General features: G+C 38.5%; 4 protein-coding genes across 17 annotated transcripts; 2 read left to right on the plus strand and 2 right to left on the minus strand.

Annotated features, from left to right (window-relative positions):
* Positions 1-7,294: 7,294 nt before the first annotated feature.
* On the minus strand, positions 7,295-44,521 carry PTPN21 (protein tyrosine phosphatase non-receptor type 21; the record flags this gene model as incomplete). Its single annotated transcript, XM_080618087.1, has 18 exons — positions 7,295-7,423; positions 8,265-8,425; positions 8,985-9,219; positions 9,522-9,650; positions 10,823-11,044; positions 13,617-13,754; positions 16,051-17,516; positions 18,558-18,642; positions 19,170-19,230; positions 21,213-21,292; positions 21,998-22,085; positions 24,198-24,286; positions 24,484-24,571; positions 25,888-25,958; positions 26,391-26,458; positions 28,877-28,974; positions 31,639-31,808; positions 44,342-44,521. 18 exons carry the CDS (start codon positions 44,519-44,521, stop codon positions 7,295-7,297), a joined length of 3,558 nt encoding a protein of 1,185 aa, XP_080474213.1.
* A 7,606-nt stretch (positions 44,522-52,127) lies between these two features.
* ZC3H14 (zinc finger CCCH-type containing 14) lies at positions 52,128-78,539 on the plus strand. 8 transcript variants are annotated; one of them, XM_080619973.1, is made up of 18 exons: positions 52,128-52,254; positions 53,118-53,160; positions 55,852-55,966; positions 60,204-60,244; positions 60,570-60,765; positions 61,118-61,286; positions 63,404-63,564; positions 64,642-64,742; positions 65,783-65,938; positions 67,590-67,664; positions 68,076-68,232; positions 70,005-70,228; positions 72,330-72,450; positions 73,599-73,735; positions 74,611-74,705; positions 75,604-75,710; positions 77,675-77,777; positions 78,472-78,539. In XM_080619973.1, the coding sequence occupies exons 1-17, from the start codon at positions 52,219-52,221 to the stop codon at positions 77,742-77,744; spliced, it is 2,004 nt and encodes a 667-aa protein (XP_080476099.1). In that variant the 5' UTR covers positions 52,128-52,218; the 3' UTR covers positions 77,745-77,777; positions 78,472-78,539. The 8 variants fall into 8 exon arrangements, 5 of the variants coding, with proteins under 5 accessions (XP_080476099.1, XP_080476100.1, XP_080476102.1 ...); XM_080619974.1 differs by having other exon boundaries at positions 77,678-77,777; XM_080619976.1 differs by having other exon boundaries at positions 70,005-70,147.
* A 7,029-nt stretch (positions 78,540-85,568) lies between these two features.
* EML5 (EMAP like 5) lies at positions 85,569-191,995 on the minus strand (the record flags this gene model as incomplete). Of its 2 annotated transcripts, none has more annotated exons than XM_080617121.1 (42): positions 85,569-85,605; positions 85,920-86,020; positions 87,544-87,697; positions 88,882-88,985; positions 89,851-90,013; positions 91,014-91,186; positions 91,397-91,585; positions 92,071-92,185; positions 94,417-94,574; positions 95,487-95,695; positions 97,386-97,559; positions 100,410-100,430; positions 102,502-102,600; positions 102,928-103,057; positions 104,195-104,273; positions 117,434-117,560; positions 119,166-119,367; positions 120,308-120,484; positions 121,244-121,332; positions 122,330-122,461; positions 123,289-123,441; positions 125,197-125,338; positions 130,128-130,255; positions 131,249-131,360; positions 132,388-132,590; positions 134,462-134,562; positions 136,553-136,646; positions 137,861-137,966; positions 139,672-139,858; positions 146,443-146,561; positions 146,950-147,056; positions 148,683-148,850; positions 150,740-150,952; positions 152,688-152,944; positions 153,682-153,819; positions 154,667-154,868; positions 157,803-157,938; positions 165,755-165,940; positions 167,330-167,398; positions 167,963-168,061; positions 170,484-170,643; positions 191,799-191,995. In XM_080617121.1, the coding sequence occupies 42 exons, from the start codon at positions 191,993-191,995 to the stop codon at positions 85,569-85,571; spliced, it is 5,910 nt and encodes a 1,969-aa protein (XP_080473247.1). The 2 variants fall into 2 exon arrangements, with proteins under 2 accessions (XP_080473247.1, XP_080473246.1); XM_080617120.1 differs by having other exon boundaries at positions 104,195-104,324.
* Positions 191,996-206,730: 14,735 nt separating this feature from the next.
* Positions 206,731-249,587, plus strand: TTC8 (tetratricopeptide repeat domain 8; the record flags this gene model as incomplete). Of its 6 annotated transcripts, none has more annotated exons than XM_080618438.1 (15): positions 206,731-206,847; positions 214,921-214,950; positions 217,788-217,908; positions 222,236-222,299; positions 222,458-222,608; positions 223,518-223,607; positions 227,430-227,474; positions 234,678-234,763; positions 236,468-236,555; positions 239,461-239,571; positions 242,584-242,723; positions 243,991-244,165; positions 245,762-245,884; positions 247,699-247,782; positions 249,471-249,587. In XM_080618438.1, the coding sequence occupies 15 exons, from the start codon at positions 206,731-206,733 to the stop codon at positions 249,585-249,587; spliced, it is 1,542 nt and encodes a 513-aa protein (XP_080474564.1). The 6 variants fall into 6 exon arrangements, with proteins under 6 accessions (XP_080474564.1, XP_080474565.1, XP_080474566.1 ...); XM_080618439.1 differs by having other exon boundaries at positions 206,731-206,844; XM_080618440.1 differs by lacking the exon at positions 214,921-214,950 and having other exon boundaries at positions 206,731-206,844.
* Between the last annotated feature and the right edge of the window lie 38,771 nt (positions 249,588-288,358).

Below are 288,358 nucleotides of genomic sequence, written 5' to 3' on the forward strand. Positions count from 1 at the left end.
AGAGACCTCTGCCTCAAGTTTAAACCCATTATAAGTAGCAAGACCGATGAGAATATACGGGTGTTTTTACCACATCCTTAGAACCTCAAGAAGTCACATTTTCCTCTTCTGATTTTGAATCCATGTCAAGTAATAGAGTTTTGTTCACACTTGAACATTGCATAGGGTTTGGTTCCCAGGGTTTGGGAACTGATCAGACAAGTACATATTGAGCATACCTAGAAGACAAACTTTAGTTAAAAGTCCAGTCATTTCAGATGTAGTTAAGTGGGCAGTGCACTAGGCATTTAGCGAAACCAAGGGAAATGCAACTGTCCACTCTGAAATTGCAATGTCCAACATGCAATTCCTTTATCACGATGTTATGAGGTCTTGTGCTGCACCAGGTGTTATACAGCAAGCCTCTAGCACCACATCACTTTTTGACTAAATATCAATTATAAAATGAAGAAAAATTTCAGTGTTAGTTATTGATAGCAGCTCCAGTGATAGTATGTAAGTATACCATGAACTGTTTCCTCTCACATGCCTTGGAAAGGGTTTTTCAACTTTCAAAACCTTTTTATCCCCCCTTCACTTAAAGGCTACAGTGAAATTGTTCAATACTAAAAATAGCTTTAGAAAATGCAGATCATTATAAACAATAATGCTATGGTAGCAGGCACAAAACCTTCATGACACAAAGATGACAGCTATTAGCATTCGAAAGTACAAGTTTTATATTCGTACTGAGATACACAACAGTACTTGCAGTGCTTTAGCAGAGGGATACAGCACCTTTGGAAGGTGCTTTACCTTTGTATGGAAGGTAAAGTCCCAGCCTAGGACTACATATGAAAACTAAGTTCTCTGATTTTTTTCTTTTAATAATGGAACAAGAAAAACTCATACGTGCTTCAAATATTTATTTCCATGGCAAAAATAGACTATAATATATTCATTTCACATATATTACATTCAGTAATACAAGCTTTTCTGTCTAAGAAACACAATTTGTACATTGTTTTACAAACCAATTTCAGTATTACAAGAATTAAAGCTGTTTTGATTATACATTTTTACAGTATTGGTGGCAAGACAGCAAAAATAGACAAGTTAACTGCTAGCTTAGTACTAAAAAATAATACTTCATGTTTGCTACTCTTTAAACAAAGTCCCATTTAAATCCTTGCATACTGGCTCAAGTGAAAATGGAGGAAAATGGAGCCAGATCCTGAATTTCTCTGACATTAAGGACTCAAGCCTACAGAACTGCTGAAAGGACTTCAAACACCCATTTGCTTTAACTGCATGAAGTGATTTCAGCAGTGTGCAGGAGTGCACATACTGCTCTGCCAGGTCAAGCCTCTGCAATTTCCATCCAAGTCCGCCCAGATCAGCCACAAAGAGGACAGATATGTTGGGTATTTCAAAGCAAAGTATCCTTGTAAAGAGCACATACACCTTGTCTGTCAGAATTATCCAGGATTACCAAGGTGAAAGCCTGGAGGGTTTTTACACAGTTTTCTCCCATCAAGTTTCCTTGCAGTCTTTGAAGTATTTTTAAAATCTCCTAATTCTACCTAAATATTTCCAACTGAAAAAAACCAGCATTTAAATTCCCTTTATAAAAGTTAGGCACCTTCTGAAACTGTGCTCATAAAATTAATTATTTGGTAGTTTTGATTGCTACATTTCTGAACCAAACTAACGTTACGGTATCTACAGACTTGCTCTCTAACTTGTCACAGGCTGGACCTGTTGTAAACTCTATTCATTAGATTCTTTGCATTTGATTTCTATCTTCATTCCCTAATTAGAGATGAAGAATAGACTTCTAAAGAACAAATACACTGGAGGTTATTTTTCACCACTGAACACAGCATCATGTGGAAAATAGCAAAGAATAGAACCAAAGGCATTTAGCAACTGTCTTTTGAAATGCTCATTGAACTTAACAAAACCTTTTTTTTTCAGCCCCTGTAGACCTTAAAATAACATGTGCCAACAGAATGCACCAAGTTAGCTGGTCCCCAACAGGATCTCACTATGAATTTTTTATTTATTTTAAATATTTTTACAAATATGTTTGCAACAAGTGTTAGAAGTTTAACATTTTTTCCCTTACCTTAACACAGTATTATATCATTGTAATATCACTATATTGCAAATGCTGTACTACAACACACTTTCTAAGCACGTGTTAAATTCCACATTTCAAGGGCTTGATTTTCAGCCCAGCCTTAACTTGGTTCAGTTCACACCTACTGTAAATACCTGGCTGCATTCATACAGTATTTAGACTTTGAAATCATCTAACCTGCATCCATTTAGAAATTACCACTGCCAAGTTGCATGTATGCCTATTCCCCCTGCATTTTGCATGTGTAAAACCAAAGACTGTGGTTTGAATATCTGACCTTTAATAAGTAAACAGAAACTGAGCTGACAGATTGAATTAAATACATTTGGAAAGGAAGATGTGTAAAAATAACAGAACCTCTGCAAAAAAATATTTGGAATTTAAAAAAAAAAATAAATCACGTTTTAAAAAGCCAGTAAAAATAACACTTATGACTATATATTAATTTACCCTACCATGCCAAGAAAAACATACCATATGAATCAAACGCTCCTAGCAGCTCCTGCAGATACAAAACATTCCAAATCCTCCTCCAAATGCCTTCAGCCATTCCTCAAATCCTCACTCTCTGCTTCCAACATTTTGTACTTTTTGTACTTTCACAAGAGAATTTGTATTGAACTCTCTCAGCTGCTTTTCCTTTGAATACTGTAGCTTCATGTATGCACATTCCTGCTGCATTCGTTTGGTTAATTCTTGTAATCTGTATTTAAATTTAAAGCAGACATGTGAGTATTCATGCTTTAAGGGCTCAAGCTTTCCTTGGCAATAAGCCCTCTTTAATTCCTACAGTACCAAGAAGCACAAACTTTGCATCTGGCAGGACTGGACTCTGGACTGCATGACTTTGCGGTATTGAAAAACAACCAAACCCTAAAGCACAGCGTTCTTAGCAATTGAAGCATTGGGTTTTTCAAGTTAACAATTTGAACTAACTATTGAAATATAGTAATGAGTTCACTAATTTTAAGTCCAGGGTTTTAGTAACACTACTGATATTAAAACTGAGGTCTCACTCCACAGCTAGCTGGTATGATAAACCACCCTGCAGTTCCCAAGTTTGGTCCAGAGCCCACTGAAATCTATGAGTCACTCAACTTCAGCTGCTCCAACAAGAAAAATGTAGCAGCAGCCTCAGGTAGTCTTAATTATGAAAATTAAGAAACATTTTTGGAGAAAATTGCCCCAAATGTCATCCACTTCAACAAAAGATACACAGGATCACAAGAGCACCCAAAAATACATTGCTCAAAGTGCCAAGAATTTTTTCCATTTTAGTACACATTTATTTTACTTCTTATTACTTCATTTTATTTCTTTCTAAATGTTGATGGTAACTTAGAGCAGCTTTTCATCCACAGAACTCTGCCTTGCTCACCTGCTTTGAAATAGATTTCTAGATATAAACCATAAACCTGCACTTGCAGTCTTTTGCAAGTGTTTGCTTGTTTAAAAGGTATTACCAGGACAGCAGTACTAAGGCATAAAACTTTTTCTGCTCTTCATGGGGGACAGCAGAAAAAGGAGAGGACTACTGTGCAGGAGGCAGAAAAGCTATGCAAAACTCCCCTGTGTACCACAGAGCTTCTCCCTCCCAGAATGGGGTGAGGAGTGACACAGCTAAGTCTACAGCTAAGACTGCTAAGTCAGCGACATCTTTGCAATGAACAGGGCTCTGATTCGTGTGCTCAGAGAAGAGCTGCTAGGCCAAGACCACAAAGATTCAGTAGCCAAAAAATCTCTCATCAGAGCAACCAAGAAAAGAATCAAATGTGCAGAAGCCCTTACTACAGCTTGTGGCTTCTTCTCCTGACTCTTCATAGTCTTTGATGCTAAGTAATTTTCCACCTAGCCCACAAAAAAGTCAAATCTGTCTCTTCACAGTATATAGCACCTTTATTTATCCCTGAGAGCTCTGACATCCCTAGAGATCAGCATCATCTTTGCAAGAATGTCTTCACACAACTTTTCTTACTAAAAAAAGTCAGCTCAAATCTTACATAACAATCTGGTTTCATCCCCACAGGAACAGAAGCACATCTGGCAAAAAGGACATGCTTATAGTGGAATTTTACTCTTTTGACAAATAAATCCACACCTCACTCACACTGTGACTGGATCTGGACAGTGGATGTTCTTAAAATGTCCAACACTTCATGACGCATTCAGCACAACTACATGTAAAAAAGCATCCCTTTTCAAGGCTCAGAACAAAGTGCTAAAAACTGGATTTTCTTTTAAAAGTTAACTGAAAATCTAAACAATGGGTTTAAAATTAATTTTGTTACAGGACGTTGTAAAGTTTATATTCCTTTGGTATCTTTAGAAGAGAAACTGCTCATTTTCAGTACTCACTTGGAGCCATATGCTTACATACAAAAGCAATCCTGCTCTTTCAGTAGGAAAACTCACATAAAGTCAAGTCTGTTAAGATCAAGTCTGTTAATGCAAACATGGGCTACTGACGGACAGAACTGAAGGCTGAGGTGGAGGAGGTAGCAGCGCTACGCTTTAAAAATACAAATCAAGACCGTGACTACCGGATTAAAGAGCAACCGCCTCTAAATGTGAACCACAACTTCTTTCATCAGAACAGAAAAGAAAGCCAAAAGACATGCATTTCCTAACCCACCTCAGATAATCTCGTAAATTTAGGATTAAATCACTTGTTTTAACTGCTCCTTTTAATGTCTCACAGCTTATGTTCTGTCCCAGTAACTGCTGAACTGCTAAAAACTATTGCTTGAAGTTGTGGTTGGGTATAATTTCATTAAAAGCTGCACGTAGCAGGCTATGAAGATCACAGTCCAAAGCTTAGTAGTGGAAATGGTACAAGATACCTGTTAGAGCATACCTTCCTATTCAAAAATATTTCTGAAGATATAAGTGAACTGTGGCAAAAACTAGCAAAGTTTTTAAAACACAGCATGATGCAAATAGCTAAGAATGTTTGTTTCTTTCAATACTTCTGTTAACACAGAGATGTTCGATTGGTTTGTTTTAAAGCTTTCTATATAAAAGAATGTCTTCAGTAACTGTTTTCTCTGAACTTCTAGTTTTACATTTGGCACTTTATAGGCATTTTATAGTTATGAAAAGAACATATTTTTTCCCTCATCTGAAATATTCTATATTACTTTTAGTAAGAATAGAACAATTCAGACTGCCTGAAAGCAGACCAAATGCACTAGACTAACCAGAAAAGTGCACTTTAAAGTAATATATTCTATATAGAATGACCTATTAGCACAATGTCATTTGGACCATGTGTTTTCCTTTGTGGAAGTAGCTTATTACAGAGGAAACTGAGGCAACTTATTTACAATTCTTAATTAATGTTTTGTGGGACAATTATTATTTTGAAGGGGTTTTAATTATTCCTAATAGTTTCCAAACCCTTGCTATAGCTCAGAAAAAACAAGCAATTTCACCAATAATAAAAATGACGTTCAGTCTCATTTCATTTTGCTAAGCAGGTATCAAGGGAAATGGACACTTAAACATGCCTGCAGACTGGTCTACCATAGGGTTGTTTTAAAAATAAACCAGGTATCTACAAACCAATAGTTAATTTTTGAACAGGGGTTTTCAACTCAGCATCTTGAAACACTTGAGAAGGCAGGTAAAAAACACACTGACCCCATTTGAAAACCACAGACAGAGGACTATTTAGGGATACCATCATTAAACCAGACCCATGGGACAAAACGGAAACCACCAGAGGTACAATTCTCTTTAGATCCATGCCACAGCCATTGACTCAGCCACCTACACAGCTACTAAAACACCCACATCTCCAGTCTTACCTCTAAGAGCTCTTACATTCTACAAGTGTTCTCAAACGGCTTCTATGGATATTTTTCATTGCAACACTGCACAGCATTAGCAAAATCTGTTCTAGCACTGACAAAATAATCTGGAGGATTCTACAGAAACTTTCAGTGCTTTAAAGGCTTTCTTGATTGAGAACATAAACATTTTTACTGGTCACCTTTGCACTGTGTAAACCAGCAGTCATTGCTGTCACACCTCCTCCATTATGTTTCATACGATCATTGCCACTTCACCACTATGCACCTTCTTACTCCAAATTTGATTCTCTCACTTCATCAACTTAAAAGGCTCTTCCTAAAATTGCAGGTTAGTAATGGTATGTTACCGTAAGAAATAATGCATTATTATAATTTATATGTTTAACTACATAAATAACAGAGAAAAAAAGTGCTTAAAACATTTGCATCCACTTTGATTTCAGCCAGTAAAATCAAACTGTCCTGTAAATATATGAATAATACTGAATATGTACTTTCTCTCATCCACTTGTTTCCAACAACGTTGTAGATAATTAGAATATTTTCCCCCTGTTTGTTGCAGGTAAACATACCTCCGCTCAAACGAAAGTTATTAACAGTTATCATCATCTTTCATTTGTCAGTTCTATTACATGGCACTACAGGTAACTACCAATAGCCCTCCCTAATACTTTCTTTCTGATTTTTTGAAAGTTAGTTCAAACATTGTCAGTCTTCACTGAAAATATTATTCTGTTTAAAAAGTTTTGGGTTGTGGTGTTTCGGGTTTTTTTAATTAAAAAAGGCTGAATATAAAAATAACTGCCCTTAAAGCAACAGCTTGGAGCTTCTAATTTTGCTGAGTAAACCAGAGGAAACCAAAAGTTCATTTGAAAAAATATAGTTGTATTGTTCTAAATATAAAATTGAAAGCAGAATGAAACTGCATAAGACCTTGACATTCCGAAGGAGCAGGCTTCTCACTCCATGTGCACCTTCAGAGTTTAGCTTTCACACAGTTAGCAATTATGTTTTAAAATATAACGTTAGTAAAATTGTGCCATGTACTTCCATTCCGTAATATACTTATTTTGACCAGAGTAACACAAATCTAAGGAATATATGCAAGTACTACAGAGCAGTACATGTAAAATCACTCCCTAATATGACTGCAGCTGAACATGGGAAGAATTTAGTCCAGTGAAGATCCTGCTTTGCAGGGACTGTTATCCTCACTTGCATTTAACAGTCACATACCAACCCTAAAAGGTAACTGTGTAATTCTTCATATGAAGAAAACACCAGTGAGAGCAGGTCTGCCTGGACAACTGTAACCGTCTTTCTATAAACTCCTGCAGTGTTCCTTAGGAAGTGGCAGGGACTATATGAGTCTAGAACTTTTGAGAAATTGAATGAGAACTCCATAGACGAAAGTGTACTGTGAAAGAGTCTGCACCATCATCATTCTCTGCTGCCTCAACATGTCCAGCACTCGTGGGATGTCCAGCACCTGGAGGAAGAGAACAAACCGTTACAAGTGACTGGTGAGTAAGGAGACTGGCTTGCACTTTCTCAGCAGGAGGTTCAAAGCAGTACCAGTGATCTAAGGGCAGAATCAGCTTGTCTAATGTCAAGTCCAACAATTCATTGCCTGTGCATGCATTACACCATGCCTACCTCCTCATCTATGAAATATGCATAATGTTAAACTTGCCTATGTCATGGGGTAGGGCTCTTCACAAATCTAATGGTTGCAAAATTCTGTCACTGTGTTAGCACAGGGATGCATAACAAAACAGTTTGTTGAGTCTCAGGTAGCATATTATATTATTAATAAACACTTTACAGCTCTTCACTTCCACTAAAAGCTGACAGGACCAGGTTTTATTCTATTAAACTACTGCTTTGTCTTCTGCTGAGACTGATACAGCAAATACACTACACTTAGGATAAAAACATTTAATAACAAGCATAGAGACTGGCTACAAAGCATATTTTGAATATTAGCCATTAAAACTAAGGCATGAAGTAATAGTGGCAAAGTCAGGGTGAAATCCTGAAATATGCTTAGTAGCCTAGGGCATACCTTGTTCTATTCAGTGACTCAGTATCTTATCAAGTCAAGAATCCAAATGACCATTCCAGTATCCAATGTATAAATGGGCAACTCTAGAAGATTATTAGCTTCTGCTGAATTGCTAAGAGCTCTTTCAACCACAGTTGTAAGGGCTCTTCTGAAGGCCACATCTTGGGAAAGTTCAAATGAACAGCCATTAAACATTTATTAGGTGGGTTATTTACTCATCCACTACCTAACATTACTCGAAGCATAAGAAAGAAAAAGAGATCACCTCATTGTGTTCCAGGCAAGCAATCATGATCTCTGACAGTATGACCACTCCTGTTCGTCCTACACCTGCACTGCAATGTACCAGTACAGGAGGATTGAAGTTTTTAGGATCCACAGTGCTGTTCGTATGGCGCCGCACTGACTGTATCTCTTCCAAGTATGCTATTAAGTTCAACAAGGTGAGAATAAAATAATTAGGAGATGAAGCCCCATAGCCATGCTATTAAACCATATGACCATCTGAAAAGTAGTAATTTAATAAATGACATCCCACAGAAAAATGGCACCCTGTATAAATCACAAGTTATATCCCAAGCAAAGCAATACAGATCTATAAAGACCATCTAACATTCATAAGGCTTTCTTTGCCTTGTTCCCCTATTCCCCACCAAAGCTGGCTCATAGCCATCTTGCTACTGCTGGAACATACTCAAATGTGTAGTATGTGATGCAATTATGTTTTAATGTATCTGAACTTTTAGTAGATTATATATATGGCTTTAGACTTAAACAGTCACTTTAACAAACTGGCAGGTATATTCCTGCTAAAAATATAATTCAGTATCTCTTGCTGGTGAGAAGAAACCTTTTCCAGAAGAATGCTTGGCATCACTGATCAAAGCTAATTCACATATAGCAAAATAGTTACAAAAAATAAAAGCAAAAAAAAAAAAAAACCCACCCCAACAACCCCAAACCAAAGCTATTAAATACAACTTACAGAGAAATCCCTTTAAATCCTCCGGACAGCCATGCTCTGGCCAGTCAGTATACTGCAGATGCCAAACTGTTCTTTCCTGTCCTGTGAGAAGATGTTTAATCTTCAAACCCGTAGTTGCATAGCAGCCTGAGTCAGTACGGAACCGTGTGGTAATCTTAAATCTTCCATATGTTACAGTGTTGTGTCTTGAACCAAGACGTGGCCAGTATCTGAAGCTTTTTTCTCGCCCACTTTCCTTAAAAGTAAAATAGTTGCTTAACAAGAAACATAAGAACACTCGTACAGCTAATGCTCCTATAAGAACTGTCTCTCTCCTCTATTATGTACTACTACAGTGTTATGGTTTCTCAATGAGTAAACCAACTTTCCTGCAGAAAGAGTTTTCAAATTCACATCTTTCCGCCAAGGACATGGCAAATCAGTCACTAGAAATTTATCTTTGATTGCTGGTCCTGTTGGAGCAAAGATCCTCTTCCACTCACAGATTATAACAAAAACACTGCAGAATTTCTGGGAGAAACCTGACTCTGTACTCACTTCCTCTGCTGTCACCATAGCTATGATGGCAATCCCTTGTTCCCAGATCATCTGCCAGAAATCCTGACACGTATTCTGCAAAGGGCCTTGTGTAGCAATGTAATCCCACTCTATGCCTCCAACAGAGACCTGTAAAAGAAAGACATTAGCTTAGTAATTACCAAAAATCCCTTTCTTCGATTCTTAAGTCAGCCATATCAAGATGCACAAACTGAAAAACTACAGCAATACTGCAGCAGTAGGAGCCCATTGTTAAATCTGCCTCCCATTCTTTAGCTGTATCTTGTCACATTAGATGCAGAAGAGACACAATGTTTAAAATTGTATAGGCACATAGCTCAATAAATGTATTTTACATCACAAGCAAAATGTTAAGTGAGTAAATAAAATTGTATTTCTTTTTTTGTGACCTTAAGGTATTCTAGTGAACTGGGGTTTAGAGAAGCTTTCATACCCTGGTGCTGTAAATGCTATTTCATGCACTAAAGAGTCAGAATTAGCTTATTCCTCAAAAAACATTATCTTGTTTGAGAAGGATTAGAAGAGTTACTCAACATTTGTGAATGAGCTGAAGTATAGAAACTACGGTATCATGTCAGTGGGATTAAAAAAAGCAACACAACTGCAACTGCTGCTTTGATGATCTCAACTCTTTTCAGAGAAAGCATGAAGCCAACTGTATTTGTAATTGTGCTTAAAGTAGGTAAATGCATTGAAAAATGAACAAAATGCTTTGATCGTTCTTGATGTTACCCTGCAACTTCACTTTTAAATAGCTAAAGCTGGGGAAAGGAGGCAACTTGAAGATAATGAAAATGCAGATTTCCCCTTGGCTCCATCTGTTCCTCTAACCATTCAAAAAAGCTTAAGCTGGGAACTGGAATACTGCCTGTTGTGGATCTAGTCAGAGAGTACAGAAAAAGAAGAAATAATTATTGTTACTGCAGTTCCAAAATATCACAATAATTGTAAAGGACCCCAGTTTGTTATAAAGATATTTGCCTTCTTAACTCTGCAAAGAATGGATAAGCCTTCTGTTAGCAGCAATCCAGAGAGAGAGAGAAAAGAGCAGATAAATACAGAAGTGAAATGCAGAAGACCTTTCCAATAATTAACCCTCTGTTACTCTAGGTAATGAGGAAAACCAGGTTGCTCCTTTCCCCAAAGAAACCTCTGCAGAAGAAGGGAAAGACAGAGATGGAAGGATTTTCACTCATCTGACCAAACCAAAATTGATAGCCAAATACATTTTTAGTTACCACATGAACCGGAAAATGTTTCTCCAATAGTATTTCTCTCACCTTGATATGAGATGCATTGATGTAACCCGTGTTATTTTCTTTGGTTGGGACTAACTCTACTCTGGTGTCATCATAAGGAAGCACGTCGTGGAACCGGTTTCTTTCAGCATTTTCAGGGAGCCGAGCTATCGAGCACTCACCATCTGTAAGTCTTTTTTTCTGAATGCGCTCATACTCTGTAAACACCATCCCCTGCTCTAACCGTTGTTCCAGAACTTTACACTGAAAGACAGACACAGATAACCATATAAAGTCACATTCCAAGGCAAGTCGATTTTAACAGAGAATTCATGAAGGATAAACCATATGTATTTTCCTCTCTTACATATATTTTCAATGCTTTTCCAGCTATTAATGTTTTCACAACCATACCAGAATAAATTAGAAGCAAACCTAACCAGCAAGAATTTTGTTCAAGTGCAAACTAAGAAGCCTGTTATACTTCATTAGGTCACAAACACTGTGGATACCACTGGTGAAAGAAAGATTACTTCATAGTTTCTATAAAGATAACCCAGCTGGACAAAAAATATTTGGCCAAACGAGATAGCTATGCTGTATTACAAACCACCTCAAATACCTTCGAACAAGAAATACTCATTAATCCTCTGGCTCAAGATAGCATGTTAGATTACATCATTTGAAAAGGTCTCCTTTATACTTGTAATCCAAAAAAATATTGTCGACTTTGTCATTTGGATGGAGAAAAACTCTAAAAAAATAAAAAACACTTGCCTCAAGTCAATGAGCTGGTAATTCACTACCAATATTCCATATTTTCTTAAGCTGAAGAAAACAAACTCTGCATATAGTCGTAAAGCCTTCTTAGAACCTCTTGCTGTGGCTGAGATATAAACCCCAGAATTTTTTTACTAGCATGACTCCATTTCATTTAATAAGCTGCTCCCTCCCTTCCCCCCACTCGCCCAATTTATTCTTTTGAAACCAAGTTCTTTCTAAATCATAAGACGCATCTGGAATTTCAGCATCTCCTTGCCAACAATAATTAGAGGAATAATATGTAAGATTTCAGCCAGAAAATTTCATCTATGTCACATGTCCCCAGCCTCTCACAGCAACTGCTCTGTGGTATCAGGTCAGAAAAGTTGTATCAAATAACTGTAATGCCAAATGTTGCAGAGGAAGGTGTAAAACCTCAATCACACACAATTTGCACATCAATACATCAACTATACAAACTCCTTTATGATCTTTAAGTGAAATTTCCTCATTTAAACTGATAGCAGCATGAAGCTGAGCAATGAAACAGGCAATGAATCAAATTTAAAGTCATCTTCTAAAATATCTGCAGTCTGCACTTTGTGTCACATGTCTACTTTGCATTGCCTCTTCTCAACTGTTTTAGGAACTACTCCCATTTCATGGTAGTTATTCCACTTTACTGCCTGATGAGACTGTAGTGACATGTCTTCTTCATAACCTGACTTTATGGATTCTTCTTTTACCTCAACACTTTGGGCAGAGCTAGCTGAATTCAATAACATGGCTGAATTCAATACAGGTCAATCCAGGAAGAGATGATGGCTATAAGTAAGAAGTAACCAACTCAGGTACTAAATGTAGAACTGTATCTCATTAACATAACATTAATTTTTGCCCTTTAGCATATTTAAGAAGTATATATATAGTTCAAAAAGAATTTCAACTGTGTTGAAATGGAACAGTCAAATCTTCCTCCCATGGATCTCACTCCAAGACTTCAAACCCCAAGACTGAATTTCCACTGTGTGACTTGCAAATGATTTTCTTGGCGTGTTCCTTAAAACTGCAGCTGGCAAGACTTGGCCTGTTCCTTTAGTTGGACTTGATGATCTTAAAGGTCTTTTCTAACCTAGTTGATTTTATGATTCTATGATTCAGGTTCTAATCTCTGTCCAGTGACTGACAACAAACTGAACAAGAGGGAGTCTGCAGCTGAGGATGCTGACTTATGCTCAGAACCAGATTCTAAAGAGACCACTGGTCGCAGAACATGCAATAATCACTGCAGAACTTGATGTATCTATTTGCTCCCTGGTCAGATGTGTGATGAAAGCACTGTTCTACATAGCCCTCCACAGTCTGGATATTGACTCGATTTCACTTTCCTGCACCTATTTAATGGTATATGAGGCAGGATGAAGTATATTTAGTGACGTCTTTTTTACCCTGGCACAAGCAGATGAAGTCCTGTATTTCTCAAAGAATGATCCTCAAATTCATCAGAACCTGATGTCCTCTCAGTGGTGTGAGATGTTTTACTGAATGTAAAATTTCTGCACACTACACAAGTTCCATCTATATCTTCAGGGATCCACCCAAGGAAAACAGATAAATACAAGCACAAGCACAAGCAGTACCCTGTGGGTGCAATTTAACTACAAAATTTATTGTAAAAATGTTATGAATAACTAATAATTACAGCTAAGTCCAATCTCACACTCCAAATTTTAATTTTCAGTCTGGAAAATCTCAAAATTAAGGGACAAAACAGAAAGACTTGGCACCAAAATGTATCAGTAGATACTAGATAATTTGCTTCCCATATGTTCAAAGGGTGAATTATAATCTCAGTCACTGTCATCTTAAATCTTCAAGAAAGATCAGTTACACCCAATATGTCCAGCAGTCACTTACCAATCAGTAGTCTCATTCTTTTGTTTCTGCCTCAGTATTTGAGTTGCTTTGAATGTGAAGCATTTTAAAGTCAACATAAAGCACCACTCACATGTATTTCATTTTTTAAAATCATTAGTATAAAAGAGAAATCAAACATTAAAGAACTTCAACATACCCGTTCATCATTTGTTGCTCTTGTTGATTCTTCCTTCCTCTCATCTGGCAGAGGCATTCTAGTCAAAGCTAGTCCATTTAGGGCAGCTAGCTTTAGAGGCCCTATTTTTTTTGCATCATTTTTGTTCTTTTTCATACCCTGCAAAATAAAAGCTAAAACTTGTAAATATTCTTAAATATCTGATGAAGTTATAAAGCAGAAACCAAATTAGTTCAAGTAAGCAGCTTTCCAACCCTAACTGTTCTATGATTCTATGATACTTCTTTGACCCCTTCTGCAAACAGCTCTGACTTTTTTTTTCCCCCAAGCACTGCAGTAAGAGATTAGGGTGGTGGGACTACATTCCTCCAGGGACACAGCACAAGTCTGGTTTCATTCCAGACAGGTTAATTGAACTCCATGAGAATGACAAATATTAATGTCCACAAAGCTCACAAAAAAGGGTGTGAGGTGACAGCCCTGCATAATTAACATTCTTGGACAGAACTGAAATCGCTTTCCAACCCCAAAAATGCATAAAAATTATTTCTTACTATTCCTTACTATTCAGTTTGTGGGCACTTTTCTTTTCTACAAGCAGGCATAACAATGAACATATAGCTTTAAGATATTTGGATATAGTTAAATGGTTGACTAAGCTTGCAACAAACTGCACATACAGAACATGAACACAGAACTGCAGACAGATCTGAGCCCTGAAGCAGGCCATGAATCTAAATTATTTAAGTTACCATTTATTTTTTGAGAAAAATACCAAAGGGGGATTTTTATGAAAGAATAAATTAAAATGATTCTTAAAAAGTGTAACAGAACTTAGCAGTTGATAAGTTTGGTTATTAAAAATACACTGAAAATGTAAGTGAATGTTCTACTTGAATGAGAATCAATGCTTTCAAAACCTAAATGGTAGTGAGGAATAGGAAGACAAAGCTAAGAGCATGAGACCACATTTAAAAATGAAGACAAACACAACAGTAAGAGTTCATTGAAAAGCAAAATGTGCAAGCATTGGTAGGGGACAACTTTGTTACCAGGATATTAATCTTAATATTGAATACAGAAAGGTAATATTCTATGTTATGCAATGACACTTTTAAATGTTACTGATCATTTTATTGAACATTTCCAGCTAAAAAGTTTTAACATAAATTAAATTTCAAAGGTTGACTTGAACATTTACATAGGTATTAGAAGGAAAAGGCAGAGTATGATTTATGTAAACACATTAGTGTCTGAAAATGTGTCTTTCGAAGAACAAAATACTAAGTGACTATCTAAATGTGAACACAAGGAGAAAGTTATCACCTTTTTCACCTGTGTCTATGTACCAAACAGTAGGAAGGAGATTTAGATAAACATACACAATTATAAAATTAATTGAATCTGACGGAGCAGAATACTTTGAAATCTACCTCTATGTACAGGAAGTCTGACAGACAAAAATTAGTGACAGCAGTAACTATCTAAATACATAGCTTTTGCATCATTACTTTTTGCAGCATCAGCTGTAGCAGTTACTACAGCAGTAGAAGTTATATGGTAGTTCCACTGCAGTCCAATTTGTGCAGAAAACTACTTGACACTAACTCAGGCAGGCAAAGTTAGCAATCAATTCTAAAAGGTGAAATAATAACAACAGTGGTCTTCCTCCATCAGCACCTGATACATGTCACAGACTACATAAAACTGAACAGAAGTTGAAAACAAAATGAGTGGTAAGGAGTGCCAGTGAAGTTGTACAGTCCCACACAGATTGTGACGTTTCTATGAGGTGAGAATTACAGGGAAGGTGAAACTTGCAGTTGTTCACTATTTATGACTTCAAAAGATTGGAGTTGGAAAGAGACATAGTAAGCAAGATCCTACCTTTAGTGGGATAAAAACAGCTTGAAGAGAAGGCAAATGGGAAAAGATATGACAAAGGAAGTTATGGAGGAAAGAAGAGAATGCCAGGAAAGAATTTACTGCCTAATGTTTCAGGCCCCTCTCTTAGGTCAGAAGAAGAAGAAAGCAAACAAATTAAAAAATGTAAACATTCAGTTACATCCAATTTTTCAGTGAGAGGAAGATTAGAAAGCTGGTAGTGGAATGGAAAGAATTGCTTCTGTTCCAGAGAAGGAATGGTATGGCAGAATTTGCAATCTATGAACTGACTTTAAACTAGCTTGTTCTACAGTTGCTAGCCAGGTGAGGTGTATCAGATGGACAGAAGCTGCACAGCTGGATTTGGGGGCAGGGGAAATATAAAGCAACTCATACATGGCTGGGCAAAGTTAATCATGGAAAAGCAGGAACATAAAGGTTAAGTTAGCTTTTAATCCACATGTTTTAAAAGCATCTCAGGTTGATTAAAAAAAACCCCAAACCTCAAACAAACCCCGACACAACTCCTGCTACAGAACAACACGAAACAAGAGGAATAGTATCCACTTACACCTAGTGGGGGAAGGCCTTCAACAATATTCTTCTTCCCAGACAAAAGATCGGACACAGGTCTCTTCTTTAATGAATCTTTCCTTACTCTGTATCTCCCTGATGTTGTAAGGTCAGATTCTGACATAGATGGAGTAAGCTGTCCTTCCCCTCTTCTCTGTACCTGACTTTCTACTAGTAAATGAATGGGGCTCATATCTTTCACTCTCTTTTCTGTCTCTGTAATATGTAATTTAGGTTCAAGAATATGCAAAGGGCCAGCAGACGAAGCAACAGAGCTATAAGGGTAGCTGAGTACTGAATCACGAGAATAACCACTCATAACAGATGAAAGTTGAGTTTGATCTTCAGGGAGGGGAGAAAGGCTTGTACTAGCCTTGTTTTCTTCTTCAAATTCTTCTTCTTCCTCACTACTGTGAATCAGCATAGTGGCATCTGAAAGGGTTTTCTTATGATCACAGTTTACACCCTCTTCTTGCTCACTTTCTTTTTGCTTTGTTCTCTCCATCAGAACGTTGGGCTGTGACCCTTCTGAGATAACTCTTGGAAGAGCCACATCTGCTGCAGAAGCTGACATAGTCCTCTCTTTAATTCTTATTCCTTCAAAGCTGGGAGTCAAGCCTGCTATTTCAATACTGTTCCTTTTCTGCAGCTGAGTATGGCGTGCCGATGTTAGAGGTTCACTGACTTCCTGAAGAGAATGTGCCACAGGCAGGCTGTCTTCCTGAAACGTCTGGACAGAATGGTGCACTCGCCTTGTGATAAGATCCGGATTACTGCTGCTAATGTAGATATGTCGTGAAAGGTCTGGAGTACTATTTGCAGGTCTTGGGTATGGGTATGGGGGAGGAGGTCGATAGACTTGGGTCTTCATTATATTTGGTGCTGGATAGTCCTGAGCCTGGAGCTGCACATTTGTCAACTCAGGCACACTGACTGCCCCAACAACTGGGCGCTTTTCAGCAGGATAGGGATAGGGGGATTGACTGTGAAAACTGTAGTTCAGGTTAAATGGATAATGGTTAGATTGTGGTGAAGTGAAGTGAGCATGTTCTCGTATTTCAGGTTGACTGTAAACTAAGGCATCAGGCCTGCTGTAAGCATATGAATTGCTGATGTTAAGATTCCTCATTGAATGACTCTGCCTATCTGTGTGCACCATTCCCCTGTTGAGCTGTCTCATCACAGTTTCATAGTCCGGTGTGGGACGATAAGAGGGTGGTATTAGTGCGCTATGTCTATGAGATGGTACATAATCAGTTCTGAGGACATCGCTTCCAGTAATGCTTGGGTTAGAGGACATGGGGGATGGCTGCAAGTAATGTTGTGGATTGTTCAAGGAGTTTGTGCTGTGTGCGCTATAGACACTACCATTGCGGATCCGACCAGTGTAGTCATGAGGGGCTCTATCCAAGCTAGTCTGGGAGTGACAGTAGTATCCATTCTGATTGTTCACAAAGAGGTTATCTGAAAGTAAAGTTTAAGAACAATATGTCCAAGACATCAAACAAAGATATAGCTAACCAGTGTTTCAATTTTCAAAATTTCAGTTATTCTTAGCTATGTATTGAAATGGGAAGGAAAAAAAAACCTCACTCAAAACCAAAACAATCCCAGCTATTCGTTATGGATAACGAAGGTATGTATACCACAATAACCTATTATGTTCATTTAGATGATGCAAATTCCTACTGGAAAACACCATCTCAGTGTAAGAATGGCTTTCTTCTGCTTATGATAGGTTTGCTAAGTTTCAGACCAAGTTAAACAAAATCCGTATTAATCTTAAACCTGAAAGAAAGAATGTCTACACCAGGGTCTGCACTTGTCTCATGAGATCAGTTAAACAACAACAGACCACAGTCTATATATAGTTGCTGTATATGCTATCATAGCTAATTTTGCTCATATCCCATAGGAGAGGATATAGGAACAGCGGCTGAGGGAAGCAGGGTGTTTAATCTGGAGAAAAGGAGGCTGAGAGAAGACCTTATTGCTCTCTAAAACCACCTGAAAGGAGGTTGTAGCAAGGTGGGTGTTTGTCTCTTCTCCCAAGTAACAAGCAATAGGACAAGAGGAAATGGTCCCAAGTTGCATCAGGGGAGGTTTAGACCGGACATTAGGAAAAATTTCTTAATTGAAAGGGTTGTCAAGCATTTGAACAGGCTGCCCAGGGAAGTGGTGGAGTCACAATCCCTAGAGGTGTTTAAAAGACATGCAGATGCGGTGCTAGGGACATACTTAGGATTTGGCAGTGTCAGGTTAATGGTTGGACTCACTGATTTAAGGGTCTTTTCCAACCTAAATGATTCCATGATTATATGATTCTATGATTGTATTTCACATTAGCCTAAATGCCTCTATGCACTTCAATGAGTGCTGTAGTATAAACCTGTCCCATGTTCACCCTATGACTTTATTCAGCTCTAGCTAAAGTAGCTGTAAGTGCAAATTATAGCCTTTGCCTTCTAAACTTAGGTACTGTAGCCTTGGATTTAATGAACTTACCTTGGGATGATGCATATGGTTCAGTATAATGACCATTGTAATGAAGCTGAGGTGGTGGAGGCATCATATAAGGCTGAGGCTTGGGCTAAGAAAGCAAGCATCTTATTGTTAGTTAAACCCTCATGATTCATTTTAAAAATGTCTTGAAGATTTCTTTACATGTAATGCATGATATTATATATATATGATATATAATGTATAATATACACACACAAACACACAAAGCCTTAATCTTAAACCATTTCTCTAAATCTGCAGAAGTGATTTTCCTGTGAGGTCATACAAGAAACAATAAAAAAAAGGAATCAAAATCAAAACTACACACCACCAACCCAAGACTGTATCTTGCCATCTGACCTCTAGGAGAGTCTACCAGATACAGAGCAATCAAAATAAAACCAGAAGTGTTTATATTATTTTTCACAGCAATTACTGTAATTCCATAATTTGGATATTACATAGCAGCTTTTTCTACAAGTCAGAAACAGTTCCTCACATACTAGACTCATCTTTTTCACTGTTCATTTTATTGCACTGAAGGAAACTACTGCCTGATTCAAAGTCAAATTAAATTCATGAAAATGCAAAAATAAAACTATTTGCTGTCCTTACCATAGACATCCTGGATGAAGACCGCCTTCTAACAGGATTCACTGTAACAGTCTGAGTTTGTCTACAGAAGGAGTTTTATGGTGAGAAATTTTTCTTAACAACAACAAGACCTATTTCAACCCTTGAAAAGTGATCCCAAGTTCAGTTTAAAATCACTCTACATTTCTTGGAGTTAGGCCCTGAGTTAAATAGCTCTCCCCAGCTGTCTCAAATGGAAAGAGCTCCGTGCATAAACCATCATCACAAACAGTATGGGCAGAATCACAAAGCCAGGATGAAAAATACGTCAGTTCTTTGCCTATTTTCTCTGAAGCATAAAAAGGAGATGTCCCTGAAGCACTGCAGCAGGGCAGAAAAAGCAGCAGAGTAACTAGGGACTACTTCCAAATTTGAACCCCATGTAAAATCTTACACCGTAAGTTATCTGTTCTACAAGAATAGACATGAAATTGTTTACAGAATGCAACATTTTAGATGTTACAAGAACTGGAAAATGTGACTATACTGCACGAGCATTTGCATGTTCTAACATTCAAGCTAACAGCAATAAATTTTCATAAATTGTTGGGATTGCCTCCAGGATATAAGGTCCAGAAACCTTAAGCTCCTTTTTCCTCATCTTATGCTGCACTTCTATTCTGCCTCTTGTAGCAAGACATAGGTCAAGAGATGGCACAATAATACAAATGCAAGAACTACCAGATTTCAGAAAGAAAGATGATTTTTCAGCTCACCCTTTGGGAAGTGAAGGACGAGAAAGGATTGGAAAGCGTGGAAGGGAAAGAATGAGGGAAGATTTCTGAGAGCCCTCCTCAGATGGAGAGTCCAGGGAGTCTCTAAAGACAAGGTATGTACAGATAAAGAGAAAACAAAACAAAACAAACAACAAAACCTGAACTTAATATAGGCATGCATAAGACAGTTTTTAGCAACAGGACCAGATGACAAGGAATCTTAGACTAGAGATAATCAGAAAAGATTTTTTGAGGACTTTACTTATTCGTAAAACCATGAAGTGATGAAAGGGTTAAAATGAGTAATCCTAGACACTGACATTCAAGAACACTGACATTCATTACAGAACCACGTAACTAACATTATTTGGATAGCAATGCAGAAGTCCCACAAAAGCACTACTTCCACCAAGATTTCTTATCCCTCTCAAAAGGCAGCCAGGTTTACAAGCTTAGAGGTATGAGGTCCACACTGTTCCAAATTAATTTTGTTCTTCTAATGTAAATCAGCATTGAACACACTAACAAGTTACTATAGTATAAAATATTCCATCATCTTTCCACTGGCCTGAATAAATTTGGACCAACCGCTCCATAGGTATCTCCTCCCGTACAATCCTGAGCCCCATGAACATTTGTGAATCATGCTTTTTTAATGACAGGCTATTCACTGGGTCTAATTCTCTGTTCTTTGACTGAAGTAACTTGGAAAGCTGTACCAGTGGAGTAGCTAAAATTCCAGCCCTTGATTTACAAGTTGGAGATCAGCCCATTTAAATTTAATTTGATGAATTGCATTAAATTTACTTTGCACTGGTGCTACTTGAGCTATACAGATTCCATGGATATCCAAAGGACCACATACCTCTCAGCTGTCAATCCAGCACATTTCAGGAGTGCTTCACATACACTTCCCGCCCTTCTAAAGGCCTCTAGAGTGCCCTTTCAGAGCAGTTCACCCAAATCGAGGCCAAAATCCCAGTGACTCCAGTAGCTCACAAACATTCTAGTAAGAGTAGCCCCTGAAGCAACTAAAACCTGTCACAGCACTGAGATCCAGCAGCACGGGCCAAACACTGTTACTTTTGCTAAGATTTCCATGTTTAATAATGTCCTCTGTATAAAGCAGAACGCATTTGAGAAACTGGTAATAACTATTTTGTCAAAAAAGATTAAGAAAAAAACCCCCAACTTGTTAATTTCTACCATCTGAAAAGGACAGTAAAGACATCACAGAGGTTATAGAAGATTTCACTTCCTTATGGAAGCTTCAAGGGCACCAAGAGTTCTGGTAATGTATTCTACTTACAGGCTGCATTTATTTAGTCTGTAAAATTTGTGTCTAGCCACACACATCCTCCACACATATTTTGCTGTTTCCATATCTTCCTGCCAAAAAAACAAAATTTGCATATTAAGCCAAATATGCATACCCTTTTCCTTGCTTTCTGACAAGCCACTGAAATTTTTAAGATTAAATTATCATTGACTAATTTAATTTCAATATAACTTCATTACTGTCACCAGGTTCTCCCTAAAACTGTACTTTGTGGATGTGAACATTCATTCTAGCCTATTTTATTAGATTTATGAAAGTTGAAAGTAGAAGCCTTTTGTTGAAGACACTCTTATCAGCTATAAAACTAACATTGTATGTTTACAGTATATGTATATCATGCCATAAGATTGTCAACAGCTGTCTTTTTGACAAAGGCAACTTCTAGATGCTACACAGAATTAATTCTGCAAGGAACGACGTGGCCCATTCCAGCAAAGTTCTAAGATGTTTATCTTTCAATGCCACTGATTTAAAAGTCAAAAAACCATGCCAGAAATTTTCCTAGAATGGATGAAAATGTTTATGACCATCTGAACCAAACTTGTCAATGTACTAAACATCAAAGGACAGATTTTTAATGCCTTCCTGCAGAAAGCTAGCCAGAGACAGAATTATTACTTTGAACTTACTCATACAGTTCAAAGTTGCTAAATATAGAAAAAGAAGGTTTTATTCTTTTAGTTAAATTAGCAGTCTTAATTTGTTTTTATTTACTGATGCCTTAGTGCAAAAAACAGAAGTAAAATTCTACTCACAGTTTGGAACTGGATTGTCTCTTCTTTGTTTGCCAGCTCTAATGCGAAAAAGGATTTGTTGTGCGACATGTTGGCAATATCATGCCACCTGCAAACAAAGGAGATGATAGAACATGACTGTCAAGCCCTGATTTTCAAACCACAGAAAATGCAACTGAAGAACAGAATCCCCACTAAGAATATAGATAAAGAACTGAGGAAATTAAAAGTTCATCAATCTATCTGAACAAGTTGCAGACCATCACTTCCATATCCATTCAATGACTGCTGAATTAAAATATGTATATGACTAACACTTTTGAAGATGTGCAATATGTACACATTTGTGTAAGTTTATTACTTGTTCAAGTGGTCTTATTGTTGGGTTTGGGGTGGTTTTTTATCAAATTTAGTTATCAGTAAATTATAACGTCCCAAGTGCTGGAAAGCAAACCATACGCTCTAGGGGATGGGGATGGGGGGGGAAATCTACACTCAACAAAGCCATTAAGGCAAGAGTATACATATTTTCAAGAACTCTCTTGCATATTGACAAATGAAAAAAACTTCAATTGCAAGAAATATAACACCATTTATTTCTTCAGCTTCTTGGCAAATACAGATGTGGTTAGATCACTAGTATTGTGTTAGTTTAAATAAAGCCTATATCATTGATTTATTAAAAGAATATTCTGCAGTACACAAACACAGGAAAAAAGCACCATCTACACACAGGACTCCCTAAAGGTGTTTGTATGACTTCCATTTTCATCACATAGATGGGGCTGATAGCATTTTCTATAGTTACTGAAAATCAGATTTGTGAGGTAGAGAAACAGTAGTATGCCCATTCTGATTTATAACAAAGGTAATTTAAGGCTTCAGTTCATAGGCATTTATGGACATAAATATGAAATTACTTGAACCAATCTGAAGCATAAACCAGCCTTTGTAAATTGCACTTGTCTATGCTTTTTTGCCACCCAAATACCATGGTGTATCTATCCCCAGTAGAAATGCCCAAAGTCACACAACAAATAAGCAAAGAGCAGAAAACTAGATCCTGAAATCAGAATGTGAATACTCTCTGATGCTCTCCAATGTGCAAGTATTTTCTTATGTTTACACAGACCCTGAATACACAATTCTTTGGGAAATTGTGTTAAATGAATGGACAAAGCTTTATTCCTCTCCCCTGTGAGCTTGAAAAATCCATCAGCAGAGATTTTGTTGCTTCATTCTGCAAAAAAGCAGAGTAGAGTACTTCTACCACTCTACACAACTAAAAAGAGCTTGGCTTCAGCTCTCAGGAGCAGAGACAGAGAATTTTGTGAACAACAGTTTACTGTATTTAATAATTGTATTAAACAAAGCCACTAAGAGCAGGAAACACAGTTGCTACCTTCTTTAACCCTTGGAATTCATCATGATTTCCAGTAACTATTGGATCACAGGATTTCAAGTTTCATTCATAATCAGCCAAACAATTCCATTCTAGAGGATTAAAGTGCATTAAGTATAAAGCCTTCCTTGCTCTAGCAATAACTACAAATTACTAAGATTTAAAAAAACCTCCACCTAACCCCAAACTTTCAATATGTATTTTTAAAGACTTATATTCCAAATTCTATGCAAAGACGCCCAAGCAACCCCTCTTCAAGTCAGTGGGAACCAGGCTGTTTCACATGAAGACTGAATTTTAACTGTTAGGTGAGCTTCATACAAGTCTGTATCTACAATTTGACTTCAGAATATTAAATAATAAACTAAAACAATGTATTAATTCAAAATAATGAAATAAATGTTACCAAGTGACTCTCCTCTATTTCTTTTATATATAATATATGAAAGGAACTCCTGGATAATTTTACAATTGAATATTTGTAAGTAACATGATGTTCCCATCTCAGGACTTAAGATGCTCTATGCATAGAGAATTGTTCCTTTTTGACTCCACAAATATTCTGCAATGAAATTTACAGTAAATGTTCATCTCTTTGAATTAATCTGGCTTAAAGAGATTCATCCTGCAGTCAATACTTTGAAAAATTCCAATGGATCTAAGTATTCACTGTAGCATGATAACAACAAGACTATGTTCAGGTTTTACCGAATTAATAAACACACATCACATCTATCACATTCGTCACATTCATGCTAGTGAGGAACACACCTAAAATATGAAGTGCACAAAGATATTTTAAGAAAGAACAATACTAACCTAAATACAACAGGAGGACGACCATTTTTGTGTTTCACAAAGATACCATCAAGACATGCTCCAATGAATATGTCACTTCCTTGGCTGTCCTGTATGAAGTTGCAAAATATTATACAAATACAGAAAAAAGTCTTTGAAAGAAAAGTTACATGAGAAGCAACTACTTTAACAATTCTGGGGGAGAAAAAAGGAGGTGTGGTTTAGGGTTTTATTTCTTTTTGGCATGAAGTAACCCTTTTTACATAGGGGAAAAATGAACTGAGACAAAGATTAAAGCCCTGTTTACCTTTGCAGGATAGGTCTCTTCACCATAGCCCTCCATTCTCTCTACTTCTTGCATGTATAGCATTTCTGCATCAGGAGGAGTAAGGCCTCTACAAATGAAAATAACAATCAGCTAGTACTGTCAATAAGAAAAAAATCATCTTTGTTTTACTCTGACACTGCCAAAAGCTAGAAAAGCATCCACAGTACATCCAGGCAGCCCTCAATCATGCTATTTTCATCTATCCCAAAGGCTGATATATTTGTCTAAGCCTTTACACTTTGATTCTAGCAACCTCTTTATCTCAGGCATTGCTAGAGGTAAATGGCAAGACCGATCAGTTAAAATTATAATCTCTGCTTATGGCAGACAAGTATCACATTCTTCTTGACATCCATCATTGTCACCAGATTTTCTCACTGTATCAGAATGATTTTTCTGGGGCATGTGTTCAAGACCTGAATTTCTCCTATTGCAGTATACATGTTAAGTACCAAGATGAAGTTTGATGCTTCACATCTCAGGAAGAAGAGTCATTTTCTAAATGCTGAATTTTAACTATAATGGTTTGAAAACATGAGAAGATCTGTATGTAAACGTAATTATTTTTTTTTTTTAATTAGACCACTTGGCAAAGATAGTTTTCTCACAGACTTACAGTAGTGTCACAGGGATTAAAACCTTGTTGCTCTACCTACCTCAGCTGATCTCACAAAAGATATTATGTCTGCCTGCAAAATGTTGTCACGCTCATTCTTACGTCTCTCAATACTTATTCAATCATCAATCGCTGTTTCTTCAGTTTTTCCTAATGTCATGCAGATTAAGTTTTCTTTGCTGAACCTTAACCATACAATCTTCTTATGAAAGTATTTCAAGGATAAATGGATTCGAAATTTTCAAACTGCTCTTTTAAAACAATACAGGAAGAAATAATCAGTATTACTCCCATAGTCACAAACATTTTTCCACTGATGAACTGACAACAGAGAATTTAACTTTCCTTTGTCTTGAACTACTGCATCTTAGCTACCTTTTATTTTAGATCATAAGCATTCTGACACAGTAACCGTCTCCATATTTCTACTGCCGTCATTATCTGCCAATGTTGTTTATCAAGGAACATGCTTACTGGAGTCACAAATTCCCATAAACAAGTTTCAGAAACATGCAGATGAAGCCATACTATTAAATTGTGTTTGTATTCTTAATTTTCAAGCAGAATCCTCTCATTTATTTTACTGGTCATTCTGTTCTCTTTTCACTTTCATTCAGCAAGAAAAAAAAATTGTAATTTTAACACAGATGTATCAGTGAAAAACTCATTTAAATGGGAGGTGAAATTAGTCCAACTAATTCTCAATGTCCTGAGCTACTGAAGTAATTGCATCAAAGTTAGGTAATGAAGAGTCTTAGAAATGTTACCTGTACTTCTGATGTAGCAAGGCAACTTTCTGTGTTGCTTCTTCCAGTATTTTTTCTTCTTGCAGCCAACCCTTAAGGTAAGATAGTATTTATAGAATGAAATACAAAAGTTCTACAAAATTAAGTTTAGTTATAGTTTCTTCACACTGGCAAGTCAACCCTCCACTCTATTCCTGTATCTTAAATGCTGTAATATGCACACAAACAAAACCAAAAAGCACAAGTACTGTTTTGAAGTTTTACTGACTTTCCCATCTCCACCCCAACCTTTTTTTCAGTGTAATATACAATAAAATTAAAAAGATCTTGCAACATCTTTGCTTCTGTGTAATATGACTCACTTCAGTCTCAAAGAAAAGCTTTACTGAGTTGGACAATCTAGGGAGCAGTAAACTGGACGGATTATGGAGTCTTTAATAATAACTTGCATTTACCAATCTAAAGAAAGATTTAAATTTATCAATTTAAGAATTTACATTTATCAATTTAAAGTAAGTACTTACCACTGGAAACAAAGCATATCTTTGTAGAAACTCCTGAGATTCATACTGATCATAGTCTCCAAAATCAGCTAAAAAATAAAAAATTTCTTGGATTCAAACATTTGTAATAAAATGATTCTATATCCAATAAATTGCAGCAGGACCTCCAAGTAGCAAATCTCCATCCTACTGAACTATGATCTGAAATCAAAATAACATAACAAACTAACCAGTAATGTTTATGATGAGGAAAACTAAAACACATCCCATCTTTTAACCTTGTTCTGAAAAACTGGTAAGGTTCCTTGGGGACAGGAAAGGAGAAATGATAAAACAGAGTGTTGCTCCAAGTTCCTTAGTTCCTTGGGTTTTTAATTGTTTAATTTTTTAATCCCAGAGTGGTTGAGGATGGAAGGGGCCTTCGGAGATCTAACCCTAAGCAAGGTCAGCTACAGCACACTGTCTCAAAGCTTTCTCTGGTCAAATTTTGAATACAGCAGATGGAAACTTCACAGCTTCTCTGGGCAACCTGTTTCCAGTGTCTCACCACTCGCACAACAGAAAACTTTTACCACATTTAGACAGACTTTAATATATTTCATCTTGCATCCACTGACTGAGAAAAGTCTGGCTCCATCTTCTTTACTCCCTCCTGTCAGATACTTAAATTACTTGCAGAATAGTGCCAATACACTCCTGTAACTTGCAGCTGCATTCAAACACTGCACAGACACACAGAAAGTGGGACCTAGAAGCCTTCCCAGACTCTGGGGCTCAATAACAGGTTTGATTTTAATAACAGTTTTGAATTTGTGTCATGCCATATGGCATCCCAAGGAATTTGCCTTTTTTTCTATTTCCAGGAAAAAGCTAACCAATGCTTCAAAGAAGAGAAATAAAGCAGTCTAAACTGTAAAAGCTATGTACCAGTCTCACAGGAGAAATTGTGAAACAGCAGTCAGTATGGAACAGCTGCTTCCAGAAATATAAACACAAACCCCAGCAATACAGATCAATCCATATTAGGAACCAAATTTGTATTCATGATTAACAATTAATATGCAAGTTATTTGTGATGAAAGGAGAGGACTTGAGACACGCTACACCAACACAGCACTTGAGATAAAGCAGTGTTTAGAATTAGCCTATGATAATTATTTAAAATACAGATTATTCTTGAAGTGAGTTCACCTGAAACAGGAAACAACTGCTTTTGTTCGTTCACCAGCTCAAATTAACCCACCTACCTCGTATAAGCAAATGCAGTCACTGGAGCACATTAATTTACCTGTGCTTTTTCTAACTTCTTTTTTCACTGTTTTATAATCACATACAGTTTCTCTCTTACACCAGACTGAAAAGGAATATGAAGGCTAAAAGGATAAATATTTTCCATCTGGAAACAGGATTATATTGAAATATTTCTATAAACAACTCATGGAGCAGAGAGACATTTACACTGTCCAAAGATATGAAAATAACAAAGCAAGAGTTTGTCAGTTGAAAAACATTAAATCCTGGCTCAGATTAAACAGATTCACAAATTCATTAAACAGATGCATTATACAAACAAGGTACTAGCATAATTCACCATACTCTACTGGTAACCACGTTTTCAAAAAGCATAAACATCATATTTAATGTTATCAAAACAAATGTAATAAAATGTAATAAAAAAATGTAATAAAATAAAAAAATAAAAAAATGTAATAAAAAAAAAAACCCAAGTCGTATGTACCATCAATGATTTTAAGTCCCATTCAATTTTTGGCAGATTTACATTTGCTGTTAGAGGTACTGCAGTGGCAACTGCTGTGTAGCAATATACAAACACTGAACAAAGCTGCTGCCATTAAAAACCTTTTATTTTGAGAGATTTAAGATCTAACAAGCATGTCAGCAGGGAATACCAGACATGACCAATGCAGACAGAACTGGTGGCTCTCTGGTGTCTACTGTATTCCATCTGACTCTAGTCAGGAAAAATAAAGCGGCTACTTTCATGTAGGTATCACAGAAATGGGTCTTCAGGAGTGATTTGAACACAGAAATTGTTAACAGTCTTGCATACTAACTTGAAATAATCTTACATATTAGGACATTTGGGAGAACATATGAAAATACAAGTACATTCAAGTTTGCTTTAGCAAAGCATGTTTGTTTCTTTTGTTACCGTGTCAGAATAAAGCGTCTTTATTAACAGAATCAGATGAAAGGTCTGTAAGGAGACAACTGAAGTCATTGCCCCCAGAGGAACTCTAATGTCTAATTCAAACCCAACTTCGTGTTAGATACCCAGGCACGCCTCTGAGGACTGCACAGAAATGCCACAAGTTCAGGCCCACTGATCCCACTGTTCCCTCTCTTCAGCATATGCAAGGAAGTTCTAAGGAGTAAGTCTTTCATAACTTACGGAATTCAGTCTTTGAGTGATAAACAGAAAAACTGCAATAGAAAATACATCAGCAAAGCTTCTAATGCAGTGTTAGCTAGTTAGCACAACTTACCCTGAACAGCTAAACCAGCCAGATGTATTGCTTGTTCCAGCGTGCAAGGAATGTTGCCCTCCAAGATATCTTTCTTTAACTGCAAATAATACTGATACCTACACAAGAAAGAAAAAAAAAAAAAAGCTAATATGGTCTTCTTAATTTAAAGAGAATGCAGATAAACATGTCTGCATTTCCTATTCCTCTCTGCATTCCCCAGTTTTTGTGAAGGGCAGTCTTCCTCACAATTCGAACCCTTCACGGTCTTTGTTAGCTCCTCCCTTAGCTTTCATACATCACTGCAGAATCAAATACTGCTACCTCTTGAAACAAAGAATCTCCACAATTTCTACCTACTACCATACCCTAATCTTGTTTTATTATTTGTACCTCTTCTTTAATATTTTTATTATCTCCTTTTTACAATGTTCAGCACACTGGTGGTGTTCAATGCACTGCTGCTGGATTGCTGCATTCCCTTTCAACAGATCCAACATTGCACATCTCTTCAATCACACTAGTAGCTTTCATTTCTGCATTACAACTTCTGAGTACATTTTGTTCTTATTTTCAAGACACCATTTTTTTTCCTTTAATCTGACCTTTTCCTGGGTCATCTCTTGTACGTGCAACCACTACTAGGTGTACCATTTGTCCACACACTGAACCACTATTTTCTTGAATTCTTCTGCCTCTTTCAGCCAGCCGCAAAACACCTTATCTTGAGCCCGAAACACCTCAAAATGCCATTATAACACACACTTTGCCAAGAAGGACATTTGTCTTCAATAAGTCTAGTTTTAAAACCTGCTTAACTTCCTCGTATTGCACATTAACTCTTGTGAAGTAAGGCTTTAATACTGAGAACATGGAAGCATTCACTGATTAGAAAAGTCAGGTGAACTACACACAGATTTTCATCAGGCTAAAAGGCAACTTTCTTCCCTCACTATTTAACCAGCCTGTTAAATAAGGTGACATTTTATGAACATTAGCTAGAGTCTTCTGGATTCTGCTACAAAAGAGCAGTATGCTGTATGACAGTAGTTAACATCCTTAAACAACGCACACACCAACAGCTGGGCCTAAACCCAGGCCTTAGAAAAATGGAAGGAAAAAGCCACCACATATCAAGGCATTTGGGGAAACAAATCTTCCCAGTCCAGCAGTAGAACATAAGCTCTTTCCATAGAACTGTTATTAAACATGCAGATGAAGAATCCTGACACTACATTGCGATAGTACAAATACCATCCCTTTTGTCCATTTCCATTTCCTGGTATACATTAAACAAAATTTGCTTCAACATGCTCAATCTCATTTATATTGAAAAGGCATGAAAAAAACCACTGACTTCTGAAACTAATCCAGACTCTCACTATTGGAAATCAAAGCAAGTACCATCCTCTAGGACTTCAATATAAGGTTGGCAAATGAATTCGTGCTTTCTACATGGCAACACACTGCAAAACTGCTATTAAAGCTCCAGCATAAACATTATATTCTTTAATGCCAGAGAAGAATATGCAAGGTCTTTCCAGCAATGTAGTATTCAATGCAACAACACAACATGTATCTTACTGCAATGCATCCTAGCATACCAACGAGCACAGAATCTGAACCAAAGACTAAAAAAAAAGAAGACAAAAGAAAAAATTATTTTTTAAGCCAGTAAAATTGCTGAGAGAAAGCCTCATACTTAACACTTTTCTAGAAAGAAAATATTAACACAGGTATTACACATAAAAAAGAACTGTAAAGCTGTGAGGCACTGAGCAACACATTAAAGCACCAGTGTCTGCATGAAGAGGCTTACCTCCCTGAAAAGCTTTCATACCACAATTAGTGGGAAAGGTCTCTGGAAAGGTATTCTAGCACCAGAGTATATAAAGACAGTTTCATGTAACCACAGAATAAATTAAGCTGGAAAGGACCCCAGTGATCATCTGGTTCAACTCCTCAAAGTAGATCAGCTTGAAGTTACCAGCTTGAATGGGTTAATTAACACAAACACAGATTTCTGAAATAACAAATACATGTTTGTAATCCAATTTGTACTCATTTGCCTGTTAAAAAATAATGACCAAATCAGAAAAACTATACACATTAAGGTCACTACAAGCCAACGTATAGGCCTATAGGAATAACAGGCTACTATATGCTCAATTTCACTTTCCTCCTGCAGTCAGCACCACTTCTGTGATGTTCCCCAAATTCACAGTAGAAATGGATATATGATAAAAAAGCTAACATCCATCCTTATTGGCCAGTGATACACACACAAAAAAAAAAATAAAATCACAAACTGAAACTTAGCCTGTAGTTTGCCAATGTATTGCACGGAAAGTACATAAAATACTGAAAGCAAAATAGAGGCAAGAACAGCTAAACAAAATCTGAATGTGCTTTGTGCAGGATGGACATCCCCAAAAGCAAGAAACGGCTCTCCAAAACACCACCACCAAAAAAAAAAAAAAAAAAAAAAAAAAAAAACAAAAAAAACCCAAAGACAAACATGAAGGGAGGAAAACAATTAAAAGCCTAATCATACAAGTACTGCTGAAAAAAGCCTATTACTGAAAACAGTTTTCAATACCTTTCAAAGATCACATTTTAAATATTCAAAGGGGAATTAAATACCCAGTTTGAACATAAATTCTACCTGAAGTAATAATTTCCACTTCTGTAGAGAGGTGTGTGGGGGAAGCAGGCAATTTTTAAATTAGCCATATATTTCAGAATATTGAAAGCAAAACTACAGACACATGTAAGAAGTTTACCTGGTAATCTCCTGCTGAAGCTGAGAAACAGTAGGCACATAGAACACTACTCCAAAATACACAGTTGGCTCTAAGGCATATTTGTCCAGCTGTTTTTTCAGAGGCTTGTCCAAATCTACCCATCTGCGCTGATTCTGCTTATTATAATACCACAGACTGAAATAAGTAATCTGAAAAAGAGGCATTTCAATGATGAAAAACAGTTAATTTTAACATAGTAGATAAAATATATTACATGAACGTCTTGTTACTTAGAAATAAAGATTTTAAAACACTAATGCCATGGGGGTTTGAAAACTCAGACAACTGGAGAGACATTTAATATCATAAGCAGACTACTTCCAGATAAGCAATCCATGTACACAAGGTCCCACACCTAAAAAATTACCAAACCTATTATTTATTTGCAAACAGTCCCTGACCCTGTTGTGGCAATTCACAGGCATTAGTAGTAAGCATTTATGTGTGACAGAAAAACTAAAGGAAGTGAGGAAGGCAAATAAAAAATGACATTGGACAGTGTGAGAGCAACGAATGGCTTCTCTGGAGCACTGGCAAGCAGGCTCACATGGGATGCTGAAGGACAAAAGAGCACATGACAGCTGGTCAGTCAGACAAGCTCATTAAAGTACACATATGGCTCATCCCATGAGCAAGATGATGTCCAGATGCAGCAGCAAGCTTCCTTGCTTGAGCAAGCAACTTTTTACCAAGCCAAAACCAAAATACAGTATGTCGGAACACACTGCCCAAAGAGGCTGAGTAATGTCCATCCCTGGAACATCAAACTCCCACTGGACAGCATCTTGAACTACACAACCTAACTTTGATTAGATTTCTGAGAAGGAGTTTGGACCAGAATATTTTCCTATCACTCCTAACCTAACATTTTTCATTTTTATCACTCATAACCTAAATTTTCTTAACACTACAGAGCCACTCAAATTTAAATTTCTCCACTTGTTTAAACTGATTAAAATCTGCTCCTGAAGTATTCATATCACTCAGTTCTGGACCAGCAAACAGATATGGACTGGAAAATACTCCTGTCATTATCATAGCAAAACTAGAAATTGTAATTACAAGGTTATTAATTGAGGGAGGGAGATAAGGGAATGCTACGAATTACCAACTGCATCTGTAGGCATTTACATGAGAATTCTTCAAGTCCTTCCTACATTATCATATGTAGAAATGGTAAAAATACGAACACCTTTAATCCAACACTTCATATATTATCAGATGTTTTTAACTTATACAAAATAAAGCTATCAAGGGTAAAGTTTTATAAAACAAATGACTATTCATCATAATGATTTTTTATATAAGTAATTTCTATTAATTAGACTTGGGAAAACTGTCTACCTAGCAAACGAAGTATTTACTGTTGTTTTTCCAAAAGCTCTAGCATTTTAATGCTTCATGGAGAACAGATTTGAAATTCACTTGGCAGCAACAGCTGGTAGTAAAGGCCACTTTAGTACTTTCCTGTGAAAACTTGCCTATATACAGATCTGTAAAAATCACGTATATACATCCTGTTACTTTATAGTCTGAACAGGATGAAGAGTCTACCCTTATGGGCTTCTGGCTATTTCTTACAGCTCCAACAGGCTGACTATGAGTGTAACAACCACAGCATAGGCAGGTATGCTACACCCCAAGCTTCAGGGACAGCAGTGAAGTCAGTGCCCTGTGTCAGCAAACATCATAAAATAATTGTGGGCACAAAAATCAAGGTTTAGCATTAAATAAATAAAGGCTATTATTCCATAAAAACATTTTCTCTGCTAAATTAGCAAAACTGGGAAATTGGAGCTGATTGTAATGCACCATGTTCTTTTGATGTTGCATACTGGCAAAATGTACTACTTTGCCCCTCTCTAATTTAGCATCAACAGAGTTTTAAGTGATTGTTGGCAGGTTTTGGTGGTTTTTTCATCCAATATTAAAAAAAAAAAAATAAAAATCCTCTAAATTAAAATTACTGTTCCCATGGAATCACAAAAACAGTACTCAGAAGATATAAAAAAAATCTTAGGATGAAATCTGCTCATTTAACCTTAATTTAGATTCCCTTCTGCAAACTCTAAGACAACTCTGCTCCTATTTGATAAAAAGGCAGGCTGTAATACAAAAATTAAATTGAAATAGAACCATTCATAGAAAAAAAACCCAGTTTTTCAGCATAGTGGAAGATAGGACAGGCGGTAATAACTTTAAACTAGAAGAGGGTAGACTGATATCTGGAGAAAAGGCAGAATGCTGATATATACAAAATAGTTTCATACTTGGGAAAGCTTAAAAATCACCATATAGAAACAGACTGTATCCCCACATTGCGGAGTTCTCTCATAAATCAAATCCTACAAACCAAATTTTTCACAGGCGGACACTCTGTGGTCTTTACTTCTGACTTCTGAAAACCAAGGGCCAAATTTAAGAAGTCATAAATACTTCCAGTTTCAAGAGGATAAAAAGAATAAGGCTTTGTATATAAATACTATAAACAACACTGTTTTCTAAATTTCTCAGTTTAAGTGCATTAAGTTTGCTGATACCTTGGACAACATTTGCTTTTATTTCTGTGCTTCAATCTGCCAACCATAAGATGTAGTGTGTGGTAATTCCCAGCACCCAACAAAAACATTGATAAGACAGTACCTGAAGATTCGACAAGATGTTAGGAACTGTAACAGTAGCAGCAAAACGGCTCCATTGCTAAAGAAATACTATGTTAACTGTAACATCACACACTGAAAAGGATAAAATGTACCAAATGACTAGTCCTCAATTCTTCCTCAGACTGAATGAGGAAAGGAATGCATGCAAAAAGTTGTATTTCTTTTTCATTACAAGACTGTTACAATCATGTGCACAATCACGGTAGCCAGACTGTGATGCTGACATTCTGTAACTTCCACATGTTATAAATGTAATGTATATATAATGCAAGATGGTAAATAAATTACAGGAACAAAAAATGAAAAAAAAAAAAAACCACCTAGTTGATCTATATGCCATGAGCTATTTGATCTCACTTGCTAGGAAGAGCTCAAAAAAGAAAGCCTACTGTGCTGTCCCAGCCCACCTGCCCAAGAGGTCAACTGCATCAGCCCTGGGCTGAGGGCGACCCAAAATGCTGAACCACAACATCCTGGGTGAGTGCAGAGGCCATGGCAGAGACTGAAACTTAAGGGAAACAGCCACAGAACCACATCAACAAAGCTGAAAGACTCTCTGACATAAGATACTCCTGGTTCTATATCCTGAAGTCTAAACTGATGTAGAGCCTATTGTTAAGGCATGATGATCATCTGCACTGGCCTGTTTCTTTAAAAGACTTTTTCTTGCCTACACACAGCACAGTAATTACTGGCACAACAGACTAAGAAAAATGTTTCTGCATATTAAAATATTCTCTGGAATCCAGCATATCTTTAAGTAAGATTTTTCTGCCATAGTATTTTCCCTTACAAACTCCCCCAGTTTGGACTATCAAAAATAAAATGAAAGCCAAGCAAAACACTGTGGATCAAAGCCTGTTTTCTGACTTCTATGCAAACCTTTTACTTGACTTCAAGGGCAGAATTTGATCCTGTGAGTTTTCAGAGGAGCTTATGCACCCTGGAATATTCGCACTGATTAAAATAGAATCCATTTTTATTCATTGCTAAAACATTTTATTATTAGCAGCTCAGGACAACACCCAATGCTAAAAAGAATGTCATGACATAATTCTTAAAATATGTTAAGCTGTTAAGACTAACACTGCTTTGAGGTTCATTTATTTTAGTGACTTATTCATGACCCAACCCCTCCAAAGAAAATCAAATAGAAATAAAAAGAGCATATAATTTCTGCACAGTTATTTTCTATCTAGCTGTTTTCTGTCACTACAGACAGGAATAGTAAGCATTTTTTGCATGAAAGTTTAAGAGTCATCAAAACCACAAAAGTATCAAAAGGCCAACACAAGTTTGGTGGGCATGGCATGGAGTGATTTCATCTATGAAATAAAACAGGTTTCCTAAGCTAAGCAGAGGAGCTTCATCAGGTATGAACACTACAAAACTACGTTACTGTAGGCGGCTATATCACATCTTTCAGCATGATATGAGAGTCAGAGAAATGGGGCTGATCAGTCCTAAGAGGCCAAAGTAAAATCTTACTGTGGACTTCAATTGCCTAAAAGCAAGATACAGAGAAGACAGAGACAGACTTCTTTGGAAGTGCTTATTGCAAGTATGAGAAGCACTGGGCCCAAGCTGTAATGTAGGAAATTCCAATTAGATCAGGAAAAAATTTCACAAGACTAGCCAAACACTGGAACAGGTAGTCCAAGAAGGTGCCAAATCTCTATCTTAGGAGTCACTTAAATTCACCCAGGCAACCCCTGAGCCACCTGATCCAAGGTGTCCTCTCTGAGCAGAAAGTGGGATTATATAACCCTCAGAGGTCCCTTACAACTCAAACTATTATGTGAGTCTATGTCATTATAGAATCGGTGCTGATAAAGAACTGGCTCAGAAATTCTTGGATGTGAATTAAATAACAACTTTTTAAAAAAACAGTGTTATCTTTTACAAGCCTATTAAAACCTGAACTTTAAATCTTCAAATTTTCATCAGTTTCCACATCCACTGAGCATAGTTTGCTGTTCCTCATCTCTGTAATTTGAAACTGAATCAATGAGATAGTCCTTCTTTCCTGTACCATCTGCCTCATATTAGTTAGTTACAACTAAGAGCTGCATTTTGGTTTATTTTCCTCAATGTGGATCAGCGTCATCCCTAATGTAATTCCATCTTGACTCTAATCTAAACATAATTTGTATGTATCAGTTATTCTGATTAGTGGTATAAAATAAAATGTTTTAATATAGGATCTCAGGGTCTATTTTGGTCACAGTTTACACTATCCAGAAATGAAATAAAAATTACAAATGTATACACCAGATATAAAATATATGTAATCTTCTCACTTGAACTTAACAGCACCTATTATGATCCTCAAACTCGACAGTGCCTTTTTTTTTTTTTTTTTTTGGAAGTATCATATAAAGAAGAAGTTATGTTCTCTAGGATTTTGAGAAATCCCTACTGTGTTGTGGATCTTAAAAAAAAAAAAAATAAAAAAAAAGGAAAAAGAAAAAAAAGATAAAGAAAAAGAAAAGGATAAAAGAAAATGTAAAGATAAAGAAAGAAAAAGAAAAAAAAAGGAAAAAGAAAAAAGGAAAAAGGAAAAAGATCATTCTCTATAAAACTTCAGACTGAAGGGAAAAAAACCTTAACTGCTTTTTGCAGACGGAAGTGGGGAGTACACACACACTTTACCACACATTCCCCGAGGTATAGCAATGTTTAAAGTTTACTTCAAACTTATGTATTTCCCAGCTAATTTCCATATCCTATATTATTAATCTTATAGAGCATCTCTCAGGTTACAAATAGACTAGAAAACAGAATTGTTTTCAAATTGCTAATAAAGTCCTTTTTAATTAATGCAATCTGCCACCTGCCTCAAGGGTGCAGTGACCTGAGGAATCACCATTCTAAAATGTGAGGCAAGAAATACAAAAAAAAAAACAAACCAATAACAGGGTTTACAGAATAATACAATTAAAATAAATTTTCAGGCTTTTCCTCTTTCACACTGATACATACAAATAAAACAAGCCATAAGGCTCTCCTATAAGGAGTGCTAGAAACAACTTCACATTACCAAAGGATAAGTACTGCAGTTGGACTTACAAAATCCCAGTTAGCCCAAGGGCTCCACTGTGTCTAGCTTTATTATACGCTTAGATACAAAACAGCTCCTGCCATCAGGATATCACAGTTTAAATAAACTGCATGAAGAAGAACTGGGTCAGTAATTCTGTACTGTGCACAACTGCCAGATACCAAGTGAAAGCTTTACCTTACACCCAATGTTAAGAACTACAGAAGGAGACGAGAAGCCTTGAAAATTCTCCAGAAACCCCACTCTTATCACAGCAGACAACCTCCTCCACAAATCTTCCGAATCTCTAAGGGAGAAAGGATTTGGAGAATCCTGGACTGGCCAGTGTACAAAATCCAAGACTTCCTGGAAGTGGTGAAAAAACCCCCATGAGCCTTGCCAGGTACCAGTCACTGAGTGGAAAGTTGCACTCCTCTACATACTACAAAAACCAATTCTTCTTCCAGAAAAAGGAGGACTGCTGGCTAGCCCCACAAAACCCTCTCCCTCTTCCCCATCTTGAAGCTACTCACTTTAGGGTACTTTTGCTTACACTGTTTTTATTGTTCGAGTATTGACAAGGTCTTCAACTGTAGCTGCCACAGGGAGTATTTAGCAGGGTAGCTATATGAATACAGAGAGAAGTCTGTCTTAAGTCTTAGTTCTTTTGTAATGGAAACTTTTTTTCCAACACACATGCACAATTATTTTGTCCCAACTACTCCAATATAGGTTTCCTAAATGCTATTTAAATGAAACAGTTGCCAACTATCACCATCATGGCTTGACTTTTGTGAACAAAGATTTGGGAAGGGCTTTACCCACGCTTACTACAAGTGCGCTGACGACTAAAAAGGCCAATGTGGGATAGGCAAATCTGGTTGCAAAAAGCACAGCGAAAGGTCACCTTGGGTGGTATAGGCAGGACGCAATTCTTTCTACGTTGTCTTTTCTCCTCGAGTCTAATCCTGCGTGAGTTCTCAAAGGAGACAACGGCGTTATGGAGTGACTAATGTCCTGAACCACCTGCATGCAGGGTTGGGTCTGCGACTTCCAGTGCACCTTATCACCTGCCGTTTCATCCCTCGCCTGTCGCTACAGGGCTTTGCAAGTGTGGGTAAACCCTTCGGGCCTGCACAGTGGATTTTTTAGGTGAGGCACAGCGTGCACGGAACTGGCCCCAGCCTTTACACCTGAGGTTTATCTGCCAGGGCCTAGCAAGCTTGGACGGTGACAGCAAAGTCCTCAGGTCATAGGTTTGATTAGAGTATCCTTCTCTTAGATGGATGGCCTTACAGAGCTAAACGAGCTCCATCTGCCCAGGTTTGAAGTTAGAGTTGTTCATCTCCTAGGATGGTTGCCCAAAGGCTAGTGAGCCCATCCTGCCCATGGACACACTTTGTCTGACCCTTCAGTTGAGACCTGCCTGGCATGGGAGACCCTACTGGAGGCATATGGCACCACCAGCATAGCTCCCAACCTCACAAGGGCATGAAAGCTCTTTCCCCACGACAAGGGGGTGTCCGTGAAAGAGTGCCAACTATACCTTATAGCAAAACAGCAGGAATATGAAATAAACAGAATCAATACTTTGCCAGATAATCTGACACATTCTAATGTATTCAAATCAAAACATTGCACAAATCACAATACACTGTTTTACACCCTGCAAATGTCTTGAATAAATAAATGGTCTTTGGACAGGCAAGGCAGATTCTATTCATCAGTATATTGACAAAGGTAAAGTAGCTAATTTACAAGCTGAAGAGCAATACCTTCACAGTGCACAGAAAACACTGTATCCAAGACACATTTTAACCTCTTGCAGAAACAACTCAGTTATCAACATGACCAAGTGTCGTGGTTTAAGCCCAGGCCGTAAATCAGAACCACGAAGTCCACTTCCCCCCCCACCTTTCTTCCCTCTGCTTCTGGAGGGACGAGGAGGAGAATCAAAAGAATGCAGCTCCCACGGGTTGAGATAAGAACAGTTTAATAACTAAGGTATAACACAAACCACTACTGCTACCACTAATAGTAATAATGATAAAGGAAACAAGCAAGAGAATACAACCGCTCACCAACCAGTACCTCACCTCCACCCTGCAGTGATCCAGCCCTTCCGGGCCCTCTCAATTCTACATCCCAGGCATGACGTGCTGTGGTATGGAATACCTCTTTGGCTAGTTTGGGTCAGGTGTCCTGTCCCTGCTTCCTCCCACCTTCTCCTCCTCCCTGGCAGAGCATGAGACTCACAAAGTCCTTGGTCAGTCTAAACATCGGTGTTATCAGCCCTGTTGCCCAGGCTGAAAGTCAAAAACAGAGTGCTGCAACAGCTACTAAGAAGGAGGAAAAATGACTGCTACTGCTGAACCCAGGACACCAAGACATGTAGAAACATACTTTTTCTAAAAATCATGTTACTTTTTCCCCACCACTGCCCAAGGCTCCAAGAAGGATGGGCTCGAATATCTTCTTTTGACTCATGCCTTATACAGCACTGACATTAAAAGGAGTACCCTGTCCCCATTCACCAGAAGCTTAAATTCTCATTGCCTTATAACAGGAAAAAGCAAAATTTCAAAATGGTCAAAAAATACTAAACAATAAACTGTATCTTTGCTTCAGAAGAAAACCTCTTCTGTCAAAGTTAGTACAGAACTGTACAGCAATATACAGACATTGTGACAATGAAAAAATAGAATTATGTGGTACATTCAAATTTTGACCTAACTTTAAAAAAAAAAAAAAAAAAAAGAAACAAGGTGCAAAATGAGCACCTATTTGCCACTAGTGCTTTCATGAAAAAACCTTAATTTTGTGCTGCTCAGTGCAGTACAACCCTGCACAAATCCTATACCTGCTTGTATAGTATTTTTCCTTCAGAAAAAGGAAGAACTACAATAATTGCACTGAGGCAATTACTGATTTTTGGCTGACTGCTTTGTCCTTCAATTTATCTTGGTTCATAAATAACAATTACAGCACACTTATAATTAATGCATGTTTTAGATGGAGTCAAGTTTGCTTTTTAATAAAGTATTTTTATCTTTTAAACTAATTAGATTGCACACTGAAGGTCTGCATTTTTATATACTTTCATCCATGACAATTTCTCCTTTTCTAATTTGAAGGAAAATTTAGTTCAGAGAGGCAAGCATAGCAGCTCAAGTATGAGCACTGCTTCACCTCTTCTTTCTCCAAAGATTAGTTAAAATTTTGCCAGACTTTGACACAGGACATAAACATAATTATGTCAGTGATCCTTCTGTCATGACTTGGCCCAACTTTTATTTGCCAGTCAATATGTTTATTGATACATATACACGTAAGAATATTTATGGTTGCACTTGGTCTTATTTTAAAAACTCTGTGTGCACAACACACATTTAAGAAACCATGACACTGAATTAAAGGCATTTTTTGTGTTTTCTCCAAACAGCAGCTGTTATTTTAGAAGATTTACAGCATAGTTCAAGCATTTCTGAAGCACTGTTTCAGAACTTCAAAGTTATTCAGGCTCCGGATAACCTTGATTCTTTCTTCCCTATTCATGTCCAAAACAAACACAGGAACTTGCATATGCACAATACATACTCTTCACAGAAGTTCCCTACCATTAGTTCTTGTACTCAAGCCCAAATCTCTACACAGTAGAGGCAGTTAAGTCAGACTCCGCTTGTACATATCTTCAGTATTTGCCCCTTCTTTCTGGTTTAGAAGTGTTATTAGAAAACAAATAAAAGAAGATCCAGCAAGAGATCACTTGTAACATCTCCTGCCAAACATCCTACAGATATCTAGCTGTATTAACATTGAAAAAGAAAAAAAATATATATGTTCAAGTATTTCATTTGTATACTTATGCCCTAGATGCAAGATGAGCAGTGTTGCACATACTTTTTAAGGCAGTTAACAATCAGAGCTCTCAGCAGTTTTTCAAAACTTGTAATTCCAGAATGGTTTTCAGCAACAAATGCAGCTTTCTGCATAAATCAAGTTTGGTTATAGTTCTCTCACAGGATAAAAGACAGGCTGTGCTACACAGGGTAAGTAACTTATGTTCCCTCTTCCCTTTGGCTTCTTTCCCCAGTTCCACAGTTTAAGAGAGCTGGATAGCATACCTGCTGCTGACGAGTCACATTCTGGGAATACCAGATGTTGTTCTTAGTTTAATGCATTCATTTCACTTTTGTGTAAAGTTTACCATTCAGTAAAAAACCTAAAATTGGCAACATACTTAGGACTTCCTAAACCCTAACAATGTGTCCACAGCAATATAGTTCTTTTAAACTGAGAAAAATCAAAAGAAAATTAGTGCTTGGCCACACAACGCTAATATAAGACTACTCATTTAAACAGTGATGTGTTAAAGCAATTACATTGAAGATATCACAGCATTAAAAACAAGCCATTCAATTCACTGTCCAAGTTCAGTAATTGCAGACTACATCAGACAGAAAGTGATATTCACATTTTTTTAGTATTCAATGTGTAAAAAGGTAGAGATTCCCCTCAAACCTCATGCAGTAAACTGCTCTGGAGGTGCATTGGGAACCGCATGTCGTAACTGTGTAGCCCATATACAGTAATCTGAAACTGGTGCCTTGGCGTTCATAACTACGTTAAGTCTCAGTATTCAAATAAGCAGTCACACTTTCATGTCTAACACTTTGAATTCACACTTATAAGGCTGCTTAGTGCATTAACAGTATGCAACATCTTAAAGAAAGTACTTAGTATTTTACAGCGTCAAGGTCTAATGTTGTTTCTGAAGATTGAAGCAAAGTGCTGAACAGACCTTTTTTCCATAATCTTTCTACTAACTAAGCAGTCAGGAATGATCCATTATCTGCCTGGTAAATCTGACTATTTAAAGGCAGAAAAACGTTTTTTGAATGCAAGCTCTGGAAAGTAATTTATATCCCTATTTTCCATTCCCTTTTATTGCAAGATATTTTCTTGCCAAAATAATCCATGCAAGAATGCATGACTGAAGGTATCTGCTCAGAGTTCAATAGCGTACTGTCAGCTCCTTCAGTCTGATGTATGACTCTTAATTGAGAGAACTGCCATCTCTATTTCTTTTTTTTAAACAGATTTTTAGGAGTAGCTCCAAAGAAAAAAGATAATGAACAATATCTGAAAAAGCTTGCATCTCCAATGCTCTGTAACAAGTTCAATGAAAACTAGCAGTTATCATTCAGGAAGACAAGCCTTTGTGTTTTACAAACCAGATGTAGCTAAAATTCTTTACCTTCTGTTGACTTTGCAGTGACATCTGAAAGTGGATAGGTAACATTGACAAACTCCATTCACACAACAGTAACCGAATGCTAAATCTATGATTATCTGATGTGTTCTAAACAAACACTAAAGCTATGAGAGTAGTCCTTTGCTAGAAGGAGCAAGCTGAAATAAAGAAGTCATACCATTGTACAACATTGCATTTTTTCCAAAATATCTATGCACTAAAAGAAAATACTTGGAGAATCCACAAGAATGCATATTGGGACTGAAAACAAGCACTTATAGATTAATAGATTCAAATCTATTTCATTTATTTATTATTTTCCGAACAGAAGAAAAAAAAAATCTGAAAACTGACTACATATAGCACTTCCTACTAAGAAATCCTACAGTAACCATGCTGTTTCCAGTAATAAATACTTCCAGGAGTGAGTCCTAAAGTTATTTGTGCAACATCTGAGCAAGGTTTCAAGCAGTTGAAACTTGCAGTTTCCTGACAATGTCAAGAAATGTCAATGTCAGTGTCAAGCAGTTGCTTGACAATGAAAAAATAACCTTTCAAAAAATCATAGCTATTATACAGTAAGTATTCTCATGATGACTCTTATTTTGGTTACCCAAGTCTAGGGTTTCCATCCTGTATTTGAATTCCATATTCAAAACACTACTATATGGCAGACCACATAACACAACAAAAGCATCTTTTTCAGCAACACTAAGCTTTTATTACAAGTTTTCCTCCTCCAGACTACCAAAAGTGCACCTGCTGTCACAGTTTAATGACTACAAAATGAACTAAATCTTTTTAGACTCTAGTGGGAAATGTCAGTTTACACAGGATTGAGAGCATTGAACTACTGCAATCAAATCCACCTGTGCTTAACAAAACTATAAAACAATGACATTGGTTGGCATGTTGGTAATCTATGTAGATTCCTATAAGCAACATTTTGCAGCACAACATTTTAGAAGTAATTCACTCAACACAGATGTATAAAGAATCACTAAATGTGTGGGAGAAGAGTAAATTTCACTTGCAAAAGGATCCTTCAAAATATCAAGTAAGGAATTTGATGGGGGGAAGGTTACACAGATTCATATAGATTCAATTGGTGGAAACCATATTTCCTCATGAGGCCAGCATTCAATCTAAATGACCATATGCTTGCTCCAAGGCAGTTTCTGCAAACATGTTTGTGGTATTTGAACAAGTAATACAAACAGTTGATCACTGGTACGCTTATCACATTTTGTGCTTTAGGTTCTTTTCACAGCTCTAATCCATCAAGAAAGAAAAAAAGAAAAAGAATACATGCACACAAATAACACTTTTTCTTTCACATCCTTAGCTAAAGGTTGTCTCAAGTCTTGCAGTAATTCTTGACTGTGTTGCTTAGGCAGAAAATTCCTTTTCATTGCTTTGTGGGGTTTTTTTTAAACAGCATTTCAGCATTGTCAGATTTAAAAAACAGTCGCTTTGTTTATCACTCTAAGCTTCTATTCACTGCCACTTCTCACATGTCCTCCCCTTGGGCATTCCCTAGCTCTGTAATGTGTAAGTTTTGCAACTGTTTTTGAGCAATCCAAGTCCCCATCAAGACCAGAAGATGAAGAAACAAGGGGAACACAGACTGATGCTAAATCCGCTGTCCCAAAGGGTAAGGATTCACCACATAGGTCATCTAGCACCAGAGAAAAAAATCACACCTTTACTCAACAGTTTGCTTACCTCCCGCAATTCCAGCCTCTGAGCCACTGCTTCCAGACTTTCCTGGCCTGTGCTCTCCACCGATAGCGTGAACTCCACAAACTCACTGTTGAGCAGCTGGATGCGAGCCACCAAGCAACTTTTGCTGGATACTGTGTAACGTCGAGTTCGTTTCAATTTTAACCCAAAAGGTAGAGGCATCTTCTTTCTCCCCCAGGGATGGTTACTGATAAAAAGCTACTACCACCAGGACCTTGAGAGGGACAAGTAGCTATCTCCTCCCAAAAGCCAAGGAGCTGTGAAGTCTCCAGAGATCAACCGGCAGCAGCAGTATCCATTAAAGGCAAGCAAGTTTTCCACCAAGAGACAAGTAGAAGGGGCATCCACTAGAATCCTAGTAAGGGGCAAAAGAGAAAGACAGTAAATACAAGAATCAGAAACAACAGTTTGCCTGAAAGTAGAATGGTAACATGGGAAAATTAACATGTATGTTTTTCCTAAATCTAAATAATCAGTCTACTTCTCCAAAATGCAGAGCTGTTTTGCATTCAAATAATGAAATAAGCACCAGAGCTTCTGGTTTTTCCACAAATGACATCGGTCTTTGGCAAGTTGATTCTTTTTTTTAAACTCGCAGATGAATAATGAGTCTTAATCAAATGTGGTTTCAATGTCTTAAAATACGTATTTCTAAACTCATTCAGTATTTAAATTAAATACATCTACGAAGTCTGTGTTGCCTAAGGTATTTCGAATACTGAACAAAGCCACTTTCTGTAAGTGCAGATTGGAAATTTCGGTTGTTTTCCAGAGCGGACCGGCGTGCAGCCTCAGCCCTTACCCCTTGGATTAAACACCAATCCAAGCCCCATAAGTGATTAAGAAAAAAAAACCAGGAAGGCAGGAAGAGAGGCACTGAAGCTTACACCTCAGCTATTTCCTACGAGACAATTAAAACCCAATTCCTGTCATTTTCCCTGCATTACAGCTAGCTGCACTATTAGTTCTCATGTTAAACTGCTGCATGATGCTTCAGGTTTCTTTGCCTTGCAAAGAGAGTATGTAAATTCTGAGAACCATTTATTTCCTAATTTTTCCTTGAAAAACATGCTTATTCCAGTCGAAAGGCAGCCATCCATTTCCCCACCTTTGGCAAACACCTCCACGCCTTCTCTCCTGTCAACTCCTTAACAGGCAAGCTTCCCCCTTCTCTTCCAGGTGTTTTCTTACGGCGTGCGCCCCAGCCTAGGAAATCTGTCACTCGTACTAGCGGTGGTTGTCAGCAGCGAACGCGAAATAAAAACATTCACTAAATACAGGGAGGGTCTGCGGAAGTCCGTGTGGCGAGAGCGGTCTCTACAGCGAGGCTGGGCACTGATGTGAAAGCGCTTCACACACTTGAGATAAAGCCGCCATCGCATGAGGTGAGGGGAAGCAATCAGGGGGAGCCTCCCGGCGGCGCCACTAGCTCCAGGTCGGGCCGGGCAGCAGCCCCTGGACGCCCTTGCAGCCCCTCCCCGGCCCTCGCTGACCGCACACCGCAGGCCGCGCCCTGCGCCTGGGGAAAGCGGCCCTTCTTCCCGACACTTGGCTGCTGCGGGCGCGGGGAGCCCCGCACGGGGACCTCTAGCGGCAGCGCCGCACCGCCTGCATGGTAAAGACAGAAAGGAACCACCCACAGTTTGTTGTGGTTTGCTTTTGTGAATTTTCAAGGCTGATATGCATTAGTACCACGTTTTAAAAGGCGTCATTTGATTTCTGAAGGCTCTTAGAACTATCAGACAAAAACTGCATGAGTGAGGGAATCAGAAGAAGTAGCCTTCCCAGCATACCTGTTTTTAAACTCAAAGGTACCCCTATAAACAGATAGAGAGCCTCATGCTACTTGTACATTTATATACAGAGAAATTTAATGTTAACACAACTGCAAACTCTTCACGTTGAAAGCCCTCATCAGACTCCCTAATCCCTCATAAGCAGCATGGCAAAGACGAAATGAGGCGGAAAGCCACTTAAGGCCTAAAGTGAGGAGAAAGAGGGGGCAGAGTGGTTTTCCTCAATGGCATCTTTACTACCCTACTCCAAAGAATGACCATAGCATATTTCTTGAAGACGTTTCCAATAATCTGGAAGCAGATTATTCGAATCCTTCAGAATCCCCATTCTCAACAGATACCACCTAAAATCTCACATGAATTAAAAAAACCTGACCCAAACACCAACTATTTTATTTTTGGGTGCAGCTGCAGAATAAATAACAACTGATAGCAACAGGTTTCCCTGAAAAATTTAGGGATACAAAGGGAATCCTCATTTTATTACTCGCTCTGCACTTTGATCCTCCAAATCCTGCCCCCCTAGAGCAGCATGCAGGGAATGCTCTACAGACAGAAGCTTTTCGTTTCCTGCCCACTGCCAGCAGAAACTCACACTGGGTTTACTCCTGACAACGTAACTTTCGGCTGACCGACCTCAGCTCCCATCCACAAGGCCTGTTTTCCAATACATTCTTTGCACAGTTACACACTTTCTTCAATGCTACAGCCGTGAAAGAAAACAGCTCACTTGTCTTTTTGAAAGCTGCAGTCAGAAGTGCAGTCTATTTTAATCTCAGTTTTTATGTAGTACCACTGACTATCAAAGACTTTCAAACTTTTATGCCCCCATCAGGGCCTTAGAAGTGTATTCTTAGGGCATGGAAAAAAAAAAATAGTTAAAACATTGCTAACCAGATGCTGAGCTGACAGTGAAGTTTCCAAACCCTCTAATGCTGACATGAGGCAATCTCAGACTTTCAGTTATTTGGCTACGTGGATAGGTAGCAATGGAAGCATAAGAAGTAAGTTCAGAGCAGAATTTTCAGAATGTGCCAGAAGCACTCTTCAGGTTATGATCTGTTGTTTGCATTTATTGCTCTACTAAGCATTTATCCTGAATTATTTCATTTTAACTCAGTACATGCCTGACAATCTTCATGACTTCTGAAACATGTTCATAACACAAGAAACTTCACCTAGCTTTCACTCCATGTCACAAAAGACCAACTTAAAAACAGAAATTCCTGACATATAATAAATATTGTAGGACAAGGGAAGTTTGATGAGTAATACTGAGGAATCTTTTAGCAACTTCTACTGTGAACCATGTGTACTTCTTGCAAACACAGCTGTGCTGTTTTTATTCAGCAGCTGTGCTTTCTGCAGTGCTAGCTGCCTTCTGCATTACTGTAAATTCAGACACACCTGCATTGTTATAATGCTACTTCAGAAAAACGAAATACATACTGTCAGGAGTTACAAAGCCAACTGATGACCTCTACAATATATATTTTTAGCAAATGTGTATTTAGCAAGCCTGGAATTTTCATGCAACACCTTAAAAATGTCTTTAGTGGCCATACTTCATATGTTCAACACAAACATGTAGTTTCAAAAAGTTAGATTATAATTTCAGCAACATGGCTGTGACTGACGCATGGTTACTAAGTGCTGTGGTTATCTCTCCCGTTTACCTACACCTCCCACTCACCCCTCAGCAATTAGCATTTTACTTTACAAAGTTTTTTAAACAGCCTGCATGAATGGCAGCATGCAAAACAAAACTGCAGTATGTAATAATGAAAAAGGGTTCCTATTATTTCAAATGCTTAAAGTACACGTAATTATTTCAGAAATATTTGGGGAGGCAGAAAAATCAGAATACTCCACCCTCCGCTTGTTTTACCAGTTAATCTTTGACATGACTCTTCGCCTGAAAGAGCAGCAATTAAGCACTTATCTCAAACCTTCCCTACCTCCAGAAGCACAATTCTACAGCCTTTACTTTTAAAAAGCTAATGCTTGAAACTCTTCAGTCTTAGGGTACAGAGCAGGGAAGATCACATTCTATTTTTTTTTTTTTTACTGTGCCTGCTGTTTCCCCCTTACCTTGTGCAGTGATCCAAAGACACCAAGTCTCCTTTCACACACGTGTAGCCGTAAAAAACACACAGCCCTCCAAGACTTTTTCTCCTGGAGCCATCTCATCTGTATTCCTCAGGAACTGACTTACTGTGCTCCTCTTGGCCAAAACAGCTGCTATCTCGGCTAACCCACCTTCTTCTCACATAACTCATAGCCAAAACATTCCTCACTTCCTGTCTCAAAAAACTTGCTCTGAGTATCATTCCACTGGGTAAAGAGCTGAGGGTGGAAGAAAATACTACAACAAAATAAACCTGTGCCAGACAGCTCTTCGGGCAGCCTCCTTCATGTGACGCTGTGCTGCATGAGCGCAAACTACGTTCTTGAGAGTATTTTCAAATCACCCGTCCCTGCGTGCCTCTGCGTGTGTGCATTTAATTTCTTTTCCTGGAGGCGTTCCCCTCGCTCTATCCATGCGGAAGGATACGCTGAAAGAATTAAAGCAAAGGCCCGTATGCTTGTAGCCCATTACCTCAGAGAATTGGAATGCCTGGCAGGGAGAATGTCAGCAATGAACAGCTGCTTCTCTGGCTACAGGAGCATTACAGAAATAGGGGTTACAACAAATAGCAGGCAATCCTTGCTTTTTTAATCATATGATCATTTATTTTAAGCCTTTCAAATTAAGGCAAATCTCTTACCAAAATTCTGTTGGTTTTATTTTCACACTACTTGGAAATGTTTTCAAGGTTTAATTTGTATGTGCCATAGCAAATGACCTATGCACATACATTTATGTCTGCAGCTGAAAAAAATAAGTCCTTGCAAAGTTTAAGCTGTTGATAATATACACAGGAAGAAAATGCAGACTAAAGACTGATCTTTCAGCCCTTGTCTGGACTTAAAACTCCCGGAGGTGTCAGTAGATATTATACCCTTAATAAAACTGTCTTAGCAAGGATTACATGCATATCAATTAAGTAATATTTATAACGTTTAACCATCATGTAAGGGACTGCAGTCTAGTGCCACAAACATAGAGAGACCTCTGTGCGCGTGTGTTTGCACAAGAGTGTAATCAGCAGTTGTATGCAATTTGGAATTTTACAGCTTGCCACATTTTGTGAGCCAGGCAACAGTATATACAAACTTGAAACGGGTCAGGGATGAGGAAGAAGGTAAAGTGAGTATGTGAATGCTGACTCATAATTGTAAAACATAGAAAGTGTTTTGGCAATGTAAAGCACACAAACATGCTACTGTCTGAGCAGGTCTAACTTGCAGACCTACTATGGAAATAGCATGTTACTCAGGAGGACACTGATCTCAGCTGAAATATGTAGGCAATTTTGTACTACAATGAATTCTTTTAGACAAAAGTGGTCTTTCCTCAGATCAGGCGAATCTCTCTTCTCCCCCCCCCACACACCCCCCCCTCCCCCGTCTACGCATCAGCCATAGTTATGATGAGCAGTCCATAAGCCAAAATAATAACTCATTCAGGGGAATTTTATATTGAGTGAAATAAACTATGAACTAACCTAAAACTCTTCTCTCATGGTATCTGCTACAGGCCAGAACTATAGTTACTTGCCAGAGAAAACTCCACTACCATAAATGAGAAATCCAAGCCATGAAAATTCAGAGTAAAAGAGGCAGCCCCTCCTATTTCTAAACAATTCATACTGGAAACAAGGTCTCAATTCTCTTATCTGTCACATTTCCTACTCTAAATCAAGATCACACCCATTTCCTGCCTGATTCCAAGCCTAGAAGTTGCATTTCTTGGAGTTTTCTTACTTTCCATAGTTAGTCCTTGCTGCATTTTCTTTCCTTGCATTTACATTGAAAACAACACCTCATCTTAAAAGAGACATTATCAATGTGGTCTTCCACTGCCTACATTTTCTCCTTTTGAAGGTCACCAAACCTATATTCCCGAATTATTATTTTTCTCTTCTGCTTCCTATTACCCCAGTTAGTATCCTGAATTTGTAGGTTTCTGCACTTTTTCCATTTTTCCCTACCTAACTTTTTACCTCATCATCTCTCTACTACCTGCTTTGCTCCAACTGTCAATTGTAATAAAAAGGACAAAGAGATGAAGGTGTCCATTAACATGTGGTAAAGACATAATCAAAAAGACAGACAGTGACAGCCTCAGGGCACTGCTCTGTGCTTCTGCTTCTCCCCTTTAGCCCCTGATCAACACTCATGACATGCATGGGTAGAAAAACCTGTGTCTTTTGCTGTACTTTTTACTCTTTTGTTGAAGATTACAGGAAGAAAAATTAATATCCGATAGCTGAATGTTGCAGCCCTTGCTCTGGAAATACAAAAAGTTTCTGCCTGTTGGGTTGAATACTGCTTGCTCACAGCAGAACAGGGATAAACCTATTTTGATTCTTATTGACGTCTTCCCTTCTGGGGCCAGTTTTCTGGTGGTTTTTTTTTTCCCCACCCTGGTCCAAGTAGGTGATTGCAGTTGAGTGTATCAGCCAACAGGGTGAAGGCTGACACAAGTTTCCACCTTGTTCCGATTCTGGGAACTCTCCAAGATCAGATCTTTGCACTGACCAATAGGAAGGCTGGCAGTGAGCCAAACTGGAAGCAGAATCAGCCACCTTCCCGCAGAAAAGTGGTCAGCATGTATATATTCCTAGCGTGGAGTTATCCATTTGTGGTAAACACACACTCAGGATAATCCAGAAATTATGAGTTAAAGGGGTATTCTCAGGGTGCTGAAACAATGAAGAAGTCATGGAAAAATACCTCCATTTACTCACTAGCCATGCAAAATTGACATCATGAGCTGAAAAGTCAGACTACGTCTGATTCTACATGTGACTCTTAAAGCTGTCCTCTGAACAAACTCACTGTATTCATCACTTCCATGCTTTGGCTCTGTGTCTGAAGCGGTTTTTCATTATTCCATTTCTTATTTGTGAAAAAAAAAAAAAAAGAGATAGCTGGGTCTTTATGCATTATTATGTATTAATGGAGAGAATGCATGGTGCTAGAAAAATAAGCATACAATATGTCTTGAAGCCTGAAATTTTGTATCTGTAAGATTCATTTTTACTTGTAAGGCATTGTAAAATGTTTTATTTTTTGGGGGGGTCTTTTTTAATAGAAATTTAAATCTTTAATTTTTATAATTTTTCAGAAAAAGCATTAATATTAAAAGTAACTTTAATCTTGTAGCATTCATACTTAAGATAAGCCATGTGGCGGGAGTTTATAAACCAGTTTTATAAAAACCAGGAATGAAGAGGCAACTTTAAAAAAGCTTAATGTTACACTCGAATGATTAAGAGTAGACCCTCTGATACACAACTACTTAGAAATACGCTAGAAGATAAAAGTATTTTCTTTACCCTCAAGCCAGACTGCACAGCGATTGCTGTTTGCCCAGTGCTTGACAAGCGATGAGCGCGGTGTGCGGTGATGGACGGCCCAGGGGGGCCTCCCAGTTGGGGCTGCGCGTCCCCCTAATCCCCGCGGCCGTGGCTGCGGGGGTACACCGGCACGCCGGCCGCCCATGCAAGCCGGGCATGCAGAAGCCTACTGGGCACAGGCAGCATTAGGTTAGAGGGGCAGAGGTTGGCGCGCGCCTCGAGCACCGGGCAGCTTGCTAGGGCGGCTACTGGGAAAGCGGCAAGGAGTGGCGAGGGCAGCCAGCAGCGATTGCTGAGGGGCGTTCTGAACGAGCTCGGGGACCTTCCGCTTCCACCTTGCTACCTGCTGGCCTCCGGAGCGCCACTCGCAGTCCTGCCACAGGGACTCCCGCCGTCGGGCTCACGGGCTAGCTGGGTGGAGGCGGCGGCGGCGGCGGGGCGGCACCGGCGCGGCCCGAAAGGGGGCGCCGCAGGTGGAGGCCGTGTACTCTCTGGCGTGGCGCTCCGGAGCTGGCGCGGCCTGCGGCGGGAGCGGAGTCTGGAGGCCGCGGTTAGGAGGGGATACGGCACGACGGGAAGGGATCGGATCGGCGCCACCATGGAGATCGGCACCGAGATCAGCCGCAAGATCCGGGTGAGAAAGAAGCATCCAAGTCTTTCCCTTTCCACTCGTGGCAAGAGGCTGACCCCGCTTGTGTGCGGCAGGCCAGGCCGGTGGCTGAGGCGTAGGGCTCCCTCTGACCTCCCCTCCGACGCGGAGGCGGCGGGCTTGCTGTGGAGTCTGCACCACCGGGCCCCCTTCCCCCGGCGGGAGGAAACGGCGCGGTGAATCGCCAGCTGGGCCGGCGTTACCGCCAGCTCCCGGCGGCGGACGGCCTTCGGCCTCGGGACTCCCCGGAAAGGGGCACGACCAGGAAAATTGTTTTAGGGAGGCGGAGTCGGGTTCGTACCCCAAAGGGCAGCTGCCCTCTCTTCCCCGGAGCTGTAGTTCTCGCTCTGCAGCGGCCTGGAAGGAGCAGCTTACCTGGAAAAGGACCAGCCGTAGTCCTGCACTCTGGTATATAAGCCCCCGTTAGGCCAGGTCTTGTCAGCTGCTCCTACTCAGCAACTGCAGTTTAAACATCCTGGCAGGTGTTTCTCTCTTGCTGAGCCGAGAATGACATTTTATCGAACCATAAGGGATTCGTTTTCTTTGAACCTTAGGAGCCCATCTGGTCTGTCCTTTAAAAAAGGACAGCTGGGACTTGGAGGTTCTCTGGTAGCACCAAGAACTGGTATATAGGAAATATTGTAGGGAATGTGAGATTCCTGGCAGTTCTCGCTATTCTGCTGTCAGTTGCTCACTGTTAAAACATCTATATTCACAAGCAGTGGAGAACAGGAAAGGTAACATATGAAACCAATGTGTTCAAACAGTTACTGAGAAAAACTGCTAAGTTTTGAAGTTAGCAATATTTTTTTGCTTCATCCCTTAAATGCTATTTTATTATTTTTTAGGGTGCTATAAAAGGAAAGTTGCAGGAGCTGGGGGCTTACGTTGGTAAGTTTTATCACGTGTTTAGCAGTCTTCTTTAGGTTCATTGTTGTTATATAGGAAACTACCAGCTAGTTAATGCAACAGCATATATACTTGTATTACTGCATACAGAAACCTTAAACATCAGATGAATTACGTGAAGTGCTGTGTCTCTGAGTATTTGAGGAAATTTCTTTGAAACACAAGTAGAAACATAATATAAAGCAAGATCCTTGCAAATGCAGCAGCAGTTACCTGTAACTACTCTGAGATGGAGTCAGTCCTCCTCAGGCATCTTTTCAACCATCTTTTGAATTCAGGGTGAGAACTTTGTCAATATTGGGAGAAAGGATATTACTGTAAGACAGAGATAGGCTAAGTGTTTTGTGAGATGAAAAGGCCATGTCAGAAATGTTATGTAGGACAAATCTGCAAAATGCAAGAGCTTGACTGTTAAGGGGAAGACCAAGACATACGTTAAGCTAATGTCGATGTAACATATGTAGCTGAATCTTAGAGGCAGGGTGAGATTTTCTTTTGGGTTGTGAGGAAAGAGATATGAAGACTGAAACAGGTTGCCCAAGGAAGTGGTAAATGCTCCATCCCTGGAGGAGCAAGGCCTGGTTGGACAAAGCCTTGGGTGACATGGTCTAGTGTGAGGTGTCCTGCTCATGGCAGGGCAGTTGGAGCTAGATGATCTTAAGGTCCTTTCCAACCCAGACCATTCTATGATTTTATGTTTGATCAAACTGAATTGAAATATGTGCTCAAGAAGCATACTTAATGCCCTCAAGCAGCAAATGCGCCATTCAGACCTTAAGAGTAGACCAGAGCTAGGCCAAAGAAGCTGAACACCAAACTCCCCAAACCCAAAAAGCCTGTTTTGTTTTTGTTGTTTTTTTCTTTTTCCCCCAAATCCAGGATAAAATGGATATTGTACTTAAGAGCAGCTGGTTTTGTTTGTTTTGTTTTTTTTACAGCAGTAAAAGTTGGTAACTTAACAGTGTTCTGTTGGAAGTAGAATGCCTCAGTCCTGCAACTGCCTTGTGATCTGTGATACTTCTTAGGTTTCAGGTGAAGGGCAGGAATTGAGAACAGTTCACAGATCCTGTGAGCTGCAGGACAAAGTTCAAAGTTTGTAGTTTGATCTTGAATTCATCTTGCTTCCTGTTTAAAGGGGGGCATTGTATTTATGGAATCAAAATGCATTGACTCATAGAAAGGAGTTACCTATGAGCTGATGTTCTGAACTCACCAGATGCCAAGGAACCATGCTTAGAATTTTTTCATTGTAAGGTTGTCTTTTTTTACCATCTCAGAAGTTGTCTTTTGCAGTGACTCATTTTTTGGTTTGGGGGTTTTTTTGGTGGTTTTTTTTTTTTTTTTAGTATGATTTCAGGTTTCAGTTCCCCGGTTCTAGATTCTTTGTCTGCTTTTTCCTGGATTTCTGAAAAAGAAAAAAACAAAACCTCTTATGTTGAAATACCTGAGTAGTGAGAGTGGCTTGCAGGTGCAGCATATGAATGTTATTTCTGTAGTCTAGCGTATAGATGAATTATTTACAGGGTACAGAGAAGATAGGCAATTCATTTGATTTGTATTTTGGTTTCTGTTTAAGAATTTTCATTGTTTTAAGTCTTTTTAATATTGTATACAGACCTCACTTGACAAAATGAGTACAGCTGTGTTAGTGCCTTGGCTCAAATTCACAGTTTGAAGTGAATTTCCCAACTATCTCCACTCACCATTGTTAACACTAAAACAGGAGCAGTTCAGGTTGGATATAAGGAACAAGTTCTTCACTGTGAGGGTGGTGAGGCCCTGGCACAGGTTGCCTAGAGAGCTGGTAAATGCTCCATCCCTGATAGTGTTCAAGGCCAGGTTGGACAGAGCCTTGAGTGACATGGTGTAGGGAGAGGCATCCCAGCCCATGGCCGGGGGTTGGAACTAGATGATCTTAAAGCCCTTTCCAACCCAAACCATTCTATGATTCTATGTTTGATCAAACTAAATTGAAATATGTGCTCAAGAAGCATGCCTAGTGCCTTCAGGCAGCAAATGCGCCATTCAGACCTTCGGAGTAGACCAGAGCTAGGCCAAAGTAAAATGCTGAACACCAAACTCCTCAAACCCTAAATGTACTGTTTGATGTCAGATTCTGAGCACCTTCGTATCCATTCTGATGAGTAGGTATACCCTGTGTGAGCAGTCCAGCAAGGGAGTGGATTTCTTACTGTGCATGAAATTACAGTTTTGTTTAATGCACAAATCGGAAAGGAATATTTATCTGTTTGGTCTTTGTAACTGAAGGAAATTTGACAAGGGTAAGGGCCTGTAAATGGCAATATTGAAGTGGTGGAAGTTGTAGGTGGTTGTTAGTGTTCAAGTAAAAGGATACAGGAAGCAAAGTGACCTTCTTTTATCTTGTCCTTTTTGTGTTTTATTTACTCACCTTTTAAATACCTTGATCTTATCTTCAGCGTATATTTATGTTTAGTTGATCTCTTATTTCTCACTCATAGCTGAAACTTGCATTGAACCAATGCAAAATGAAATGGAAGTCTTGTTAATTTGCTTACCTAATCCTCTGCCTGCAGAGTCTTTATAGTAAAACTCAAAAAAAAAAAAATCCTGGTTACATGTTTAATGATGTTTGCTGTGTCTTTCTTTTATGATTTATTATACTTTAAATCAACATATTTCTCTTTCTACTAGATGAAGAGCTCCCTGATTATATTATGGTTATGGTGGCCAATAAGAAAAGTCAGGAGCAGATGACAGAAGACCTTTCCCTTTTCCTTGGAAACAATACTGTCAGGTTTACTGTTTGGTATGTTTGTAAACTACTTGTCATACTTCTTACCAGTAATCAGGACTGCTTTCTATAAGTGAAACCTGAGAATTTAACAAGTTACATATCTTGTCATTGTGTAATTTACATTAATCAAAACTTTTTACAGGTCCAATAAGTAAATTATTTTAGTCTGGCAACAGTTAGGCTATTGCAGTGATAATGAAGTGGCAAAAGGCTGCAGGTCTTATATTCTTTGTCCAATGGAATTTTTGAATGAAGTGTGAAATGCTCAGGTAAGGGAGGGCCACATGTTGGCTTAAAAAAAATTATTCCTACAAAGCCCATTGTGAACATGAGACCGTTATTCACTGTAGTTACATGCAAAATTGTTCTTTGAAGACAAGGTTCTTTGCTTTTATGCTAATAGTACTTCAGATTACTGTTGTGCATGGGAATTACTATATCAAGACAGATGAGCAGTGGATCTAATTCTGTGCCGTCTCTGACGAGGCTTAACACCAAATGCTTAGGTATTCCCACCTCTCAGGCTGTTTATTTATTGCCACCACCCAGCTCTACAAAACAAAAGGAGACCCCTAGAATTATTGTGAGCAGGACAAATTGGCAATAGATGAACTCATTTCCAAACTCCTGACAGTGTGGATTAATTTATGCTATGCTGCATTACAGCCTCAGCCATTATATTTCTCATGCATTTTCTAATGCTGAATTTGGCTTGCAGTATAAACAATTCATGTTTCAGGGTATTAAAAAAGATATTTCCCTCCAGAGATTTTTCTTGCTTTCAGATTTGTGTATTAATTCAACTTAATCTTATTTCTTAGTCTCTAACCTAATACAGGTTTAGGGAATGTTATTTTGGTTTGAATTGATGTGAGAAGTGCTAAATTTTTTTCTGCTTTTTCAGTTTTCTTCCTTTGAAGATTTCATACTGACTGGTACATTCACTTCCAGTATTTCTTCTATTGATTAGTCAATAGACTAATAGTAATAGAAGGTTAGGAGTTTTTATGCTATTAAATACCAGAGCAAAACTTTTTGTAAGTTGGGTATGTTAAATGGTAAATACAGGCAAAAAATGAAAATTAGTTCCAGCTCTTCAATTCGCTGAGTTAACTGTTAGAAGTGATGGATTTCCATGGGACAGTGTTACTTGTATGAATAAAATTTCAGTTTGCTTCCAAAGTTTTCAGTTTTTTCCTGGTGTTTACCAAAAATATAAGAAAGGAGACCAATTATGCATGCATCCACATGCACACAAGTACACAGGTATTTATATTCTTTGTTCCCTCTTTGGCCTGCCTAGGATTACTGGTTACGTGTTTAATGTAAAGTCTCACCTCTGTGCCTGCCAAAATCTTGGAGCAGATTCTCCTAGAAGGCATACTAATGCACATGAAAAACAAGGAGGTGATTTGTGACAGCCAGCATGGCTTCACTAAGGGGAAATCCTGCCTGAACCAATTTGGTGGACTTCTATGATGGGGCTATGGAGCTGATAGAAAGGGCTAGAGCAGTTGACATCATCTACCTGGACTTGTGCAAAGTGTTTGACACTGTCCCACACGACATCCTTGTCTCTAAATTGGAGAGACATCAATTTGATGGGTGGACCACTCGGTGGATAAAGAACCATCTGGATGGCCGCACGCAAAGAATTGTGGTCAATGGCTCAATGTCCATCTGGAGACCAGTAACGAGTGTGTCCCTCAGGGATTGGTGTTGGGACTGGTCTTATTCAACATCTTTGTCGGTGACATGGACAGTGGGATTGAGTGCGCCCTCAGCAAGTTTGCCAATGACACCAAGCTGTGTGGTTCGGTTGATACGCTGGAGGGAAGGAATGCCGTCCAGAAGGACCTCGACACGCTTGTGAGGTGGGCTGATGCCAACCTCATGAAGTTTAACCATGACAAGTGCAAGGTCCTACACCTGGGTGGGAGCAATCCCAGGCACAGCTACAGGTTGGGCAGAGAGGAGATTCAGAGCAGCCTTGCGGAGAAGGACTTGGGAGTGTTGGTTGATGAGAAACTTAACATGAGCCAGCAGTGTGCGCTCGCAGCCCAGAAAGCCAACCATATCTTGGGCTGCATCAAGAGGAGCGTGACCAGCAGGTCGAAGGAGATGATCCTGCCCCTCTACTCTGCTCTCGTGAGACCTCACTTGGAGTATTGTGTGCAGTTCTGGTGTCCTCAACATAAAAAGGACATGGAACTGTTGGAACAAGTCCAGAGGAGGGCCATGAGGATGCTCAGGGGACTGGAGCACCTCCCGTATGAAGACAGGCTGAGAAGGTTGGGGCTGTTTAGCCTGGAGAAGAAAAGGCTGCATGGAGACCTCATAGCAGCCTTCCAGTATCTGAAGGGGGCCTATAAGGATGCTGGGGATGAACTCTTCATTAGGGACTGTAGAGATATGACAAGGGGTAATGTGGGTTAAAACTTAAAGAGGGGAAGTTTAGATTAGATATAAGGAGGAAGTTCACTGTGAGGGTGTTGAGGCACTGGAATGGGCTGCCCAAGGAAGTTGTGAGTGCTCCATCCCTGGTGGTGTTCAAGACTGGGTTGGACAGAGCCTTGGGTGGCATGGTTTAGTGTGAGGTGTCCCTGCTCATGGCAGGGGGGTTGGAACTGGATGACCTTAAGGTCCTTTCTAACTCTTAACTATTCTGTGATTCTATGATTCTATTCTATATACAGTAAGGAATACCATAATTATATGTATATTAATATGCATATAATAATATGTAACAGAAAACACTTTTATGGCTTTATAAATGAAACTGAAACTTCATTGAAAATTATTATGAAGATGTAGATAAGGCAAATTCCGGCAGGGAAGAGAAATCAAGGTTAACGTTTTAACATATTAATATGTTGATATCAGGTATATGTAGATATTATACCTCCTGCTGTTTCTGACACCTGCTTAAATTCCAAATGTTATGAGTCTTTTAATTCAGTATCCACATTTGCTTCTAAACACAAATTCAGTGATGGTGCTTTATCAAGTGATGAGGTAGGTATTGGTTAAAAGAATTCTGGAAAAGAAGACAAGATGAAACTTATGCAATAAGCAGTAAGAGGACTGGTGGAAAAAAGTTATGTAGCATTGTAGTTGGGAGCTTTATATGCTTTTATTTCTTCTAAAGGCAACCGAGAATTTGTACAGTTTTCAACATTGAATCTCTGGCTAAATACGATACTCAACATGGTACTTGGTTTGTCTCTGTAGCTGGTTATTTATTTGCAGGTCATCTGGCAAAAGTTCCACAGCAGTTCTGTGGCAGGCCTTGCAGTCCTGCTGGTTGGCCTGCACTTCTTAGTCTGAACCAAGTGTCAGGTCACAGTTATCCAGAAGTCAGTGTGGAAACTGGTACACATCAGCAGAGCTCAGTTTATGAAACTTGTAAGAGTGTTCTAGTAAAAACTCACAAGGAGGCGAGTATAAGCCTTCTTTACACTCACATGCAGTCTTATTTTTCCAGTTTTCAATATGCTTTTGTTCCTTAGCTGCTTTCTAATACTCATTCTAAATTATGGATATGTGCCCAAACAAAGATTTGAATTCCAAGTAGCATATGCACTGAAGTATTGGGATTTTTTTTTTTCCTTTCTCTCCCGCTTTCTTCTGCGTGTAATGTGTGCTTATTTTTAAACAGCCTTATTATTTCATAGCCATTGATTTTATGTATTGCTTCAGCTTGGTGCCTGTTTCACAGGCAAATGGTAAATTTGTATCCTTGCTGAAATGTTTTTGCTCATGAACATGTCTCAAAGAATGTTGTTGGTGTATACAAAGCATACCTGGAGAGCCCTGAGTATATTCAGTGCTGTGAATTACATATTGTTTAGGTTTGTGTTTAAGATTATGTTTAAGTCTGGTGTGTAATTAGAGTTTCATATACAAAGTAGAATTTTCAGCTTACTTTAGGCTTTTAATGTAGGTTTTTTGAGTCTCTCCTTTTGAGGACACTTAACTGGCATCACTGTAGTGAAAGAGTGGAAAGTACAGTGATGAATACCGTACCTGCATGTATGAAGACTCGCTGAAGACAAGAAACTTACAACCTCTGTTTTGAGGTTAAACATATGTCAGTTGATGGAAAGTGAAGGCTTAGGTAAATGAGATGCTTGTTGTAGGGGGGGAGGGACAGTTGGTTTCTGAAAGACAATTATTCTGAATGTAAATGAAAGTTCTTTTATTTCTCATTTTCTCTTTTGCTTCTTTTCCTGTCCCTCATCTGTTTCAGGCTCCATGGTGTTTTGGATAAGCTGCGATCTGTTACTACTGGTAAGTAAGAAAATTAATTTTGAGGGAAAATAGATTTATCTTTTCTGTGCAGTGTTGCTTGTCTAATGAGTTTCCAAAAAGATCTTAGCTGACTGTTTTGTTAATTTTCAGTTTATGTAGTCTTTTGTGTCCTGACTCATCAGAAAATTGCTTTGTATTTTGAGATAAAGAATTTATTTCTGAGTCCAGGATTTATTTCTGGGTGTTTCTTGCTGATGTTTTCAGCTTCTGTGCAATGTCTTGTTTGCAGTTTCTTAGCTACGTTTACTGCAAAACCTGTATTGCTGTGCTTTGATGTTAAAATGTAAGGTACCTGTCTCCACAGAACCAACTAGTGTAAAGTCCTCAGAATCTAATATCTTTGAGAGCAACCTTCCTTCCAGCAAAAGCAGTTCATGTGTGAGTGACGAGAGAAGGCGTGAGGATACCTTGCCACCTCTTGCGGTTTCCAGCACTCGGACTGAAAGAAATGATTCAAGAGTTTCAACTAGCTCACAGGAGCAAAGGAACACTGCTTCACGGTAAAGCTTCTAGTTACTTACTAACACACATTGAGACATTAGTAGTTGTGTGACTGTTGTAGCCATTCTGAAGAGCACATCTACTTAGAAGGTTCAAAGTAGTTTTGAAGAGTAAAGCGTTCTATGGTTTGTAGCATGAAAAACATTAAATCGTGAATTCAGTTCCCTTTCTTTAGCAACAGATGGGCTTCGATTAATTAACCAAGCTAAAAATAGTGATCAGTGTGTTAAATTTTTAGAAACAATAATACCTTAATAATTCTTCCCTGCTGGCTTTGTGTAAAAGATAGTATAATTTTCCAGAACTATATTTCCAGATGAGTTAACAGTTGGCAATTTCTTATTTTATCAGGCAGTCTTGTGAAGATGGTTCAGCATTGCGCTTAACATCTACAGTCAAGCCTTTGAGGGAATTGTCACCTTCTGAAGCTGTAATCGACATTAAACCTGAACCAGATGATCTAATTGATGAAGACCTAAACTTCGTGCAGGAGAATCCTTTGTCACGGAAGAAACCCATTGTAACTATAATTTATAGTTCTTATCCTTCCACTGAAATGTACTGACCACCGGCTAGAAGGAGTGCAGATGGCAGTACATGTGTGCACAGATTGTCACAACAGGGCTACTTACGGGGGAGCCGGCAGTTAGATACGCAAAGCTGCAGGTCTTTGGAAACAGGCCAGCTGTGCAATCCAGAAACATTTGGCAGCTTAGCAGAAAGTTACAAACCCACCTCCAAACTTAGTGCTGATAAAGTAGGCAGTGTGGTTAGTACAGTCTAAACTATTGGAGTATTTTACATTTGATAGGAACCTAAATTGCTATGTACACTTTCAGTAAAATCCTGACCTCAGAGAAACTGAAGGAATTCTGTCACTGATACCAGGAGGTTTGGGATTTCATTCTTTGGCTCCACAGATAAAAAAATATTGCATAGTTTAGCAGCATCACCAGAGAAGTTGCTGCATCTCAGAGTTAATTAGCTTGTACATCTTCATGCCATCTTGCATTGAATTAATGTATTAGCACATTGCTGTGGTGCACATGATGAATCAGAAATAATAATTTGGTCTCTAGATCATTGGAACATGATCTTCCACAAGTACTAGTTAAATATCCAGCTTTACATAGTTCTGTAAATCAGTATTTTTGGGACTCAGTTCATTCATACCTATGCTAGGTATACATTAGTATCTGAAGCCCAGATATTTTGCTTACTAAGGTTATTATTATTACACTATTTAGAACCATGGCATTTAAGAAGTCTTTGGGATGAGTCTTGTGTAAGGACAAACTAAAAGATGATTGCTGCCCTACAGTCTTTGCAGGCCTGACTAAGGTAGTCAGGGTGATAGGTCTAACTGATATTTTTTAAGCTATCTGTATGAATCAGTTAAGAGCCCTTTGTGAGAGGAATTAATATTGTTATGGCTGCTAATGTAACAAAGCAGGAATTTTGTATACGTTGTATTCCAAGTGCATCTGTGTTTGTCACTGCCTGTATAGTTCTGTCTTTGCTACTACTTAATTAGTTCTGTATAAAGGACAATGAATATTTGGAAACCTAGATTGCTTCACAAAGATATGTGCTGATGTCTGTTTTTTTAAGATGGGGAAGTGAGAATGAGAATATAGTGACAATACAGTGATTTGTTTAAGGCTGTACATAAGTCACTGATGAATGACAGTCACATCTCTGTTAGAAAAAGGTCTTGTGATAATTTTCTTCTGTTCCTGTTTCATGAATAATGTCCAGAAGAGGGCTGTTTCAGGAGTGTTTCTTAGAACTGTGTACCTTTGCTGTATTATGCCTTCTCTTAGATGAGTTCTTGTGCTTTGGGAAGTTTTACCTTTAAAAAGGTAATTTCTTTAGGTATTGGGTTTTTTACTGTACAGATCTTCTGTATCAGTTTAGTCCAGGTCATTCTGTTAGGATATTTCTCTTTGGAGGATATAGAATCTTTTAAAGGGTACTTAGTACAAACCTTGCATCTGGATCCCTCATTGTGCTCTGCTGTAGTTAAGTACTGAGTGATGGTTCCTACAGGAATCATTGACATGTGCTTTTTCGTATGCTTTCACGCAGCCTAGCGTTGACATTTGTTACTACCACGTGCTTTGTGGTGGTGGTGTGTCAGAACAGGGACCTTTCACTGCCTAAACTGGACCTCCTCTGCATAGCCATTAGAGTCCTTTGGAATATGTCAGCTGGCTAGAAAGTAATCTTTACACTAATCTGAAGTTAGAGTTGATACAGAGGAGAGAGTCATTCATACTGTTTTCATTTTTCTCTATCAGACTTTAAACAGGGGCATCTTGAAGGATAGTGCAGATTTCTTCAGAAAACCCAGATTTTCCTGTAAATGCTGGATAAGTTCTACTTTAGTCTTTTTTTCTTCTCTTTTTCTAAGTGTTATTTACATTTTTAATGAGGTGTTTCAGTGAAAATATGTCTGATTTTCATATTTTCTAGTGCTATCACTTGTTTCTGCAGACAGTATGGTTGTCCTAGACCCATGCAATTTTTATGAAAGTTCTCCATCTTCTGGCTATAGGTAGAATTGCAATACTTTCTTTGCTGGCTTATTAATACACGTTTTAAGCTAAGTGAATTGTTTTGATTGCTCTGTTGTAGGAAGAAAGCTCCAGGAAGAGACGATTGCCTGTTGTGAGCTCGGTAGTCAAAGTGAAAAAGTTCTGTAATGATGGGGAAGATGAGGAGGAAGAGGAAGACTATGGATCACGAACAGGAAGCATCTCCAGCAGCGTGTCTGTACCTGCAAAGCCAGAAAGAAGGTACTTAAGATCTCTGTGATTCTGTGTGGTTTCAAGACTGAATTTAATGAACAAAATTTTCCAAAGTGGAAAACCGGTTGCAGTTTTGAAGATTGACAGAATTCAGTAAGCCATTTTTGTATTTTTTTGTACTATCTCACAACTCCGTGGGTGACATGTCTGTTTATATCACACTTTTTCCTCTGATTTTTTAACCTATTTTTATTATTGTGTGTAAGCTGCAATAGAATGTGAAATTTTACACTGTTTGGGTAAGATTAACTGGCAAAAAAACATTAATGTTGGCATGTTTCAAACCAGGTACTTAATGTGGAAAAATAATTTTCCAGGACTTTTAATTGCTTTACTTTTATTTTAGGAATATTTTTCAAACCAGTTACCACTTGTTCTTTAAGGTGATCTTCACTTTTCCAAAGGCTTGAGAGATATTTCTTATTTTTCTGCTCCCTAATTCTGTCTGAATGTCAGATATCAGAGTACATCAGTCGTTTGCATCTGATGAAGAACATTCAAACTAGAGAAGAGATGGTTCTGCTGATCTACAGTGCTTGTTGTACAAGATTTGAACTAATGCACTTCATCAAATTTATCTTCAGTGCCACAGCACATTTATCTGATTTAAAATTTCTTATTGTTGATGTTCAAAGACAAAGGGAAAGCTTTTCTACAAGTCATGTTTTTGACAGAGTCAGTGTTCAGCTGGATCTTACTCTCCAGGGCAGCTGCAGAATTATGACTGCCAACACAAACGTAGTGACAGGCATGTGAGGGGCATGGGTGAGAGAAAATAGATGGCAGAGTTTGTGCCTTTCAGATGCAGCGTGGTTTCACAGCAGCTTAAGCTGAGAGATGAAATTACGCCTCTGGACTTCCATTTCTGAGTGTTTTGTGGATCTTCATCCACTCAGAGAACAGATTAACAAGCTGAACGCAAATACAGATTAAGTGATTTTAGATGATGATTTCTATCAGTGTAATTATGCATGACTGTGTTAACTTGTTGCAGTATCTGTTTAACATGGATACAGTTGCTGTTGCAATTAATGTGCAATTAATTAGTTTTTTTATCTCCCTTAGACCTTCATTGCCACCTTCAAAACAGGCTAATAAGAATTTAATACTGAAAGCAATCTCCGAAGCACAGGAATCGGTTACAAAAACAACTAATTATTCCACTGGTAATAAGCATTATTTTTGTTAGTGCTAAGTTATAGTATTTCCAAACCCTGGTTTATAAATCCAACCTGAAGATAGCACTTGGAGATAAGCAGAATGTTAAATAGCACGTCAGTGATACACAGAAGGGATTTTCTTTGTCCTATGAACATTATACTTATTTTCAGTGATGAATTTTGAAAGCATGAGGAAGAAAAGGTTACTTAAAATATATTAATTGAGATAGTAAGTCTGTAAAGTGTACACATATGAAATGTAAGTGCCAGAGATAATTCTGAAGTTGATGGTTGTCAAGGGGAGAGTGTTCAGAATTAAGCAGTTTGTTTGAGCTATGTGGCTGATTTTTCTTCCTTTTTGGCGTTGTTCTCCTTCCTTCTGAGAAGGGCGGAGAAAAATATCTTTTGTTTTACCCATGGATTTCAAATTAGCTTATTTCCATATTTTATTCAAAATACTTAAAAAAATAGATGAAAAATCACCTTTGAAGTAGAAGAGCCTTCATGAAATTTCAGATAAAATCCACAAATCACCTCTGTATTAAAACACAAAGTGGTGATTTTTAGTCTCTCCACTGAAATATTCTCATGCTGATAAGTAGAACTACAAGATCACCACTATTAAAAATCAATAGTTTTCATTAATTTTAAAATTTTCTGGGTATGTTCTATTTTCTGCCATATTGCTACGTACACAGGGAAGAGTTTCCTGCATCACCTCAAAGTGCTGTTCCCTGTGTTGCTGCTTTTTCCACTATAAATACCGTTGCTGGAAAACTGGCATCAGAACTTAGGAGTATCAGTGCTCCTCCCACTCTTCTTCATCTTAAAAGTAGATATTCTCAGGTGCCACTCATAGAGTGCTCTATGCACATGCACATGCTTTCACTTTAAGCGTTTTACAGATAGCTAAAGATGCTTCTTGTGGGGACATATGCTTGGGATTTTGAGTGTGTAGGAATTTATTTTACCACAATATATAAAAATAGTACTGTTGTGTGATTGGGTTGTGTGTAAATGTTTTACCATTGTTTCTTTAAATAAAGTTCCACAGAAACAGACTGTTCCAGTTGCACCAAGAACTCGAATTAGCCCAGAAGAATCTCAGTTAGAATTAATCCATGTGCAAAGTAGACTGCCTGCTCTGAGTTCCCAGCTTCAAGCAGAAGAGCCAAAGGAGCGGATGGCTGAAGGAATTCAAGGTCATCTGATAATATTCTTTAAACATTTATACCAGGGAATGTCATTTTGCAACAGGCTGAGCCAAGAACAGAAATGGTTGTTGTTTTTAAGGCGGCATCAGAAGTTGCATATGGAAATGCCCTAAAAACCCTCTGAAGTTATATATAAGCAAAGAGTGATATAGCATTCTGGAGTATCGCTGAAGAATAATTTTGTATAAGCAGATGTATTAATTTACAGTATGATAGCTTTTCCACATTCATTTTTTCCCTCAATACCTTTTAGGAACGATTCTGTCACAAAAAAATCTGGATTGAGTAAGATCTTTGTTACATCAGCTCGTAGTCATTGTTAAGGAATGGTAAACGTTTGTTATTAAAAAAATCTATGTTTTCCTATTTCTCATATAGATGTATTTGGAATCTTTCTGCCAGCATAAAATAGTTTAAATTGTGTCTGTAAAGTGTAAGAAGCTTTATCATCTTTGAATTAATTTACAGAAAATATTTATGCTAAATATTTTTTCTTTTTTTTGCCATTGAAGGGGAAATTAGAGCTTGTTTAGGAAACCTATGGAAAGCAAAGTAATTTTTTTCAAATCATAAGTCAAATGTAGAACAGTGCTACTGTCGTGGTTTAAGCCCAGCTGGTAACTCAGAACAATGCAGCCGCTTGCTCACTCCTCCACCTCCCTTCTTCCTCCCCCTGCTCCCAGAGGGATGGGGAGGAGAATCGAAAGAATGTAACTCCCGTGGGTTGAGATAAGAACAGTCCAGTAACTAATGTATAACACAAATCACTACTGCTGCCACCAATAATAATAATGATAATAACAAGGAAATAACAAAGGAAGAGAATACATCCACTCACTGCCCACCAACCGATACCCAGCCTGACCTGAGCAGCGATCTAGCCCTGCCGAGTAACTGCCCCCAGTTTATGTAGTGGACATGACGTGTGGTAGCATGGAATACCTCTTTGGCTAGTTTGGGTCAGGTGTCCTGTCTCTGCTTCCTCCCGGCTTCCGCTCATCCCTGGCAGAGCATGAAACTCAGAAAGTCCTTGGTCAGATTAAACATTACTTAGCAACAACTAAAAACATTGGTGTTATCAGCGTTGCTCCCAGGCTGAAAGTCAAAAACACAGCACTGCACCAGCTACTAAGAAGGAGAAAAATAACTGCTGCTGCTGAACCCAGGACAGCTACTCTGGTTTGTTTCACCTCTTTTAAGGTGACCATAAAGTAGTCCCTTGGAATTAGCTGCTTTTCTGCATATGTGTTCTCTGAATAGTCAGCACCTTTACAAAAGGGAAGGGAGAAGTTGGCCTTTATAAGTTGTCATACCCACAGACCTAGTTTGTACCAAGCAATCATTATGGGAATGCCTGGACTCTTTCAGTATTCAGATTTTTTCCATGCCGTCTAGCTGGAGCAGATGTGTTATTGTTCTGTTTCTGAAACAATGAGAAAGGGGTTTGTAACAATGTTAGAAATGTGAAGTTTTTCATGGGGTTTGTTTTCATGATTCTTTTATTTGTGGGGTTTTTTTGTTTTGTTGGGTTTTTTTAATATAAAAGGAATGAGATGAGCATGCTTCGGTTCTTTAATCTGTTGTTGCATTTTGACATTCAGTAAATATGTTTCTGATTACTGGGTTGATATTTTTTTAGGAGCTGAACAAAAGGAGCTCTCGTCTCGGCTCCAGATTGATCCAATGATTGAAGATACTTTGCAAGTGGCTCAAGGTTAAGTTTGTGATAGTTTATTTGCAAATTGAACATTCGTGATCAGTGAATGCTAAAATACAACTTCCTTTTTAATTAATTATACTGGGTTTAGTATCTTCTAGTTTCCACGTCTTTAAGGAATAAAAGTAGTAGATGTTCAAAGCCTGAGAGAGAAGCCTCAATACTCTTTCAGCACAGCCATTCCAGTAAGAAATTTTCCTGGTCTGGTCTAATATGGGCTATGGCTCCTATTGATCTAATTGATCTGTATAATTAGCAAGGAAGTAAAGAACGTTTTCTGGAAGCTACTAGTAAGAAATTAAAATAAAATTAGCTTATTGGCCATGTAAATTGATATTAAAAAGTACGCCATAAGTGAAAAGTACAACGGCAACCTTATTTTTCTATGTATTTTTTCTTCCAATCCAGATTATTACGATATAGAATCTATGGTTCATGCAGATACTCGGTCATTTATCCTGAAAAAGCCCAAGTTATCTGAGGAAATACTGACACAGAATCAGCAGTTGGGAAGAAAGGCCACAGAGGCGATGCGAGTACTCTCAGGACGTCTAATACAGACAAGGTAAAAAGTTGTTTCTTATAAGACTGTTATCAGTCAGAATGCTTGTTTGTGGTTTAGATGGAATCATTCAGCCATACCTGTGTTTTGTTAGTCCAGTCAGGATCTGTGAAATCATGGAAAAAGGGACTGACATTGAACAGCAGAGGAAAAAAAGCAGGGGCAAAAAACCTCCCAGAAATCCTTCTAAATGGAAAATTCCAAGGGCCACCTGTAGCTTGAGCATGTCTTAAGATTTGCAAGAAAGAAGGAGCTGCAGAGTACTGCTCTTTATTGTCACAGCTGTTCTGATTTCTGAAATCTTAGATCTTAGTGAAGTAAGACTTTTGCTTAAATAAATTTGCTTTAGTTTTATACCTGTTTCACTCCGAGATTGCGTTTCTTGAGAAATGTTTTTTAATGCAGTATTGAGTATGGTGAAGCCTGTGCTCTCAGGGCTGGATGGAAACCAGCACATTCTATGTGCAGATAGCTCAGTACCAGCAAACAGTTCAGTGACATGTGGGACAAAGTGATTTACATCTCCTTACTGGTGAGTTCAGCCAGAAGTTTAAAGTTCATGCCAGTTTCAAATGATGTGCTGTGGATGTTTTCTCATTTCTCCAGAGGAACAGTGGCCAATGCACAGTCATTTTCCTAACTTCTTAGAGGCCTTGATAGCTCCTGCTACCAAATAGTTCTACATATTTTCCCTGTTAACAGTTAAAAAACACTCAGAACAATATGATGGACTTCATCACCGTGTTTGAGAAACTGTTAATGCTTGCTTTCCATGAGTGGCTTTAAAAAGCTTGTGGTAGCTAAAAAACATCAAACAAACCCAACATAATCTCAACAAACAACAAACCAACCCAAGGATAATCTCACAATGTTACAGTTGAAAACTGTGACTGTGCTACAGGAGAGCAGTAAAGTTTTGCATATGTATAAGTCATTTTCTGACTGCTTGAACTGGAAAGGTCTGGCTAGTGATGTTTTTAATGTGTTGCTTTTTTCTGTCCTAGAGGCATTTTACACTGTAGTTGCTTTTAGACTAATTTCATAGGAAAGCAAATTTTATACTATCACTGTTTGTCAAAGATGAGAACTTCATAGTGCATTTCCAAATACTCAGAATCACATTCCATTCAGGAAATCCTTCAGATCAAATGGGTGCATCAGTGGAATGTTGTAGAAAGCATTTCATTCTGTGTTTTTATGCTGTCTTATCCACATGTGCTGTCAGACACAAGATACTAGGCTAGACTAATCTTTCAGTCAGCCTCAGTGTCCAAGTTCATAGTGTCAGTATTTCAGTTCTCTCTTTCTAGTCCTGAGAACTTTTACACCCACTGTTTCATAGTGCACTGTTGAATATTTTTGAGGAGACACCTGTTTGTGTGTTAAAGGTTCATGATTCCAAGAATGGTATTTACCCTCACTTTTATTGTCTCAAAACTGTAAACTCCTGAAAAGATTAATCTTTTCTTAATTTAACCATGTCTGTAAATGAGCTTTTGGATCTATCTGTTGAGAAGAATGTAAGAAACAGAAATGTACCTGTTGAATTCTCTGCTGAATGCCATTAAAAGCTGTATTTCTTATTAGTGCTTCAGGGAGAATGGAAAGTGAACTATTAGTTGGAGTACATTATTAGTAGTATTGAAAGAAGGTTTGTTACTGCATGACCCTCCATAGATTAGCTTGTGCTACTTATAGTTGCTCGTGCAGTTCCCTTTTACTCAAATCTCTTGAGTCAGAAAATCTTATTTTTACTACATTCCCTTGTTTAACAGAGACCAGCTTGCACAGCCAGAGAAACCTGCTAGTCCGAAGTTCATCGTGACACTGGATGGCGTGCCCAGTCCACCAGGATACCTTTCTGATCAGGAGGAGGAAGATATGTGTATAACTGAAGGATTAAAGCCAGTTAACAAAAGTATGTGTGCCGGCAAAGGATTAAAAGGCCTTCGAGCACAGCAGATGCAAATTGTAACCAGGCAGCTGGAGAGCTGTGATGGTAATTATGCTTACCAACAGGATCTAACATCAGTATGGTGGTTTGATTGTGGATAGAACTCTTGGATATATCATTCTGAAGAAATCAAAGTGATGGTGTTTATTCTTCAAATTAGAGTACTGTTTAGGCAAATGAAATGTGTTGGTTCAGTGGAGCCATATCTTCAGAAGCCTTTATCTTGGTAAACTAAGAGCAATCCAGCACATAGGTAACACGCCACACATTGCAGTACTGGTAACATTTGTTTTGGTTTGTTTCTTCTGAAAATGTAGGTTGTCTTCATTGCCAGAAACCTGCTCTTCTGGCTGACCCATTAGCATTTGTCCCCATGCTGGCAGACAGGAGATTTTACAATGAGCGTTTTGCTGTGCTTTGAACTTTAAAAAATACATCAGGTGTTATCAATGTTTCTGTCAAGATTCGTGATAACAAAGGGAGCTTGGACAGAAGCAGGTTGCTAGAAGCTCTGAAAATAGAATTTGAACAGTGTGTGGTTCTACTTGAAGGTTTTTATATTCAGGGTACCTTTTGAATAACATGGGAAATTGCTGAAGCATATGAATTGTTTAGAATCCTGACACAGCAGTGAAAAATGCAGAAGGTTCTGCTTTGTCATAGACAACAGGTTAAATATGTGCCTGCAGGTCATGCTTGGATCTTGTTTTAATTTTTTAGTTTTCTTATGAGAATAAAGACCTATATTTTCCATAGTAGCAGCATATCCACATTTTCTGACCTAAGTAAAGAGTAGTACCTGATGCTATGCAGGGAACTCTTAAATTCCATGGCTCCAGCTGTAAATGTCTATTGCAATTATGAGGGAACCATGGAGGAAAGGCAAAAGATCTTTCAAGTCTACATCCTTTCAGTCCTGCTGGCTGCAGAAGTGCAACACATATCAGGCAGTCTTGAAGAAAGGAATGTTATATATCCATTGGCACATTTTTACTAGTACAGTGAAATATATATTAGAGTACTACCCTTGCGAATCTGTGCATTTACTAGTATGGACTCTTTTGATACTCCTGACTAAAGCTATTAGCTACAGAAAGGCATTGCTGATACATTTATGTCTCTGTTAGGGATTCTTAGTTGATCAGCTGTGTCAGCCAGAAGTAGCACGGGTAATGGCTGAAGTCTCACAGAATCAGATGGGAGTGGAAGCAGTTTGTACAAGCAGCATGGTTTTCCAATAGGACAGCAGTGTTTGGCTTCAGTGGGTTGCAAGGAGAAGGCATAAATGAACCTGAGGATGGAATGAAGCTGGAGCAAATGTGTCACTAGTAAGATCAGAGGAGTAAGTCTAGCAGTCCTGGGAAGCTTTGAAAAGCCAAAGTTTAGTCAGATTTGGAAAAATAAGACAACAGTGCAGGTATATGCTTAATGGCCTGAATTTGCAGAATGAGGTTTTACAGATAAATAGGAGAAAATTGAAGTCCCAGGTTCCCTTAAGCGTAGTGAAGGTATTGAATGTTTCAGCTTGGGAATTCTTTAACTACTTCTTGGATTAGAGTCTGAGTTCAGGTAATTGAAGTAAACGTGGTATCTGAGCCAGTTATGTGAAAGTAGTTCTTTTTCAGTGTGTGCCACTAAACTAATGAATCACATCTCATTAATGTAGAAAATTACTTTCCACCTTCTCTCTTGAAATAATTTTCTAGATCCAAAAAATACCTTGGAGAGAGGAAGCACAGCTGTTATTAACACATGCCTCAGCAGAACTAAGTCGTAACTAAGGTTCAGTTGGAAAATCTTTGTCTTGTCTGGTCAAGACCTGATCTTTCGACTTTCACACCTCAGTTTGGATTTTTGAAGAACATTATTTTATTTGGCTTGTAACTAGTGCAAGTTTGATCTTCTGCCACCAGAACACAGCTATCAGCCCAATGTTATGGCTTCTTTATACTGGTGGAGATTTTCTTTGGGTTATTTGGTTGTACATAAATTTTTACTGTTGTGACTCTTTTTGATTAGTGGAGGCTTATCAAGAATTGGGTTAAAAGGAGAGAGAATTTCTCTAATGATGCTGTATTGAATAAGCCAAACTGCGTATAGGCATAAAGGTCCCAGCTTGGTTTTTTATTCTTTTTCTTCTTTCAAGTGGATATTGAAGAGTTAAACATGCTGCAAAAACAGGAGAAGGTGCTTGAGCGCTGCAAGTACTGGCCTGCTTGCAAAAATGGAGATGAATGTGTGTTCCATCACCCCACACTGCCTTGCAGGTAGTAGAGCAAAGCTCATCCACTTGACACATTACTTTTATTTTTCTTTTGGTGCTATCCTATTTCCCTTCTGTGTTAGTAAATATCCCAAGGCAGTGTAAGCCTGTTAGGGTAGGATTGGAGCTAGATTATCACACTGTAATTTCTTCTGTTTTCCTCCCATCTACCACGTCTGAGTACAGTGATGTTTTTCATAAGCAGAGTCACAGCTGTGCTCATGCAGAAGGAAGCTTAGTTTAGCATACAGGCTGGGGGTTTGTGTGGCTTAGAGGTGTGGGAATTGGTGTCTTTCTAAAACAATAGGCACTCTTCCACTAGCTGTCAGAATGCTTGTGAACATGTTGTTATGCAAGGAGGAGATTTTTTTACAGTGAGCATGGTAAAATACTGGCACAGGTTGCCCAGAGGGATGGTGGATCCACCATCCCTAGAGACACTGAGGGCCAGGCTGGACATGGTTCTGGACAACCTGATCTAGTTGAAGATGTCCCTGCTCATTGCAGGAGGGTTGGACTAGATAACCTTTGAAGGTCCCTTCCTACCCAAACTCTTCTATGATTCTGTGTTAGGGTACCATTACATAGTAATGCGGTGATTTTTTTATTCAAAAGCAAAGGCTGACTCTTGAGTGTGCACTGTGCCTTTGACTTCTCTTCCACAAGCAGCAACAGTCTAGAAAAACAACTTGTGTTTTGAGATAAATATTACCAGATTGGGTAGCTTCGTTTACTTGGACATTTGAATCTTTTTTCAAAGTCCAACATAATGAAATTCAAAGTAAACTTTCTCTTCAGTGGGTGAACCATATTACTTAGGGATCTCTGTGCTGCTCTGTGTGGAGGCCTGAATTCACAGTGCCTTTGCTGCTTTGTACTGCACACTAAAAGTAACGTGTCTTAGCTTTGAACAAATAGCCTGCTGTCAAACCCCACGGCAGTGTGAGGTAGTTAGTTATGTACTGTATATAAACAGGGACAATGAATACAGATCTGTTTGTGCACTCACGTGCCCTGCTGTAAGAGGAACTAACACACGTGTGCAAGCCCTGTCGTAGCTCTGGCTTTCTGTGGTATTTTGGCTTCATGTGCAGCAGCTGCTTGGGGATTTTGCTCTGAATGTGGGCTTATGACTCAATTCTTCTCCCGCAGAGTTTTTCCTAACTGCAAATTTGCTGATAAATGCTTGTTCATCCATCCGAACTGTAAATACGATGCAAAGTGCACTAAGCCAGACTGTCCTTATACTCATGCTAGTCGGCGACTCCCCCATACACCTCCTAAGCCAGGTGAGCATGTCTTGTTTTTCTGAGCTTTGAATGAGAGCACTGAAGGGAAAACAGTACTTTTGGAAGCAGAAACTGACTGTTGTGAGAAAATGATGTTTTGTTCCTTCTGAAGGGATTCCTCAGCACTGCAGTTTTACTCAGGTTTGCTTGAATTGGACACATGTAGCAAGAGTTTGTTACACAGGTTGAAAACAGTTTGCTGTGTTGGTATGAACATGTTTTTCTTTAATGACACTGTAGGAGTTAACTTCTGTAATGAAGAGGTGACTTGTGGGGACAGGTTTACCCAATGAAGGCAGTAGCTATGTTTGGATTACGGGTTGGTGTTCCTGGGCCTTTGAGCAGTGCCAAAGTGGAGCGCCTTCACTCCACTAGAGTTGTGATCTTTTGGAAGCGGTTTAGTGCTCAGTCACAGCAGGATGCAGTTTTGTTACTTTGCCAGAAGGCAGAGTACAATGTGCTTACCTCCTGTGCCATTTCCAGCAGCTCCTCTGTTCCTGGAAAGTGCACTGCCTGTGCTTTGCAGTGCGGTTATAGCCTGAACTCTCCCAGGCTTGCTGCTGACTAAATTTAACATTGGAATTTCTCTGCTCACCAGATCTCTGCTTAATTTGTTGGGAGCATTACCATGGCGATGGCACCTTCTGTCCCAAAATGTTGCTGAACCCAGACCAGGATTACCTGATAGTCTTGTTCTGCCCCAGGACGAGATCCACTGATCCGTTGCCATATGCTTCCCATATTTCTTGCAGAACTTTGGTGTATTATAAAATGTAATTCCTTGCAGAAGGATTGATATATTTACATTTGTGTTAAATTGTTAAAAAAGCAATTTATTCTGGTCCAGGCTCACTTCCTGTCCTTTTCTACTATAGCACCACTACCCACACCTTCTATATCCTCTAGTAGCCCGCTGTGCAAGTTTTTTCCTGCTTGTAAGAAAATGGAATGTCCGTTTTACCACCCAAAAGTAAGAATTATCTCCTCTCTCTTCATTTTCCTTCTAGAAAGTTAGTTGCAGTATGTTACTTTGGGTCAGGAACTGTCACTAGTTTCGCACTTTGTGCTTTTACTTCTCACACTTTAACTTCAGCTCAGAAGCAGAGTATGCAAAAGCAGTGACTTAAGGAATCTGGAAAATTTTAAAACATAATCTTTCTACTAGGTGCTTCTGGGAGTTTCAGACAGGCAGACAGCCCTAGCACTTGTCAGAATCCTGCCTAGCGAGGGTGCTGGGGCAGAGGGGGCAGAGTATATTGTAGCCTGCATTGGAGGAGTATGTTTCAGACTCCTGACTCTTCCTTCAGATGCGCCGCGGTGTACAAGACCTTTGAAGATTGCCCAGTTACCACAAAGTATATCAATGTAATTTATATTGTACAAAAGTTTGTAACTCGGGTACTTCTGTTCCACAGAAGTGTGTCCCTGCATATTCGTGTGCCTTTAAGTAAGTTTAGTGCTTTTTCAAGCACTGACTCCTGGAGTGTGCTGGGTGCCCGGGTGTTACCAGCAGCTACACAGAGGCTTTCCCTGTGTGTGTCAGATGCTGCTGTGTCACACTCCTGACTTACACACACAGATCTACTGAAACTGAACTGTGTAAACCCTTGAAAGCAAAGGAACTTCTTTACCCCTTGGAGCAGGGGCAGTTTTGGAGCACCTAATTAATAAGCAATACTGCTGAAAAAGGATTTCTCTCTGTCATGGGGCTAAACTGATGGTATGAGGCTGTGTAGCTGTTGATTTGGCTACCTGTCAGACATGTCATACAGTAATACCAATGTGAGTGTAATACATGCCAGGTTAGCTTGTTCGGGAGTTCAGACAGCATCTTTGAGTAGCCTCTGCTGAAACACTTTCATTTCTAGCATTGCAGATTTAATACCCAGTGTACGAGACCAGACTGCACCTTCTACCATCCAACCATTGCTGTTCCTCCTCGCCATGCCTTGAAATGGACTCGAGCTCAAACCAGGTGAGATACTTGGAGGGTTAATTTTTTCTTGGTTAGGTTTGGAGTGTTTGTTGTGACTGGCATCACCAGTGTAGTTTACTCACAGGACTGATGTGTGTGATGAACAATGAATGTTGTATGAAGAGAGGTATCTGTTACAGGCATCTTTCTTTTACAGAGAACTCTATATTGTTTTTTTTAGTGGTATAAACATTGACTAATGTGATGTGACCCTGAAAAACAAGCTCCCTGCAGCTAGGATGTGGCAGTGGAACTGGAGTCCTGACCTGAACACGTTGTGTTTACTGAGTTTTATTTGAGTAAAGCTGAAAACCTGCCATCAGCTCTTCTTTGCTGTTGTTTTATCATGTGTCCAAGCTGTCTTTTCCAGAAAACGTTGGTGTTTCTTGGATTGTTTCTGGCAGAGCAGCTCCTTCCTGTCACCTATCTGTGATTTCATGAACTAGTAGCAAACTTCCCAAAGCTCTGCATCCTTTGCTCTGCAGAGGTCTGAATTGTTACAGGGGCAGGGTAAAAATCCATGCTCAGCCCCTCTTCACAGGCTGGTACCATTGTCACTTATGATGTGTGTTTGTCTCTTTTCCCCCAGTGAATGATTCTGATGAACTTGGGACTGGACTTGGCCTCCTTGGGGCAGCAGCAGAGAGGAAGGGGATATAGGGACACTGTAACCACCAGGGACACAGGATGCTACAAAAAATCCATGCATTTTAAACTTTTAATATATATTGTTTTCATAAAATGAGGTTGATGATTGCATACTTGAAATGTCTCTAATTTTCCAAGTTTGTAAGTTTGAGCAATTTTACATTTTTTTTACACTGTAAGAAGAAAATGTGTAAGAAAAGTTTTACTTTAAATTCCATTAAAAACTTTCAAAGGACGTTTTGTGTTCTCTTTGGGTAATGTGTCTTGCTTAAGATGAGGTGTGTTGAAGAAGTAACGTGTATTGTCAGAAGGGCTTAGAAAGCTTATTCCTGTATTCAGATCATAGCAGAAGCGCATTTTGTTCAGCAAATGTTTGGTACAAGGCATGCAACTGGCCTGATGTCCTAGTGGAGTGCCTGAACTCTTCACCTGCTCACAGAGAGAGTGAAGAGGTTGTGTTGTCTTCCAGGTGGTTTTTCCATGTGGTAGTCACCGGTACTTTCTCAAATAGGGAAAAAACAAAGACACAAGAGAACAAAACTGCTTCATGAGCAAGAATTAAACCATGAAGGACATCATGCTCCATTTAATAAAAAGGCTATGAAATTAAATACCATTTCACTTGAAAATAAGTGTTGTTTCAGCTGCCTCCATGGAGAGCAGGAAGACAGAAATCCCTTCCCTCTTCCAAGCGCTTTTTGGAGAACTGTTTTTAATTCCAGCACCCCTGACTACCCTGTGTCACTGCCTCGTTTGAGAAAGTTCCTGTGACTGAGCACTGCAACTCTCAAGCTCAGGAGGTGACCATGAAGACATTTTGGTGGCATTCCAATGACAGAAAGTGTTGAGCAGTAACAGAAATGCACTTTTTTATTAAATCTCCTGTATCTTTTGGGGAACTACATTTTCACAAAAATATACAAAAGAATTTCTTTTTTACAAATATTTACATTTGATCTCAGAAAACAATGGTAGCTACATATCTTAAACTTAAATTTGACAAATACAGTCTGGAATTCTGAAACTCAACACTCCAGGAAAGTATTTTTTAGTTTTCTGTGTGTGAAATAAAGTACTCAAAGTTCATATTCAAATTTAAAAAAAATGTTAATGCAAAAATCTGACATTTACCATTTTATATATATATTTATATATATACTTTAAATAAACATAAAACATTGTTACAGGGATTAGATGTTCATAGTGGAAACCGAAATGGAGTACACGTAAACCCATGGTCCTTATTACAGTAACACAGAACCGTACCTTTGGACTAGTTTAAAATACCTTTTTTTTATTCTTTTTTTGTGTTAAAGCAGGAGGGATTATGATGTGACACACTCCATAACGCAACACAACAAAGCTGAACAGACAACTGGAGTTTAAGCTTAAAGAACTACAGTACAGTATGTTCCTAAGGTGAGCTGCCAGGGGAGTAGACGAGAAACGGGTGCGCTCCTGTGCTGCACGGAGCACCACCACACGGGATCTCCAGGTGAAAGACCAACCAAGTGGTTGCTAGGGAATTCCCAAAGCCCTCCTGAGCCATCCCTCAGAACAAGTTGTCACCACGACACTGTTTTCAGTATGAGATGCGGAGACAGTAATGTGTAAGGGCAGCAGAACACTAACGCCATCTCCCTTTCAACAGTTTTGATGCCTTACAACCTCGTGTACCACATCCAGCATCAGGCAGGCTGCTGCTTTTGCTCTGCTAAACCCAAAAGTGAATAAGCCAAACCACAAAGCTAAAGTGCACGTGCTTTCAAACAGAATGGGTCTAATGCATTTACTTAGATTGTTTCGTTACTTGAAGTGATCGCTGTGGTCCCGAATGTATGCTTAAGTGAAATTTTACATTAAAATTGCATTAACTTATAAAATTAGTAATGCAGCTTTTCCATTACTTCCTATAATGTGCTATATACCTGTAACTGAGCTAAAAAGCATAAACAAAGCTTAGAATTACCAGATAGGCTTTAAAAAGAAATAAAGCTATTTCACACCTAAAACCGCAGCGCAATGATGAATAGCATCACAGAGAGGAAAACCAGACCAGAAATGTGGAAGGTCTACCTACCAGCACCAACCTTTCACTTTTTTTTCCATGCAGTCTGTTCCTGTTTCCATGCTTGGAGTTTCTTTATCAAGTCTGGTTATTAAATTCCCACAGAGCACAGCCCGGGTGGGACTGCCGTTGGAATTTGTGACTTGGTTAACAGAAAAGTCATTTTCAGCAATAAAACACTTTGTACTGGCTCCGCTGTGGTAAGAGCTGCACTGGAGGTCGACCTGGCTGAGCTCTCACAGCCACCCCGTTACTTATTTGGGGGCTGGGGGGGGGTGGGGGTGGGTTAAGGGCTCCTATGGAAAGGGAAGAAAAAAGGAGAGCAATGGGAAAGCTACTGAGTGAGTAACTGGATGAGGAATGGGAGGATGTTATATGAAAACCTTCATGGTTTTGTTGTCCCCAAACAGCTGTCACCCTGCAGGACTGACACTGAGCACCCACCTCTACTACCTCCCTCCTGCAGCACCCACCAACAGGATAATCACTTCAGTCACCTGTGGTTACTTCCTTAAGCACTTGCCTCCTGGCTCGGCCCCACAGAGACCTGCCCAAGATGATGCCAGCTTTATGAAAGCTGCAGTTCCACTCAGCAATGGGACAGCAGCATTCCTCCCCTGCTGGAGAATTCCTCTTACTAAGAGCTGGTATAGCGCAACTGACCTCAGTCCTCCAGTTTAAAACACCTGCTTTGGTGGGCCCACTGAATAGTTAAGTGAGCACAACGAGCTTGCTTTTAAGAACACAGAAAGGTGTGAATCAGACACACTGTTCATGACAGTAATTTTGGGGATAGTTTTAAAAACCAGAACAAGTTTGAGGTTGTTGGTTTTGCTTTGCAGGGATTTTTTTTGTTTTTAAATAAGCTCTCACATGACATCTGTGCCCAAACTGAGCAAGATACGTACTACTAAGGGCAAAATCACTTTGTAGGGTCTTGAAGTTTTCCCACAAGAAGCAACAGAAACTCAGGAAACTTACTTATAATTTGGCTTTTGGAAGAGAAATCCAAACACACGGAGTGATGGAACACCGTGCCTCTCACACCCCAGGCTGAGCTGTCCTCAGCAGGTGGGGAAGCAGCAGGCTCACTCTGTGCACAGATTTGGCGTTCCTTACAAAGAGTTGCTACAGGTGAAAGACCAGTTCAGCTGTAAGCAGGTAAGCAGCACCTGCAATGGGTTTGGATTTTTTTACATAAAGTTCACATTAAGCCAATTACATCCTTATTTTGCAATGGTTTATTATGGCATCAAATTAAGAACTTTACTAATTTATTTTTACTCACACGTCTTTTTAGGCCCACATCACATACACCCTCCCTGACCTACTATACCTAATGTATAGGTACCACTGAAGGAAAGTTCATCTCCTGTGTGAATCAAACTGCCCTTGCAGACACCTGTCTCCAGCACATCACAAGTTCAGGCCGTGGCTTTGGTGCCTCTCATCTTGAATGCTGTGAACAGCAGCGCAGAATGGGTGAACAACAGATAGGAAAGGAATGAAAGAGGCAGGAACCAATACCACTTGTTCATGAGGAGGTTTCTAAAGTACACCATTTCTTTGGTTTAATACTTTTTTGTTTAAAGAATGCATTCAAGCCCAGTTGCACAGGAAGCCAAAATATGGATAAATCAGAAAAGGCCACATAACACCACCCATGTTTGGTTTATGTGGGAAAGATGAGATTAAACTCTTGCCAGAGCTGTCAACACTACATGGCATTTCTGCCTTACAGTATTTTCTTTGCTACCAACATGCACATGCTGCAGCAGAAGTTAACCCATGTTAGCTGCTGCACTTGAGCACTAAATAGCTGTCCCACAGGGATGGGAGTGGAAACAGCAATGAAAAGGAGCAGATGCACCTTCCCAAAACCAGCCTCTCCATGAGCGCTCCACTGCTCTCCAGCCCTGGGACTCCGTGCCCTGTACCACTGGGGCAGCTCTTTGGTACTGCCTTAGCTTGTTTGTGAGCCTGCCTTCATCTAATTTCCTCTGTTTTCATTTCTTTCTCCTTTCCTCCAGGTTTATAGTTACTGGTTTCCTGTTATTGTTTGCTCCATCCTACATTCCATGATTTCAAAAATGAGTGGAAATTATGGGAATTGCCTCTTGTCACTGTGCTCAGACCTTACACTGTTGTTTTGTTTTACATGAGGAGGGAAAAGCACACATCCCATGCCTTCTTTCTTTTCCCTTTTTTAATCTCTTTTCCCGAAGAACAAGTGAATTGGTTGAATCTCTCGTTTAACAGTTAACAAAAAAAACAGATCAAGGTGATGACTGGTGGCTGTTGGTAATCTGAGAAGGGGATGATGAGTGGTTACCTGTTCTAACATCAAGCAGATGGGAGAAAACCCCCAGCAAGCCACCTACTACTTCTTAGTTACTTATGAATGATTTTGGCAAGGAAACCTATTATGGCTTTTATTATATACCTAAAACTATTCTTTTTATTCTGAAATGAAATAATGCAGTTTAAGTCTGAAGTCAACATTAATTGAAGAGCAGAAGCTGGAGACAACCAAAGAAAACACATTGCAGTGACCGGTGTCACAAGAGTGCGCAGCAGGCTTTGGCAAGCTTACAGCTCTATACCCACATGAGACAAAAAATCAAATGATGCTATGAACTTTAGGAAAACACAGCAGGTTACAAGGAAGCATAAGAAAACCATGAGAACAAAAGAGTCTGCAAGTGCAATACAGCCAGTGATGTTAAAATCACTGTTGTGGCAACTGATTTGCGACTTGCAATCTTCCCTTTCTGTAGAGTCTACAGGCTGTTTTTGTTCAAAACACTGACAAGTCAACATTTGTCTATAGCTTATGCTAATAGAATTTAATAACAAAAAAAGAAGAATCTTTTCAGATTAAGGCCTGTCACATCTGTGACACTAATATTGAAATAGGGAAACATCACCTTGCCCATGTAAGCATAGTATTTGAAACCAAAATCCTTAGCTTGTGACGCTGCTACACCTCGCACTGCAAGTTCAGTAAGGGACTCCGATGCGTAGGTCTGGAGTGAAATCCATGCACACGAGGCGACCTGAGCACTGTGGGGTGCAACCCAGAGGGAGCAGGGTAGGTGCTGCACAGATGGACACTTAGGGCTGGTTGAAGAAGGGCACCATTTGCCTTGGCAAGCCTGCAAGACCAATAGTGGGGTGTAGGCAGCAGCTACAAGGAGTGGATCATGGTTTTAAACTAACTCATTCCTGAACGCTACCCAAGCCCTGCTCTTGGTACTGAAGTCCTTTTTTTTGATCTAGTTTCCAGATTCAGGAGATAACTGCAATGTGTTTGCTTTCTAAGATTCCAGGTCAGCATCAACCGGACTTGTCTGAAGTTCAGAGTTATGCTGAAATGAATCTTGCTAATATTGAAACCCTGATACTGAGCAAAGTCAGAAGTTACTCTGAATGTATGCCTGCCTTCAGCTATCAAAATGTGATAAAGTAACTTTAAAACTTTCTGAAATGCTTTCTTTATCCTGTTTCACACCATCTCTTGCCTCCCTATCGTAATCAGAAAGTCATAATATGCAATGACTGCCTCCTTAAGGATAAAAAACCCTAAGATTTCAAGTCTAAATGATTGAATATATTCGGCCAATTTGTTCTCTCTGACCTAATCTCAACGGTGCTCCTCAGTTCCTGCACATAGAGCAGTTCTCAGTGTGTATATTTGTAGTTTTTGTTTGCTCCTAGAAACTGGATTTTCTGTCTCTCATTGTCTTTCTTTCTAAGCATACTTCAGTAGCTTTCAAGGGCAATTTATTTCTGTAAGTGAAATGTCATTTTGCTTTTATTGAATCAGTTCTCTAGTTTATTTCTTTTACACAAAAAACACTGCTGACTAAAGATCCCACAGACGTCAGGAAGACAATTAAGCTAGAGAAAAAAGTCATCCATGAGTGGTTAAATCACACAAAGAGCTTTTGCCTCCCCTTCCTTTGTGCTGTATTATCAGAGAAAAGGCTTTCTCCAGCTTCAGAGCAAGCCCTCCTGACCACAGTTCTTCTCTCTGACACTCTGAAGCAAAGGCTGTCACTAGTCCCTCCACATCCCAGCTTCTCCCCTGACCTAGCCTACAGGGTTATGTCATCCTCTGACAGGAGCTCCCATGGCCCACCACAGCAGGCAGTTTGTTCCTGAATACATGTGCCTCATGCAGGGAAGTTACTACAGTAGCATTTAATGTAAGCAGCAAACGAGGCACAGTAACATGGATCATCACAGACAAAGACAAAAAGCCCACAAAGCTGCCACCTTTAACCACACGCACAGCCAGCTGTTGAGCAGGGAATGCCACTTGTCCTACAGAATATACTCCAAATTGACCCCAGGAAGAAGGCTGCAACTGAGGCTGTACTCCCCCCTCTCAATGTACATGACCATTCCCAGCTGCTGACCCCATTTTACTTGGCAAACCACAGAGCAGTTTGCCAGGGAGAACACCAGCTGCAACAGGAGGAACAAGGCTGGTAGTTTTGTTCTTAAATAGCTCCTTAGCTTCCAGCCATTCCAGCCCCCAGCCCTTCACTGCAGCGGTGAGGTTTGGAAGGGAGTGGAGAAGCAGGCAGATCTGGAGGCTCAGACTCCAGCACTGCAGCTATCAGCCTGCACTGAGACAATTCACCCATCAGCTGCCCACAGGCATTTCACCACTGGGGTGGTGGCATTTGAGGTTCCTCAGGGCACAAGAACCAATGGACACATTATCGGTGCAGGGGCACAGGATTAGTAAAGGGAGTGGAGGGAGGGAGGAGAAGACGACATTACCAGTGACAGGCATAGAGGAACAAACCCCTTGACAGTCCACATATGTCTTTCATGGGGTGAAGGCCCATGGAAGATCATGAGGCTGGCAGACACTGGGTTTAGGATTTTGAGGGAAAAGCTCAAAAAGAGGCAGAAAAATTTGGACTTTGATCTTGCAGTCTGAGTAAGCAAGACTGCTCTCAACAGCCATCCAACTTGAACCAATGAAAAGCAACTTTAAAATAGAGGCAGGACAAATCTTACTTCAAGATAGGAAGTCCTGCAGAAATGTGTGTAATAAGGGATAGAATCACAGCTACCAAATAGCATACTGCAACTGATTTCTCTGTCACAGGTAAGATTTAAATGCCAGATAACACTTGCCACATGAAACAGGTGGGCAGGCAGAAAGGTTACAAGACATACCAGGTCTAATCTCAATTCTCAAATGCAATTCTGCTAAAGTCAGAAACATAACCAGCAAGATCTCTCTGTATACTCCTGACCAAATCCACAGGTTTTGCTCCTGTAGCTCATGCAGCTGCACGACTGGCAAGACTTTGCTAAGAACCATCATGCAAAGAAACCTGATAATTGCTTAGTTCTTCACTTCTTTAAGTGTTATAGCTTGATATATAGAATATATTATTGAAGACCATTGGGTAACTAGCTTCAAATAGAACACAAAAATGATTTTTAGACTTGGGAGAGCACAGAAGGCTGGCTCATTAACATTTCTCCCCCTTCCTTCCATACACAAGCCCTCCCATCCCCTGTATAACCACCATGCACACAAGATGCTTACAAGAAGAGATGAAGTTTATTTCTTTTTTTTACTTTTATCTGGCATAAGAGAATGCAATGGGTGGGTGACATCAAAACCTACTGACTGACCTACATAAATGCCATTGTTAAAGCACTGCTGGCTTGCACAGAGAAAAAGAGCTTTATGTTCACAGCAGAACATCATGATGAGAGTAGTGCTGAGAATTAGTGACTTCTGTTCCCTTCCACACTGCATGAACTGCACTGATTGAAAAACAGGTTCAGCCTGCAGTACATCTCTATGACATGGTTTAGACAGACAGATGAGATCTTCCTCACTTGTAGCCAAAACACAGCTTGGTTAAGGTTTTCATTATCACTGAAATCTTTTTCTCAACTAAGAGGCTCAGTTATGTTGCAGGATAGCATAAATGCACTTACACTAGAGGTGACAGCAGGTCCATTTAAACAAGCATATGACTGACATTTTTTACAATCAGGAGAGAAATCTGAGTAGAGACATCTCCCAGCTAGTCCTAACTCTGTTAAAAAGTTCAAATGTACAAAATACAACATTTGGAAAGTTTATATTTTCTCTGAATTCCCCCCCCCCCCCCCCCCCCCGCCATGATGCTGAGAAAATAAAATCAATTCATATTGCTATGAAATTCTATTTTTGCAACTGGTGGCATCCCAAGCTTTATCTATGAACTATAAAATCCTCAGCCTCATCCACTTTTCCAGCACAGCGGCTAACAGCCCAGCCAAGTAACACAGCAATAATCTCTCTTCCACTGAGAATACTTTTATTCACAAGGCAAAAATTGGAGTTAGACTTTTAGGTTGTGGGCAAGGCACTCGCAAAGTGAGCAAATCTATTTTTGCTCACAGAACTAATTTAATGTTTAAGTGCAACAAAAACACTAAATTAGCCATGAAAATCATGCATATCCAACAGTTTTCACCAGACATGACTGTGACCCAGGCCTCTAAATACAGAAACATTAAAGTCCTAAGGAATCAGCTCTATTATTTTCTGCTTCACCAGATGATGTTTCCTTTTGACCAGTCATAGAAATATAATTTCTATTATAATAATTAAACATTTATTAAAATACTATATATTTAAGGGTTAACATATGGTTTCTTTCTGTAATAAAATATGGAATACTCTTTTTTTCAATGATATTCAGACCCCAAAACTTAAAGGAGAAATATTCATGCTGAAAATAGATCAATGTACAGCACTAGGTCAGGAATCACATCTCTTGATTAAAACCCCAGGATCTCACTGTGAAACTGTACATTGATTAACAATTCACTGTTTCCTTTTATCAACATATTTCATTTTCAGCATCTGGCAGTGAGTGAAATACAAACCCGGATTATCCAACACTGAAGCAAATCTAACAGCTTCAGTGTATTTGTTACGGTCCGTCCTTCTGACAAACTCTAGACACTTGTCTTTCAGAGAAAGATTGCTCTCTGTCTTGGATCAACACCATTTCTTACTCATGCAGGGCACAGCAGAATGTCACATCACAATCCTGGGTTTTTCATGCCTGGTATTCCATGCAGTGTCCGCTTTGCAAGTCTCCATGTCTCTCTCAATGAGGCATATGCACACATTTCCAAACAAACAAGCTGTGTTCCCAAAGAGATATTAAATATGAGATATAAAATACTACAATGTTGGCAAAAGAAATGGCTAAGAGTCAAAAGAAAAAAATTAACCTCTATAATGCTCTGAGTACAGATTTAAACATATTTTCATTTGTTAAATCTTAACTTATTCATATTAACATCTGGGCTATTTATTGTGCTGCAAATACCCATTTCTTTATATGCAAACAGAAAAGCACGCACACAGGCAAAAAGATGAATACCCTGAACTTGAACTTTATACTGTTCTGGACTGTCCATGTCCACTGATGTGTACTAACAGTAAGGATACGTACCTGCAGTCATCCCCTCCAGCACTGACCACATATCTATCTCCACTTGTGAATCGAATATTGGTTAAGTGGGCAGAGTGACCTAAAAATCGTTTGTGTTTTGCCTGAAAAAAAGACACAACACAACAACAAAATGAAGGTCTAAACACTTCGTGTCCTTCTAAGCCAAAAAAGGCATGCATGTTTTAATCTACCTTTTTATTGCATATCATTCAGAATGTTATATAGGTTTTCAAACATGAAAAATCTCCTGAAGGAGAACCATTATTGTGCTGCAACACAGTTGAAATGTCGCTAAGTGAGACAGCACCTGCAAATTGGGAACAACGCTCAAGATAACACAACGAAACGAAATATAGCTTGTCACAAGAAATATAGCTTGCACAAACTCTAAATATTGTGCAAAAATTCCTAATACTGAAAAAATTATTTTGATCCTAAGTGTGTAAGGAGTTTACACTGCCGTCTCATATCCTAAAATTGAGCAGTGCTAGTGTTAGTGAAAAACCTGTAAACTCTTCATCCATGGAAATACACAGATGGGACTAAAATTACCAGCTGTCTTCCTCATCTGTCAAATGGAGACTGGAGATGTGGATAAATAAAGCTAAGGGCTCTGAGATTTTTATTGTGAAGGCACTCTGCTAATGCAGGCTGCCTTGTGAGGTGGGCTGATGCCAACCTTATGAAGTTTAACCATGACAAGTGCAAGGTCCTACACCTGGGTCAGAGCAATCCCAGGCACAGCTACAGGTTGGGCAGAGAAGAGATTCAGAGCAGCCCTGCAGAGAAGGACTTGGGGGTGTTGGTCGATGAGAAAATGAACATGAGCCGGCTCCAGTGTGCGCTCGCAGCCCAGAAAGCCAAGCATATCCTGGGCTGCATCAAAAGGAGCGCGATCAGCAGGTCAAAGAAGGTGACCCTGTCCCTCTACTCTGCTCTCGTGAGACCTCACTTGGAGTATTGTGTGCAGTTCTGGTGTCCTCAACATAAAAAGGACATGGAACTGTTGGAACAAGTCCAGAGGAGGGCCACGAGGATGATCAGGGGACTGGAGCACCCACCGTATGAAGGTGGATGAACACCATGAACAGTATGAACACCAGTGCGAATGCTGGGGAGGGACTCTTCATTAGGGACTGCAGTGGTAGGACAAGGGGTAACAGGTTAAAACATAAATGGGCAGTTTAGATTAGATATAAGGAAATTCTTTACTGTGAGGGTGGTGAGGCACTGGAATGGGTTGCCCAAGGAAGCTGTGAATGCTCCATCCCTGGCGGTGTTCAAGGCCACACTGGACAGAGCCTTGGGTGACCTGGTTTAGTGTGAGGTGTCGCTGCCCAGGGCAGGGGGGATTGGAACTGGATGGTCCTTTCCAGTCCTACCTGTTTATGATTCTATGATTAACACCTACAAGAGCTTATAGCTTATAGCCAGAGCTACTGCACAAAATAGGAAAACATAAGAGATGAAGCATGCTTGTGAGACTACAGAGATGAAGTTACACAGGTGCATTAAAAAGCTACAAATTTAGAGAAGGAAGGATTTCCATCACAGGTCTTCTAAAGAAACAGCACAAGACCGTAATATCAACAGTACTTGTAATAATGCAAAAACAAGTTCTTACAAATTTTTCAGGACATGGGAAGTCAAACAGTTTGACCATGCCAAAATCATCGCCTGTTACAAGATTGATTCCAGAGTGAGAGACACAGGCACAGTTCACATCAGCTTTTTCAGCATGCCTCGACCAGATTCCAATTACCTCATCCCCTAGAACACTGCAACAGAAGAGCAACAGATTCTTTTTAAAATGACAACAAAAAGAATAGAGTAAGGAAACAGTGAGCAGCTCTCACGTTGCAACTGATTCTATAGAATTGTACTTTTAACATTTTATTCTTACACATACATATCTCAGACAGGTTTTACTCTGTAATTAATTTTTGTATCACTCCATAATTACTTCTGAAAATTATTCAGTAACATACTTCCCAAAATAAAGTGGCCCATAACAACACTAAGAAGCAGCGGTGAAATCAATGATACTAATACTACCCAGTGAGGTATTTGCCAAAAAATTGAATGAAGGAAAATTAAAAATCATCCTTCTTCATTATAATTGTAGGGAGAAAAAATTTTTCAAACCAGAAAACATAATTATCTTAAAGATTCCAAAACAGACATTTATAGAAAGTTTTCTTCACAAACTGTTGTGAAAAGTTGCTTTTTATCCAGCTCTGCTTACAATGTATGTGCATACTTCCAGGAATGCACAATAAAAAAGCACTTTATCATTTGTTAGGAGGTGAATGATTTAGGAATTCTTCTGCAACTCTTTCCTCCTGAATCAAAGCACAATACACCACATTCAAAAGGAATGATTTACTTCAGACTGAAATAAAAGTAAAATATGGTGATTTCTAAGTCTGTTTTAAATTAACTATAACAACTTTAAGGTATTTTAAAGTACTTTTGTATATCTTTTCATATGCAAATGTTAATGGAAACTTTAATACACAGATACCATTAGTGTAATACTGTAAATAAAACCTGAATCATCACAGCCTTGTATTGTCTTTTCATGTTTTGGTATGTTTTAATATTACTTGTACTCTTATCTCTATGTTGCCATTTTGAAGCAAAAATTCCAAGTATTTGTGCAGTGCCATGAAAAACTACTGAGGCTGATAGAGATATAGCAAAGGAAGCCAATGATAAACAGCAAACAGAAAGGCATATGTTGAAGTGATCAGTTGTTACCGGATGTCCTCACCAGTCAAATTCATGTTCTGTACTATCTTTTGCTGTACTGTACTTAACTGATCTGCTGCCAGAGCAGATGGGTGCATTAAAAGAAGTTATCTGGCTCCATGAAGGAATGAAATATGCTTTTAAACAGTAGGTGCTTCTCCTGGAAGTCACAAGTGTTTTAACAGGTGTAGTGAATGTGTGAATCATTTACCTCGTCCAAGTCGCCCATGTTATTCTGTCAATCACAGCCTGGTCCACAAGTTGTTTTCCTGAAGGCACTTCGTAGACTTGCCTTTTGTAAGACCCAGTAGAGACCTTTGAGTTGATGACAGACAATTTAGAACACACAAACTTTTTGGAAAAGATGAAAATATAAATCTAAAGAGCTTTAAAAAGCATTTTCTAGTTATCTTTTACTCTGTAAGTAACTTAGCTATTAATAAGCTTCCTTAATGAACTGAAAATTCTCAAAACTCTATACAAGCCTAAAGCAACAGCGAGAAAGTGTAAGAAATCTTGAATTTTAAAATAACTAATTGATAAAAAATAATTGAAACATCTCACATTCTGTACATTAAATCTGTATATACAGATATTGTGTGTATTAGTATGTGTGTGTGTAAATAAGAAAGGCGAAATAAACTCCTATCTTTAAAACTAACATAAAGATATTCCTTTGTTGATCTAATAGTGAAAGAAGCTTATTCCTCCTCCCAGATATGAACAAAATATAGAAAACAAAGCATGTCTATTTTATTTTGTTCTTAAGAAATGTCTTAAGCCCTGTGGCTGGGAATTGCAACACCATGATTCTGGTGCTGCTCCGCCAAGGCTAGCACCAAAACAGTGCATAGTGCCACCATTTTGGTCAGGGATATGGAGCTTACAGAATAATAGACTACTCATTTTTTTATGACAGCCCATCAGCCTCATAGAGGTAAAAAGGCTGGGAGACACTTTACAGGGATTTTGAAATCTGTTTCTCATTTCTGTGCTTATTCTTTGTATTTAATATCTAGGATAACTATTTTCATCACCCACTTATCACAAAGAGCCCAGGGACAGTAACCTACCGAACATTTCATTACAAAATCTAGCAGTTGTCAAAGGAGAATACTTGCAGAATCTCTCTCATGAGTATGTTTTATATTCAATAATTTGAAAAATTAGTGACTGATACCTGGAGATATGAGGAATCTGCAGAGAAGTCCATCTGGATCACAAAACTTGGGATATCTTTGCAATAGCTGACTCGATTCAGTGTGGGACCCAAAGTCAGATCATAAAAATCCACTGCATTCTCACTGGAACCAACTGCCAAGTAACGAGAATCTGGGCTAAACCTGAAGAGACAAAAGAGTCTGCTAAGCAAAATAGTTTCTGAAATAATTTTTTTCAGTGAACATACATGCAATAGAATGTGCCAATAACTTTGGTACAGTTGCCACATATAAGAGAAATGGGAACACTTCTGAATAACTCTGTTCATTGTCTGATCTCACTACCATTTCCATGGTCTAACTTAGTGACACGCCCTGATACCTGATTCTCTAATGCCATACTTATAAGGATAAAAACCAGAAAAATGAATTGCTGTAAATGAAGAAAAGCCAGACCTTCTAGATGAAACGTACTGACCAAAAAGGTGTGAAATCAAACTTTTCCTCTCTGCAATGTATTTCTGCACAGTGGTTTCCTCCTTCCATTTTTTCTTTCTAGTCTTGAAACTCAGCAGCTTCCTGAACTGAACAAATTCCTCACAGCCCCTTTTGTGTTACTAAGGAAATATCTTTATTATCATTGTCTCTGAGATATACACTGGGACAGGTTTCTGATTCCAGCAACCCCCTAACTCCTAGCAGGGCTCTCCTGCCTCCTTGCAGCAAGGTCCTTGTTTGCCTTGCCTTGCAGGCATTTCCAGTGTCTCTCACAATCCAGTCTGCATCAGTAAACTTCTGATCTCATTTTACACATCATCTCCACCTGCTCCTTTTCACACCTTCTCGTCTTCCCCGTGATTAGGACAGTCTCTTCCTATTGTCCATTTACTTTCCCATTCACTCTTCATTTTAACTAATTCTTGACAATATCATCTGAACCCCTCATGGTATGGCCCAGGTTTTGAGTGATTGTATTCTCATGTCTTCATGTACCTCCTCCTTCCTTTTCATTCCTGCTATCAGAGCAATCACACAACCTGCACAATTCATTTACTGATTCCAGGTCTCCGAAATATCATTGCAATGCTTCTTAGAACACAAACTTGTATTTTAAAAAATCAAAATATTACAGATTTCTAGAATACTACAATAGAAAAAAAAAAAAGGCATTATATTTTCTGACCTTATATCTTGAATTGCTGATCTTCTGTCCCTTTTCTTCCCCCAGATTTTTAGAGAGGTTACAAGCAAGATAATAAATTCTCCATTTTTCATGCCAATAGCTACCATATCACCTTCTGGGCTGTAACAAACAGTACGAGCTGCATGTCCTAAGCTGACTTTGTTCAGCATCTTCTGTGAAGGAATAAAACCACAGAAGAGTAAACATTTTTATTTGTTCATACTTCAAAAGAAACTTATGCTAACAGATTGGCATTATCAGATGGATTATTCTCAAAACACATTAAGAAAACATGAAGTTTCAAGTCCTCAACACCACCACAAGTCTAGAGTATTTTTTCTTATTACTTTTTTCCTAAGCAACAACTGTCCTCCAACGCCTACCTTTTCTCCAATATCCCAGAGCCTTACTGTGCCATCTTCTGCAGCAGAAAGGAAAAAATCTCTGGAAGGATGCGTTGCTAGGCCCCAGATCGGTCCATCCATATGACCATTAATTAGAATGTTACATGCAGCATTTTTCTCTCCAACTTCGATTATTTCGGCATTTCTTGTCCCAACGAGAATTTTCCCCTTCAACAACAGTGAAAGAATTGTCTCTGATGTAACACATTAACTACTCATGGTAAAGAGTAAGAAAGATATAATCCAAAGCTATAGTTCTGACGAGGTTTGCTGAGATCAGATGATTATTTAATCAAAGATAATTTATTTCTTAAACTCATCTATGACTTATTCAAGTACAAAGCTGTACACAATCATAATGTCAGTTGAGCTACTGCTTTTAAGTCAGATATTTGAAGTATAAAAAGAAAACAGAAAAGAAATACTTAGTCTTTAATAAAAATATATAGAGAATATTATCCTAAGTAAGACTAGGATCTCCTGAAGTGGATTTTTTTTTCTGCTGTAAAATCATTTGCAGAGACCTTCTATCTCAACCTTTAATTTCAAATATTAATTATAGGAAAAAGAGGAAGATATTTACCATATGTTTAATGCTATAGATCAATCCACAAATTCTAAGTGTCCTTTCAAAGTCATAAGGCTTTTTTTACCTTGCCTCTGCAAACAGAGCGAACACAGTCCGTCATTTGTCCTGTCTCTAGTCTGAAGGCACGGCATCGTTTCAGCTCTTGATCCCATAGCTTAACTGCTCCTCCTTCCTTTGAGCTATGAAGAAATCAGGAACAACCATGAGTGTAATGGCTGGTACAAAAAAAAAAAAAAAAATGATTAACGTATGAAAGAACTGTATTATTTAATGTAAAGTATCATAAATGAGGCATTTCAGTATGTTTTAAATCATTAAAGGCTCCATTTGTTTTTACTGAACATGTGATGTTAATATGCTGAGCGTCCCAGACAAAGAAATTATGATTCAAAGTCCCCATTGTACTTCTTTACAGAGCAAGTTGAAAGATGGTTGCTGCTAAGCTTAGTCTCAATTAGTATCTCTTAGGAAATTTGCCTAGTCAAAGGAACAGTAAAGTGTGTGAACAAACTGCCATATTATTAAGACAGGCAGAAATTATCAAAACATAGTTGGGGAAACAAGAAAGATACAAGATCCGTATTTTACTACTGTGAAATAAACAACAAAAAAATTACTTCTGTGAAAATTTCACTGGTTTCAGTGCTGTGAAATAAATGACAAAGATATAGCAGAAAAAACACTCAATGTTAATTGCACAAGATACCCAACTAATCAGTACTAATAATGAAAGTTCTAAGTATTTCCCACTCACTTTCAAGAGAAAGTGTATTTCAATAAAGAACACAGTAAAAGAAGTTTCTAAAAAGGAGATAATGTTTAATGAAACTGTTATAAATATGGCATTTCCAGTTGAGCAGGGACATGATTTATCTGTCTTCAAAGAGAAAATAATCTCCCCCAACAGGAAATACAATGTTCCATGACATCCAGCTGCCACTGTTACAACTTTGATTACTGATTGAAACCTGACAAAGAACTCCAGAAAGTTTAATCACAATTACTGCTTTTGTACTGTTATTACTAAAAGAACTGTAATGTATTATAAATTGTTAGTTCTTGCAGTGCAATATTCTTTGCTTCCCAACAGCACTGTTTCCACACATGATTGGTCATCATACTCAGCAAAAAGATTTTATCGAAAGAGGCTGGAGAACTGCAATTAAGAATGCCAAGGCAGAAGCAAACATGCAATTTTCCTAATTGTAGCTTTTGTTTTGTATACTTTCAATACTCCATTTTCTCACAGGGGACGGCTTATTGTTTCTTACTGTTATTCATAACTATTTCTTTCAGGTCAAACACTAATATTTTAAGAGGCTCTAACAGCAAAATCATGGTGGTGTTTCCTAAATACTAGAAGAAAATATTTCAAGCAGAGAAATTTTCAGCTGGGTTTGAGTATCAACCAGGATCTTTAAGGACTGTTTAAGGAAAAGTTAGTAAGTGGCCCGAGCCCTGCGAAATGGGGCACTATCATGCCATCAGCTGGACTGCATTGCAGCTTAAGGAGGGAGAACTGTAATACAGTCCACCTGAAAGAAAAAATTGGTTTTTTCCCCTTTCATCATTAGCAAAGCACTAAGAAAAAATTAAAATGCTTGAAAAGGTATTTTGCTTACAACCCCAGAAACAAAAGATGTTGCTGTACATTAGATTTGAGAGAAGAGAGTTTGCCTTTGCCATCATACTAAATAGATTTTTGCTTTAAAAGAAGTTGTGCATTACGATGTTATAATAATTATCATTCATTTATTTAATCACAACTGTGCAAATTACTTAACAACCTCAGCTCACCTTCAGAAAAAGAAGTAACCACCAAGGACTAGGTAACTTTTTAATGCTTAAAACTGTATTTTAAACTAAATGTTTTTTCCTTCTCTTTCAAAAGTAATACTGTTGTGATAAATACCACTGAATCATTTAGTAACATAATAACACGATCTCAAGGCTACTTTTTATTATGATGGCTGAATTAGCCATTTGCAGCTTAAGGAGGAAGAACTGTATCATCTCTTTCATAACTGTGACTGAAGAAGCTTGTACATGTGCTTTAGAAATATGACTGTTATCTAGAAATTAAATTATGAAGAAGTACTTGTACAGCACTTAGATTCTGATTCATCCCCCTTGACTTCAGGTACTTAAGGTACCCAGGTCAGGATTGTAGTGACTTTAGGCTGTCTTAATCAACAGAAAAAAATTGGTAACTGAAGTTCATATGAGCTTACCTTCTCTTTGGACGTGGTGGCTACTTTTTTTCCTACCACCTAATCAGGAATCTGAAAATTACTACTCTTCTGACTTTGATGTCTCAACTGCCTAGTGTTAGATGGGATGAGTTCGAACAATTTTTAAAAAATACATGTGCATGCAGAAAAAGGTCAAAACAGAACAAAAGATGACTCACGGCCTTTCTTTGCCTCCTGTAACGATCAAACCATCTCTTAATGTAGTATACATTGTGAAAACTGGTCCATTGTGAGCTTTGGCCACAATTCGTATCAATACATGATCTTTCCAAACACAAACATCTCCACTGATAGTACCTGTAAATGTCAAGTTATTCTGAAAAGGGGAAAAACATATTCGTCATCTGATTCTGAGTAAGACAGGAAGAAAACCATTCAGAAATAAAGATCATCACCATTTGCATTTAGGCTAGATTGCTTTTATTTGCTGCCGTAGAGGAGCAAATTGTAGAAGGGGTAATAACAACCTGTATGGAAAAAACAACAAGCTACTATATTCTTTCTTGAAATCTGAAACATGCTTTCTTGTAGCTAATAAGCCCTGCAATACAGGAAGAAAAGCAGCCACAGGGCTGTGTTTTCAGCCTACAAAGTGCTCAAACTGTTGTAAAAAAGTAGAAAAGCAAGAGCAAAGAAATTAATGGCCCAGGTGAACAGAATGAGAGCTGCTCATGCAGAGCACTTCCTGAAATGGCAAAGATATGGAATTTAGCAAAGAGGCCTGCATCTGTCAAAAAAAAAAACCCAAAGCAAAACAAAACAAAATCCGGGAGCGGTTTTCTAACAGTCACAGATGTTAATGAATGCCCCAGGACAATGCTGTTCCTAGGTCACCCACGAGTAGTAATGCATACAGATTATAATACAATCACCTCCAGGCAGGCATAAAATTAGCCTCATTTCTACTCTTTGGTTCCTGCAGTACAGCGTTGGCCTTCTTTTACCTGAATTAAATACCAAGCAGCATATTATCTGTCCAAAGCGTGCACCTTTGTTTCTCTTGAAAACACACAAATCCACAATCGTTTTCTTTTCTGCTCTAAAGAAAGCTGCCATTCGTTCTAACTAGCAGTCAAGTATTAGAAACACTAAACTGAGTTTAATAAAACAACTGACATATTCATTAGCAGATTAGAAAAAACCTCATTGAATAAAGGCAGAAATGTAAAAATAAATAAATAAATAAATAGTTTGCATGCATTTAAAAATCGTTTCTTCACATACATACCGCTCCAAAGGCTACAGAGAGCATCGTTTGCATTCGGGCGTCTTCTATGGAGCTCAGCAGCCCTTTTTTACTGAGAAGAGCTCTTCCAGCCAGTGTCCAGAACCTCACATGTTTTACTCCCACGGAAACAAACTGGGTATCTGAATCTGGTCTGAATTCTGCTACAAATATACGCTGGTTGTGACCAGCTCGGCTGGCAACTTTGGCACCTGGCGGAAAGAAAATGGACATTCTGAATTCACTGCTGAAAAATACACATTTATAGTTAAAAAATCCCTAGTTATGGGGAATGATGAGTCACCCAAGACCATACAGGCCAGGAAGAAAAGCACAAACTGCTCCTAAATTAAAAATAAATCAAGATGCAGATAAAAAAACAAACCAGCAACCACCATATTAAATCAATCCCTCTAGCAAAGTGTAGCACCTAATGAGTTAGGAGCTCAGATCCAAGTTCCCATCTCCTCTTACACTCCTATGACTCCTCTGAAAACCCCAAACTCCGCAAACATTATAAGAGACTAATGAATTACTTCTCTTTAAATTTTGCCAAGGTTAGAAAACTTCCCACTTTCTGCAGAAAATGCAGAAACTGACTTGGTTACATATGGTCTTAGATTCAAAGCTAATGCTTTTCCAGTCTCTCCAAACATGTTAAAATCAGGCGTTTTGACCCATACGAAGATTCCTCAGTTTGGTTCCTTAGCTGCCATGTGAATCTGTATATACTCTTAAGAAGGAGACTTCTGACTGACAGCAGTGAAATGCTGCATGACCTTTTACCACACATCCTTCATGCTAGGTAAGTAAGATTGTATAATACACATTTGACATTGCACCCAGCTCCACAGGATCTAGCAGACAAGCTGTAAAGGATCACTTTTTATTAACTTAGTAGCTGATCTTTAAACTTCTGAGAGGTACTAGCTGATCAATGGATATAGAATCATAGAATCATAGAATAGTTAGGGTTGGAAAGGACCTTGAGATCATCTAGTTCCAACCTCCCTGCCATGGGCAGGGACACTTCACACTAAACCATGCCACCCAAGGCCTCATCCAACCTGGCCTTGAACACCACCAAGGATGGAGCATTCACAACCTCCCTGGGCAATCCATTCCAGTGCCTCACCACCCTCACAGTAAAGAATTTCTTCCTTAGATCCAATCTAAACTTCCCCTGTTTAAGTTTGAACTCGTTACCCCTTGTCCTGTCACTACAGTCCCTAATGAATAGTCCATCCCCAGCATCCTTGTAGGCCCCCTTCAGATACCGGAAGGCTGCTATGAGGTATAGCCGAAGAGAGAGGAAATAAACCCCTAAGATTAGAGAATTAGTTGCATGGTCTGGGCATGGTTTTGCCAGACAGAAAGGAGATGAGGAAAGGAGCTGACCAAATCATTTTAGCCTAAATCCTGAACTCCAATCAAAGCACATCTGAAAGCATGCAGTGTAACTTAAGACGCCAACTACATAGCTGCATAAAGGAGCTGTACGGGCATCACATTTCTGCAACTTGCAATTCTGGTGGGATAATTTTAGGAGTACAACAAACTAGTCAGTAACCAGACTTTAAAGAAGAATAAGAACAGAGAAGAAATTCAGAAGCAAAATGGATTTTATAAGGAGTTTTTACCAAGCAGCAAAGAAATGACTGAAATTTTAATAAATAAATAAATGAGAAAAAAAAAATAGAAGAGTACAATTTTCTTTAATTATTCTGACTGGAAACCTTGGTCTTTACACAACAGTTCCAAAGGATATATACTTAGCAGTTAGTAGAATGGGCAACTGCATTTATATTACCTCTTCTATATTTATGCTACAACTGCTCTTGTCTCAAGCCAACATTTCTCTAACAGTACAAACACATTCTACAGAAACAATTGCTTTCTTACCTTCCTGCCACTTCCAAATGGTAATGGTGTGTTCGGGATCCAGCCCTACAGAGAGCAGCAGTTTGCCAGTGGCACTGAAACTGACTGAGCACACGCCCTTTGAATGGTAGCACCGCAGCACCGACAGAGTCTGCTTGTTCATTGCATCCCACACATGAATAGAAGGAGCTGTAGCTACACAGATGTAAAAACATGTAAGTGGTATATGTTTTGAAAATGTCTAATAAAGTCTTACTGAAGAATTCTTACTGAAGCAGGTAATATTTTTTAATCAGACAAATAGAACTGTTCTGGGCAGACAGAGGAAAACAAAAAAGAAAAAAAAAAGGAGATTTTGGCCTTCCTTTGACAACCAATTTAAGGCAAAGAGGATGATTAAATAGGACTAAGAAGTTGGCCTTTGGCTTCCTTACACTACTGGAGATGAAAACTTTGCTTACCCTGCAACTGGACTTCTGAGGCACAGCACACATAGAGGCTCTGACAGCAAGCTGTCTTCTCCTTGTTTTCTCCTAAGTAAAACTTAGTTCCACATGCTAACTCAAAAACCTTCATAAATATTGAATAGGTTATCAAGAATGTAATTTCTGCATGGGGCTTTTGGACAACTGGTAGCAACAGAGAAATTAGTTTACACCGCAAGGCCAAAATCTCCTTTTCTACAAAATGGCCATCTGTTTGAACTGCATGCTCTCTTAGGAGAGCATCAGCTGAATAATCAGCTTGCTTACTGAAGCAGAAGAACTAGGGTATTTATTTTAATTTGTGCTGTTTAGACTGCAAGCCCTTCGCAGTAAGAACCATCTTTCCATGCTATTAATATATATGATTATATCTATTATGATGACAGCTAGGGTTTTTTTCCAAATGCAATTCCCTCTCCAACAATCTTGCAATCCATGTATAGTTTGCAATCTCTAAATAGCATTTAGGGCATTTCCAGGACAGTATGATTCTCTCTCAAACTTCTTTACTTCTGATCTCTAATAAATCTGACTGCAGAGTCTGGAGGTCACTGATTATTGTTGTAGACCCAGATTCATTTAAACTAAATTCTATTTCAGCTCCATGTTTTGTGTTTCTAATCAGCTAAACCTAGTCCCTCAAAGGCAGACATGCAATGGAAAACAGTAGGCACAGGGACCTATGTAAATTTTAGCAACATGAAGCTAAGCACAGTTCCACAGCTGTTCCAAAACAGTCTCTAGATAAATCTTCTCTTTCCCATTGGAATTTCTTCTCACGGTACCAACATACTGTTATTATCACCTTTCAAGAGGTACCACAGCACTGTACAGACATGCCATTAAAACAGAAAGGGCAGGGGTTGGCAACAACTGGCCTATCTCAAGATTTTCAGCAAACTCCTTGCTGTGCTTACGGACAGCTGAGGGAAGAAAGAGCTTTCTTACGGCTTTGAACTGTTTTCCGTCTTCAGCATTCCCCTGGGTAAAACTCTGTATTGCCCTTTACCTGTGCACCTCCCACATAACCATGGTGAAAATTTATCTTTCGGGTGGCAGAGAGAAATTTTCACCTAGGTTTCATGAATAAGAACCAACAAAATCTTGCAGAACAAAATTTGCAGGACAGAGAACGTGGACTCTGTCCTGACACTGTGTCCTGCTTATGGAGTACTCCAGCTGCTCAACTTCTGCTCTCACAAGACAGATTTTCATCTCCTTCTGGGATAAGTCAGATAAAGCTACCACAGCCTGGCAGGACAAAAAAATACCTCCGCTAAGATGAAGGAAATCTATATCAAGTCATCATGAAACTTAACTTGCCATTCCAGCCTACTGCAAATGTTACTGCTTCAAGAACCCCTGCATTACTGTAGGCAACATAAAATCGGAACAGGGAAAGTAAAAGCTGCTGGTGACCAAGGTGCCAAATAACTATCCATAAATTTTAAGTGAAACTATACAACTTTCTAATGAAGGTAGGCAGCAGCTTGGATTCCAGACTAGTGGTTCCGTAAAGAAAAAGCAAGAGTGCTGTTTTTCAGGCAGTGAAAACAGAATTTAGTAACACATACAAGGTCAAACTCAACCTGCAGTAGGAAGAGGGCAGGTGAGAGAGGGAAAATCTCTAGGCATTATATGCAGGACTAGAGATTTTCTTTCATATAAACAACCATATCACCACTTCTTCTTTTATATAGTTTAAAAGTGTGGGAAAAGGTACCTATATGCTTCCTGCCATACTTAAAGCAGGCACAATATGACATATTTAAAAGAAGTCAATACACATTAAAAATGCCATTGTACATTTGTTCTTCACAGAAAAAGCTTTAGATCCACATGAAGATTATTATACTTTCTAGGTATACATGAACACACATTTATGCATCTCTGGAAGATGTGTCACAAGACAATTATGGCTGCTTAACAATGAACTCACTCACACATGATGGTGATGAATTTTTTAAGATTGCAGATCAAAAAACAACATAGTAATAAAAAACAGCTCAGTCAAGACTGTCAAGCTGTCAAAGACCCAAAATGATAAAGAAAAAATTAAACTGACATCATAACCAGCATTTTGGATCAGTGGTAATAACTGCATGACAATCATACATAAATGTGAAAGGTGATTGTTTTTTTTCACTCAGTCACCTAGGCCTCCTCAATGAAATTTACTGTAGAAATGCATGTTTGAAATTATACTCAATTGAGTGTCTAAAACGAATGTTAGTTGTCAGCCCCAACATGTCTATAAAATCTGCAGGTGTACGTAGGAATGCTACAGCAGGAGTGTATATTAGATCTCACTGATCGCTGGGCAGCAAGAAGGGAACACGTTATAACAAAAGTAGTTTTTGAGTGTGTTCTAACATTTTAATTGGTTCTATACTTACAATCTGTGCTGTTGTGGTTTATATTCAGTGCTGACAGTAATATGACTGATATGGGTTTTAATAAACTAAAAATGAACTCATGTCACTTACTGCTCTACAAAGCTGTTGACAGCTACTAGATGGGCTAACTACACCTGAAGATGTTAAAATTTTATTGCCCTTACCTGACATATCTGCTGAGTCTCCTGTAATGGAAAAGCAGCAGAAAAATAATTAGACCAGAAATAAGATTAGTGCTAAAGAAAATATATGCCACATTTAGTGTAATTTCTTAACACACACCTTGATGTCATCTCTTTGCATCACAGCAGCACCAGTACTGCTTTTAGTGTTAAAGATGAACAACTACTGATAAAAGGAGGTCACATCAGATATAAAAATCCACAGAATACATTTTGATTTCCATTTCTACTTACAACATAAAAATCTAGTTTTGGTGTATGTTAGGTGTCTTTCTGCCAAGCTAAATAAAAACATATTTTACATGTTACTGATATTTTAACAAATTAAGTGGAACACCCCCCAAAAAACACGCTGATAGGTACTTCTGCTAAGTAGTAATGTTTGAGTCTGATCTTGACAAGTGGCAATACACCCAATGTTCTTCTATAGGAGCATTAAGAAAGAGGAATATAAAGGTTCAGGTACTGGGAAGTATTATCAAGACTCTGTATAGCAGCATTACAGTTTAAAAATGCTTGAAGTAATGTTTCTGTAAGTCTTTTGAAGATTTAAATCATGATGGTGAAGCTATGTTTGTGCCAGTCACATAAGTAGGAAAAGTAGCAGCAGTTAAGTATGTTCTTTATGGCGCACTTACTCCTTAACATCTGCTCGGATTCTAAAAATAAGTGTTGTTTGAAGATATTTTGCTTCCAGCTCATTTTTCAGATTTAATTCTCTCCTTAAAAATGTTTGGCAGTCTATTTTTTAAGTGTCATCTGCTCCTGATTTGCATGCCTTAATCCACATCACAAAGCAGTTAAAATTGTTCTACTGCTATAGATGTAGAAATTATTATGAAATAAAAAAGCATTAAGGGTCCTGTGTTTCTTCTTAAGTAAGATGAACACAGAAGCAAATTCACAAAACCCCCATATTTTCACATTATGCCTACATTCTTCCCATATATTCTGTCATATGAAAAGGCAAACAGGGCCAGATTAAGAAATACGCTGAAAAAACAAATTCCTGAAGACAATAAAAGGTCTGTAATTCCTGCAAATGTTCTTTTCAGCCAAAGCATAGGCAAAATCTGCTGATAGTTTTCTCCATTTAAATAATTTCTATTAACAATTCCTTTAAATTCATGTGAGGTAAGAAACTCACCTAGAAATTAAGCTATTTTAGCTAAGCAGTTACCACTATCAATGAGTCAATTTTAATGAGACATGCACCTAAAAATCCAAAACGCAGAGGGAAGCAGGTAATAAACAAACTGACCATATTTAGATGAAACATCTAAAACAAACCTACAGGGAAAAAAAAAAAAAAAAGTATTCTGGTTAAAATGAACCAAGGGGTTTTTGTATTCTATGCACTAAGGAAAACCATGTGGTTTTGAATCTGCAGAGAGCCAAATGAAGATAAGAAAACTGTAGTTGGGTTGTAGGACTACAAAAACACACTGTTCTGCAAAATTTAGAAACAGCAGTATTAGTTCAGCTGTGGAGATGCACAGTGGGGATCTTTTTATTCTTTTTCTTGGCTAGTCTGTAGATAAATTTTAATGTTATTATGAAACATATATATTTTTTTGCCCCTAAAACTAAATTTTCTGTAGGGAAACAGCATTAGGGATTTAATTCAGGTTAGAATATTACAACTATGTATTATCAGAACACCAAGTAGGTATTATAAAACTTCCTGATGAGATAGAACCTACATAAAGTGGCATTTATTTTAAGAATTTTGAGTTTGGTCCATATAAAAATGAAAGATAGCTCAATTAAGCTTCAGCCTACTCAAGCTGATAGTTAAATAAAACCAGACTAATTTCATGGGGCTTAAGATTTGTAAAAAAATATTTTTGATAACACTCCAAACAAAAGATAAGCTTAATCTTCTTTCATGCCTTAATGGTTTTTGTTCAGCTTTATTAAATTACACTCAAACATATAAAGAGGACAGGTAACTGAGTAACACTCATGCAAACGGAGATAGCATAATCAAGTATTTTTGTGATTTATCATGAACTCACAAGGCCCTAATTGCATGCTCTCATGTTAATTTCTTTTTACAAATATACAAACATACCTACTTGGCCAGTTGCCACTATGTTGGTAAACTTGGGGTGCTGATTTACAGTGAGGCACAAAATATCATCATTGTGTTCCTGGTAAAAAGATTGAGAGCCTAAAAATGAAAAATAAAGAAGTCCAACTTTAATTATAAGACTTACACACACATAGACATGGTTAATGCTTGAAAAAGTTATCCAAAAGGAATTTTGGAAAGCTAATAACAAAATAATCAAATATTTTCTTCCTTCAAAATTCAGTCACTGGAAACATTTCAATATATTTTGTTTGTTCATGCAGCTATTACGAATCATCCCCACAGGCTAAATTTTCAGCAACAAATACTAGTTTTCTCACATACTTTCATAAGACCTAAGGCATACCAGTTCTGTAATTCAAAGTGTGTGAGGAAATACTTTTCCTCAAGTGGGTTTTCTCATACCTGTTGCCACATTATACAAGATCCCAACGGATGCAGTATGGTATATTACATCAGCACCATCATTCAAGTAGTGCACATTGTTTCTGCAGTCCTTGCCTCGGTACCCAAATACCAGCTCCAAAATTAGGTCCTAAAAAAATATATTTACATCCATTAGATATTCAAAACCTTAAAGCAATTATGAACTTTACCGTCTTTTCCAGAGTTTTATTTTTCAAATACATCCTTATGCAGTAAAAGAAAATATGTTTAATGATGTCTCAAACCAACAGAAACTGAGATTGTGCCTTCCCTATCAACTTACATTGCTGCTCATTCTTGTCAGACCCAGTCATGTCATCCTGTCATCTCTGTTTAGTGGATGCTGTAGAATACTTATATGTGTATACACACTCATATATATACATACAGACAGATATTCATAGACATGCATGTAAATAAATTACAGTGAGCAAAGAACACAGTTTTTTTGGTGCAAAAGGTACTAAGAAACAAAGAATGACAAACACTGGTCCACAATTTAATTCCAGCTGGCCATTAAAAAAGCTCAATTGCAGCCTAAAACTTCTAGAACACTAATGCTAAAAGGCTGTTTAGTAATAAACAGCTATCATAGAACTATCATAGAAAATAAACATAATAACCATAGAGGATGAACATAATAAACAGCTATCACAGAAGTATCATAAAAAATATTTCAGTTGACATGAAGAACTGCATTTTTCAAGGTTAGATTAGTTCAGATTAATCAAAACGGAGTATATTTATTTGCCTCAGCCACGTAATGAAAAAACACCAAATGCCCAAGCTAAGGACATCATTCATAGACTTTTTAAAAATATTTTGTTTTTAAAGCCATTAACAATTATGAACTTCAGATAAAGTTCTAAAGTAAATTTTTTAAAAACTGCTGTAAGAGATGCTTAGTTTTATTAGCGATAATACACTCATTAACCATTCAGTTATCTAACCAGGATATAATTGCTTTCTACACACTGCACTTGAAAGGTTTTATTGTTACTAAGAATTGAGTTATGCTCCATTTATTTGCAAGAAAAAGTAGTATCAGGCTTTTGAGATGAAAAAAAAAAAAATCTCTGCCACTTTTTGGGCAATTTTCTCACTATTCAATGTTTCCATTGTTGATTACATGTAAAATGAATCAATCATTTAGTGTGTCCACAAATGTGTCAATTTTGGGGGGGATAAGGGGAATGGAAATAATAATCCTAGAAGGAGAGGAAGAGGAGATCAATGTTTTTCTTACCTCTATAGGTCTCTTTTTTTTCCCAACATTATTTGTCTGAAGTTTCTCCGGCTGTGGCAATGCCCTACTAACTGGTGGTCTGAAATAAAGAACTGCGAATAAGAGAACGCTGTCCGTCACCCATTCCATACTAACACAGTACCTTCCAACGTGCTAATGCATATGGAAAACTTCTACCCCTATCCTGCTTTACTGGTATTTTCATTCATCTTTAAAAGAAAGACCTCTGTCAAAGCAAAAAATAAAAATTAAAGAAAAAAAATCTTTGTTTAACATGCTAGGGTTTTTTTGTCAATTCCCCATGAGGTTAATGCAAAAGCTTGTTTTACAATGAATGACCACTGATAAAATACTCTTCACTTTTTCATGCTATGTTCTTCAGGTATTTCCATCTTTGTAGCAATTTTTATTGGATAAACTTTAAAGGCTTACCTGATTAACCTAAATACTTGAGATAATAATTCCTGTTGCCACATGCCCTCAGAAGGCCCTAACTTTCTTATTTTTGTAATAGTTTGTAACGAACTCAAGGAACACCTGCCCATTCACTTTTACATCAATAGAAACAAGTTATCAATCAACACTTAAAATTATTACCATGCAAACACATGAATATCAGCCATAACTTCTGTTCCACTGTTCTGCATAGCCCAGACTGGAGAAATATCAAATAGATATGTTTGATAAAGATCTGTAACTATCTTTCAGATTATGTTCAATGGTTCATATACAAAGAAACACACAAATAAGTTTTCTTTATCTAAGCTGTGCAATTATCTCAAGTGATTTGCAGAAGCACTAGTTACTGATTCTATATATACAGTGTATGTGGCTATGAAAAGAAACCTCTAAGTTTGACCCATAAGAGAAAATTAATTTAAAAATAAATTATATGTATATATTCAATGAAATCCAGATGATTTAGTCTAATAGGCAGCATGACAAACTAGTATCACACATACAACAGGTTATCTCTCTTTCATATTCCCTTTTTAGTATGAAGTACTTTTAATTCTACCTCTGCTCTTGAATGATGGCTTTGACACAAAATAATCACCATGCCCTTTCTAAGAAGGATATACTGTGATTTGTTTGTACATTGTATATTTTGAATTACATCTGAAAAGTATATAGTTCAAATACATACATATATTTGAATAATATTAAATTATTCAAATAAAATACCATTTTCTAAGCTTTATTCATCCATTTTCCCTAATTTTAGTATTATTTATAGATTTATGTCATATCCCCAATTAAAAGATTTGTACATATTATAATGCAAATTTTACAGCAACTAACTATAGACTGTTCTGAGATACTTCAGTACTTCCTCTATGCTTAGATGCCTGTCAGGTACCTATGGAAAAAAAAAATACAAAAAAAACCACACATGAAAAATTTCTTTCTGGTAAAGCAGCCTGGCGGATGCCTGGATCATGCAAACATGATCAAGTTTATTAAAACTTCATATGAGCTGCATTAAACAAATTCTTATCAAAGCAAAGTATAAAATAATAATGTAAAGTTAAAAAGAAAACTAAAGGCATGAAGGACAATAATTAAGGGTCATATTTCATATTCATTCATAAATAAGTGCAAATTAAAACAGAGGACACTAACTGACATATGGAGAAAGACTTTCATAACTCCACGATGAATGGTAGTCTAACACTTAATTTTTGCTACTCCAAAATTCTTACTCTTGGAAATCAGACTTCTAACAAACTGGCAGTAAAGGCAAAAATCTGGGGACACCAACCATATAGAGCAATGCAGGTGGGGATGTGCACTAAAGGTCTCCTTGCTCAGAAACAAATATTAAAAGATAGCAACTCTCAAATACACTGTCAGTCCTGCTTGAAATATGTCTGGTAGGAATGCATCCCCAGACTTCATTCTCAAAGGTCCTCAGTTAGAGATCTTTTTTTCCTCTACGAGCTCTCCAGTTACAAGGAATCCACACACACCTCAAGACAGAAAAGCAAGGCATTTGAATTTGTTTCTCAGTTATAGCATGGACCAAGCTCACAGCCATAGTATCCTGTCCCTTAGTTTGTGGAGATGAAAAAATATTCTCCTAAATTTTGCAAAAAAGGCAGAAAAGCACACCAAGCACATTCTGGGATGCCCTCCTCATTACCTATACAAGCATGTTGGCCAGTACAGGAATCAAGGAATACATCTGATTTCTGTTAGCAAACCTAACATCCAATTTCATGACCACTCTTGAATCACCCATCACTGTCTCTCAACCAGCTCTTTCCAGGTTTTATAGTTGATGGAAAATTCCTCACCTCCCCAGTTATTTTTGAGGTCCTTTCTTCTCTTTGGTCTTAACAACTCCTAGCATCCTCTCATCTAGCCTCTCAAATTACTGAAATAGTATCACTAAGTATAATAAAAGATCTCACTTTTTAATTTTTAAAAATAAAGAAATCACAATTTTACTCAGAAATTTCTAAATCATCAACAGAAAACACTCCTAACAGGTCACAATGTTTATCACATTAAATGTATATGGAGAGAGAATATCTGAAGTTTTGCAGAGGAAAAAAAATTGACCATATTTGTTCCTCTCCTTCACAGTAGATGAGCAATTTCAGTTACAAATACACTGATCAAAAGGTTAACAGGTATCTTCCAGTGCCATAGAAGCCTTTTTAACACTGTGTGCTACTCAAACTGAATCAACTCCAACCAAGTAAAACTACTGAAATTCATGAACAAAACCTGAAAGGTACAGATTCTATATGGAGAATGGGCTATTTTAAGAAATAAAGCTTTGTCTGAGGTTTGGAGTGGGTTGGTTGGTTGTTGGGATTTTTTGCATATTAATGTAAATACTGCTTAAAACTGAACAAATTCTAGTGCTTATAGTGTCTGAAGTTAAATGGCAAAACAATAACCAGTTCCCTCCCTGTGCAATCAAATGTCTTTGAAGAATGAATAGGGTTAACAAGTTAATTGATACCCCATTACTTTATGGATAAGAATTATAGTTATTGGAATACATATAATAGGTGGTTTGTGTAATAGGTTAATGATATTAAGAGCTGCTAATGAGTATTTTTCCTATTGACAGTTTATTGCTTCAAATTATAATTAAAATTCCTTAATTCCTTTGATACTTCCATAAATAATTGCTACTCATTTATTAACTAACTAGGAGCACACTTACAAACAACAGAAGTTCCTTAAAAACCACTTATTCTAAAGTGGTTCCTTAAAAACCACTTACATAACATTGATTTTAAATCCTTTTTTAAACTAAGGAAACACAACGTGTACCTTTCTCTTTTTAAATAAGGAAATCAGAAACAATGCTGATGTGCTGAAAATTGGTAGACTGTGTATCAGTAATTCTGTTAGCTTTCCCAATAATGGGGGGGGGGGGGAGGGGAAACAAGGGGGGAAGAGAGGAGGGAAGAGAAATCTATAACTAGTTTTCCGCTGTCATATTACCTCTTCTCTCATCCCATGCAGCAGCTATAAAAATCAAACAGTAGATAGTATTGCAGAAATGTGGGACTGGCATGCTGGTTATTGTGCATGCTGCTTCTACTGGCATGTTGTACAACTCAAAAAGAAATCCAGCTGTCAAAGACATGCTAAGGACTAAAAAGAAAATCAGAATGTGACTTTATTCTGCTGTGAAGCCTCAAAAGCCAAGATATGATTGCCAGCCTGCACAAACACCAGCATAAAAATATTCAAACCTTCTTAAGGAAAGTAGAAAAAGACACACTCTTACAGTTCCAGAGTGCCTTCCTAGATAAGAGAGAAGCATAATTTCTAATGCTTTTCAGACGGCAAGGAAATCTTCAAATGTAGCTTCCTCTAAGTTGCAGCCAGAGCATGGAACAAGAATGTCAGTTTCTAGATTTAGTATTCTTGCATAAATTTCTCTATCATTTTGAACAGCAGACTAAGAAATGTATCAGTAAGTAATGCTACTCAAAAAAAATCCAAACAACTAGAGCCAAAAAACACTACGAAAAGTAGCTCAAGAGTAAATGAAGATTTCAGATCAAAGAGAGGAGACTACTACATTACCATCAAGAAAACCCACCTGATTTGAAGCAACCAGTCCTAACTGTAGGGAACTGAGTCCAGTTCTCGTGGGACAACTCCTAACAATCTATCCATAAAAATATTTTTATGCCTATCTCAATTTAGAGATTCTAAGAAAAAAAATAGGCATTTCCAGAAACATTACTGTTGAAGAGGAACAATGTGCATTTAATTGGTTGTCAGAGGCTACTACTGTTTGACTGCTGTTACAAAGATACATAAAAATCAGAGACTGCATTGGTCAGGGGAGATTTAAGGAAATAAAAAGGATAAATCTAAACCAGCAGAGGAAATAAGTACCCCAAATAATTACACATTTGAGGTAAAGAAAATGAAAAGTAGATTCAACAACCTTTTCTCTGAGGAAAGAAAAATAACCAACCATACAAATCCATACCACCAAAGCCAAGCTTAACTGAAATAGGAAGCTTGATGACTATAGTTATTTAAACAGATCTACTGCAGTAGAATTGAGAGACAATTCCAGTGGCGTAAAAGGGCTGTAGGCTTCATCACTGGAGGTCAGGCCTGTTTTGTGGATAGGCACAGGGAAAAGATTGAGCAAAACTGCACAATCCACATTCTGATCACTCCAGAATGCTCCAAGTATTTTATATTTTTAATTTCTAATTTGTCACAGTCAATCCTGGAAGTCTTATTACTGTTGTTCTAGAAATTGATAAAAAGAGCCCTTCTTCCACTTGTCACCTCACATTTGACACAGACTACTTAAGCCTCATTTCTTCCTCCCTTTCTTCTCTCATTTCATTTATGGAAAACAAGGCAGAAAAAACAAATAGACCAGGAGCGCATATCTGATGTTTCATGAAAGCTGCAAAAACTGAAAGAACATGGTTCTGGCACAGGTTTATGTTATGGGAACTGAGCTGACTGGCAGTGAAGATTTCTTTGCTGCTTGGATGTAGAATGTGGCGTTTTTATAATACGTCTGCTAATCCCTTGTGATCAAATGGGAGAAGAGGTAAAACTATCTCACATTATACAACCACCTGAATAGACCACCTATACTTAAAAAGACTATACAGATAAACAGATACAAATCTAGGTTGATATTCATCCTTAGCCAATCATTAGAGTATATTTACATCTGTACATTACCATACAAAAGAATCAAGTGAATGTACAATAGTCAATAAAACCTGACTTGACAATTCACACTCGGCCAAATTATCTCACAAGTCACCTATACAATTTATACAAGTACCCACCTAAGAAAGGCTAAGTCTATATTAATTCAGAGCAGTGGAACTAGAATGCAAATTACAAGTTTTTTTTAAAGGTGTGAAATCTAAAGGTATTTTTCATTTACTATTTAATGTGCAGGCAAGTGAATAACAGCAAATACAACATGGTCATGTACCTGCATGTATAACTGGTTGCATGCTCAAAAACTGCATGCAAAAAGATGGGAAGGAGAGCATGAATAACATTTTGGGGTGAATGCACATATGGATGGGGTCAGTTTGCACATGCAGAAGGAGAGTTCCAGCCATCTATCATAGGGAAAATAAATACCTTAATATCAGCATTCTACTTTCAACATGAAAATAGACTTAGCGTGTATATATATATTAATGTTTCTTGTTATAAGACCATAAAAATGGAATACAAGCACTTTGAAGTAGTTTGTGAAACAAAGAAAGCCCCATTTCATGGGTTTAGGCATTATTTCAGTATTATTGACACTGCTACCTACATTGTCTTGCATAATGCTGTTGTACTTCACTCCCTATTTTTAGTATTGATACTGAGTTTCTAAAATTATTAAAAGAAAACAGGATGGTCTTTTGTGGTTAATATAAACTGACATAAATTCTTCAAGTTCCATGGTAACTTATGACAGTGTCAATCAACATTTAATTATCTTTTAATAATCTAAGTGTTATTTTGGACATGATTTTGCAGAGCAAATTACAGCTGTTAGTACAGAATAAGTCCCTTCCTGTGAGGGTCACTATAACTGCACCTCATACTTTGGGGTTCTTGGAATTGATTTTTGCACTAGCCTTCAGTATAAAGTGACTTTCACTGGTCAAAGTTGTGGGCAAGCATAAACTAATTTTAAAAGGAAAAGGTCTTTCTATTTACTCTTGGCAAGATTTTCAGAGTTACTTGTGTAACTCCTTATGTCTGATTTCCATTAGAAGATAATGAAACCTGCTAGCTTTTAAACACTGCTTCTTGACAGTGATTATTCATAATTATTTTCATATATCCTATAAATAAGAGTGAAAGGTGCACAGTATAGCACCCAACATGACAGATGGCTTTTTAAGGAAAATGAGAGATGAGAGTAAAATACAGACTAGGTAGCAAAATAAAAGCATTACCTGGAACCTCTTTTCAGCAGCAGACGGGAAAGAGAAAAGGATTACTTATACAAGTTTGGCTGAAAGCTAGGTGTCTGTGAACTATTACTAGAAATAATTATATTTGCTTTCTAGTTTGTTTACTTCTTTTTACAAGGGGATTATTCACAACTTCAGAGGTTATATAAATCTATGATTCCTACAGAAAACTCCCATTCACTTAAATGGGAATTATAAACAAGTGTTGGCATTATTATTATTATTAATTATTATTATTATTAATTCTTAGGAATTATTCCTACCGCAATAACAGAGAAAGCAAGCAGAAGCAGACCCAAAAAGCTGTGAAGTATATCAAGTGTTTCTAGAGTTGGCAAACACAACACCTGAATTACTCAAAGAAAGTTTGTGCAGGTTTAACTTCATAGAATAAGCATGTCTGTCAATGACACTAAGTTATGTGGTTCAGCTGATACACTGGAGGGAAGGGATGCCATGCAGAGGGACCTTGACACGCCTATGAGATGGGCCAACGCCAACCTCATGAAGTTCAACAATGTGAAGTGCAAGGTCCTACACCTGGTTTGGTGCAATCCCAGGCACAGCTTGCTACAGGTTGGGTCCTCATAGCAGCCTTCCAATATCTGAAAGGGACGGACCTACAAGGATGCTGAAGGGGGACTCTTCATCAAGAACTACAGCGATAGGGCAAGGGGTAATGAGTTTAAACTTAAACAGGGGGAGATTTAGGTTAGATATAAGGAAGAAACTCTTTACTGTTAGGATGGTGAGGCACTGGAACAAGTTAACTTGAGTGCTATCCATAAAAATGACTAAGACACACAAATGTCCATTGCTCCTAGGAAAACTGCTGCTGTGAAAGGGAAAACAGTTGTTTTTTGGTTTGTTTGGGTTTTTTTGTTTTGGTTTGGGTTTTTTTTTGTTTTGTTTTTATATACATATATTATTTTTTTTTTTAACTTCAGCTATTGCAAGGAAAAAGAAAGTCATTTTATGAGCCAAACCAGGAAATCAAGAATAGGACCCTACCTCCACTGGAGAAGTAGTATGAGTGTTCTAGAAATTGCGTTCACATTTTGAATTAAAGAAACACTGGAAGAAAATTATTATGCTACACTGAATGTAGAATCCCACGTTCCATACTTCACAGAGAAATTACCTGCTCACCAGACTGCAGTGTTTTGCAGCCTTTTTTGCTTATTTTCCCTTTCTGACTTTAGGGACTCTTTCATTCCTTTCTGTACAGCTTTAGCAAAAAGGAGTGACACTGTTTTGACCCAATTGGTGATGTGAAGTTTTGATGGACAAACAGCCAAAGTCTCTGATTTCCTACGTCACCCTACCACTTACAACATAAAAGGTGAGATCAACTTAACCTAATAACATTAGAATCAAAATAATCTTAGTGCATCAATTTTTGATACCCAGTTGAGTAATTTCTGACTCTAAATCCAGGCCATGGTGTTGGACTACTCCTGGCCTCACAGATGTGATATGTGAAACAGAACTAAGAAACAGACAAGACATCCTTGTCTCTAAATTGGAGAGACATCAATTTGATGGGTGGACCACTCGGTGGATAAAGAACCATCTGGATGGCCGCACGCAAAGAATTGTGGTCAATGGCTCTATGTCCGGCTGGAGACCAGTAATGAGTGGTGTCCCTCAGGGATCGGTGTTGGGACCGGTCTTGTTCAACATCTTTGTCGGTGACATGGACAGTGGGATTGAGTGCGCCCTCAGCAAGTTTGCCAATGACACCAAGCTGTGTGGTTCGGTTGATACGCCGGAGGGAAGGGATGCCATCCAGAGGGACCTCGACACGCTTGTGAGGTGGGCTAATGCCAGCCTTATGAAGTTAAACCATGCCAAGTGCAAGGTCCTACACCTGGGTCGGAGCAATCCCAGGCACAGCTACAGGTTGGGCAAAGAAGAGATTCAGAGCAGCCCTGCAGCACTTGGGGGTGTTGGTCGATGAAAAAATGAACATGAGCCGGCTCCAGTGTGCGCTCGCAGCCCAGAAAGCCAACTGTATCCTGGGCTGCATCAAAAGGAGCGTGACCAGCAGGTCGAAGGAGGTGATCCTGCCCCTCTACTCTGCTCTCGTGAGACCTCACTTGCAGTATTGTGTGCAGTTCTGGTGTCCTCAACATATAAAGGACATGGAACTGTTGGAACAAGTCCAGAGGAGGGCCACGAGGATGATCAGGGGGCTGGAGCACCTCCCGTATGAAGATAGGCTGAGAAAGTTGGGGCTGTTCAGGCTGGAGAAGAGAAGGCTGCGTGGAGACCTCATAGCAGCCTTCCAGTAGCTGAAGGGGGCCTACAAGGATGCTGGGGAGGGACTATTCCTCAGGGACTGCAGTGACAGGACAAGGGGTAACGGGTTCAAACTTAAACAGGGGAAGTTTAGATTGGATATAAGGAAGAAATTCTTTACTGAGAGGGTGGTGAGGCTCTGGAAAAGGTTGCCCAGGGAGGTTGTGAATGCTCCATCCTTGGTGGTGTTCAAGGCCAGGTTGGATGAGGCCTTGGGTGATATGGTTTAGTGTGAGGTGTCCCTGCCCACGGCAGGGGGGTTGGAACTAGATGATCTTAAGGTCCTTTCCAACCCTAACTATTCTATGATTCTATTATTCTATTTCAGGTATCCTTTAGTATTCTATTGTTTCTCTCATTTAATAATCTGGATACAAAAAATCATATTCCCTCTATACAGAGGGCACATCACTATTCAATCTTAAGTAGTAACTACATTTTTGGTATTGTCTTCATTTCCATCTTCTCCCACAGAGAATGCACTCAGTAAGAAAAGAGATTCAGGTAACTTTCTGATAAGAAATCTTCTTTATACACAAACTCAAAATTACTTGAAAAACATTCTCAGAAGCACATTCTACACTAGCACGTAGAATGTAATCCTGAGAATACAAGGATTTTAATGGTTACTACATGGAACATATCTCTTCTAATGTTTGGCAGTCCATGTAACAAGCCTAAGTATAACACAGAATGCCACAGATGTACTTGGAGAGGAGGGAGATACTGCTTCTATGAGAAGCTCCTGAAAGCTCCCCGTGTCCAATACAGCCAATGCCAGCTGGTTCCAAGACAGACCTGCTGCTGGCCAAGACCAAGCCCGTCAAATGACAGTGGTAACACCTCTGAGATAATGTATTTCAGAAGGGGATAAAAAAACCCTGGGCAATGGCAGCCAGAGAGAGGATTGAGAATATGTAAGAGAAACAGCTTTGCAGACACCAAGGTCAGTGAAGAAGGAAGGGAGGAGGGTGCTCCAGGCACTGCAGCAGAGATTCCCCTGCAGCATGTGGTGCAGACCACGGTGAGGCAGACTGTGCCCCTGCAGCCCATGGAGGCCCATGAAGGAACAGATATCCACCTGCAGCCTGGGGAGGACCTCACATGGGAGCAGGTGGATGCACCCAAAGGAGGTTGTGTGACCCTGTGGGAAGTCCACGCTGGAGCAGGCTCCTGGCAGGATGTGTGGCCCCATGGAAGGGATCCACACTGGAGCAGTACATGAAGAACTGCAGCCCATGGAAAGGACCCAAGTAAAAATATGTGAAGAACTGTCTCTCATGGGACGGCTCCTAAGCTGGAGCATGGGAAGAGCGTGAGGAGTCCTCTCCTTTAGTAGGAAGGAGTGGCAGAAGCAAAGAAGCCTCACTCCCCGTCCCCCCGTGCCACTGAGTGGGGAGCAGGCTAAGAAACCAGGAGTAAAGTTAAGCCCAGGAAGAAGGGAAGGGTGGCCGGAAGGTGTTTTAAGATTTAGTTTTTATTTCTTATTATCCTATGTGGATTTGATTTGCAATTAAATAATTTTTTTCCCAAGTTAAGCCTTTTTTGCCTGTGACTGAGTGATCTCCCTGTCCTTATCTTGACTCACAAGCTGTGTGTTAACATTTTCTTTCCCATGTTGGGCTGACGAGGGGAGTGACAGAGCAGCTTTAGTGGGCAGCTGGTGTTCAGCCAAGGTCAACTCATCACAGCAGTATACCCAAATACCCTGTGAATGAACCAATGCAGAAGGAAAGTCTGTGTGAGTTATACACGTTCTGCACAACTTGCAAAGAAACTGACTTTGCAGACACACATTTTTTAAAAAGCCTAAAACCAGAATTAATTCTATATGGTGGTGCGAATGCTCCATCCCTAGCGGTGTTCAAGGCCACGCTGGACAGAGCCTTGGGCAACATGGTTTAGTGTGAGGTGTCCCTGCCCATAGCAGGGGGGTTGGAACTGGATGATCTTAAGGTCCTTTGCAACCCTAACTATTCTATGATTCTATGATTTAAAATTTAGATCAAGACTGTGGCTTTCTTAATTATGTCAAGTTGTCTGCAGAAGGATACACAGAGTAACACAATTCTATCATCTATCACCACAGGGATGTGATTTCATTGTAGAAACAGGGTCCAGGTAGGTATGAGGGAGTTCTCCTTTCTTAGCCTGTGTAGATCCAAGTGTCCTGGCAGCTTAGTCTACAAGTCTGAAGGGTGTCCTACAGCCTATGGATTTGTTCTACTACAAACATAAGAGTATGTTTTTGAGTATGCATATATTCTAAGTAGAATAGATGCAAAAACTCATTACCTACTGCTAGCACCCAAGCTAGTTACTCTGCATGTCATATGGATGATACTTGAACCTAGCAGGTTGGATGCTTTAGTACAGATGCAATATTACAGTTTGTAATTACAGTATGTAAAATGCTGCAGCCAAGTCAATAACACTCCTCTTGTCCCTGAAGTTTTATTAGCTCCAACACAGTGGTGCAGACATGGTGATACTGCTTATACAGCCACTTCAGGCATTCCCGCAATGTGCTCCCTGCACATCTTATTCCATGCTGAACCTCTAGACCAACACTGTGACACAGTCTTACAGAAGTCCACAAGAAGTTAGGCTTCTTGTTAGACTGTATGGGCTAGTTAAGTGAAGCTGTTCCTTAGCCATTCCAAAGTCATGAGGAAAACAGGAGGAGACTTGATAACTTTCCCTCAAATACTCTATTTAGCACTCTTCTCATAGCCACTCAGACTGAGAACTGGGCTTATTCTTTGTTCCTTATCCCTTTTCCACCCATTAAGAAGTTACTATTTAATAGCAAAGATTTAAAACAGTCACTTCTATTTCGAAATATCACTACTTTCCCAAGCAGCTTAAGTTATTAAAATGTGTTTGATCCTGGACTTCGTGTAAATGAACTTACCTGACTACCCCTTGCCTTCATATGAAGCAAAAGGAAAGGGAAACAAAAATAAAATAAAATCAGTATCTATGAAAGCAGACTTACTAAAACCTTTCCTAAGCTTACACAGTATCAACATCAGCAGAACAGAAGTTAAAATGCATGCAGCAACCATATTCTAGTTCCAACTTTCACAAAAACTTTTCTTTCAAATTTTAGGGCCCCAGACTTCTAAACAACGCAGACAGTGAAATCCTTTCATGAACTTTTATGTGTTCTGAATCAGAACCTAGTTACTTTACAACAGAATTTTCTTTATTATTTTTACGTGAAACTGAAAAACACAACTCACTTATCTTCCAGAAACAATTACTGAAATACAAGAGGCTTATAATTTCACTTAAAAATCACAAATCATACCTTTCATTAACAAGAGTAAATATAAACTCAAAATGATGATGCCATGTGCAGTATTTATTTTCAATTTCCACATCAAATAAGTTATTTAATAAACAAAGACAGTTTCTAATTTTAAACGCAAGACAAGGAGCCACAGCTTCATACACAGGCATCCATTATCTCCTTCAGCAACAAAACTTAAAAAAAACCAAGAGATCAAAACACCTACATAAGTCATGTTGCATTTCTCAACAAAGGCATCACAGATCTGTTAACTTCACTGTGGAAAGAGGTATGTACATTGTAACAGAACTCCTCACATTCCTGCAGGAAGTTTCCATCCCACTATTTCTCTATGCTGTTACACCTAACTATACCATGTCATGTTTTCCTCACTTCCCTCTTTTTAATACTAATCTTCCTCAATTGCTACTGTATCATGTCAGGAATCTCTTTCCTTTTCCCTCACATACACTATCCACATTTATTTTGCTGACATCTTTCAAGGTCCTGTGCTCAGCTGCACATTCTACAACTGGTTATGTTCCAGCGGTTATAAATAATTTCACTTTACCTGCTTTACAGTTGGTTTTATTCTACTCTGCTCTCCACCCCCTTCTCTTCTAAAGCATACAATAGCAAACCAAGCAATGCAACTAACACTGCAAGGCAGTCAACTTAATTTTCCAAGACTCATTAATAGTAAAGGCAGAACCACCATGGAGAGAATTTTTCAAAGAAAGGTAGAAGTTACCTGGACACAGAAACAATGCAAGGAGCAGTTGAAGCTAAATCAGTCAAATTAGTTAGTTGCCGAAATAAAAAACCTGAGAGTTGTTTTTCAACAAAACGGTTGTATACATTCATGCCTATAATGCCATCCCTAGATATCACTTGGTGTTAAGTCTCAAAAAAAAGGTATTATAAAATATCAGCAAATAACTCTATTATTTCAAGAAGCTCCCCAAACATAATAATATCCATACATCATTTGTAGTCTTCGGTGCTCTCTGAAAAGATACAGCCTAGCCCTTTGGCAAGGCTTTTCTTAAGTTTGGTGGAGTTATTTTCCACCAAACAAGCGTTTCAACTCTTTCTATACATAACCTTTTAAATTGTATATATATTCCAATATAATTATATTTTACTGTTAATCATCTTTTCAGATTGCTTTCTTGACTGGAATTGTAATTTAGCAATTACCTTTCATCTAAGGTTGGCTCCTTTTGTTGCAGGTGAGGCTTAATTCCAAACATTGGTCTAATGTTTGTTGATAAGGCTTTGATGGTGTAATTAATTTCATTTTCCCTTGTCACATCACTGTCATAACCTAACAAAATCAGAGTTAGAAGTACCAAAACAAGAAACCAGGAAAAAAAAAATCATAATTTGTTAATTTCTGCAGGTTTCAACAATGTACTGAAATCCAGGAACAATTATACCATGTATTATTAGTAACATAAATAACAGAAAGAAAGCAGCTGGTAATAATTAACATTGTTAATGAGACATTCTAAGAAAAATATTCTCTACAATATCTTTGTGGAAAATATTATTAACAAAGATTAAAGGGATACTCAAAGATACCCAATTTCTGCTTGGTTGGCCTTAACTCAGGGTTCACTAACAAAGGACCTCACTACGTGACACCTGCTGTTAAGTTCTGGAGGACTTAGCACCACATTGTTCTCAATTTCAGGATTCATCCTTAGGATGGAATCTATAGGTCTGCACAGGTTTCCTGCACAATGCTTAGGGAGGGACAGTCAGGCACATCCAGATGATGTTTACTAAATATGACAAAAAAGCTAACAGGTGAAATAGTAACAGGATTGTGACCATCCTTTTGGCATGTGTTCCCCCCACGAAGTCTGAGATTACTAATGCCAACTGAAGAATAGCTCTTAACTCTAACTGCAATTACTAGGACCTGATAAAGAGAATTTTTTGTGAAAAATATGTCAATGTCTTTTCTTATAAAGATTAACAAACTTCTTTTTCTTTTACAGTATTTTTGAATACACAGCTTAAGAGGGTTCTGTGTAAAGCACACCTAGGAAAGGTTATTGGGCAAAGATGTATTAACAGGTCACAGGCAGAAGCTGGACAAAAACTCTGAAGATTGCAATTTTTGATTCAGAAAGCTAAAGCTGACCAAGTCCCCGCTGTGGGCAATTAACTTACTTGGCAGATGTACTCTTTAGGATTTTTAAGCAGAAAGACAGTGCATAAATTTTTTCTCCAATGAAAGTTTAATATGCCTCTAATATTTAGAATGTCTTTTAGGTCATCTAACAGGTTTTAGTGAAAACTGAAGTTAATTTATTACGCAGAACTATATAAAGAGTAGCAGTGACAGTTGAATAATGCTGGAAGACTGAGTAATTGACAAGGAGGGAAAACAGCACTTGGGAGCCGAGAGAACAGATTTGGAGGTTTGTGAGCCCTTGGAATTATAACATGAAAAAAACCCAAAAACATTAAGTATGGCAAACCCAACAAAAGTTAATTCTACAAAACGTAATTACCACTTTATAACTACTGATATGATCTTGGAATAAATTGTTCCATGTTATGGAAACAGATGCTACAACTTCAAGATAAATACAATCTTGCATTATACAGATTTCAACATAATTCCATTAGACCTAGTGCCCAAATCTAAACTGTAATTCTATAAAGATTTTTTTTTAAGTTACCTGTAACTGGCACTTAATGTTTTTCCTTTTAAAAGATGTCAAAAGTCTTTTTATACACTCTGAATCAAAGCAATAAGTCACTTTATTATCATTTTCTTCACAACAGTTTATCAGTCGTTTACTCAAAAGGAAATTTTACTTAACGTTTTTGAAGCATCTTCTCTACTTAAAATCAAAATAATCTCAAGTCTTCCTGAGATAGCATGATCCAACTAGCTTTATAAATTATTACTCACCTCCATCTTCTTCAGAATCTAGATCAGATTCTTCACTGTCACACTGCCTGCTATCCCGATGTCCTTCTATCTCATAAGTCCACAGCATTAAAGAGGTGTCTGCTCCTCCAACAGTGACCAACAAACTGTCATCATAGGTCCAGCGGACATTCGTTACATGGGTACTGTGAGCAACATACCTCTTAAATTTTCCAAACTTTCCCTAAGAAGAGAGAAGAAAAGGCACAGATCAAATTTAACCAGTCTACTAGATAAAATGGAACTGAGTTGCCAGTGCACAAGCAGCATGTTCTTAATTTCTTTACAGTTAATGCATAAGCTGCTTTGCATTTGTATGTATTAGATGACTTGCCAAGTTCCTCTCCTATAGCAATCTCATGAAACGATAACCATATTTCCATACCAAGCATGCAAGAATTTGTTTGTAAACAGATTCCAGCAATAAACACTGCATCATTTTTTGTAAGAGAGAAAAGAGTCTAACTGATTAAGAATAAAATGTACATAGAATATTTTGAGTCAACACTTGTGCACTGTTACCATTCCTAGCATGGCAAAATATTAAAAATTGAAAACATTTACTGATAAATATACAGGAAAACTAGAAAGGTCCAAAAAGAGCAATAAAAATATAATCTGCTTCTGGAATTGATTTTCTATGATACATGATTAAATAATATTAAAGCTCTTCATCTTAGAGAAAGCTGGCTGAGTTTGGACAGAATGAAAGTCTATAAAATTATGAGTGAAATGAAGGTAAGGAAAAAAGTGTTCATTGTGTTCAAAACAAGGGCCTAAGGGGCTGAAAAAGATGCTGATAAAAACACACTGAGAATATTAATGCCTAAGATATTATTAAACAATGCCTGTCCCATTCTCATTCTTACAGGTTTTCCTATGCATTTACCACAGTCAGTGACAGGACACTACATGAAATGGCTCTTTAGTCTAACTTGGAATGGTCATTTTTATTAACTGAAAGCTTAATGCATTGCAAGTTGCAGAGTAATATTGAATGCCGCCTTTGATCATAAGGACAAAATTATAAAAGCATTGTTTTGTTCTGAGTGATGAATTTTTATAGTTTTGAAAAGGCAGTTTTATTAACCAAACTTCTGCATGAACAGCTGAGAATTACTTACTTTAGCAGGGTATCGAAAAAGTTTCACAAATCCAAAATCATCTCCTGTGGCTAATACTTTACTGTCACTAGTGAGGCACGAAGCAGTTACATCTGTGACTTCACCAATTATGGGCCAGATTCCTTCACAGCAAGAGCCCAAAACACTTGTCCATGATGCCCAGCCAATCTTTTCTACCTACAAAAACAACTGATTTAAGACAGAGCATGCTTTTTCCCAGGCAGTTTTCTTTCATATCCATTTTCAAGAAAAATGGATTTCTTGCACTGAAAGATACATCACATCTAAAAGATAATATTTCAACATATCAACCATTTATTTCCTGTCTATTCAGGATTTCATTTGAAATGCTTAATTTTACCTGTCTTAACTTCCAAACCCCCTAGAAGTATTTAAAAATTTTTGATCTTACCTGCCCTTCAGCTAAATTAAAAAAAAAATAAATAAAAATTTACCTTTTTCAACCCTGCCTGTCAATCTCATAGAAAAAATTACTGGAAAGTTATCCATTTTCACTGTCTGCCCTACGGCAACGCTCTAGGTGTGAAAAAGCAAATTAATATTATTGCCACAATATACTACCCTTGCCTATGTATATTAGGCTGTAATAAATATTACTGTATTTCATTGTATGTAAAGATAGACATGAGGTCTTCCAGGGCAATGCTCGGGCTAACTCATCTGCAATAGATTTTTAAAGGTGTTTAGGTACCAAAACAGGCATACAGAAGTCCAATAAGACTTTTATGAGAGTTTAAGTCAACCAAATGTCAAAAAAAAAAAAAAAAAAAAAAAAAAGACAGCTAATGCCAAAACAGAAGCTTTTTTTCAGCAGACCAGTTACATTTGTTACACATCATTCCTTCTTATGTGGTAAGACTGTTGTACCATAACTCTAATTTGCAAGCAAGTTAAGGTGTCAGTCTATTTCCTCACCTCCAAACTAGGAATTGTCTGTTTTTTCCCACGAGGAGCTTCAAAAAACAACTGCTCTTTAGCACCAGTGTTGACTTGCAAGAGCTTCCCTATAAAACATATTCCGTATTGTATATTAACATTAAATAAAAGATTCCATTAAAACAAACAAAAACATATTATTTTGAAATTGTTGCTAACAACATTACACAAATTATTTGTTTCCATTGGAAAAAGTTGCATATGTAAACGAGGACCTGGAAGTATGGGCTTCCAAAGATCTGCACCCTTTGACCCTTAAAATTCACTGTCCTTCCTCCTCTCTTTGAAAACTCTCATAATGCATCACTTTTCTGTCCTGTTTATGGTTGTCCTATCAGATGGTATGTAAAATGTACTGGGTCTAATTCAGAGCTTGTTTGTGTCAACTGGCTGGCCAGTATGCATGTGCTTTTGGGGCTGAACGCACGCTGCCTGGCCAATGGCTGAAGCTGACTTCTGCTTGCCTTTATAATAATACTTTTCTGAGGGAAATTCTCATTAATGTTTCTGTCTTCTTCCTGTTCTCAAAATTCTCAGAGGCAGTAACCTGTAACACTCTTTCAAATTAAACTGGACTGTTTCAAAAAGTGATTATGTAGAGGAATAAGAGCAGAACTAATAGATCGCACAATTGCACTGCCTTGTTTTTGTATGAAAACAGAACTAAAGCTGGTATTTAAATTAATCATGTATTAAGACCCAGTCTTTCTGCTATTTTTGACAAGGATGCACATTCCTGAGCTACAGATGCAACTGCGTTAGGCAGTGCATTATTCAAGAAGTAGAAGTCAAATAATAAACACAGAGGATGTAAAAAATAAAAAAACAACCCCTCAAACAAACCAATCTGCAGAGGCAGTTTTTCCTTGAAATACATCTTGCAACGATATAAATAGTAGTAAAATTCATATTTTTAATATTTATTCAGATGCTGTGAACATATTTATAAACTGAAGAAACAAATCTGTCAGCGATAGCAAAAATTCATACTGCATGAACATGTACTGTGTTTAGTCTGTAATGTAATCAATCTTCCAGCAGATTTTCAGAATGAATGTTACTCACCTCTTATGTCCCAGTCCATGTGTGTGATATAGCTGGAGGCTCCCTTGCATATTCCTACTCGTTTACTGCTCATTACATTGTAAATATCTACAAAGTTATCACAGGATGCCACAGCCAAGTACTTTCCAGCCCCTAAAACACATCAGTACAAACACAAGACATTTTCAAAAACTGCAGTGTTCCGCATATTAAACACAAGTACATTCTGGAACTGAGCAATATACAACTCAGATTTCTTTGAAATGAGCTTGCTAATTTATACATAGTCCTTGACAGACTGATGCTCATATCGCATAATCAAAATCAGTATGAAATATACAACCGTTACAAACAGTAACAAATACTTGATGAAATTTTAAGCATTTATTGCACTCAGAAAGTGGTAAAGCTTAGGTACCAGAAAGTAATGTTGCACGAGAAATTGTATTGGTAATTTGCATCAAATTTCTTCTACAGAAGACTATTTTCACTAAAGCAGTATTATTAGTTTGTTTAGGCCATATATCCAAGTTCCTAAATAACAGCAGTACTGTTTACCTAGCCTCACTGGGAGTGCTAAGCACTGCAGGGGGGAAAGAAGAAAAAAGACGTCACCAGAACTTTCTGACACAACAGTTTCAAGCATTCTAATTAGCTAACAGTAACCTCAGTGAAGAGCCAAATTTATGCAGCTCGAAGTGGAACCCTAGGGACCTAAGGAGGCTGCTGGATATTCATGTTTTAAAATTGAGTGTTGTATTCAGGAGGTTACTATGAGCAAGCTTATTCCAATAATCTCATCCTTAAATGAGGAACATAGTTCTTGAAACCCAGTATTTTTCAAAATGTTAATATTAACCTTGCTGGCTTGTTTGTTACATGTAAAAAAGTACCACAAATCTCTACTTTTTTTTTTTTTTTAAGGTTATGAAGCGTGCTTAAGCTACCTTGATATAATAATCTTCATTTAAATCACTTACCAGGAGAAAAACGTATCTCTGAAATAACATCTTTCCTGTGCTGGAAAGAGACTAGATCCTCCAGGGTATCTGCATTAACTATCAAAAAACTTCCATCATTGAGACCAACGGCTAATGCTTTTCCATCAGGAGAAAAGCAGCAACATCTGCCTCCTATGAGGAATACAGAAATGGCATTCAAGTACATTTACAGTGCTTGATTTCTCTTTTAGAATTATTTTTCCAGTAGCAAAGGAAAGCTATTCTTACAGTATATAGTCTAATAAAACTTTTTAGAAGCTGTCAAGATAATTTCTAAGTCTGTGATAGCATACAGAAGCTACTGATAAATCAATACACAAACAACCCCAGATTCTTAGATTACATTTTATGAGCATACTAATTGACATATATTCTACTTTAGTAATACAGATTAATCACTACTGTCTATGTATTTTTAATTTTCTCTCCTTATTAGTGTCTGGTGCCAGTTGTTTATTACCATTTGCTCTGGTAAAAAGAACGCAACTGGAAAGGACCTTCTGGACTCACAGAATCCAGTTGTTTGCTATCATGGTCACTATGTCATATAGTCCTTTTAATAAACATGTCAAGTTTCATTTGAAGAACAGTTTAATTTCCAATCTAAATTTATTTATGGTCAGCTTATACATGGGGTTTTTTTTCACGCCAGAATTTTCCATTACCCTAACTAGTTTTCTCTACTATTTGTTCCTCTGATTAACTTGTAGACGGTAATCCTTTATTTAGCTGACTCCAGCACACAGCTTCTCATTCACTATCCTGTAGCTCCTCTTTCTCTATACTCGACTTTCAGTTTAATTTCATTCAGTTGAACACAGATGAGAAATGTACATCAAAAAATATTCTGATTAGTCTCTTGTAAATTACCTAAATACTTCATTATGTGCTGGGAAAAATACCTCACTATCACACATAATTGTCATCCTGCAATCAGCTAGATCATCCTGAGCTTTCTGCTCCTCAGTTACTCCTCAGCTACACGGACATTTTTCTTACACTTGGCAAGTCTTGCCTTTTTTCATTACCAAATATTATCATATTTCCATCACTGTAGTTTGCAGAAGTAGCCAGCTCTTTCAGTACAGTAGGCAGCTGCTTTCTAAGATTGTCAAAGCATCTCAGAATGTCTCATCAGCAAATTAAGTCATTGCAGTCCTTATTTTCCTGCCAAAACTACTGTTAAAAATATTAAGAATATCAGCTTTAAGACTTGAGCAGACTTCACCAACTTGAAACTTTGTTTAATCCCTGCTTGTAGCAGCTCACAGCTCTTCTTACATATACCTTAATCAACTCAAATCATCTCCAACTAAGCTTCCCATAATGCTTTTCTGAACACCAAACAGATAATGCCTATTGTATAACTTAGTCTAACATAGCACAGTTATCATTAAAAGCTTGTTAAGGCCAGATGTCACTTAAAACAGATTTCCCATCTGTCAAAATAAAATCTAGTTATGTAGTATACAAGTAAGAATTTTATGACTTTTCTCTGTCCTTGACATTCCAGATTTTTCTAACATTCACAAAGAAGAGAAATTCAATGTTACTTTTAAGATTTCTTCCAAAACTTTCTAGATCTGAAGTCCTCCACTGTTCAAAAAAAGGTTGCATTACTACAAACACTGTGATAGATTTATGTAACTGACCCAATTTTCAGTGCAAATTCACTGACTTAAAACAACAGAATTGCAAATAGTCTTAACAGTATTAGAAATCATTCTTAAAGATTAATTAGCTTAAAGGCTACAAAATACTTGAACATAGCATCAGTAAAATAATTTGAGCAAAGAAAGGAATTTATTCAATCTTGCTTTTGAAAGATTCATAACACTAGTGAATGTCAACTGAATTCAGTTAAATTTTTCATACTAAGCATCTTACCCTTCTTCAATTTGCGAACAGCTAACATACAATGGCTAGGAGATAAATCCCATATTCTTAAAGTTTTGTCATCACTTACAGTGGCACAAATAGGTAAATGAGGATGAGTAGCTAGACCCCAAACTTCCCCCTCCATGTGACCCTGAAAAATACAATGAATAAGTTGATTTTGTATTTTAAACTGAAATATGAATTAATAAATTTAAGGAAGTTAAAAACCCACCAGCACCAACAAAGAGAGAACATGCAGAATATGCATATCTTTAGAGGATTATAAAGAAGTATCTGAATAGATATCTGAGTAGAACACCTGAAAAAAAAACATTACCCTGCTACTTAAAGTGCAAATTACAGTAACTAGTACTAGAGAAAACTTTTACTGAGAAATAATCCTCACCCACATCTCTGCCAGTGACATAATGGGATCAAGTGCACCCTTAGTAAGTCTGCTGATGACACCAAGCTCTGTGGCAAGGCTGACATGCCTGACGGATGGGATGCCATTCACAGGGACCAAGACAAGCTCAAGAAGTGGGCCCATATGAACTGCATGAGGTTCGACAAGGCCAAGTGCAGGGTCCCACACCTGAGTCAGGGCAACCACCAGCATCGATAGAGCTGGGGGACAAAGGGACTGAGAGCAGCCCTGCGGAGGACTTCGGGGTATTGGTGGATGAAAAGATGGACATGAGCCAGTAGTGCGCATGTGCAGCCCAAAAAGCCAACTGTATCCTGGGCTGCATTAAAAAGAGCATGGCCAACAGGTAATGGGATGTGATTCTGCCCCTCTATTCTGCTTTCATGAGACTCAACCTGGGGTACTGTGTTTAATTCTGGAGTCCTCAGTACAGGAAAGATATGGACCTGTTAGAGAAGGTCCAGAGGAGGGCCACAAAAATTATCAGAGGGCTGGAGTACCTCCTCTATGAATAAAGGCTGAATGACTTAAAGTTGTTCAGCCTGGAGAGAAGACGGCTCTGGGGAGACTTTATTACAGCCTTTCAGTACATAAAGGAGCCCATAAATAAAGATGGGGACTGACTTCTAAGAGGGCCTGTTGCAACAGGACAAGGGGTGACATTTTTAAATTAAAAAAGGATAGATTCAGACTAGATAGACCCAGTCGGTTGCCAGCACCTATAATAAATGCTGGGAGCGATGTAGAGATATTCCAGCCCCTCCAGCCAATGAGCCGGCTTCATTTGGAGCTCGGCTCAGGTGCCTCTATACAAACGCTCGTACCATGGGAAACAAACAAGAGGAATTAGAGATGTGTGCACGACTGCGGGAGTATGATATAATAGGCATCACAGAAACATGGTGGGATGGACCCTACGAATGGAGTGTTGGAAGGGAAGGTTACAGGCTCTTTAGAAAAGACAGGCCTGGCAGGCGGGGAGGGGGTGTTGCTATTTATGTTAGGGATAGGCGGGAGAGTATGGAACTCTGTCTGGGGACAGGTGAGCAGTCAACAGAGCTTGTGGGTCAGGGTTAAAGGGAGAACAGCTATGGGGGACATTACTGTGGGGATCTGTTACAGACCGCCTGATCAAGAGGAATCTGTGGATGAAGTGCTCTATAGGCAGATAGGAACAGCCTCACGCTCGCAGGCCCTTGTTCTCATAGGGGGGCTTCAACCACCCTGACATCTGTTGGAGTGAAGGTACAGCCCGGTACAAGCAATCCAGGAGGTTCCTCGATTGTGTGGAAGACAACTTCCTTCTGCAAGTAATAGAGGAGCCGACAAGGAGAGGTGCCATGCTTGACCTCGTGCTCACCAACAGGGAAGGGCTGGTTGGAAATGTGACAATCCAGGGCAGCCTTGGTTGCAGCAACAACGAGATGGTCAAATTCGAGATCCTCAGGACAGTGAGAAGAGCGTGCAGCAAGCTCCCTGCCCTGGACTTCAAGAGACCAGACTTTGGCCTCTTCAGGAACCTGCTTAGTAAGGTTCCATGGGATATAGCCTTAGAGGGCAGGGGGGCCCAAGACTGTTGGTTGGTATTCAAGGATCCCCTGCTACAAGCTCAGGAGTGTTGCATCCCAACTAGAAGGAAGTGCAGCAGGAGGGCCAGGAGACCTCCGTGGATGGATAAGGAGCTGCTCAGGAAAATTCAAAGGAAAAAAGAGGCTTATAAAAGGTGGTAGCAGGGACAGGCAGCCTGGCAAGAATACAGGGATGTTGTCCGGGAAGCTAGGGATTAGGTTAGGAAAGCTAAGGCCCAGTTAGAAGTAAACTTGGCTAGGGATGTTAAGAATAGCAGGAAGAGATTCTATAGGCACATAGCGAATAAAAGACAGACTAGGGACAACGTAGGCCCCCTCTGGAAGATATCGGGAGAACTGGCTACCCTGGATTTGGAGAAGGCTGACGTTCTTAACGACTTCTTTGCCTCAGTCTTCACTGGCAAAGGCTCTGACTGCATCACCCAAGTTTTGGAAGGCGGATGCAGGGACAGTGAGAATGAAGACCCTAGGACCACTGTAGGAGAGGATCTGGTTCGAGATCATCTTAAAAACTTAAACGTACACAAGTCCATGGGACCTGATGAAATCCATCCACGGGTCCTGAAGGAGCTGGCAAATGAAGTTGCTAAGCCACTGGCCATCATATTTGAAAAATCATGGCAGTCAGGTGAAGTTCCCGACGACTGGAAAAAGGGAAATACAACCCCCATTTTCAAGAAGGGGAAAATGGATGACCCAGGGAATTACAGACCAGTCAGTCTCACCTCTGTGCCTGGCAAAATTGTGGAGCAGATTCTCCTGGAAGGCATGCTAAGGCATATGAAAAACAAGGAGGTGCTTGATGACAGCCAGCATGGCTTCACTAAGGGGAAATCCTGCCTCAACAATTTGGTGGCCTTCTATGATGGGGCTACGGAACTAATGGACAGGGGTAGAGCAGCTGACGTCATCTACCTGGACTTGTGCAAAGCGTTCGACACCATCCCACATGATGTCCTTGTCTCTAAATTGGAGAGACATCCATTTGATGGGTGGACCACTCGATGGATAAAGAACTGGCTGGATGGCTGCATGCAAAGAGTTGTGGTCAATAGCTCGATGTCCGGCTGGAGACCGGTAACGAGTGTGTCCCTCAGGGATTGGTATTGGGACCGGTCTTGTTCAACATCTTTGTCGGTGACATGGACAGTGGGATTGAGTGCGCCCTCAGCAAGTTTGCCGATGACACCAAGCTGTGTGGTTCGGTTGATACGCCGGAGGGAAGGGATGCCATCCAGAGGGACCTTGACACGCTTGTGAGGTGGGCTGATGCCAACCTTATGAAGTCTAACCATGACAAGTGCAAGGTTCTACACCTGGGTCAGAGCAATCCCAGGCACAGCTACAGGTTGGGCAAAGAAGAGATTCAGAGCAGCCCTGCGGAGAAGGACTTGGGGGTGTTGGTTGATGAGAAAATGAACATGAGCCAGCTTCAGTGTGCGCTCACAGCCCAGAAAGCCAACCGTATCCTGGGCTGTATCAAGAGGAGCGTGACCAGCAGGTCAAAGGAGGTGATCCTGCCCCTCTACTCTGCTCTCATGAGACCTCACTTGCAGTATTGTGTGCAGTTCTGGTGTCCTCAACATAAAAAGGACATGGAACTGTTGGAACAAGTCCAGAGGAGGGCCACGAGGATGATCAGGGGACTGGAGCACCTCCCGTATAGAGACAGGCTGGGAAAGTTGGGGCTGTTCATCGTGGAGAAGAGAAGGCTGCGTGGAGACCTCATAGCAGCCTTCCAGTATCTGAAGGGGGCCTACAAGGATGCTGGGGAGGGACTATTCATCAGGGACTGTAGTGACAGGACAAGGGGTAATGGGTTCAAACTTAAACAGGGGAAGTTTAGATTGGATCTAAGGAAGAAATTCTTTACTGTGAGGGTGGTGAGGCACTGGAATGGGTTGCCCAGGGAGGTTGTGAGTGCTCCATCCTTGGTGGTGTTCAAGGTCAGATTGGATGAGGCCTTGAGTGGCATGGTTTAGTGTGAGGTGTCCCTGCCCACGGCAGGGGGGTTGGAACTAGATGATCTTAAGGTCCTTTCCAACCCTAACTATTCTATGATCCTATTCTATGATTCTATGATTCTAGATATAAGACAGAAATTTTGTACTATGAGGGAGATGAAACACTGACACAGGTTGCCCAGAGAGGTGGTGGATGCCCCATCCCTGGGAACATTCATGGTCAGGTTGGGCAGGGCTCTGAGCAACCTGATCTAGTTGAAGATGTCCACTGCTCAGTGCAGGGGGATTGGACAAGATGGCCTTTAAAGGTCACTTCCCACCCAAACTATCCTATAATTCTATAATCTACAGTGTTTCTTTACCTTTGCTCTAACCTACTCTTTAAAAAAAAATAAAAATCTAGTTCTTTATGTATTGTATTGGATGCTCAGAAGTGTGAATTAAAGATCCACAGATTTTTATCTGTGTGTGAAAGAAAATCACAAAATACGATGTAAAAAATCTGTTTTGCAGTCAGGCTTAAGAAATGTGGTCTGTTTGGTACAGCAAAGAAAATTAAAATGTTTTTTACATAATTACAGGGAAAATCTAAAAATCAGCCTCAAAGAGACAGCTTTTTAAAATAATGAGTAATAAATACTAAGAAAAATCTAATAAGGATTTTGGTGGAGGATCCACTTTTTCATACACCTTTTTTCAACAGAAATATGATCTCTGTCCATTTGGAAGGATGAACTTACTGAACAAATCAGTACATGAAATTCTGTGATCTATTTTGCTCATTAAAGAGTCATGTTTTAGCCTAGCATTAAAAAAAAAAAAAAAAAAAAAAATCTATAAAGTGATAGTAACTTGTTAGCTTCGCTAGTAATTTAAATGCTTGTTATTTCACAACAGTCTTTACTTGAAAAAGAAAACAGTATTTGTGGTATGGACTATTGACTGAAATTCAACACATACCTGAACCAGCAGAGTTATTGGTCCACTTTTATCCACCTCTAATATTTCACCATTCTTTGTGCCCACTAAAATATGACCATGTCCTAAAGATATGGCACGTATAGAAGGATTATCTTCTAAGAGAAGACCTAGAACATTAAAATGTTACAGAAGACTCTCAAGCATCCCTTAAAGTGGATATTTCACACATTACATACTCATTGTAGAAAAAGATACTCAGTAGTAAATAAGTAAAATAATTCCTGCATGGAAGAACTTAAATGTCTCGATTCATTTGGGAGTATTTAGCAGTTACCTAACTGACACTAATCTTTCTTCTCAACTGAGTATCTCCAAAGTTTATTCAGCCTCACTCATTGGCAGCCTTTGTGAAAACCTGTGCATGTGAACTTATCAACTGTACTACTATAGTGCTGGCATTTATGGTACCTTCTGATCTAGATTTTTATTTTACAGATATGAGAATGAGATACTCTGTAGTAGAATGTTTTAGTTAATGGGTGTTTCCATTGATGATATTTGAAAAAATCAAACCACACACTTTCGAAAATAGTTAATGTAAACGGGGGGGGGGGGCGAGGGGGGGGGAGGAGAGAAGGCTATCCTGAATGTTACATAGGGAAAACTGTAAACTAGCACCAAGATCACGAATAAATGGTAGAAACAGGAATAATAGGAATGAATATGTTCTTAAATAATTTCAAAAGACATATACATTTACAGAAAACTGAGACAGAGATGTACTAAGACCTTACAAATCTAACCACAATTCTCCTTTCCATTCCCCTCCAAAATAAGAAAGATCAGACAAGATACTTCACAATTAGAAAAATAATAGGCGCTCTGGTTGCTACTTAAAAATGAACCGCCTGGGTGGGGTAAGATCAACTAATCAAATAATAAGGTAAATATTATGATCTCCACCCACACAAAGACACTATAACATACAATTTCCCTCCCAACAGAAAACTGAAAACTGACTTACTTAGAATCAATGAAGCTTTAAAAAAAATAATTTTTAGCATTTATTATGTCAAATGTAGATGCTTCCTATTAGGGAAAGCAATTCCACAGTAAGTTTTCTAAAGAAAGTATTTTAAATAGAATAAAGTCTCTGTTACCTTTAGACCCAGGAGCCAAAGCAGCCCTTTTGATGGCATAAGTTTTGAGACAACGTTCAAAGGTATCATCCCAGAGAGCTACTACCCCATCCTTTCCTCCAGTAACAAATCCCTGAGGTTAGGGGAAATAAAATAATAACCATTAAAAATAAATAAATCCCGCAAGATATAATCAATCATAATCTTTCCTTAATTTTTCAGTGATTTCTGCAATACTGAAATAAACAGAACTACAGATGTTAGAAATGAAAATATTAGGGGCAACAAAAACGTTGAATTCTCTTGACAAAAGCAGCACAGCTCTGTACAGTTCAGGTACACAAGCTGGATTTGGAAGTTCTAACCAATAAGCTTCTAACCAAAAAGCTTCAAAATCCCTTTGACATTTCACCTCATTGCTCCAAGCCAAACCTAGTGCCACTCACAAAAATTTGATTAGTGCTTAAATTGTTCAAATATATGCATATTTGTGCCAGTTTTGTCTTGAAATTTATTTACAGCTATTTAATGAAGCAACATGTATACCTCATACTGAAATCAGTACTTTCCTTTGGAGCACTTAGTTCTGGCAATGAATAACATATGCTTTGGACAAAGCTGCTATACTGAAACTCAAATATTAGAAGGTGAAGTAACTTAGTCTAACGTAGGAAGATACAAACATATACATAACTTCAAACACACAATCTAACTGGAACACCTATTCACATTTAAGCACATGATTAAAGGCTTTCCTGAGACAAAAGATGTTGAGGATCAGGAGAGAGTACTTAGTGATCTGCAGATCGAATGCTGCTACTAGTAGAACAGAATTACACAGCTAAATAGCAAGAATATGATCTTCCCTGTCTCTCACAAGCTCACACATTCCATTAAACTTATGGATGCTTAAATCAAAAAGTACTTTTACTTTTCATAAGTCACTATTTTTTCTTTAGCAAGAGGTCATGAAAATTACCAAACAAAAATGTCACTTCATCACAAGGGTTTGAGACATGCAAACTACTGTTTTGAATGTGGACCTCACAAGGCTTTTCTGTAATGGAAAAAAAGCCATGGATTCCTGAGCTTGAGAAAGGCCTAACTTCATAGACTCTTTTTTTGTCCAGACATCAAAAAATAATGAGCAGTTTATTTACTTTTTCCAATGCGTGCATGCTGAACACAGGACCATCATGTGCTTTGACAGTTTTTATGAGAAACACATCTCTCCAAATACACACATCCCCCGTGGAAGTTCCAGAGAACGCCATCTCTTCAGTCCAGCCATATACTGCACACATCATTGTATCAGTTCTTCCCAAAGCACCTATGCAGCCCTTTCTCCCAATTAGTCCTCCACCTGGTTCAAACCAAAACCAAGATATCAGATGTTTGCTTGTAACTGTTTTCCAAAAACTATACAACCTTGCCCAAAGCAACAAGCCCTTTTCCCCTGGGTCACCCCTGCTCCCCAAAAAATTAAACCCAAGTTCTCAGAAAATAAAGTTTTTGCACTGTTTGTCATCTTTCAAGAAAAAAGAACATTACTTTTAACTTACTACTTGAACCTGGATCTGAACATGTACATATACCCACATACAGACATACAAAGAGAAAGCTCATTTATAAACTCTCATCTAAACAAAAACATTAATATCTGCCACACTGTTCATAGAAATTCCTAATGAAATTAACTTGGGGGGAAAAAGAAGTTTAAATCTTGGCATCCTGTCCTTTTCACGATAACTTTTTAGTGAGAAATTCTATTTTAGAGGTTTGCTGTACTGACCTCTGGATAGTAGAAATGTTACAGCTTTACAAATTTTAAAATAGAATATCGAAAATCATTTGACAAGTACAAAACATAGTAACTGCTGGCTAGAACATCAGATTTTTATTTTCACAGTCCTCAGAGAAACTTCATCTGTTATAACACAGAAGCCCTTCAGGATGTGACACTTCATACTGTTCTCATAATTACAGAGGCAATGTCTCTGAACCCCTCTGCCACCACTGGCACTGATGAAAATTTAGTCCAAAGCATATATTTTGGTGTCACTTCTCACATCAAATGTACCTGCTCTAGTGCAGACTTAAGAGACTTGGCATTTGTTAAGGTGCACTGATACGCTACTCCTCACATTAACACTGCTAAGTGTGCTTCAAGGCAACTGCCTTGACAGTGTGCCATTGCAATTACAGATGGGCTGTGGCATTAGATAAATTTGATTCCTGCTAAATTTGATTTAAAATGCCTCAATCATGAGCAATGCCAAAGAGGAAAGAGGCATTTTAAAAAATTTCATTTGATTTAGAATCACCATCACTCAGCTTTTATTATAGTTAAGATTTCTTTCTACAGAAGTTATAGTAATTTGTTCATTAAATATTCTGACACACTTTGTTCTTTCTATAGATAGCAAGAACAATAGTTACAATTAATTATTTATACAGACTTCAACAGCTTGCTCTCAGGCAATCTTGATTAATTTCTGTTGGAACCAGAACTGAGAAAACTAGTGTCTTTTTTTTCAGTCACAGAGTTTTCTTACCACAATTAATCTTTATCACAGGCTCACGTGAATTGATATGCATAAATAATTGGAACATTCTGAGCAGATAAGCTAGTCTTCCATAGCACGTATGTCTTTATATACTTTTTGAGGTTTGAAACAATGAAGTCCACAGTAATATCAGGGAATGTATTTTTCACTCTTCAAAAATTTTTGCAGATAAAGCAAGCTGCTTTTTTTTGACTTTTAATTTTTGAGTTCAACAAAGGATTCTAAACAAACAGATCTCAACTGGCACATGTACCCTCTTCAAGTACTTTGTCTGAATTCTTCTATGTGGATTTTTATAACTTTAAATTTACTTATATTTGTGCCTCTCTACAATATACCTCTTTAAAAGTCCTTCCAAATTATTCTATGATTTTACAGCAGCTATGTAACATTATCAGATATGCTATATTATTATTAGATAAAAAGAAACAAAGTAGTACATTCAGGGTCCTCTACTGGTATAGTTCTAGATCCATGGCAAATTGACCTTAAAAAGAATTCCCATTATTGCCATAATGCCAATTAATATGAATTTCTACCAGGCCAAAGTTAACAGAGAAGTACATGGAGAAAACATTTGCCTTTAATACACAAAACATACTATAAGAGATTCAATGTTTATACTTGAAGTAACAGAAAATGCTATAATTCTGAAAGTTTTTCTTACCTGCTCTACGCCAGAATTTCATGTGCTTAATTCCAACTGTAGTCAATTTATCAGGCATATAGGGGTTAATCTTAACAACAAAAATTTTATCTTTACTTCCCCTGAAATGCAAAACAAAATAGTTTAAATAAAAAAAAAAACCAAACAAACAACCTATTCATATTCTTAAATAGGTTTTGGTTTCGGGTCAGTTTGGGGTTTTTTTGTCCCATAATCTATACCTTCTCTATCTTGTTAACATTTACTTCCAAATCATTAACAATAATTTATCTTGAGAAGAAAGCCAGAGAACTCACATACTGAGTCCTGCCCTAATCTTCATTACCCTTGACTTTTCAAAAGGTAACTACGTTACTTCAGAAATCCACCAGGTGGCATTTTCTTTACAAAAGAATACACATTTGCACTAAGTTTAGGTATATAGCATTTAGACCTCTGACAGCTCATAATGAAACTTAAAGATGTAAAGTTGCAAATCTTATTTAAAAGCCTTTCATAGTGAAAACAAACTGCCATTCTCATTCACCTTTTAATTTATTTTTTCATTTTTCTTGTTTGCATAAAACATACACTGCTATATCAATTTTAAATGGAAATTTCAGTTGTTTCCAGAAACATTAAAACCTGTTGTGTGTTTTAGATTTCTTACTATGTTTCTGTAAAATCAACACCTTGCTTCAGTCCTATAGTGTGGACACCATACCCCCAAAAAGAAAAAAAAAAAAAAAACAAAACCAAAAAACAAACAAACAAAAAAACCACCAAACCCAAAACAAACAAACAAACAAAAGCCACCAAAAAATACTCCCCAGCTTTCAAACATGTTTGGTATCTGTGCAAGGTAAGAAATGCTTACTAGTAGGGATTTTTTGTCTATAAAATGCAGAAGAGCCTCTAATCCCTAATTTTTGCTCTGGGCTCAAGAGCAGCAATACTCTTACCTCTGTCATTTCCAGATCTCTACATGAACTACTAACAAGAAGAATGAACCAGTTTCTTAACAAACTCACAGTTTAATCTTCAATGTGTATATGCTGCTCTCTAAAATTCTATTCAGTTCTTCTGAGTAGGTAGGAAGAAAAACACTTCAGAAACTAAATCCAGTATAAACTGGTTAAATTTTGATTAAAAAAGGGAATTAAGTGAGATTGATGTGTTCAGAGAGTAGGAGGATATAAGGGAAAAAAATAAAAAAAAAAAAACAACCCACAAAAAAAAACCCCGCATCACTAGAAAGGAGGCAACTGAAAGGCCCAAACCAGCATCTTCAGAGAAGCCAAGCTACCTGAGCTTCTAACAGGTAATAAATCCTTTTCAAATCTACCTAGAACTATATTTAGCATATACATACTGAATCTAGACAGAGTAGGGAAATACCCACTCACATTACTGCTCTATTTAAAGCAATAGGTCCTAGAAACAGCAAAGGTTTCAAAAACATTACTTAACATCAGAAATAAGATTTTTATCTTGTACATTAAAACTACATTTAATAAAATTACTTGAAATAGTCTGTGCAGACGCAAAAAAAAACCTTCCAAAATATCTAACCTTTGGAGGTTATTTAATCCAACTTCCCATTCAAAGCAAAGCTAACTTCAAAGTCAGATCAGGCTGCTCAGGACTCAGAAAGGAAAATAAAAGAACACTGAAGAAAAGACAACTGCAAAAAAAACCCACCACAAACTACTATCTCAAGACAGACAGGACCTCTGATGAAAAAGATTCTGAAAATCAGAGCATACATTACTATCTCTGAGAGGGCCAACAAAAGTGTATGAAGTGAGTTTTAATGAAATTATTTCAGAACTCTTCAAAAAAAAAGTAAACAAACTTTGCCTTCTATGTCTTCTTTCTTCACCAGTTGAGCTGTCACTGAAATAATTTTTGTTGACTCTGAGAGTCAACAGTTTCTTCTTCCAAAGAAAGTTTTAAGTCTGTGCTAAATATGTTTAAAGTTGTGCTCTATCACTGAAGTGACAGAAACTGCTAATTTATTAGAGAACTATTATTCTTCCATTAATATATTTTCTTTACTGTCATTTAAGAGTAAATCTAGGTACAAATTTTAAAATGGAGTTACATTCCTACCTTACTGCTGAAAGCTTTTCTCCTTTCTTCCAATCCCAGAGTACAATAGTGTGATTATCATCTATTCCAACAGAAGCCAATCGTTTCCCATCCGCTAGAAAGATAAATTTATGATTAAGAGAGTAGATACATAACTATGCTGCAATAAAAAGGAACCATATTAAAGAATGTTATAACTTCACAAATATTATAAGAAGAATGTACAAACAGGTAAATAATCATGTGACATGTGGTTAAAGGCACATCTGTCTGCTTTTAAACTTGAGTGGTCAGTTGGATGGAGCTTCGGACTTTAAGTCACCCTGTCTAAAAATTGTGCTTAGATCTTCTGTGGTTTTATAAAATCCTTCGTTCAGGTGGTTGCTGACATAGCTGCACAAAAACTTTAATCACATGTTGTACTACGAGAATTTTCTGTTCAGTCTGAAAATCTGTGTTCATTTTTAAAAAGGAAAGCATTAAAGCAATGCCATGAAGTTTCTGAAATATCCTTGAACTTAGTAACAGTGTGAAGTTTTTGAGAAGCTCTGACATGTATCCCACATTAACATACAAGAAAGAAGGTATTTGTGCTTGCTCATGATAAACAACTTTCTGAAATGTATCAATCTTTGAAATTGCTACACATCCATGACAAAAAATTTGGGAAATCAGATTCACGTCTTGAAAAGAACCAAAGGTAAAAAGCATCAAAGACCCTGAACTACTCATCTTTGATATCACATGTTTTCAGTGTGAGGTTACAGATCCTATCTAGTAAGTCCAAGCCATTAAAGAATGAACAGAAGTCAGTGGAAAAGAGGAAATTTAACACTGGTACTGGTATGGGGTGTAAAAATCTCAAAAGATATACTAACAAGAGACTGTCAGTTACAAGATGGAAAGAGAGGCTGGGCTTCTGCTCAGAACTCCTCCATAACTGGACTTTCTGAATTTACCAGTGTCCTACCCAATTGGCTTGCAGGATTTAAATTCTTTAAAACTGGACACCTGAGAAATTTGCTTACACAGTTGTAATGCAGACATAACACTCAAGATCTGTGCGCATGCCTCATACAACCAAAAGAAATTCCAAAGTAATCAACTCAGACATTAAATGACACAGAACCTGTTCTTGCATTTTCTGATGTGCAAGACTCCACAGGAGCTTTTTGTAATGGATGATCACAGACTCTCTCATTTGACATTGATCACTGGAGAATACTTTTAATGCAAAATCTTCAATGTAAAGGAATTCCCAAACACTCATTACAACTGATTAGTTTTCATATAGAAAAATAAAATTGTAAATAAATAAATACTTATTACCTGAAAAATCAACAGCACAAACACCATACTGGTGATAGCCCTTTAATACTGAGAGTGGTTTTATCGTTTCTGTATCCCAAATGTGTATTGAGGAATCTCGACCAACCTGAAAGTAAACATTTATAAGAAATTTCTTTTCATTTCTCTGTTACTTCACACAGTTGTTTAAAAGCATAATACTGACAAATTCTTTAAAAAGTATTTGAAAAAAATTTACAGAGATTATATTTTTGTAGTATTACTTTTGTCTGGCTAGCAGTATGTTATTCCTTCTCCTGCTTTACAAATACCACTCCCCATCTGGATCTTTCTTTCCTCCAAATAACTCAGACACATTAATCACAACTAAATCACCCTCCTCTTGGGGGAAGAGAAGGGGAAGCAGCCCTTCATTGATTGCACTGTGGCATATTTATTCCATCAATTCTCTATCAATCATTCCCTGTCTAAAAATAAAAGGTTATTTTTATTGCTAGTATAGAAGCTACTCTGTGTTTGAGAAATCAAGGTGACTTCTGCTGCTTTCTATTGTCATTACAAGTGCCTACAAGCCAGCTTTTAAAGCAACAATACCTATGGAGTAATATCCACTAAAATGGCATCAACACAGGTAACTAGAACATGGTAAGAAAAGCAACATAGCTTATTCTTTTGAACCATATACAAGCATTATTAGTCAATATTTACAAGATTACTTGCTATTTCAAAGATTTTGCACCTCAGTACACAAAAAGGGCTGCAAAACCAGAACACTTTCCTGTGTTTAAGACCAGAGGCAGGACTCAAGAAAAAAGGATCTATTTCTGGTTTTGCCACAAACATAACATGCAAAGTCTGCAAAGCTCTTTGTAGTATCCACTAGCAGGAAAATCTGAACCAGTGTTCCATGGGGAATTTAACTATTGCATTAACTAATTACTGCAGGTAATGTAGTAAACAACAGTATATAATGTGCATATATAAGCCAGTATGTAACAGAGTATATCTTCCTGTTGATAGCATAAGGTGCTCTAAAACACAGTAAATCCAGGCATATTTTTAGTTTTAGTTTTTATTACTCCAAAATTAAACAGCATAAATTCTCACATTTAGGTCTTTAATCCCTAAATCACATATTATCCAATTTATATAACAATAACAGCAATAATAACTTAAAAGCCCTGAAACATCAAATCAAGCCTTCACATGCTGGTGTATAAACATTTAGGGGAAGAGGTATTTGCCTGAAAACATGAATGAAAAAGATATATGTAAAATTACTGTCTCGTGAAAGGTAAAATGAACTTCTTATAAATATTTTAGCAACATACACATCTGAGTTGCATGTACAAACAGTAAATGGTTTGGCTATAAGTGATAACCAAAACCAAAACACATGAAACTGAAATGCCAGAATGTAGTAACAACTGCTAACTTCATGTTATGTAATAGTATATGAATGCATACATAGCTAACTTCGTAACAAAGATAATAAAAAAATTGCATTTTTATTGCACATTTCCTCCACTGTTATGAAGCAGCAACGTAATGAAAAAGAAATAAAAAAATGAATCCATTCTTAAATAAAAAAGATGTTTAAAAAAAACAGATAATCACAAAACCCTATCAACTAAAGTCTCTTATCAGAATTAATATAAAGAATTGGAAAAAAACCCCTTATGTAGCAGATGGAATCATGTTAAAGAACTGCAACTTAAATGAAGTCCTTCACCTTAATAAATGTACACTGGACTTTCTTCCTTCAAAATAGGCTTTTCTAAATTCAATAGTAACAACTTCAGATTCTTATTGCAGATAAACACGCATCCTACCTGGCCTGTTGCCACATAGTCTTTTAAGGGATGAATAGCAAGGCAAAGAATGTCATCATCATGACCTAGATAAAAGCGCTGTGTGTTCTGCTGTCGATTGTACACCACTCCTACTGCTGCAACATGGTATACAATTTCACCCGTCTGAGTGTAAAATAAATTGCTTCGACAGTCGTAACCTCTGTAACTAAAGAAAAAAAGTTTGTTCTTCAAGGACATAATGATATATACTGAAACTTAGAGATAAAATAACATAAAATGCATTTTGCACACATGAAAATTCAATCACTTAACAATTGCTGTTTTGGTGTTTTAACATTATTAACATATTTTCCTAAAGGGGCACCAATTTATCAATTTCACTTACTATTCAGAAATCAGCACTACTAGCATTAGTTTGAAAGTGGCTGCTATTTAATAGTAACTCTCTACAACTAGTTTAGAAGAGAAAGTAATAGTGAGTCACTTCAGACATCATGGAGAATTTGGGCATGCAATGTGTAATCAAACAAAATAGCCAAACTAATACTTGGGACATTTTCTGTCTCTTACTGTTTGAAGAACAGGCAGCAAAAAGTTTCCATAAGAATGTGGACAACCCAGATTTCATAAAACTGAAAGTTTCTGGAAACTTACTAATACAAAATAAATACATAAATTTTCTACCAGATCAGTTTGTTTTGAAGGAAAATCCTGTATACTTTCTGTACTGACACAGCAAATGCATGAGTAGGCCAATTCCCTTCTGAGGTCCGCATGCACTATCACAGTACATACATTTCTTCCTAGGCGGGATTACAATTCAGTACCCCATAAGAAACAATGGTAGCATTTTCAAAAAGGCTAGGGTCCTACTTTCAGAAGTAATTTAAGAGGCTCAGAAACCTAAAATCATTAAACAATCCAATTGTAAACTAGTGTTTTTAGCAATGTGATCCTTGGCAGTCAATGGAGATAACATTTAAAAACGTGTAACTTAAATCCATTCCTTCCTTTCTTCTGATATGAACAGTACTCCGTATACTCCTGACACATCTTGTTCCTATGCTATTAATTCCTCAGTTAGCCTCTTTCTGTTTCTTCTTCTGTTCTTGCAGATCTTCACTAAACTTTTGAATTATTTTACAAAGATGCAGGCAAAATCTGGTTCCATTTCTAAATACACAGTTACATTTACAAGAAGGGAATGACACTTCAATGTGTTTGAACTGGCCATAAGTTACCTTTATTTAGGAATCATAAGGCTTTACCTAAGTATTTCTGAGCCCAGCTTCCAACTGAACTAACTGAAAAAAGCCCTGACCACAGCAAGTCAGTCATAAGTCAGTCATTCTTGGCAAACAAAATAACTAAACTTTCAGCACTGGCAACTGCAAACTGACAGAAATCCCAAAAGTCTGCTATACTTTTCATTATATGAATTGGTTTGTTTAATTGAAAGCATGTTTCACCAGAATAAATTGCATCATTTTGAAGAGGAAAACGAATGCCAGATCTTTTTGCAACACTGCAGGTCTTTATCACACAAGACAAAGATGCATTTGCACACATACCAGTAAATGTCATACACAAAATCAATGGGATAGCATTAAGACAATTACTGCATGAGACACGTAAAAGGTTTAAATGACACAGAAATTATGCAGTCCAGGTAGAAAATTTTTCATAAAATTATATACGGCTTTCTTTGTGTAAACAGTGCACCAATACTAGACCAATACAAATACTAGATCTATGCATTACTGCAAAACATCACAGCAGTTGATTACTGGAAAACCTAGAGCAGGTTTGAACATCCTGTCTTTCTGTCTGCTCACCTACACTACTCTCAATGGTACTTAGCTCATATGTTATTAGAGAAAAATTGCTAAAATCACCTCACAAAGCAGATAGTCCAGGTCCATTCCTTCCCAGATTCAGAATGTTGCATTTCCCCTTTTTGAAGTTCATAAGATTTCTCCCTGCCTAGTTCTCTAACCTGTTCAGGTCCTCTTAATGCAGCACAGCCATCTGGTGTACCAAGCACTCCTCTCAGCTTCATACTGCCTCCAATACTGTGAAGTCCAAAGCTGGATCTCATTAGATCACAAACAAGCAAGTTGCCATGGTTTAATGAACTTCTTAAACCAGCAAAAAGTGTGATAGCACAGAAATAACAGCTTTTAAGTGCATCTCAGTCCAGCCCACTGTTTACATTGGTACTCACAATCAGGCTCTTAACATCAGGTTTGGCGCCAGTTCAGCAACTTTTCAAGTGTTTCCTGAGTTACTGTCCCTTCAAGGTCTCTAGAAAAATTTCTCTTTCCATTAGGTCTGATGTTCAGCTATATGTTTGCTTCCTGCTCTTCTGAAAAGTGACTAACAATTTAGAGTCACAATACAAGTGCAGACTCTTCAATCATACTTCGCTCTCCCCTCTACCCATACCCTTCCCTAACAACTTCCCCTGGCAGCAGCATGTCTGGATGTTTTGAAGCTGATTTCTGCCTGATCAAAAGTGCTGCCTGCTTGCCCAGCCTGGCTAAACCTTCTTTGATGTCCAGCCACTAGTTTCTAAAGAGACATAATACAGAATGACCTACAGTAGCTGTGAAGAAAGAAAACAAAAATAACCTATCACAGTATTCAACATCAGCAGTTAAAGGACATGACAACATTCATGTTGTCATGAGAGAGGCACAGTACCAAAGAAGATATTTGAACCTGTTGCTGCTTAGGCATCATTTTCCTGTGCTTCACTCTGGACTGTGCTCTGTTAAAAACACTGGATTCTCTTTGCAAATGCAGAGTAATAATTTTTTTTTTTTTTTTTTTTTTTAAACAGCTGAATATGCACCCTGAATGAGAGTATCTTGAAAAACAGCCACCAAAAATGTATGGTGAAAGAAATAATGCTTTAAAAATAGTGGACATTGAGCAATTCCATACAAGCTTAGAAGCCACCTATAAAAGTAAAAAGCATTAGGACAGAAAAAGGGTCTCAGATCCTTCTACCTGCAACCCAAAAATTTAGACTTTTCCCAGCTCTTGTTCTAACGGTTGCCTATATACCCTAAGCTAAGCATAATGGAACTGAGTATGTTAATGCCATATATCACTGTGCTACTCAAAACCTCCAAAATCTATCAAGGAAGCAGGAAAATACTTATTACTACTCATGGCTATAACTTTTTATGATAAGAAGTTGAGACTTTAGTTCACTTCTTCCATTATTAAAAAAGGTGTACAATCAGCTATTTACAATTAAAACATTACGTTGCCAAAATATCAAACAGTGCAAACAAAGACATTTTGTAACCCAGTTAAACATATCTGGTCATTCCCATATGCCAGTTTACTAACTCCTTAACTATATAGGTACTTTTCACCAGAATGAATTGATGGGCTATCTAGTCCAAGTAGAGATACGTTTTTCAGTGTAGAAGATCATTCCCTGAGTTCCAAAATATTTAAATCTCCATTATTATGAAACCAATTTAGAACTAAGGTTATTAGCCAAAATTAAAAAAAAAAAAAAAAAAAAAGAGAAACAATTTCTTTGCAAGCAGAAAACAAACCACAGAATTAATTTACAAGGCAACTCGATCAGCAGCTACAAACTAAACAATAATGAAAACAAGCTCTGCATCATAGTTACTGGATAATATATAACAAGGCACAATAAAGATAATACTGCAAAAAAAAACTGTCCTCTGTTGAGGACAACACTGCAGTAGTTGTTTTCAAGTGGTCTTCAGCAACAGGTAATCAGACCATCAATCCATCTCCAGTTCAAGTTAATAGGACAGTAACTTTCAGACAAAATGCCTCCTAACGCTAGTAGGAAAAAAATTTTGCCATTACCTAGGTCATGTAGAGGAGGGACTGGATTCAGTTTGAGATTAAGACATGTAAATGCAGGTGTTCACATGTGCATCAGATATATTAACACCTATATTTTAATCAACAGTGTCATAGTCAATATAGTCAATGGAACCTGCAGGGCTACTCAGCTGACCAAAAAGTCAGCATTTAACTTTACTTGAGCAAAATCACTCCTTATGCTTTGCTGACTACTGACTGGATCTCCACAGACTGCAACAGAAGTTTAGATGCGCACATAAAACCACCTGCTTTCAGGCACAGAAGTGTAAGTCCTTTAACCTGAAGCTGGATCCTACCCACAGTTGCAAATTATGCATCTAAAGTCATCTAAGGGGCAACTTCACAAGTACTGTCCACTCTGGGTAAAGACTGAATGTCCATAGTTTGTCTGATTCTGTTAGGGTTTCAAAATCTGTATGTTACTCTTTAAAGCATATGTAGAAAACTTCCAAATGGAGTGCAATCTTGCCTCAAAAATCTCCAGAACCAAATGTCAAAATAAACATAGTTGAGGTCACAGTCTTTAGCACAAAGGCAGAGATTATTTTCTTTAAAAATATTTTTGCATGACAATAGTGTTTTCTCAATAGGCCCCACTCATAGCTTACTCCGTTCAGATGCTATTTGTATATATTTTAACCCTCTGGTAGGAATCCATGCAAGACATTGTAAAGACTCTCATTTAAAGGCATGAGAAATCCCATGTCACCTTGAAAAAATAACCAAATTTCATCTTATTTGGTAAGGTCAGTTCAATGAATATCCTGAAACTCAAACTAAATTTTGCTTAAAATCTTTGAATAATTAAAAGTCATTCTTGTGAGATCAGCAGCATAGCTTCATAGCTTTGAGAGAATACAGGACTACTATTCTTATTATATACTTCTATGAATATAATAGTACAATAATTGCATCCTTATTCCCTGTCAGCAAAAAGAAACTTTCGTAAGCATTGAGTCTGAGAAAGGGGTTCCTCTGAATATCTCTCAAAAGTAGTATCCTTTTTATGTTTCTGAACCACCACTACCACTGTCAAAGACGTGGCATAAAGAAAGTATAGGAATAGTCAAAAAGAGGCCAAACTAGTACACCACTTTAATAACCTTTCTGATGATGACTGCATCAAACCTCATAGAGAAAGATGCACTTAGAGATTAAACTGTTAATAGAAGTTGCTGTCTCATCTGTATTAGTCAGTGGCTGGCTCACATACCCAGAATTACTATTTTTATCCCTTCCCAGAATGGGAAGTAAGCAGAGGTTTAAAAGATTTCTTACAGGATATGAAGAGATTTTAAAAAGTTCATCTTTCAAGGCAGTCGATAAATTCAAAACATAACCAACATGCCCAAAAACAAAGAAAGGAAAAAGAGCTTCCTATTCCCCTAGTTCAAAAAGCACCACTTTTCACACTTTCAAGGAACATCCAAGACATTTCCATTGCAGCTAAAGAAAGATGAAGCAAAGCAGACTTCCTGAATCAGAGAATATGCCTATTACTCACTTGGATGTGGGTCACTTTAAAGTTAACAGCCTGGACATTGAGAAAAATCTGTTGTTCAGCATGGATTCTTCATTAGTTTCCTTGATGCCCACTGGGTAACCAGACAGAACTCAACTGGACATTCTACTTCTGGTCATTCCTGGATATTCTGGTCAAGCTTCACTTCTGTTGTGAAGGAAATAACAATAATCCCAAAGATCCAGGGCCCTTGCTTCTGCTACATCCTCTTCAGGATCATTTGGTTCGATTCCTAGACCAAATTTTAAAGACTATATACAGCTACCCACCTTAATGCATTTTCTACACCAATATAAAAATCTTCAACTGAGAATTCTGGAACATCAAAATAGAAACAGAAAACCCCAACTCTGTAACAAGCTTCCCAGTTGTCATTATTTCCAAAGCTATTCCTCAGACTCCATGTCTTTTACAGACAAAATTGCTGAGTTGAAAAATTAACTATCCTTAGCCAATTAATTTATTAAGGATCTCATATGAAGCCCTTTTAAAATTGTTTAAGTATCATCATAAAGAAAGACAGTACCAGTAACTTATCTGTGCATTTACTTTTCTCTAAAAAGAAGTTGTATTCCTGCAAAGAGGTACCTTTTTGAGAGGAAAACAGTATTACCCGATTTCGAGTGCCTTAGTTTAACCAAGGCTTTGATATGTTTTGTATCAAGGGAATTTATATTTCATTCTTTCATTATTCTAATTTAGTAACATCTACTGCCATTTTGCATTAAGACACCACATCTTTGTTCTGATGAAAAAGTCTTCACTTAAGAAGAGCTATGGGAGACTACCAATCCTAAAGATGAAATCGTAGAACTTAAAGGATGCATCTGAAAGTCATTTTGGTACTTAAATCAGCACCAAAAAGAGAATGAAACTGAATTTTAACACACTTGTAGGACCTAGTAAGAATTAAATTTAATTACTAAACTACCATAGAAACATGTAAATTGTTTCAGATTAGGTACAAACAGGTTTTGGTTGGTTTGGGTTTTTGTCTTGTTTTGTTTTTTTTAATAAAACAGTGATAGAAACAACATTTAGTACAGAACCCAGCCATCTTCAACTACACCAAGCTTCCAAAATAATACACCACAGAGAACTATTACTTTCCAAATGCTGAAAATTATGTAATAGCCAAATATTATAGTCACCTCTATTCAAATAATAAGTATCAGCTAAAGTTTCAGTGCAAATTCAATTCAGAATTCACACTTAGAATTAGTCTACTTTGGCATCAAAGGTTTCTATTAAGTTAATGTAAATTTAATTTTACATAAATCACAATCCAACCGACCTAAAAGTCTTTCATCAGATTCTTAAACGATGATCACCAACCTACAAAACATAGTCTGCTTGTGTATTTTAAAGAATCCTAGTTTTCATACCCATGAACAAAATGTAATCTTATACTGTTCCCCGGAGCTCGCTCTCGTCTCTTAGAAGCTGCACTTTTTCTTTTTTCTTTGCATTGCTCTTTAAGTTGAGGTAGATCTTCTTTGTAAACCTTTAAGAAAGAGCACACAACAAATTAAAATATTCATGAGAAACACATATTTCTGAGAATTCAGCCACAGTAATCACCCATATAAATGAAATACTGACGTAATTGTAAAAAATCTCCAAGAACTGTAGCTGGTTATTGCATAGTGTAATTTGTTTTAAAATTACAACCAAAACTCTATCAGAACATGTTAGGAATACATGTACTTTTTTATTTTTCATCTATTGTGTCTTCAGATTTTGAATACATCAGATAATAACAATTCTAAAGGTTTAGTCAGTTCCTCCTCAGACTTCAGTCTCTCTAGTTTTCAGACTTCAACAGGTATTCATAAAAGACCAACTAAAGCCTTGGGAAGCATTCCAACTACCATCAAAACTAGAATGTTTACCTGTCGACGATAGGTGATCTGTGTCTCTTGCTCAATTTCAGAGTCCAGCTCTGGAACATCAGACTGATCTGAATCTGAGTCATCACTATTAGAATCAACCAAACTCTCTGCCACCAAGAAAACAGAAATAGAAAATGAAGCAACTAAATTACAAACAAGAAAGCGTTTAAAGTAACTGCTTAATGTTTCTGATTTGATATTCAATGCCTATGTTAACTACACATAAATTGCTAATAATTAACAGGCTGAAAGAATCAGTTCTGCTGAAATTAGAGAAATTTAGTAGAAATAAGACAATTTGTAAGTATGGTAATTTTGGGAGGGTTTGAGAGCAACTTAGTTTCATTCATTAAAATTATTTAATTGACATTAATGTGAGGAGGAAAGGAAGAAACAAGAGAATGAACTAATGAGTATAAAGCAGAAAATAAGACTTGCAGAAAGGTAAGAAGAGAAGTAAAGGACTCCAAAGAGAAACTTATGGTTAAGTGAGCCATTGATGTAAGTAACAATTCTCCAGTTACATTACATGGAAAAAAGAAAAAATCATATGTGGAAAGGAAGTGGTAAATTTTTCCATGACTATGGAGAAAGAGTAGCCATTTAAAGTTTCTGCTTTACACTTGGGGAAACCCAGATAATGTTATAGCACAGAATTTCATTCCAACAGAAACTGAAAAGAATGTTCAGGCTGATAAATGGTAATATATTTGGATCTTTCTGCAACCATTGATTGAATGTTGCACATTTATTGATTAAGAAACCAGACATAAAGTCAGCCTAGAACACAAATTGTTTTAAAAGATCTCAAAATGTAATTGCAAAGACAGAATCATCTCTCAGTAAAAAATGTTTCTAGAAATAAGCAATAAAAAGTAAACTTTTTATCAGTGATCCATAGAAACCAAACATAGCTACTGACAAAAGTAGCAGAGCACAGTTAGAAAGGCCATTATGAGGACAATTATCAATAGTGTGACAAAACAGATGTATGCTGCACTTAGTGTCAGATAGCCAGAAGTAAGGTCATATATCTATAGACAAGAAATCTAAACACTTTCTATATAGATATTTTATCTTGGGATGCATTAGCTAATAAGAAATTTGAGTAATAGGAAATAATTAGTTGAAAACCAATTCATACCATAAAGAATCAAACAGGCTTCTCGGAGGCTTCATTAAGGAGATGAAGAAAACTATAGCTTCTTTCTGCATTTGGTACTGACAAGGCCAGCACTGAAACATTTACCCAGTAGATGAGTCTGCACTGATACATCTTCATATTAAACAAATCAATTACAATGCTTAAATTATCATCTAAATAGCTCAAAATTTTAATAAACTCTTTTTTCCAGTAACATCTTGGCATCCAGTTGTTGTCAACTTAGTAAAGGATAAAACATACGGAATTCATGAAGTTGTATCTATGATCCACACTTTTGCATTTTCCCTGTGCACAGGTAACAGGGGTGTTATTTTTATTTTTCCCCCAGAATCTTGATAGACTGCACATACAGGGTACAGGCAAGCATTAGTCAATGTTCTCAAGTGGCAATTCTGAATATCTATTTCTATACTTCCACCAAAGAATTTTACTCTCATTTTAGTCTCCCCTCCTCCTACCCGTTTTTGGTGTGGGTTTTTTTGTTGTTTTTTTTTTTTTTTTGTTTTTTTGTTTTGTTTTTTTTTGGTGGGTTTTTTTTTTTTTTTTTTTTTTTAAATAGATGACTTACCCTGGGGAGCTATATGAAGAGAATCCTTCAACTTCCGGTCAGGGACAAACTTCCACTGAAAGACAGAATGATCAGCCCCCCCAATGGAAACAACCCACTGGTGATCGTGTGACCATCTGACATTTGTCACATGAGCAGAATGACCAAGATATTTTTTAAACTTTGCTCCTAGAACAAGAATGAAAATATCTGTCAATGTATTTCAGAAGCGCCTTAAGAAAACACATTAAGAAACCCTTATAAAAAGTAATAGTTTAATTAAAATATTCTGAGTGATGTTTTAATTAAAATAGCAGCAATTTTTTGCAATATTTCCAAATTTAATGTTTTTAAGATAAATTTTTAAATTTGAATCCCAGGATATAATATCTTTAACAAGTCAAACACAAAGACAGAAATCATATGATAGTGCTGTATGAGGTGTACTAAAGGAAGATTTTCTTAAAACTTTTTTATATTAATCTTATATTTTTTACAAACCAGGATTTTGCCAATTACTGTTCCTATAGTGAAAACATTCTATTTTAATAGAATTTTTAATTCTATATTTTAATTTATTAAATTATTTTTAATAAAAATATTTAATATTTTAATATTAAATTGGCTCTGTGAAAGCATACCCATATGTGTGCTTGTGGCACTGGTTACCACTTTTTGTACAATTTGATCACTATGCACTTCTAGCAATTCATATCCTCACACCTTTAATAACAGTAGTAGTAATAGAACTATATCAAGTTAATGTTTTCACTGACTACTACATAATTACAATACAATCACTGGATCAGTTACTAAAAAGAAGTTCCTAACAGTACTCCATTATTCAGATCCTTGTGCTTTTTCTTTGTTTTTATATTTCTGGTGAAAAAATCGAGGATAAAAAGGGAACAAATTCCAACTCCTTCAAAATGACAGAACACTGTTTGCAAAAATGTATTTTTCAGTTATCTCAGGTATAAGTAAAAGTTCTATCACTTTAAAAGTAAAACTGGAAAGATTAAAATGAAATGGTTTTTAATATCAACTTTCACAAAAAGAGTTGAAAAAACTTTTCATGCCGTTCATTAAAAAAAAAAAAAAAAAAGTAAAAGTAATTTCTTCAAGCACACACTGCTTGAAGACACATCGTAAGACCCATCACAAAGGTCATGCAGTTGTAGCCAGCATTAAACATGCAATACTGCAAACTGCAGTGATGCAGCGGGGAGAATTTTACTTCCCCTTTCAGAACTTACACATTAGATCTAGTCCTCAGGCAAAATTTTTAGGTTAAGAGGACTCTTCTTACAATCTAGAAAACATTCCATAGGCTTTCTCTGATCACCATCACATTACCAGCTTAAGACTTAGAGATCTCTGCTACTGATAATTCATTACAGTTCAACTTGAACAGTGTCTTTAGCCTTTCTAGTCTAAAACTACATACATTCCTCCTCTGTTCTCTCAGTCCTCAACACTAAACTTGAAAATTATATTCCTTGATTTAGGCTTCAGTTTTAAAAATTTCACATGTGACTTGTCCTTATTACTAGCAAAAATTTGAGGAAAACATCTCAGAAAAGTTCTTAAACTTCAAATGATATTCAGTGGCATATTTTGATTACAGGACCAATTTGCTGTTCACATATTATTGCCTCTAATCATTTAGTAAAATTATTTTTTTCTAGTTCCTAGCCTAAATCTCCATCACTAATCCAGAGGAAGGAAGAAAAATACTTGAAGACCAAGGTGAAATACTTAGGTATGTATATCATAGAAGGGTATGTACTGCATCACCTCATGAAATTCTGTTATAAAAAAAAAAAAAGAAAAGAAAAGAAAAGAAGCTATTTTTTCAGCAAATTTTTGGGTATTTGGTTCAAAACACAAGTAGTGCTAGTATTACAGTTGTCAATACACAAGCCTATTATTTTTTTCCACCTCTGAACTCAAACTAAACCTCTAAGAATAAATATTGGTCATTAATATATTTTTTTAAAAACAGTTTTCTAAAACCTTTTTTCTTAAATAACCAAAATTCTAAAATATATGTTTGTAATTGAACTTCAAGGTGCTACCTTTTCTTAGACATGGGTATCGAAAGAGCTTTACTATTCCGTAATCATCAGCTGTGACCATAACTTGCCCAATAAAATTTGCATCCACAGAATTAATATCATTTATATCTGAATATTTGGGCCAGATTCCATTAACTTCAAGGCCAGAAACACAGGTCCATGATGCCCACTGAACACCTTTTAATTCCTCCTTGTTTGTTACTTCTTTTCCACCTAAGAACAAAAAGAGCAATTTTTTAATATCCACTTATGTAATTTTAAAGAGTGTAAAATTTATCATTCTTCAGAAAACAAATCCAAGTGAGACCGAATTAAAAACTGACTTCTAAAACTGTCCTGATATTCCCTAGTACAGCATCAGTAGTAAGGCTTCTCAAGACAACAGAAGATCATGAGTTTGGTAATTTACGGGTTTTATTTTTTCTTGGTAATCTGCTTGAGGCTGTGTTATTTTTAAATGTTTATAAAAAAATGAACGTAGCCATTCTAAGAAAGCTTGGAAAAATTCTGTTGCTGAACTGTTTTAGAAACCTGGATTACTTAGAGCAAAAAGAACTCCTCTGGCCACTGTGAATTACTGAAAACACCAACTTTATACTTTTATACATTCTTTAACATCAGATCTACCTGTAACAAGATTGTTCCAGTCCCACAAAGTTTCATGTAAGACTTTAAGTACTGCGTCAGAATAAAAGCTCATTTAGGATAAGTAAGTACTGTGTCCATAGAACTATAAATAATACACAGTGTAAACCATAAATATTGTATAACAAATGAAGGGACTCTATAGTAACTGATGATGATAATAGATAAATACTACAAACACAATGAGTAGGAAAAATACAGAATGATATTACGTGAAAGTGTATACACAGAAAAAACAAGTCAAAACTTGTGACAAACACTGCCCTTGACACTGTAATCAGGACTTCGGAGGGAACTTGTTTTGATGAAAACTGTTTCAAGAGTATGGGACAGTTCAGTCAAGTTTTTAAGACAGTGTTCTCTAGAAAATACTTACAATAATGGGGTTGTCACAAACAGAGGCTGAAAATTATATTTCAGTATTATGTAATATACTAATTTTCTCTAATAGTGACCTGCCATAAAAAAGACACATTTGAACTTGCATTATCAGTAAAATTAATTTTGATATTTTTATTCATTTTGAAAGTTGCATGATTGAATCATATATGTCTTCCACTTCAATATTTCTTTTGTTTCCAGTGAGTAATTCTTGCATTCTGGCATCCTTACATCAGGTACTCTTATTTTCTCTAGTTACCTTAACCCATTATACTTCCAAATTAATATGCGTTCTGATTCTGTTACAACTTTCTCACCGTAAAAGCTCTTTTAATGTTAAATTCCTCGGTTCTACTGCAAGAAGAGTTCTAGAAAACCAGATGACTCTTCCAAGACACAACATACTGACTTTTCCAAACATTTTAAAAACATACAGTACAGATTGAAATCCATTTAATATGCAAGCTCAGTAAGTACAAAGCTATTAAGCTAATGCAAAACTTAATTTGAATGCAGTGGGTTGTTTGGTTTTGGGGGGGGATTTTTTTGCTGGTTTGGGGGGGTTGTTTATGGGGGTTTTGTTTGTGTTTTTCTGTTTTCTTTTTTTGTTGTTATTGTTTGTTTTTCTAAAAAAGTGGGGAAAAAAGATCTAGTTTTCAGAAATAAATTATAAGCCAGCATCTGTACCATGAAAACATACATTATAAAGAGTAAGCACATAAGATAAAAATATTTAAGTAGCTTTGTCAGAAAATACTGTACTTATTCAAATATAGCAGATATTTATAAGAACTTAGGAAAAAAAATAATACTGTAACCCAACGCTTTGAACCAGAATGTATATGTGTCTGTTCTTACCAAACTACTATATGTTCTTTCTGTAACAAGTAACAGATATCATAAAGGCAACTCAGAATCTTACTTGGCATTCTGTAAAAAAGTCTCTTTCCATTGCCATCATTAGTCTGTAAGTATTTACTGTCTGAAGACCAATCCATATGGGTGATGAAACTTAAAGATCCAATACATTCCCCAACTTTCTTGTATCGCTGAACAACACCATATATATCCACAGAGCTGTCATTGGAACCAACAGCTAGAAAATTCCCATCTGGTGAGTATTTCAGTTCATGAATAGCTTCTTTCCTGTCTTTGATATGAACAACCTCAGTCATATCTCTGTAGTATGAAAGAAAGCATGCCATAAGAATAGAGGAGCCTTATCAAACTGTCATGTTCCCAGTTTTAAAAAACAGATAAAATCGTGAAGTGAACTTTACTATCATATATGCAAACACAAAACTGCTATTTTTAGAGTTCAGTAGGGCTTCTTGGCCAAAAAAGAGAAGGGAACAGTGACACAAAAAGGTGCTGCACTGGGCTGAGGGAGAGTGAACAAAAGGAACTCTACAAATTGGGTCCATAAAAAAAATAATCAAGTAGATTACCAGATCTTTATTCATTCAGGGAAGAAAACTTCACTGACATGAGACACAAATCTCATTTTCCCTTTAAAACTCTGGGATTGTAGGAACAAGGCAGCAATGAGTTTGCATGCACGATGTGCTGACAGCAGCATCCCAACACATGGAAACAATTTAGGGATTAATGAAAATTTATGTTTTAGTAATTCAAGAATAATTAATAAAACTAAAACCTAAAATAAAGCACTTCCTAGAACACTGCCATTCTTTGCAAATATACCTGTATACTTTTTCAAATGTGTTATAGACAACATGAATACATGTAGCACACATGTTTAAAAAATCTGAGCACCTCCAATATCAGCAATTTAAAGCAGCAATGTAAGTCATCTCATGTATGGTAACTACAGTGTCAATGTACAAACAGTTTATAAAAGCAATTAGACACTATGCTTGAAACAGTTAATAGTGTATCTAATTTTTGTAACATACCTGACTCGAAGCACAGTGAAAGAGCCATCCTTCATTCCAAGCGCCAGATGGATTCCATCAGTGCTAACCGCAGCACAACGAATGGGCTCCTCCATATTGCACCGGGCAATCAGAGCATGGTCTATTAAACTCCAAATTCTAAAATAAAGCAGTAAGTACAAATGTAATGAGTGGTTTGTAGCTTTGCTACAGATAGCATAAAGCCTGCAATTTCTGCAGAACACTGAACATGATAGTGTCCTATTTTAAAAGCATTTTTAGTATTTTCTATAAGGAAAATCTTAGACAAAAGCATGAATTTTGCATACAGCAAAGATCTTTCTTTATTTAAAATATAGAGAAATATCTAATAAGAAAATGCAGATGCAGATTAATTTTGTTTAGCTTTCTGAATACAAAAAAAACAACAACATCTGATAATATACACCGGGAACAGCCAATTTGAAAATTCCACTATTTTGCTAATCATTTTAGCCAAGAAAAATTAAAGACTTTGGTCAGTAAACACATTCTTTCCTATTAACAAGACATTATCAATAAACTAGATGATATTATAACATGTAAGTTTTTACTACAAGATACATTAGAAATGCTATCACAAGATATATCTAGAATTCTAGAGCATTATTTCAATATTCGTAATGTAACTGCTTTTTTGCTTAATCACGTTATACTAAAGATACTTAACAAAAATGACAATTTTTCATTGTAACCTGTAACTCCTTAAAAGGAAAAATAGAATACTTGCATATGAGAGCTTAATGTTAGCCTAAATTAAATTTGTTCAGGTTCTGTACACTTCATTTTTTGTGAAATATACATTTCAACTATATTTTATTACTGGAGATTAAGTTACACTAATTTCATGTGTAACTTAACTGGAACAATGCCACATTTTCAAATATCTACATTTTTATCAGGTTATCTACAAAATGAGCTGTTTGTATAAAACTCTACACAGTTAAACAAACAAACAATATTTAACCTGACTGATCGATCGTCACTTCCAGTCATTGCTAGAGGTTTTGTAGGATGGACAGCCAAAGCCCAGAGCTCTCCTTCACAGTGCCCCTGCATTATCAGGAAAGGCTTATTACGCTCATGCACCACAATTTCAAAAATTTCACTGTCTTGTGTCCCAACAAGTATATGGTCTCCTCTCCAGCAAACACTTCTTACAGACAGACCTGTAGAAGAGATTGTTACTAAAAGATACATCCTGAGAATTTGTGAAACAAAGGTAACGTAGCACATGACAAAGCATAAAAGCAAGTACATGTCATGAAGTATCCATATGCCTTCTCTTATTCCTCCATTTACTTCTTTTATGAATTCCACATAACACTTACTGTCCTTGTAACATTAACTTTTCAAGCTTAGTATTACAAAAAAATCTAAAATAAAATGTGACCCTTATTTTAATAAAGGACATGTAGCCAATTCATGTATGACAAGATCTCTGACAGAGAAAGGTAATACTGACATTTGTATCTGGAATTACGCATTTCATGTCTAAATTTCAACAAAGGTAGCAGAGAATATAAATTACAACTTCTGATCAAACCATGGACCTTACTACTAGCTAAATGAACCTATGTTATATAAGTGACCAAAGCATCAGTGGAACATGCGTTGCATGTAAGACAATCAAAGAGCCCAGTTCTCCCCAGGCTGTGCCTGAGATGCTCCCCCTAAAGAAAATCTTTGTAACATCTTAATACTATCCAGAATTATTTTTCTCACTAAATAGAAAATAAAACTAAATCAAAACAACATATAAAGAGAAGAAAAGGGTTTATGATGGAATTCCAATGTGCATTTCTAGTAACTAATTCAGTTTACAGGTTTACAGTGAAAGTGAGCACTCAGAGGATGTACTTGTTTATAGCTAAGGTTGAGAACAACAAAATGGAAGTTACAACTGCTGTAACTGGGAATCCAGACTTGGGTGCCCAATTTTAGGACTATCTACCTTTTAAAACAGGCTGTGTTTGTTACACTTTGATAGTGCAACTTAATTTTGCCAGTTGCAGGTGCAGATAACCAGATGGTAGCAATGCTTAACTTGATTCACTTCGCCTTAATTTATGTGGAGAATAGCTCAAGAATGATATTTGAAAAACTACTCTGCATTAATACGAGACACAGTTTTATCTATCAGTTGAAAAGAATATTGTAGTGATATGAGTTGACGTGCTTCTGAAAAATACTTTTAACTACGTAAAGAGCCGCCTTATATTATTAAATTTACATTGAAGGAAAACTTGAAGTTCAGAAACAGTGAATGGGTGGGTTAGCAGGCCAGTCTGGTGGATCTGCACAGATGTTTTAATTCTGACAAAGCTTTGCTTTCAAAGCAAAGCTCCTGATCGTGCCTACTTAGCATGCTTTATATTACAAGGTAGCCTTCAAATGCACAAATAAGACTCCCTCCATACAAAACAGAACTGAAAGATGTGCTCCAAGAATACACTCAGTATACTCCAACTACAAAAAAGTGTTCAGACCACTGAATCCAACTAGAGCTAACATCCCTCAAACACTCCTCAAAATGCATATATATTGTGCTACTTTAATCCTCCACACCAATTGTTCTGTCTTACAGATTTGTTCCTATTGTGCTGCACTGGTGAATATAACTACCTCACCATTCAGCCCTATGATCTAGACATTATATGGCTATATTGTCTACAGTGATTTAAAAAAAAAAAAAAAAAAAAAAAAGGAAGAAACAACCAGAATCTTCGATGAAGGATGATTAAAACATCTGTCTTAGTAATTTGGAACTTCTTATTGTGGAGAGAGATATTTTGAGAAACAATTTGACTACTTGGAGATATATCAAGAGTCAACTAGTTGCTCTGCAAGACATTCACAGGGATACAGAACTTGAGTTTATGTTCACAGATAAAAGTACCAAGAGGTGAGGTATAGCAGCAGCAGGAAATGCTATTAAGAAAAAAAGTAGAAGGACAGGTCATAAAGGCAATCCCCAAAAGAATACAGTAAGAAAAGAAGACTGAAGTGAAAAGATTCAGGAAACTGAATTTATTAAAGATAGCAGTTTTTAAAAGCTATTAGCTCTGCCAAAGCCATTTGAGAAGTTAAAAGATGAGGACAGAGTTCACATAAGTGATCAAGAACCAAGAGTTCATGGCAAGAGTCTCTTCCACCAAAAGTAAAGTAAAGGAGACAATCAGGAGTGGAGAACAAGATTGAAAGAATAAAATGGGGAATAAAACACACCTTTCAACAGAGCTCAAAAAGAGCAGCTGAGTAAATTTAAAATCAAAACAAAGCCACTGTACCAAAGGGCATTTAAATGAAACGTATTCCATCTTGTTGCAATACTTTACTATCTTGGTTGGAATGCCAAGTCAGTTACAGAATACTAAGATTCAACTTGCAGTAAATTATTTATTGACCCTGAATATCTGATTGCCATCAGACACTGGACCACACTGTCAAATTCTTCGCAAGATATTAGAAAATAATGAAGTGACTTCGTGCAAAGAAAACCAAATGCCAACAAAAGCAATGCTGTAAGTGACATTAGTGCTTTAGTATACTTTCGTGTTCTGCTCCTGAACCAGTACACCAATAATATCTAGAACACTAACAAAACATGCTATAGACTGCCGAATTTAAAATTTTAGCATGACAAACAGTAATTGAAGATACAGGTATATGCAAGCAGCATTCTAAGCTTTATGAAACTCTAGATAACTTCTGAATAGTTTTAGCGAAAATTTAGATAACTAACAAGTGCAATTTTTGTACTCCACTGTTTTACACTGTAGATCTCACCGTCTTGTAAGTTCTCTTAACGTTTTACTGTTCCCTGTTAAAAACTGCTGTACTACAGAAAAGATGTGCATTTTATTGATTTAAAGAAAAAAAAATCTGTGCCTACAACTTCACAGTACGTTTTGTGGTAACTGAAGGACTACGTGACTTTCACACTAGTGGCATGATCAAATTGCTTTTCCGGGAAATAGTTCACAGTAACATACATGAAGCAACCTTTTTGTTTTGGTTTTTTTTTAAAGTCTTTTTTTATTCAAAACACTGGCAAATTTCCTACCTTATTGGTATACCAAAAATTACAAACTTCTTTTTACCTTTATATCCTTGGTCTGTTTCCCTGAGATCAATCACAGTAATTGGTTTAAAATTTAAGTCCCACAAGCGAACACAGCCATCCCTGCCACCAGTGGCAAACCCCTCTTCACATGCATTCATGCTGAAGATTCCTGCCTAAAGAGAGAAGAAAGTGATTTTTAACAGCATACACAGATTAGATATATCAATACAGAAAATGGAATTCTTGTTCATGCTGGTATTGATTGTTTTCCCATCTTCCTACCTGTTATGCTGCTGACAATAGCATAAACATATGCAACTAATGCAAGCTTTAAATATGAGGCAAATAAGTATAGAAACAAACTCAAGTATGAGCGGAATTCACACTCAATGATAAACAGTAAGATATGATAATTTTTGCAATACTGCTTTTATCATGTATCATGAGGTTGATTGTAGTGATGCTGCTTCTTATCCCTAGAGTTCACTTTCATATCCTCTTCCCTTAGGGCCTGGTCCACCTCTCACAAATGTCAGAAGAATGATCTCCACTGATCTCCGTTAGGCTTGTTTCCAGGCCTTTGTTGCTATTACTCAGCCTCTATGCAACCAGGCAGAAAATATTAGGCATATTTTATATTTTAAGCTAAGGAAGATGGATTTAACATTTAAGTTTAGAAGCAAAATACAGAGGAACACAGTGATCACTTTATGCCATTTAAAACTACATAATATAAAGCTCTTATTTTAAAGGTAGACATCAGGAAACCAAACCTAACACATTTTCTTTAACTCACTTGATATATGCTTTTTCAGGATAAAGACAAGGCAAGGATGATATATCTATTATTAAAACAAAGATACCATATCTAACCACTAGATTTGATGTATACATGATACTCCATCTAAAGAGCACACACCCTTTGTTTGGACTCACTAGTCTTATTTCCAGAAGTAGCTCACACATTTCAGTAAGCAAAGATGCTGGAAAGGCAACTTTGGGTGATAAGCCTATTAGAGGTAAAAAAGAAAAAAAAAAAAAGTTCTGTATTTGTTGAAAATATTTAATATTCAGCTACAACAAAATGAAACAGGAGAGCATTAAAAACCATGGAAGGAAAAGCTTGTCTCCGTGCTCCTGTCTAAAAGAAGGTAGAACAGCCAATTACATGCATATATCTTCTGTAATATTGTTCTGAAATTTCTGTTTTGCAAAGAAATAATTGTAAAGTTCCAATAGTCTGGCTGGGGTAATGAAGTACATTAGCCCCCAAAATGAATGCAATTCGCAAATGAGAGATTAGATTTTTGGGGGCAAATAAAGCTGTAAGCTCACAGAACAAACTAGCACCCAGTGCTGTGGGTTGTCAGAATTCCCAGAAGTCATGACTCTTCTCTCCTACCAACCTGTTTTTTTCTACTGGAATTATAACTCAGGAAAATATCATCATGGACTGATCACAATGAAGTATGGACTGTGATTGCTTCTCTAGCACCCGGTAACAAATACATCATTTTTCAAGTTGAGGAAAAAAAAATAAAAAAAACCCTGACTTTTCACAAAAAAAAAAAAAAAAAAAAAAAAAAAAAAAAAAACAACCAAAAAAACACAACAACACACACCATATTATTACTATAATGTCAAATGACAACCAAAACTGAAAGACTAGTGTGACAACTCAGATTTTTTGATGTGTCATGTCCATCCTCAGGATACGGACTTTTAAGGCAAGCCATATTTTGAGGAGTAGCATGTGCCTAAACAGAAATGTAGTGGAATTTTTAAGTCATGAGCAGATTAGAAGGCTAATTTCCATTATCTCCAACATCCTGAAAATCTTCTTTCTGTTTCTTCAAGAGCCTGGAGATCTTTTGAAAATACAGCCTAAACTGTATTTGTTTCTGTGTTTGTGTGTGTGCTTGTCTTTTAATGCACTAACCTTTTAGTGCCACTGAGCAAATAAAAGTCTAGAGGAATTTTGGCTCATTTTGTACCATATACTGAATTCTGCCCAAGTTCTGGCATATATAAATCTTCTACAGCTCTTTTTGGAATGCAACCTTGATAACAGAATTATTCTCTTTCCTCTAATTAACTCCTTCCAAAATCCATGATTTAATTAGTCAGTATTAAAAAAAGAATCAGACATTTGGCAATGTGGGAAGCTGGCTGAATGTTCTGAAGATAAGATCAAGTGGATCCAGGACTAATCTGTTTTCTATTTCACAGAATATCCTTATCTTGAAAAGGACATGCTGGTTGTCAAGGAGATTTGGCAGATGTTGTGCTTGCTCAATCTCTTGAAATGCAACAGGACATTCTCATCTCAGACTATGTGCCACTGGAATAGAGAATTAGATGAAAACTAGAAAAAAGGTCCCTTATTAATGGAGACTGTAAGTACGTAATGGAAGAAGCTGAGTTTAGCTACTCTTCATTTAATTGATAGGCTGACGCTTAATGGGGAAAAGACAGATTCTTTGCTCTCGTAGTTTAGCCAGCCATGATTCTTCCAATAAATGTATCCTTTTGGAAACTGCAAAAATTGTTAATGCAAATCAATTTTGGAGTCTTGATGCTTCTCTTAATCCTTCAGCCTGAAACTGTCATAAAGATAATTCGATTTTTGATGGTCAATAGCCTCTTAGCAGTAATGAGAGGCAAACAATTACACTGACTTTGATCCAATTGAGTAACATGAGCAACAAAGATTGAATGTGTTCAAAATGAAAAGTATAGGTCAAAGTCTTCAATTCTCAAAGTTACAAAGTTTGACATGAGCTGCATTCTTCTGTTATAAATTTTTCATTACATTTCCTAATGAACAGGAAAATTCTGGAAGTAACATCTCAAATTGATGAGCAGTTTTCTCAGAATGCAGAGTATTTCCTATTTTCCAGTAGAACTAGCTGGTATCACACTAGTGTTCCCTCAAATCTGGGAAAAAAAAAAACAAACCCACACAACAAAACAAAACCAAAAAAAATCTGAAGGAGAGCAGATAAATAAAAAAATGCCAAGGTCTACCAGAAATGATAGTTGAAAGCTGGACAAGTACCAAAACAACGTGACAAAGATGGTCTCTACTCCATGAATGTACTGCCACTGCTTGTAGCCAAGAAGCCTCTAATAGTGAAGTCGTCTCAGGTTTTCTATTGCTGCTGGACCTATCTTGCCTCAAAAACTTGATGGACAAAAATCAAGTGTTAATTTATCTAAATGCTGTCATTTCTATAAAATCCACCACACTTACTCTGATTTTGTGATTCCTAAAACACATGACTGCAGTTAGCTATAATTAGGACAAAGCTTGAAAGATCATATGGAAACTTCAGCAGCAACTGACTACTACTGAGCAGTATGGAGAATGGAAACATACCAGTTCAGTTGGAACTCCTGTGCCTCCTTCTTACTCCTAGATTCAATCAGGACATAGATGCTACCATCTAAAACAACATATGTTGAGCACTTACTCAAAGATATCGTGTCTCCCAATATATATTTGCATAGCAAGGAAATGGGTTGCAAACATTTAAGGATGGCATCAGTAAGCTTACAGTGGAGAGCCACTACTGTGATAATCTTCCTGTCTAACAAATCACCAATAAAACAGTTAAAAAAATGGCATATTATTTAAAATGAGCTTATTCAAAAATTGAAAACAGTTGCCTATATGCCTCTCACTGGCTGAAGTAAGGGGACAGTTTCCTTTCAAATCTATGATTAGTCTAAGCAGGAGAAAAATACTGCAAAACTTAATGCATTGGTACATGACACTACCTTAAAACCATTCATTTAAGTTCATTATATTGTTTCCACCTATATTTAATTACTATTCAGCCAAGTGACATTGGCGTGCAATAGTTTAAACAGAATGCCTGTTATTTAACCTCGAGCCTGTTATTTAACCTCAGTTTCTGACATCAATCCACACAACTTTAATGTGTACCCCTGAAAGACTATCTCAAAATAAATTATTCAGCTGCTGAGAAGGCATCTTATGTATATTCACTATGCAAGGCAAAGGCACACAAGAATCTTGAAAGAGTACAGTGTTTTAAAATAAGCATAACACTATTTTTTAATACCTGAGTAACATCTTGTACATACATCTTAACAGTCACAGACTACCTCGAATTCAGAACATGTAAGATGATAAATAGAAAACTCTACATTCCACAATTTGCACTGGCACAAGTGAGACATCTAATAAAAGATTTATTTTTTTGTATTTAGTCAAGGTTTATATGAACTCTTCAGAATCAGATACACTGCCTACAATTAATCTCCTGAAGTACTACCAGTGCCAGTGAACTTAGACATGTTTTCATGCTTGTGTTTTCTTTCTTCTTTTTAAAACTTTCATTTTGGCATTATTATTTAGAAGAGATCAGCAAAACTAGAATTTAAGTTTCCTGTTTCTATCCAGTGTTCCCTGCACATGAACTCTATGCCTTAGCTCTTTCAACTCCTGATCATTTCCATATTTTCCCACTTTTCATTCCTACTTCTACATTAAGCAAACTCTCCACTCCTCTTCCCACTAATTCTCCAGTTATTACAACCTATTTGCTTTCAACTTTTTGTTTCTACTCAAACTTAGATAGAAATCTGCCAGAAACATTTCTTTCCTCTGCCTACAGTTCTTCATATTGCTGTAATTCAGATAATGTGTCTTAGCTGTGAATTCTTATTTTGCTTGCTAGTGTTAAAGTTGCTATCCCTTTCTTCAGTTGCTTACACTGGAACAGCTTGGTTTATTTTTCACATTGAATTACTCTTAAAATAAAAAAATGTCTTTTCAAAAAGGTTAACTATAACAAAGAGAGCCAACCTTTGAAAAGAACCTGTTTTCTGTACTAATGCAGACCGCTACCTCTGGGTGGACTATGTCCCCACACGACTAACATGCTTTTGAAAATGTTTTCCTGAATCTCAGATGCCTACTGTTTATGCTGCAAGAAATGAATACATGGTACTTTATGCAAATAATAGACATGCTTTCCTTTAATGAATTATAAGTTTAATGCAAGCCCATTGAGGAGTAATGACTCAGGATGATAAACAGGCAAGCAGGGATAACACCAGCATACTGAACAAAAACTTCTATCAATTCCCTACTATGTTCACACTGCTTTTAACAACATGCACATAAAAAAAGTTATCACCTCACCCTTGTGTTTTCTTTTAAAAGAATGAACAAGGGCATGATTTATAAAATTATGTGCAAAATCACTATTAAGTATAATAATATTTTAGCATGGCTGAAGAGACATTCTTATTCCAAGTTGCCATATTTTGTTCTTACAATAGTCTGACAATATTACCTTTTAAAGTAATATTTTATTGAAAAGCAAGGTTTCATTTTGTTGGGAAGTAAGCTTCCAGAAGATATTTTATTGGGTCTTTTTTCCCCCTGAAATCGGTGAGATTTGCAGTGACACTAATCTCTCATGAAAATGAATTCCAGAGCCATGAACTACTGCCCCTACTTAATTTTCAGTACTGCAAAGCACAATTCCATTGAGCCTAAAGAACAGAGCCAAAAATAGAAGGCTAGATGAGACATACTCCAGGTCACCTGAGCTCCATCCACTGACGCTACTGAAGATAAGGACCACAGCATTTCAAATTTGATCTTGTGGTCAACAAAATTGACACAGCACATAAGTAATGGAGCAACAAGTGCTCTCCACATTCATCAGTTGGGTCATTTCACACTGAAAAGGCTGAAAAGCACAGCGTTCTTCTGCAATAAACTGTTGCAACTCCAAATAATCCAAGTACAGATATGTGAATATACAGGACAGAAGTCTTCTACAACACCAAATAGAATGTGTTGCTCTTTTCCTGATCAGTTTTGGATATGAGACAAAGTGCACTCTCTGCTCTGGGAATCCAGTTCTGTATATGCAATATAAGCATTTTAGAAGTTTCATTTAACTATCTTCAGCAAAGAGTAGATGACCACATCGCCTTAGGAAAATACAGATCAGAATAGAACATTATTGAATACTAAGTATGAACACTAAAACCAGATTTGAAGGTAGACTGTAACAATCAGGGAATATTTGAAGGTTAAAATATCCCTTTATACTTCTTGGCTTAGAATTTGTGCCTTCTTGAATACATTTAATATTTCTATAGATACATAAACAAGGGTATGCATGTGTGTGGGTATATTTTTTTTTTTATATACATACACTTACATAAATGTAAAAAAGGGGGAAATGCAAAATAGTCTTACACTTGCTCTTCATAACTTTATTTTTGTTCCTAATAAGATACACTGTCATTATACTGCTATCTGAATAAGCAGTCCAGTCGCTTTTAAATTATTAGTTAAATCAACAAGCTGCCACTGTCCTGAATGTACATTTCTAAATCATCAGTAAACCAGGAGTCTCCTTAGTACTGACTGACTGCAACCTCTCCCACATATATATCATTCATCACTATTTGTCCCCTCCATTCTACCTGATCAAATCATTGAGTAATTTTAATACTTCAGCTACATACATACATACATCCAGTCATGCAAATTATTCTTATGAGAAAGAATAATTTACTGTTATTTTTACCTAGATTTTCAAAGCTGCAATACAGGAACTCATGTGCTTGTATTTTCACACTATTTTAAATTGCTAATAAGGAATTTTAAATATTATCGAGAAAGTACAGTGCCTTTCAAAACAAACAAACAAACAAACAAAAAAGACATCAACCTTCAACCATCACATAATAAAGCTTCGTGTATCTACTTTAGCAGCTTCATGCCTCATAGGTTAAACCAACAACACGCTTTGGTTTTAAAGTGATACTTGGGGAAGTTAAAAGTTGAAACTTGCATTACATTACTGTATATAATTATTACCATGAGACGAAATGAGGAGTCTCACAGATTGGCATAAACAAATCAGACTGCAAACCACTAAGTCTTTTTTGTTCCCTACTTTAATCACAAAACCATATGATTTGAAAGAATATGGAAAACATAAACTTACGTGCTAAAAATATAATCACTTCATTCTCACACTAAACACTTCGATTAAAAGAAAATTTCACCAAGCCCTTTTGAAAAAAATTAACTTTCACTAATGCCGGCACTTTACAAAGCTGTATAATGTTCTAAAAAGCTGAATGAATACAGTAAAAGGCAGCAACACTGAACAAGAAAGAGTGATTGAGTCCAGCTAAAACAACTAAATGAATGTGTCTACAAACAAGCTGGGAGTTTGTGCTTACATTACACTTCACAAAATCAACAGACTTCAGAGAGGTATCAGACAACCAGCCAGTAGGACTCAATTCACAGAATGACAGAAAAGCTGATGTTGGGGAAAGCTCTGGAGAGCTTCTAGTTCAAACCCGTGCTCAAAGCAGAGTTGTAAAACAGCGCACTGCTCAAGAGTTGTGTCCAGCTATGTTGTATCTCCAAATTGACAGAGGTGTGGATGAAGCTTCAGATCCACTCTGGGGACCTGTTAATCTGTTTCAACACCAATTACCTAAATAGAGCAGTCCAGGCCTTCTGAGATGCTTCTGGATTAATGAGAAATTCATAAAAGAAAGTCAGAGAAAGTAGATCCATATTCTTTGGGGGAGGCAGCAATGTACTCAACTACGGGATATAAAATATCACTACATATACCCATGCATGGGTAATTGAACAGAGTAATACATGTCTACTGAAGGATAAATTTAAATGTATTCCAGGCTCTATTGTTTACTAAGTCCCCCATCAACGATAATGGAAGATACTATATAAATAGACACCTAAATGTATATCTCAATCTAGCATTCACTTTCTAACACAACAGCAATCTTGAACAACAGAGAGAAAGGACAGAAAAGGAAATATATTCAGATGAGACATACTGAGTCTCTATCATTGAAATAGTTTAGAAATACAAACTAGGTGATCTTGCAATGCCCTTTCCAGCTTTCCAGAAATCTATTTAACATTTTATATTAAAGAGATATACTTACAGCATGTGCTCCTTGTATTGTCCTTACAAGGTTGATTCCTTTCCATACATATATATCTCCATTCAGTGCACCAGAATATGTCACTTCATCCCTTGCACAAGCTAGGCACAATATAGTTTGGAGATCACCAGTTTTGCCAAAAACGCCACGTTTTGGTGTCAAGGAATTGCCACACAAGCTCCAGAACTGCAATGTTTCAAGAAAAATGCACATCAACAAAAATCTCTTGCCTGATCTTAGCTCCTATACATCTCTGGATTCAGGTTTTCACTTAATGCTTTCTCAAAGGAAACACCAATTATTTTTAAAAAGCTATTCCTATTAAGTCTTCACAGAGCCTTAAAAGTTGCTCAAATAAACTTTTGCTTATCTAAATAGATGGTCTAAGTCATAAAGCCACCATAAATATATTAAATCACTGCTGGAACAACATATTAGCTCACTGTTGGCATAACGGCCCTGTAAGATCTTGAAGTAGAAAAAAGGTCATTATTAATCAAGCCCATGGAAATCTGTAAATGATCTGCTAAATGCTACACTAAATCAAAGGCATGTGCAATCTAGCCAACACATGGAACACTTTCTTCAATAAACCATAAATACATATAAATCTAAAAATTCATTTTATGAAAAGCAAAACATTTTTCCCACTCCATGAACCTGCACATAACAGCAACACAGAACTTTCAAGCTGCCATCTACTGCTGTTATGTGGTAACACAGAAGACAGTGCATGGGAGAAGGTAATGACTTTAGGAAACATATTTGATGGCAATAAAACACTGATAATCCTGCTGACAGAATTGAGCTGTTTCTGCACAGCAGTTGGTACATGGATCAAAGAAGAGTATTTCATAGCACACTCTGCTTGAAAAAGACATGAACTGCCTGAATTATGAATCCTGTAACTGGTAGAGTGCTCAAAATGATAAAGGTAGGAATAACAGCAGGGAAAAAGGACAAGCATTTCCATTTCTCTTTCCATTGTACTCCCATGCTCTCTCACACTGTAAGACATGTTTTTTCAATTCATTCTACCTCTGAATTGTAACAATTCATTAATTGTTCAAGAATCAGAAACCTGAGTACCTGAACTCACCTTAAAAGTGCATCCTGTCTTGTGCTACTTGTGGTTTCAAACAGCATGTTTTAAGACAATCTAAATTTTAAATTCTATTACGATCATTACATACAATGCTACTGACAACCATTTCATTCCTTCCACATTTCTTCTGTCAGGGCATGAACTCTGTTGAGCAGAGATGGTCTGTTTTCTACTGTATGTATATCTTGCCTAGTGTAGTCAGGTGTGACCCATGATTGCAGTGCCTAAGAAGTAATATTACTCTTACAGAAGATCTTTTATATTATAATTAATAATTTGTAACCTCATCTAGGTGTTCCTGCTCCGGCAGGGGGATTGAGCTAGATGATCTTTCGAGGTCCCTTCCAATTCCTAATATTCTGTGATTCTGTGATAACTATATATTTATTTTAGGTTCTATTTTTATATATTTTACAGGGTATAAACTACTATAGCTTAAATATTTTATGAATTAACATTTATTTCATTACCTTGATATGTTTCACGCCACAGCTGACGAGCTTGTTTGGCTGGTACAGATCCCAAGAAATATCAAATATCTGCATAAAAAAAACCCCCAAAGATGTCAGCAGAGATCACCCTTCTAGCATGGGACAGTTAAAACATTAAAAATTTGTAGCAATTAACAGACAGTCTGAAATCCTTTAAATGGAACTATTGGAATGACATTTTATCACCTCATTCAATACTGAAACTGCAGCATATATTAGCTCTGGGTTTTTTTCACTAAAGTAATTAAATCACGTGATAAAACAACATTAAGGTTCATTTACAGACCAGAAAAATTTAAGCAATTACTTGCATCTTGATTTCCCATGTGGGGATTAGGGTCTAGGAAGTGCCTTAATTTTGCACTTCCCCTACATGCTTGCAGTCTCAACAACCCACACACAAATAAACGGTGAGTTATGCATTTTATTTTAGAAATAAATGTGCATATCTAAAATATCTTCACATATCCTAATATATATTCACGCATTATGCAAATTCAATTTCTAAAACATGAAATGTTTTTTTGTTCAGACATAGCTCTAGTATGCCTACACAGACATGGTTTAAAAAACTAAAGTTACACTGACACCAAATTCTTTAGTTACACTTACTCTGTCTGTATGACCAGGAGCCATTGACAGTAATTTCCCTTTTCTCCAGTCCCATACACAAACTGTGTTTTTAGAATCCAAACCAACTGAAACCAAGCGCTAAAAAAGTCAAAAATAAGTAAATTTTAAAATTCAGTATATTAATGAAAACCAAAGCAATCATTTTGAATTGTAACAAATTCATGACATATTTGAATTAGAATCAATAGCCACATTTTGATATAGAAAAAAGATACAGCATCTTATGCCAAAGCTTCCATAGACATAATTCTTCAGTTATAATATCATGATCATAAATATCTTCTCAGATAACAACATATTTAGGATTTAGAATGTTTAATATACATAATCATATATAGTACACATGGCAAGCAGCACTCAGGAGACATTTGCAAAAAGGAAGACTCACTGAAGTTAATGAAACTACTTGGGTTTACTTTTAATTACATTTAACTTGCAGAATTTAAGTATTTATTTCACAAGTTCAGGAGATACAAAGAAAAATATTTTCTTCAATCTTCTTGGAAACAAACAAAACATTTAAAAGCTTTAAGAATCTTTTGCTTGATTCTTCAAAACAGCTGCACCAGGGAAGGTTTAGATTGAACATTAGAAAAAAAATTCTTCACTAAAAGGGTGACCAGGTATTGGAACAGGCTGCCCAGGAAAGTAGTGGAACTGCCATCTCTTGTGTTCAAAAACCATGTAGATGAGACCCTTAGTGCATATCTTAGTGGTGGACTTGGCAGTCCTGGGGTAAAGGCTGGACTTGATGATATAAATGTCTTTCCAACCTAGTTGATTCTATATATGAGTAACTATTACTTTCCAGATTTCTTGATACAAATCATTGACCATATTAGCCAACAGTACACTTTTACTTTATTTGCTAATTAGTCAAAACATTGTTTTTCCTGTAGAAATTCTCAACAGAATGACTAACAGTATTAAAGAGCTGACAAAAGAAACTCGGTGACTTTGAGTTTTATTTTTAAAGAAAATTAAGTCTTTTTGTTCAGTTTATGCATGAATTGTGCCATCTTAATTTTGATAGATGAAATCTTTGCAAATCTTTAAGGACAAAGTTTTTCACTGTTCAGCAGTTAATAACTACACACATTAAAGACAAATTTCATTTCAATTTCTACATAGGTTATAAAACTGAGTTTGTAAAAGCAAAAGCAAACCCCAAAATTAAGCAAATTTTTTCCCAAAGACAGAAACCTATTCCCAACAACATGATTTCTTTACTGTTTGAGAAGCTCCAAAATTACAAGAAGCAAGTTAAATACAATCGTTATTCGTACTCCCTATTTATTAACGTCAACTTCAATTTTTCAGATACTGCAAAGTCCAACCTTTCTATTCCATCTTTGAAAATATTCTCAGAAGGAATATCAGTTTCAATGCCAGGTATGCTTCCAAGCAGTTCAGTTCCAGTCCTACTGCAGAATGAGAGGAGTAAATACAAACTAGTTTTATGCTTATTGCATACCCATCACAAAAAAAAATTTGGCGATGCCTTTCCACACATAAGCCAATACGACTTCTCAAAAAGGGAGATTAAATTATGTTCTTGGTTCTCCTAAGAACAAGAAAATCTTGTTACCAACCAGCAGACTTCCACAGTGGAGTAGAGCTCAGAAAAAAGCAAAAAAAATAACCCATCATGCTCATGGAAGAATGTACCATAAAGCTAGCTGAACTTCTCTCAGCACCAAGGAGACTGAAGGGTAACGTTGGTTTTAGGTGCATCAATGAATCCTCAGATTCCCCAAGACAATTAACAAAGGACAATAAATACAGAATAAATTATGCCTTCCTGAGCTAGGCAGACCAGTTGGGGGTGGGGAGGAGAGCGGGCCTGTGGCACAGCCCAACATGAAGCATTAAAAATGAACAAGTAATAGAAAAAACTTGAAAAGTGCAATGGGCTTGACCTCACTTCAGTCCACATATTCCTTCCCAGTGACTGAAGATGACCAACATTTGTGATAGTGATCATATAGAGGCCATTAATAGGAACCACATTTTTCTTGCAATTCGTCTGTGTATTGCATGTTTTTCTTGACTCTTAGGATCCAGGATACGTGACTCTGAACAACCAACCAAAATGTGGAGAGTCACCAACACATACAAAATGCGTGACAGAGAAGGGGATACTGCCTGAAGGCATTAAGGAGTCCAAGATAAGTAACATTACTTTGTGCACAAGACACACCCCTGCACCACCAGCCCAGCTATCTCCAGCCATTTAGTACAACCTCGACCTATGGCCCACAAACCGCAAGGATCTCCCTACCACCTCTTCTTTATTAAACACTCTTTTGAAGTTATACTTGCCAAATATGAGTATTTGTCAGTAATTACTAATGCCAACTTTTTTCTCCTCAACTTGAGAATAAGGAGATAAAACCTGAGCCAATACACATCCTTAAAACACCACAAAGCTACTTAACAAGATTTAACAGATAAATTTATTTGTTTGAAAAACAAAAAAAAAAGAATATTAATTACATACCTGACCATCTAAATCAAAAGCCAAGCAAGCTATACCATGCGTGTGAACATCTTTCAGAAGAGATACAGTCTGCACAGTGTACGAATCCCACACGCAGATATACGGTTCTTTTCCAACTTGACCTGTTGCCACCAACACACGTTCAGGATGCAAAGCAAGGCTGTCAAAGAAAAATACATAAAATATTTTTGAATGAAACTTTTATATTTGCCTAGATTTTTGTATTAATAGTTCTCCTTAATAATGATTTCATAATATTTTCCCACTGATACTAGATATTAACAAGTCTCTTTGTATCGCAAATTCCACAATAGCTCTAATAGTTGGTATTTAGCTATCTACAGATCTATCATCAATGGAGACATATGTATCTCCAGAACTACCTCATTCTACATACTATTTGACATCCTTTTAATGAGAGATCTTACAGCAAGACAAAGCATGACTAGCTTCAGTAGATACTATGGCTAGACTTCAGACGTCTAAACTGAAGTGAGATGAGATTATCTTCAATGTCTTAATTTTAATATCAAACAATTGTGAATAATTGATTTTGAATAATTATTAACTTTTCACATTTCTAATATTGCAGAGTACTTTCTTACAGTTGATATTTCCAAATCTTTTAAAGTTGACAGCTGATCATCACAACTGCTTCATCAAATCTGGGATGAACCTAGAAAGCAAGCTAGTCAGCAAGACAGTTTTTTGTTTTCCTTATGCAAGCAAGCAGCAAGGGAGGACATGAGGTCTGAAGATTCAGATTTTATAATACAGAAAAGTTAGAAAGAATATATTCTAATAGAAACCCTATAAAGCTACTTCATAACATTCTACACAGACTAGGTATAGCAATCCAAAATTACATAGAAGTCCCGCCATTAAGTCAGGGAGATAAAAATTTCAGAGGTTACTATTTACTTTGGCTAAAATATTTCCTCCCCTAACTAATAATATGGTAATGATCTTGAGAGACTGGTGGACAGAACCACTAACGTAAAGATTACTTGTAAAGGAGAAAGGTTGAGCACTTTGCAATGGTAAGATGACCTTACACCTGAACAGAGATTTTGGTTAATGAAATTCCAAGGATGAAGACAAGGGGAGTCTGTAAACAGAAGCAGCAAGGAGAAAGCTAACCAAGAAATCACCAGGGGAAAAAAAAAATAAGAAAAAGAAACTAAGTAAAAAGATGTACACTTTTTCTATATACAAAAGTAAGAGAAAATCATGTCAGAAGTTACTTAATATTTCATGAAGTCATACTACACTACATGATAAACTTTTGTATTTTTTTCTATTGTACTGGAGCATTTCAGTTCGTTGATATTTTTTGACAAATTCCACATGGACAACTCTGAGAGAAACCTTTAACTTCAAAGTTTCTACAAAAGGCAAAGAGCCTCTGGGCCTGTCAACTTTTTATAGGAATTCCTCCTCTTTGCTGGTCTGCATTATCCTCAGCACTGGGATCAAGCAACCAACATTTACCCTCTTCGCTTCTCTTCAACTCCAGAGTTGTTTCTCTGGTTCTTCCCTTGCTTCTTTATTTGAAAGATCAATTTCATAATTAAAAAAAAAAAAAAAGTAGAAAGGAGCTGGCAGCAAAGCTTAGCACATTTCACTGTAGTTCTGCCACCTAATCCTGACCAATACCTGCACATCTCCCAGGGCAAACACAGGCTGGTGGCATACGCATGAGGAAAAAGGAAAAGCATCTGGAAGGGGGGAAATCCTGCATTTCAAATGATCTAATTTTCACAATAACACCACAGAAAGGGAGAGATATGACCATGTGGACAATAAAGAAATTCAAGTAGAGAAAGGAAGTGAAAAGAATACACGATAGGGGGAAAAAAAAAAAAAAAAGGAAAAAAGTAAAAACACAGCAGTCTTATCACTGATTCATGACCTCTTCAATCCTGTACTTAGCTCTGCTATTAGTGCATTGTGCAGTTTCAAGCAAGTGAAAATCACCTGTCATGGTTTAAACCTTGTCCTCAAGTTAGCCAGGCAGTCTCTCTCTCACTCCCCCCCTTCTTTCCCTCCCCCTACTCCCGGAGGGTAGGGGAAGAGAATTGAAAGAATGTAACTCCCACAGGTTGAGATAAGAACAGTTTAGTAACTAAAGTACAACACAGATCACTACTGCTACCATCAATAATAATAATGATAAAGTAAATAACAAGGGAAAAGAATACAACACCTCACGACCTGTTGACCGATACCTCACCCCCACCCAGCAGTGATCCAACACTTCCAGCTAACTCCCAGTTTCCATCCTGGGCATGACGTGCTGTGGTATGGAATACCTTTTCGGCTAGTTTGGGTCAGGTGTCCTGTCTCTGCTTCCTCCCGGCTTCTCCTCCTCCCTGGCAGAGTATAAGACTCAGAAAGTCCTCAGTCAGGCTAAACATTTGTGTTATCACCTCTGTTCCCAGGCTGAAAGTCAAAAAAACAGCGCTGCACCAGCTACTAAGAAGTTAAAAAAAATGACTGCTACTGCTAAACCCAGGACACCACCCCATACTGCAGCTTTGAAAAAACACTCGGGCACCAACCAGGACACAGATACATGCAAAAGCACCTCACACCACACCTTACAAAACACTTTCCAGCAACTAAAAATTACCTTAGCATGTTTTTGATGAAAAATCAGAATAAACACAATGCATAAGAGATGGAAGGCACTACCAATGGCCAGGAAAATATTGCCTTAGCCCAAGCGTGCCAACTAATTTCACTCACAGCGCATTAGGTGAATATATACATTTCCTTTCTTTCCAATTAATAAATGGAAAATAATAACTAATAGCAATGTCATAGTATTAATGCTTTCTGTATCATTATATAAAATGCTGGCTTGAACAACTGAGTTCAAATTCTGCCTTGAGATGGGATAATGCACCATAAATTAAGATCCAAATCATAACAGACAACACTGGAGAACCCCCAATGTCCTTCCCCTTCCACTTCAGTCTCTATAGTAAACTGCTAACAACCTTTCCAGTCATTGAAAGTAGAAGAAAATTAATATATACTAAATATTTTAAAGGAGCAAGCTTTTTTAAAAAAGTCAGTATGCAGGGATTTGGGGGAAACTGAACAGCAGAACTATTGGCAGTGGCTGATGAAATACCTGAGAACACCTTTCCTCACCATTTCTTCTAGACCAAGGAGTGAAGGATAGGTTAAAGCACTGTACTTTAAGTACAAAGTGCAAGTATTTTATCCCACTGGCTACGAGGACAGATGGAAAAAGGAAGTCTGGAAAGAGGCTAGGGACTACTGATTCTAGTACCAACATTAAAAAAAAAAAAAAGGAAATGCCACACATATTCAAAGGACTTCCATCTGAACTGTGAATGATAAGATGATGCTTTTCCTTAATACTCAAGCTTTGGCCACTCTTAAAGCCGTGGGGTACTATGCAGAATTCCAGGTCTGAAATGTTAAGTCCTGACCAAAACTCGAGGATTAGACTCCAGTTTAAGCAATATGGAGACCCTTTGTAGTTCTTTAATTGGACTATGGAAAAAGGGAAATATAACCCCCATTTTCAAGAAGGGGAAAATGGATCACCCAGGGAATTACAGACCAGTCAGTCTCACCTCTGAGCCTGGCAAACTCTTGGAGCAGATTCTCCTGGAAGGCATGCTAAGGCACATGAGAAACAAGAAGGTGGTTGGTGACAGCCAGCATGGCTTCACTAAGGGGAAATCCTGCCTCAACAATTTGGTGGCCTTCTATGATGGGGCTACGGAACTAATGGACAGGGGTAGAGCAGCTGACGTCATCTACCTGGACTTGTGCAAAGCGTTCGACACCATCCCACATGATGTCCTTGTCTCTAAATTGGAGAGACATCAATTTGATAGGTAGACCACTCAGTGAATAAAGAACTGGCTGGATGGCCGCACGCAAAGAGTTATGGTCAATGGCTCGATGTTCAGCTGGAGATCAGTAACAAGTGGTGTCCCTCAGGGATCGGTGTTGGGACCGGTCTTGTTCAACATCTTTGTCGGTGACATGGACAGTGGGATTGAGTGCGCCCTCAGCAAGTTTGCCAATGACACCAAGCTGTGTGGTTCGGTTGATACGCCGGAGGGAAGAGATGCCATCCAGAGGGACCTTGACATGCTTGTGAGGTGGGCTGATGCCAACCTTATGAAGTTTAATCATGACAAGTGCAAGGTTCTACACCTGGGTCAGAGCAATCCCAGGCACAGCTACAGGTTGGGCAAAGAAGAGATTCAGAGCAGCCCTGCAGAGAAGGACTTGGGGGAGTTGGTCGATGAGAAAATGAACATGAGCCTGATTCAGTGTGCGCTTACAGCTCAGAAAGCCACCCGTATCCTGGGCTGCATCAAGAGGAGCGTGACCAGCAGGTCGAAGGAGGTGATCCTGCCCCTCTACTCTGCTCTCGCGAGACCTCACCTGGAGTATTGTGTACAGTTCTGGTGTCCTCAACATAAAAAGGACATGGAACTGTCAGAACAAGTCCAGAGAAGGGCCACAAGGATGATCAGGGGACTGGAGCACCTTCCATACGAAGATAGGCTGAGAAAGTTGGGGCTGTTCAGGCTGGAGAAGAGAAGGCTGCGTGGAGACCTCATAGCAGCCTTCCAGTAGCTGAAGGGGGCCTACAAGGATGCTGGGGAGGGACTATTCATCAGGGACTGTGGTGACAGGACAATGCATTGTAAATAGCTTCTTAGTGCAGGAAGAAAAGAAGTAACTAGAATAGACACCCAGAAATGGATAATTATAAATGTTTAGTATACAGGGACTACGCTGTAGTCCCTGCATCACTGGCATGATGCAGTTAACAGGATCAAATAATGAGTGTGAGCTGTCGCTGGATACCCCATGTAAGATCTCCAAGACACCTCTACAGAGGTGTTAATAGTGTAAAAACTATTGAAATAGCATTTGAAATAGTTGCTTAGTACCTATCCAGTCAGTTCCTGAGGACAGGCAGAAAAGCATGAGTGTGGCTCAGCTCTTAAGACAGCTTCCAGATCTGTTGATGTGGGCTCTGTGAACTTGAGTAAACTGATCTCCTCACACAGATTTTCTTGCATTTGTTCTCACAGGGAGAGGAAAGAGACTGCTTAATGGAACAAGACGCTCTGCATTCAAGAGAACTTGAGTTCTGTTTACTGCCCTGCTAATGAAAGCTGGGATGACCTATTCAGATTAGACTGCTGAAACCGTGTTTGCATCTAGCCGACACAGCTAGACAGTAAACTTGTGCTTGATTTTTTTCCTCTTCCTTGAAGGATGACTAAGCTGATGAATAAGGTAACACTTTTTGTCCAAAAAAGGAAGCAAATATTCCTAATGAGACATGTTCAGGCCTTCTTGCTTGTCTCTCGCATTTCTGACCTCAGCTTTTCAAGAACAGATGTTAGACCTAACATAGTCTCTCTGAAGAGGCAGATACTAAGGAAGATGTCCAAAAGGCAAATGTGACCATGAAACAAAGCAAGCAGGAATTTGGCTAAAAAAATGCTAAGTCGAATTAATTTTGAAATTGACTATAATATATGGTACTTCTCAGAAGAGGTCAGAAATAGAAAATTCAAAATATCCGCCTGTCACTACTGCAACAAAACGAAGTATCTGGACCTGTAGAAAACAGAGATTTCCACTGGTATCTCTGACAGGCCTTTCTCTTGATAGATATTCAAAGCAAGCTGAAATACAGTATTACAATTTTAACAGTATACTGAGAATGGATATGTTTCTCAATTTTGTGCATTCAAGCTCCTCTTTTATACCTCATAGAAAAAGTTCTTTCTCCTTTTTAAGGCAGCACGTAAGCATTCCCACCATTTTGACCAAATCCATGTACTGTACAATACCTATGTTAGATTAATGATATTCAATTTTCATTATTAGCAGCCTATGAAACAAGTATAAAAGCTGTCCATACTGTGTCTGTTTGGGATGAGACCAAAGATATGGATATGACCCTTCAATTTGTGTGAGATTTGTAGTGGCAGGTAATCCTGAAGGAGAAGAGTCTATAATAAACTACTTCATTATAACAGAAATTAAGATTTTTTTTCATCTTTACTTGGTTTGTGCTAAGCATTAACAGGCACTGATTAATACAGACAAGCTGCAGACAAGGATACAGTATTAAAGATGATGTTTCCTTAGCAACAGTATTGGATGAAAATCCAAGAATATATTCATGTGACTTCTCCTGAGCTTCATGAAACTAGGGCACCAGTAAAAATGCACAAAAGAACACTGCAGTAAAATAACAGCATCTCAGATATCTATTAATTGTTACTTCCAAGTGTGAAATCAATTCCATGAGTAAATACAAGCAAGTACTTTCATTGCGTGTTTATAGACATTTTTATATAGTTGTGTGTATTTTCTTATTTGCTGCCATTTGTCTGTGTTTCCTCAGAAAGAATGACAGGAGAAACTACAAACCTGAAACTACAAATATGACTTTTGTAATATTATTTGTTAAAACAGCAAGAATTGTAATCAGCAAACATCTCTCAAAGTTTAAACTGATCAAGTCAGAGCACACTTCCTTCCATAGACAAAACAAAGCAGTTCTCATCATGGAGCATCACTACTGGGTCTTCCCTGTAGTTACTGTCATGTCACTGATAATGTCAAATATAACTTTCTGACGATTCTCAAGTTGTACAAACATCCAACTTCAAAGACTCTCTGAATTGGAGACAGGGAGGGTGGATTAAAACCATACATTGATTATTCCGAGCTGCAGTTTATCTCATTATAATTCCGTATTCTCCCCCTCAGATCTGACTAGTTTGAGATTAACAAAAAAATGTTTACAAACTCCAAAGAGAAGGAAAGAGTTGGAGAGTGAGTACACTAATACTGATACAGATTTGCCAACTCATCAAATATGACAACTGAGGAAGCATATTTTGGGAATTATATGCCACTTTATGCAGATGCTGTATTTGCCTTGCATAGTCAAATCCTCCACTGAAGAGGAATGGATTGGCTTAAGCTTTCTAGTAAAAGAGTAACCATCTCTAGAAAAGAGAATAAAAATAAAGATATCCTTCTTCTTTTCAAATATGAATGTTTTTGCCAGTGCCAATAGGAGAATCTGTGTTTTGACTGGGGGCAAGGAGGTATGCGTGCTGGGGATTTTTTCCAAATTCTACATGATCTTTACACTTTCATCACTGAGTTTTCACTATTTCACTTTTTCTGAGGAAAACTTCTTTTGTAACATGTCCCTTGAAAAAGAAAGCAGCAACATTTCTTGCATTTTCCCAGCAAAATGCTCTTCTCACTGAAAAGTCAGAAATACCATATAGTCCAAAATGATCAGGAGGTAAATTTGCTAAGACAGTGTCCTATTATCTGTTTACTAGCTATTCGCATGAAAGAAGCAATTCTGATTGCATTAATTCGTGATATAATAACATGACATATTAAAGCCTGAAGCCAAGCAAGGAATGGAATCCCACCTAAATGTCTAACTTCCTTCTTTCCTCTTGAGAAAATACAAGGACTTAAGACTTATTCTTCAAACCATTATTACATATAAACTGTCAAATATAATTCACACACAAGCCAGCAAAGAAAAAAAAAAAAAAAAAAGGAAAAAAATACAGAAGAGCAAGATCTGCAGAGAGCACAGGTACTGCAATCAGCTGTCAATAACTTAACTCTAGCTATTCATTTCCTTTGGGTCACTACACTTGACCATAGAATCCTAGAATGGTTTGGGTTGGAAGAGACTTTAAAGATCATTTAGTTTCAACCCCCTGCCATTGGCAAGGACACCTTCCACTAGACCAGGTTCCTCAAAGGCCCATCCAACCTGAGCTTGAACGCTTCCAGGGATGGGGCATCCACAACTTCTCTGGGCAATCTGTTCTAGTGTCTCACCACCTTCACGGTGAAGAACATCTTCCTAATGTCTAATCTAAATCTCCCCTCTTTCAATTTAAAGCCCTTGTCCCATCACTATATGCATAAGGAGTGCAAGCTACACATACACATGGGATTTTTTATCGGAGTACAACCCTTTCCTAGTCTATCTCCGATAGTGTCATTTCCCAAAAACTTTGCTTATCCCCAAGGAGATATCCCCATCCTCAAAAGCCTCACCCACATCCTACCTTGGTGAGGGTGGAGGGGGTGCAGGTAGAACTGGGGTACACACTGGAAGGTGACTGTGAGCATGATGTCCAGGCAGTCTCTTCGGCTGTAAATCTTCTTCAATCGATAATGAAAAACAGGTAATGATATCACAGACCCAAAAGAGATCTCTTAACAAATCAGCAAGCACACTATTAAATGATTTGGTTAGTATCTGTCAGTCACAAATTTATAAACTAGTTCTTCACTCCTGAAAACAACTGGTGAAAAGTATACAAACCTACAAAATGATCATAGCTTAAAAAACTGAGGCCACCTAAAATTCAGTGGAAATACTGATTTTCCATTCTTACTAGTTTACAAGCTAAGAAACTACTCAATTAGCTTAAGTAAAGATTATCATGCTGGAGCCACGTAATTATGTGGACACTGAGAAAAGGATGGCTATAAACTTAGAAGAGATTCATTTTCAAGTAAAGTTTGCAATGAAATGCAGGCTAGAAAGGGAAACTGAATGACAAAAATTCTTGTCACAGTTATAATCACTCTCATTTTTCTGTGCACAAAACCTCATTGCACTGTTTGCTGAATTAGAAATATACAGAATAAATGACATAAAGTCCAAGAAGCATTTACTCCAAATCTTCTAGCCAGGAAAATTTTGAAAATTTCTTTCCAGAAAAAAGCTATTTTGGATGCTTTGGACCTCACAAACTTCAACTAAACTTGTTTGAGGTACAAAATTTTCTAGTTTCTTAATCTTTTACTATTATAGTAAAACACTTCGAACAATCTTTCGTCCAGTCACTACTGTTTGCTTCTTCTCCATGAGAAGTTTTGAACTACTAGATTAATCTTCCATTATTTTTTTAAATTTATACTAGATCTTCTAATATTGTGCACAAAAAATAATATATATATATATAACCACAGATTGTGCAATTTTCTTTCATATTTCTGAACAAGTATATTTAGCAGGAATTCAGTCTTCTCTTCTATGGGATGTATTACAAAAAACTTACCTAATATGTGAGAACTTCTCATCTGAATATTCAAGAGTGGAGTCACAGAATAATTAGTGACAACTTTTGAAAGGTTTTTCTTTTATACAGAAAAATCACCCTCACAAAATTAGCAGTTTGTTCAAAATAAGAAATGGTGGGAAGAAGGCAGTGGCAGAGCTGCTAGCGAAATAAGCTGAGATAAACACAATATTCTGTGATGCAATAGGCTGAGTTTCATTACAAAGAAAGAAGGTTTAGAGCTGAAGAGAGCACTAAGCCAACCTTCATGTTGCCAACAGTGGAGACTGCAGATACTTTAGATTTCTTCCTGAGCTCTTGAAAACATCAGGACTACAGGTGTTCCATAGGTGTTAGTCAGAGGTATTTTCCTACAGAAAACGAAAGCCAATAACTAACAACTTGTCTCAAACTTACTATTCCAGCATTTGATTTCATGTCCAGAAAGGCAAAATGAGCCAGGATACCACTTAAAGTTGGAACAACATGTGAACCATCATTTAGAAAAACTACAAAAATGTGATTGAGGCCATAGAATAGAAATATAAACATGAAAGCCTGTCTGCTAAAACAAATACTCCACATGTACAAGAACTGTAAAAAAAACCCAACAAAAAACAGGAAAGAAACATGGGAAAATGCAAGAATACTAAAGGGACTCCAAATCAATGTGTGTTTGGTAGGCAGTGAAAGCTGTCAGACACATGGGCTCACAAAATTAATTACTAAAAACCACTAAAAGGAGAAAATGGATAACAAACATTCATGAGTAACAATTTCAAGAAAATACAACACTTCTCTAAAATTTTTTTATCTCAAGAATACTGATCCAGATTACTATTCCCTATGAACTAATGTAATGTATACTCATAAGCATATGCTGTAGCCTGCAAAAGTTAAAATATCAATTATTTATAAATTCATTTATTACTGAATAATGTTCCAAAGGCTATTCATTTTTATAGTATTCATTTCTATGGTAGAAGAAACAACATTAATAAAGCAGTAAGTGAAAGTGGAACCTGGAACTAAAAATGTAAATACCGCTGAAGTGCAACCTCAATCTCAAAATCACAAAACCAAACATTTACCAGTTCCTCAATTGTTCCTGTTATTTCCCCAAATACTTTGGACGACTATCTAGCTTAAAATGTCACATTCACCACAATAAATCTTCAGGCAATTTCCAAATGCTGTCAGATGTCTTTGCTTGATCTAAGATAAAGCATCATTCACCTTCCTTGCTCTTGTAGAGTGATTATAAGCAGGGAACGAGGATTAACACAGTTCTGAAAGTCAGGAGAAGGTTTATACAGCTGTCAGCTAACCAAAACATAGAATTAATCCACACATTCTACATGCATGCTGCCTTGATAAAATGGAGAATGACTAAAATGCATAAATATTTTTAAGGGACTTCAACCCTGAAGTATGCTTTGGGTTTTCCCCCCCCCCCCATCATATGTAGGTATAATGTTTGTATGCATCTATATCACTCTGTTATTTTCAGGAGCTTTATTATTAAAATAAATTACCCTATAATTCAGAAAATTGACGGGCTACTGTTCTTTTTATGTACTTAGGTGAGGATTTTCTGAAGACGGGGTCCTCAGTTCTGAGACTAAAGCGTATATTTATGACTCTTATTTCTACATATCTATCTTAAAACCTAGTAATTCTGGTTATACCTGGAAGGTATGAAGCAAAAAAATTACTGTGAACAAACTAGTGTACCTCAGCACAGAAAAGGAGGCATTTCAATTCACAGCTCAAGAGAAGCTATTACTCCCACTGTACGAATACACTGCTTTTTAGCATAAGAACATCATTCTGACGCAAAACAGTGCAAATAATACCAATATCCCTCCAAGCAAGGGAGACAGTAAAAATATTTTTCAAAGACGACCCCATGAATATTTAAGCAATAAGAAGTTGAACATTACTGTTGATAAAAGTATTTGGTGCGTGGGGTTTTTTGATAGATGAAAGGAAATAACGTGTTTTTAAAGCAGAAGAATCAGACTGATTTGGGCACACAGATACAGGTCTTGATCCATCCTGTCTGCAAGCCAAAGCAACAGGCACTATAAAGAAAACTCTCCAGAAAAAGTCTGGAAGATCAAGCAGTGACATGAAATTAAAAAAACGTGAGAAATGGCTGTAAGGGTTGTCAACTGTATCTTCTGAAGCAATATCTCAATACCCAGGGCCTTCATAGAAGGATAAGCATCAGGCACCATCATACAGATCCTATTTGAAACAAAAGGAGCCTACCAAGAAGCCTCTCAACAATAATGAGGATTTCCAGTTAAGGGAAAGTCTTTTTCAAGTTCAGCCAAGGAAAATTATTCTGAAGAAGAGATGCAAGATTTCTCTAGAGATTTAATAATATGAGTATCCTCTTGCAGTTAGGTAAAATAACAAAAAAAAAAAAAACAAACCACACACCACCAAAAACAAACAAACAAAAAACCCTCCAAAAACTAAACCTGCTTTTCTAACAGAAATGGTCACACAAAAACATCTAGCTTTAAATGCAGTCTGGAAGTGAAATTTCTCACCTATTGCCAAAAAAATAGGTATGTCAGGTTGGGGACTTCAAAGGACAGATTTTCTTCAAGTTCCCAGGCTAATGAAGATGTCTCCAGAAGTGATTTTGCTCAACTCAGATATCAGCCACTACTGATTATCAAAGTTTGTACTCTTCCTGGGCACATCATTTTTTGCCATTTTCATCACCAAAATTGAAGCAGAAAGACAAAAACTTGAAATGAAAGTAAAGGTGGTCAACACCAAAAATGTTCCAGGGATTTTTTATCACACAGGTCATGCAGAGGAAATCTTTGTGGTTTCTGTCTTTTGTAATTCATAACAGATAGGAATCATAAACCTGGCTTAAAAATTCAATCATATCTTTTGCCATTAAGAGCTAAGGCAATCTCGGTTGATTCTGACCTTTTTTGTGCAAATCAAGCCCTGCATTTCGAAAGTCTATTACTATTGTAATAACTACAACAGCAACACAAATAATGACATCTGATATCTCTTGAAGAAATTGAAGTCTTTTATAGCCACTGGAGTAATCAGAGCAATCTGCACCCTAATGCAAGTGATTTATATGTACCTATAATATTCTGTAAGGTGCTTAACTGATGCATATGAGGAAATCCATACTACACCAAATGGCACCCACACCAGAATGGCACCATGTAGAAAATTTTGACTACATATATTTTCCAAGAAAACAGTTAACAGCAGCTACATTGAACACTCTACTGAATTATTAAGATGGACACATAAGTTCAGCAAATATTTCAACTTTATATTTTATTTTTTTTAAAGTTATTTCAAGTACTCAGTAGCTTGGTCTAACACACAAAATTACTAAAAGCAACAGGTTATTCCACGTCAAATAAATATACAGTGAATAAACCAATATCCTTGATAAAACTGTAAGAACATGATAATTCGAAGGGTATCTTAAGAAATCAAAATTTTAAATTGAGCATATGACTGACCCTCATTGGTCCAGATTAGACAGTTTTATTAATCAAATTATTTTTCTTTTAAAATCCTTGACGCTAACCAAAAGTGCTGTTCTAAATCACAAATGTAACTCTGTAAATGATACAATAATACTTTGAAAACTAGGTAAACTACATTTTGAAGACAAACCCTTGAGATATTGTATAATGTAAAATTAAGTTCTCTAGCATTTTAGCTTTATGTTACTATCAGCTTAAACTTCAAAGCCCAAAAATTGTAGATGACATAAAACTAGATATAAATTTTTATAATTTTTGTTGTTCAGGGGAGGTTTCACAATTATTTCGGTCTTGTTTCAAGCAATGTATGCTTTTTAAAAAGCCTATCATGTATGTCTCAATAATTGCAGTAAAATCTAAACTCTTTTTTATACCTATCAGACAGATCTAGTATACTATGTTTTTCAATATAGAAGGGGGATAATTCAACTCTTAAATAATTAACTTTTAAACCTGAAGCTAATTTTATGCCTTAACTGAAACTTTCTATTTTGTATTAATAAAAACCCAAACATCTGACTTCAGACAAACCCCTCAAAAGAATTATTTTATTCAAATACGCTAAGCTCCTCCCCATCATAATCATAGTAACACTGTAAACACAATAATAATTTAACTTCATAATGCTGTTAAAAAAATCAGCCAGGAACATAATCTACTTTCCTACCTCATCAAGAGGATGACTAACAAATTAAAACATCAGAGCAAAACATAGGTAAGCAGAAACATAATTGCTTTAACTGCAATTTGGAAAAGCAAAAAAAATTAGGGCAGACCTCAAAATCTCTGCAAAAAATCCTGTAAGTTTTTTGATGATCATACATTATTAAGTCTTCGGTTATATCTCCTGTTCTTCTCTGTCCTAGAGCCTTGTGTTGTCGCATTAGGTCTGAGGAAAAGTGCCAACTACCAAATCACAAGAAGTGTGTCCTACAGCACCAAGATGTTTTCTTATTTAAGTATTGACCTGATCTGACCCCAACTCCAAGTGCTGACAGAATCAGATCAGAAGGTGATGTGACTGCTGGCTATGAAAAGCATGATGCATGAAGGCAAGCTCATAAGCCTGTAGCTCCTTGCTGTGTAGATCTACTTTAATTAACTTCTAGTATGTTTTAGACATTCCATTCTGGTTGGATATTTTTGGTATTTGTATTTATGTAGTTTTAACTAGGAAAAATTGAGTTTTCAATGGTATGAAGGCATACTAAAAAACAGGTGTGCTCTAATCCGATTTCAAAACTGAATCCAGGAAATATTTTATTCTGCAATCCTAACATATTTGCATTTTATCTACCTGAATCCCAGCAAAAGATGTTTTTAAAAGATGACACACAAAGCTCTCAGTTAAAAAAAAAAAAAAAAAAAAAAAAAAGCTTGCAATGAAGATTTGATAATAAATCCCTCAAAGAACATCTTCCAGCCAGGTACAACATGTGTTTCAGAAGAGCTTTAGAACTAGCCAGAAAAGCTTGCTTTCCTCAGGAAAAAAAACAGATAATTCTCTCTCCCCTCTCCCTCTAATCTATGAAAGACATAAACACAAATCTTCCCTCCAGACTTTTACACATTTGACAATTTGAGATCACTTAACATGAAAAGCTGGACAGAACTTAACTGCACCTTTGTCCTCATGAACCATGGCATAAAATGCCATGCCATTCTGCCATAAAAAACACCATAGACAGTGAAAAGATAGTTGAGCTAGAGGCTCTTAAGAGGACTGATCAGATTAATTATGACATAATTTAGGTCCTATTAAGTCATGAGTTCTTTAATGGAGGCAAATAAACTGATTATGCACTTAAAGATCACCTGGAGATGACAAAGTAATAGTAGATGGATTTATGCGTACTATAAATAAAACAGCCTTGGCACCATGTAAGCCTAAGTATAAGCTAAGGAGACTTGAATTTTTAAGTTTCAAATCTAAACTTTCTGGGGTAAAAAAACAAACAAACAAACAAAAAAAAAAACCAAACAACAAACAGTCCCTCAAAATACTGTATTCAGGAAAGGAAAATGTCTTATTCAAAGAAGTACATTAGCTTAGTGAATTCATCTTGTCAAGTGATTTGGGTTGCTGTAATAAGCCTCTCAGAATGGCGCACGTGATATGTTTTCAGCATTACATTGCTTTCAGCCTTTGAAGGTTTCCTCATCAAGTGTGAATGGAGAATGAACCCCACTGGCCAGGGACACACTGGCACACATTCAAAGCCTGCTCCTCTTTGCAGAAAACAATTAACACCATTAGGTTTCACAGTAATCATTGCACAGCAAAACCCCACTATTTTCAGTGTTCCCAGTGTCTACTTTTCTTAAAGAAAAAATAATTTCAGAAATATCTTCCTTCACTATAGACTTACATGAAATTACTTTATTTGAATTTGCATTTGGAAAGAAGATCACAACTGAATTTTTGAGGTCAGGATCCTGAAGCTTAAGAACTGAACTTCCAATTCAGGAAGTCCCCACTCTTCAGCCTGGGGCTCCAAATTTTTTTTTGGTTGTAAAGTCACTTCATCTGTCACTCAGCACCACTGAGAAAGAGCCTGGCTCCATTGCCTTTATACTTTCTCTTCTGGTATTTATATACATTGATAAGATCCCCTCTGAGCTTCCTCTTTTCTAGGCTAAATGATCCCAGCTCTCTCAGCCTTTCCTCAGGAACTTGAAATATTTGTTGAGGTTTTTGAGAACTATGATGGATCTTAGGGTGTCAGCCTACTGGAGGAATAGAAGAGATGGAAATAATTCTCCTCTACAGTCTTGTGAATGGGTTTGGCTCCTTTCTGAGAAAAAATACTTACTTCTTTCATAAGATTTCTTTCATGACACAGATCTCATGAAAAGTGAGGCAGAATGATACAGTGAGGAGGTAGAAATGCACAGCACCTTTACAGAAAAACACCAACAGTTAGTCACACACAGTCATAACAATGCACGGTTAACAAACAGAGAGGAGAAGGAAAAGACCAAAGTCATCATTCAAAACTAGGATGTGACTATTCACTGCACTGCTAGAATTTCTGTTTGCAAACCACAAGCCTGGATCCTAGACCTGCTCTTGGAAAACATCATCTTGCAGCAGTCAGACAGAATGAGCGAGTGCAATTCTTAACTCCTGACGGTCAGAATAATGTTGAGGGAGAAAAATTTCATTCAAGCAGAGCTGGTGTACAGCACTAACATCTGGGAGCAGACATGATTTTAGTAATTTTGATTTTCACTAGAACCTCAGAAATATTGACACTAAAAAGAAATGGCTTATTTTGCCTTGGAATACAGGAGTAAAAAATCACAGAATCTCAGGCAGGACAATCTCCTCTAGATTGAGCCAAATTCTGAAATAAGATAATGACAGTCTTAAATAAAGTGCCCAGAAAGACCACAGTTCTGACTGACCAAAGGTCTGACTGCTTCTTTTTGTTCCTTGGTAAATAAAAGTCCAAGATGATTCCCATACAGTTTGCAGGAAAAATAAGAAAAAATGCCTTGACAAAACATGTGGCTTAAACAAATACACTATTTTCCTGAAAACAGCTAAACACTGCTTCTGGAAAAATACAAAGAAATGACTTGTCATTCCTTCTACCTGTCTTGCATATGCCTTTGCTTTCTGCAAGCATGTAATTTACCTCTCTGCAGTCTTGGCTATAGAGGAGCACAAAGAGGAAAAGAACCAGATGTTTTTAACCACTCTAAAGGTAGAATTCTTTCCCCTCTGACTTTGAAGAAGGCGATCTGTTAGTTTCCGGTACTAGACCTCGTAACAGTAAAGAATTTTAATGCTTTCTGAATAATTTTTAAAGTTTCATCTGTCCTAAAAACGGACCTCTGCATGAGTCCCAGGGCAGATAACGCATGATTTCCTTCCGTAAACTTAGCCCAAGACAAGGAAAGACACAAACTTCCAAACAAGTAGGGAAGTGAACTTATTAGACACAGCCTATTGTTGCTCTACAGCAGATAGAGATGGCATTATCAGCAGAAATTCAAGCTTTTTTTCTAGCAGAAGATGCGCCAGCTACTACCTTTAACAACAAAACCTAAACATAACACAAACATCTTAATCAAGCAGTCACTGTTTACTGGTTATAAAGCTGTAGGAAAATATACAAGAGCACAAGAGCACTATTACTTCCCAGCCAACTCACACAATGGATATTAAAAAGAAATGGGAGAGGGTTAACAGCTCTTCCTTATTTCTCTCCCCTTGACAGAAAAACATAGTTCCTCTTCTTTCTTTGACCTGCATGGTTGTGTCGTTGTTTTGCGCAAACACAGAGATAATAGTGCACAAGGACAGACTTACAAATGAGTGCTGAAGTTTGCATTGAAGAACAAATGTCATGGAAAACAAAATATGCATTTTTGCCAAGTCTACTAAAGATCACGAAAAGATGCACTGGTTTGATCTTAGGTTGTGCTTTTGTGTTTCAGTAGCATCATCAATGCCAGGTGAAAATTCCAATACTCTAAAGCTCACAAAAGATGACAATCGTAGGGCTAGGATTAAGGAAAAAATAAGGAGAAAATAAAATAAAATAAAAAATGCATTAAAATGAAAAATTATTTTAAAAGTCTTCTTGGAGCAGGTCAGCATAGAGAATAGTCCTAGTAACATCAAAGGCTTCTGCCAGCAGACAGCCATTTATAAAGGTGGATGAGTTCAGGGTCTGCAATTTTCCTACCTTCCATCAGAGAAAGTACATAAACACATTTTAGCTAGCCCAGACAAATAAAGAGCCTCAACTTGAGTACCAGTTTCCCATATGATAAGCTAATACTCTGAGGGAGCATCTTTTGAGATCTTTGCATAATCTCTGATTTGTTTAATCAGGATTAAATATGATCCCCCTAAGGTGTCTCAAACAGGTGAAGGACAGCCTACATTAATTAACCCATGTTCCTCTAAAACACTAAAATTATGAATAGAGAGCAAAGGAAAGATCTAACCAGAACACACCAAGATACTGTTTCTTCCTCTTCTACCATAAAGTAAACCAGTCTACACCTCACAAGCTAGTTTGGTGACTTATTAAATCCTACCGAACACACAGTAAATATCAGTAACTTTGCAGAAATAATTCACATATTCATTCAACATTAGTATCTCTTACATACACATAGCCTAGGCTGGACGGTGGATTTTATGTGCTGCCAAAACAGTCAACATTTGAGTTATGTTGGTAGCTATGGACAGAACTATCAAGTTACCAGAGATTTCAGGTACAAGATTTTCCTCCTTATTTACTTCTAAAAAATACAAGCAAAAAACTCAGTTATCAGCACTCCCAAAAGATGCAAATTTCCAAAGCACTTCTGCATCTGAGTGACACATTCCATAAACGTCTGCACACACCCAGGAGGACATCCACAATAAAAATGTGAGGATACGCAAGAAATGGGAGATAAGTTGAAAACATGATACTCTCTGTCCTACAGAACACTGGGTTGGTTTCTGGAAAGTAATTCTCAGGAGATATAAAAAAAAAAAAAAAAAAAAAAACCCACAAAAAAACAAACCACAAAATAAAAAAATCAAAAGCTTATCAGAAAGCAGGAAAAGTCCTTTTAAAGACAGATTGGAGCTGAATGACTGAGGTTGTTCAATTCTAAAAACAGACTAATAAAAGAAGCCCCAAGTGATCCTAACTATCCTCTTCTATTTCAAAAACCTGTTTGATAAAACTGAGGGACAGAACACTGAAAAAGAGCTCTCATATCTTCAATATACAGTTAACTGAGGCTGGGGAATGGGGTAGAGAGGGAGTGTGGAAACTGTGATTAAAATTAAGATTATACATTCATACTGGAAATAAGTTATGTTTAAACATCTAATCATATAAAGAAATCTTACAGAAGGTTTGTAGATTTTTGTTTAGCAAAAGGAGGTAAAACTTCACAGCAGAAGACAAACTAACTGCTAGTTGTAGAAAGAAATTCTCTAAATGAAAATTAGCTGTCCATTAATCTAATACTGGTGTCTATTATTGTAGATAAAGAACTGGTCTCTGTCTTAAGAATTGCAATTCCTTTCTTCCTGATTGATACTTAAAATTAGAATGTCATTCAAAGCATGCTAATGATATAAAGTTCTCATAATGAAAAGTACTAATAATATCACCATGTAGCATGCAATATATACTGCTTAGTCTTTGTAGCTATGGAGCTGCGCTCACGGAAGTTCGATTCTTAAAATATGTCAGATTTTCAGACACAAGACCTGCTTCCACGAATGACATCCTATACTTTTAAGAAGACTCAATCCTTCCAAAAGCATCACAAATGCCTCAGCATTCGGACAGTACTTGCTGAGCCTATTAAAACACAAAACATGATTTTTTTATTTTTTGTTTTGCAGTACAGCAACTGAGTTTGTTATCTTCAGAAAGAAAATTTAGTAACACTGATTACTGTATTATATAATCCCACTTTTGCACCTGCACTCTATTTTAAAAATCCATTTTCCTATTACTTCACCTTCCTACTATGACTGCTTTAAATATTGAGAACTGACAGGCCTAGGTACCCAAGTTTAGTCAGGAAAAGTATGGGATGATGACATTTAAATGGCACCATGCTGCTTTTAGAAAAAGCAGCAAGTAAAACACTGATCACTGCAAGTCTAATCTTACTATTAGAAATAGCTGTGCTGCTTTTAAATCGAGCACTCTTCTTTAAGCATACTAACATTTCTGCATAGCTTTTGCATGTAAGCAGCATGCAAAATTTTAATTGAATAAATCTGTAGAACTATATTCAAAGCAGGAGAAACTCCAGTATGCTGGGTCATGGTACCATACAAATCGAAGTGCAGACTCATACAAATCAGATAAAGTCATTACAGTCTTTCTCTCTGGTTTGCTGACTTTTGACACATTGTTTGTTTTAGTACTATTCTGAATAATGAGTTCTGTCACATTTTGGCCAAATGTAGCACATTGTAACAAAACTGAGAAGAGCGTGAGCAAAAAACTGTTACCACAGGAAAACATAAACAACTTCCCCACTTGTGGCTCAAAACACGTTATTCTTGTACCATAAGGAGTCATACTGAAATGAAGGGTGTTACTTGGAAGCACTCATGAATACATGGCATTAAATGTGTAATTATGCTATGGCAACCTTGGACTTCACGTTAGAACTAGTTGTGCTTAACACAATGGGAAGTTGTGGATTTGGACTTCCTGCAACACCTGATACTAGACGTGGCACGCACTTCTTAAGAAACACTTTTCCTGGACTAAAATGACAATTTTAAAGCATTAAATGATGCAAATAACAGTGATTCAAACTTCTGATTCAACAGCCCTAGTCCAACAATCTATAATGGTACATCGCCTGCCCACCTTTTTCGTCACATTTTTAGCACCAAAGCAAAATGTACCATAGACATGATACCCTTCTAAGAGACATTCACAGCCATACTGCAGAACTAGATTTTTTTAAGAATATTTAAATAAAGAAAAATGTGGCCATTATTACTAAGTTTTCTAGTGTGTCTGAGAGCTTAAATGAGAGACATAGCATCTATTCTGCTCTCCACAGGTAATACCTGTTACTCATATGAGTAACACATACCTTCTAAGATATGTCTTGGAGCACTAAGCATCATAGAAACAAATTTTGTGCTGAAAATTGCCTACCAAATTGTCTACTGCTAGCTCTTACCCCAACAGGAAGAGCAAAAGGAATCAGAATTTAAAATCCATCCGCAATGACACCTACTAGAAAGGACAGGATTGATGACTCAGGCTCACTTCTGCCCTTCATGCTCCTCAAATTCTCTCATTGATCTCACAACACCACTAGGCTTATAAAAACATCCTTAGGCTGAAAATACATTTAAGAAATGTCACCAGCACATTTGTTCTGCAACATCACTCTGTAATTATTTTTCTTATGTTAGCACCTGCTAACATTCACTGCCAAGTGAACTACTGAGCTACAGAAGAAGCCTCAATTCTGCAAGAAAGGCTGATCTTTTAATATCACCCTAAAAGTTGTGTGAGTTACAGGCAAGCCACTAATTCCCCACGTAATCGTCGCCTTTAAAACGCGAGCCAAAGGTCTACCTGCTGCAGATTAACCTCCTCCGCAGCCCAAGCACTTCAGGGCACACACGAGATTACTCCTTCTCCTCCCGCCGGCCCTTTGACATTCAGGGGTGGCCGAGGACCGAGGCTCGGCCCTCAGGCTGCCGCGCCGTGCTGTGCTGGGCACACCGGCGCATCAGAGCCCGGACAAGTTTCGGCACCGCGCACCGGGTGGCGACGGGGACACACACGACACGGACCGTTAAACCCTACAGTCAAAAGCCATTTCCAGGCTGTTTCTGCCCACGGCGAAGCCCAGAAGGGGGGGGGGGGGTGTGGAGGAAGAGCTGACTGTCCTTGATATAATTTCGATCCGCTCCCCGGATCCGACCAGCGCTGGCCGGACGCAGGAGGCGGACTGCCGACGCAGCCCGGGACGGCACCTGGGGCAGGCGGCGGCGGCCAGGGGGTCACTCGCACCACGCTCCAAGGGAGCCTGAGGTGCGGTCGGGGACCGAGTCGGGCAGGGGCGCCAGGAGGGAGCTGGGACCCGAGGCGGGATGCGGCCCGCGGTGGCGGCTGTACCTGATGATGTCGTCCTGGTGCCCCAGGTAGAATTTCTGCCGGTGCTCCCTGGGGCTGTAGACCACACCGACCCCCGCCACGAAGTAGACGATCTCCTTGGCCGCCGTGTAGTAGAGGTTGTTGCGGCACTGGTGACCCCGGTAACCGTAGACCCACTCCAGCCGCAGGTGGCAGCTCGGCGCGCTCCGGTCAGCCATGTCCCCCCGCCCCCGCCAGCCGGGTACGGCTCTCTCAGGCCGGAGACCCCGCGGGAAGAGGGCGACGAGTCGACCGCCCCCTCCGCTCGGCTGGGTGTCCGCCGCTCTAATCCCTGGCCGCCGACATGAATGCCCGCCGCTGCCGCTCGTCCGCCGCCGCCTCACAGAGGGCGCCGCCGACCGAGCCCGCCTCGCCGCCTCGCGCCGCCAGACATGGCTGCACTGAAACACCGCCCGGGACGCGGCGCGAGGGCGCGGCGCCGCTCCGGGCCCCAGCCCCCCCCCTCAGCCCCGCACCCGGGCCTGCGCTTGCGCAAAGTCGGCGCTGTCAGGCGACGGGGCGGGCTCGGGGAGCTGTGAGGAGATGGCGGTGTGCGGGCGGTGTCGTGGGTAGGTGCAGGAGGTAGGGGGTGGCTTGCGGGACTGTTATTTGTGTGTGTTTGTCTCTTTCCAGAGGAGGCTGTGCCTTCTCTCTCTCCCCCAAGTTTAGTTCGTATTTTCATTGCTCCTTTGGGGAATATCTTGGCTCCCTACTTTTCCGTCTGACCCCCGCCGTATGTGTGCAGACCTCCTCCAGGCCCGCTCTCCGCGGGGCCCAGCCGCACGCCGGATCCGTTTGATCCAACAAGAGAATTTCAGCTGTCGTTTTAACGACTTATATTCAATTCTCGAGCCCACCACCTGACTCAAACACCACACGCTTCCTCATCCGTGCCTTAGCTTCCTCATCACACAACTTTTCACCCGTGGATCTCAAAGCGCTTTACATGGGAAACTCACCTTTTCCCGATGTCCCAGGTGGGGAAGTAACTTCTCTGTGCTGCATGTCACGACCCGAACGTGTTTCCAGCTTTCTCACGCTGTCGAGTCCCTAGGCAGCTAAGTAAATGTACGTTATGCGGTCATGCAAACACCTTTGCACCATGAACTTGAATACTTGCTCTAAAAGCTCCTGGATAACTAGCCTGGTTTGACAACTAGAAATAACACCAACCATTTTCCTGTTACTTTCAGCACAGATTTGGCTTTCCAAGTGTATGTATTTTGTCAGCATTTATTTGTAAATCTCCATTTGTTTAACTTTTGTTTCTCTTCTACTATTTCTTTAGTCATATTGACATTTCATCCACAAAACATCTAATTCTAACCAGTTAGTTCATGTTGGAGGCATTTTTCCATGTTACTCTATTTTCATTTCAATTAGTGGGAGTTTTTCCTCTTAAATCTTTCTTGAGTAAAATAAATATTATGTTATTCTCTTCATTGTTTTTGAAAAAGAATTCTTTCATAAAAACATGCATTTGAGAATTCTAGTCAATTAGCTTTATATTAACATTTTCTTACAGTCTAGAATACCAACAGATTATATTTATCTCAAGCTCTTACAACAAAGATTTTCACGATACCAGGATCAAATGCAGCTTTCAGTCCCATACGTTTATTGAAAACAACACAAGGTGCATATAACAGAAGTCTGCAGAGCCATTCATGCAGCCTGAAACTGGCATCAAATATACAGCCAATGAAACCTGTCCTTCCATAAAAATTTAATCTTTTTTTTTTTTTTTTTTTTTTTTTTTAAAGAAAAAAGAAAGGAAAACAGAAAAAGGCTTCTGTCCCTACTTGGGACTGTTAGTGAATATATATTTACCATCAGATAAACCAAATGTTACTTCCACAAAAATCATAAGCAGTCTTTTTCCCTTCTATGTGCTTCCTAAACAGCCAGAGCACCTTGGAACTTGAATAGCCGTAGTTTCTCAGGAGTCCCTAAAAGGAAGACTGGAAAATTCCCAACTAAATCATCTTAGAAGTACAAAACATACTCTTCTTTCTGCTGCATAGCTGTTCTGTGTTGCTGTCCCAGCTGTTTTCATGGGAAAGGTGGTTACAGAAAAAGTTTATAAGAATGCTTAGTCTCCTTTTGGAAATAATATGGAAAAGAAATGAACAGTCTTCCTTTTGAAAAACAAAACCCCCCAAAATTTGCATTTCTACATTGCTTCCCCTTGAACTCCACTGATTGTTTTGAATGTTGATATACATTTAATCAAACTGCTAGTAAGATTTTTTGCAGTTCCATAAAGTTACAGATATATTGAGGCTAAAAATAAGATTACAACTGTAAGACTCCTTCCCACGTTAACTGAAGCTTATAAGAAGGTAAGTTTGAAAAATACTGAATGTACATTATGACTGAAATAACTTGTTTCTAGCTTTTAAATGTTAATTGGTTGGATTATCAGCAGACAGGCATTTGATACATATTTGGCCTCTGTTGTTGCAAAAGATCATTTAAAAGTAGAAGCACTTTTGTGATACAAATTAAGAATATATTTTCTTTTTACTGCACATTTATTGCATGTTTAAACATGAATGTACAAAAAATACATAATTGTGGTGTCTCTATTTTTCTTCTACTCTATATAAATATATACTTTTGTTCGGTTATTAAGGTGAAATTCTGGACCTCTTTAGACAATGCTACATGGGGTATTAACCTCAACATAACTAAAGTTTTAATCTTGTGCTCTTATTCACAACTCAGAAATCAGAATAAGAAAGTATTTGGTTAGTGAAAGTGAACAGGCTGGTTTGAGCCACATATTCCAAAACCACTGCTAGTAAAAGGGAAAAGAGAAAACAGAAATCAGAGAGAAACTTCAAAGTGTAATGACATTGGCTCTACCAGGAAGTTGCAGATCAAATTTCCTGTAATGAACAAGAGAACCCAAAGCCGTAGTCATGTGTGTGCAATGCAAGAAGGATGGAAACAGCTGCATGGCACACCCACATAGCCAGTATTTCCTGTTGATTGTTCTGGAACTGACTACCATCTCTACTATGAGGGAATGTCTGAGAGAAAGTTCCAAGAGGAAAACTATTCATTGTCATAGTTTGCTAACCTGCATAAGGGGTGCAAGTGAAATTTTACACATTCAGCATCTGGTTTTGCCAGGAATAGGAAACAGTGTGGTATCACCTTTTCCTCTACCCTTACTCTGCCTAGTTTTTCCACTGGGCTTCAACACACATAATTGCTTTGGCTTCTACTGGCCTGGATATCTCCACACAGTAGGACTGACTGATGCTGGGCAGTCTTCACATCTGTAGTCACTAGGACACATGACATCCCTCCGCCAGTTGTTGTGTGCATTGCAGATGTGCGCTAGGACTCTGACACCAGCTTCATTATCTTCCTCGGCAGGCACACAAACGGCGGTGGCCTGGCCTTTCCAAGCTCTTGCCGAAGCGCACGACTCTGACACAGCTGCTCCGCGGCTGAGCCTGGCGCTGTCCGTGGTGCTGACCTCGGTAAGCGGTATCCGTAGGGGGAAGGGGTACCTGCAGGGAGAGGAAAGATATGACTGATTACACCGATGGTTACAGAGGGAAATAAAGGACCTTTTAGCCATAAAATAATTTTATGTGCTTTCAGTAAGAAATTTTACAAGTGAAACATGGTGTTTAGTTGTTTTGCCTCAGCTCCCTATGATGGGTTTTATATCTTTCCTATGATGTCAAATACATCACTGCAAATTGTATTCAATTAGTATACACTGACACCAGTACATCACTTCTCTAAACAAAATCAAATAAGTGGCTTTTTTATGTCTCACAATGTGTGCTTATAAGAAGATGTACTTGCTAGCATATTGTAAATATATTTACAATATATCTCATGTTCTGCTAAATGGAACAAGGCTTAAAGAAGTGATTTCTTAAACAAATGCTCTTGGAACAGCTAATTCCAGAGCACACAAGATGAGGGATTATTCTGTTAAATCCTAAGTAATACACAGTAGCTGGTTCAAGTAGTAATTATATAATATGAAGCAGATGAGTAACAGTGACAACATTAGTTTCAACATCCTTGGGGACAAAAAGGTCTCAGTCTCTTATAGGAACACAATGTCTGAAAATAATAAAATATATTGCAAAATTAAGAAACCTATGTAAGAGAGAAAGTAATGAGAATTACCTGCTACCATTTCATAGCACCAAGGCAAACACTAAAGATCACAAAGGTCTTTTACTATTGGATAAAAATAGGAAGTCAAGGAAAAAAGACAGTATCGTAAATTCAAACACTATTTGAATTCAGTTCACTATTTCTCCTTCAGAAAATGAAAAGTTTAATGTGAGATTTTTTTTACCATATCAGACAACACATAAGATGCAAATTAGTAAGAAATTTTAAAGGACTAAGCTACATTATTAAATTAAAAGTAGAGTTGGTTTGGGGTTTTTTTTCTTAAGTAACATTAAAAGTAGAAAGCCTTGGAAATAGTCAGTAGGTCTACTGCATCATCAAGAAGCAAAGGAACGAATGAAGGTTAAGAAAATGGCACAGAAAAATAGTTATTGATTTCTTCACATCTCTCCTCAACACAGAAGAATCTGGGAAATGCAAGATGGGAGCACGTACAGGGTATGGTCACAGAAGGAGATATCTTTGTAACAGAGTGCTGGAAAATTGTTACACTGTACCTCCAAAAATTCTGATAATTTCAAAATGTAGCTAACATGCTCTGAAAAGAAAAATGCAATTGCTCTTCAAAATCATGTCCTGTGTTAAAGCATCATCCAGTACATAACCATTTTAAAAGCAAGATCTATTATAAACTTGGTAACTACAAATATTGTCTTTTGGTACTGTTTGATAAACTATAGACAATGGTTGAAATGAAAATGAAACAACTGTATATGTATGAAATTAAATATTACAGACATTAATTTGTCCTTCTGCAAGATAAATTACACCTTGATGATCATAGGAATTGTATTCATTTGGTAAACATTCATTCTGGGCACTGGAAGAAATAGGCACCCTATTGAAAAGACAATGCAACGTAATTTTCACAATGCAGACAGCAACTGGGGCTGCAATACATTTATTCATGGAAATTTGATTTAGAAATGTCCTCACACAATGTTTCCTAACATAGGGCTGATAAAGGATAGGCAAGATACAGGCGTTATTGAAATTAAATTCATCATCATTAGTATAGAAAACAACAACTTCTGGACGTTCTAAAGCAGAAATAAATCTGGTTAGGACAGAAAGTGACGCAAGTACATCAGTAAACAATACCAGCTGAAACTGCAGAAGGCACACACTTACCACAAACTGTATACTGGCTTATTTTGTGATGACATTTTTGCCGAAAGATCTTGTTTTATGGTCTCCCCTGTAATCCAAAGTTCAAATCTTCTCTTTTGAAACTGAGAAAAGGGTTTCTACTATTATTTCAATGGAAAAAAAACTCAGGCTAAGAATTTACATCACAACACATACCTTTTTCCAAGTAAATGCAAAAAATACCTTACACATTTAGTTCTAAATTTGAAGTTGCTGTAGTAAAATTGTGTGTAGTATTAGTTCCAAAAGTTAGGTACTAACATTTGTATTCTTTCTAAAAATGTCTATCACAATCTTTAAAAATCAGTTCTAAAATTTGTGTTAGTACATGGGAATAGTTCACTAAAAAAAAAATTCTTCTTAGTCTATAAACAATGAAAAAACTACTGTGTTTCAGACTGACAGCAATCTGATACCAGAATGCATTTTGAAGTCACTCAGTGGAGCACTTAGTATGTGTTTACACAACATGGCTCTAGTTGCCCCACACACTTGGATCTAAATAGCTTTTTCAGCTTGCATTTCATGTACAATTATATGCGTACTGAATACATTCATCTAGGTGATTTGGAGAACTTGTATCAAGCACCAGCACTTGATATGACTACCTAAATAGACTTAAATGCAGCACATAAAGAGAAGCTGATTAAATCCCAATGCATTTTCTATCAATAGACGTGATGAAAATCTGATACTGAACTCTGAAAATCAATTGATTTCAACTGTTGAATAAACTAAATATAGAATGCAGTTATGTGACAGCTGTCTCTGGCTCTATCTTATGATCAAAACCAATGTGAAGCAACACCTTATTTACATGCAATGATAATTTTTCTACCTGTTCTCAATTTTTTCTTTACAGATAGGATAATAAAACCCCAAAGCTTGTTAATATTGGGTTTTGGGAGTAAATTAAAATTTCAGCTGGCTAATGCTAATTGCTAGATTTAAAATTGTCAGGTCAAGATGACAACTTTTTACACAGAAGTTGACAATGTTTCAAAATATAATACACAATACTGACTTTGCAAAAGCTCTCGAAAAGCTCGGCTGTCAAAAGGAATCATAAAAGAGCTTAGCTATAAGTCACTACTTAGAATCAATGTACAATAATGCAGGTTTATCAAATATGACGTAATTTGCCAGTGATAATATAAATATCCAGAAGAACTGAAGGAAATAACATATTTAAACTTTTTAAAAAGTAACAGTATTAACTATCATAAGGCTGAGAAACTAAAAAAACCAGCATAGCTCTATTAATCCAGCAGTGGAATGTAAATATTGAATTAATTAATTTCATTGTATGACTCCATACTATCAGATTTGACTAAGTACTGGAACAGACTGGTTAAGCACAGAATAGATGGCCCAAAGAGGCTGTGGATTCTCCATCCTCAGAGAGTCTCTAATCTCTGCTGGCCAAGAGATTAGAGCAACCTGAGCAACCTCATCCAACTTTGAAGTTTACCCAGTTTTGAGTGAGACACTGAATTAGCCTCCAAAGATCCCTTCCAACTTAAATCATTCTCTGATTTAGGTGCTCATTTGTGTAGGCTGGTTCCCTACAGTATATATCCAGTGTACGAAATGAAGTAAAGTAAGCCTACATTAAGGACAGCAAATACTTCATTTTAAGTGATTCCAATTGTAATAGAAAATATGGGCAAAAGACTGCTACACAATATAACTTTTTAGTGTAACTTACTGTACACAAGCCTCTATAAAATAGCCAATCCTCACAGTAGGAAAAATAGATCTTTTTCCCACATTTTTGCTCTAAAAATGATGAAGTACTAATAGAACAGTTTAACACTCCTAAAAGAATGAAAGTAGATTTGTGGGGTACCTACATCGGTTTTTGGTGGGAGCTAACGGGTATGTAACAAATGTTGATGATGGAATGGCTTTGTAGACTAAGTACCAGATCTGTATTCTCTCTCAAGTGCTTTAATATATATATTTATACAGATATATATGAGCAAACCCATTTATATCAAGCTTTTCAGATACGACTGTTAAATTAGTATTATTACCAGAGTTCCTACTTCAATACTTAGGGTCCACTGCAAATAAGTGTGCTAGGCTAGGTGCTCTAAACTTGAAAAGACAGAGTCAAGCCCAGGGGTGTTTTAAGCTGAGTATCCAGTCATCAGTGAATCCTTTGCAATTTTTTGCAACCTATCTTTAAATGGAAATAACATACCAGCCTTTTCATAGGTAGCTGTTTATTTTTATAGCTGCATTGATTCCTGCTAGTGTGATGAACACCAATCTATATTCCGTGCAGCATACAGAGCATCTGCATCAAACAAGTAGTGCCTCATATGAACCACCAAAGATAAAAAAGAAGGTAACAGACTTGAAAAAACATCCTGTTCATCCTGCACACTGAAGGAGGTGTGCATCCAATCACAAAAGTTGCATTCTGTCAGCACATGAATAGAACAGGAAAGATCTAAGGTCAAATGAAATTTAATGGCAGGGGACCTGAACAGTACTGCCACCTAAGTTCTGTTATCAACTGCTGGGTCATCCTTTTTCAGCCAGACAGTGGTAATCATGGTTAGGATATCATGTATGATCAGCAAGAAGAGGCAGTATTCTTATTTATGATAGCAATAACTGCTGTTGATGTTTATTGTTATCTTGGCTGGTCACAGAATTAAATCTGCAGCTGCTACTACAAATTACTTTCCCCAGTGCTGAATCTAAGCCTCAGCACAAAACTCTGCTCTTAATGCAATTTCATTTGCATGATCTCTTCTAATTTTCTAGCCAGTAAGAAATGGGTTCTACAAGCTAATTTTATGTGAACTCGAGATGGCAGGGTCCTTGCTGAAAATAGCATGTAAAGATGGAACTTCCTCTTTGTATCTTTCTGCCATAACTACATGCCTTCCCAAAAAGCAGGCAGTTGGCATGGCCTGATCTGTTTGGGTTCTGTTTGGGTTCATTCAAAGCACATAAAATAAACCTCACTCTATGCTCTGTTGCTCTCAGTTCTCCCAGTGCCAAACAAATCTGAATCATTACAATGAACCCTTTCTGTATGTCATCTTTCACAATGCCAGTTCTTTTTCAAAGGCAAGCCAGATGTCTCTAGCTGAGGCAATCTTCACGTAGATATGTAGTAACATCAAAGCTCTTGTTAATTGTATTGCCCAGCAAATTACATCTTTCTTCTGTATTCTTATGTCTTGAGAGAGATGAGTAACTGACAGAAGCAGTAGCCTGCATCTGAATGCTTTAGCTACTGAGGGACACAGGACGTTTCTCCACAGGCTTGCTTAAGAAATATTAATATGCCAACAGAATTTTAGGAACTATTTTTAGGTTCTGTTCTTGGTTTTATCATAAGAATATGAGTTCATGATGAGAGATAAGGCCTGAGAATTAGCATTCCTAGTTCAAGAAATAAGTATGATTGCTTTATGCATAGAAGACCCCCATGGGAGACCTATAGAAAAAGGCAAAGTCAGCCTATAGCCTGTGTTTTTAAAATGAAAAGGGTCTTAGATACCAGAGGGTCCTGTCCTACGCTCTTCCATATGCACATTGTAAGAAACTAATTCATGTATCTCATACAGTTTAAATGTTAAGAGACTGATGCAGAAGAATCATAAGAAAATTTGAAAAATGCAAATCAATTTAGGCATACCAATAGTTTATTCTGTAGGAGTGTGTACAGGAGGAAAACATTAAATACATTGTCCTGGTTTAAGCCCAGGCCATAAATCAGAACCACGAAGTCCACTTCCCCCCCCACCTTTCTTCCCTCCGCTTCTGGAGGGATGGGGAGGAGAATCAAAAGAATGCAACTCCCACGGGTTGAGATAAGAACAGTTTAATAACTAAGGTATAACACAAATCACTACTGCTACCACCAATAGTAATAATGATAAAGGATATAACAAGGAAGAGAATACAACTGCTCACCAACTGGTACCTCGCCCCCACCCCGCAGTGATCTAGCCCTTCCGGGAACTCTCAATTCAACATCCTGGGCATGACGTGCTATGGTATGGAATACCTCTTTAGCTAGTTTGGGTCAGGTGTCCTGTCCCTGCTTCCTCCCAGCTTCTCCTCCTCCCTGGCAGAGCATGAGACTCACAAAGTCCTTGGTCAGTCTAAACATCGGTGTTATCAGCTCTGTTCCCAGGCTGAAAGTCAAAAACACAGTGCTGCAACAGCTACTAAGAAGGAGGAAAAATTACTGCTACTGCTGAACCCAGGACATACATCTATCCTTTCAGACCCATATTCAATATCAGTTTAAAGTACCCGTGTCAGAAGGAAGAAAAAAACTGTGTCAAAATAAAAGGTGAAAATGCAAAGCAGATTTAAATCTCTAAGCAACATTTATTCTTGACAAGTAACTGAACAATTAATTGAAACACGAGCGAAATCCAGTACACAGATATAGATGCCAACAAAACCTACATTTTATAAAAATCAATTCTACAAATCTATGTGTTTTATTAATAAAGATAAATAATAAGGGATTCCTGATATTCAGTAGAGCTCCCTGATACTTTCATTTAGAAATAATTATAAGAATTATTTCTTGTAGCCTGTCTCAGGGACATCTAGTTTTCAAATGAACAATAAACCATAGACAGAAGAGGCTTCTTGCATTGTTTGTTCTTGGTTCAAGTAAATGAGTTCAAGGTTCAAATTACCCATGAGACAGTGATATCATCACAGTACTCCAGATGTAAATAAAGCAGCACCACTGAATTTCCTCTCCTTTCACAGAAGATGAGAATTGTCTCTCAAAACATACTAGCTAAGGCCAGGTTGCTTCTAATACAATGAACATGCATAGTATTGGGGTAACAAGTATTAGAAATACTTGCTGGACTACCAGTCTTGCTTCTATGCAGTGTTTGAGAAGTATATGAGTGTGCAAGAGTGCCTCTATGTGTGCCAGAAATAAGTATTCAGATCCAGATTTGTCTGGAAATTAATATCATAGGCAGATGGTTAGGTTGAGTTCCTCAGTTGAACAGGTTCTCCCAGTTTGATGTCACCAGACTTCATCTGCATCAGATTACGTCTTTTTCTTTCCCTGAAGGTAATCTGGTCATAGGCCATGACTCTAATTCCTGACTCTTTAGTTTTGATGTAGTTACACTGGAGGGGTACTGCCATACAGAACTCTACAAAGCACAGGAAGAAAGACAGAGGGACGTCGCGTATCTTATTCCAGGATTTTAATAAATTAAAAAAGTGGTGTGGCTACGCACAGAGATTATTATTATTTGGAGGAAGTGATAGACCGGTTAAAGGTTCAAATTTGGGGATTTTGATAATCAAGATACAGCGAGTTCCCATATTAAAAAAGCTCAGAATGCTCCCCACACAGGAAGTGAAAGCTAGCATTTTCAGTGGAAAAGGCTTCAAAGATGATATGTGTAGGATGATCTCTGTGCCAATACCAGAAACAGGCCAGGAGGTAAGCATGCCAAGAAAGCACACCAGCAGCACACTTGGGGATTTGGCCTTACCTAGTAGCGGCAGCAGGCCATGCCAGAAAGAATGCACTTTTATGCGTGCTGCTGGATTCCAGGGATGCAAATAATGTCTCACCAGGGGAATGGCTTTACTTGAAAGGTAGGACAGGCAGAATTGTGTAATTTTAAGTCTAAAGGCTCTGCTCATACCGAAATCTGTCAATATCGGATTGAGTCTTCTGTGCAATGTTCCTCCAGGATCAGGACATACTGTTTTAGACAGTTGTTTCCAAGAATAAAACTGTGCCACAGTTTAGAGAGCTGACGTTCTCCCAAGACTGACAGAGAATGAACATAGATATTCTCATGTCTACATCCCCTGAATAGTGCACAAAGAGAGCCCAAATGTGCTGAATTACTAACATGGTAACAGTCAGCGTTTAAAAAACAGATAATCTCATAAATGTACACAGAAGTGGAGGAGCTTCAAGTTAGTATTTTTAATAAAAAAAAAAAATAGTAATACTTATACAACCACTCAGTGAATAAAGAACTGGCTGGATGGCTGCACGCAAAGAGTTGTGGTCAACAGCTCGATGTCCGGCTGGAGACCGGTAATGAGTCCCTTAGGGATCGGTGTTGAGGCTGGTCTGGTTCAACATCTTTGTCGGTGACATGGACAGTGGGATTGAATGCACCCTCAGCAAGTTTGCCGATGACACCAAGCTGTGCAGTTTGGTTGATACGCCGGAGGGAAGGAATGCCATCCAGAGGGACCTTGACACGCTTGTGAGGTGGGCTGATGCCAACCTTATGAAGTTTAACCATGACAAGTGCAAGGTCCTACACCTGGGTCGGAGCAATCCCAGGCACAGCTATAGGTTGAGCAGAGAAGAGATTCAGAGCAGCCCTGCGGAGAAGGACTTGGGGGTGTTGGTCGATGAGAACATGAACATGAGCCGGCTCCAGTGTGCGCTTGCAGCCCAGAAAGCCAACCGTATCCTGGGCTGCATCAAGAGGATCGTGACCAGCAGGCCGAAGGGGGTGATCCTGCCCCCCTACTCTGCTCTTGTGAGACCTCACTTGGAGTATTGCGTGGAGTTCTGGTGTCTTCAACATAAAAAGGACATGGAACTGTTGGAACAAGTCCAGAGGAGGGCCACGAGGATGATCAGGGGACTGGAGCACCTCCCGTATAGAGACAGGCTGAGAAAGTTGGGGCTGTTCATCGTGGAGAAGAGAAGGCTGCGTGGAGACCTCATAGCAGCCTTCCAGTATCTGAAGGGGGCCTACAAGGATGCTGGGGATGGACTCTTCATCAGGGACTGTAGTGACAGAACAAGGGGTGATGGGTTCAAACTTAAACAGGGGAAGTTTAGATTGGATATAAGGAAGAAATTCTTTACTGAGAGGGTGGTGAGGCACTGGAATGGGTTGCCCAGGGAGGTTGTGAATGCTCCATCCTTGGCAGTGTTCAAGGCCAGGTTGGACGAAGCCTTGGGTGGCATGGTTAAGTGTGAGGTATCCCTGCCCATGGAACTAGATGATCTCAAGGTCCTTTCCAACCCTAACTATTCTATGATTCTATAACTCTGTGGGTTTTGACCATTGTTCACAATTACTCTGAATAGCACATCCCACTCATTGTGCTATGCCTGACCATAAAACACATGCTGAAAGATTTGCCATTTAAAAGAATTTATAAACAAAATGGGGTAATACCGTAGAGCTGAAAAGTTATTGAGCCACAGCAGTACAACTGCATAGCAGTATCACAGCAGATGGTCTGAGAGAGGAACAAGAGATACTGTTCAGTCTTCTGACCAACCTAAGGCATACAGTGAGTCTCTTGTGAATTCTTCTATGTGCTTTGTGGGAATACAGCAGGTAGAGACTCCCCAATGACTTAAAAGCAGATAAGGGACAGAAACTATTGTACTGTTCTTTCAACCGTTCTTAACTGGGGGTGGCATGGGTCCCAGAAAAGACTTCACTCGGATCACTGTTTCCCTGTGTAGTGAGTTGACCATGATTGGATGTCAGGTGCCCACCAAAGCCACTCTGTCACTCCCCTCCTCACCAGACAGGGCAGAGAAAATAAAATTTAAAGCTTGTAGGTAGAGATAAGGACAGGGAGATTACTCAGCAATTACCATCACAGACAAAAAAGACTCAGCTTGGGGAAATTAGTTTAATTTATTACCAATCAAATCAGAGCAGGATAATGAGAAATAAAAACTAAATCTTAAAACACCTTCCCCCTACCTCTCCTTTCTTTCCAGTCTTAACTTTAGTCCTGAATTCTCTGCCTCCAACCCCACAACAGCACAGAGGAACGGGGAATGGGAGTTGCAATCAGTTCATCACATTATCTATGCCGTTTCTTCCTCCTAAAGGGGAGGACCCCACACACTCTTCCCCTGCTCCAGTGTGGGGTCCGTCTCACAGTTCTCCATAAATTTCTCCAGCATGGGTCCTTCCCATGGGCTGCAGTGAACTCCTCCAGCATGAGCTCCCTTCCATGGAGTGCAGTCCTTCAGGCACAGACTGCTCCAGTGTGGGTCCCCCCATGGGGTCACAGCTTCTGCTAGAAAACCTGGTCTAGTGTGGGCTCCTCTCTGAATGGGTCCACAGGTCCTGCCAGGAGCCTGCTTCCCACACCACCACAGTCTCCTTTGGGTGCCTCCCCCAGCTCTGTCATGGAGTCCTCTGCAGGCTGCAGGTGGATATCTGCTTCACCATGGACCTCCATGGGCTGTAGAGAACAGCCTGCCCCATCATGGGCTTCACCGTGGGCTGCAGGGGAATCTGTGTTCCAGTGCCTGAAGCACCTCCTGCCCTTCCTTCTACACTGACCTTGGTGCTTGTTTCTCTCAGATATTCTCACACTCCTCTCTGACTGCTGCTGGTCTTGCACAGTTTTTTTTCACCTTCTTAAACATGTTATCCCAGAGGTGCTACCTTCATCACTGATGGGCTCGGCCTTCGGCAGCAGCGAGTCTGTCTTGGAGCCAGTTGGCATTGGCTGTACTGGGCATAGGAAAGCTTCTAGCAGCTTCTCACAGAAGCTGCTCCCATGCCTGCCCCCTCCTCCCTTTGCCATGCGAACCCAGTATACCTGTGCACTCTCCATGAGACCAAAACCCAGCTGTCTATAGCTGCTACTTCAGTTCAGGCCACTTACTCCAATATTAGAACAAGCTGTAGTCTTGGGATTGGCATTTCTGTTTCTCCATCTTTCCACCTGACATTGATCTTGCTAACCTGCATATCATGTCATGGATCTTGGAGAAAAGCTAATATTTAGGTGAGACAGAAGCAATATAACCGGATTGATCTACTAAAATGCCAATTTTTTTTTTAGCTGTCATATTTGTGTTCATCCATCAGAAATTTTCACATAAAAAACTTACTTATTTGTAAGCAATTTGTATTTTATTTAGACAAAACTTACTTTGTCTAAGCATCCCTACAGATTCCTCCCCCCCACTTTTACTTGGGCCCATGGCTGCAATCAGCATCTTTAACAATACAGAGAAAGTAAGAATAGATGTATTACAGCTTTTTTCATCAAGTATCTCAGTCTTACTGCTTCTCTGCAAGAACTAATGAACTAAAGGAATTAATAGAGTCTGCAAGACTCCAAACAGGTTCACAGAAACCTGTACTTTTCTCAACCAGGACACCCAGTGCTCTAAAGGGCACTTTACCCAAGTAAAAATTAAAGGACTGTATTCTTCTTGTTTAGGCATATATTCCAGTTCGAAATGGCTCTTGATGATAGGGCGGGAAATAACAGAACAATGTTAAAAATAGTGGGGTTATCTGACATCTTCCGTTTTCATTATTAGAGAGCATACTCTGCTTTCGGGCATCCTGGAGAGGCTCCCGGAAGGCGGGGCTGGGTCGGGGTTGCCGTGCCCTGCCCAAGGTGCACGTATCCGCCTGAGACCTCCCAGAGCTGCGCCCTCCCGCCCCCTGAGCCCTCGCGTCGCGCCGGCAGGCCCCGCCTCGGTGTGCCCGGGCCCGCCGTTTCCGCGGCAGCAGCTTGGCCGGCCGCGCTCCGCCCTAGGGCCCTCTCGGCAGGCAGCCGGCCGGGAGCCCGCCAGAACCGCTGTGGCTGACCCGCCGGCGGGATGGGGCTGGAGCCGGAGCCGTTGTTCCAGGCCTGGAGCTACTTCAGGCGGAGGAAGTTCCGGCAGTGCTCGGATCTCTGCTCTCAGCTGCTGGAGGGGCCGCCTGGCGAACAGGTAGTGGGGGCCGGGCTGGGAGGCCGTAGGGAAGAGAGGCGACGGTGTCGGTCAGCAGCAGGCCGCGGCCCCTCTTCTCAGCGTCCCGGCAGGGCGAGCATCCCGGCGCTCCTTCTCTACCTGTTGCAGCCGCCGAGAGGCCCGGTGTGACCCGCAGTTAGCGGGCAGGGCCGGGCCGGGCCGCGCCATGCCTGGCGAGGAGGGGGAAGAGGAGAAAGACCCGGCAGCGCCTTCTCACCGAGCGCCCTACGGCTGCCCTGTAGCCGGCGGCGGCCAGCGCAGGAATGCCGGGTCTTCCTTATACGCTCCTTGGTAGTACCTCCCGCCCCAGCCGCTAAGAGGAGGGGGATAGTGCAACAGGCACCTTGTGCTGCTGGGACTGAAGCGATGACAGTAGTGGGGTCCCAGAACTCCCCACAAGAAGAATTTTAACTCACTCAAGATTTTGCAGAGTTAAAATAAGAAAAGCCAAGACAAATCGGATATGCCTGAGGATGTTGCTGTTGATATTACATAGATGTTCAGATATCACAGTTGCTGTATGGACTAACCCTCGTAAGGTTAAGAGACACTCATTTTAGCTCAGCTTATGTAGAAGCATTACCGGGGCCAAAAAGGCGTTTCCGTTCCTCTCTCTGTGCTCTTTCTCCAGCTGCACTCTGTGGAAATGTTGGGCATGTGTTGTTCAATACCTACATATTTTCTCACCTTTCTGCAAGAAGGAAGGATTTGAGAATGTTGTTTGTGATTAATATTTGTATGCATGTAATGTGTAGCATCCTATAGCTACATATTTTGAGTTCTTTTCATCAAAAAGGAAAACTCTTAAGCTGCATAGTCACACAATTGTTTAAATATAAAGCACAGTAATTGTTTAAACTGGTTTAGGATAGATATTGAAAACATGATTTTGTTGATTTTTTTAAGTCTTTTTTTTTTTTTTAAGCATGATGTTATATACTGTAAGGCACCAACAAGGAGCAACCAGCAGAAAAAAGTTTGGCAAAGACATTCTAAGAAAACTGGCCCTGAGCACTAGATGTGATTAAGTATTAGTTCTGTGAAAGTCCTGTGTCATTTAGGTGTATTGACGTTATTGGGCCTTGATATGTGTGATCTTTGCATATAGAAGTACGGTACTTGATTCATGATAGAAACTCTTGAGATGGTATAGAAAATAACCGTAAATAAGAGTCATAAAGGTAATAATGATTCTGTTGCTATTAATTTATAATTTTTGTTAGTTGATAAGATGTTTTCCACTCTAAGATCTCAACATGGAAATATAAAGACAGCTGCATTTCTCCTGTATGCTGAAGCCCAAGTATAAAATTGTCTTGTTACACTTGGCAGCTCCAAACTTTTGCTAGGCTGTTTCCGGTAGCACAGAGGAACTTGTTGAAGATACCTGCAATGGACAGAAGTGGGGTAAGGAAGAGGGTGTGTAAGGCTGGGAAAAATATTTAGGAGGAAAAGAACTGAACAGTAATGAGAGGCTGTAGATCTCATTTGGTTTTGTTTCTTTCTTCCAAATATTGGTCACACATGCTGCAAACATTTAAGTATATAAATTTAGTTGTTTTCTTAGATTAAACCATACATTCTCCTTAGAGAAGCAGGACATTACATACCAGGAATGTGGGAGTTTTTCCAAATACTGTATAAAGTTAGGATGAGCAGTTCATCACTTAATTTAGTCTTTGAAATGATTACACCAGCCTATCAGCTCTATTTTCTACAAATATGAAAGAGTAAAAACATTTAAGGTAATTATGCTTTGAGAAACAGTGGGGATGGGGATATGAATGGTGTCTATGTGACACCAAATCACAAGCTCTTGGAAGAGGCCCCATATGAAATTTCTGAATTTTAAGGTCAAGCTTTGTCAGTGTTCTGAATGATTGCCATATTGTGATTGCTGGCAAAGGACTGGACTTTATAACTTGAGTGTGTTCATTTCAGAACTATATTCCTGTGCACAGTTTTGTGTGAAAAAAGGTATTCTTCAGCAGCAGCATATTTCTAACTTACCTGAAAGTTTGGATGGAGGAGAAATGTCTTTGCTTTCTGTAGAGGCAAACTTCATATATGGTTAGTTTTGCTCTTGCACCATATAATGTTCTTGAGGGATCCTTATTAAGAGCTCCTTTTAAACAGGAATTAATTTAGTCACAGAAATTTAGTGACTTCCAAAATATTTAAAAATATATTGACTTTATCTTGGAAAATATCAGTTTTCCTCTTTCACATTTTAAAAGTGCATGTTTTGGTCTTCTTGTAAAAGGGTATTTCATAGATAAGTGTTCGAATAAAGCACAACTGCAACTTGTATGCACAGCAAGCGGATATTATTCTATATAAACTATTTCATATAAGTGGAGAAACAGGTTAGAGCTTTTTAAAAGATAAATGCAGAGGTGGTTACAAGTGGCAATTCAGCATGTTTCTTCAGAAGGATCATGAAGTATACTGTACTTCATATTGTACAATGTAATGCCTACACAGCTTTTTTCCATCATTCCTGTTAGTTCAAAGAGCACAGCTTCTGACAGAAAATGTGGGGTTTATGCCATCTGTTTATTTTGGTACAGCAGGTTGGAGAAGCTAGAATATCAATTAAATAGCTTCCGAGAGTGCAACTTGAACCAAACTCAAACCAACTCAACATGCAAAATCTTACACTTTGAAATATCTTCAAGTAAAACATTTTCTAATTATCTATTTAAAACATAGCTTTAACATTCATGACAGATTTAGCATGGAATGGCATTTCTCTTCTTCAGCCAACTGTGCTCATGATATTTTATATTTCACACTTTTTATTGTAATCAACACAAAATCTTAATATTTATTGGTTATCAGTCCATGGAAGCCTGTATTTTATTATTCTATTTCTCATTTGTAAAGGCTTGCAGGTCTTTTCCCTACTTACGTTGTTACACTTTCAGCTTATTGTTTTCTACACTTGCTGCTTTCAGGTCCCAGTCTGTCACATTTGCCCAGGTGGGCTTCAGGCACAGAGTAAAGGAAATAGCAATGTGCCTCTAGAGTGTTTCATGTGTAGTTGAAACCTTACAATTTCATGCTTAAAAAACACATAGTAATTCTAAAACATTTTATGGTCAAACCCTCTGTTGGCGCGCTTCCACAAATCAGGCCCAAGTTATGTCATGGTAGGCACTAGGAAAGCAAATGGACAAATACAACACTCATGGCAAGTTTGGATTTAATGAGCTGCTGCGCAGCACAAGAGAATACTCAACTGCTGTAATCACTGTGCCATCTGTTCCCATCCTCTTGTCCTATATTCTGCTAAGCATGTGCTTCCCAACCTCTGCAACTACAGAAAGAAGGATCTTGTAAGAACAGTAGCCATGGTCACAGTTTTGAAAAGCATGCATTAGGATATGATAGAAACCAACCTACAGGAGATGGTGTCCTTTAAAGAGATGCTCAGGAATGGTTAAGCTGTGACAAAGATAAGAAGCTTTTCATGTTCAGGCAACTAACCTTCTCTCTTCTATGACATGCAATGTAACAATTAGTAAGTAAAGGAAGAGAATAACTGCATAATCAGACCTTGTTTGTTTGAAAGCCTGTCCATTTTTCCCAGCTGTCAGCTGATTTGCTAAATGGTAGGGCTGCTCCTGTTCCGTTGCATCCTCAGTGCTGTGTCAAAGCTATGGGCAGCTTAAATCAGCTTTCTACAGTACTCTTAGAAATAGGCATTTTTGTCAGTCACACTTATAAATGTAATAAATTTTCTTGACTTGTACATCTTGATATGTCTCTTAATTTACTACTCATGTACTTATAGCTTAGTATTCGGAATATTTTTCATTGCACGTGTAATGATTGTAAATAAGTTCTCCTTTAAGAACATTGTAAAAGATGATTTGATAGTCTCAAAAATAAGTTTAGTAATGATACAGTCACTGGTTACATTTCCATATATTTAGAAGCTTTCTTAATTGGTGTAGAACTCTCCTTGAACTCTGTCACCAGATGCAGTAAGCCCTAGAAGGTTTTTAAGGCATGGTGTTGACCTTTTACTCAACTGGGCATGTATCAGGAATATTCTTACATAGTAGTATCAAATGCTATGTCATTACAAACTTGAATTCTTAAAGAACAGAACAATGGAATCAAAACATTTTAAAATCAGTTGTTTTGTTGAAGAGTTCTTAATGAATAAAATTTATGAACACTGATATAAGAATGAGTAGCTGCTACTGAGCTTGATTTTATGGAAGACTTGAATATCTTTTTCTATAAAACGTGCTGTGTGTTTCTCTGTGTAAGAATTGGGAATATAGGTTTTATTGATGGCATTTGCTTTTATGCTGACAATTTTAGGATGGATAAAAGCTATATTTTCTGTGACTAGCTTTTAGGCATACAAACACATAAAGCCCTGATGTTCTGTTTAATTATTTTCTGTTGTAAGCAGATAGGCGTTGTATTCTATGTTTATAGTAATAGCATGACCTAGAAGAAACACAATCCAGGGCTGTCGCTGTTTATCATCCTGATTAGTTACCTAATCTGATTAGTCTTCTTTGTGTTCCATATGTCAGATTCAAGGCAATAACCAGCACCAATGTCTGAGGCCTGCTGTAGTTTAACAATTAAAAAAATAAAAAAGCCTAATATAATTAATAGACATATAGTGGATGCCCTGCCTTCAACTTGATTAATGGTCTGCAGTGAGGATTTGCTTTTGTTCGTTGGTCCTTTCTTCTCCCATGGTGAACTTTCAGCTACTATTACGTGCATACTGGTTTTTATAAGGTCATAATAAAGTTATCACGGATGTGTTTATGTACATGGAATTTGATTTGAAAAAAATCTTTAAGTGAAATCAGTTATCAAGAGATTATAGTTACTAAGGTTTTGCATAAAAATTAGTGATATATATAGTGAAGTCATTGTTCATGGGTAATGATTTTTCTGTGTTTCTGCTGTTAATTATTTGAAGAGCATTTTTAGAATATACTGATTTTAATATTCTGCATGTATGAAATCATACTGACCTGAAACTAATTGTAGAATGAAGCTTTATTTGAATATAAGGTGTGTAATCTTGTTTCATTCCCTCTTCTAGGCTATAAGCATCAAAAGACTTAATTTTCTAAATGTTTTTGGTCTTCAAATAAGCTGGCTTTACACATTAACTTTAATTTTAAAATGCCCTTGGTGGATTTAAAGATCTGTGTTAAATCCTTCCTTTATTGCTTTTACAATCTTATTAATTTCAAAGGAGCTTTATATGTGTAAATGAAGAATAAATTTGACCTTTTGTTTTGAGACACAAGCTTACTGGGCACCACTGTTTGTTAATCCTCTCAAAGAAATCTTTATTTGGAACCTAGTTCCAGTGGATTACTTGCATGGATAGAAAATGCTGGATCCACCCATGTTAAGATACATTTTAATGTTATTTTTTGTTGTTCCAGACTTCTGTTTAATGGGGAGGTTCTATCACTTGCTTGGGGGGTTACATTATTTCTGTTCAAAACCTGTGACAATATATTAAGATATATGAACAATCACCTACCATTATGACAGCAATGTTTTTAGTATTACTGGTCAACTCTTACTTTTTTTTCAAAGTGATGAGGGAAGTAATTTCTGTATTTTTTAGCAATATGAATGCTGCTAGATGAGTAATTTTCTTTTTTAATTGTTTTTTGTACTAATGAACAGTGACTAAGCGCGATACACATTTGAAATGTCAAGGCATTGTAATATTCCTAACCTTGTCCTCATTAATTATTGTTACACATACATTATGGAAGATCACCTACTGCTGTTAAACCATTTTCTAGTACACCGTATGTGCAGTAACACACGGACATGATAGAGTGAATAAAATGCAAGCTGAAATATCTCCATGTCCTTTATTACTTAAAAAGCTAGAACAGTTTATTTTTTTTAGAAGAGCAATACTATAAATAAAACAACGTGTAACAAGAACCTGAAGTTCATTTAATCATATATCTAAAATATAAAGGCAGTTTCAGGGCCTTAATCAAGTCCAGGTACATCACAGAGAGCTGAGATTAATCCCTCAATTAATGTTTAGTTCTTTAAAATACTAAATTTATAAGCTGTATAATGCATTCTAACACTGGTGAACAAGTTTGAGATTTCAAATAGAATCCTTAAAAGGCCATTGAAAGGCTGCATGGAGACCTCATAGCAGCCTTCCAGTATCTGAAGGGGGCCTACAAGGATGCTGGGGAGGGACTATTCATCAGAGACTGTAGTGACAGGACAAGGGGTGATGGGTTCAAACTTAAACAGGGGAAGTTTAGATTGGATCTAAGGAAGAAATTCTTTCCTGTGAGGGTGGTGAGGCACTGGAATGGTTGCCCAGGTAGGTTGTGATTGCTCCATCCCTGGTGGTGTTCAAGGCCAGGTTGGGCGAAGCCTTGGGTGGCATGGTTTAGTGTGAGGTGTCCCTGCCCATGGCAGGGGGGTTGGAACTAGATGATCTTAAGGTCCTTTCCAACCCTAACTATTCTATGGTTCTATGAAATTCCAGTACACTACAGAAGGAAGATGCAAGAGCATCAAAAGTCTTCCAGGTCCCTGCAGTCATGGAATTTACTCAGTAAAAGTGCTCAAATTGAAAGAAGTAGACCATGTCTCATACTACAAAGGAAAAGGGCAAGTTTGACCTTGCCATTCTCCTTGTGAAACAGCCAGCAGTGTGCCTTTGCTGCAAAGGAAGCTAACAGCAAGCTGAGCAGTGCTTCAGCTTGGAGAAGACATTGGTGTGATCTAGTAGCAGCCTCCTAATGTATCCAAGGAGATTATCAAGAAGATGGAGCTAAGTCCCTCACAGTAGTGCATGGAGTGAGAGACATCAAATATAAACTGAAATAAAGGAGGCTTTGGTTTGATACAAGGAAAAACATTTCTGTGCAAGGCAGTGGAGCAGGTTGCACGGTGACGCTTTGTGGTTGCCATCCTTGGAAATTTTCAAGACCCAACTGGCAAAGCTCTGAGCAACCTCAGCTGACCTCGTAGCTGACCTTGCTTTGAGCAGGGCCTTGAACTAGAAACTTCCTGAAGTCCCTTTCTAGTCTGTGTTACACTAAGGTTCTATATTCAGTCTAGTATAGCTGACTTAACTGTAGTAGATATACAGAAGGCCAGATGTGTAAGAAATTTTCCACTATCTCTAGGAGCAAAAATGAGCTGACTCTATGAAAGACTAGCAGTGATATAAAGAAAGTAGCATCCATCTCCCACCTTCTTTGTCTTTCCCTCTAAGATAAGTAATATGTTAGAGAAGAGAAATTCCTCCCTAGTGCCTGGAACTAAGCAGTAGAAGCTGTGAAAGATAGTTTAAATGTTATATAAAGATGAAAATTGCACAATAAATTATGATAAACCTACAATTCCTGTTATTATTCCTAACTTTTACCTCAAATTTTTGAGCAGATGTAAATTCCTGCTTTTTGGCTTGTAGTAAACTTCATCTTTTGTTTATTGGATTGTGCAATAAACTATTAGTTTGATATTTATTCCACTTAACAGTATTACTGTCCAGAATACAGTAAATATATTATTTCTATCATAGAAGTAAAAAAAAAAATCAATTTCTGCAGAAATTCTCTTTTATGTACTTCAGTGATATGAGTGTGGTAACCATCAGCGGTTAACAAAAATGCACAAAGATGGATGTATGTATGTATGTAGGCATTCTAAAGCCCATGGCATAATAGTGTGGTTAATGTTTGAGAGATTTGCTTCCATCTTCCAAGTTTTTTGGTTTGGTTTGGTTTTTTTTATGTACCATTTTTCAGTTTAATAATTCTGTAATGTTTTGCAAGATTTGGCCAACATGATCCAGCAGAAGCAAAAAAGCAAAAGAGATCTGAAAAATGTACTTACTGCAAATCTGCTTTTATTGCGTGAAATACTGATTAGCTCTATAATGTGTATAAGTTGAGAGAGAAAATCTTTGTTCAAAGTGAAGTGGTCACAGAGCATAATTCCATTTTTTGTCATTGTTTTTATTGTTTGACATTTCAATTCCTCAGTTCCTATTTAATCTCTTTTCAGGAGCCTGATTCTGAATACTCCGTGTTTCAGGTAAAATTCTTTTCATAAACACAATTATTAGATACAATCACAGAGAAGAATTTCTGATACACTGTGAATAATACTTGTTTTGTTGTTAAATCCTTAATGGCATAAATTTGTTTTTCATCATTTGTAAGGCAGTAGATTTGAAAAGGGTGTTTTAAATAGGCAGCTTTTATAGTTGATAGAATTTTATTTCTCACAAATATTTTCTATAGATTTATTCAACAGTTCAGTAGCTTAGTGCCTTCTAAAAGCTGAGTTGAATCTGTTTTGAGCTGAATGACCATCTGCTGATGAAATTAGGGAAAAGACTGTGTATTTCACAGACAGAACAATATTTAAGCTGTTAGGGCTCACTTTCACGTTTCATTTAATGCAATGTAATGGTGGGGTGGGGTGCTACGCATGATCTTCCTGCTCCTACAGCTCATTCTCACTGGCTACCTTGTGTAGAATCTGGTAGTGTTGAAGCTGTGTGATGATGCTTTGTGTAAGTGATGGAAGACTGAGGGTAATTGATTAGCTTTCACTCTGTCCACATTAGCACTAGATTACTGAGATGGGAAGAATAGTAATGTGCAGGTGACATCTTTTGGCTCCAGCCTACAGTCAGAAGAGATTAAATGCAACTTGAAATTGCATCTTTAAATACAGCTCAGTAACGTATTTTACAAGTTTCCAATTAAATTCCAATGAAGTCATGAAAGTTGTTTGCATACAAAATGATTTCAGTGAAGTACTGACAAATACCTTCTTAACTTTAAGGATTATGATTCACAAGGTAGTTAGTTGTGTTGTGGGGGTTTCACTGTGTACATAATAAAATGTAATTAAAAGGATTATTGGAGAATGAAACCTCTTACAAATGTGCATTATTAGTTTTAGAAAATACATTTTAAGTATTTTAGATTTTAAGTTTACCCATTTTTTAAATTTAGTTTCTGGAGTTTGAGGAGCAAGAGGAAGATACAAGATTCAGTTAAAAACCAGTTATTGGGAACTAAGTAAAAAACACTGTCGCTTTTTCTGGAGTTTAGACTTCTTAAGAAATACTGTATTACATTTTTGTACTTACAGTAGTTAAGATACTCTTTCCCTCTTTAATCACTATCAGTTGTTGTAAAGTTCTGTTCTGATTATGAGTTAAGCAAGGCAAATCTATTATTATGTTGTGTATATGTGGGTTGTCTGTAATGAGCTGTCCCTTTCTTGTTCCTACTGTTTGAGTGCCCCTTTCATAAAACTGCAGGTCGTCTTAATAAATGCCAGACACGTTGCTTGTCGCAAAACAAAATAATTGATCCTACAAAGAGAGAGCAGATAATATAAATGGAATCTGCAGCAACACTTTGAGTCTCCTAAAAGTAAAGGTCACCTTTCTGTAGTTTAAGCAGCAAACTGGCCATTTTTTTCTATTGCTGTTTCGATCAGAAGTCCTGTAACAAACATTGCTGCCGGCGATACTTTAATCTACAGGCTGATATTTAATTAAGGAATAATATGCAATATTTGAATTTTCGTTGGCTGTGAAGCCTCAAACTAGGATCTTAAGTCTAGAAGAGCTGCCTAAGGAATCTATTTTTTATGACAGATACTTGTCCAATAATGTCAGTAATATTGCTTCTCAAAACACATTATCTCATGTTTGTGTTGGGAAAAATCACAGTAACATACTTACGTTTATATTAAGAACTGGCCCCAGTTTTAGCAATTAGTGTAAAGAAGCTATTGCTTTTACTTCCCAGGACAAGATCGTTACTATAGGCAGCTTTTCTTACCTCTCATTTAAAGAACAAATTTTTGCATGCGTTTGACCTTTTGTTCTATTAAGGTAGCATCAGTCTGTTTCTTTTTTGAAGTGTCTACTTAGCAAATATTACCATGCTTTTTCATCAGACTGCTGTACTCCCTGTCAGAAAGGAAACAAATGTAATTGTTTGGGCAATTTGGAAAATTTATGATGATCTGTTCAAAATCAGAAGGAAGATCAGTTATTAATCTTAAGGCTCCCTTTATTGTACCTTCTCTAAGTACATTATAGGCATATTAAATTATCAAAGTGATTGGATCTGCACTTATTTTGCTGGTATGGCTGCCACTGGTTTTTCTTTTCCGCACTGATTTGGTTTCTCTATAGTCTACACAAAGCTTGTCACATAGGCTAGAATTATGCTTGCCTTTCCAAACTGCTGGTATAATCCTCCAAGACATTTAATGTAGCAATTTGTCAGTTCAGTTCACTAACAAGTGCTCCAGTAATCTCACAATTGGAGATGCTTAATTTATGCATTTACACATTTTTTACACTTGATGCTTTGAATGAAGGCATTCTAGATTATCTTTCTAAAGACTGTCATTGTGGATAGTAACGTACTGTAATTGCTGGTTAAAAGATTTCCCTTCTTTCCCTACAGATGCCTAGAAAGAGCATTATTTTGCATTACAGTGGTTTACTTGCCTCCATCTCCCATCCCAATTTAAATAATGTGTCTGTCAGCAGTGGTATTTGAGCGGCACTGGTATCTGGGGATTTCTTCAAAAGCGCACAAGTTCTCAGAAGGTTGCACTGACTTAAATTAGTAATAACTTTTCATGAGGAATGAAATTCTGTCCTCCAAACTCAATGACTGTAGCTTTTCCCTCCCAAAGAGTTGTCTAAAGCGTTGATCCCCTTTCCACTGCATCATGCAACTGCAGGATGCACACAACTGTTTAAGTCAATACCTTATTCAAGCCTATTAAAACTTTGAAGGGAATAATAATAAAGAAGTGGCAAAACTGCTGATTAGATTATTTACTTTGTGTCCTGAAAATGTTTTACTTTTTATTTTATCCTTATTCAGGCTGCCTGGAGCCTGAAAACACGAGCTTTGACAGAAATGGTGTACGTGGATGAAATTGATATGGATCAAGAAGAAATCGCAGAGATGGTGCTAGATGAAAATGCCATTGCTCAAGTTGCACGTAAGAATGACTTTCACTTATACACATTAAAGCATGAAGATCTCTTTTGTGCAGGATTGGATTCTAGCATAAAATAGTACATGTTGAGGTGACTTGATATTGCTTTAGCTATTGCTACAAGAAGAGTTTTCTCTTGTTTAGGTTGTTTCATGGTTACATGGCACTGTTGAGATACACCACATGATCTTGATGTAGTGCTTAGTCTTGTCAGACAGGGCTTCAGACAAATAGTATTTTGTCATCTTTTCCTCTGTATGTCTGTACTGACTAGCTCTTTTCCATCAGTGCATTGTTTCTTTTACTTCTTTCTGGCTTCTTTAGGCACTGTGGGAAACTACAGAAAAATATATGCTCTTGATGTAGTGTGAATCTCATCCATATGCCTATACTCTAGGCAACAGTCTGGCCAAATATGACATCACCTTTTGTATCATTTCCCACAAACATTTTCATTTTCTCTCTCCTGCCTTTCTCTACTTTTTCATCTCTTCCTTCCCAGAGCAGTTCTTCAGCCCTGCCAGTGCTGCTTGCATGCAGCTGTTTTCAGCTTCGTCAGTTCCCTTCTAAGTGGGCTGTAATTAGTAGTCTTCTACTACTTTTTGGCCTTATTTCTGGTTTTCTCTATTTCTTCAGTCCAGTCCACATGGGAATTTTTAGGCATCTTATTAAATGTGGCTCTTAGCTGCCTACTGTGTCAAAGAATTCAAGGGAAGAGCTGGATGTAGGCCAGAACTAATACTTGAAGCATTAAAAGCTTTTCTCATCTGGATAGAAGCAGGTAATTGCATATCTGTCTGATGACATTTTAAAAAATGTTCATTATATGCTTGGTCAAATAATACAGTCAAGCAGTATTCAAGTTGTGTTTATACGTTATAATAATCACATGTGTCTGTCTTTAAGCCATATAATAATAAAATTTAGACTTCTATTTGATTTTATGTACCCTGTGGTAGAGATCATCTTCCAAGAAAAGTCATTTGACAAATTTGATTGAGAAATAAGGCATTCCGGAAAAATACATTCATGCTATATTTAAACAGAAAAAAAAGTGACTTTGTGGATAGTGTGTCAGATTTTGAAGCCAAGGAAAATCATTATGATAGTGTGGCCTGCACTCCTCAATCAATGACAGAAGACTTTGCTATTTGTGCTTCAAATCCACTAGATGTGCCTGAGCTAGTATGCAGATTTCAGAAAGCCTAAGAACTTTCCCGAGAGAGAGAACCCCCTGCAGTCTTCATTAAATTACTAAGTTTGCTAGCTTTTATCAGTGTATGACATATCTTTAGTGGAAATTATCAACTGTAGCTCCAGCTGTTGCTTCTTCGTGTACAGTTTAAGCCTGATACGAGGTCTTTATTTTCAAAGGTGTATTTCCAAAGTAACTAAAGCTGTCATTAAGTCATCCAGTAATCTTTTCTTTGGTAAACTAAACAATTTTCTCATTCTGAGATGTATATTCTAATTTTTGAGCTAAATCGTGAAACTTTCTTAACTCTTTCCAGTTAATCTGCATGCTTTTTCAGTTTGTCACTTAAACCAGACAATGTGTCCACTGACACACAGAAAATACTTTTTTTTTCCACAGTTTGATTTTACTTTCTTTATACACCTGAAGTGTTTTTCTGTAACATTTTTAAAAAAAAGATAAGCACAGATATCACTAGGGAAGGAGCAAACAGAATGGATTGGACCAGAGGCAGTAGATGCAAACTGAAACACAGGAGGCTCTGTCTGAAAATCAGGAAGCACTGTTATTACTGTGAGGGTGACCGGACACTGGCACAGGTTGCCCAAGGAGGTTGTGGAGTCTCTGTCCTTAGAGATTTTCAGAAACCATCTAGACAGGGTCCAAGACAGCTGGCTTTAGATGGCCTGTTCAAGCCTGGCTGGATCAGATGACCTTCAGAGGTCCCTGCCAACATCAGCCATTCTGTAATTCTATGATCACGTCTACTTTTACACATGATCTAATAAGAAAAAGTGGTAGCTGGCTGTGGGTTTTTTCTTTTGCTGTTAAAGTGTGTTATCTATAGTTGTGCAGGACTCAGGGTCTTTTACTGTGGCAAATCTAGGATATCCTCCACCACTATATTTATAGCTTACAAACTTAAAAATGTGTAGTCATACCTCACATATTGCAACTGGTACTGTATGCACTTCACTTACTAAGCAGTTCAAATCCTTTTGCATCAGTTAAATATCCGTTTAAATTTTTCATCTGTCCTTATCTTATTTTCCAGATTAAGCTATCTTAATAATGGTTTTGCTCTTGGTTTTGCATTATTAAATAATTCCTGAATTGTAAAGGGTCCAGTGGAAACAACTACTTTTCTGTGGTTCCACTTCATACATATATATATAATAAAATCTATTTCCATTAGTTTTTAAATGTTTGTAATTTTGCTGCGTTAATTTTTATCAGTCTTGTTTGTTAATAAAAATGTCCTATAGCATCATTTTACAGAAAATTCCGAGCATACTACGTTTGGACTCTTAAGACCATCCAGTTTATCAGCTAATGTTATAATCTTGTAATCTTGTTAAAAGTGTTACCTTGACAACATGTTTTTCAGAAACACATACTAATTGGCAGCTCATACTAATCACAGCTATTTCATTGACAAGGAAGTTACAGGAGTCATCTGCACTCATGACTAACTGCTGAAATTACAGTCTTAAATTCTGGTACTGTTAGTGGCCACATGCACAGGCCTTTTGATGCCTATTCATAGCTCAGTTGGGTTTCTTAAAGGATTGAGTTGTCTGGGGTGAGATCGAGGGAACTAAATCCTGTAAGCATTCTCCCAGTGCACCAAAAGCATGAAACAATCATAGTTATTAAAAACTGTGTCTGGAAAAGTGATTTCAAAGCTCTACCATTTTTGTATTATTGTGATAGTTTAAAAAAATAGGCTCTGAAAGTGGAAAACTAGTTCAGCATCTGCTAGCCTGAGAAGTTGAAAGCCACCTTCTCCATTTCTTGTAAGAGTGCCATCGTTACGTTGGAAGCTCTGCTGGATGGGCTGGCCACCCTTTCTGTTGCGTAAAAAATTGAAGATTCACAGGACTGTAAAGAGCAAGTAAGCAACAGAGATCGTAAGTGCAGCCAGCCAGAAGAGAGAGAATCCTGAGTTTTGCTCCTTTTTTTTAACATCCCTTACATATTTAGTTGGTATTATGGATTAAAAAAACTAAAAGGTATTTAGATTGAGTTAGAAGTTACCAATTTGGAAAAGTCCACTGGTTTAAACAGTGGTCTGGCAGTATCTCAGAGGTAACTGCAGCTTGAGGGCAGGAGAGAGAAAAAACTGAAGAAAGGCAAACTTGGGCTTCATCTTGGTGAATTAAAGGAAAAAAAAACCTATCTACTTATCAGTTTAACTTCAGTTCTTTGAAACATTTGGAATAAAAGCAGTTCATACATATCTAGAAAACAAGTAGATAAGTAGCAGTGATATGTCAAGAACTGTCTGTTTCAACTGAAGTCTCATTTCTTTCTGTACATGGTAACAAGTAGTGAACAAACCCGAAGGTGTAGATGTCATATCTTGCTTTTAACCAAGTTTTTGAAACCATCTCTTAGACATTCACTCAGAAGGTTAGAAAAACTGACTATAATCATATGTCAGTGAAGATGATGGAAAATCTACATGCAGGAACTAGTAATGCTTAATGATCCACTGTCAAAACATAAATACATGAAAAGGAGACCCTTCAGCTCTTCACCTGTGCTCAAGCCAATTCAATATTTTCATTGATAACCTTTGGATATGGATGTGTTTGAACTTTTCTGTGCCCTAAGTTGTGGGTGGGGTCCTGTAGAGGTCTAATGACATGAGAGCTTTCTCCGTCTGCCCTGTAGCTGAAGGCTTTGGTTTTCTTACTCAAGTCTGGCTGCTATTTTAGTCCCACATAGAAAATATACCATTTCAAATTAGCATGATCTCATTGTTTCAGTAACCTTTCTTACTTCAGTGCTATCTGTCGCTCCTAAGATGATCTTGAGAATTGTTGTGGGTTAGCCCCAGTAGGCAGCTAAGCCCCACACAGCCATTAGCTCACTTCTTCCTAGTGGAATGGGGGAGAGAATGGGAAGGGTAAAAGTAAGAAAGTAATGTTCTCTGTGGCAGGTTTCTCACAATAGTCTGATAATTTATCAGTAGTACTGTGCAATATTTGTTTTTTGTCTCCTTTGTGTATGTTCTTTGTTCTGTGTTTGAACAAAGAGCTTTCCATTTTTTTGTAAAACAAAATTTTTTGAAGTCCACCAGACAAAGGTGGTGTGTCTTGACGTGAAGTGAGAAATGCTGTTATTTTATAGGACCAGGAACATCTTTGAAACTCCCTGGAACTAGCCAAGGTGGAGGCCCCAGTCCAGCTATTAGGTATGTGATTGTTTATTTTTTTTTTTTAAATGTGACCAATTGAAATTGAGCAAATCCTAAATTTAACTTCTGGAAATGAAATGTTTCAGATATAAGTGTTTAAATTCTCTATTGATAAAAACTACACAATATAAGGATAATGTGCTTAACATTTTCAGGCCAGTAACTCAATCAGGAAGACCTATTACAGGATTTGTAAGACCCAGCACGCAAAGTGGACGGCCAGGTACTATGGAACAGGCTATAAATACACCTCTCACAGCTCGTCCAATTACTAGTGCTTCTGGGAGATATATTAGGCTAGGAACGGTAAGTTGGTAGACTCTGCTTTCAGAATGATGGCTTTCTTGGTGAGAGTATTGGTACAGTGACATTGTAATTGATTTAAAAGCTGCATCTAAACTCAAGTTTGAGGGAGGTGAGCATTTTTAATTTTTTTTCTAACTTTTTGTAGTATAGTTTGAAAATGTTACTTGTTTTCTAGTCTTTTTATATTAAAAGTATACATAAAGTCGTAAAAAAATCACATAATTTTGAAATACACAAGTTCTGTGAGACTTACTTTTATTCACTGTAGGCCATGAAAAGACATGATTTCCCTGTAAGTATGTTGAAACCTGCTCCAAGTTTTTCAGTTTACTACAAAACAATTACTAATCTCTCAGTGTCTGTTACTTCAGAAGATAAGGAAAATAAATTATACTAGTTTTATCCTGGTTTATTGGTAAAATTAATAATCTGCAATTGGCATGAATATGTAATACAGATTAACATTACATTAATGGAAAAACATGCTGTATTCTCAGTATTGCAGATATTAACTGATAGTTCTAAACCTTTCCTGAAGAGTTTTTGTTATGTATCCCAACTACCTTCAGTCCATCCAACAGTTAGTCTAAGCTACATGTTTGGGCATATTATGGAAATAGTAGAGAGAGGGAAGAAAAAGGTAGCTCTAGAAGGTAGTTCATGCAACCTCTTTCGGGGACTGTGTGGGAGTAGGACAAAGTCCTGGCTTTCAGAAAAGATGAAATTCAGTAAGCAGAGTCTGTACTGCACAGTAGAGTACTGCATCTGTAAATGCTTTGTTTGTTTAGTGGGGCTTTTTCTTTTTGTTTGTTTGTTTCTGATTCTTTTTTGGATACTACAGATATTTTGAAAATTTTCCAGAAAAGTGTAAGGGATCATCCTACTTAAAAAATTCTGTCTCCCCTTCAGGCTTCGATGATAACAAATCCAGATGGCCCTTTCATAAATCTATCTCGACTGAATTTAGCAAAATATGCTCAAAAACCCAAACTGGCAAAGGTATGTAACTATTTTAGTTAATGTTGTGATCTCTTTTCCTTATTTTCTGGCATCATTCTAATGAAACTGTACATAAAGATACAATGAACTATGGTGTAGATGTGAAGTTCAGAAAAAGGGTGCATTTACTTATCTTTTGACAGTGGTTACCAGACTTGAAATTGAAAATATGTCTAAAGAAACTATGTTGAAACTGTAACATAGAATTATAGAATCATAGACTAGTTAGGGTTGGAAAGGACCTTAAGATCATCTAGTTCCAACTCCCCTGCCATGGGCAGAGACACCTCACACTAAACCATGTCACTCAAGGTTCTGTCCAATGTGGCCTTGAACACCACCAGCAATGAAGCATTCACAACTTCCCTGGGCAACCAGTTCCAGTGCTTCACCACCCTCTCAGTAAAGAATTTCTTCCTTATATCCAATCTAAACTTCCTGCTTAAGTTTTAACCCCTTACCCCTTGTCCTGTCACTACAGTCCCTGATGAAGAGTCCATCCCCAGCATCCTTGTAGGCCCCCTTCAGCTACTGGAAGGCTGCTATGAGGTCTCCACGCAGCCTTCTCTTCTCCAGGCTGAACAGCCCCAACTTTCTCAGCCTATCTTCATACGGGAGGTGCTCCAGTCCCCTGATCATCCTCATGGCCCTCCTCTGGACTTGTTCCAACAGTTCCATGTCCTTTTTATGTTGAGGACACCAGAACTGCACACAATACTCTAAGTGAGGTCTCACGAGAGCAGAGTAGAGGGGCAGGATCACCTCCTTCAACATAGGAAGAACATGTATAGATTAAAATATTCTATTCGTAAATAACTTTGAACTATGCATATATGAGTGATGAAAGGCAACTAAAAAAAATTCCAGGATTGAAAAAATCCAGCAGAACTCTGCTTAGTGTCTGGAAATGCAGTTCTGTGTACAAATGGCAGTCCTGGCCTAAAAATGTTCAAATAGTTTGGATTTTTCCCTTTCATTTTATGGCATGAGTTAATACTTTTTACATAAAGAGATTTCATCTTTTTGATCAGAATTCTTAATTTTCAGTTAAGATCTTATGGTTGACAGCCATTGAAACTGATTCTCTCTACCAATAGAACAGGTTTATCCAGGTTGTCTGCCCAGTTCACTATTTTAAAAGCTGAGTGGAAGGGGCCTAAAAGTCATGTTATGAGTTGTCACTCTAGCCTTTCAGTTGTATCTTTCCCCAGCACAACCAGTAAGTTTTATAGATGATGATGATGATTTCTGTGCATATTTTGTTCACAAAAGACAGCTGTTGGGCTGAGGCCAACAACCCATTTTGCACAAGGTATCAAATGACTATCAGACACTCTCAGGAGCTGTATTTGGTTAGCAACCTAGGGTTGAAGGAACCCATATGTATTCAGTCTGTTTTGAGAAACGTAGTGGTGAACCCTGTTAGAAGACTAGCTGTACCTAATAATCTGCTGGTGGAAATTAGCTCCTCCAGTTCAAAACTTTAGTTGATAATTTTTCATAAGCAATTAGCAAATTCTGTTGCCTTTTAAAACCTGATCTAGACTGATGTAGGGTATCATTTTTCAGTGTTGTTTTCAAAGGAACTAAATTTTGTGTAATTACGCTGTGTTCTTACATATCTGTATCTTATGCTCTTTAAACTAGGCAGAAGAATAGATCTCAAATATAGTAAGTTCTAGTCTGGCAAGATAGTGAAAGACTTCCAAACCTTAGCAAAATTTGGGCAGTTATGACTGAGTTTATCAGTTCTGAAAAAACAGCAGGCCTTTTGTTCCATCATGACCTTGCCAAAGCACACATTATTCTAGATCTATCACAGTCAGTAAAGTAGGGAGAATGTAGGAAACCTGGGAAGGATTAAGAAACAGAAGACACATCCATAAGAAACTGGGCTTAGTTCTTCTGATTGCAGACAGCTAACTTTTGATTGTGTTTGGTAACCCCATATATTATTTAAGTAGGTAGGTTAGCTTTCAGATGAAATATTTGTTCCCAGCAACGGCTCTCAGGAATAAGAAGCATATATTTTTAACAATTTTGGGGTTTAATTAGTGTTTTCTGGACAATGGGGTAACTGTTTTCCTTGAGTTTTATGTGAAAGAGGGTTAAGCAAAAAAATGTAAAGCAACAGTCACAGTAACATCCATAGGCAGCAGGTGTACTTGTCAGTATTATGAATTTAATACATTTTGACATTAATAGTTCACACAGAATGTAAGATCTTCGTTTAAATTAGGAGCTACATGGATTTATAAGTTGAGGTTTTTTTAAACAAGACAGCATTAAGGCTAAGCCAAAGCAGGAGGTGAGACTGCATACTACACTCTATATTAAAGAATCATTACTTAAAGTTTTGAAACTCTTTGAGCTGTAACCTCTCCCAGGTGCAAAAAGATGCTAAATCTTATAACTACTAGATTCACATAATTAGCCTGTATATTCATGGTGGTATATAATCCTTCCATGTGCTTTTTCCTTATATGTTTGCAAAGTATACTCATCACGTCTTTTTATATATATTTTTTTCTTTTTTAAGTTAGATTATCTATCTTTTCAGTGCATGACTTGGTTTTCCAAAGTTTTGAAGTATACAAGAATGTAGGTTCTTTCTGACTAGCATCAGCCATGTTAAGGACCATTGCAGGAAACCCCATAGTAGATGTATGAGGTAACACATATTGCCAGAGAAAGCCTCTAGTAAATCTCAGTTAGCAACTGGTTTATAGTATAAACCAGGAAGTTTTATCTTTTTTTGTTTACGGATTTTTAAAGTTATCTTAATAAATCTAAACTTTTTTTAATCCAAATTAATGTTCAGTCATTTAAATCTTTTTGAAGGTCAAGATACATAGGTAACAGTGGTAAATTTCTTGTGCCAACCATGGAAGAAAGCATCTTTCATCACTTCAGATTTACCCACTTTTACTGAATGCAACTTCCCTGTTATTGAACTAGTGGAGGAAATATTCCAATATTTCTTTATTTTCTATTCTTTTGTTATCTGCCTATTCCAATTTCCCTACACATGTGGTTTTATTTTTAGTTCTTTAATATTTTGAATCATCTATTCAGTCTTTTCTGACCAAAAGTAGAAAAAAAAAAAGTAGGTTGCGATTTACTTTCCTCCCCAGACATGACAATTCATTAGTATTTCTCTAGTTTCCTTAAGGTAAATCTTTTAAGAATTTTGTCTAAGAAAAGGTAGCAAGAGAGTTATGGAAGCCCTTAGAAGACTGCTGTCTTGTTCTTTATTTCTTTCCTCATGGGGCAATATTTTCTTCTTTTCTCTTTTTTTCTTTTTTTTTAATAACAAATAGTAAGAATTTAGAAAAACAGTCTGTTCTTTTGAAGCAATTAAGACTGGGATTTGGATGCAGAAAAAGATCAAGGTTCAACCACTAGCAACCATAAGCACCTAACTATACATTGCAGAAAGTCTTTTATTAGATCACTTGTTGATTTTCCTGTTACAAAGCCATGAAAATGGTACCAGGTTTTCAAATCTATATTCACTTTCAAATGATAGCTGCCTTTTTTTAAAAGTGACTCTAAGGACCAAAGATAAGAGGCAATTCCACTGGTCTCTGGCAACAAATTAAGAATTAAAATGCTTTCCTGTAATGACAATGTAGCAATCTATAATTCTTGTCTATTCAAGTATTAATTAAATGTACATGTCAGAAATTGTGTGTGTAAATGTGATTGCGTTCACAAATAATTAATTTCTGCTTAATATAATCAAGATTCTGCATGCCTGTAAAAGAATGTTATCAATTTTTATCTTCAAATATGACAATGTTTTAAATATTCTTCTGACAGGCATTGTTTGAATATATTTTTCACCATGAAAATGATGTAAAAAATGTAAGTAATTCATGTGTTCCATTTTCTATTTTTACAAAATATTATTGCATTATTTCAGTCAGTATTCCATTGAACTAATGGTCCAGGTAGTACATCACCTCTGAGTACAGAAGTGAAGCATTAAAAGTTGTGTAGGAGAGAGATATCCTCTTTTACATGGGTGATAGTCAGGAATGATAATTTGCAAATACGAAGAGACAGATTGCTGTCTGTTCTGAGAAGCAAAACATTCTAATGCTTAAAACTAGGTCACTCATCTATCAACATGATAAGATCCCCATATCTAATGACTTCATGTTAACAGAATTTACTTGAGCCTGAGCAGCAGCTGAAATCATCATGTGTCCTGTAGCTGAACTGCCTAGGAAGTTCAGTGCTCCTGAGACTTGAGAGTAAGCAGTAAGCTACAGAAAACTGTCTGTTAACAGAAGAAGTTGAAAATACCTGGCTGAATAGGTAGTGCTTGAATTGAAAATGATTTGACATTTTAAACTATTGAGGTGATTGTGCATTTTGGTGAATAGAAAGGAAAGAAAGGTATTTGGTGAAACTGCAGAAAAATTAAATATCGGTAGGACTTTGAACACTTGTTCTAGCAATTTAATTCCATAGTGCTGAAGTGTTTTGTGGGCTCAAGAGAAAGATTGTATTGTCCATACGATTGTAACATTTATTCTCCAAAAGTTTTTCTAAGCTTCTCTCTTACCCTGTCCAGAATTTTTCTTCAGTGGTTCTTAGTATTTCTTCTGCACTGAATTGGTAAGATCAAGTTTCACAGTATCACAGTATGCTAGAGATTGGAAGGGACCTCAAAAGATCATCTAGTCCAATCCCCCTTTCAGAGATAGGTAAAAGTTGCAGAACTTTTTTGGCAGTTCAACCAGGGAAATAATTAATTTAATGAATAAAGTGTCAAAACTATTCAATTACTATGTTAGATATGCACCCAGTTGAAATGGAATAAAAATCTCTGCTTGAAGTTTGAAAGAAGTGTTTCTGTAAGTAATGCATAGCTGATGAAACAGTTACTGAATTTTCTGCCAGATCACTAACTGATGTGTGATTAGATTTGAAATTAAAGTCTCCAGTTCATTAATAACACACACAAAAATATTTTTCTGACATAGATCAGAACCATTTCCAAATGCACTGCTATGTAAAACTTTTTAATCTAGAATCAAATTATTATAGTTGTACAGTCAATTTGTCACAGACCATTTGTTTAAGAGGATTGGATTGCAGTGCACTATTAATCCAAAATGTGGATGAAATAGTAAGTGCAAGTGTCAGAAATGCCAGAAAGAAATAGAAATAGCAATTAATATTTACATGTTCTGATAATGAATATAAAGGAAGTGCCTGGGTTTTATGCCACCAATAATTAAAATTTATGTTGTTTGTTACTGAAAACTCAGTTCACTAAGGATAAAAGGGTTACTTGACAAGAAGCCACATGTGCCTGTGACCTGCACTTTAAGGACAAGCAGGATCTCTAGGCTAGGCAGATAATTTCATATAATGCAAGGATTTTTCCAAGTATGCCAGAAGAAAATTGTAAGATGTTTTTACACTGTACTGCATGTATTTTGAAATCCTTGCTAAGAATCCCAAATCACTGTCTTGCAGGAAAAGTTTTGCCTGTATCCGTAAGCAAAGAAGTGTCAGTTTAGTCACCGCTGTTTATTGTGTAATGGGAGTGAGATCAAAATGTTTGGTTAATGATAGTATCTCGTAGGAAAAAAAAGAATTTGTCACACTTCACAGTACGAGGTGCCTTTATAATGTCGTGTATCGCTGAAGAGGTGATTTTTTTTTAAACTGTTCAGTCTGCTTTTTCTTGTTTGCTTTCATTCTTCTGTTCTTCTGTAATTTATACATCATTTTCAATATAATTCTCATTCTCCAAACTGTCCTCCCTTTTGAACCTCATCTGCATGAATTAAACAGAAAAAAACCAACTTTAACTTCTGCTTAATTGTTTATTCACCTCTCCTACCAATGGCATTTCACCAATTCAGTTTCTTCCTTCTCCCTGAAAAGAAGGATTTAGCAAAGAAACAGCACATATGTTACCTGTGTAAAAGTTGATCAGGATCTTGCTTGATCACTTTAGAACATTCACTGACATCTCTTCATCTTTGTATTACCTGCCGATGTGTGATGTGGCACATTCTTAAAAAAAAACCCAAACAAAACCAAAACCAAACCAAACAAACAAAAACCTCACCAAAAAAATCCACTTTTCTACATGAAATCATGAATGATCTCAAGTTGGAAGGGACCCATGACGATCATCTAGTCCAAATCCCTGCTCCTTGCAGGACTACCTAAAGTTAAAGCATACTACTAGAAGCAGCATCCAGATGGTCCTTGGTGGTGCAGTGAGCTTATTTGATTTTTAAAGCTACTTAATAAGGTAATAATTTGAGCAGAGTAATGCCAGGCTCTTAGAGTGAGTTATTTTTGAGAGCAAAGTTCTTTGGTGAAAACAGTATTATGTGGAGAGTGGAAAAAAAACCCAACGTTTTTAGGTGAAGGTTGAAATACTATGATGAAGGAGCTTGGAAGGCTTGGAAGCCTGGGAAATTGGCTTAAGTTTGTGACTATATAGATCAAAAAGCCTCTGATTGTGAATTTTGTGCATGGGTAGAATTGGAAGACCAGTTCCTGCAGTTATGCAAATAAAACACAAAACTCACAAAAGTGGTAGTGACAATATCCTTCCTTTGTCACTGTACTGATCTGGAACAGTCTGTACTGTTCTCAGCTGCATTATTATTTAAGAAGCAAAGGCAGTTTTATTATTTATCTTCTGTTTAGTATTCAGTCAGTTCATAGAAGAAAAAAAAAGCCTCAGCAATTTCAGTTGAGAAATATCATCAATCAGTGTGTATTATTCAACTGGACAAATAATGCTAGGAACTTGCTTCAAATTGAAAGTAAATACATCTGTAAGCTATCAATTGTCAGAAAGGTGGGGATGAAAGAAGAAAGCACTGTGCTTTTTCAGCACTTGAAAATGTAGTCAAAAGTCATCTTATTTAATGAAAAGTCAAACAGTTCTCTGAAGAAATTACTATTGCCCTGTCCATTGTTGTTCTTGACTTGTTTCCTGTTGAACACATACACTTTATAACTGACTTTTGTACCCCTTAAGCTATTTCTAAAAGCCACTTTATGGGTTAAATGCTGTAAGAGCAGGGCAGTTTTAAAGAGTTGTCCAGAAATAGTAGCAGTAGGCTGTGACATCATTCTCTGCCATTATTCTCTGGTGGGTAATGATTACAAGAGGAATGACGAATGTACAGTATATACTTGGGACCTCTGATAGTTCCTTAGTTCTTCCTAATAATCTGAAGTCTACACTCTTTGATAGAAATCTGGTTATAATGAAATTATATTAGATTTACAAACTATAGAAATCCAGAAGACACTCATCAAAAGAAATTGTATTAAATTAACTATGGCTACTGTAATTTACTCAGCAGTCTTATAGACTATCCTGTGTTGAATTGTCTACAAATGAGTTAATAAATGTTGCTGGGAGAATTACTGCTATTCAGCAGCATGTGAAAGAAGCAGCAGATGCTTGCTATGGTTTCCATCTATCTAATTTCTTGGTGCTTACAATACTGTGTATTAAATTACTAAGTTCCAAACAAATGTACATTTACCAATTTAATTTTGCAATACAATAGTAAATTACCACAACCCTACAAGCTGTTTTATACTGAGTTACAGCTGGTAGACAATTGGAAAGTCTTAGTTACAATGCAGTTTAGCTAAGGAGAGTAATAGTAAATAAAATTAATCTCAGAATCATGCTGATTACAGTTACAATTAAAAAAATCTACAAAATAGCTTTGATTTGTTCATTAAAAAAAACTTCAAGAAAACCCACCAAGTATTCAGGGGTTTCATTATTTTTGTTTGCACAAATATAAGAACTGAGAGTAAAATAAATTTGTTCAGAAAGGCTTCCGAGGGCTAAGACTGTTACTGACATGGACTCCTGCATAAATGAGTAGCTATGCTAAGTGCTCTATAGAGTAATAATTACAATTTACCAGCATTTCCAAATGATGAGTTATATTTATTAAAACTTTTGGGTCCATCAGTTTTGGGTTTTTTCTTTCAAAGGAAAAATCCTTAGAGGACATACCAGTATCTGCCAATCCACAATCCATGCTGTTTTTCTTTTCTAGTTATTAATAGGACTGCACCAACATTCAGCAATGCACAGGAATGCAGGACAGGTATAACACAACCGTTGTTATGGACTGGTTTTATGTTAACATGCTATGCAGATTGAACATTGATTTGTATCTAGACTGTGCAATTAAAAAAAAACCCAAACCTGAAATTGAAATATGCTAGCAGTTGTTATTGACATGGTAAGGTGAAGGCTTTGACTTTTCAATTTACTAACATTTCAAAGGCCACATTGTCAAAAGATTTTGTTGTAATACCAGCAAAAGGTCTAACTACTAGCATGCAAAAAGCTGACATTGATATGCACAAAGCTTTTCCAGGCAAACACTTTAGAAATATTGGTAACATCTAATATTTTTGGATTAAAGTTTTTGTGATTGCTGATAAAGTATCACAAAGGATTTTCCTATTTCCTTAATAGAAAAGTATAAGAACAAGAATGAATTTCAGAAACTAACTTAAAAATGAAATCATATGTTGTTTCTTGATGTTAGTAATAAGATCCCAGTAAGATTGGCAGGATTGGCACCGACAGATAAACTGCTGATGTTAGTGTCTACTATGCCTGAAGCAGTCTTAGTTCCCATTTTCCAATAGCAGCCAGAGTTGTTAGCCTTGCATAAAATAGTTATCAGAAATACTTAGGGCATCAGAAAGAAAACTGAATGTATAGCTACAGAAGGTATTGTTTTCTAAAATTCAGTCCTTCTCCTTGAATACTTGTCATCAGAGCACTCTAAGGAAAGCTCTTTGAAGCGTGTTATTTATCGCATGATCCTCACCTTAAGTAGCTGCTCATGCTGCATTATAAGCAGGTGGGGTATTTGACAGACACATGCATTGTTAATGCATTTGTAAATGCAATTAAAGTAACCAACATTTTAATATAGAATCATAGAATCATAGAATGGTCTGGGTTGGAAGGGACCTTAAAGATCATCCAGATCCAGCCCTCTGCCATAGGCAGGGACACCTTCCACTAGACCGAGGCTGTTTTTGAGCTTCGCATTCCCCACCAACCCTTTTCCCGCCTTGCTAGTGAGAAAAAGGTGCAGCATAGCTCATTTCCTCATTGGCTCTTCTTCCACCTGGAAAAAGAAGTTATCAACACATACTTGGATTGGTTATGCCCTGCTGTGCTGTCTCTCCAGATACTGGGATGATTGAAGTCCCCGATAAGGACCAAGGCTTGTTAACATGAGACTGCTCCTACCTCTCTAGAGAGGGCCTCGTGCACTCAGTCTTTCTGGTTGGGCAACTTGCAGGCACTCACTATAATGTCAACAGTCCCTACCCTCCCTTTAATCCTGATCCATGAGTTCTCAGCCACCTCCTCATGTATCACCAGGCAAAGCTCCATGCACTCCAGCTGGTCATTGACACAGAGGGTTAACACTACTTTCCCAAATTTTCCCAGTACTGGGACAAAATTGTTTATGTATCTTCAGATTAAAGAAGGTATTTGGAAGAGAAGCCCTATAATTTCTGTCTTGAAGCAAGGTCCTTCCTCATTTTAGCTGTAGCTTCCAGAGGCCTTGTTGTGTGGTTTGCAAAGCCATTAAGAAACAAAGGGCAACCAAGGTAAGAGCTGCCATCTGAGGTCTTCAAGGATTCCACCTAACTGGAAGAAATAGTGACTTCAGAGCTGTAAGCTTTCCTCAGTTTTCTCTCTCCTGTCGCAGAGGCAGATCTTTTTCTTATGAGGACAGAATCTATGCAAAACTTTAGCCTGAATTTAGCTACAAAAACCCAAATCATTCTTTCTCAGAGCCAAAAGAGAACAACTTGTCTTAAGTTATCATAGCTTCACTGACATGTCTTTACTGTGATATGTCAAATCTACACCCGTTGATTACTTGCAGCCTCATTTTGCTAGTAGGAAGAACAGGAATCAAACCCAAGGTAGATGTCACTAAATTAGGCCTTTTCTAGTATTTCAAGTATTCAGATTACTTTTTTCCTGGAAATTATTGGTTCCTCTGCTACTGAGTGGCCAGTGCACAGTTTTCCATATTGTTCCTAATAGATGACTAGCTTCTGATTTCTGTGGTCTGCAAAGTGTTTATGGAAACAGAAAACAAAGTCAATTGTTTGTTATAAAATACTGCGTTAAAGCTTTTTAAACTACTCCTGTTGTTATCCCTAAAATATAAGTAGTAAACATAGCATGGCTATGATTTGTTCTGGACAAAATGGAATTCTAAAAAAGGAATACCAGCAATTGCTTATTTGGTAGGTTTTGGTACAGAACACACATCTTGTTTTAACAGAATTGTTGAGATTAGAGCTAAAACACGAAAAGCCATAGCTACTCTCTGCACAGGTTGTTGGTAGCACATTGATTAGCATACCTGTTTCTCCAGTATACCAGATAAAGAGATTTTAGACCTCCACCCTTTTCAATAGCTATTCATTCCTCTTATGCATTTTTCCTATCAGTTTTCTTGTGTCATGGACTTTTTAAAAGGAAGAAGTACTTCTTACTGTAAACATATGAGAATTTCCAGAAGTGGAGGCAGCGTGATACTAGTAATGAGATGACAATTTCTTCAGTATTTCCAACTGGCTGAACTGATTTCTTTATTTTAGTATATATACTTGTTTTAGCAACTTCTAGTGAACAAGGATAGGAGGCCTGTAAAAAGTGGGTCAGTTTACACAAATACTCTATATATTCTGAAGCAGCACTTCAGGAGTCTGATTTTATTTTTTTCATAAAAAAAAAATCAAAAAATTTATTTTTTTTTTTCTCTTTGGATTACCAGAAGCTATTTGGATTACATGTTCTTATAGGGACAAATTATCCTCTCAGCTACTTTATACACTAAGCTATAAAAATAGTAAACATAAAGCAGTGACCCCATCTCATGTTTACCAGGACTTTTTGTTCAAAATTTTCTCTTAAAGGTCTTTACATTGTTCGCTTTGTGTTCTTTTCTTTGTGTAAACATTGAAGGCATTAATGTTAAGATGATGAATTTGTTTTGGAAGGCTCTACATTTGGCAGCCCTTGCTACTGAGCACGCACAATTCAAGGACTGGTGGTGGAAAGTCCAAATTGGGAAGTGCTACTATAGGTAAGCCATGGTTAATTTTTTCTGTGAGCAGTGAGTATACCCATACAGGACCTGAACTGCTGGGTGTATTGCGCAATGCTGAACACTGAGGGAAATAGTTCACTATGTACTTAGTTGCAGAGCGCTGTGCTTGAAGGTAATCTCCTGTAACACACAAGATGATATTCAGCTGCTTGAAGTAAAGGTGTCAACATTGAGTAACTGAATTTATTGTATCTTCACCTTTGTTAATGTGTTTCAAAAGCATTGTTTGTAAAGTCAGTAAGTAAATGCGAAGAACGGTTGTTAAAACAGACTATACAAAATGAGTATTACAATATTAGCTTGAGAAATTAACTGTCAATGAGGGCTTCAGATTGAGGAGGTAATAAAAAATTAAATACTCACATTAGACCCTTTTTGCCAGAGGTACATTGCCCAGGAAGTACCAATTCAAAGACAGCAAAGGCTTAGGACTGGCACCCCATACCTAAGCATCTGATAGATACAAGTGACTTAGGAGTACCCTGATACTGTGGCAGCGATAAGCCTCTGGGGAAAGAGTGGCAACAACAGGAAAGAGAGATTGTTGCAAGCAGTTCAGCCTGGTTGCAGCTATGAATGTAACAGCCAGTTCTACCAAATGAGGTGAAACTCCTGCTACAGCCATGCTTCCTATGATTCAAACAAGTTTTGAGGCAACTCCTCCTGTCATTCTTTATATCATGTTTGTCACATGAATGTAAAACATATGGATTCCGTATTGGTTGTTAAAGAACCTGAAGCATCATCTGTAGTATTTACAATTCTGTAAGCAATTCCTGTATGAACAGGCTGATAATACAAAGCAGTTAGCCCTTTAAAATTCCATGTTGTATCTTGGCTTAAAACTAGTGCTGCTTTTTAGATGCCCAAACTAATGAAATTCTTTGTTATCCCTAACCTTTATTTGACATTCTTTAGAATATTAGACTTATTTATTTATTTATTTACTTATTGAGCTGTGGTGGGTGGACCCTGGCTGAATACCAGATGCCCACCAGAAGCCACTCTGTGGCTTCCATCCTCATCTGGACAGGGCAGAGAAAATATAATGAAAGGCTTGTGGTTCAGAGGTAAGGACAGGGAGATCACTCAGCAGTTACCATCACAGGCAAAATAGACTCGACTGGGGAAAATGTGAGTCCTTCTCATGGGCTGCAGTGAACTGCTTGAAGGTGGGCCCCTTCCATGGAGTGCAGTCTTTCAGGCACAGACTGCTCTGGTGTGGGTCCCCCACGGGGTCACAAGTCCTGCAAGCAAACCTGCTCCAGCACAGGCTTCCCGTGGAGTTACAGAGTGAGGACATTCTGCTCCAAAACCATGTGGGAAGAGATTGATATCCTCAGCCTTTCTAATTGTTCCTTTCTACCATCCATTTCATACAAAGAGCAGGAAGGAGTCCTATGAAAACAAGTACATAATTATTCAATTAGCACCAGAAGGCTGCATGTACAGAAGGGGGTGAAATTTCATGAAATTGCCTTTTTGATAGTTTTTCATTGTTGTCTTTATAACCTTATTATATTTAACAGCATGGGTTTTGTTAACACACATGGAAATACATGACTTCAGAGCATGCTTTTGGGGAGTTCATGTTTGGTTTAGTGTGCACTGCTTCATTATTTAATAAGGTTTTTTAAAGAACAAACAAATGCCTTCTATATCTGTCTCTTGTCTCTTTAGGTTAGGATTATATCGTGAAGCTGAAAAACAATTTAAGTCAGCTCTCAAGCAACAGGACATGGTTGATACAGTCTTGTATTTAGCAAAAGTAAGTCATAAATTTGATTATTTTAAAAAGGAAGTGAAATTCCAGGCTCTTCCTGAGAAGACCATACACCAGAATAAATGAGGATTGAGCTTGGTACACCATTAAGTTTAATAGTGTGTGATCTCTGTATTGATCTGAGGCAATACGTGCTAACGGTTGAAATGGAAATCTGTAGTTTTCAAAAAGATTTTGGAGCTTCCAGATTTCACTAAAAGAAAAGAAAAAGTATCTCCTATGTTACTGTATTCTTTGCTGTAAACACCAATGAGGATTATGTAGCTAAAGAATTATTGGAGTTCCAGTATGAAGAACAATGTAGTTTTATATAGTCTCCTGGGAAACTAATGCAGTAAATCAGTAAGAGTGAAGCTCAAAATCCTAGTTTCACAATCAAAATCAAAACAAAGTGAGCTTAAAGAAGGCAATCAGAGTCCTTGAAACAGAAATTGTTGCCAAAATAAAGGCATTAAAAGCTTTAGAAGAGCAAGTGGCACAGCTAAGCCTCGGAATTACTTGCTTACCAGGGTACACATCAGATCCTAAACGTTTTTCAAAAAAAAGGTGGTCTGTGAGAAACTAAAACTGCATTTTCTTTCTTTTGTCCTAGAAAGAGATTAAATCAGTTGTTCTTTATCAGCTCCCTTTAAGCCAGCTGTCACAGGCCTATCCAAATGTCATCTCTACTAGTGGATAATTCAGATGCTCATGATACTTGCTTTACCTTTACATTTCTTGAGCAATTTACGTTTTGTATTTAAATGATCACCATTGCTATCTGGACGTCTTCAGTACAGCAGTTGGAGTTAGTTTACTCTATTGAGCTTAGCAATTTTAGATTTCTGTCACTGCCGGGAGTCATTCTGCAAAACATGAGCTACACAGAGTGATTAATTTGGCAGAGTAATTTGATTAACAAACAGTGATTCGTTATGGGAGACATGCATTCCCCCACATCATTATTAGCTCAAGTAAGAGCTGCATTTGAACTTCCACCTCCCACTCCATAGACCAGCTCATGCAAGTATAAAGCATTGCACAGCATGATTTAGTGGCTGTAGGTGGACTGGCAATAGAGCAGGGCAATCTGACAGTACTGAAAACATCAGACTTGAGTTAAGCAACCATTGAAAAAACAGTGGGATTGCATCGAGTTCTGTGCAAACAGTTCAGTACTACAGAACTGATTAATTTTCTGACATTAATTACTACAACAGCAATCTGGGTTTTTTCTAATATTGTCCTGAAAGCTAACTCTGGCTTGAAATACAATTTATGAAAAGATAAAAGGCCAAAAGACAACTGAAAAAGAGATAATCTTTAAAGAAATTACGTCTGCTGGAAAGTTACAAAGTAGTTCATGACTCAGAAGAGCTGGAGAGAGGGTATTTTTACTAGAAATGAGAGATAGGAAAAAGAAAATCGAGCCATTCTGCATTTAGCCTTTAAAACTTAATGACTACAACTCTTTATTAAAAAGACCTCTCTTATTAAGCAGGTCTCCCCAAAGCAGCTGTGAGTAGGTGGAAGTTGTCTCACCTATCTCTGAATTTCTTTTTGCACTCATCTGGACAGCAGCTCTGCAGTCCTAGTCTACCAAGTGCTATGCCCCTAAAACCCCCAAACCTTCACTTTTTTTATTGCTTTTCACAAGAAGGAATTAGTTTTTTAGTTTAATACAGGCAATGCAAGTGATGTCAGCAAAATTACTCTAAAAAATGCCTGGGTTTTTGGGTTTTTTTTTGCCAGTGATCAACTTGAAATGGCAGTCCCTTTACTAGGAAGGCACTCACAGTCGACAGCTCTTTGACAGTTAAGAATGTCACTGAAGTGGTCATAGGAAAGAATTCTTTGCAAATGTTGACAGCAGTATATATCTATAAGGATGAAAATAAAGGAACTTAGAATTATGCTTATTGGCACTCAAAAGTCCATGAAGCTCAAGGCCGGAAGCAGGAAATGTGTTTGGAGGTTTCTCAGGTGTTCAGTTAACATTGATATTTTTCTGACATTGCATCACAGAGTGCTTGTGGCAGGATACCGGTCACAGATTCTTTCCCTTTTTTCATCATATCAAGTATTATCACTATTTAATGTAATACTTCTCCAACAGGACCACTCAAAACACTTTTCCACTCAGTGGGAGACAGATTGATCACATTAGCCATCTAGTGTCCCAGAGTAGGCGTGCAGGGTTTTTAACTTTGCTGTAGCTGTACTTACCATACCCCACAATGGGAGGGCTTTACAGTTGTACTCTCAGACAGCTACAGAGTTGGTCTCTGTCAACACGCTGATGTCCTCTATCCAGTTCTCACACAGTGTTACCCACATCATATGCTGTCATAGTCAACACAGAAGCCAGAATCAGAGAGATAAAAAACTGCCCTCTTCCTATTGCAGGACTTTATTGGTTGTGACAGGGGAGGTTGACAGAGCAGTTGGGAGATTTGAAAGTGTCACCGCTCAGTGCGGTGCAGTCTTATTTGACTTGTATTTCAGTATTCCAGCATTATCAACCTGAAGATCCAGTTCTTACAAGTCTAAACATAAACCATATATTAAACAGGAAAATACTCAAGGTGATACCTTCACCTCAGTCTTGGAAGTATATTATTTTGGTATGATAATAAATATCAAGATACTTTTTTCATTTATTAGTAATATTAATCTGAATTAATAATGTCTAGGTGATAGGCTTGCAAATGTAATTATCGTAATTAACCTATTTTATCTTCATTACAGAGATATATTCAGTATTCACTACTTTCCCAGTATGATTCACCATCTCAGATAATGGTTTACTGCATAAAGGGAGGTGTCATCCCTTTTATTTGTCCCCCTAGTTAAACAGCAGTGGAAGTATAAAAGTCAGACATTTGACATTTATATGCACTTCTTCGCTTAGGTGTATTTGCGCTTGGATCAGCCTGTAACAGCTTTGAACCTTTTCAAGCAAGGGTTAGATCGATTTCCTGGAGAAGTGACTCTTATTTGTGGAATTGCCAGAATCCATGAGGTATGCATCCACTATGCACTCATTGTGGCCAAGGTTAGCTGCCTGAGCAAGAAAAAAGAGCCTATAGTTGAATATAACTGTAAGGTCATAAAAAATTAACTATCCTGATTTTCAGCATCACTGATGCAAAACAGGTAGCATTACACAAAGATACCAAAGTAACATCAGGGGAGCCTTTCAGGCTTATTTGTTTAAATGGTTAATCACATAGTGAGATCCTATTTACCCTTGACACATGGAAGCAAGTCCATGTTAAGTCAAGTGGTCCAGATGTTGCCCATGTAGCTAGGTTGAGTTTATATATGTTTCATTGTACTAAAACTGCTTAAGTCACCAACAGCCAGTGCTAGCAGGATTGAACAGCAAAACAGTCTACTTACCAGCATTGTCTTTATTAGCACTATGTTTCAGTGTTAGTTTCTAAAGCCAGTGAGAACAGTTGGAATGTGAATGTTTCTTGGTTTAGGAAGTAGATGTTATTTTAAACAGGATTAGTTTTAAAGTAGTTTCATTTTAGCTTGGTAACTATATATTTTGTATTTTAAAACTGTTTATTTTCATGTCAAACAATGGACTTAACATAGTTTTTTAACTAAAAGTTGGTAATGATCCTATTCTAGAACAAATGTTTTAAAGTCATGACTTTTTCTGTTTGTTTATATTCATACTTGGCATTCTTTCCTGTTCTCATCATTCTCATCTAACCCCTAAGCATTAATCCATTTTCATATTAAATCCTTTTTGTCCTTCAGCAAGGAAGAAAACAGCTGCTTTTTTTTCTTTTTTTTTTGAGGCTTTTCTTTCTGAATTGTTAAACAGTTTTTAATATGGATATGATTTTACAGAACCATACATAACATTGCATAACCCTTTAAGGAATTATTAAAGAGCAGCGTATAGTTGACAGGATCTAGTTTTGCACTGACACCTGAGTGCAGGATTATAGCTTCATTACCAAAGATTTGTACTGCAGCACAAAGCTTTTCCCATTACATAGACTCACAGTGGAATATATGCATTAGGCATCTTAATCTTCTACCTTTTCTTCTTTTATTTTTTTTCTACTTTTTTTCTTTCTTTTACCTTTTTTCTACCTTTTTTCTTCTACCTTTTGACAGTAAGAGTTGTAGACCTTTACTGGTTAAAAAAAAAGGGGGGGGCTGGTTTAGTGCTGTTTCCTTTAATCACAAGAAATACTTTTTTTTTTTCATAGCTAAATAATGCTACTGAGGTTAAAAAAAAGCTTACTCTCTAGTTGTGTTGAGAGTACCTTGTATCTACAGCACATAGGTAAAAATTACTCCTCTCTAAACTCACAAGTGTGTTTTGTAGAATCATAGAATAGTTAGAGTTGGAAAGGACCTTAAGATCATCTAGTTCCATCTCATCCAACCTGGCCTTGAACACCTCCAAGGATGGAGTATTCACAACCACCCTAGGCAACCCATTCCAGTGCCTCACCACCCTCACAGTAAAGAATTTCTTCCTTAGATCCAATCTAAACTTTCTCTGTTTAAGTTTTAACCCATTACCCCTTGTCCTGTCACTACAGTCCCTGATGAAGAGTCCATCCCCAGCATCCTTGTAGGCCCCCTTCACATACTGGAAGGCTGCTATGAGGTCTCCACGCAGCCTTCTCTTCTCCAGGCTGAACAGCCCCAACTTTCTCAGCCTGTCTTCATATGGGAGGTGCTCCAGTCCCCTGATCATCCTCGTGGCCCTCCTCTGGACTTGTTCCAACAGTTCCATGTCCTTTTTATGTTGAGGACACCAGAACTGCACACAATACTCCAAGTGAGGTCTCACGAGAGCAGAGTAGAGGGGCAGGATCACCTCCTTCGACCTGCTGGTCACGCTCCTCTTGATGCAGCCCAGGATACGGTTGGCTTTCTGGGCTGCGAGCGCACACTGGAGCCGGCTCATGTTCATTTTTTCATCGACCAACACCCCCAAGTCCTTCTCTGCAGGGCTGCTCTGAATCTCTTCTCTGCCCAACCTGTAGATGTGCCTGGGATTGCTCCGACCCAGGTGTAGGACCTTGCACTTGTCATGATTAAACTTCATAAGGTTGGCATCAGCCCACCTCACAAGCATGTCAAGGTCCCTCTGGATGGCATCCCTTCCCTCTGGCGTATCAACCGAACCACACAGCTTGGTGTCATCGGCAAACTTGCTGAGGGCACACTCAATCCCACTGTCCATGTCACCGACAAAGATGTTGAACAAGACCAGTCCCAACACCGATCCCTGAGGGACACCACTCGTTACCTGTCTCCAGCCGGAGATCTTTTATTTTTTTCTGATATTGGGGTAGAGTCCTCTGATGACTTGCACTCCTCAGGCACAATGTGATGTTGTTTACAGCAATGAGTTGACCCTAATTCATGTTCAAGTAACATACATCCAAGCATATATTTTTATACAATATAGTTGTCTAACTGGTGTATCATAGCTAGTAAAAGTTCTGGTATTTGGTATGATTCCTGTTTTCAGAGGCAGGTAATAATTCTTCATATGCGATTCTCATTTGCGTTCAAATCAATTCATAAGTTGACTTACAAAGCATTAAAAATAATTGAGATTTTGATTGCGGAAAGAAGTCTACTGTATGTTACCGTACTGGGAAAGTGACTGCGCAGTACTATGTATCACAAGGTATTATGCAAAAAGTAGCAAATGCCTGTTACATGTGCTAAGCTTCTGACCAATCTGAAAAATAAAAACCAAATAAAGCTCCTCTTGTAGCTATGGCATAGAGTTAATGACAGGTAAAGTTAGCACCAGTAAATTATTATGCATTCTTCTCATGGATCTGTGTGTCACTTGTGAAGATGCCAATCAGCGATGTTGCATTGTATGATCAGAGAACTGCAAAAGCATGCATAATTAATCTCAATCAAGTACAGTATGTGGCATAAGTAAAGCACTTGGTAAAATGACATTTTAATAAGTTTTATAATAAAAATTGGTAATAAAAAGTAGAATTAATCTGATTTTTTTCCAATTGTGTAGGAAATGAACAATATCTCCTCAGCTGCAGAATACTATAAAGATGTCTTAAAACAAGACAATACTCACGTGGAAGCCATTGCATGCATTGGCAGTAACCACTTCTATTCGGACCAACCTGAGATAGCTCTGCGGTTTTATAGGTATCCACTACTTGTAGGGAGGTGGAGGGGGAACTTAACATGTGGGAGGGTATTATAAAGGGTTGATTTTTGTAATGTTGATAGCAAAAAAAGAGCATTAAGAGATTGGTATGGGAGGGTGATCAAGAGTTTATACAAATATCACCATAAAATCAGCATACCAACTTAAGTTACCTTCTCAGCCAGTGATAATTATATCTGTCTTAAAAACTTGTCATCATTACACGTGGAGTATGTAGAAGTATCAGCAAATATTATCAAAACAGTTACTATTAGATGAATAAAAAAGAAATTATCTTTCACAGCATGAGGCAGTTTCAGAACCCTGGCCTTACTCTCAACTTCAGTTGTATTCAGAAGATTCAAGGACTTCCTATTTAGCCCCTTGAAAAAGAGTAGTCTTTGAAAAGTTCCGCAGGAAGTCGTAAGCAGTTGTGACCACAAAATCTCTTACTTGAATGTGGGCTGGGGTTCCCCCCTGCTTTACTCAAAGCAATAAAAAGTTAGTGTTGAATGATGCTGCTTGCTTTTAATTTCACTACAGTCAGAGTGCAAAGAAGCCTGACTTGTGTTCTTAAGCCTAAGAGCAGATTAAGTCAATATAAACACTAGCATCTCATTTCTGTTGGACCTGAACTCTTTCATAATTTAAGTTCAGAAACCCACAGTCATGCTGCAGACAGCAGCCCTCTTTTCCTCTGATCCTCTTAGCATATCTGTTTTTCCTATAAATATTAATAAACAGAATTTTTATAAAGCATCTCCATTCTAAGAGACACATTAAAACCCATCAATTTGAATCAAAATCTGAATTATGTTTCATATGTAACTTTCATGTAGATTCACGTATAGATGTGCTAGTACTGATTAGAGCAGTGCTGAAGGACAGGAATCAATCAAAAAAAATGAAGTCTGAGGGTTACAGAAAGTGACTGCAGCAAATTACATCTTGATTGACATTGAGGGACTGGAAAGAGAAAATGGAGAAAGTCTGCATAAAGCTATGTCTTACAGTAAAGTCAGATCACGTGGCACAGTCAAAAAGAAGTTGCCTAATTTACACAAAGACTGTTTTGCACAGCTTTGATTCTGGTAATCAAGAATGTCCTACACTGCCCTTCATGAAACCTCTACTAAGTATCAAACTATAATACTTGGTTATTGCACGCTGTCAGTACAGGGAGATAGGAGGAGGGAACTTTGTCATTTAGAACAGAATTCTTATTTGAAATTCATTTAATTAATTAAATACTTTCTTTCAATCTAGACGGCTCCTGCAGATGGGTGTTTATAACTGCCAACTTTTTAACAATCTGGGCCTCTGTTGCTTCTATGCCCAGCAATATGATATGACACTGTCTTCATTTGAACGCGCACTGTTTTTGGCTGAAAATGAAGAGGAGACAGCAGATGTGTGGTACAACTTAGGACATGTGGCTGTGGTATGAAAAATATTAACAACCTTTCTGAGTAAATACAATTTTACAACAACTGGAAAAAGAATAACTAGGAAAGTGTCATTGCCCTACTTTGAAATATGAAACCTGATAGTATACAGGGTAGAGTACAGTACAGATTAAAGGTTTATTTGCACCTCACTAGAGAGGAAGAGGCAAAAGATAAAAGTTCTGTACATCTTCACAGAATGTGGCTTACTCCTCCTGAAAGATGCTCCCTCCTCACCATCTTTAGCCTTCCTTTCGTAAGAAAATTGCATCATAGAACAGTTAGGGTTGGAAAGGACCTTAAGATTATCTAGTTCCAACGCCCCTGCTATGAGCAGGAACACCTCACACTAGACCATGTCACCCAAGACTCTATCCAACCTGGCCTTGAACACTGCCAGGGATGGAGCATTCACAATTTCCTTGGGCAACCCATTCCAGTGCCTCACCACCCTCATAGTAAAGAACTTCTTTATATCCAACGTAAACTTCCCCTGTGTAAGTTCTAACCCTTTGTCTTGTCACTATGGTCCCTGATGAAGAGTCCTTTCCCAGCATCATGTACCAGCCCTTGAAAGCCTTTGCTGCAACACAACCTAATCTGATGAAAAAAAAAAATATCAAGATTTTTCAATTCTCTGAGCTGTTATTTGTGTTACGTGGAGCATTAGACCAATTCTGTGGCCATAAAAATATGTATTCAGCAACATGTAGGAGACACTAAAGCACTAGGAATGTCATAGTTGAGAAGGCACATTTCTCCATCATATAGGCAGCAGCAGAAATATTGTGTAATTGTGTGATAAAGTTTGTTAAATTTCTACACTAATTTGCATTCATTGCACATTTTTCCAGATGTTCTTCCAGAAGTTGTGTCTGGAACTAAACAGATTTCTGTTTGGCTGTGTGCCCAGAATAAAGTTACTGGATAAAGTTTTTGACAGCTTTCTAATACAAGTTGTTTTCAACTGCCGATTATGATTTAACTGAAATCAGAGAGAAACTCAACTGTTCACTTTGATGATACTGCAACTAGGATAAGCACATTAATTTATACTGCCTAACACATTTGAATTTGAACAGATGTGGCTATATTTTTCAGCACTTGTTACCTTTAATTTTTAAACTGGGGCTTTATCAGTGTTGGTCATAACACTCAAACATTGAAGAGTAGTGAGCTGTTCCATACTAAGAAATTAATCTCCTTTAATTTTTGTCTTCTGAAAACTAGGCGTATGTGTGAGGTATTTTTTTTTCTGTGTAGACACAGAGAGGCAAGATGACTTTCCCTCTGGAGACGTATATTTTTCTTGCCCTACTGTAGATAGTAGCAGACAGCGTAACCTTTAGATGACACGTTAGTCATCTAAAAGTTAAATTAGATGAAATGAACATCACTTGGAGCATGGAAGTTTGTGCTGGAGAGAAATGATTCTGTCTGGAGGACGAATTAGAAGAAAATGAGAGGGTCTGGGAAGAAAGCACATATGGTTCTAATCAGCGTGTACATATGGGTGAAAAGATACTCCAGACAACAAAACAGATGCATGTTGTTTTCAGTCTTGTCATAAATTAAAATAGTCTTACTTTTAGGGCATAGGAGACCTGAATCTGGCTTACCAGTGTTTCAAGCTAACATTAGTCAACAATAATGACTACGCAGAAGCTTACAACAATTTGGCTGTGCTGGAAATGCGAAAAGGTCACATTGAACAGGTTGGTGTTGAATCTCAACCTAAGCAGCATGCTTCCTTTGGCCTTTTGTACTTAAGAAACATGTCATTTCCTTGAGGTGGAGGCCCCATATGAGTGTCTAGGTTATTACTACTGCAGGGAGAAAACATGGATAATTTTTATGCATGTTTCAGTGTAACCTCCACTTTGTCATGCCGTCTCCCATTAAACTGCTTGTTCTTGGGCATGCCCAAATAGTTCATTAAAGGCAAACAAGGTTTTGTAGTTGAGATTTTTTTTTCCTACATTGAGACTCAAAACAAAACCCATCATTCTTTATTCATCACTTAAGTTACAACTTTATATATTCATTTTATAAATGTGGACAATACACTTTTACTAGGTGGCAGAAGAGAGCAATCAGATCAGCTCTCAAAAGATTTTTTTTCAACAAGGAGATTGCTTTGGAGATTTGTCCCAAAGTAGCAGGTTCTTGATAAATACTTCTGCATCAGTGAGCTTGGGGGTTTGTCTTGCATAATGTGAATATACTAAGTTGTATTGTACTTAGATGTATAATTGACATCTAAGTGGATTAATGCATTCATTTTTATACACATATAGTGAAAATTAATACGCTTTTGTGGGATAGTTTGAACTACTGTGGGCTTGTTTTAATCCTTATAGGAGCAAGTCTGTTTTGATGGGTACATACATACATCAGAGAGCTATAATACAATATAGAGACTTGTAAGCACCTTTTTTATGAGCAAATTCTCAAAGTTAACTTTATTCAGATAACCTAGCAATTACCATGGAAACACTGAAATGAATCCAGCACTGGATGTTTCCAGTGACAAATAAACTTTGGGTTTAGTTTCATAATCAGTAAATTTACAGACATTTAATTCCCAAGTGAACTTGCCTCCATTTGTGGAGGTTGTGATTGTTAATAATTAACGCTGCAGAGCCTTTCCATTATAATCAATGATTTCCTGTTGGTTTTAGGTTTTAGCTTAAAATTTTCTGTTTTTTTTTCTCTATCACAAGTATAATTAAAAATCAGGATTATCATGGCAATGCCATTATGCATGGAAGAATAAAAAATATGAACATATTCAGCTTATCTGGGACTTTATTTTCTTTTACTATGTTCTTGCGTAAGTATTGCTGCATGTACTCGGAGTTGTCAGATTTAGAGAGTTTTAGTAAGTTCTTTACTCAGCCATCCCAAACAATTTACAGATACTTTTGTTTTTCAAAGATCAATTTCTTTTCCCTCGAAGTTCTCAATATTTTTTTAATTTAAACCATTCACAAGTTCACCTTAATTTTGTATTGAATTTGCAGCATGAAAACTCACACTCCGATACTTAATTTTTCATTGATTTTTCATTAATTTTTAACACTACTGTTTTGCTAGTCAGAAAAAGAATGTTTTGTTAATATTTTTGAGCGTGAAAACTGCTTTTTTATTCAGGTTTTTGTGGATGCTTAAGACAGTACTGTCAGAGACAAAAGATAAATACAGCGGTGTGGGACTTTAAATGCTTTCCTTTTAATTTATATATTCTTCTCGGTGTTTAGAACAAAATTGCTTAGTTGAGTAAGTTGCAACATGTTTTTTTCTGACTCAGCCAAGAGTCGTATAATTTCAATGCTATTAAACTGTATTATGCCTAAATGTACTATTAGGGTAACTGATACATAGTTAAGATTACTTTCTTAGGAAAGGCCTAGTAAAGAAAACATAGGATGATTTTTTTTAAGAGTGATAAAAATTGCATTAGATTCTTGTTATCCTCCCTGCATCACAGATTTCACTGTATTTTAATTTTTTTTTTTTCTCTCCATAGGCAAGAGCTTTGCTGCAGACTGCTTCATCTTTAGCACCTCATATGTATGAGCCCCATTTCAATTTTGCAGTACTCTCAGAGAAGGTAATGCACTATCCTATTCTTGCAATCTGAAAATGGAGCCTTGGTGAAGCAATTGGGTTTTGATTGTTATTACTGAGAATTCCAAATAGGTAAGATAAAAGAAGAATGCATACACTCATGGAAAACTAAGTTACATTTTCATTTTAATACCCAAAAGCTTTGTGTGTAAAAGCAGTCGTTCAAAGTCATTCATTGCTGTAAAGAATAAATTAGGCCAACTAGCTATAAAGTAACTTTGTAATTTTCCAAATGCCCAGAAGACAAGCAACCAGTAACAATTCCATCTGCAGTCTTTACACTCATCGGCTTTTTCAGAATGTCAAGTGAAATATTATATGATATATCAGTAATTATAGAAAGAATATCATTTATTCATCCCATGATCTTACTGATCTCAAAAGTCAAGTCTGTTCTTCTGCTTTCCAACTTTGTATTTTGTGTGTTAATAATTTATGTCATACAGAGTGTCTCAGACACTGAATTAACAGTGTCTAACATTCCTGTTAATAAGGAGAAACTTGTGCAAGTCCTTACATTTTTCACAAGAAAAAATTGCTCCTTTGCTTGTGCCTACACTGTCAAGATCCTGTTATGAGTCTGAGTTGTGTGGGCAGCTCAACTCCTACAGATACTAAAGTACATGTGTCAAGGAGAGAACAACCCATTAATTTGTAAGTGTATCCTCTCTATTGTGAAACAAGATGGTTTCGGATACTTGTATTCTGTACTTACCAATGAAGGAGTAAATCCTAGTCTGCAAATGTCTTGTTGTGTAGCTTTTGCACAAAGAACCTGCATAGGTTGTGGGAGAAGGCAGATGGCCAGATCAGCTAGCTGTTGATGCAATGTGGTAAATGCAATCCATAGACTCTATGTAAGGCCATTGTTTACAAAAACATAACTTCTCTGGCCAGGACCCTGGTTTCTTCCCCCTCAGGGAATTCTTGCTGTACTGAAGCTCTGTGTTGACGGATACACAGTCAGCACAGGCCTCCTGCTGACACTTTCCATAGCTTCTTTTCTTCCACCCAGGAGCTATGACTTTTACTAGACATGTTCCTGAACATTTGGGTTCTTTTTTGATGAATGCACTTTCTGAGATGCTTTCCTTATATATGCTTCCTCCTTCCAAAAAATAATGTAGGAATTTAGCCTAATTAGGCAAAAATAAAATTCCTGAAGTAGGGAACAATGTGGAAACATACTTCTAAAAGTAGCAGAGGAGCAATGTCACCTCTTCAGCACTGCTGTGCCTCTCTGTGAGGAAGCAGAAAATCACATGTAGTTGCAGCTTTTACAGAGACCTGACTGGTTGAGTTTTGCTTGTATAGGCAACAGCACTTCTGTGGAGTTTAAAAACAGACCTTCTATTTTTTATTCCTCCTCATTTCAAGCACTGGGCATGGTGTACCTTGTCCATTCTCCAAGAAGTCAGGTGGAATGGGAATTAAAGTTACTGTCTTGAAGCATCCCTCCCATTAAAATCACACATCTGTCTTCTCATCCCGTGATGTAAAGGGGTTATAACCCCAAGTTCAAAAGCCTCTGTGCTGATACTGTTTTATTTGTTCATTCTCAGGACCAGCTGTCTTTAAACATTTGTGAGCCTCAGAAATGTACTGCACAGAATCATGATGCAAACACTGCAGTGCTTGGATACACAAAATGAGTTTGTGTGTTTCTTCCAGGTTGGAGATCTGCAGAGGAGTTACACAGCTGCTCAGAAGTCAGAAGAAGCATTTCCAGGACATGTTGATACACAACAGCTCATCAAACAGTTAAAGCAGCACTTTGCTATGCTCTGATGAGCATATTTTTCATTATGTAAAAACAGCCAGAGAGAATGTCCCATACATCTTTTTGAAATTGCTAGCTCAAATAGATAAGCTACACTTAATGCATTCCTGTGGCAAAGCCTGTTAGTTTGAGCAGCAGGAAAGGTTTAAGACTCCTAATTAGTTTCTGTCATCTTAAAACGTAACACTTACTGAAATGCAGCTAGAACATTACGTTGCAACTCATACGTGAGAGATTACAGGATTGTCAGGATGCTGCCTATATGACAGATTTGAAATAGTTGTCTGGTATATGAGTAAGTCTCCATTTAATATTAATGAATGTTTTAAAGGATTTTTTCTGACTTTTCTGTAGAAAATGTTTTTAAATACTTCTGTGTGACAACCTGTCAAGTGACATAAAGTACTTCCTAACTGGTCTTCAAACTTGGCTTTTGATAATATACATTCTTACTGAATGTTAAGTTTTAAAACTAAAATACCTAAAACCAGTTCGATATATGTGTAAAGCAGAAGTTATTATATTCCTTGTACTGTATGAATTAAATAAATTCCAGTTTGTATGGTTTGTGTTGTTTGTGAAAGTTAAAATTACATCTGCACTGCCATGAAAATTAGAGTCAGCGATCTTAACATATTTTGAAAGAACTGGTACAAATAGCGTAAATATATGTGTTCCTCTCTACCCAGGAGGTTTTATTCTTAATCTCAGTGATGGAAAAGGATATTTAGAAGCTTGCAGAGTTAAGTACTAATAATTGAGAACAAGGCATTGATTGGGTGGTTACCTGCACTACCACACAAGCACTGTTGCTAAATAAATATTTGAACCATCCTAACTACAAGAATACTGTGAATAGCAACAAAGACTTTCTCTCTGTCAAATATCTTTGTGTTCTAACTAAAAGGGATAAATTTGCATGATTGTGCAACGTGACCTTTTAAAAAGACCTTTAAGAAATGTGGGAGTGTAGTTTCTCGCTACTCGTGTGGTGAGGGACGGAAGCACTAGTTCCCTCCGAACTAGGGCTGAGACATAGAGCGTTCACGGAATGCGGGTCATCAACGATTTATTGCACAGTTAGAATTCCTTATATCTGCTGCCTAAGCACCTCCCCAGGGTCAGCTGGTTCCTGTCCCTCCTGGCAACCTCCCGTCCATGCACCAATCCCTACATCTCCCCCGCCTCAAGACTAGAAAACTCAGGGTTTTAACAGCTATTCCAGATAACAACTTATAACTCTTATTAACCAAGTAAGAAAGGTTTGTGCCACTAAGTATTCACACACAGTGCGTATTACATAATCAAACAAGAAGGAAACAAACATCCTAATACTAATAAACACAGAGCGTCAGCCTAAAGGGACCTAGACACAGGTGTTTCCGGCCTGAGTGATGTCATATTCACCGGCCAGCTACAAAGTTCGTAAGGCACGTCGTGACTCGATCCGTGAGTGAAGTCATCTGGACACACAAGGGCCAGGGATGTCATTTCACACCTCTTTCCATCACTCTCTCGCAGATATAGACGAGTGCCAATCACCACCTGTGAAATTTAGCTCAAATACAAACTTACAGACACAGCTACAAATACAGCAATAACCATTTTGCCGGTACCCAGCGTAGCCCAGTCTCCCCCTCCACACAGGCATAGCCTCGCCCATGAGCACGTAGGGCAAATGGACCTATCTTACCCTTTTCCAGATCTTTCACCCGTACCTGTGAATACGAGGGTTTGTCTAGAAGTGGGGCAAAGTGCGAGCTCATTGGGGATTGTTCTCTTGATCCACGCGAGAATTGATTTAAACTAGTCAGAGCAGAAAGTAAAAGTCAGCGCACACAGACTGCAGGAGCTCCTCTGGGTACGGTCTCCCCCGCCTCAAGACACACGAGGCGAGCTTTCAAAGTCCGGTGCGTGCGTTCGACGATAGCTTGGCCAGTGCTGTTATGAGGACAACCAGTCTGATGTTCAATGCCCCACTGTCGTAAAAACAAAGCCATCAGTTGACTTGAACATGCTGGGCTGTTGTCGGTCTTGATCTGGCTAGGGACTCCCAAAATCGCCATGACCTCACGCCAATGCAAAATGGCCGCTTTGGCGTCTTGCTTGTGTTGTGCCGTAACCAAGATGACACTGCTACAGGTATCAACCGTGACATGTAAATAGCGCATAAAAACTGGAGCACAACAGTCAGGAACTGGCAGACCTTGTGCAACACGGTCTGCACTATTGTTACCTTCAGTCAGGAGTCCAGGGATGTGCGAATGACTATCACCAGTGTTTTGGGCAAATTTCAGGAGCTCGCTCAGACAAAGCCTGAAAAAGGACTTGCGCACACTCCGTCGTAGTCTCAATGGCCAATGGGGTCCGCAGACCACTGTCGTAGTGCAGTAGCTACAGTATATGCTTCCAGAAATTGAACTGCTATTGGCTAGACGTAACCAATAGAGATTGTGATTGGCTCCGAAGTGCAGTCCACACATTTTGAAGCAGACAACAAGCTAGCTAAAATTATCCATTCGCTACCTTTCTCACATAACTTGCAGTTTCACCATCCCGCTCCCACATCTTGTTAGCCTTGAGCAAATGCCAAGTTCCTTATTCTACTGCACATAACTGTCCTTTAGTAACCTAAGGCTAGGCCTCACAGCCTGAGTAACTTGAATTCAGGCCTTGCAACTTAACTCAGAGTTTGGCTAAGACCAAACAGCTGGGATTGCTCATATGTCCATTGTTCAGCTGTATTCTTCATAACCACCATCTCCTAAGGCTGACATCTGGGTTGGTCACGAAATGTCCACCGTCCCTCAGCCACTCCACAATTCCCTCTTTTTGTTTTTGAGCAAACCAGACAGATGTTACATTTTTCTTAACTATAGACATCATACACCACAACATATAACTTGCTACTAATACAAATAAAACTAACACACATAATATAGTTACTCCATCCATCATCTTTCGTTAGATGTTTAACCCCCTCTTTCAATTGTTGTATACTCTTATAAATTGATTCCAAATGATCTGACAAATTCATGCAGCACATCCCCTCAAATTCAGCACAACCATGCCCCTGTGCCAACAATAAAAAGTTGATTGCTGCCCTATTTGTAAGGTGGCATGACAAACACTATCAACATCAGTCAAGAGCCCACTTAGTGCAAGCATAGTAGCATTTGTCACTTCCTTCTTATCTTGCTGGGATTCCTTCAGCTTTTGTTGTCCCTTGGTTCATGTCCGACTCCACGTAGGCACTTGCTGATCTGGGTACATGGCTGTTCTTTGCCAGAAAGTCATCCACATCTCCGCCTTTTTCTTTCTATACAAGCCAAACGTGCTTTGTAGCACTCATAATCATTCGTTGGATACATTAAAAATACACAGCAACAAAATCAAAATCGTTAAAATGACAATAAACACCATTAGTCCACCTTTTACTACAGCAACCAGCCAACCTGTCAGTCCCCATTCACAGAACAAATTGTTCAGCCAAAAGGCTTGCTCATCCTCATACACCATGTGTAAGATCTTAGCATGTTTTCATATTACTTCAACATAGGTCAATCACAGGCTGCTGGGTCTGCCCTTTTTCTCCTGGATGTCTCTTTGGTAACAGGGGAGGCCATCCCCTCCCATCAAGGTCTGGCATGGCATGTGTCCCCATCGCTCCACGCCTGCTGGGTTGCAGCCAACAGCGGAGCTAAAGGTTCTTCTTGGTGGCGAACACAGGGGCCAACCCAGTCTTGCCCTTGACTGTGGCAGCAGGCATTTGGTCAACCTCAGTTCTTGTACCTCGTTGTCAGTGCAGAGTTTCACCTGCTTCATCCAGTAACAAGTTGCTACTGTGGCAAAGCACACACAGATTTACATTACCAGAGTAACTATTACAGGTTACAACAGCATGTTGAAGATGCTGATGGCAGCAAGAAACCAGTCAAAGAACTTTCTTACCAGTGGAGTTCTCCCACCCTCTTAATTTGTTCCATTACTTGCTTTATAACACTACCATTGTATTAGAATCTTTCTAGCTTTTGCCTTAGCATTTTCTAGCAGCTGCTGCAACATCTTTTACAAGTAACAAATCCACACAATACAAGGTATAGTTTCTCATTAGCAACTGGCTAGTAAATACAGGTGGTTTTATACACCAAATCACAGCCTCTAATAATAGCTACGTTACAAGCACACATATTCAAGTTGTTACTTTTCAGTTGCCCTCAAGTGATGTCCTGCAATCATTTATTTTTCTCTTCCTCTATCTCATTCTGCTCGGGGTATTCACTGTCAGCTCCTGTAGCTGAGGCATCGAGTTCCTCCACTTGTCTGTCCAGCTCATGGCAAGGCTTTGCAAACTTTGCAGGCAGCTGCCACAGACCTGTAGGTAGGAGAACACAAACATACCCCCTCTCCCACGCTATCAGCTCTTGAGAAGGAGGCCGGTTAAAGTGATTCAAAGGCATTCTGATGGGAAAGAAATGTGAAGCTACAGCTGCCTGCCTGCTTAGCAGCAGCCATAAATACCTGCCAGCAACGGCACTTTGCATTAACCCTTTCTTGTCCAAAATGTTAATCTGCTACCCATTAAAAGTTTTACACAAACCCAACAACAAAAAATACACAGAACACTGTCTGCCCTCAACACACACACACATGCATGCATGGGATCCCACAAGCACACTCCATACAATTACAATATTCAAAACACAAAACCTAGACAATCATTATTCCCACTATACAGTCCCTCATACAGAACGTGGCGTAAGGATCCTGTGAAGACAATCAAAAAATCAGCTCCAAGCAGCATCATCGCAGTGTGAGGTGGCAGGCTCAACTTTAGTGGGCATCCCCGCAGAGGCTCTGCCTCCCCACATCACATGAGCCTTGGGCTTTTACACTGACCAAAATGCACACTCATTCCGATGCAGGTGGCCAGCCTACATGGGAAGAAGTGGTCAGCAATATCCATAAAAAGTCTCCAAGAATAGAAACATGGATATACATGGATATATATTTGCCAACTTCTAGTACATGTGGATCACAGAGAGACTATCAAATGAGTTGTATATGGGGTTTCAAGTCCACAGCCCACCACGGCACTCACACAACGTGTTCAAAAGGCTATAAGGGTACCTCTTTTTTCTTTTTCTTTTTTTTTTTTTTTTTTTTTCCTAGAAAATCAAAACCAAACTAAACACTCCGGCCTGGTAGCCAAGGATAAAGACAGTGTCGTTAGTAGGGAGGATTCCCCCAGGGTAGACTTTGAGGGTTGCTGTCGCTCGTTGTGGGGAACCCCCCTGTCCCCTGCCCTGTCACACAAAGGGGAGTGTTGCCAGGGCTCACAAGACTCCACTTCCCGGTTTTTTGCTGCTGCCGTTGTTGCTGTTGCCGCGGCCGCGGTTTCTGGCAGTCGCGCTGCAGCTCCAGCGCTGCCCGCTCGGCTGCGCAGCCTGGGGCCTCCGGCCGTGCCTCCCGGGGCACTTTCCTCCACAGCTCCCACGCAAAGGTCTGCACCCGCGGCTCCTCCACTCGCAGCGCCTCCGTGTCCCGCAGCTGCTCCAGCAGCTCCTCTCCTGGAGACAACTTTTCTCAATGACACCCCACGTCTCCCCTAGATCTCCTGCTTTCTTTTCCCCAGCCAAGACCGCTTCCAAAAGCTCTTGGCGGATCCGTCCCCATCAGGAGGTATCTAATACGTCCACGGGGGCCTCCACTGCCCCCCGGCCTCGCAACCATTGGATGCAGTGGCCCGCTGGCTCCGAGTTTATCGCCTTCGGCAACCCAGCTTGCTGCACGAGGGCCTCCAGTACCTGTACCACGTGGCTCCCATCCATCGCTATCACGTCGGGGTCACCACTTGTAGTTTCTTGCTACTCGTGTGGTGAGGGACGGAAGCACCAGTTCCCTCCGAACTAGGGCTGAGACAAAGAGCATTCACGGAATGCGGGTCATCAACGATTTATTGCACAGTTAGAATTCCTTATATCTGCTGCCTAAGCACCTCCCCAGGGTCAGCTGGTTCCTGTCCCTCCTGGCAACCTCCCATCCATGCACCAATCCCTACATGGGAGGTTAAGGCATTCTGAAATGGCAATTAAAAATCTTTTCCTGTTTCTCTGATGTATTAAGGGTTTATCTTGGCTTAGGAAGCAACCCTAAACATGCTTATGAATATTATTTCCTCATTTTACTACTCATTACTTCGCCACTTTCATCTTTGCATGACTGTTGTAGGTGAAGGCAGGTGCTTGGGAACTTAGAGAAATGTACTCGCAGGCTCTCCCACAGAGCAGTCTGTAGGTGACAGTTAGAAACACTTTCAGTAACTGGTGTCACTTCATGCTGTGGAATGCAAAAGCATTATTGGCTGAATAGCTGCAACATCTTTAATGGGAATTATATTAAGAGAGAACCTTAGTTACCAGTAAGTTTCCTTACTTGAATAAGATTTTACTGTTTGCTGAAAAGGAAGAATTTATAGGGAAGTTCTATCCTTTGATGGATAAGTACTTATGCCTTTCCAGTTGACAGTGCTAAACTTAGGAAGCTACCAGAAAAGAAAATGTTTGTCTTAGCAGAGAATTTTTGAGTGTCGTATTATTATCACAAAGTGTTTTTAAAATTGCATAGTGGATAAGATTATTTCTACATGAACTAGAACAGAAGCTAGTAATGCAACTTCAGTTTTTAATCCTGTGTGGCAGCTCAGTAGTTCCTCACAGGTGCTTATGAGATCCCACTTACTGTGGTCACTGCTCAAGTTAATGATCTGAAGAACCCTTTAGCAGAGAGTGCTCCTTAGAACGTAGGTCTGACATAATTATTCTGTTAGTATTAGGCAATTGTGGAGATTGAAAGGGAGAAGGCTCCTGTACGGTAAGGAATCCTTTATACAACATGCGTGTGCAAATTAGTTATAAAAAAGCCCATCCCACACACAAGCACACAAAGTTCTAAATAAGGATTAGAACATTTTTAGCTCCCAAATGTGCAGCATCTGCAAGCCATTCCAAATCTATCTTACATCGTGTATTTTAATTCCCCTAAAAGACAGCAGCTATTTGCTTTGTCGACCTTTCATTCCTCAGAGCAAGGCTACAACAATATTTTTGTCACGACTAGCACATGTACAAATGAAATCAAACGTGGTATCAAATCAAAGCACCACAGCAAAACAACAGCTGAATGAGCAGGCTGTTTGTCATGGAAGAATCTTTCAATTCTGTGGTATGTTAATTCGGTGCGAGCTCCAGCGAACATATGAGTTGTCAGGCCCTGGGGCAAACCGCCTTCAGTTAATTGAGGACAACACAGCACAACACTGCATCAGAATCTGTATTCATCTCTCTGGTAGGATCATTTTAGGATGGTGAGACCATAATACTGCAAGCAGCATTTCTGTAGCATAGAAATAATTTTTCCTCTAACCTGTAGGACAGCTACATCTATGTCCCACCAGCATTTATAAAGCCACTTGGGAGTAGAAAATAAAATACAGTGAAATGGTTGGTTAATTTTGGCCAAATACAATGTTTCCATACCATAGAAAGCATGAAATAGAGAGCTTAGAAGAACCCTTTTTACCAACCCACTTGTCTAAACTAGGACATGCCATTTTACTACAAACAGGAAGCAGTTGCTGTGAAAACTTACTGGCAGGTATTAGCTATGCGCCATCAGCAAGGACAGAACTAGACAATCTGAAATGCAGGTCAAAAATCAGTTCACAGTAAGTGCAGGGGAGAAGCAGCTGCCTACCAGGAAACTAAATAAGCTGAGTAAAAGACTTTGTGAGATCCCACCCTGTTCCTCACCCACTTCAGATGAAGTGTAAGAATTGCCATTTCAGCATGTTTCCAGATGAGAAATACTTTATATTGCGCATAGCAGTATAAAATGTGGGGCATGAGGCCACTGTGGAGCCAGACTTGAAGAAAGGGTGAGCTATCATCAGAGGTCCAGGACAAGAGGCAGCCTGCCCAGTTTTCTCTGCTTGTTGGAATTTATATAAGGTCTAGGGCTGCTGTAAACTTCCAGTTCCCAGCAGATACCTGTGTGTACACACACTGTAACTTTGCACTGCCAAGCTCTGCAGGCCATGGAGTAGTATTTTACTGTTCCCAGCCATCACTAGGAGCAAGCGAGCAAATGGCAGATGTAGAATGCAAAATGCCCTTTCTCCATGAATGAAAACAAAACAAAGTTTCTCTTTGTGCCTTAGACGGTGAATGAAGCAAAAGCCAAGAAACCCTGATATCCAAGTCATAGGGTCATAGACAGACTTGTATCTCAAGTCACTCTACAATAGCCCATGCTCAGACAGTCATTTTACTAGCTTCCTTACTCATGTTTTCAGAGTTTAGGAGTGCTCAGGAGCTGCAAATGCTCAGAAGCATCTGTTACATGTGTTAAATCTGGGAGATACGTCACCAGAGAAAGCAGTTTTTATTGCAAAACTATCAAGCAAACATACCCTCTATTATGCTGAAAAACTGAGTTATCTGTAAGAGTACTGTATCTTGTTCTGTTGGTTAGTTACAGCAGCTGCTTAGTGCACAGCCTTCTCTCATGTTTAGTTTACAAAAGGTTCATAAAGGTTTAGCAGAAAAGGCTTCCTAGATAGATACTAGGACTGTGTAGAACATGTCAGGAAAAAAGCCCAACACTTTGATGAGTTCATTGTAAAAAGCTCTTCCCAACACATAATGCATTGTGTCTGTGTATGCGAATATATCAGGCATGTACATATGTGGAGTTTTCCCCATCTCCTCTTTGCTTTTGACAGGTATTGCCTGTGAAACCAGTAATGCTGCTTCAAAGTCTTCTAGCCATTAGAAATGCAACACAAGAAGAAACAGCAGGATGCTCACCTTGCTCAGCACTATGGAAAGGGCACTCATTAAGAGCCAGGAAACTGGGTTTCAGCAAGCAGATCACCCCAGCTAGGCACGGTCATTACATTTTTCTGCCCCTTCAGGAGTTCCTATCACCAGACATGCTGAGTATAAGAATTTTGTTTTAACAGCAGCAAAGGAGCTAGATAGAAAAAGATGAGAGCTGCTTTTGCACTGTTTTCCACTCATACCCACAGCAGGTAGTCAGTGGTATGCTTCCATATTATACCTGTAGTAGAAGAACATTTTAAACAATCCTGATTTCAGTGTTTTGTGCCAATGTTTTCATTTCTACTTAGGTGATGAAACTGTTTACAGCAGAGAAGCGGTAGATATGATAGCCCGTTATAACTGCTGAGAAAGGAGAGCACTCTCAAGCCGAGTGCATCTCATGGGACAAAAAGAAACCACCCACCATGTGGTGCTCCCAACCACATTCAAAGCTGCTGTCTTACAGCATAAGCTTCAATATGAATATAGCATCTCCAGTCAGGGTTTATTAAGCTTTAATCAGTTAAAGATGCGCTTGAAAAAAACTCAACAGGCAGCCCAGGACATTGTTTTAAGACTTGTATTACCCTTAAGAGAAAGTTGTTGGGAAGATGTGGGTGCTCCAGCGGCTTGCATAGCTCCCAAAAGCTCAGGAGGCTGCTCGCCACTTCCCTTGGCTGGCACACTGCTACCAGTGAGGTAAGGAAAGGGAGCTGTAAGTTACAGCCCAGCTTTGTGGCTGCAGCAGGTTGGCACATGACAGCTGACATGATAAATACTTCTAGTTTCTGGAATAAGACTTGAAAAATTTACAGTTTTTTCTTGAAAGTGAGCTGAAAACAGGGATCATTCAGATCACTGTGAAATGCATCTCTGGATCAGATACTTGATCTGAACTAGCAGGCAACCTAGGAATCACTGATGGACAAGTGCGGTTTCTCCTCTTTTCTTAGTTTTTATGACCTAGTTTCATCTTTTCTCTCAGGATGTGTTCACCCTTCCATGCTGCACTTGCACTCTCCATGACTTCATGTTCTGTTTCCAGGCAGTTTGGTCTGTACGACGCCAGAAGCATTCCTTTCCTCCTCCAGCTGCTGACTGTGTAAGCCTGGCTTTTTCCAAAGAAATGCATTCCTCAGACAAGCTTCAGGTCCATCTGCTCGAGTCACCACCATACCAGGCCAGCTTTGACACCAGTGACTCTGGAATTGGTTCAGATTTGCCATTTGCTTGCGGAGAAAAGCAAATAGTCCATTTTGGTTGGGCTTGTCAGCTGGATGCTTTGGGTTTGCTCTGTGCACACTTTTGGAGAGCAAATTCAATATCATATAATTGATGATGCTGGCTAACAGGAATTTAATAATTTTCCAGCCTCATAGCCTGTATTAAATCGTGTTCTTTTCCTATGTTCTGGAGGTTTAGAAGACTGCAAAAGTAGACATGAACAGTATTTACTTTTCTCTACCCCCACTGCCTCCTGCTCTAACACTGGAAATTCCAGATCATTTTAAATCTCTGCAATTTCTAACATGTGCACAAGCCAGCTAGCAGCCAGGGAGTGCATCACACCAAGAAGCAGCAACCATGGAGGAAGTAATGCTGGGAGAAGGAGTCTTAATATGGCACCTTGCTGCAGAAATAGGGGACAAAAATAGTAAACAGTATCAGAAAGGACTGAGAATAAAGGAAGGAAAGGATTGTACTGAGAATAGGACATGGGGCTGCCAAGCTCACAGATAGTGTCTTGGTACCCATTAGGTGTCCTCACAAGTCATTTCTGTATTCTATCAAATACTTCTTTGTCCAAGGGAAGTTGCAGACATGCAGCCAGGTTCTTTGGGCTCTTGCTGGAGCAGTGGGACTTGCTGGAGCCCATGTGGCAATAAGTTTCCTCTGGCAGGAAGGAGCGTGAAAGAGATGGGGCATGCTTTGAGCAGTTACACATGGGCCATGTTCTTAGCACAGGACAGGTGAGAAGAAACTGTGGTGACTCTACTCCCGGATAATGTTGGAGGAAGGTAAAATAGCAGGCAGATCTGAACAGAAGTCAGCTATTAACAGTATCACTTCACCAAGTATTTCCTGGACCAGAGAGAGGGCCTGAAAGTTTCTTTCTGATTTCAAAATCAGAATCAGCAGGTCGAAGGAGGTGATCCTGCCCCTCTACTCTGCTCTCGTGAGACCTCACTTGGAGTATTGTGTGCAGTTCTGGTGTCCTCAACATAAAAAGGACATGGAACTGTTGGAACAAGTCCAGAGGAGGGCCACGAGGATGATCAGGGGACTGAAGCACCTCCCGTATGGAGACAGGCTGAGAAAGTTGGGACTGTTCAGCCTGGAGAAGAGAAGGCTGCGTGGAGACCTCATAGCAGCCTTCCAGTATCTGAAGGGGGCCTACAAGGATGCTGGGGATGGACTCTTCATCAGGGACTGTAGTGACAGGACAAGGGGTAACGGGTTCAAACTTAAACAGGGGAAGTTTAAATTGGATCTAAGGAAGAAATTCTTTCCTGTGAGGGTGGTGAGGCACTGGAATGGGTTTCCCAGGGAGGTTGTGAATGCTCCATCCTTGGCGGTGTTCAAGGCCAGGTTGGATGAGGCCTTGGGTGACCTGGTTTAGTGTGAGGTGTCCCTGCCCATGGCAGGGAGATTGGAACTAGATGATCTCAAGGTCCTTTCCAACCCTAACTATTCTATGATTCTATGATTCTAAATATTGAAGCCTGTGTGCTAAATAGCACTGAAGTGGTGCTTATTTAAGTACTTTGATCTGGCAGAAGTGTGCCTCTCAAGAGTGTTAATGAGAACACAGTAAACACAAGAGTCCTTCCAGATCTACCTAAACCCCAGCATCCTCACCTCCCCATCACCTGCACATCCCTCTTGGCTTGCAAAAAGCAAAGAGACCCTGAAGAGATTATTGAAAACAAATCATTGTGGTGAAGACTCCTATTCACCCATATGCTCTCCTGCTCCACACATGGTGCCTGCAATTTCACCTTTCCACATCAGCAGCAGCTTTGGTGCTGGCTGTCCCCCAGCACAGAGCAGAGGGGGAGGACTGATGTAGTGGCTGCCTGGCTGGGGAGCCCCCACAGCCCACACAAGACCTGGAGGCTGGAGCTTCAATGTGTCATTTGGCTTTCAAAGCTCTATTTTCCACAGAGCATTTGTGCATGTGTGATTTAAACAAAAACACACGGGTTCCCAGGCTTTTTCCATGGCTGCTGAAGCTGGTGTCCATTCCACTTTCTGTTCAACAGCTCTCACATCTTCTTACATTGCTCCAGCCTAGGAGTGTGGATTTGTCTGAGCTCATTATCAGGGTGATCCTGGTGAGCCCTTAGTGTCAGCTGAGAGAAGCTGAGTGTCGGCTCCCGCTGAGGACAGCAAATGCTGAAGATGCTCAGCACTTTTTCTGATATTCTTAGCACTTTCAACCTTAAAATAAGGAGCACCTCTCAGTATCCAACACCTCCTATCATTGCACAACGGCGTGCCATATCACCTCTATGATTTTGTCCTTTTCATCTCCTTCCTTCCTAGGCTTGGACGGTCTGAAAGGAACGGGAGCTAAAACATAACTACAGGGTGCAGTTAGTGCAGTAGCCTTCAGACATGTTAATGGGATGTAAAAAAGGGCATGGGTAAGCCAGATCATACAAAGGCAGATGCTGAGCTACCAGCTGAGGAACGTTCATCCTAACTGCCTGGTGCTCTGAAAGAGGCAGCACAAATATGACTGAGGGTCAGTGAGGATATATGAACCTCAAAGAGCTGTGTAAGGCTCTCCTGACGAGTTCTAGTCATGTTTAATAAGGAATATCAGATAGCAATTGCATGTTGGGATCATGCAATTTGGTCTAGTCGTTAGAAGAGAGACCTGGAACAAGAAGCACTTGTATCCCAGTCCCGGGTGATGCTCCCAGCTTCAGTGCATTGTACTTTTCCATGCCTCCCTTTCCATATGTGTAAAATAAGGCTAATGGGATTGTTGCTGCTAGTAAATGGATGCATTTTCTGTCAGCTGACCCCCTTTCTCAATGCTTGCAGCCAGTGAGCACTGGGGTGTTTGGGTGAATAGTCCTCCTTAAACAATGCTGAGAGGCAGCGTGCAGGGGGGGTGACAGGACTGAACTCTTTAAAGGGTTTTGTCTTTGATTTCCCTTAGTAACACTCACAAGCACTGGGAGAATAAAAGCTGTGCAGGAAGCTGTAGCACTGCGGGCATGCTGGCTTGCAGTGCTTCTCCTCTCGGACAAAGGCAGCATCTTCCCTTGCCTGCCATCACCTCCCATTAATGTCAGGAAAGTTCACTTGCTGCAGCTTTTGTGAGTGCAAAGCTAATATGAAGCAGGCGGTTTGTTTGTCTCAGTAAGATAATGCTAACACCACAAATGGCAAGTCAGGAGTCAGAAAATAGCATTTCTTTTTAGATCGTGCAGGAAGTCGTCCTCATTTTATTTATTCACAGGGCCTGAATCAACAGCTGCCCAGACAAAGATATTTGGAGAGAGCAAGCAAAAGGGAGGCTGTTCACACAGGGCTCTGGATACAAATAGAGAGGAAAGAAGAAAATGTCAAATCTGCATAAACCCTGGATGGCTCCCTGACGGGTATAAAAATAACTCTTTTTAATACAGTCCTGTAACTGCAAAAAGTTGAGGTAACCTTTTCTTATTTTCAGCAAAAATTTTTTTTCTAACTCTAATGTCATTTTTCACTTGGTAAAAACGCATTCAAACCCCAGACCTGTACCTCATTCTGTTGCTCAGAGCTTACATCCATTCTGCTTATTTTCTTTTCCAGATCTTTATTAGCAAACATGGAATCTCTGTTCTGTTGTTCACCCTGGAAATACGTGATGCAGAATAGCAAAATAGTTGTTGGTAGAGTCGGGAAACTCCTGACAAGTGATTATTAATGATGAATTCTGATAGAGTAAATAAGATTGTTGGTAGAAAATGAGAACCGAAGATAAGAAGAAAGCTTATTGCCCTAGAGGCAAACTGTGCTGCCTCGGGAACTTCTGCTTTCATACGGATACAAGATTTTTGTCAAGATACAAAACAGTTTTCTGTCAAATAAATTATTCATATGGCCATTACTCATCAGAGATTTCCTCTTTTCATGCTCTTCCACACACACACAAAGATAAGGGTGCACTATCCACCAGATTATTAAGACTATCACAATATTCATTAAATCTTCAAGTAGTCCATTTCATGGGCAGTTTTTGTAGCATATTTAACCCCTAAGTCAGTAGAAGCCTGCAGGAGAAGAACTAACAATATTTAACATGAAAAGGATGTTGCTTTAAGGAAGGAAACTGCATATTTAGTGCAACTAAAGCTCACATTCACAAAATACATAAACACTTGTGAGAACCAGAGTTCACCATCAGCAGCCGGACTCCTGACAGATCTTTTGCTGCTGTCTGAAGAACGTATTGCCTGTTTTCACCATCTGGATCTCACCTCCTGCAGGAACCCCTCTGGCCCCAGGAGAAGGTGTGCATTCATCACGACCATCCTCTTCCCTGAGGCTCCCTGGGTCCTTCACAGCCCAATGCTGGAAGCAACATCCATGCATCTCTCGCTGATGCAGGCACAACAAGGAGCAGCTTGAGTAAAAGTAAAATGAGAAGGAAGCAACAATAATTTTCCAGGATCTTTCCTACCTGTCACTTTATCAAGAAAGCCCACCCCTTTCTGGGAAAGTGTTTTAAATGCAGGAATCAATTGCTTCTTTAAAACATGACTCAATAATAAACACAGTTTTAGGAGGTGGGGAAAAAAGATACACATTTAAAGTACAGAACCAAAATTAGCATATTCTGCCTCCAGGGTCTCACTGCTGCTCCCTGCATGACCCAGTGAGCTGGTGCAGAAGGTACCAGGTATACCTTCATCTGGGCAAGGATGATAATGTAAGGAAATATTTGGACATGCTGTTTCACAGAAAGATTGCCGTCTCCTGATAAGGAGCACAGTCACAGGATACCACATGTACTGTGCAATTTGACTCAATTGCCAATGAGAAATAAAATGAGGCTGAAAGCTGAGAAAAAGAAACATCTGCCATTTGGAAATGCAAGCAGCGCAGGGGAAAGGAGGGCACATCATGCTCTCCTGGGCTCCTGGGGCTCGGATTCTCTAAGCATGACATTTCCCAAAATGCTGCTTCCCACAGCACTCTGCAATGCAGCCTACACAAGTGGAAGTAATAGGGGCTGCGCAGCTGACTTCAGCTCTGAGAAAATACTGGGTTGTGTCATGCGTAACGTTCATGTTATTGTCAGTATGCCAGCAAATGTCATTGCTTTTGGTTTGGAATATACCATGTTATGAATAATTTGGGGTAGGATTTTACTTTTCTCATTGGGTTCAGCAGCAGAGGAATGCTTTTTCCTTGCTGCGTATGAGCAGATTGGACAAGTACTGCCCTGCTGCCTCCCATCAGCACGTGGCACAAAAGCTTCCAGTCTCGGCAGATGCAGCTCCACTGCCCAGGAGTTAAATCAGTATTTGTGCATCAGGTCCCTTCTGTGCAGCATTACAATTTCTCAGGCTTCAACAACAGTAACAGAAGCCCTCAGTGCCCTGTTGCAGCATTGCACTGTGAGACACCTTTTTGGCAAATCCAGGTTTCAGGATGATGAGCGTATCCCATAGAGTTAGGCATGTCAGTGCCTCAGTGAGCAGATCTGAAGAACCCCTTGGGCCAGACTCCAACCAAATCCAGGACAGAGAGATGGTGCCAGCTCCAGAAGCTTAAAACCTGGAAAAGCAACCAGACTGCCCGACCCCCTTACTCACCTGGTGGAGTGATCTTTGGGGAAAAAACTCCCCAGTGCTGTTCAAGGGGGGGTCTACATGACTTTAAACGCTTCCCTTCTCAATGTCACAGCTCTTTGCTCATAAAAACGAAGTGGCATAGTTCCTTCACCTACATGGAGTTGTGAAATTAATTATAAATGGCTTCGAGTTCATTACCTGAGACGTGCTATAGAAGTGTGACTTATTTTTAATAATGCATAAGTAATAATTTATTTAACATTTCTCTGTATTCCTCATCGGGTTCCTGAACCTGACTGCACCTTCCTGCTCTGTCTGCGAGCTCTCTCATGAAAGCTGACAACAAGCTGCAAACTTTTCCTGTCCTTTTCTTTTCTTTGGGCAATGAGATACTGCGCTTCAGTTATTAAAGTTGTGGCACCTGCTCTGTGAAAAAAAAATAGGGTATCAAGTTTAAACAGAAATAGAAATGAAAAGAATCAAACAGCTGCTTTGTAAATGTACTCTGTTAAAACCGGTAACTAGAACTAGTCTTACTGCTCCACAGTGCTGTGGCTTGTTTGCTTCAAGGCCATGGTGTCTGGATGCAGATAAATGGATAGTTTAAACGTTGAACGTTGTGTGTTGTTGTCTGCAGAATCAACTTTTGTTTCGAAATGCCACCGAGAGAGTAGCTGTTATTTAGATAACATTGAACTATACAAAATGAAAATACTTTTCCAGGTAGAAAAGAAACAAATAACCATGTCTCCTACCTATAATCTGCATTGCAGGAATACGGGTCTGGAGCAAAGCAAATATTCAAAGGCTGAGGCATGAGGCATAGCCCAACTGGTAAAAGCTGAAGGATTTTGCCAAGTTAAGCATAGAAATTCCTGAGTCAGCCTCACTTCCAAAACAAGCAACGGTAGATATAAACCAGGTTGTATCTGTGTTATTCTAGACAATCCAGAGTGTTCTGTCTGTTCTGTAACAGCAAGAAATATCCTGTGGATTTGGTTTTGAATGAAATCTGAGCTTGTTCTCTCATAGAGGGCAAACGGCAGCCCCAGGGGGAACCAAGATAGCACTGGGCTTGTGAGCATTACGGCTTGCTGTGCCTGGCATAAGAATAGGAGAGGCTGATGTCCACACCGGCTTTAAACTCAGGTAAGGAGAAGCATGTGTGTCCTTCCTTAGGTCCAGCCTTCCCCACAACGGTGTATTCCCTGAAGGCATTCCTGGAAGAAATGCTGCAGCTTCTCCACCCAGGCCACTCAGAGCAACTGAGACAGCTTCAGGAAGCTGAGTCTTCACTTCTGTTTCCAAGGAGCAATGAGGCCAGCTCTTCTTCCTCTGAGGTGGCAAACTTGCTACAGCTCTGCATCCTGGTGCAGCCCCAGGGGTACCAGGTGACTGCAAGGGTAATGGGAAGGAGGCAATGCGCGAGGGACCTGTTTGTCTCTCTGTGGCATTTGCCTGGCAGAATCTATAACGGCCAAGAAGCAAGGGGTTTAAGGGAAGCAGTGCCAGAGTCCAAGAAAGAAGCAACTAAAAGAGGTTTCTGTTGGAAGACACATTTTCAAACTGATGCTTGCAAGGAGGATATATGTTGGAGAGGAAGAAGCCACAAGCTCACAAGCTCCATCTCACTATTAGTTTGGTTGGTGTCAAGGACTTTGATGCAAAGAGACCCTTGGCTGGGCTTCACCCTCCCCATAAATGTACTGGTTAAACAGAGAGAAGGAACAGGGATAGGAGGATAAAGGGGCACAGCAAAACTTCAGGAATTTGAGCAAATCACTCATGATGAAACCCAAAACAAAACAGAACAACTAGAGAAACAGGAATCAAGGAGGACAATTTCTTTCAAGTTTCCAGTTTAAACACATAGACTTGCTGCTTTTGCCTTCTCCCCACTCTCCCAAAAGGACTGTAGTCCCCCTTTTCTGTTTCTATTCTCTTCATTGCCTTCATCTGTAACACAGACTTCTTATGCAGCTCAGGGAGCGCTGTGCTGTATCAGTCCAACTGATGTAGCTTTTCACATGTAGATCTTGAGCAGCAAACTAAAGACAAATAATAGGGAAAAACCAAACCAACACACACATGAAAGAAGAGGGAAACCAGCCTAGAAAACAAACGCAAACAGGAAGAAAACGGCAGCTGCTGCCCTAAGAGTACTCTCATGTAAGTGTAATCAGAGCTGCAACACTGTTCCCTGGCAGTCCCCAGCCCTAGTAACTAAACCCAGGCGAAGAACCCTGCCATTGTTTCTGCCAGGGGCTGGCGGAGGGCTAAGCAAGGGTCAGAAGTTTATGAGAGGCTGTGCCAGCACGTGGAGGGAAGCATGTTTTTGCAGCGCACACAGCACTACATGTGCTTGAAAGGTCACTGCAGCCGGCAGGCTGAGCGCACTTGGAAAGGGGCTGAGTGGGAGCTGCTCTGGGAAGGGGACAGATGGAACATGGCATGTGGAGAGACCAGCCAGGCTTGTGTGGGCAAAGGAGCTGGTGAGAGAGGGGCAGACTGGTCTCGCACAAGCAGATGTTGCATTTGTCAGGGCAGAGCAGGAGACAAAAGGCCTGTTTGGACTCCCAGGACTGGGAAAAGGTCAGCTCATCTTGCCAGCAGTATTGCTTAAGTGGTTGCTTTCTGTCTGCAGTTATTTTTGAGAGGAAGAAAGAGGGAGCAATCCAGGGAAGCAAGCTACATGGTAGCTACTGTGCCATGAGGAGGGAAGCACTGCTCTCTGCTGTAATTGTGTCCAGAGAGAATCACCCCACACTAGAGTATCTGTTTAAAGGCTAAGGAAAAGCCCAGCAGCAGGGCCTAGGCTGTCTGCAGCAACCCATGAGCTGTGACCTACAAGAGGCATCCCAAGCTGTGCTGCCTGCAACAGCTGCTGCTGCTGCTGCTCCAACAGCCAGACACTCTCTTTGCACAGAAAAACTTGACAGCAGAAGCATTTGACACCAATGACCATGGTGGTGATTGAAGACAACATGCATGTGGGAATGAACGTTCCTCTCCTCTAAAAACCAAACAGAGAAACACCTAGTTTTCTTTTACTCTCGGTTTTTATACTCTCTTACCACCAAGCAAATGCAGTGCAATCTAGAACTGCCAGCCCATGATACCAACTTCACCCATTCTTTGTTCATTAAGTGTCTGTTATGAAAAACTTACAGAAGAATCAAAGTCTCCACTATGATGGAATGAGCTTCAGTCTCGCCTTCATTTGCTGGGTTTCTTTTTTTCATTTCCTGTGGAAATAAATAATTCTTCTCAGTACTACCAGAGCAGTAATTGAAGGCAGCATCTTCATTAACTGTATCAAAGAGAATGAAGATTAGTGATCGACCTGATTGATCTGAGTATCATGGTTTCATATCAAGCAGGCTTCATCAATGCATAATTGCCTTCATTGTGAAAGAGTCCTTGACTCAGCTGAGACTGGTACTCACTGTGCTAGGTATGGACATTTATTAAGAGAGAGTCCTTTTCCCCATGAGTCATCTAAGTGGATAAAGCATTTCAAAAAGGCAGGGAACAAGCAGACCTCTGAGCACCAGGACTAGGCAGACCTGAATTCCCAAGGACATTCCCAGTGTGACTGGTTTCGTACAGAAGTTATAAATTCTTGAGTTTTATGCATGGTTGGCATGTATAAAACCACTTCATCACTTGACTCCTCTGCTAACAGTGTGTGAGATACCCAATACTGCTCCTTCCCAGTCAAATGAACTCAGAGCCGGCCTCCTGCACAGAACCAGCTGTGCTTATGAGGTTGTTGTGGAAACATTGTCTCCTTCAGACCATTACCCTCCTGTCAAATGTCACTGAAATTGGAAGGCATATCAAGAGACGTAATGAAGAGATGTCACTATCACACCAAACCTCATTCCCACAGGAAAACAGCAGTAAATTCAGGTAGACCAGAAAACAGGATGGCAGAGAATATCACAAGGTTTCTTTGATTGTTATTTGTTTGCTTATTTATATTGTTCTGTGACTTGATGTTGCATCGCTTGTTTTTCCCTTAGTTGCCAGTCAAACATCTGAAAAGCAGGACGTCCAGTCTGTGGAATGTCATTATGAAATAAGCCTTTAAAAAACCTCACATGTTGTTGCTTAGAATTCAAAGTAGTCTTGGTGCATCAGGGTCCAGGAACTTAAGGCAGGGTACTAAACTCTTTCGCTCTTTCAGCACAGATCCCTAAATTGGAGGGAAAAAGGAGGTAGAAAAATAAAACAAAACCCTCTTCAGCTCCAGAAGGAAACTGTCATCCACTGGAGAGTAATCTTTTAATCTTCATTTTTTCCAGGTCCAGAAGAATGATTGTGGAGTTGATGGAGATGCAGAAAATACAATACCAGAATAAGCTGGAAGAACTGGAATTTGTCCTGTGATAACCAGTTTCAGTCTTGATCATTTCTATGGGCTTCCTTTGCAGGAAGGATGTAAGCTGCACCTGGAAAACAGAACCACTTCATGATACATTTTGTGATTTGCTATAAATACTCCATACTAGGTTGTCTAGCATTTAGTAGCAAACACCAGTCATTTATGTATCAAGCAGCCTAATGCTTGAAAACAGATTTCAAGTTTGTGTTACCACTAGATATCACTTTCAGGTGCTAGACATTTCAGCTTAGAGATCAAGTTTGATGTTTACATGATGCTCCTGCACCACAGTGAGGAACACTGTACAAATGCTTAAAGTTCAGGGATCTAGATGAAAGAAGAAAGAAAGGTCTTTGGCTTAACCATAGTGGCACTTAGCAGTTGGAGTTGGAATGCAAGGACAGGCTTTATCGTCCACTGGCAATGCTGTACAGTGTCTCCAGTGGTAAATTCAGCTGTGTGGAGAGGTGAGAAAAACCTTCTAAGAAGCTTTGAGAAATTCATGGTGAGACCCCTAGAGACAGGAACCTGTACCCCACACGGCACAGAAAGCCATCTGGGGTCTGCCATGCTTGTAGCGTTCATGGTGAGACTTAGGGTAGAGTGCAAACTATTCCACGAGTGCATGGTAAATTTTCTTGGCCATTAGTAAATATCTAAACCCAAAAAACATCTGTTTTCTGGTATTTTTACACGAGGAAGGTGCCTTTGTTTTTGTGAGACCATTTTGAGGTTTTTACATGGTAAGATTGATTAAACAGCTGTATCTTTTCTGTATCTTTTTTTTTATCTTTAATCTTTTTCTGTATCTCTTCCTGTATCTTTGTATTGACCAGGGGTGCAGCCTTTAGTTCACAGATCCCATGACAGTGAAGTCTCAGTGATCTTTTGAGTACCTCAATTTCTCTACCTGTGAAACAGAGCTGAAATATTTGTCTCTGTTTGGAAATTGAATGTCTTAAAACTGAAAGCACTTGGAGATTTTTCAAGCAAGCCTTACAAGTATGAAATTTAACTAAACTAAAGATAAAATAAAATTAAAAAAAATAAAATAAACAAATCCTCAGCTTCCTTTTGTCAAAATGTCAATTGTAGGCATGAAGCATCAGAAGCATTTTACCATACTTACATAACAAGTAACTTTATTAATTTATCCATCAGGCTAGCTCATGTTTTCACTGAGGAATACATAATCCTTAGCTATTATTTAGAACCTTTCATCCACAGATGTCAACATACATTACAAACGCTGAGGTGCCTTTTGTCAATGCCTAACTTTCATTAACATCAGTGGAAGAAGGATTAAGCCCAATATGTTCCCTTGAAACAAATATGTTTTCACAAATCACCTTGTTTGTTCCACCTCACTGTCTTTCAGTCTTAAGTATCATCATAACATTGGCTATTTACCCGGGGGCAGTGACTCATCCTTGCTTTGAAGGAGACAGCTCTCAGAGGCCAGCAGTCGTCTTTGTCAGAGGACAGCAAGCACTGCAGGAGTGATTGACTGTATCACGTTGCCTGTCTCCACCGAACGCAGCCTTCAGAGCAAAAAAAATCACAGATGTAAATTAATCACACAATTGCATTAGTGCCCTCTGAACCAGCACACTCAGCTAGTCCTCCACTGAACTCTGCTGTGCTGAAAAAGCCTTCAGCTGCATTATGCTTAGCCAAAAGCATTACTGAGTGCAAAGTGGTTCCCTGTTCCCTCCTACGCAGGCTCCTGTTAGTTTAACATTACCACAGAGCCTTTGCTGTAATGGCAACATCTGCAAATGTTTGGCCATGGAACAGTCTGGGTTACACATAGAATCATAGAATAGTTAGGGTTGGAAAGGACCTTAAAATCATCTAGTTCCAACCCCCCTGCCATGGGCAGGGACACCTCACACTAAACCATGCCACCCAAGGCCTCATCCAACCTGGCCTTGAACACCACCAGGGATGGAGCATTCACAACCACCCTGAGCAACCCATTCCCGTGCCTCACCACCCTCACAGTAAAGAATTTCTTCCTTAGATCCAATCTAAACTTTCTCTGTTTAAGTTTTAACCCATTACCCCTTGTCCTGTCACTACAGTCGCTGACGAATAGTCCATCCCCAGCATCCTTGTAGGCCCCCTTCAGCTACTGGAAGGCTGCTATGAGGTCTCCACGCAGCCTCCTCTTCTCCAGGCTGAACAGTCCCAACTTTCTCAGCCTATCTTCATATGGGAGGTGCTCCAGTCCCCTGATCATCCTCGTGGCCCTCCTCTGGACTTGTTCCAACAGTTCCATGTCCTTTTTATGTTGAGGACACCAGAACTGCACACAATACTCCAAGTGAGGTCTCCTGAGAGCAGAGTAGAGGGGCAGGATCACCTCCTTCGACCTGCTGGTCACGCTCCTCTTGATGCAGCCCAGGATACAGTTGGCTTTCTGGGCTGCGAGCGCACACTGGAGCTGGCTCATGTTCATTTTCTCATCGACCAACACCCCAAAGTCCTTCTCCACAGGGCCTTCTTTGAGATCAGTATTTGGTATACAAAAGGCAGCTCTGTGTCCAGCCTGAGAGGACAGGTTAATGCTGAGCAGCAGCATGAACCCCCTCCTCCAGAGCACCACCGCTCTGCAATCACTTGGTGCTGCTTTTTATGCCCAGCAGGTGAAAATACACCTCGAAGTCTCATGTCGTCCAGAGGATTATTCTCCTGCCCTGCCTTGGTGTCAGGATAAGGGCCGCTGGCCCTTAGGCACTCTGTTGGGAACTCCTACATGGTATTTTGCTGCCGCCTTCTTCATCCTCTGCATGGAGGACCTGAGTGGCTTTGCACAGATGGGCTCTGCTGAGGTGTGCTGGGACAGTGAACCACCTTCAAACAAGGTTCTATGGCAGAAATGTTGAGGAGAAATCCTGTTTTCATCCCCAAATGCAGGCATTTCTCTGAAACCTGAGACTGGCGCCAGTGTAAAGCCTCGTATGCAAAGCTCCATACCCACTTTGGACTTAAACATCTGAGACACCTTCTTCAGAACAGGCAGCAGACTTGCTCTTTTAAAGCACAGACAACATCACATTCATACTCTCAGCCTTCAGAAAAAGCGCACGATCTCTCCATATTCTTCTCTCAGCAACACTGTTGCTGGTTTGAAATGAAATCACATTTAAATTTTATCCTGAACTCAAGACAGCAGTTATCTGTGCTTGCTATGCTGGGCTATGCTGGGCTATGCTTGCATGGTGCGTGGAGGATTAAGCTGAAGAGATTCCAGTCAAAGTGCAGATGTGAGATAATCACGGAGACATCCAGCCATGCAATAAGGAAGCTATTTGAGGCATGGGCAGTAGCGAAGCACCAAGAGCTTTAGTAGCAAGAGCTTAGGGGCTTGTGACTTTTGAGCATGTAGGGCACAGGCAATGGCTGTGGGGCCGTGCTCTGGAACTCGAACACTGCCTTCATTCTGGAGAGAATATGGGCCTTGTGCTGTAGTTCAGTAATGCAGTCTTGAGAAGTTCAGCTTGAGTGTGAAGCACGGGGCTGCCTCTCTGAGCAAACCTGAAGGTTTTACTTAGATTTGCATAGATTGACTTGATAGAGCAGGAATTCTGTTAAATGATAATTTTTTTTGCAGCCTCTCCAGTGTGGAAGGACGGCTGATCCCTTCAGCCCTCATGTCATAGAATCATAGAATAGTTAGGGTTGGAAAGGACCTTAAGATCATCCAGTTCCAACCCCCCTGCCATGGGCAGGGACACCTCACACTAAACCATGTCACCCAAGGCCTCATCCAACCTGGCCTTGAACACCGCCAGGGATGAAGCATTCACAGCCTCCCTGGGCAACCCATTCCAGTGCCTCACCACCCTCACAGTAAAGAATTTCTTCCTTAGATCCAATCTAAACTTCCCCTGTTTAAGTTTGAACCCATTACCCCTTGTCCTATCACTACAGTCCCTAATGCAGAGGCTCTCCCCAGCATCCTTGTAGGCCCCCTTCAGCTACTGGAAGGCTGCTATGAGGTCTCCACGCAGCCTCCTCTTCTCCAGGCTGAACAGCCCCAACTTTCTCAGCCTGTCACGGGGCTGTCTAGTGTCAGGACAGCAGAACAAGATTTCATTCAGTCCTAAAACTTTCTTTGCGCTGCAGATGTTGAAGTGCCAATATAGAAACCAGAACACAAGTAGAGGTTCTATTGGTCCATTTATTCAAGTGCTATCAACCCCCATTTCAATGCCATTTCAGCTTAAATCAATATTGACCCAAGAAAGATGTTTTATTTCAGCTGCAGGTCCATCTATTTAATAGACAAACTGACAACTGGAGCAAGGAAACCTAACTCCAGTGAGACCAGCACAGTTGATTCTGCTCATCATTTTCAATGTGGCCTTTGAAAGATTTTAAAGCAATGAGTGTAACTGGGCCTCTGGAGCTTGCCAGCTCCTATTAACCTTGATTGGCAAGGCAGGCAGGCAGGCAGGCAGAACTAAGGGGCCCTCATGATTCAGCATGGGAGAGCCTGACCTCTGTGTTTGCCTCCTGTGCAAATTCACGCAGAACAAATTAATGCTTAAATGCTGCATCTCCACCAGAGACATGGAAATCCAAATAGGGCCAATTCTCTCTGAGCTGTTCTCTGCATCAAAAACCCAGTCCAGGACCATGCATGCCAAAAATGCAAAGCCCACCCAAGACAGAAGCCCTGGGTTTGTAGGAAACTTGAGGTCAATGGGCATTGGTTGATTTCATCAGGAAAGCTTGTATGGATCTGGAAAGAAGAGGCATTTCTTATGTGCCCCACAGTGCTGCTACCCCTCCCGAGGTGAGCACAGGTGCTTGGCAGTAGCTGTAAGACAGCAGAGATGGGCACATGTGGGGTGTCAGAGGTTTTGCAAAGGGCAGAACAGGGGATGAGAGATGGAGAGTGTCGCGCTGAGTGCTGGCTCCTTGCAGCAAGGGCAGAGGGACACTGCAGCCAGCATCAACACCACTGCTGTGAGACACCCAGAGCAGCCACTTGGGATGACTGGTGTCTGGGAACAAGAACTGTGGCATTAGTTAGGAGTCCAACAAAACAGGCTGCTTTCCACCAACTACCATGGTGGGTGATACCTTATATAGATCCCACTGTGGGGCTAGGACCAGGCTATTCAAGGAGGGGAAACGAGCAGCGGGCAGCACCAGCAGAAAACAGGGACCCTGCAGGTCCTGGCACCTGTCCAGGGAGAAGTGAAGTAAAATAAGATAAAGAGTGATGCTCTGTGATTCAGTCCTTGAGTTGTCCTAAAATGAACCGGTCTCTGAGGTTCCCAAATCATACATAAGCAGAGCTCCCCCACCCTGTACCCAGCTGAAAAATAAAGCACTTATTTGTCTCCCTTGAATCCTCCATGGCGCTTTTAACAGCTAAAAGCATGTATATATTTTCACAGCTTTTCTTCTGTGAACAACAAATCCTCTCTAAAATCATTATAAACATGTGACAGGCAGCACTTTTTGGAGAAGGATTCTGATTTTTTTATTATTAATGTTTTTCTGCATTGTGTTTCATGCTCGTATCATTAAACTCAACCCTGTATGAAGCTGTGGCATTTCATATTTACCTCTAGGGTGTGCCTGCTTGGTTTAAATCAACATGCAGTTTTTTAGGTTTTAATGTTAAGCCAGAAGCTAAGGTTTGCTTTGATCAGAATTTTCTGACTGAGCGTATCAGTGCTCCAGATTGACCTGAGGATTAAGAAAGAATATGTAACTGTAAGTAGTGCTGGAACGATGAAATTTCTTTGCTCTTTGCACACTTTTTCATGTCTTATACAGAAGTGCATAAAGATGTAGATTTTTCTGCTACATATGTTTTAAATATCAAAAATGCCAGATCTTAGGATATAAACAGAGAGAATTTCTCCTAAATCAAGAGCATTTTTAAAAGCATTTATACACTGGTAATGCCAAAATTTCCACACTTGTATTTGATGATACCAGATATTGTACAAATAACAAGGTAGAAACAGCCCCTGGAGAGGCAGAAGATTTGAAAAAGAGGGTTTATAACAAGCAGGAGGGACAGGGACTTGCTTTTGAAACTGTGACCTTCCTACTTTCTAACATGCCTCCTTTTTTCCATAGCTGAATGTGTTACTGTAACTCAGAATCAGCTCAGGTTTTGGGGAGAATAACACTGGCACCATGAAGGGGGGAATACATGTAGAAAACACAGCTGAAAAATGGGACAAGCTGGGTAATGTATTCACCATCTGTGGTACAAATAGAAAAGACTGAAACCACAACTAAATATTCTGCTTGAAAACGACCATGGGTGAGCATTTGGCTTGTGTTTAGATGCAATAACATGAGCTTTCTTCCTCCTCCTCAGGTAGAAGCTATTGGCTGGTGCTGCTGTTATCATTTGTGCTGCCCACGGCTCAGATGGTGACCTCCATATTACCAGGCTGCCATTCACTTTTCCCCATGGGCTGGCATTTCAGTCCCGCTGCTTCCTTGCCTGGACCTGGGGAGGTGGTACTGGTGGGCTGGGAACAGGCAGACCCCATGGCTGTGTGTCACAGTGGGACTGACACCAGGTGAAGGAGGGAGTGCAGCTTCTATTGCAGCCCCCTCACTGCAGCTGAAGGAGAGGGACAGAACCACAGGAAAACCCCAGCTGCAGGGAGACCTTCCCAAGGCACATCCAGCCTTGAAGGGAAAAGGATCTTGTGTTTACAAAGCAGCCACAGACACATTGGTGATGGTGCATCTACAAAGGGCGTGTGATGTGGCTATAGATGAAAGGCAGGCAAAGGCAGCTCTGAGTCTCTGAGTGCTGATATGTGCATGCACTGCTGACGGTAAAGGTGGACCAGTCTCCTGTACAGAGCTTGAGCACACAGGTTTCTGCTGGGGCTGTTCAAGCTACCACAGTGATAATTCATGATGGAGCAATGTCAACCACTGTTCAGACCTGCAGTGAGCACCTGAGAGCTGAAGGAGACTGACACACAAGGCCAAAGGAGTGACCGCATGTAAACCAGGACTGCGGGTGCAATGGGAAGATACTTGACCAAAACCTGACCGCTGGCATTTACCTTTGCTCAGTGTATGCTGACAGTGCATACGCATTCCGGACAGCTGAAGCATCTGCACAGGACCAGCAAATATAACATGGGGCATCTTGGAGACCAAGGGGTATCCTCTCAAGTATCATGGCTGTCAGTCTACACTGTCTTCAAACTATTGTGTCATTTCCTGCTCTTTCTTATTTGGATGCCATGTCTTATAAAGATGGCTGCAGCCTCCTACTGGATGGATGGAATCCCCACATCTCTTCTTCACAAGCATTTGCCAAACCCTTCTTTCTTATTTAATTGCAAGCACAAATGGGCATAATCCTACAAGCACTGACTGCATTGGGAAAGAGTGGCGAGTACCCAGCAGATTCTGGGCTCAGGCCAGCACCTGAGACACCAAGCTGGTATGTCCACTTGATAATTAGAGTGTCCAATTTCCACAGAAACAGTTGTTAGAAGTATTTCTATATTGATTACTCTCTTGTTTACCTGACATTCTTGGCACTTTCTAATTATCTCATGCTCTATTTGTTTATTTCATTTTGCTTTGCTTGTAAGTGTAATTAGCAGCAAAGCTGCCAGCAACACCTGGATGTTCCTGTGGATACTGGAAAGAATGAGATGCTCTTTTTTTTCTAAAGAAGTGCTGGCTGTGAAGTATCTGCTGCTACAGATGGAAACACACAACGTGCCAAGAGCATGAGTAACTATTTTTAAGTAGCAATTCTAGCATGGGTCAGAGCTGTCATACCTGACAGACAGATTGTAGCCCGTTGCTTTCAGTCAGAGGGTAAGACTGGGCTCCTGGTGTTTACAGGGGAGACCACTTCATGTCTGTACAAACCATTTCTCATCTGGGCTTCAACAGCACCCAATCTGTAAGAGCAGCCTGGGGCTCAGATATGCAAGTGGCCTGCATGCAGGGACAAAAATGGGAGTGCGGTTAGAAAATCTGGTCTATGATAATGAAGTATTTCAGACCTAATAGCATCTGCATATAGAGTTACACAGCAAATGTAAATAACTTCAACATGAGTTACAGCTTAGCATGATAATTACATTTGTACATTGAGGAATAAGGGCATGTTTTCCAGGGATAACTTTTCAGCATCTCCCACAATATTATTGTGACTTTCCCCAACAGCGGATAAAGTCAGGTGGAGACACAGATCACAGCTGATGTCCATTAGAACATCTTTCCCCAATTAAGTTGTTATTCTGAATGGAATCCAGCTGTTCTTATGGGGACCAGACGCTATCACAGCGTACGTTCAATTACTCTCTTGAGTGTGCACACATGCTCCTTGTTACCTGTCTGGTGGACTGAGCCCAGCTGGTTCCTCAGACATGGAGGCTCATATTGACACACTAGTGTGTTCAGCAAAACCCTTGGACTCTCTTGTTTCATCAGGTGTGCATTCAAGCCTGTAGTTTTTGTCTGCATATAGCAGCTACCACCTTCTTAGATGTGGTCTGAGTATGCTCCAGTGTATGTTCATGGCTTCAGACAGATTCAGCAACCTTTTTGTGTCCAGAGTTTATCAGTTCTTGTGGATTCAACAGCACTGTAAGTCCCTGGCACTTATCAGCTCTTTGGAAACTTTCACAATTTACATCTCAGTGCGCGTTTGCCCTTTTTCAGCCTCTTGTTTTCTGGTAACTATTTCTCCATCCATATGCATGGGCATCCACAGAGACCATTCCCACAAACTCATGCAGAAATTACTTCTACAACATGGTAAGGAAAGCAAGGACCAGAAAATGCTAGTTCTTCCCTCTTGCATATACACTGAAGGCTAGAGCCAGACATCCTCACCTGGAGGAGGAAATACGGTTAATCCAGCCTGGGTGAGTACCTAGCTCAAACAGAAAGTCAAGCTACTGTAGTTACAAAGCTGTGGGGCTGGAGTCAGCTGCCTCAGAGGTTAGGTGGGGTCCATCTGCACTTCTGTCAGAGAGCAAAATGGAGACAGCAAGACTAGGTGAGACTCTTGGAGGGTCTGCAATGTCATTACAGTGCATGGGTAACTTATCTTACAAGATGCTTATATGATGTCTTGTTTGATCTTGACAAATAAGCTAATTTAAATTTCTCAATGGTTTCAAACAGCAGCGCTCAGAGTCTGAGTTGAAGTTTATTAAAGAAATTTAATGCTTCACTCCAATCTTGGCTATTGTATATATTATTTCCTTCATAGCTGTAGTTAATCTATCGTATAGCTAGTCATGTTAAGAACCATGCCTGTGTACATGCCTACAAAGCCCTAGTGTTTTCAGAGGCTGGGCAAATGGAGGCTACCATAATCCAGGCACATGAGGAAGTACAGATCCCATTCCTCCCATAATGTCTGTATTTACTTGATTTTGCCTGCTGAAAATCAAAATTCTTCTGTTCTCCTAATTGAAGGAGTGTATTTTGGCAGAGAATATAAATTGCATTCTTAAGTCTTTGATTGGACAGTCTTAAAATAGGTGTCAGGTTTAGTCCTTTAGAGGCTGGATAGTGTGGGTATTTATAGTAAAACTGATTTGATGGGTAAAGACTGAAAAATTAGAATTTCTATTACATTTGAAAATATTACTGTACAGTTCTGGGATGCTGCCATGGCGACTGCAGCATTACCCTGCTTTACATGCGCGTTCAGTCACCAGGTCTCCCCAGGCTTTCAGAGCAATTCGGTATCCTGTGTATTTTTCCCTTCTTGTTGCAACTTGTCTGTCTGATGGTTCGAATATGCACAAGTCCCTGTTAGGCGAGCAGAGACCTAAGTACTTAGACACAGCACTACCAGTTTGATCCTGAGTGCTCCTACTGTAGCTTCTTCTTAACACAGTAAGAAAGAAAGGAGTCCTTACTCACACACCCCCTCTGACTCCAGTATAGATCATGGGCACTCAGTTACTGAAGCAACACAGATAAGAAGAGCCAGTTTATAAATTTAATAGAGGAAATTTTGCACCTGGGGCTTCATCTTGATCTTCCTGTTAAACTGTCTGACTTGGCTATCAGTGACCCACAGGAGGATGTGCATACCCAGCTGTCTGCCCAGACCAGATATCTCAATTCATTTCTGTCTCGCTTTGATCACAGTCACCGTCTAGCTTCCAACTATGATGCTCCAGTTCGCTAGCCATCATAACCATTACAGTACCCTAATGCTAGCTCTCCAGCAGCTTCCTGGCTTGGTCTTCACCCTGCTCCACACCTGGTACTCATGATTAAGAAAACACCAACATCCTCTCATGACCCCCAGAGCACAAAACCAAGGCTGGCAGCAGGAAGCTGTACCCCAAGTCATGCACACTGCCTAAAGAGGTACATGTATGGGGCCTGAGAAGAGCAGGCACAACTTTTTCCTTATTTTCCAATTTAGCCCATTCTTACCCAAGCCACAGCTCCATACCCTAGTCTACACCCACCTAGCAAGAGGTTTAGTCTTTTTCAGGGAAGGTGATGGAGTTAGGACACAGAAATGGACCCTTTCTAACAAGGGGTCAAATACAATGAGGAAATCGGCAATCCTATAGCCAGGTATAAGATGTGTTTATGCTTTCCACAAGCATGCAGTGTGCTTCCTCTTGTTCTTCTATTGCTTGAACCTTCATTATAGCAGAATATTATTGATACAGTTATTCATAAAGTGGTCTCATGAAATATCTGTCTTATTATCATGCTGGTCCCAGTGGGCAGCAGCAATACAATATCCTTTCGCTTCCAAGCAGCTCAAAGCACATGGAGCAAGACTTGCAATTGAAGTTGTCAGGCAACTACCCCAAGTAGACACTTTCTGAACTAAGATGACAACATTAAGGCTTTTGGAAAAATAAAGGAATAAAAATGTCTGAACCAAGTAACTAGGAGTTTCAATTCAATTGACATGTTTAGGTGTTTGGGGAGGCCACTAGCCTAACCACATAAGATAGATAACACTGCCTTACATTTGTTACTCCTCACATACTTTCTTCCCCTGTACCTAAACTAGACATCCATAAAATACCTGTGGTGAGGCACAGTTTTGTTCTTTTCTAACAAAAAATTACATTGGCAACATTTGCAGTCTACTGTCTTCATTTGCAGTCCACTAACATCAATGAAGTCAAAAAGGATTTGAATCAGGCCCTGAAATTTTTTCCACTTCAACACCCATGTTATCATTAGAGAATAATAAATTTTACAAAGTCTGGAAATAGTTTCATAATGATCAGGGCAGGTACAATCTTCTGTTACTGGTTTGAACAACGTTTACCCTTGATTTCTGGCAGGGTCTTACACACCATCAGACAAGAATAAGACAATGAAAAATATACAACCTAAAAGTTTCTAAAGCAATGCAGTGGAGATGATCTATAAGAGAACACTGTCCCCAAGGTGGCACAAAGAGAACAATTTACTATTAAATGCAAATGCTTCAGAGCACGGGTCACTTGCCTAACTGCAGCTAGGGTTTCAGAACTGCAGTATTTGCTGCCCAAGCATCCAATGTACTTCTCTGTGGTGGGGAAAAGCAATGCTGTGTCAGTTGTTCTCAAGCTATGATGTATTCTGTCATGCAGCACACACTGGTGTGACCTAATGCAGTAGATAATAGGCTTTGTGTCAAGTTACTGAACAGAAGGAAAGTATTTTTTTTAATGCAGACTATTGTAACACCCTGACTACTGCCGTCATGTTTCTGAATGCTTTTGTGGCCAAGTAAAGCATTTATGCCTTGTCTATATGTGTGCTTTGTTTCCAAAAAGGAGCAGTTGGCAATTGCTGCCATTGCACTGAAGATTATCACCTGCATTTTATGAATGCAGAGTCAGTTGTCCAAAGGCCAGTATTTCTACATTTGTCTGGAATCCCAGGCTAGAACTGTGACACCAGGAGAGACCTCAGGAATAACCAGCAGTGAAGCACAAGGCAGTCAGAACATAACATAGTCTATAATAACACATAATAGTCTCTTCTTTCTTCATTCCTAGCCTGTGGATCTGTTGGAGACATGAGATAGGAATCCTGGCATATTCAATTGCATTTTGTGGATGAAAATCCCAAAGGAACTGTCTGCTACACCACAGGTAGGAGATGGAAACTCTTGCTCACTGGGTGTCCCATGCACATATGTTGCTTTTGAACTAGGACTGAGAAAAGGCACCTGTAATACCCTTGAAAAGAGAAATGATGAATATATGGAATTACATCCTACTTGTATACTAACACTTTCTTCAGTATAATAAACCAGAGTACAGTTAAATTCTGGAGAGCATGAAGTGCCTGGCTTCCAATACTTGAGGATGTTCCACTGCTGAACCATGGCTGCACTGTATACATCTTATCTCACTGACACAGAATAACTTAATTGCCCCACTGCACTGGGATGTAATAAACCATTTTCAGTAACCATCCACATAATTTTGGTATCATAAAAAACCTCTAATACCTGAAGGAGAAAAATACTTCTATGAGGTTCTAGGCAGAAGGAGGAACACACCAGAGAGTACTCAGAGTGTGAATGCAATGTGTTCACATTCCAAATGCAATCACATGCACCCTATATACTCAACATGCAGTGCAGTTTCCACTCTTTTGGCTTTAACACACTTTTAAGAACAACAGAAAAAAACTGAGCAGCTCCCATCCCCAAGAGACCGCAAGAAAAAGAACAACTTCTGCTTAGATAAAGCCCATTGAAGTGATGAATTCATTGCTTTCAGCACAGTAACTCCAGGGTGTGCCTGTGTGTGTGCGTATCCCTCAACTGCTAAGACATTCCTAGCTCTTTAAACAGTTCAGAGACTCAGCAAATTTCACAATAAATCAGTTGCAGAGCAGCTGGGAGGAAATCCTCCCAGAAGACTCTGCCCCAGTGTCTCTCCTAGCTGATTAGATGTATTTATTTGTTTTGAAACCCAAGACGCCAGAGTGAGAGGGCATCAAAGTGCTGCTTCAGTACTGGCCCAACCGCAGAAGCACTGTGCCTCACCCTGATGCAAATCCCATCAAATCAACTCAAGCAAAATGCATGTGTTTTCAGAGAAGGTTCAAGACCCATCCCACATTGTGAAGATCAGTCACCCTATGCAGATGCTTCCAGAAATTATGCCTATTCACTCACGCAAAAGAATGATTGTGAAATCACCGGGATACAGCATTACTGCTGATAGAAGAATTTGTATCTCAGGTGTGTCATTAGTAAAAAAATTACCCCTGGTATTTCCTTAAATCCTGTCTTGCAAATAGACGCTGCTTATCAAAGTCCTTCCCTTGGGCCGTGTCACAAGGTCAGGGAAATCACCAAATGCAAAGAGCCCAGGACATGACACCTTCCTTGATTTTCTGCTCAAAAGAAAGTTTTAGGGCATCTAGAGCTTCTGCTCCTGCTGAGCTTTTGCTACTGTTCTCAGAGAGTCTAAAAAATCTCTTTGTAGCTTTGAATTATTATCATCAGGAATGAAGTACTGCCTAAAGCTGCAGCTTTATGATGATAGGTACTGGTAACGTACAGAAGTGCTTTCCACATGCTTAAAGAAATACATTAAAAGTCACCTTCTCTTCTGGGCAAGGTATAAACAGCATTCAATATTCATTGCTGGACCTTCCATCTACATCAGTGCTTTTATCCACCATCACCAAAGAGATACAAAGAGGTTGTCAGAACACGTGGAAAGCCTGGTGGCAAAGTCAAAAAATAAATCCTATTAGTTCCTTTCATTGTGTTAGAGACACAGTGAGGAGCCTGACAAACAGCTTCAGTCACTGACTTAAAATTGAGACTCTCAAAAATCATATAACGCATAGAAAATTCCAGTACAACTGCTACTGCCTGGCATATATCTGAGATCATGTTTGTCACCAGAAGTGCATTCAGACTACATCTGCAACATCAGTTGTCTGTAATACACAACAGAAAGACGAATGCAATTTCTCAGTGTATTTTTTGTATCAACATTTGTAGACAGCTCTACGTGCTGGTGGAAGCAGGTTCAACCATGTTAAGCATTGACCTGCAGGGAGGAAACATTTCCATTTTTCTGATTCCTTTACCTAGGCTAAATATCATCATGCTTTATCTGGGTTGCAGAGGAAAGAGGGAGCTTTCTGTAGCACCCACAGAACTGCCCAACATATGCACGTTAGTGTGCATGTTTCATATATTCAGGATGAGTAAGATATTTTCTCCATGACTTCTGGACATCAGGCAACCTGGTCAAAATTTGCTGGTGAAAAGAAGACCTCTCTGAAGTATACAATCGAGCTGGAATGGCTTCTCTAGGCTGGTACATCATGCTCACTGTCCCTCCAGGGCAAAACAAAGCCACAGTCCTCACTGCCAATTGCTCCACACCCTAGAGAGCAACAAGGCTGAAAGATGAACACAGCCAGCTACTGGTGCAGGAAACTTCTTGCTTCTTCCTTCTCTCTGGGGTAGTTTCCCTTAAAACAGCACAGGTAGGATTCTACACTTTACCATCCTCATGAGACAGTCTTTGAAATAGGAACAATATTTTTCTTAATGTGGTTGTATAACATTGTCATGACATTAATATTTTTGACAGTGAATTAAACTTAGCTATTAAAGTGGGTGCTGTGTTGACTCTTCCTTCCTCCTTTCCCCAAAGGCAGGAGTGTGCACAGTACAGAGGAAGATATCTGCTGCTTTTCTTGGTCTTCAGAAATGCAGTGCTCAAAAAGACCTGTCTGCTCATGTAGTGTCGCTTTTCTCCTCCTACAGATAACCACAAGATACCAGCTTATTTGGTGTCACAACCATGGCAGGCAAGGTAAGACCAAAAAAATGAATTCAGTGCTTGCAATTTTCAGGGTGAAGTCTCATACCTGGCAGAATTCATTCCTTGCCACCAGGACTCGCATTTAGAAATGTGTGCACAAATAGAGGCTTAGGAGCATTAGGATTCTCAGCCAATGCCCATGGCCATCAAAATACTGCCAAAAAGCACTAGCCACCAAGTTTCCACGCTGTTTAGCACTCTATCCTGGAACAGAAGTGTAATCAATGCCAGTTTTTCCCTAGTTTCTTTCCATATCCTTTTTGACAAGTCATTTTGATGTCATCTACTCAAAGAGCAGTAATAACTGACTTTGAAGATACTAGACGCATGGCGTAGCTTTCATAATCCTACCATAGGTTCTGATTTGCTAAAGGAAGCTTATGCAGGAGTGGTTTCAGGCACACTTTCATCTATGATTCACCCTACCTTGGAAAGTTGTGAAGTGTTGTTTATTTTTCTGGAGGGCATGGTTTACATTTTGTTGCGTTATTCATCCATAACGTCAGTTGACATTTCTTCAAGACAGGTAAGTAAAGTATAAGAACTAATTGGCGTATGAACTGTAATGCTTAAGTAGGGTTATTTGGGTATGGAGAAGAGCCAGAGAGGACATAAGCAGTAAATAGTATGTCTGACTGTCCCTCATTTAAAAGTACCTGAATGTCAGTCTCAGCATGCCCTGAGTTTAAGGGAAAAAAAGAATATTTTATAGGATCAGCTATTATTAGTTTCCTCACCTGTCGTTCAGTAACTATTCATGGTTCCATAATTCCCTTCCATGAAACCTCATCATGACAAACACACCAGGAAATCTGATTTCCAAGGCATGCAGTTCTGGTGTGGTGGGAAGCACTAAATAAGCACCTTCTGAGAGACAAAGCTTTGGCCCAGGCACCAGAGAGCACACACCTATACGTGAAACATAAAATGAGCAGTTTGGGGCTCCCAGTCAGTCTGTTATAATCAGAGTCTGTATTTTTCCAAAATCAAATAACAGCTACATCCAGAGCAGGGATTAAGTCAATTCAGTCCTCTTTTACTGCCTGTAATTTCAAATAATAAAAATTATACAGGGTGATATCAAATTTTCTTTCTCCTCCTTGGTATCTTAGAAAAATGTGTACCCTGTGAGAAACAATATTAGTCCTGTCTAACTGAGAGGTCAACTCTCTTGCTGTCACTGGACAATCACATAGCAGGAAGGTAAGTCTTTCAGCAGGAACAAAACACAAGATGATTTTGCTAACTGGAACAGTTTAATCCAGGGTTACCTGACCTGTACCCTTCCTAATTTCTTACTTTGACTCACCGCTACAGTTTCAGGTGTGGTTCTGGTAGGAATGCTTTCCTTGTCCTTGGTATTTCAGAATAATTTCATAAAATGCCTCTACAAAGTTCTTTACTTTTTTTAACCATATCCCCCTCTGGGCCCATTCCTTGTGCTCTCTAGCATGAATAGCACTTCTCCATGTACTGTATCATCTGAAGCATTGCCTAAACATCTACAGACGTCGGGAAGCACACACCATGTCTGTAGTGCCAAATAGAGGTCAGGCAGCATGTCTTAGGAAACATAAAAAATGGTATTAAGAATCTAAGTCTAGAGAATTGAATCTTATGCACAGACATGTAGATGCCAACAGGGTATTTGCTGTAGAACTTCCTCTATTTATCTGTGACTGTTAAGCTGCACCATCGCTTTGGTAGCAGTTTAAGCTTGAAAAGACAAGAACCCAATGGTAAAGACTCCTTGAATAGATTAGAAACTTATAGATGAAATGGATGCCCTGATAGTTCTACCTAATTTATTTCCATTTATGCATGTCATACCTATATTATGGCAGTCATAGGAACATATAATTGAATAATGAGGCTGAAATCGCCACAGGAAGACTCTTCATTATGAAATGCCGAGACTTCCTTTATACCAGTTTTTAAACAAGCAAGGTATTTCTTAAATCCAAATATTTTTATTGTGTTTGTTGTTGTTTTTCTGCTGGGAGTTGGTTTTTCATTTCTGAAAGCAAAATATTAAATGGAAAAAATATTTTGTTAGAGCAGAATCATCAGAGAGGATGGAAGAAAGCTGAAGGTGGGATCAAGTGGATATGGCATGAGTCTGTGTGTGAGACAAACCTGTCTTAGGTGTGATGCTGCTCAAAGACAGGCAAGGATACATAGATCCAATGAAGTGACTTATATTTTTTTAAATAAAATAACTTAATATACTTCAAGTGTTAATATAGATAAGCAGTCATTGACAGGACTAATCTCAAAGTTAACCTTACCTAAATTAGCTGAGAATTTAGCCCTTGATCTCGATCTATTCAAATTAAATATTCTCATTTTATCGTCAGTCATAGGAATGTAACTGCCATCATTACCCAGCTATCTGCAGAAAAAGGAATCTTGGGCCAGATGTACTCTGCAGTGCAACAACACTTTGCAACAAAATATTTGTTGCCAGTCATACAGTGAGTGGGAAAATCACCTGCTTGAATGTTGATTTTTTTTCATAGAAGGTTTCTATATTTCATACACATTGGATTGGCAGGTGTCCTTTTAATTACAGCATAGTCATACCAAGTCTCCACGGGTGAGAAACCCACCTCAGTGGAACCATCTCTGCAGGAATCCTTCTGGAGCACTGATGACCTTATCAGCATCATTTGAGCTGCAGTTTTCATTCGTTTAGAGTGAAACCCAAATGTCAAGCACATGATTCTTAACATAGCTGCAGCTCTAGGGCTTGAAGAACAGATGGTTTGATCCTTAACACCTTCCACTTACTTTAGTAAGAAATCTGGATAATTAAGAGGAAAGCATTATAAAGAGCAGTAGGTATAAACAGAGGAATCTGTGCTTGGCCTCCAGCCCAGGGTGGTGAGGTTTGATTGCAGCCAGTGTTGCCCAGAAATCCTGAGGAATGCTGCTGGCAGATGACGAGGAAAGATGGTGCTAAAACGCAATTAGGGTGCACACCCAGATGTGGCAGCTTGAAAATGCTCACAAGTCCATCAACTGAGAAAGAGCAGCAGAATTTCAGCCTCATCTTGAGTTGTTATTTACTGTAGCAAATTTCCAGTGAGTGTTCAGTGATTTACAGATTAGATAACCGATATGACCTCATGATCTTACCTGTCCAGCAGGCTGCCTTCTTCCCATGCATACCGGTCTGGAGTATTCAGTCAAGTATGGTTGCTGTCCTGGCTCCATCGTACTGGAAAACTGTTCCTTAGGAAATCAGGTAAGGATAAAGATGATCCTTTGATAATACAGAGCTATCCATACATATGTTTCTTCATTTCTTTCACTTCTTCACCCATCAACATTGCAAGGGGCAGAAGGCATGGCCACTTCAGAAGGCTATGACTGTGAGTTACCAGAAGAGAGGGTTTCACCTTCGCCAGAGCGAGGATCACAAGTGGTCTAGGAGCTGACCCACAACTGCTTCACAAGTTTTCAGCCACAAATAAACCTGGGAGGTGAATTTCCATGCCCTAGCTTACACCTGTACCTGTGAGACAGATCAAGGGTTTAATGCATATCACAAATGGTAATTATTTCAAGTTGCTGGAATTGCATGGGGTCAAAGCACAAGACTGGCAAGCTGAAGTGCTGTCTTTCTCTTCAGACTTAAGTAAATTAGCAAGTGGCATGGCCCCCTTGCTCCTCAGTTTCCCTCCTGTCAGAGTAACTGACAGCATCAGCCTACCTTACAGATCTTTTATGAAGATTCAACACTTCTTTTTCATAAGGCAATTTGAAATCCTGTGCTGACGGATACTAAGAAGCTCTCATATATGATAATATACTTAAATTTAAATCAGAAGACATTTATGCCTTTCCAGAACTCTCATAGCAACATGATTCATTAGAATAGCTAATAAATGG

This window comes from Psittacula echo (genome assembly GCF_963264785.1).
Source record: "Psittacula echo genome assembly, chromosome: 5".
Lineage (NCBI taxonomy): Eukaryota > Metazoa > Chordata > Aves > Psittaciformes > Psittacidae > Psittacula > Psittacula echo.

Excerpts from the sequence above, each read along its gene's own strand:
- ZC3H14 (XM_080619973.1), top strand. The coding sequence starts at position 52,219 with ATGGAGATCGGCACCGAGATCAGCCGCAAGATCCGG. Across the intron at positions 60,766-61,117 it reads CAAAGGAACACTGCTTCACG|GCAGTCTTGTGAAGATGGTT; the intron begins GTAAAGCTTCTA and ends TTATTTTATCAG. Across the intron at positions 63,565-64,641 it reads CCTGCAAAGCCAGAAAGAAG|ACCTTCATTGCCACCTTCAA; the intron begins GTACTTAAGATC and ends TATCTCCCTTAG.